This window comes from Lepisosteus platostomus, chromosome 4 (assembly GCF_059453375.1).
Source record: "Lepisosteus platostomus isolate fLepPlt1 chromosome 4, fLepPlt1.hap1, whole genome shotgun sequence".
In the NCBI taxonomy this organism is placed as follows: Eukaryota; Metazoa; Chordata; class Actinopteri; order Semionotiformes; family Lepisosteidae; genus Lepisosteus; species Lepisosteus platostomus.
Window position 1 is genome coordinate 37,803,073 of NC_142614.1, and position 288,358 is coordinate 38,091,430.

Sequence of the window (288,358 nt, forward strand, 5' to 3'; positions counted from 1 at the left end):
ATTCAGTTGTCTGAAAAAACGCGTTTATTTCGGGCTGAAAAACACGTTTTCAAAAGTGTGCTGTTACTGCCCCATAACTTACATGGGGGTGACCAAACTTGCAGAAACATGTTTATTTCTGCTGAAAATCATGTTTTGTCACTTTCTGCACACTGGGGTTAAGAGCTGAGTGTGTGGGCTCTTCTGAGTCTTGCAGTTACATAGGGATTCAGTTTCTGAAAAAACGCGTTTATTTCGGGCTGAAAAACACGTTTTCAAAAGTGTGCTGTTACTGCCCCATAACTTACATGGGGGTGACAAAACTTGCAGAAACATGTTTATTTCTGCTGAAAAACACGTTTTGACACTTTCTGCACACTGGGGTTAAGAGCTGAGTGTGTGGGCTCTTTTGAGCCTTGCAGTTACATAGGGATTCAGTTGTCTGAAAAAACGCGTTTATTTCGGGCTGAAAAACACGTTTTCAAAAGTGTGCTGTTACTGCCCCATAACTTACATGGGGGTGACCAAACTTGCAGAAACATGTTTATTTCTGCTGAAAAACACGTTTTGACACTTTCTGCACACTGGGGTTAAGAGCTGAGTGTGTGGGCTCTTCTGAGTCTTGCAGTTACATAGGGATTCAGTTGTCTGAAAAAACGCGTTTATTTCGGGCTGAAAAACACGTTTTCAAAAGTGTGCTGTTACTGCCCCATAACTTACATGGGGGTGACCAAACTTGCAGAAACATGTTTATTTCTGCTGAAAATCATGTTTTGACACTTTCTGCACACTGGGGTTAAGAGCTGAGTGTGTGGGCTCTTTTGAGCCTTGCAGTTACATAGGGATTCAGTTGTCTGAAAAAACGCGTTTATTTCGGGCTGAAAAACACGTTTTCAAAAGTGTGCTGTTACTGCCCCATAACTTACATGGGGGTGACCAAACTTGCAGAAACATGTTTATTTCTGCTGAAAAACACGTTTTGACACTTTCTGCACACTGGGATTAAGAGCTGAGTGTGTGGGCTCTTCTGAGTCTTGCAGTTACATAGGGATTCAGTTGTCTGAAAAAACGCGTTTATTTCGGGCTGAAAAACACGTTTTCAAAAGTGTGCTGTTACTGCCCCATAACTTACATGGGGGTGACCAAACTTGCAGAAACATGTTTATTTCTGCTGAAAATCACGTTTTGACACTTTCTGCACACTGGGGTTAAGAGCTGAGTGTGTGGGCTCTTCTGAGTCTTGCAGTTACATAGGGATTCAGTTGTCTGAAAAAACGCGTTTATTTCGGGCTGAAAAACACGTTTTCAAAAGTGTGCTGTTACTGCCCCATAACTTACATGGGGGTGACCAAACTTGCAGAAACATGTTTATTTCTGCTGAAAATCACGTTTTGACACTTTCTGCACACTGGGGTTAAGAGCTGAGTGTGTGGGCTCTTCTGAGTCTTGCAGTTACATAGGGATTCAGTTGTCTGAAAAAACGCGTTTATTTCGGGCTGAAAAACACGTTTTCAAAAGTGTGCTGTTACTGCCCCATAACTTACATGGGGGTGACCAAACTTGCAGAAACATGTTTATTTCTGCTGAAAAACACGTTTTGACACTTTCTGCACACTGGGGTTAAGAGCTGAGTGTGTGGGCTCTTCTGAGTCTTGCAGTTACATAGGGATTCAGTTGTCTGAAAAAACGCGTTTATTTCGGGCTGAAAAACACGTTTTCAAAAGTGTGCTGTTACTGCCCCATAACTTACATGGGGGTGACCAAACTTGCAGAAACATGTTTATTTCTGCTGAAAATCATGTTTTGACACTTTCTGCACACTGGGGTTAAGAGCTGAGTGTGTGGGCTCTTTTGAGCCTTGCAGTTACATAGGGATTCAGTTGTCTGAAAAAACGCGTTTATTTCGGGCTGAAAAACACGTTTTCAAAAGTGTGCTGTTACTGCCCCATAACTTACATGGGGGTGACCAAACTTGCAGAAACATGTTTATTTCTGCTGAAAAACACGTTTTGACACTTTCTGCACACTGGGGTTAAGAGCTGAGTGTGTGGGCTCTTCTGAGTCTTGCAGTTACATAGGGATTCAGTTGTCTGAAAAAACGCGTTTATTTCGGGCTGAAAAACACGTTTTCAAAAGTGTGCTGTTACTGCCCCATAACTTACATGGGGGTGACCAAACTTGCAGAAACATGTTTATTTCTGCTGAAAATCATGTTTTGTCACTTTCTGCACACTGGGGTTAAGAGCTGAGTGTGTGGGCTCTTCTGAGTCTTGCAGTTACATAGGGATTCAGTTGTCTGAAAAAACGCGTTTATTTCGGGCTGAAAAACACGTTTTCAAAAGTGTGCTGTTACTGCCCCATAACTTACATGGGGGTGACAAAACTTGCAGAAACATGTTTATTTCTGCTGAAAAACACGTTTTGACACTTTCTGCACACTGGGGTTAAGAGCTGAGTGTGTGGGCTCTTTTGAGCCTTGCAGTTACATAGGGATTCAGTTGTCTGAAAAAACGCGTTTATTTCGGGCTGAAAAACACGTTTTCAAAAGTGTGCTGTTACTGCCCCATAACTTACATGGGGGTGACCAAACTTGCAGAAACATGTTTATTTCTGCTGAAAAACACGTTTTGACACTTTCTGCACACTGGGGTTAAGAGCTGAGTGTGTGGGCTCTTCTGAGTCTTGCAGTTACATAGGGATTCAGTTGTCTGAAAAAACGCGTTTATTTCGGGCTGAAAAACACGTTTTCAAAAGTGTGCTGTTACTGCCCCATAACTTACATGGGGGTGACCAAACTTGCAGAAACATGTTTATTTCTGCTGAAAATCATGTTTTGACACTTTCTGCACACTGGGGTTAAGAGCTGAGTGTGTGGGCTCTTTTGAGCCTTGCAGTTACATAGGGATTCAGTTGTCTGAAAAAACGCGTTTATTTCGGGCTGAAAAACACGTTTTCAAAAGTGTGCTGTTACTGCCCCATAACTTACATGGGGGTGACCAAACTTGCAGAAACATGTTTATTTCTGCTGAAAAACACGTTTTGACACTTTCTGCACACTGGGATTAAGAGCTGAGTGTGTGGGCTCTTCTGAGTCTTGCAGTTACATAGGGATTCAGTTGTCTGAAAAAACGCGTTTATTTCGGGCTGAAAAACACGTTTTCAAAAGTGTGCTGTTACTGCCCCATAACTTACATGGGGGTGACCAAACTTGCAGAAACATGTTTATTTCTGCTGAAAATCACGTTTTGACACTTTCTGCACACTGGGGTTAAGAGCTGAGTGTGTGGGCTCTTCTGAGTCTTGCAGTTACATAGGGATTCAGTTGTCTGAAAAAACGCGTTTATTTCGGGCTGAAAAACACGTTTTCAAAAGTGTGCTGTTACTGCCCCATAACTTACATGGGGGTGACCAAACTTGCAGAAACATGTTTATTTCTGCTGAAAAACACGTTTTGACACTTTCTGCACACTGGGGTTAAGAGCTGAGTGTGTGGGCTCTTCTGAGTCTTGCAGTTACATAGGGATTCAGTTGTCTGAAAAAACGCATTTATTTCGGGCTGAAAAACACGTTTTCAAAAGTGTGCTGTTACTGCCCCATAACTTACATGGGGGTGACCAAACTTGCAGAAACATGTTTATTTCTGCTGAAAAACACGTTTTGACACTTTCTGCACACTGGGGTTAAGAGCTGAGTGTGTGGGCTCTTTTGAGCCTTGCAGTTACATAGGGATTCAGTTGTCTGAAAAAACGCGTTTATTTCGGGCTGAAAAACACGTTTTCAAAAGTGTGCTGTTACTGCCCCATAACTTACATGGGGTTGACCAAACTTGCAGAAACATGTTTATTTCTGCTGAAAAACACGTTTTGACACTTTCTGCACACTGGGGTTAAGAGCTGAGTGTGTGGGCTCTTCTGAGTCTTGCAGTTACATAGGGATTCAGTTGTCTGAAAAAACGCGTTTATTTCGGGCTGAAAAACACGTTTTCAAAAGTGTGCTGTTACTGCCCCATAACTTACATGGGGGTGACCAAACTTGCAGAAACATGTTTATTTCTGCTGAAAATCAAGTTTTGACACTTTCTGCACACTGGGGTTAAGAGCTGAGTGTGTGGGCTCTTTTGAGCCTTGCAGTTACATAGGGATTCAGTTGTCTGAAAAAACGCGTTTATTTCGGGCTGAAAAACACGTTTTCAAAAGTGTGCTGTTACTGCCCCATAACTTACATGGGGGTGACCAAACTTGCAGAAACATGTTTATTTCTGCTGAAAAACACGTTTTGACACTTTCTGCACACTGGGATTAAGAGCTGAGTGTGTGGGCTCTTCTGAGTCTTGCAGTTACATAGGGATTCAGTTGTCTGAAAAAACGCGTTTATTTCGGGCTGAAAAACACGTTTTCAAAAGTGTGCTGTTACTGCCCCATAACTTACATGGGGGTGACCAAACTTGCAGAAACATGTTTATTTCTGCTGAAAATCACGTTTTGACACTTTCTGCACACTGGGGTTAAGAGCTGAGTGTGTGGGCTCTTCTGAGTCTTGCAGTTACATAGGGATTCAGTTGTCTGAAAAAACGCGTTTATTTCGGGCTGAAAAACACGTTTTCAAAAGTGTGCTGTTACTGCCCCATAACTTACATGGGGGTGACCAAACTTGCAGAAACATGTTTATTTCTGCTGAAAAACACGTTTTGACACTTTCTGCACACTGGGGTTAAGAGCTGAGTGTGTGGGCTCTTCTGAGTCTTGCAGTTACATAGGGATTCAGTTGTCTGAAAAAACGCGTTTATTTCGGGCTGAAAAACACGTTTTCAAAAGTGTGCTGTTACTGCCCCATAACTTACATGGGGGTGACCAAATTTGCAGAAACATGTTTATTTCTGCTGAAAAACACGTTTTGACACTTTCTGCACACTGGGGTTAAGAGCTGAGTGTGTGGGCTCTTCTGAGTCTTGCAGTTACATAGGGATTCAGTTGTCTGAAAAAACGCGTTTATTTCGGGCTGAAAAACACGTTTTCAAAAGTGTGCTGTTACTGCCCCATAACTTACATGGGGGTGACCAAACTTGCAGAAACATGTTTATTTCTGCTGAAAAACACGTTTTGACACTTTCTGCACACTGGGGTTAAGAGCTGAGTGTGTGGGCTCTTTTGAGCCTTGCACTTACATAGGGATTCAGTTGTCTGAAAAAACGCGTTTATTTCGGGCTGAAAAACACGTTTTCAAAAGTGTGCTGTTACTGCCCCATAACTTACATGGGGGTGACCAAACTTGCAGAAACATGTTTATTTCTGCTGAAAAACACGTTTTGACACTTTCTGCACACTGGGGTTAAGAGCTGAGTGTGTGGGCTCTTCTGAGTCTTGCAGTTACATAGGGATTCAGTTGTCTGAAAAAACGCGTTTATTTCGGGCTGAAAAACACGTTTTCAAAAGTGTGCTGTTACTGCCCCATAACTTACATGGGGGTGACCAAACTTGCAGAAACATGTTTATTTCTGCTGAAAATCATGTTTTGACACTTTCTGCACACTGGGGTTAAGAGCTGAGTGTGTGGGCTCTTTTGAGCCTTGCAGTTACATAGGGATTCAGTTGTCTGAAAAAACGCGTTTATTTCGGGCTGAAAAACACGTTTTCAAAAGTGTGCTGTTACTGCCCCATAACTTACATGGGGGTGACCAAACTTGCAGAAACATGTTTATTTCTGCTGAAAAACACGTTTTGACACTTTCTGCACACTGGGGTTAAGAGCTGAGTGTGTGGGCTCTTCTGAGTCTTGCAGTTACATAGGGATTCAGTTGTCTGAAAAAACGCGTTTATTTCGGGCTGAAAAACACGTTTTCAAAAGTGTGCTGTTACTGCCCCATAACTTACATGGGGGTGACCAAACTTGCAGAAACATGTTTATTTCTGCTGAAAAACACGTTTTGACACTTTCTGCACACTGGGGTTAAGAGCTGAGTGTGTGGGCTCTTCTGAGTCTTGCAGTTACATAGGGATTCAGTTGTCTGAAAAAACGCGTTTATTTCGGGCTGAAAAACACGTTTTCAAAAGTGTGCTGTTACTGCCCCATAACTTACATGGGGGTGACCAAATTTGCAGAAACATGTTTATTTCTGCTGAAAAACACGTTTTGACACTTTCTGCACACTGGGGTTAAGAGCTGAGTGTGTGGGCTCTTCTGAGTCTTGCAGTTACATAGGGATTCAGTTGTCTGAAAAAACGCGTTTATTTCGGGCTGAAAAACACGTTTTCAAAAGTGTGCTGTTACTGCCCCATAACTTACATGGGGGTGACCAAACTTGCAGAAACATGTTTATTTCTGCTGAAAAACACGTTTTGACACTTTCTGCACACTGGGGTTAAGAGCTGAGTGTGTGGGCTCTTTTGAGCCTTGCACTTACATAGGGATTCAGTTGTCTGAAAAAACGCGTTTATTTCGGGCTGAAAAACACGTTTTCAAAAGTGTGCTGTTACTGCCCCATAACTTACATGGGGGTGACCAAACTTGCAGAAACATGTTTATTTCTGCTGAAAAACACGTTTTGACACTTTCTGCACACTGGGGTTAAGAGCTGAGTGTGTGGGCTCTTCTGAGTCTTGCAGTTACATAGGGATTCAGTTGTCTGAAAAAACGCGTTTATTTCGGGCTGAAAAACACGTTTTCAAAAGTGTGCTGTTACTGCCCCATAACTTACATGGGGGTGACCAAACTTGCAGAAACATGTTTATTTCTGCTGAAAAACACGTTTTGACACTTTCTGCACACTGGGGTTAAGAGCTGAGTGTGTGGGCTCTTTTGAGCCTTGCACTTACATAGGGATTCAGTTGTCTGAAAAAACGCGTTTATTTCGGGCTGAAAAACACGTTTTCAAAAGTGTGCTGTTACTGCCCCATAACTTACATGGGGGTGACCAAACTTGCAGAAACATGTTTATTTCTGCTGAAAAACACGTTTTGACACTTTCTGCACACTGGGGTTAAGAGCTGAGTGTGTGGGCTCTTCTGAGTCTTGCAGTTACATAGGGATTCAGTTGTCTGAAAAAACGCGTTTATTTCGGGCTGAAAAACACGTTTTCAAAAGTGTGCTGTTACTGCCCCATAACTTACATGGGGGTGACCAAACTTGCAGAAACATGTTTATTTCTGCTGAAAATCATGTTTTGACACTTTCTGCACACTGGGGTTAAGAGCTGAGTGTGTGGGCTCTTTTGAGCCTTGCAGTTACATAGGGATTCAGTTGTCTGAAAAAACGCGTTTATTTCGGGCTGAAAAACACGTTTTCAAAAGTGTGCTGTTACTGCCCCATAACTTACATGGGGGTGACCAAACTTGCAGAAACATGTTTATTTCTGCTGAAAAACACGTTTTGACACTTTCTGCACACTGGGGTTAAGAGCTGAGTGTGTGGGCTCTTCTGAGTCTTGCAGTTACATAGGGATTCAGTTGTCTGAAAAAACGCGTTTATTTCGGGCTGAAAAACACGTTTTCAAAAGTGTGCTGTTACTGCCCCATAACTTACATGGGGGTGACCAAACTTGCAGAAACATGTTTATTTCTGCTGAAAAACACGTTTTGACACTTTCTGCACACTGGGGTTAAGAGCTGAGTGTGTGGGCTCTTCTGAGTCTTGCAGTTACATAGGGATTCAGTTGTCTGAAAAAACGCGTTTATTTCGGGCTGAAAAACACGTTTTCAAAAGTGTGCTGTTACTGCCCCATAACTTACATGGGGGTGACCAAATTTGCAGAAACATGTTTATTTCTGCTGAAAAACACGTTTTGACACTTTCTGCACACTGGGGTTAAGAGCTGAGTGTGTGGGCTCTTCTGAGTCTTGCAGTTACATAGGGATTCAGTTGTCTGAAAAAACGCGTTTATTTCGGGCTGAAAAACACGTTTTCAAAAGTGTGCTGTTACTGCCCCATAACTTACATGGGGGTGACCAAACTTGCAGAAACATGTTTATTTCTGCTGAAAAACACGTTTTGACACTTTCTGCACACTGGGGTTAAGAGCTGAGTGTGTGGGCTCTTTTGAGCCTTGCACTTACATAGGGATTCAGTTGTCTGAAAAAACGCGTTTATTTCGGGCTGAAAAACACGTTTTCAAAAGTGTGCTGTTACTGCCCCATAACTTACATGGGGGTGACCAAACTTGCAGAAACATGTTTATTTCTGCTGAAAAACACGTTTTGACACTTTCTGCACACTGGGGTTAAGAGCTGAGTGTGTGGGCTCTTCTGAGTCTTGCAGTTACATAGGGATTCAGTTGTCTGAAAAAACGCGTTTATTTCGGGCTGAAAAACACGTTTTCAAAAGTGTGCTGTTACTGCCCCATAACTTACATGGGGGTGACCAAACTTGCAGAAACATGTTTATTTCTGCTGAAAATCATGTTTTGACACTTTCTGCACACTGGGGTTAAGAGCTGAGTGTGTGGGCTCTTTTGAGCCTTGCAGTTACATAGGGATTCAGTTGTCTGAAAAAACGCGTTTATTTCGGGCTGAAAAACACGTTTTCAAAAGTGTGCTGTTACTGCCCCATAACTTACATGGGGTTGACCAAACTTGCAGAAACATGTTTATTTCTGCTGAAAAACATGTTTTGACACTTTCAGCACACTGGGGTTAAGATCTGAGTGTGTGGGCTCTTCTGAGCCTTGCTGCTACATGGGGATTCAGTTGTCTGAAAAAACGCGTTTATTTCGGGCTGAAAAACAAGTTTTGCAGAGTGTACTGTTACTGCCCCATAACTTACATGGGGTTGACCAAACTTGCAGAAACATGTTTATTTCTGCTGAAAAACACGTTTTGACACTTTCTGCACACTGGGGTTAAGAGCTGAGTGTGTGGGCTCTTTTGAGCCTTGCACTTACATAGGGATTCAGTTGTCTGAAAAATCGCGTTTATTTCGGGCTGAAAAACATGTTTTCAAAAGTGTGCTGTTACTGCCCCATAACTTACATGGGGGTGACCAAACTTGCAGAAACATGTTTATTTCTGCTGAAAAACACGTTTTGACACTTTCTGCACACTGGGGTTAAGAGCTGAGTGTGTGGGCTCTTCTGAGTCTTGCAGTTACATAGGGATTCAGTTGTCTGAAAAAACGCGTTTATTTCGGGCTGAAAAACACGTTTTCAAAAGTGTGCTGTTACTGCCCCATAACTTACATGGGGGTGACCAAACTTGCAGAAACATGTTTATTTCTGCTGAAAATCATGTTTTGTCACTTTCTGCACACTGGGGTTAAGAGCTGAGTGTGTGGGCTCTTCTGAGTCTTGCAGTTACATAGGGATTCAGTTGTCTGAAAAAACGCGTTTATTTCGGGCTGAAAAACACGTTTTCAAAAGTGTGCTGTTACTGCCCCATAACTTACATGGGGGTGACAAAACTTGCAGAAACATGTTTATTTCTGCTGAAAAACACGTTTTGACACTTTCTGCACACTGGGGTTAAGAGCTGAGTGTGTGGGCTCTTTTGAGCCTTGCAGTTACATAGGGATTCAGTTGTCTGAAAAAACGCGTTTATTTCGGGCTGAAAAACACGTTTTCAAAAGTGTGCTGTTACTGCCCCATAACTTACATGGGGGTGACCAAACTTGCAGAAACATGTTTATTTCTGCTGAAAAACACGTTTTGACACTTTCTGCACACTGGGGTTAAGAGCTGAGTGTGTGGGCTCTTCTGAGTCTTGCAGTTACATAGGGATTCAGTTGTCTGAAAAAACGCGTTTATTTCGGGCTGAAAAACACGTTTTCAAAAGTGTGCTGTTACTGCCCCATAACTTACATGGGGGTGACCAAACTTGCAGAAACATGTTTATTTCTGCTGAAAATCATGTTTTGACACTTTCTGCACACTGGGGTTAAGAGCTGAGTGTGTGGGCTCTTTTGAGCCTTGCAGTTACATAGGGATTCAGTTGTCTGAAAAAACGCGTTTATTTCGGGCTGAAAAACACGTTTTCAAAAGTGTGCTGTTACTGCCCCATAACTTACATGGGGGTGACCAAACTTGCAGAAACATGTTTATTTCTGCTGAAAAACACGTTTTGACACTTTCTGCACACTGGGATTAAGAGCTGAGTGTGTGGGCTCTTCTGAGTCTTGCAGTTACATAGGGATTCAGTTGTCTGAAAAAACGCGTTTATTTCGGGCTGAAAAACACGTTTTCAAAAGTGTGCTGTTACTGCCCCATAACTTACATGGGGGTGACCAAACTTGCAGAAACATGTTTATTTCTGCTGAAAATCACGTTTTGACACTTTCTGCACACTGGGGTTAAGAGCTGAGTGTGTGGGCTCTTCTGAGTCTTGCAGTTACATAGGGATTCAGTTGTCTGAAAAAACGCGTTTATTTCGGGCTGAAAAACACGTTTTCAAAAGTGTGCTGTTACTGCCCCATAACTTACATGGGGGTGACCAAACTTGCAGAAACATGTTTATTTCTGCTGAAAAACACGTTTTGACACTTTCTGCACACTGGGGTTAAGAGCTGAGTGTGTGGGCTCTTCTGAGTCTTGCAGTTACATAGGGATTCAGTTGTCTGAAAAAACGCATTTATTTCGGGCTGAAAAACACGTTTTCAAAAGTGTGCTGTTACTGCCCCATAACTTACATGGGGGTGACCAAACTTGCAGAAACATGTTTATTTCTGCTGAAAAACACGTTTTGACACTTTCTGCACACTGGGGTTAAGAGCTGAGTGTGTGGGCTCTTTTGAGCCTTGCAGTTACATAGGGATTCAGTTGTCTGAAAAAACGCGTTTATTTCGGGCTGAAAAACACGTTTTCAAAAGTGTGCTGTTACTGCCCCATAACTTACATGGGGTTGACCAAACTTGCAGAAACATGTTTATTTCTGCTGAAAAACACGTTTTGACACTTTCTGCACACTGGGGTTAAGAGCTGAGTGTGTGGGCTCTTCTGAGTCTTGCAGTTACATAGGGATTCAGTTGTCTGAAAAAACGCGTTTATTTCGGGCTGAAAAACACGTTTTCAAAAGTGTGCTGTTACTGCCCCATAACTTACATGGGGGTGACCAAACTTGCAGAAACATGTTTATTTCTGCTGAAAATCAAGTTTTGACACTTTCTGCACACTGGGGTTAAGAGCTGAGTGTGTGGGCTCTTTTGAGCCTTGCAGTTACATAGGGATTCAGTTGTCTGAAAAAACGCGTTTATTTCGGGCTGAAAAACACGTTTTCAAAAGTGTGCTGTTACTGCCCCATAACTTACATGGGGGTGACCAAACTTGCAGAAACATGTTTATTTCTGCTGAAAAACACGTTTTGACACTTTCTGCACACTGGGATTAAGAGCTGAGTGTGTGGGCTCTTCTGAGTCTTGCAGTTACATAGGGATTCAGTTGTCTGAAAAAACGCGTTTATTTCGGGCTGAAAAACACGTTTTCAAAAGTGTGCTGTTACTGCCCCATAACTTACATGGGGGTGACCAAACTTGCAGAAACATGTTTATTTCTGCTGAAAATCACGTTTTGACACTTTCTGCACACTGGGGTTAAGAGCTGAGTGTGTGGGCTCTTCTGAGTCTTGCAGTTACATAGGGATTCAGTTGTCTGAAAAAACGCGTTTATTTCGGGCTGAAAAACACGTTTTCAAAAGTGTGCTGTTACTGCCCCATAACTTACATGGGGGTGACCAAACTTGCAGAAACATGTTTATTTCTGCTGAAAAACACGTTTTGACACTTTCTGCACACTGGGGTTAAGAGCTGAGTGTGTGGGCTCTTCTGAGTCTTGCAGTTACATAGGGATTCAGTTGTCTGAAAAAACGCGTTTATTTCGGGCTGAAAAACACGTTTTCAAAAGTGTGCTGTTACTGCCCCATAACTTACATGGGGGTGACCAAATTTGCAGAAACATGTTTATTTCTGCTGAAAAACACGTTTTGACACTTTCTGCACACTGGGGTTAAGAGCTGAGTGTGTGGGCTCTTCTGAGTCTTGCAGTTACATAGGGATTCAGTTGTCTGAAAAAACGCGTTTATTTCGGGCTGAAAAACACGTTTTCAAAAGTGTGCTGTTACTGCCCCATAACTTACATGGGGGTGACCAAACTTGCAGAAACATGTTTATTTCTGCTGAAAAACACGTTTTGACACTTTCTGCACACTGGGGTTAAGAGCTGAGTGTGTGGGCTCTTTTGAGCCTTGCACTTACATAGGGATTCAGTTGTCTGAAAAAACGCGTTTATTTCGGGCTGAAAAACACGTTTTCAAAAGTGTGCTGTTACTGCCCCATAACTTACATGGGGGTGACCAAACTTGCAGAAACATGTTTATTTCTGCTGAAAAACACGTTTTGACACTTTCTGCACACTGGGGTTAAGAGCTGAGTGTGTGGGCTCTTCTGAGTCTTGCAGTTACATAGGGATTCAGTTGTCTGAAAAAACGCGTTTATTTCGGGCTGAAAAACACGTTTTCAAAAGTGTGCTGTTACTGCCCCATAACTTACATGGGGGTGACCAAACTTGCAGAAACATGTTTATTTCTGCTGAAAATCATGTTTTGACACTTTCTGCACACTGGGGTTAAGAGCTGAGTGTGTGGGCTCTTTTGAGCCTTGCAGTTACATAGGGATTCAGTTGTCTGAAAAAACGCGTTTATTTCGGGCTGAAAAACACGTTTTCAAAAGTGTGCTGTTACTGCCCCATAACTTACATGGGGGTGACCAAACTTGCAGAAACATGTTTATTTCTGCTGAAAAACACGTTTTGACACTTTCTGCACACTGGGGTTAAGAGCTGAGTGTGTGGGCTCTTCTGAGTCTTGCAGTTACATAGGGATTCAGTTGTCTGAAAAAACGCGTTTATTTCGGGCTGAAAAACACGTTTTCAAAAGTGTGCTGTTACTGCCCCATAACTTACATGGGGGTGACCAAACTTGCAGAAACATGTTTATTTCTGCTGAAAAACACGTTTTGACACTTTCTGCACACTGGGGTTAAGAGCTGAGTGTGTGGGCTCTTCTGAGTCTTGCAGTTACATAGGGATTCAGTTGTCTGAAAAAACGCGTTTATTTCGGGCTGAAAAACACGTTTTCAAAAGTGTGCTGTTACTGCCCCATAACTTACATGGGGGTGACCAAATTTGCAGAAACATGTTTATTTCTGCTGAAAAACACGTTTTGACACTTTCTGCACACTGGGGTTAAGAGCTGAGTGTGTGGGCTCTTCTGAGTCTTGCAGTTACATAGGGATTCAGTTGTCTGAAAAAACGCGTTTATTTCGGGCTGAAAAACACGTTTTCAAAAGTGTGCTGTTACTGCCCCATAACTTACATGGGGGTGACCAAACTTGCAGAAACATGTTTATTTCTGCTGAAAAACACGTTTTGACACTTTCTGCACACTGGGGTTAAGAGCTGAGTGTGTGGGCTCTTTTGAGCCTTGCACTTACATAGGGATTCAGTTGTCTGAAAAAACGCGTTTATTTCGGGCTGAAAAACACGTTTTCAAAAGTGTGCTGTTACTGCCCCATAACTTACATGGGGGTGACCAAACTTGCAGAAACATGTTTATTTCTGCTGAAAAACACGTTTTGACACTTTCTGCACACTGGGGTTAAGAGCTGAGTGTGTGGGCTCTTCTGAGTCTTGCAGTTACATAGGGATTCAGTTGTCTGAAAAAACGCGTTTATTTCGGGCTGAAAAACACGTTTTCAAAAGTGTGCTGTTACTGCCCCATAACTTACATGGGGGTGACCAAACTTGCAGAAACATGTTTATTTCTGCTGAAAAACACGTTTTGACACTTTCTGCACACTGGGGTTAAGAGCTGAGTGTGTGGGCTCTTTTGAGCCTTGCACTTACATAGGGATTCAGTTGTCTGAAAAAACGCGTTTATTTCGGGCTGAAAAACACGTTTTCAAAAGTGTGCTGTTACTGCCCCATAACTTACATGGGGGTGACCAAACTTGCAGAAACATGTTTATTTCTGCTGAAAAACACGTTTTGACACTTTCTGCACACTGGGGTTAAGAGCTGAGTGTGTGGGCTCTTCTGAGTCTTGCAGTTACATAGGGATTCAGTTGTCTGAAAAAACGCGTTTATTTCGGGCTGAAAAACACGTTTTCAAAAGTGTGCTGTTACTGCCCCATAACTTACATGGGGGTGACCAAACTTGCAGAAACATGTTTATTTCTGCTGAAAATCATGTTTTGACACTTTCTGCACACTGGGGTTAAGAGCTGAGTGTGTGGGCTCTTTTGAGCCTTGCAGTTACATAGGGATTCAGTTGTCTGAAAAAACGCGTTTATTTCGGGCTGAAAAACACGTTTTCAAAAGTGTGCTGTTACTGCCCCATAACTTACATGGGGGTGACCAAACTTGCAGAAACATGTTTATTTCTGCTGAAAAACACGTTTTGACACTTTCTGCACACTGGGGTTAAGAGCTGAGTGTGTGGGCTCTTCTGAGTCTTGCAGTTACATAGGGATTCAGTTGTCTGAAAAAACGCGTTTATTTCGGGCTGAAAAACACGTTTTCAAAAGTGTGCTGTTACTGCCCCATAACTTACATGGGGGTGACCAAACTTGCAGAAACATGTTTATTTCTGCTGAAAAACACGTTTTGACACTTTCTGCACACTGGGGTTAAGAGCTGAGTGTGTGGGCTCTTCTGAGTCTTGCAGTTACATAGGGATTCAGTTGTCTGAAAAAACGCGTTTATTTCGGGCTGAAAAACACGTTTTCAAAAGTGTGCTGTTACTGCCCCATAACTTACATGGGGGTGACCAAATTTGCAGAAACATGTTTATTTCTGCTGAAAAACACGTTTTGACACTTTCTGCACACTGGGGTTAAGAGCTGAGTGTGTGGGCTCTTCTGAGTCTTGCAGTTACATAGGGATTCAGTTGTCTGAAAAAACGCGTTTATTTCGGGCTGAAAAACACGTTTTCAAAAGTGTGCTGTTACTGCCCCATAACTTACATGGGGGTGACCAAACTTGCAGAAACATGTTTATTTCTGCTGAAAAACACGTTTTGACACTTTCTGCACACTGGGGTTAAGAGCTGAGTGTGTGGGCTCTTTTGAGCCTTGCACTTACATAGGGATTCAGTTGTCTGAAAAAACGCGTTTATTTCGGGCTGAAAAACACGTTTTCAAAAGTGTGCTGTTACTGCCCCATAACTTACATGGGGGTGACCAAACTTGCAGAAACATGTTTATTTCTGCTGAAAAACACGTTTTGACACTTTCTGCACACTGGGGTTAAGAGCTGAGTGTGTGGGCTCTTCTGAGTCTTGCAGTTACATAGGGATTCAGTTGTCTGAAAAAACGCGTTTATTTCGGGCTGAAAAACACGTTTTCAAAAGTGTGCTGTTACTGCCCCATAACTTACATGGGGGTGACCAAACTTGCAGAAACATGTTTATTTCTGCTGAAAATCATGTTTTGACACTTTCTGCACACTGGGGTTAAGAGCTGAGTGTGTGGGCTCTTTTGAGCCTTGCAGTTACATAGGGATTCAGTTGTCTGAAAAAACGCGTTTATTTCGGGCTGAAAAACACGTTTTCAAAAGTGTGCTGTTACTGCCCCATAACTTACATGGGGGTGACCAAACTTGCAGAAACATGTTTATTTCTGCTGAAAAACACGTTTTGACACTTTCTGCACACTGGGGTTAAGAGCTGAGTGTGTGGGCTCTTCTGAGTCTTGCAGTTACATAGGGATTCAGTTGTCTGAAAAAACGCGTTTATTTCGGGCTGAAAAACACGTTTTCAAAAGTGTGCTGTTACTGCCCCATAACTTACATGGGGGTGACCAAACTTGCAGAAACATGTTTATTTCTGCTGAAAAACACGTTTTGACACTTTCTGCACACTGGGGTTAAGAGCTGAGTGTGTGGGCTCTTCTGAGTCTTGCAGTTACATAGGGATTCAGTTGTCTGAAAAAACGCGTTTATTTCGGGCTGAAAAATACGTTTTCAAAAGTGTGCTGTTACTGCCCCATAACTTACATGGGGGTGACCAAACTTGCAGAAACATGTTTATTTCTGCTGAAAATCATGTTTTGACACTTTCTGCACACTGGGGTTAAGAGCTGAGTGTGTGGGCTCTTTTGAGCCTTGCAGTTACATAGGGATTCAGTTGTCTGAAAAAACGCGTTTATTTCGGGCTGAAAAAGACGTTTTCAAAAGTGTGCTGTTACTGCCCCATAACTTACATGGGGTTGACCAAACTTGCAGAAACATGTTTATTTCTGCTGAAAAACACGTTTTGACACTTTCTGCACACTGGGGTTAAGAGCTGAGTGTGTGGGCTCTTCTGAGTCTTGCAGTTACATAGGGATTCAGTTGTCTGAAAAAACGCGTTTATTTCGGGCTGAAAAACACGTTTTCAAAAGTGTGCTGTTACTGCCCCATAACTTACATGGGGGTGACCAAACTTGCAGAAACATGTTTATTTCTGCTGAAAATCATGTTTTGACACTTTCTGCACACTGGGGTTAAGAGCTGAGTGTGTGGGCTCTTCTGAGTCTTGCAGTTACATAGGGATTCAGTTGTCTGAAAAAACGCGTTTATTTCGGGCTGAAAAACACGTTTTCAAAAGTGTGCTGTTACTGCCCCATAACTTACATGGGGGTGACCAAACTTGCAGAAACATGTTTATTTCTGCTGAAAAACACGTTTTGACACTTTCTGCACACTGGGGTTAAGAGCTGAGTGTGTGGGCTCTTCTGAGTCTTGCAGTTACATAGGGATTCAGTTGTCTGAAAAAACGCGTTTATTTCGGGCTGAAAAACACGTTTTCAAAAGTGTGCTGTTACTGCCCCATAACTTACATGGGGGTGACCAAACTTGCAGAAACATGTTTATTTCTGCTGAAAATCATGTTTTGACACTTTCTGCACACTGGGGTTAAGAGCTGAGTGTGTGGGCTCTTTTGAGTCTTGCAGTTACATAGGGATTCAGTTGTGTGAAAAAACGTGTTTATTTCAGGCTGAAAAACACGTTTTCAAAAGTGTGCTGTTACTGCCCCATAACTTACATGGGGGTGACCAAACTTGCAGAAACATGTTTATTTCTGCTGAAAAACACGTTTTGACACTTTCTGCACACTGGGGTTAAGAGCTGAGTGTGTGGGCTCTTCTGAGTCTTGCAGTTACATAGGGATTCAGTTGTCTGAAAAAACGCGTTTATTTCGGGCTGAAAAACACGTTTTCAAAAGTGTGCTGTTACTGCCCCATAACTTACATGGGGGTGACCAAACTTGCAGAAACATGTTTATTTCTGCTGAAAAACACGTTTTGACACTTTCTGCACACTGGGGTTAAGAGCTGAGTGTGTGGGCTCTTCTGAGTCTTGCAGTTACATAGGGATTCAGTTGTCTGAAAAAACGCGTTTATTTCGGGCTGAAAAACACGTTTTCAAAAGTGTGCTGTTACTGCCCCATAACTTACATGGGGGTGACCAAACTTGCAGAAACATGTTTATTTCTGCTGAAAATCATGTTATGACACTTTCTGCACACTGGGGTTAAGAGCTGAGTGTGTGGGCTCTTTTGAGCCTTGCAGTTACATAGGGATTCAGTTGTCTGAAAAAACGCGTTTATTTCGGGCTGAAAAACACGTTTTCAAAAGTGTGCTGTTACTGCCCCATAACTTACATGGGGGTGACCAAACTTGCAGAAACATGTTTATTTCTGCTGAAAAACACGTTTTGACACTTTCTGCACACTGGGATTAAGAGCTGAGTGTGTGGGCTCTTCTGAGTCTTGCAGTTACATAGGGATTCAGTTGTCTGAAAAAACGCGTTTATTTCGGGCTGAAAAACACGTTTTCAAAAGTGTGCTGTTACTGCCCCATAACTTACATGGGGGTGACCAAACTTGCAGAAACATGTTTATTTCTGCTGAAAATCACGTTTTGACACTTTCTGCACACTGGGGTTAAGAGCTGAGTGTGTGGGCTCTTCTGAGTCTTGCAGTTACATAGGGATTCAGTTGTCTGAAAAAACGCGTTTATTTCGGGCTGAAAAACACGTTTTCAAAAGTGTGCTGTTACTGCCCCATAACTTACATGGGGGTGACCAAACTTGCAGAAACATGTTTATTTCTGCTGAAAAACACGTTTTGACACTTTCTGCACACTGGGGTTAAGAGCTGAGTGTGTGGGCTCTTCTGAGTCTTGCAGTTACATAGGGATTCAGTTGTCTGAAAAAACGCGTTTATTTCGGGCTGAAAAACACGTTTTCAAAAGTGTGCTGTTACTGCCCCATAACTTACATGGGGGTGACCAAACTTGCAGAAACATGTTTATTTCTGCTGAAAAACACGTTTTGACACTTTCTGCACACTGGGGTTAAGAGCTGAGTGTGTGGGCTCTTTTGAGCCTTGCACTTACATAGGGATTCAGTTGTCTGAAAAAACGCGTTTATTTCGGGCTGAAAAACACGTTTTCAAAAGTGTGCTGTTACTGCCCCATAACTTACATGGGGGTGACCAAACTTGCAGAAACATGTTTATTTCTGCTGAAAAAAAGTTTTGACACTTTCTGCACACTGGGGTTAAGAGCTGAGTGTGTGGGCTCTTCTGAGTCTTGCAGTTACATAGGGATTCAGTTGTCTGAAAAAACGCGTTTATTTCGGGCTGAAAAACACGTTTTCAAAAGTGTGCTGTTACTGCCCCATAACTTACATGGGGGTGACCAAACTTGCAGAAACATGTTTAATTCTGCTGAAAAACACGTTTTGACACTTTCTGCACACTGGGATTAAGAGCTGAGTGTGTGGGCTCTTCTGAGTCTTGCAGTTACATAGGGATTCAGTTGTCTGAAAAAACGCGTTTATTTCGGGCTGAAAAACACGTTTTCAAAAGTGTGCTGTTACTGCCCCATAACTTACATGGGGGTGACCAAACTTGCAGAAACATGTTTATTTCTGCTGAAAATCATGTTTTGACACTTTCTGCACACTGGGGTTAAGAGCTGAGTGTGTGGGCTCTTCTGAGTCTTGCAGTTACATAGGGATTCAGTTGTCTGAAAAAACGCGTTTATTTCGGGCTGAAAAACACGTTTTCAAAAGTGTGCTGTTACTGCCCCATAACTTACATGGGGGTGACCAAACTTGCAGAAACATGTTTATTTCTGCTGAAAAACACGTTTTGACACTTTCTGCACACTGGGGTTAAGAGCTGAGTGTGTGGGCTCTTTTGAGCCTTGCAGTTACATAGGGATTCAGTTGTCTGAAAAAACGCGTTTATTTCGGGCTGAAAAACACGTTTTCAAAAGTGTGCTGTTACTGCCCCATAACTTACATGGGGGTGACCAAACTTGCAGAAACATGTTTATTTCTGCTGAAAAACACGTTTTGACACTTTCTGCACACTGGGGTTAAGAGCTGAGTGTGTGGGCTCTTCTGAGTCTTGCAGTTACATAGGGATTCAGTTGTCTGAAAAAACGCGTTTATTTCGGGCTGAAAAACACGTTTTCAAAAGTGTGCTGTTACTGCCCCATAACTTACATGGGGGTGACCAAACTTGCAGAAACATGTTTATTTCTGCTGAAAAACACGTTTTGACACTTTCTGCACACTGGGGTTAAGAGCTGAGTGTGTGGGCTCTTCTGAGTCTTGCAGTTACATAGGGATTCAGTTGTCTGAAAAAACGCGTTTATTTCGGGCTGAAAAACACGTTTTCAAAAGTGTGCTGTTACTGCCCCATAACTTACATGGGGGTGACCAAACTTGCAGAAACATGTTTATTTCTGCTGAAAAACACGTTTTGACACTTTCTGCACACTGGGGTTAAGAGCTGAGTGTGTGGGCTCTTCTGAGTCTTGCAGTTACATAGGGATTCAGTTGTCTGAAAAAACGCGTTTATTTCGGGCTGAAAAACACGTTTTCAAAAGTGTGCTGTTACTGCCCCATAACTTACATGGGGGTGACCAAACTTGCAGAAACATGTTTATTTCTGCTGAAAATCATGTTTTGACACTTTCTGCACACTGGGGTTAAGAGCTGAGTGTGTGGGCTCTTTTGAGCCTTGCAGTTACATAGGGATTCAGTTGTCTGAAAAAACGCGTTTATTTCGGGCTGAAAAACACGTTTTCAAAAGTGTGCTGTTACTGCCCCATAACTTACATGGGGGTGACCAAACTTGCAGAAACATGTTTATTTCTGCTGAAAAACACGTTTTGACACTTTCTGCACACTGGGGTTAAGAGCTGAGTGTGTGGGCTCTTCTGAGTCTTGCAGTTACATAGGGATTCAGTTGTCTGAAAAAACGCGTTTATTTCGGGCTGAAAAACACGTTTTCAAAAGTGTGCTGTTACTGCCCCATAACTTACATGGGGGTGACCAAACTTGCAGAAACATGTTTATTTCTGCTGAAAAACATGTTTTGACACTTTCTGCACACTGGGGTTAAGAGCTGAGTGTGTGGGCTCTTTTGAGCCTTGCAGTTACATAGGGATTCAGTTGTCTGAAAAAACGCGTTTATTTCGGGCTGAAAAACACGTTTTCAAAAGTGTGCTGTTACTGCCCCATAACTTACATGGGGTTGACCAAACTTGCAGAAACATGTTTATTTCTGCTGAAAAACACGTTTTGACACTTTCTGCACACTGGGGTTAAGAGCTGAGTGTGTGGGCTCTTCTGAGTCTTGCAGTTACATAGGGATTCAGTTGTCTGAAAAAACGCGTTTATTTCGGGCTGAAAAACACGTTTTCAAAAGTGTGCTGTTACTGCCCCATAACTTACATGGGGGTGACCAAACTTGCAGAAACATGTTTATTTCTGCTGAAAATCATGTTTTGACACTTTCTGCACACTGGGGTTAAGAGCTGAGTGTGTGGGCTCTTCTGAGTCTTGCAGTTACATAGGGATTCAGTTGTCTGAAAAAACGCGTTTATTTCGGGCTGAAAAACACGTTTTCAAAAGTGTGCTGTTACTGCCCCATAACTTACATGGGGGTGACCAAACTTGAAGAAACATGTTTATTTCTGCTGAAAAACACGTTTTGACACTTTCTGCACACTGGGGTTAAGAGCTGAGTGTGTGGGCTCTTTTGAGCCTTGCAGTTACATAGGGATTCAGTTGTCTGAAAAAACGCGTTTATTTCGGGCTGAAAAACACGTTTTCAAAAGTGTGCTGTTACTGCCCCATAACTTACATGGGGGTGACCAAAGTTGCAGAAACATGTTTATTTCTGCTGAAAAACACGTTTTGACACTTTCTGCACACTGGGGTTAAGAGCTGAGTGAGTGGGATCTTTTGAGCCTTGCACTTACATAGGGATTCAGTTGTCTGAAAAAACGCGTTTATTTCGGGCTGAAAAACACGTTTTCAAAAGTGTGCTGTTACTGCCCCATAACTTACATGGGGGTGACCAAACTTGCAGAAACATGTTTATTTCTGCTGAAAAACACGTTTTGACACTTTCTGCACACTGGGGTTAAGAGCTGAGTGTGTGGGCTCTTCTGAGTCTTGCAGTTACATAGGGATTCAGTTGTCTGAAAAAACGCGTTTATTTCGGGCTGAAAAACACGTTTTCAAAAGTGTGCTGTTACTGCCCCATAACTTACATGGGGGTGACCAAACTTGCAGAAACATGTTTATTTCTGCTGAAAATCATGTTTTGACACTTTCTGCACACTGGGGTTAAGAGCTGAGTGTGTGGGCTCTTTTGAGCCTTGCAGTTACATAGGGATTCAGTTGTCTGAAAAAACGCGTTTATTTCGGGCTGAAAAACACGTTTTCAAAAGTGTGCTGTTACTGCCCCATAACTTACATGGGGGTGACCAAACTTGCAGAAACATGTTTATTTCTGCTGAAAAACACGTTTTGACACTTTCTGCACACTGGGGTTAAGAGCTGAGTGTGTGGGCTCTTCTGAGTCTTGCAGTTACATAGGGATTCAGTTGTCTGAAAAAACGCGTTTATTTCGGGCTGAAAAACACGTTTTCAAAAGTGTGCTGTTACTGCCCCATAACTTACATGGGGGTGACCAAACTTGCAGAAACATGTTTATTTCTGCTGAAAAACATGTTTTGACACTTTCTGCACACTGGGGTTAAGAGCTGAGTGTGTGGGCTCTTTTGAGCCTTGCAGTTACATAGGGATTCAGTTGTCTGAAAAAACGCGTTTATTTCGGGCTGAAAAACACGTTTTCAAAAGTGTGCTGTTACTGCCCCATAACTTACATGGGGTTGACCAAACTTGCAGAAACATGTTTATTTCTGCTGAAAAACACGTTTTGACACTTTCTGCACACTGGGGTTAAGAGCTGAGTGTGTGGGCTCTTCTGAGTCTTGCAGTTACATAGGGATTCAGTTGTCTGAAAAAACGCGTTTATTTCGGGCTGAAAAACACGTTTTCAAAAGTGTGCTGTTACTGCCCCATAACTTACATGGGGGTGACCAAACTTGCAGAAACATGTTTATTTCTGCTGAAAATCATGTTTTGACACTTTCTGCACACTGGGGTTAAGAGCTGAGTGTGTGGGCTCTTCTGAGTCTTGCAGTTACATAGGGATTCAGTTGTCTGAAAAAACGCGTTTATTTCGGGCTGAAAAACACGTTTTCAAAAGTGTGCTGTTACTGCCCCATAACTTACATGTGGGTGACCAAACTTGAAGAAACATGTTTATTTCTGCTGAAAAACACGTTTTGACACTTTCTGCACACTGGGGTTAAGAGCTGAGTGTGTGGGCTCTTTTGAGCCTTGCAGTTACATAGGGATTCAGTTGTCTGAAAAAACGCGTTTATTTCGGGCTGAAAAACACGTTTTCAAAAGTGTGCTGTTACTGCCCCATAACTTACATGGGGGTGACCAAAGTTGCAGAAACATGTTTATTTCTGCTGAAAAACACGTTTTGACACTTTCTGCACACTGGGGTTAAGAGCTGAGTGTGTGGGCTCTTCTGAGTCTTGCAGTTACATAGGGATTCAGTTGTCTGAAAAAACGCGTTTATTTCGGGCTGAAAAACACGTTTTCAAAAGTGTGCTGTTACTGCCCCATAACTTACATGGGGGTGACCAAACTTGCAGAAACATGTTTATTTCTGCTGAAAAACACGTTTTGACACTTTCTGCACACTGGGGTTAAGAGCTGAGTGTGTGGGCTCTTTTGAGCCTTGCACTTACATAGGGATTCAGTTGTCTGAAAAAACGCGTTTATTTCGGGCTGAAAAACACGTTTTCAAAAGTGTGCTGTTACTGCCCCATAACTTACATGGGGGTGACCAAACTTGCAGAAACATGTTTATTTCTGCTGAAAAACACGTTTTGACACTTTCTGCACACTGGGGTTAAGAGCTGAGTGTGTGGGCTCTTCTGAGTCTTGCAGTTACATAGGGATTCAGTTGTCTGAAAAAACGCGTTTATTTCGGGCTGAAAAACACGTTTTCAAAAGTGTGCTGTTACTGCCCCATAACTTACATGGGGGTGACCAAACTTGCAGAAACATGTTTATTTCTGCTGAAAATCATGTTTTGACACTTTCTGCACACTGGGGTTAAGAGCTGAGTGTGTGGGCTCTTTTGAGCCTTGCAGTTACATAGGGATTCAGTTGTCTGAAAAAACGCGTTTATTTCGGGCTGAAAAACACGTTTTCAAAAGTGTGCTGTTACTGCCCCATAACTTACATGGGGGTGACCAAACTTGCAGAAACATGTTTATTTCTGCTGAAAAACACGTTTTGACACTTTCTGCACACTGGGGTTAAGAGCTGAGTGTGTGGGCTCTTCTGAGTCTTGCAGTTACATAGGGATTCAGTTGTCTGAAAAAACGCGTTTATTTCGGGCTGAAAAACACGTTTTCAAAAGTGTGCTGTTACTGCCCCATAACTTACATGGGGGCGACCAAACTTGCAGAAACATGTTTATTTCTGCTGAAAAACACGTTTTGACACTTTCTGCACACTGGGGTTAAGAGCTGAGTGTGTGGGCTCTTCTGAGTCTTGCAGTTACATAGGGATTCAGTTGTCTGAAAAAACGCGTTTATTTCGGGCTGAAAAACACGTTTTCAAAAGTGTGCTGTTACTGCCCCATAACTTACATGGGGGTGACCAAACTTGCAGAAACATGTTTATTTCTGCTGAAAATCATGTTTTGACACTTTCTGCACACTGGGGTTAAGAGCTGAGTGTGTGGGCTCTTCTGAGTCTTGCAGTTACATAGGGATTCAGTTGTCTGAAAAAACGCGTTTATTTCGGGCTGAAAAACACGTTTTCAAAAGTGTGCTGTTACTGCCCCATAACTTACATGGGGGCGACCAAACTTGCAGAAACATGTTTATTTCTGCTGAAAAACACGTTTTGACACTTTCTGCACACTGGGGTTAAGAGCTGAGTGTGTGGGCTCTTCTGAGTCTTGCAGTTACATAGGGATTCAGTTGTCTGAAAAAACGCGTTTATTTCGGGCTGAAAAACACGTTTTCAAAAGTGTGCTGTTACTGCCCCATAACTTACATGGGGGTGACCAAACTTGCAGAAACATGTTTATTTCTGCTGAAAATCATGTTTTGACACTTTCTGCACACTGGGGTTAAGAGCTGAGTGTGTGGGCTCTTCTGAGTCTTGCAGTTACATAGGGATTCAGTTGTCTGAAAAAACGCGTTTATTTCGGGCTGAAAAACACGTTTTCAAAAGTGTGCTGTTACTGCCCCATAACTTACATGGGGGTGACCAAACTTGCAGAAACATGTTTATTTCTGCTGAAAAACACGTTTTGACACTTTCTGCACACTGGGGTTAAGAGCTGAGTGTGTGGGCTCTTCTGAGTCTTGCAGTTACATAGGGATTCAGTTGTCTGAAAAAACGCGTTTATTTCGGGCTGAAAAACACGTTTTCAAAAGTGTGCTGTTACTGCCCCATAACTTACATGGGGGTGACCAAACTTGCAGAAACATGTTTATTTCTGCTGAAAAACACGTTTTGACACTTTCTGCACACTGGGGTTAAGAGCTGAGTGTGTGGGCTCTTCTGAGTCTTGCAGTTACATAGGGATTCAGTTGTCTGAAAAAACGCGTTTATTTCGGGCTGAAAAACACGTTTTCAAAAGTGTGCTGTTACTGCCCCATAACTTACATGGGGGTGACCAAACTTGCAGAAACATGTTTATTTCTGCTGAAAATCATGTTTTGACACTTTCTGCACACTGGGGTTAAGAGCTGAGTGTGTGGGCTCTTTTGAGCCTTGCAGTTACATAGGGATTCAGTTGTCTGAAAAAACGCGTTTATTTCGGGCTGAAAAACACGTTTTCAAAAGTGTGCTGTTACTGCCCCATAACTTACATGGGGGTGACCAAACTTGCAGAAACATGTTTAATTCTGCTGAAAAACACGTTTTGACACTTTCTGCACACTGGGATTAAGAGCTGAGTGTGTGGGCTCTTCTGAGTCTTGCAGTTACATAGGGATTCAGTTGTCTGAAAAAACGCGTTTATTTCGGGCTGAAAAACACGTTTTCAAAAGTGTGCTGTTACTGCCCCATAACTTACATGGGGGTGACCAAACTTGCAGAAACATGTTTATTTCTGCTGAAAATCATGTTTTGACACTTTCTGCACACTGGGGTTAAGAGCTGAGTGTGTGGGCTCTTCTGAGTCTTGCAGTTACATAGGGATTCAGTTGTCTGAAAAAACGCGTTTATTTCGGGCTGAAAAACACGTTTTCAAAAGTGTGCTGTTACTGCCCCATAACTTACATGGGGGTGACCAAACTTGCAGAAACATGTTTATTTCTGCTGAAAAACACGTTTTGACACTTTCTGCACACTGGGGTTAAGAGCTGAGTGTGTGGGCTCTTTTGAGCCTTGCAGTTACATAGGGATTCAGTTGTCTGAAAAAACGCGTTTATTTCGGGCTGAAAAACACGTTTTCAAAAGTGTGCTGTTACTGCCCCATAACTTACATGGGGGTGACCAAACTTGCAGAAACATGTTTATTTCTGCTGAAAAACACGTTTTGACACTTTCTGCACACTGGGGTTAAGAGCTGAGTGTGTGGGCTCTTTTGAGTCTTGCAGTTACATAGGGATTCAGTTGTCTGAAAAAACGCGTTTATTTCGGGCTGAAAAACACGTTTTCAAAAGTGTGCTGTTACTGCCCCATAACTTACATGGGGGTGACCAAACTTGCAGAAACATGTTTATTTCTGCTGAAAAACACGTTTTGACACTTTCTGCACACTGGGGTTAAGAGCTGAGTGTGTGGGCTCTTCTGAGTCTTGCAGTTACATAGGGATTCAGTTGTCTGAAAAAACGCGTTTATTTCGGGCTGAAAAACACGTTTTCAAAAGTGTGCTGTTACTGCCCCATAACTTACATGGGGGTGACCAAACTTGCAGAAACATGTTTATTTCTGCTGAAAAACACGTTTTGACACTTTCTGCACACTGGGGTTAAGAGCTGAGTGTGTGGGCTCTTCTGAGTCTTGCAGTTACATAGGGATTCAGTTGTCTGAAAAAACGCGTTTATTTCGGGCTGAAAAACACGTTTTCAAAAGTGTGCTGTTACTGCCCCATAACTTACATGGGGGTGACCAAACTTGCAGAAACATGTTTATTTCTGCTGAAAATCATGTTTTGACACTTTCTGCACACTGGGGTTAAGAGCTGAGTGTGTGGGCTCTTTTGAGCCTTGCAGTTACATAGGGATTCAGTTGTCTGAAAAAACGCGTTTATTTCGGGCTGAAAAACACGTTTTCAAAAGTGTGCTGTTACTGCCCCATAACTTACATGGGGGTGACCAAACTTGCAGAAACATGTTTATTTCTGCTGAAAAACACGTTTTGACACTTTCTGCACACTGGGGTTAAGAGCTGAGTGTGTGGGCTCTTCTGAGTCTTGCAGTTACATAGGGATTCAGTTGTCTGAAAAAACGCGTTTATTTCGGGCTGAAAAACACGTTTTCAAAAGTGTGCTGTTACTGCCCCATAACTTACATGGGGGTGACCAAACTTGCAGAAACATGTTTATTTCTGCTGAAAAACATGTTTTGACACTTTCTGCACACTGGGGTTAAGAGCTGAGTGTGTGGGCTCTTTTGAGCCTTGCAGTTACATAGGGATTCAGTTGTCTGAAAAAACGCGTTTATTTCGGGCTGAAAAACACGTTTTCAAAAGTGTGCTGTTACTGCCCCATAACTTACATGGGGTTGACCAAACTTGCAGAAACATGTTTATTTCTGCTGAAAAACACGTTTTGACACTTTCTGCACACTGGGGTTAAGAGCTGAGTGTGTGGGCTCTTCTGAGTCTTGCAGTTACATAGGGATTCAGTTGTCTGAAAAAACGCGTTTATTTCGGGCTGAAAAACACGTTTTCAAAAGTGTGCTGTTACTGCCCCATAACTTACATGGGGGTGACCAAACTTGCAGAAACATGTTTATTTCTGCTGAAAATCATGTTTTGACACTTTCTGCACACTGGGGTTAAGAGCTGAGTGTGTGGGCTCTTCTGAGTCTTGCAGTTACATAGGGATTCAGTTGTCTGAAAAAACGCGTTTATTTCGGGCTGAAAAACACGTTTTCAAAAGTGTGCTGTTACTGCCCCATAACTTACATGGGGGTGACCAAACTTGCAGAAACATGTTTATTTCTGCTGAAAAACACGTTTTGACACTTTCTGCACACTGGGGTTAAGAGCTGAGTGTGTGGGCTCTTTTGAGCCTTGCAGTTACATAGGGATTCAGTTGTCTGAAAAAACGCGTTTATTTCGGGCTGAAAAACACGTTTTCAAAAGTGTGCTGTTACTGCCCCATAACTTACATGGGGGTGACCAAAGTTGCAGAAACATGTTTATTTCTGCTGAAAAACACGTTTTGACACTTTCTGCACACTGGGGTTAAGAGCTGAGTGTGTGGGCTCTTCTGAGTCTTACAGTTACATAGGGATTCAGTTGTCTGAAAAAACGCGTTTATTTCGGGCTGAAAAACACGTTTTCAAAAGTGTGCTGTTACTGCCCCATAACTTACATGGGGGTGACCAAACTTGCAGAAACATGTTTATTTCTGCTGAAAATCGTGTTTTGACACTTTCTGCACACTGGGGTTAAGAGCTGAGTGTGTGGGCTCTTTTGAGCCTTGCAGTTACATAGGGATTCAGTTGTCTGAAAAAACGCGTTTATTTCGGGCTGAAAAACACGTTTTCAAAAGTGTGCTGTTACTGCCCCATAACTTACATGGGGGTGACCAAACTTGCAGAAACATGTTTATTTCTGCTGAAAAACATGTTTTGACACTTTCTGCACACTGGGGTTAAGAGCTGAGTGTGTGGGCTCTTCTGAGTCTTGCAGTTACATAGGGATTCAGTTGTCTGAAAAAACGCGTTTATTTCGGGCTGAAAAACACGTTTTCAAAAGTGTGCTGTTACTGCCCCATAACTTACATGGGGGTGACCAAACTTGCAGAAACATGTTTATTTCTGCTGAAAATCATGTTTTGACACTTTCTGCACACTGGGGTTAAGAGCTGAGTGTGTGGGCTCTTCTGAGTCTTGCAGTTACATAGGGATTCAGTTGTCTGAAAAAACGCGTTTATTTCGGGCTGAAAAACACGTTTTCAAAAGTGTGCTGTTACTGCCCCATAACTTACATGGGGGTGACCAAACTTGCAGAAACATGTTTATTTCTGCTGAAAAACACGTTTTGACACTTTCTGCACACTGGGGTTAAGAGCTGAGTGTGTGGGCTCTTTTGAGCCTTGCAGTTACATAGGGATTCAGTTGTCTGAAAAAACGCGTTTATTTCGGGCTGAAAAACACGTTTTCAAAAGTGTGCTGTTACTGCCCCATAACTTACATGGGGGTGACCAAACTTGCAGAAACATGTTTATTTCTGCTGAAAAACACGTTTTGACACTTTCTGCACACTGGGGTTAAGAGCTGAGTGTGTGGGCTCTTCTGAGTCTTGCAGTTACATAGGGATTCAGTTGTCTGAAAAAACGCGTTTATTTCGGGCTGAAAAACACGTTTTCAAAAGTGTGCTGTTACTGCCCCATAACTTACATGGGGGTGACCAAACTTGCAGAAACATGTTTATTTCTGCTGAAAAACACGTTTTGACACTTTCTGCACACTGGGGTTAAGAGCTGAGTGTGTGGGCTCTTCTGAGTCTTGCAGTTACATAGGGATTCAGTTGTCTGAAAAAACGCGTTTATTTCGGGCTGAAAAACACGTTTTCAAAAGTGTGCTGTTACTGCCCCATAACTTACATGGGGGTGACCAAACTTGCAGAAACATGTTTATTTCTGCTGAAAAACACGTTTTGACACTTTCTGCACACTGGGGTTAAGAGCTGAGTGTGTGGGCTCTTCTGAGTCTTGCAGTTACATAGGGATTCAGTTGTCTGAAAAAACGCGTTTATTTCGGGCTGAAAAACACGTTTTCAAAAGTGTGCTGTTACTGCCCCATAACTTACATGGGGGTGACCAAACTTGCAGAAACATGTTTATTTCTGCTGAAAATCATGTTTTGACACTTTCTGCACACTGGGGTTAAGAGCTGAGTGTGTGGGCTCTTTTGAGCCTTGCAGTTACATAGGGATTCAGTTGTCTGAAAAAACGCGTTTATTTCGGGCTGAAAAACACGTTTTCAAAAGTGTGCTGTTACTGCCCCATAACTTACATGGGGGTGACCAAACTTGCAGAAACATGTTTATTTCTGCTGAAAAACACGTTTTGACACTTTCTGCACACTGGGGTTAAGAGCTGAGTGTGTGGGCTCTTCTGAGTCTTGCAGTTACATAGGGATTCAGTTGTCTGAAAAAACGCGTTTATTTCGGGCTGAAAAACACGTTTTCAAAAGTGTGCTGTTACTGCCCCATAACTTACATGGGGGTGACCAAACTTGCAGAAACATGTTTATTTCTGCTGAAAAACATGTTTTGACACTTTCTGCACACTGGGGTTAAGAGCTGAGTGTGTGGGCTCTTTTGAGCCTTGCAGTTACATAGGGATTCAGTTGTCTGAAAAAACGCGTTTATTTCGGGCTGAAAAACACGTTTTCAAAAGTGTGCTGTTACTGCCCCATAACTTACATGGGGTTGACCAAACTTGCAGAAACATGTTTATTTCTGCTGAAAAACACGTTTTGACACTTTCTGCACACTGGGGTTAAGAGCTGAGTGTGTGGGCTCTTCTGAGTCTTGCAGTTACATAGGGATTCAGTTGTCTGAAAAAACGCGTTTATTTCGGGCTGAAAAACACGTTTTCAAAAGTGTGCTGTTACTGCCCCATAACTTACATGGGGGTGACCAAACTTGCAGAAACATGTTTATTTCTGCTGAAAATCATGTTTTGACACTTTCTGCACACTGGGGTTAAGAGCTGAGTGTGTGGGCTCTTCTGAGTCTTGCAGTTACATAGGGATTCAGTTGTCTGAAAAAACGCGTTTATTTCGGGCTGAAAAACACGTTTTCAAAAGTGTGCTGTTACTGCCCCATAACTTACATGGGGGTGACCAAACTTGCAGAAACATGTTTATTTCTGCTGAAAAACACGTTTTGACACTTTCTGCACACTGGGGTTAAGAGCTGAGTGTGTGGGCTCTTTTGAGCCTTGCAGTTACATAGGGATTCAGTTGTCTGAAAAAACGCGTTTATTTCGGGCTGAAAAACACGTTTTCAAAAGTGTGCTGTTACTGCCCCATAACTTACATGGGGGTGACCAAAGTTGCAGAAACATGTTTATTTCTGCTGAAAAACACGTTTTGACACTTTCTGCACACTGGGGTTAAGAGCTGAGTGTGTGGGCTCTTCTGAGTCTTGCAGTTACATAGGGATTCAGTTGTCTGAAAAAACGCGTTTATTTCGGGCTGAAAAACACGTTTTCAAAAGTGTGCTGTTACTGCCCCATAACTTACATGGGGGTGACCAAACTTGCAGAAACATGTTTATTTCTGCTGAAAATCGTGTTTTGACACTTTCTGCACACTGGGGTTAAGAGCTGAGTGTGTGGGCTCTTTTGAGCCTTGCAGTTACATAGGGATTCAGTTGTCTGAAAAAACGCGTTTATTTCGGGCTGAAAAACACGTTTTCAAAAGTGTGCTGTTACTGCCCCATAACTTACATGGGGGTGACCAAACTTGCAGAAACATGTTTATTTCTGCTGAAAAACACGTTTTGACACTTTCTGCACACTGGGGTTAAGAGCTGAGTGTGTGGGCTCTTCTGAGTCTTGCAGTTACATAGGGATTCAGTTGTCTGAAAAAACGCGTTTATTTCGGGCTGAAAAACACGTTTTCAAAAGTGTGCTGTTACTGCCCCATAACTTACATGGGGGTGACCAAACTTGCAGAAACATGTTTATTTCTGCTGAAAAACACGTTTTGACACTTTCTGCACACTGGGGTTAAGAGCTGAGTGTGTGGGCTCTTCTGAGTCTTGCAGTTACATAGGGATTCAGTTGTCTGAAAAAACGCGTTTATTTCGGGCTGAAAAACACGTTTTCAAAAGTGTGCTGTTACTGCCCCATAACTTACATGGGGGTGACCAAACTTGCAGAAACATGTTTATTTCTGCTGAAAATCATGTTTTGACACTTTCTGCACACTGGGGTTAAGAGCTGAGTGTGTGGGCTCTTCTGAGTCTTGCAGTTACATAGGGATTCAGTTGTCTGAAAAAACGCGTTTATTTCGGGCTGAAAAACACGTTTTCAAAAGTGTGCTGTTACTGCCCCATAACTTACATGGGGGTGACCAAACTTGCAGAAACATGTTTATTTCTGCTGAAAAACACGTTTTGACACTTTCTGCACACTGGGGTTAAGAGCTGAGTGTGTGGGCTCTTCTGAGTCTTGCAGTTACATAGGGATTCAGTTGTCTGAAAAAACGCGTTTATTTCGGGCTGAAAAACACGTTTTCAAAAGTGTGCTGTTACTGCCCCATAACTTACATGGGGGTGACCAAACTTGCAGAAACATGTTTATTTCTGCTGAAAATCATGTTTTGTCACTTTCTGCACACTGGGGTTAAGAGCTGAGTGTGTGGGCTCTTCTGAGTCTTGCAGTTACATAGGGATTCAGTTGTCTGAAAAAACGCGTTTATTTCGGGCTGAAAAACACGTTTTCAAAAGTGTGCTGTTACTGCCCCATAACTTACATGGGGGTGACCAAACTTGCAGAAACATGTTTATTTCTGCTGAAAAACACGTTTTGACACTTTCTGCACACTGGGGTTAAGAGCTGAGTGTGTGGGCTCTTTTGAGCCTTGCAGTTACATAGGGATTCAGTTGTCTGAAAAAACGCGTTTATTTCGGGCTGAAAAACACGTTTTCAAAAGTGTGCTGTTACTGCCCCATAACTTACATGGGGGTGACCAAACTTGCAGAAACATGTTTATTTCTGCTGAAAAACACGTTTTGACACTTTCTGCACACTGGGGTTAAGAGCTGAGTGTGTGGGCTCTTCTGAGTCTTGCAGTTACATAGGGATTCAGTTGTCTGAAAAAACGCGTTTATTTCGGGCTGAAAAACACGTTTTCAAAAGTGTGCTGTTACTGCCCCATAACTTACATGGGGGTGACCAAACTTGCAGAAACATGTTTATTTCTGCTGAAAATCATGTTTTGACACTTTCTGCACACTGGGGTTAAGAGCTGAGTGTGTGGGCTCTTTTGAGCCTTGCAGTTACATAGGGATTCAGTTGTCTGAAAAAACGCGTTTATTTCGGGCTGAAAAACACGTTTTCAAAAGTGTGCTGTTACTGCCCCATAACTTACATGGGGGTGACCAAACTTGCAGAAACATGTTTATTTCTGCTGAAAAACACGTTTTGACACTTTCTGCACACTGGGATTAAGAGCTGAGTGTGTGGGCTCTTCTGAGTCTTGCAGTTACATAGGGATTCAGTTGTCTGAAAAAACGCGTTTATTTCGGGCAGAAAAACACGTTTTCAAAAGTGTGCTGTTACTGCCCCATAACTTACATGGGGGTGACCAAACTTGCAGAAACATGTTTATTTCTGCTGAAAATCACGTTTTGACACTTTCTGCACACTGGGGTTAAGAGCTGAGTGTGTGGGCTCTTCTGAGTCTTGCAGTTACATAGGGATTCAGTTGTCTGAAAAAACGCGTTTATTTCGGGCTGAAAAACACGTTTTCAAAAGTGTGCTGTTACTGCCCCATAACTTACATGGGGGTGACCAAACTTGCAGAAACATGTTTATTTCTGCTGAAAAACACGTTTTGACACTTTCTGCACACTGGGGTTAAGAGCTGAGTGTGTGGGCTCTTCTGAGTCTTGCAGTTACATAGGGATTCAGTTGTCTGAAAAAACGCGTTTATTTCGGGCTGAAAAACACGTTTTCAAAAGTGTGCTGTTACTGCCCCAAAACTTACATGGGGGTGACCAAACTTGCAGAAACATGTTTATTTCTGCTGAAAAACACGTTTTGACACTTTCTGCACACTGGGGTTAAGAGCTGAGTGTGTGGGCTCTTTTGAGCCTTGCAGTTACATAGGGATTCAGTTGTCTGAAAAAACGCGTTTATTTCGGGCTGAAAAACACGTTTTCAAAAGTGTGCTGTTACTGCCCCATAACTTACATGGGGGTGACCAAATTTGCAGAAACATGTTTATTTCTGCTGAAAAACACGTTTTGACACTTTCTGCACACTGGGGTTAAGAGCTGAGTGTGTGGGCTCTTCTGAGTCTTGCAGTTACATAGGGATTCAGTTGTCTGAAAAAACGCGTTTATTTCGGGCTGAAAAACACGTTTTCAAAAGTGTGCTGTTACTGCCCCATAACTTACATGGGGGTGACCAAACTTGCAGAAACATGTTTATTTCTGCTGAAAAACACGTTTTGACACTTTCTGCACACTGGGGTTAAGAGCTGAGTGTGTGGGCTCTTTTGAGCCTTGCACTTACATAGGGATTCAGTTGTCTGAAAAAACGCGTTTATTTCGGGCTGAAAAACACGTTTTCAAAAGTGTGCTGTTACTGCCCCATAACTTACATGGGGGTGACCAAACTTGCAGAAACATGTTTATTTCTGCTGAAAAACACGTTTTGACACTTTCTGCACACTGGGGTTAAGAGCTGAGTGTGTGGGCTCTTCTGAGTCTTGCAGTTACATAGGGATTCAGTTGTCTGAAAAAACGCGTTTATTTCGGGCTGAAAAACACGTTTTCAAAAGTGTGCTGTTACTGCCCCATAACTTACATGGGGGTGACCAAACTTGCAGAAACATGTTTATTTCTGCTGAAAATCATGTTTTGACACTTTCTGCACACTGGGGTTAAGAGCTGAGTGTGTGGGCTCTTTTGAGCCTTGCAGTTACATAGGGATTCAGTTGTCTGAAAAAACGCGTTTATTTCGGGCTGAAAAACACGTTTTCAAAAGTGTGCTGTTACTGCCCCATAACTTACATGGGGGTGACCAAACTTGCAGAAACATGTTTATTTCTGCTGAAAAACACGTTTTGACACTTTCTGCACACTGGGGTTAAGAGCTGAGTGTGTGGGCTCTTCTGAGTCTTGCAGTTACATAGGGATTCAGTTGTCTGAAAAAACGCGTTTATTTCGGGCTGAAAAACACGTTTTCAAAAGTGTGCTGTTACTGCCCCATAACTTACATGGGGTTGACCAAACTTGCAGAAACATGTTTATTTCTGCTGAAAAACACGTTTTGACACTTTCTGCACACTGGGGTTAAGAGCTGAGTGTGTGGGCTCTTCTGAGTCTTGCAGTTACATAGGGATTCAGTTGTCTGAAAAAACGCGTTTATTTCGGGCTGAAAAACACGTTTTCAAAAGTGTGCTGTTACTGCCCCATAACTTACATGGGGGTGACCAAACTTGCAGAAACATGTTTATTTCTGCTGAAAATCATGTTTTGACACTTTCTGCACACTGGGGTTAAGAGCTGAGTGTGTGGGCTCTTCTGAGTCTTGCAGTTACATAGGGATTCAGTTGTCTGAAAAAACGCGTTTATTTCGGGCTGAAAAACACGTTTTCAAAAGTGTGCTGTTACTGCCCCATAACTTACATGGGGGTGACCAAACTTGCAGAAACATGTTTATTTCTGCTGAAAAACACGTTTTGACACTTTCTGCACACTGGGGTTAAGAGCTGAGTGTGTGGGCTCTTTTGAGCCTTGCAGTTACATAGGGATTCAGTTGTCTGAAAAAACGCGTTTATTTCGGGCTGAAAAACACGTTTTCAAAAGTGTGCTGTTACTGCCCCATAACTTACATGGGGGTGACCAAACTTGCAGAAACATGTTTATTTCTGCTGAAAAACACGTTTTGACACTTTCTGCACACTGGGGTTAAGAGCTGAGTGTGTGGGCTCTTCTGAGTCTTGCAGTTACATAGGGATTCAGTTGTCTGAAAAAACGCGTTTATTTCGGGCTGAAAAACACGTTTTCAAAAGTGTGCTGTTACTGCCCCATAACTTACATGGGGGTGACCAAACTTGCAGAAACATGTTTATTTCTGCTGAAAATCATGTTTTGACACTTTCTGCACACTGGGGTTAAGAGCTGAGTGTGTGGGCTCTTTTGAGTCTTGCAGTTACATAGGGATTCAGTTGTGTGAAAAAACGTGTTTATTTCAGGCTGAAAAACACGTTTTCAAAAGTGTGCTGTTACTGCCCCATAACTTACATGGGGGTGACCAAACTTGCAGAAACATGTTTATTTCTGCTGAAAAACACGTTTTGACACTTTCTGCACACTGGGGTTAAGAGCTGAGTGTGTGGGCTCTTCTGAGTCTTGCAGTTACATAGGGATTCAGTTGTCTGAAAAAACGCGTTTATTTCGGGCTGAAAAACACATTTTCAAAAGTGTGCTGTTACTGCCCCATAACTTACATGGGGGTGACCAAACTTGCAGAAACATGTTTATTTCTGCTGAAAATCATGTTTTGTCACTTTCTGCACACTGGGGTTAAGAGCTGAGTGTGTGGGCTCTTTTGAGCCTTGCAGTTACATAGGGATTCAGTTGTCTGAAAAAACGCGTTTATTTCGGGCTGAAAAACACGTTTTCAAAAGTGTGCTGTTACTGCCCCATAACTTACATGGGGGTGACCAAACTTGCAGAAACATGTTTATTTCTGCTGAAAAACACGTTTTGACACTTTCTGCACACTGGGGTTAAGAGCTGAGTGTGTGGGCTCTTTTGAGCCTTGCAGTTACATAGGGATTCAGTTGTCTGAAAAAACGCGTTTATTTCGGGCTGAAAAACACGTTTTCAAAAGTGTGCTGTTACTGCCCCATAACTTACATGGGGGTGACCAAACTTGCAGAAACATGTTTATTTCTGCTGAAAAACACGTTTTGACACTTTCTGCACACTGGGGTTAAGAGCTGAGTGTGTGGGCTCTTCTGAGTCTTGCAGTTACATAGGGATTCAGTTGTCTGAAAAAAACGCGTTTATTTCGGGCTGAAAAACACGTTTTCAAAAGTGTGCTGTTACTGCCCCATAACTTACATGGGGGTGACCAAACTTGCAGAAACATGTTTATTTCTGCTGAAAATCATGTTTTGACACTTTCTGCACACTGGGGTTAAGAGCTGAGTGTGTGGGCTCTTCTGAGTCTTGCAGTTACATAGGGATTCAGTTGTCTGAAAAAACGCGTTTATTTCGGGCTGAAAAACACGTTTTCAAAAGTGTGCTGTTACTGCCCCATAACTTACATGGGGGTGACCAAACTTGCAGAAACATGTTTATTTCTGCTGAAAATCATGTTTTGTCACTTTCTGCACACTGGGGTTAAGAGCTGAGTGTGTGGGCTCTTCTGAGTCTTGCAGTTACATAGGGATTCAGTTGTCTGAAAAAACGCGTTTATTTCGGGCTGAAAAACACGTTTTCAAAAGTGTGCTGTTACTGCCCCATAACTTACATGGGGGTGACCAAACTTGCAGAAACATGTTTATTTCTGCTGAAAAACACGTTTTGACACTTTCTGCACACTGGGGTTAAGAGCTGAGTGTGTGGGCTCTTTTGAGCCTTGCAGTTACATAGGGATTCAGTTGTCTGAAAAAACGCGTTTATTTCGGGCTGAAAAACACGTTTTCAAAAGTGTGCTGTTACTGCCCCATAACTTACATGGGGGTGACCAAACTTGCAGAAACATGTTTATTTCTGCTGAAAAACACGTTTTGACACTTTCTGCACACTGGGGTTAAGAGCTGAGTGTGTGGGCTCTTTTGAGCCTTGCAGTTACATAGGGATTCAGTTGTCTGAAAAAACGCGTTTATTTCGGGCTGAAAAACACGTTTTCAAAAGTGTGCTGTTACTGCCCCATAACTTACATGGGGGTGACCAAACTTGCAGAAACATGTTTATTTCTGCTGAAAAACACGTTTTGACACTTTCTGCACACTGGGGTTAAGAGCTGAGTGTGTGGGCTCTTCTGAGTCTTGCAGTTACATAGGGATTCAGTTGTCTGAAAAAACGCGTTTATTTCGGGCTGAAAAACACGTTTTCAAAAGTGTGCTGTTACTGCCCCATAACTTACATGGGGGTGACCAAACTTGCAGAAACATGTTTATTTCTGCTGAAAATCATGTTTTGACACTTTCTGCACACTGGGGTTAAGAGCTGAGTGTGTGGGCTCTTTTGAGCCTTGCAGTTACATAGGGATTCAGTTGTCTGAAAAAACGCGTTTATTTCGGGCTGAAAAACACGTTTTCAAAAGTGTGCTGTTACTGCCCCATAACTTACATGGGGGTGACCAAACTTGCAGAAACATGTTTATTTCTGCTGAAAAACACGTTTTGACACTTTCTGCACACTGGGATTAAGAGCTGAGTGTGTGGGCTCTTCTGAGTCTTGCAGTTACATAGGGATTCAGTTGTCTGAAAAAACGCGTTTATTTCGGGCAGAAAAACACGTTTTCAAAAGTGTGCTGTTACTGCCCCATAACTTACATGGGGGTGACCAAACTTGCAGAAACATGTTTATTTCTGCTGAAAATCACGTTTTGACACTTTCTGCACACTGGGGTTAAGAGCTGAGTGTGTGGGCTCTTCTGAGTCTTGCAGTTACATAGGGATTCAGTTGTCTGAAAAAACGCGTTTATTTCGGGCTGAAAAACACGTTTTCAAAAGTGTGCTGTTACTGCCCCATAACTTACATGGGGGTGACCAAACTTGCAGAAACATGTTTATTTCTGCTGAAAAACACGTTTTGACACTTTCTGCACACTGGGGTTAAGAGCTGAGTGTGTGGGCTCTTCTGAGTCTTGCAGTTACATAGGGATTCAGTTGTCTGAAAAAACGCGTTTATTTCGGGCTGAAAAACACGTTTTCAAAAGTGTGCTGTTACTGCCCCAAAACTTACATGGGGGTGACCAAACTTGCAGAAACATGTTTATTTCTGCTGAAAAACACGTTTTGACACTTTCTGCACACTGGGGTTAAGAGCTGAGTGTGTGGGCTCTTTTGAGCCTTGCAGTTACATAGGGATTCAGTTGTCTGAAAAAACGCGTTTATTTCGGGCTGAAAAACACGTTTTCAAAAGTGTGCTGTTACTGCCCCATAACTTACATGGGGGTGACCAAACTTGCAGAAACATGTTTATTTCTGCTGAAAATCATGTTTTGTCACTTTCTGCACACTGGGGTTAAGAGCTGAGTGTGTGGGCTCTTCTGAGTCTTGCAGTTACATAGGGATTCAGTTGTCTGAAAAAACGCGTTTATTTCGGGCTGAAAAACACGTTTTCAAAAGTGTGCTGTTACTGCCCCATAACTTACATGGGGGTGACCAAACTTGCAGAAACATGTTTATTTCTGCTGAAAAACACGTTTTGACACTTTCTGCACACTGGGGTTAAGAGCTGAGTGTCTGGGCTCTTTTGAGCCTTGCAGTTACATAGGGATTCAGTTGTCTGAAAAAACGCGTTTATTTCGGGCTGAAAAACACGTTTTCAAAAGTGTGCTGTTACTGCCCCATAACTTACATGGGGGTGACCAAACTTGCAGAAACATGTTTATTTCTGCTGAAAAACACGTTTTGACACTTTCTGCACACTGGGGTTAAGAGCTGAGTGTGTGGGCTCTTCTGAGTCTTGCAGTTACATAGGGATTCAGTTGTCTGAAAAAACGCGTTTATTTCGGGCTGAAAAACACGTTTTCAAAAGTGTGCTGTTACTGCCCCATAACTTACATGGGGGTGACCAAACTTGCAGAAACATGTTTATTTCTGCTGAAAATCATGTTTTGACACTTTCTGCACACTGGGGTTAAGAGCTGAGTGTGTGGGCTCTTTTGAGCCTTGCAGTTACATAGGGATTCAGTTGTCTGAAAAAACGCGTTTATTTCGGGCTGAAAAACACGTTTTCAAAAGTGTGCTGTTACTGCCCCATAACTTACATGGGGGTGACCAAACTTGCAGAAACATGTTTATTTCTGCTGAAAAACACGTTTTGACACTTTCTGCACACTGGGATTAAGAGCTGAGTGTGTGGGCTCTTCTGAGTCTTGCAGTTACATAGGGATTCAGTTGTCTGAAAAAACGCGTTTATTTCGGGCAGAAAAACACGTTTTCAAAAGTGTGCTGTTACTGCCCCATAACTTACATGGGGGTGACCAAACTTGCAGAAACATGTTTATTTCTGCTGAAAATCACGTTTTGACACTTTCTGCACACTGGGGTTAAGAGCTGAGTGTGTGGGCTCTTCTGAGTCTTGCAGTTACATAGGGATTCAGTTGTCTGAAAAAACGCGTTTATTTCGGGCTGAAAAACACGTTTTCAAAAGTGTGCTGTTACTGCCCCATAACTTACATGGGGGTGACCAAACTTGCAGAAACATGTTTATTTCTGCTGAAAAACACGTTTTGACACTTTCTGCACACTGGGGTTAAGAGCTGAGTGTGTGGGCTCTTCTGAGTCTTGCAGTTACATAGGGATTCAGTTGTCTGAAAAAACGCGTTTATTTCGGGCTGAAAAACACGTTTTCAAAAGTGTGCTGTTACTGCCCCAAAACTTACATGGGGGTGACCAAACTTGCAGAAACATGTTTATTTCTGCTGAAAAACACGTTTTGACACTTTCTGCACACTGGGGTTAAGAGCTGAGTGTGTGGGCTCTTTTGAGCCTTGCAGTTACATAGGGATTCAGTTGTCTGAAAAAACGTGTTTATTTCGGGCTGAAAAACACGTTTTCAAAAGTGTGCTGTTACTGCCCCATAACTTACATGGGGGTGACCAAATTTGCAGAAACATGTTTATTTCTGCTGAAAAACACGTTTTGACACTTTCTGCACACTGGGGTTAAGAGCTGAGTGTGTGGGCTCTTCTGAGTCTTGCAGTTACATAGGGATTCAGTTGTCTGAAAAAACGCGTTTATTTCGGGCTGAAAAACACGTTTTCAAAAGTGTGCTGTTACTGCCCCATAACTTACATGGGGTTGACCAAACTTGCAGAAACATGTTTATTTCTGCTGAAAAACACGTTTTGACACTTTCTGCACACTGGGGTTAAGAGCTGAGTGTGTGGGCTCTTCTGAGTCTTGCAGTTACATAGGGATTCAGTTGTCTGAAAAAACGCGTTTATTTCGGGCTGAAAAACACGTTTTCAAAAGTGTGCTGTTACTGCCCCATAACTTACATGGGGGTGACCAAACTTGCAGAAACATGTTTATTTCTGCTGAAAATCATGTTTTGACACTTTCTGCACACTGGGGTTAAGAGCTGAGTGTGTGGGCTCTTCTGAGTCTTGCAGTTACATAGGGATTCAGTTGTCTGAAAAAACGCGTTTATTTCGGGCTGAAAAACACGTTTTCAAAAGTGTGCTGTTACTGCCCCATAACTTACATGGGGGTGACCAAACTTGCAGAAACATGTTTATTTCTGCTGAAAAACACGTTTTGACACTTTCTGCACACTGGGGTTAAGAGCTGAGTGTGTGGGCTCTTTTGAGCCTTGCAGTTACATAGGGATTCAGTTGTCTGAAAAAACGCGTTTATTTCGGGCTGAAAAACACGTTTTCAAAAGTGTGCTGTTACTGCCCCATAACTTACATGGGGGTGACCAAACTTGCAGAAACATGTTTATTTCTGCTGAAAAACACGTTTTGACACTTTCTGCACACTGGGGTTAAGAGCTGAGTGTGTGGGCTCTTCTGAGTCTTGCAGTTACATAGGGATTCAGTTGTCTGAAAAAACGCGTTTATTTCGGGCTGAAAAACACGTTTTCAAAAGTGTGCTGTTACTGCCCCATAACTTACATGGGGGTGACCAAACTTGCAGAAACATGTTTATTTCTGCTGAAAATCATGTTTTGACACTTTCTGCACACTGGGGTTAAGAGCTGAGTGTGTGGGCTCTTTTGAGTCTTGCAGTTACATAGGGATTCAGTTGTGTGAAAAAACGTGTTTATTTCAGGCTGAAAAACACGTTTTCAAAAGTGTGCTGTTACTGCCCCATAACTTACATGGGGGTGACCAAACTTGCAGAAACATGTTTATTTCTGCTGAAAAACACGTTTTGACACTTTCTGCACACTGGGGTTAAGAGCTGAGTGTGTGGGCTCTTCTGAGTCTTGCAGTTACATAGGGATTCAGTTGTCTGAAAAAACGCGTTTATTTCGGGCTGAAAAACACGTTTTCAAAAGTGTGCTGTTACTGCCCCATAACTTACATGGGGGTGACCAAACTTGCAGAAACATGTTTATTTCTGCTGAAAATCATGTTTTGTCACTTTCTGCACACTGGGGTTAAGAGCTGAGTGTGTGGGCTCTTTTGAGCCTTGCAGTTACATAGGGATTCAGTTGTCTGAAAAAACGCGTTTATTTCGGGCTGAAAAACACGTTTTCAAAAGTGTGCTGTTACTGCCCCATAACTTACATGGGGGTGACCAAACTTGCAGAAACATGTTTATTTCTGCTGAAAAACACGTTTTGACACTTTCTGCACACTGGGGTTAAGAGCTGAGTGTGTGGGCTCTTTTGAGCCTTGCAGTTACATAGGGATTCAGTTGTCTGAAAAAACGCGTTTATTTCGGGCTGAAAAACACGTTTTCAAAAGTGTGCTGTTACTGCCCCATAACTTACATGGGGGTGACCAAACTTGCAGAAACATGTTTATTTCTGCTGAAAAACACGTTTTGACACTTTCTGCACACTGGGGTTAAGAGCTGAGTGTGTGGGCTCTTCTGAGTCTTGCAGTTACATAGGGATTCAGTTGTCTGAAAAAAACGCGTTTATTTCGGGCTGAAAAACACGTTTTCAAAAGTGTGCTGTTACTGCCCCATAACTTACATGGGGGTGACCAAACTTGCAGAAACATGTTTATTTCTGCTGAAAATCATGTTTTGACACTTTCTGCACACTGGGGTTAAGAGCTGAGTGTGTGGGCTCTTTTGAGCCATGCAGTTACATAGGGATTCAGTTGTCTGAAAAAACGCGTTTATTTCGGGCTGAAAAACACGTTTTCAAAAGTGTGCTGTTACTGCCCCATAACTTACATGGGATAGACCAAATTTGCAGAAACATGTTTATTTCTGCTGAAAAACACGTTTTGACACTTTCTGCACACTGGGGTTAAGAGCTGAGTGTGTGGGCTCTTCTGAGTCTTGCAGTTACATAGGGATTCAGTTGTCTGAAAAAACGCGTTTATTTCGGGCTGAAAAACACGTTTTCAAAAGTGTGCTGTTACTGCCCCATAACTTACATGGGGGTGACCAAACTTGCAGAAACATGTTTATTTCTGCTGAAAAACACGTTTTGACACTTTCTGCACACTGGGGTTAAGAGCTGAGTGTGTGGGCTCTTTTGAGCCTTGCACTTACATAGGGATTCAGTTGTCTGAAAAAACGCGTTTATTTCGGGCTGAAAAACACGTTTTCAAAAGTGTGCTGTTACTGCCCCATAACTTACATGGGGGTGACCAAACTTGCAGAAACATGTTTATTTCTGCTGAAAAACACGTTTTGACACTTTCTGCACACTGGGGTTAAGAGCTGAGTGTGTGGGCTCTTCTGAGTCTTGCAGTTACATAGGGATTCAGTTGTCTGAAAAAACGCGTTTATTTCGGGCTGAAAAACACGTTTTCAAAAGTGTGCTGTTACTGCCCCATAACTTACATGGGGGTGACCAAACTTGCAGAAACATGTTTATTTCTGCTGAAAATCATGTTTTGACACTTTCTGCACACTGGGGTTAAGAGCTGAGTGTGTGGGCTCTTTTGAGCCTTGCAGTTACATAGGGATTCAGTTGTCTGAAAAAACGCGTTTATTTCGGGCTGAAAAACACGTTTTCAAAAGTGTGCTGTTACTGCCCCATAACTTACATGGGGGTGACCAAACTTGCAGAAACATGTTTATTTCTGCTGAAAAACACGTTTTGACACTTTCTGCACACTGGGGTTAAGAGCTGAGTGTGTGGGCTCTTCTGAGTCTTGCAGTTACATAGGGATTCAGTTGTCTGAAAAAACGCGTTTATTTCGGGCTGAAAAACACGTTTTCAAAAGTGTGCTGTTACTGCCCCATAACTTACATGGGGGTGACCAAACTTGCAGAAACATGTTTATTTCTGCTGAAAAACACGTTTTGACACTTTCTGCACACTGGGGTTAAGAGCTGAGTGTGTGGGCTCTTTTGAGCCTTGCAGTTACATAGGGATTCAGTTGTCTGAAAAAACGCGTTTATTTCGGGCTGAAAAACACGTTTTCAAAAGTGTGCTGTTACTGCCCCATAACTTACATGGGGGTGTCCAAACTTGCAGAAACATGTTTATTTCTGCTGAAAAACACGTTTTGACACTTTCTGCACACTGGGGTTAAGAGCTGAGTGTGTGGGCTCTTCTGAGTCTTGCAGTTACATAGGGATTCAGTTGTCTGAAAAAACGCGTTTATTTCGGGCTGAAAAACACGTTTTCAAAAGTGTGCTGTTACTGCCCCATAACTTACATGGGGGTGACCAAACTTGCAGAAACATGTTTATTTCTGCTGAAAATCATGTTTTGACACTTTCTGCACACTGGGGTTAAGAGCTGAGTGTGTGGGCTCTTTTGAGTCTTGCAGTTACATAGGGATTCAGTTGTGTGAAAAAACGTGTTTATTTCAGGCTGAAAAACACGTTTTCAAAAGTGTGCTGTTACTGCCCCATAACTTACATGGGGGTGACCAAACTTGCAGAAACATGTTTATTTCTGCTGAAAAACACGTTTTGACACTTTCTGCACACTGGGGTTAAGAGCTGAGTGTGTGGGCTCTTCTGAGTCTTGCAGTTACATAGGGATTCAGTTGTCTGAAAAAACGCGTTTATTTCGGGCTGAAAAACACGTTTTCAAAAGTGTGCTGTTACTGCCCCATAACTTACATGGGGGTGACCAAACTTGCAGAAACATGTTTATTTCTGCTGAAAATCATGTTTTGTCACTTTCTGCACACTGGGGTTAAGAGCTGAGTGTGTGGGCTCTTCTGAGTCTTGCAGTTACATAGGGATTCAGTTGTCTGAAAAAACGCGTTTATTTCGGGCTGAAAAACACGTTTTCAAAAGTGTGCTGTTACTGCCCCATAACTTACATGGGGGTGACCAAAGTTGCAGAAACATGTTTATTTCTGCTGAAAAACACGTTTTGACACTTTCTGCACACTGGGGTTAAGAGCTGAGTGTGTGGGCTCTTCTGAGTCTTGCAGTTACATAGGGATTCAGTTGTCTGAAAAAACGCGTTTATTTCGGGCTGAAAAACACGTTTTCAAAAGTGTGCTGTTACTGCCCCATAACTTACATGGGGGTGACCAAACTTGCAGAAACATGTTTATTTCTGCTGAAAATCATGTTTTGACACTTTCTGCACACTGGGGTTAAGAGCTGAGTGTGTGGGCTCTTTTGAGCCTTGCAGTTACATAGGGATTCAGTTGTCTGAAAAAACGCGTTTATTTCGGGCTGAAAAACACGTTTTCAAAAGTGTGCTGTTACTGCCCCATAACTTACATGGGGGTGACCAAACTTGCAGAAACATGTTTATTTCTGCTGAAAAACACGTTTTGACACTTTCTGCACACTGGGGTTAAGAGCTGAGTGTGTGGGCTCTTCTGAGTCTTGCAGTTACATAGGGATTCAGTTGTCTGAAAAAACGCGTTTATTTCGGGCTGAAAAACACGTTTTCAAAAGTGTGCTGTTACTGCCCCATAACTTACATGGGGGTGACCAAACTTGCAGAAACATGTTTATTTCTGCTGAAAAACACGTTTTGACACTTTCTGCACACTGGGGTTAAGAGCTGAGTGTGTGGGCTCTTCTGAGTCTTGCAGTTACATAGGGATTCAGTTGTCTGAAAAAACGCGTTTATTTCGGGCTGAAAAACACGTTTTCAAAAGTGTGCTGTTACTGCCCCATAACTTACATGGGGGTGACCAAACTTGCAGAAACATGTTTATTTCTGCTGAAAATCATGTTTTGACACTTTCTGCACACTGGGGTTAAGAGCTGAGTGTGTGGGCTCTTCTGAGTCTTGCAGTTACATAGGGATTCAGTTGTCTGAAAAAACGCGTTTATTTCGGGCTGAAAAACACGTTTTCAAAAGTGTGCTGTTACTGCCCCATAACTTACATGGGGGTGACCAAACTTGCAGAAACATGTTTATTTCTGCTGAAAAACACGTTTTGACACTTTCTGCACACTGGGGTTAAGAGCTGAGTGTGTGGGCTCTTTTGAGCCTTGCAGTTACATAGGGATTCAGTTGTCTGAAAAAACGCGTTTATTTCGGGCTGAAAAACACGTTTTCAAAAGTGTGCTGTTACTGCCCCATAACTTACATGGGGGTGACCAAACTTGCAGAAACATGTTTATTTCTGCTGAAAAACATGTTTTGACACTTTCTGCACACTGGGGTTAAGAGCTGAGTGTGTGGGCTCTTTTGAGCCTTGCAGTTACATAGGGATTCAGTTGTCTGAAAAAACGCGTTTATTTCGGGCTGAAAAACACGTTTTCAAAAGTGTGCTGTTACTGCCCCATAACTTACATGGGGTTGACCAAACTTGCAGAAACATGTTTATTTCTGATGAAAAACACGTTTTGACACTTTCTGCACACTGGGGTTAAGAGCTGAGTGTGTGGGCTCTTCTGAGTCTTGCAGTTACATAGGGATTCAGTTGTCTGAAAAAACGCGTTTATTTCGGGCTGAAAAACACGTTTTCAAAAGTGTGCTGTTACTGCCCCATAACTTACATGGGGGTGACCAAACTTGCAGAAACATGTTTATTTCTGCTGAAAATCATGTTTTGTCACTTTCTGCACACTGGGGTTAAGAGCTGAGTGTGTGGGCTCTTCTGAGTCTTGCAGTTACATAGGGATTCAGTTGTCTGAAAAAACGCGTTTATTTCGGGCTGAAAAACACGTTTTCAAAAGTGTGCTGTTACTGCCCCATAACTTACATGGGGGTGACCAAACTTGCAGAAACATGTTTATTTCTGCTGAAAAACACGTTTTGACACTTTCTGCACACTGGGGTTAAGAGCTGAGTGTGTGGGCTCTTTTGAGCCTTGCAGTTACATAGGGATTCAGTTGTCTGAAAAAACGCGTTTATTTCGGGCTGAAAAACACGTTTTCAAAAGTGTGCTGTTACTGCCCCATAACTTACATGGGGGTGACCAAACTTGCAGAAACATGTTTATTTCTGCTGAAAAACACGTTTTGACACTTTCTGCACACTGGGATTAAGAGCTGAGTGTGTGGGCTCTTCTGAGTCTTGCAGTTACATAGGGATTCAGTTGTCTGAAAAAACGCGTTTATTTCGGGCTGAAAAACACGTTTTCAAAAGTGTGCTGTTACTGCCCCATAACTTACATGGGGGTGACCAAACTTGCAGAAACATGTTTATTTCTGCTGAAAATCATGTTTTGACACTTTCTGCACACTGGGGTTAAGAGCTGAGTGTGTGGGCTCTTTTGAGCCTTGCAGTTACATAGGGATTCAGTTGTCTGAAAAAACGCGTTTATTTCGGGCTGAAAAACACGTTTTCAAAAGTGTGCTGTTACTGCCCCATAACTTACATGGGGGTGACCAAACTTGCAGAAACATGTTTATTTCTGCTGAAAAACACGTTTTGACACTTTCTGCACACTGGGATTAAGAGCTGAGTGTGTGGGCTCTTCTGAGTCTTGCAGTTACATAGGGATTCAGTTGTCTGAAAAAACGCGTTTATTTCGGGCTGAAAAACACGTTTTCAAAAGTGTGCTGTTACTGCCCCATAACTTACATGGGGGTGACCAAACTTGCAGAAACATGTTTATTTCTGCTGAAAATCATGTTTTGACACTTTCTGCACACTGGGGTTAAGAGCTGAGTGTGTGGGCTCTTCTGAGTCTTGCAGTTACATAGGGATTCAGTTGTCTGAAAAAACGCGTTTATTTCGGGCTGAAAAACACGTTTTCAAAAGTGTGCTGTTACTGCCCCATAACTTACATGGGGGTGACCAAACTTGCAGAAACATGTTTATTTCTGCTGAAAAACACGTTTTGACACTTTCTGCACACTGGGGTTAAGAGCTGAGTGTGTGGGCTCTTTTGAGCCTTGCAGTTACATAGGGATTCAGTTGTCTGAAAAAACGCGTTTATTTCGGGCTGAAAAACACGTTTTCAAAAGTGTGCTGTTACTGCCCCATAACTTACATGGGGGTGACCAAACTTGCAGAAACATGTTTATTTCTGCTGAAAAACACGTTTTGACACTTTCTGCACACTGGGGTTAAGAGCTGAGTGTGTGGGCTCTTTTGAGCCTTGCAGTTACATAGGGATTCAGTTGTCTGAAAAAACGCGTTTATTTCGGGCTGAAAAACACGTTTTCAAAAGTGTGCTGTTACTGCCCCATAACTTACATGGGGGTGACCAAACTTGCAGAAACATGTTTATTTCTGCTGAAAATCATGTTTTGACACTTTCTGCACACTGGGGTTAAGAGCTGAGTGTGTGGGCTCTTCTGAGTCTTGCAGTTACATAGGGATTCAGTTGTCTGAAAAAACGTGTTTATTTCAGGCTGAAAAACACGTTTTCAAAAGTGTGCTGTTACTGCCCCATAACTTACATGGGAGTGACCAAACTTGCAGAAACATGTTTATTTCTGCTGAAAAACACGTTTTGACACTTTCTGCACACTGGGGTTAAGAGCTGAGTGTGTGGGCTCTTCTGAGTCTTGCAGTTACATAGGGATTCAGTTGTCTGAAAAAACGCGTTTATTTCGGGCTGAAAAACACGTTTTCAAAAGTGTGCTGTTACTGCCCCATAACTTACATGGGGGTGACCAAACTTGCAGAAACATGTTTATTTCTGCTGAAAATCATGTTTTGACACTTTCTGCACACTGGGGTTAAGAGCTGAGTGTGTGGGCTCTTTTGAGCCTTGCAGTTACATAGGGATTCAGTTGTCTGAAAAAACGCGTTTATTTCGGGCTGAAAAACACGTTTTCAAAAGTGTGCTGTTACTGCCCCATAACTTACATTGGGGTGACCAAACTTGCAGAAACATGTTTATTTCTGCTGAAAAACACGTTTTGACACTTTCTGCACACTGGGGTTAAGAGCTGAGTGTGTGGGCTCTTTTGAGCCTTGCAGTTACATAGGGATTCAGTTGTCTGAAAAAACGCGTTTATTTCGGGCTGAAAAACACGTTTTCAAAAGTGTGCTGTTACTGCCCCATAACTTACATGGGGGTGACCAAACTTGCAGAAACATGTTTATTTCTGCTGAAAATCATGTTTTGACACTTTCTGCACACTGGGGTTAAGAGCTGAGTGTGTGGGCTCTTCTGAGTCTTGCAGTTACATAGGGATTCAGTTGTCTGAAAAAACGTGTTTATTTCAGGCTGAAAAACACGTTTTCAAAAGTGTGCTGTTACTGCCCCATAACTTACATGGGAGTGACCAAACTTGCAGAAACATGTTTATTTCTGCTGAAAAACACGTTTTGACACTTTCTGCACACTGGGGTTAAGAGCTGAGTGTGTGGGCTCTTCTGAGTCTTGCAGTTACATAGGGATTCAGTTGTCTGAAAAAACGCGTTTATTTCGGGCTGAAAAACACGTTTTCAAAAGTGTGCTGTTACTGCCCCAAAACTTACATGGGGGTGACCAAACTTGCAGAAACATGTTTATTTCTGCTGAAAAACACGTTTTGACACTTTCTGCACACTGGGGTTAAGAGCTGAGTGTGTGGGCTCTTTTGAGCCTTGCAGTTACATAGGGATTCAGTTGTCTGAAAAAACGCGTTTATTTCGGGCTGAAAAACACGTTTTCAAAAGTGTGCTGTTACTGCCCCATAACTTACATGGGGGTGACCAAATTTGCAGAAACATGTTTATTTCTGCTGAAAAACACGTTTTGACACTTTCTGCACACTGGGGTTAAGAGCTGAGTGTGTGGGCTCTTCTGAGTCTTGCAGTTACATAGGGATTCAGTTGTCTGAAAAAACGCGTTTATTTCGGGCTGAAAAACACGTTTTCAAAAGTGTGCTGTTACTGCCCCATAACTTACATGGGGGTGACCAAACTTGCAGAAACATGTTTATTTCTGCTGAAAAACACGTTTTGACACTTTCTGCACACTGGGGTTAAGAGCTGAGTGTGTGGGCTCTTTTGAGCCTTGCACTTACATAGGGATTCAGTTGTCTGAAAAAACGCGTTTATTTCGGGCTGAAAAACACGTTTTCAAAAGTGTGCTGTTACTGCCCCATAACTTACATGGGGGTGACCAAACTTGCAGAAACATGTTTATTTCTGCTGAAAAACACGTTTTGACACTTTCTGCACACTGGGGTTAAGAGCTGAGTGTGTGGGCTCTTCTGAGTCTTGCAGTTACATAGGGATTCAGTTGTCTGAAAAAACGCGTTTATTTCGGGCTGAAAAACACGTTTTCAAAAGTGTGCTGTTACTGCCCCATAACTTACATGGGGGTGACCAAACTTGCAGAAACATGTTTATTTCTGCTGAAAATCATGTTTTGACACTTTCTGCACACTGGGGTTAAGAGCTGAGTGTGTGGGCTCTTTTGAGCCTTGCAGTTACATAGGGATTCAGTTGTCTGAAAAAACGCGTTTATTTCGGGCTGAAAAACACGTTTTCAAAAGTGTGCTGTTACTGCCCCATAACTTACATGGGGGTGACCAAACTTGCAGAAACATGTTTATTTCTGCTGAAAAACACGTTTTGACACTTTCTGCACACTGGGGTTAAGAGCTGAGTGTGTGGGCTCTTCTGAGTCTTGCAGTTACATAGGGATTCAGTTGTCTGAAAAAACGCGTTTATTTCGGGCTGAAAAACACGTTTTCAAAAGTGTGCTGTTACTGCCCCATAACTTACATGGGGGTGACCAAACTTGAGGAAACATGTTTATTTCTGCTGAAAAACACGTTTTGACACTTTCTGCACACTGGGGTTAAGAGCTGAGTGTGTGGGCTCTTCTGAGTCTTGCAGTTACATAGGGATTCAGTTGTCTGAAAAAACGCGTTTATTTCGGGCTGAAAAACACGTTTTCAAAAGTGTGCTGTTACTGCCCCATAACTTACATGGGGGTGACCAAACTTGCAGAAACATGTTTATTTCTGCTGAAAAACACGTTTTGACACTTTCTGCACACTGGGGTTAAGAGCTGAGTGTGTGGGCTCTTCTGAGTCTTGCAGTTACATAGGGATTCAGTTGTCTGAAAAAACGCGTTTATTTCGGGCTGAAAAACACGTTTTCAAAAGTGTGCTGTTACTGCCCCATAACTTACATGGGGGTGACCAAACTTGCAGAAACATGTTTATTTCTGCTGAAAATCATGTTTTGTCACTTTCTGCACACTGGGGTTAAGAGCTGAGTGTGTGGGCTCTTCTGAGTCTTGCAGTTACATAGGGATTCAGTTGTCTGAAAAAACGCGTTTATTTCGGGCTGAAAAACACGTTTTCAAAAGTGTGCTGTTACTGCCCCATAACTTACATGGGGGTGACCAAACTTGCAGAAACATGTTTATTTCTGCTGAAAAACACGTTTTGACACTTTCTGCACACTGGGGTTAAGAGCTGAGTGTGTGGGCTCTTTTGAGCCTTGCAGTTACATAGGGATTCAGTTGTCTGAAAAAACGCGTTTATTTCGGGCTGAAAAACACGTTTTCAAAAGTGTGCTGTTACTGCCCCATAACTTACATGGGGGTGACCAAACTTGCAGAAACATGTTTATTTCTGCTGAAAAACACGTTTTGACACTTTCTGCACACTGGGATTAAGAGCTGAGTGTGTGGGCTCTTCTGAGTCTTGCAGTTACATAGGGATTCAGTTGTCTGAAAAAACGCGTTTATTTCGGGCTGAAAAACACGTTTTCAAAAGTGTGCTGTTACTGCCCCATAACTTACATGGGGGTGACCAAACTTGCAGAAACATGTTTATTTCTGCTGAAAATCATGTTTTGACACTTTCTGCACACTGGGGTTAAGAGCTGAGTGTGTGGGCTCTTTTGAGCCTTGCAGTTACATAGGGATTCAGTTGTCTGAAAAAATGCGTTTATTTCGGGCTGAAAAACACGTTTTCAAAAGTGTGCTGTTACTGCCCCATAACTTACATGGGGGTGACCAAACTTGCAGAAACATGTTTATTTCTGCTGAAAAACACGTTTTGACACTTTCTGCACACTGGGATTAAGAGCTGAGTGTGTGGGCTCTTCTGAGTCTTGCAGTTACATAGGGATTCAGTTGTCTGAAAAAACGCGTTTATTTCGGGCTGAAAAACACGTTTTCAAAAGTGTGCTGTTACTGCCCCATAACTTACATGGGGGTGACCAAACTTGCAGAAACATGTTTATTTCTGCTGAAAATCACGTTTTGACACTTTCTGCACACTGGGGTTAAGAGCTGAGTGTGTGGGCTCTTCTGAGTCTTGCAGTTACATAGGGATTCAGTTGTCTGAAAAAACGCGTTTATTTCGGGCTGAAAAACACGTTTTCAAAAGTGTGCTGTTACTGCCCCATAACTTACATGGGGGTGACCAAACTTGCAGAAACATGTTTATTTCTGCTGAAAAACACGTTTTGACACTTTCTGCACACTGGGGTTAAGAGCTGAGTGTGTGGGCTCTTCTGAGTCTTGCAGTTACATAGGGATTCAGTTGTCTGAAAAAACGCGTTTATTTCGGGCTGAAAAACACGTTTTCAAAAGTGTGCTGTTACTGCCCCATAACTTACATGGGGGTGACCAAACTTGCAGAAACATGTTTATTTCTGCTGAAAATCATGTTTTGACACTTTCTGCACACTGGGGTTAAGAGCTGAGTGTGTGGGCTCTTCTGAGTCTTGCAGTTACATAGGGATTCAGTTGTCTGAAAAAACGCGTTTATTTCGGGCTGAAAAACACGTTTTCAAAAGTGTGCTGTTACTGCCCCATAACTTACATGGGGGTGACCAAACTTGCAGAAACATGTTTATTTCTGCTGAAAAACACGTTTTGACACTTTCTGCACACTGGGGTTAAGAGCTGAGTGTGTGGGCTCTTTTGAGCCTTGCAGTTACATAGGGATTCAGTTGTCTGAAAAAACGCGTTTATTTCGGGCTGAAAAACACGTTTTCAAAAGTGTGCTGTTACTGCCCCATAACTTACATGGGGGTGACCAAACTTGCAGAAACATGTTTATTTCTGCTGAAAAACACGTTTTGACACTTTCTGCACACTGGGGTTAAGAGCTGAGTGTGTGGGCTCTTTTGAGCCTTGCAGTTACATAGGGATTCAGTTGTCTGAAAAAACGCGTTTATTTCGGGCTGAAAAACACGTTTTCAAAAGTGTGCTGTTACTGCCCCATAACTTACATGGGGGTGACCAAACTTGCAGAAACATGTTTATTTCTGCTGAAAATCATGTTTTGACACTTTCTGCACACTGGGGTTAAGAGCTGAGTGTGTGGGCTCTTCTGAGTCTTGCAGTTACATAGGGATTCAGTTGTCTGAAAAAACGTGTTTATTTCAGGCTGAAAAACACGTTTTCAAAAGTGTGCTGTTACTGCCCCATAACTTACATGGGAGTGACCAAACTTGCAGAAACATGTTTATTTCTGCTGAAAAACACGTTTTGACACTTTCTGCACACTGGGGTTAAGAGCTGAGTGTGTGGGCTCTTCTGAGTCTTGCAGTTACATAGGGATTCAGTTGTCTGAAAAAACGCGTTTATTTCGGGCTGAAAAACACGTTTTCAAAAGTGTGCTGTTACTGCCCCAAAACTTACATGGGGGTGACCAAACTTGCAGAAACATGTTTATTTCTGCTGAAAAACACGTTTTGACACTTTCTGCACACTGGGGTTAAGAGCTGAGTGTGTGGGCTCTTCTGAGTCTTGCAGTTACATAGGGATTCAGTTGTCTGAAAAAACGCGTTTATTTCGGGCTGAAAAACACGTTTTCAAAAGTGTGCTGTTACTGCCCCATAACTTACATGGGGGTGACCAAACTTGCAGAAACATGTTTATTTCTGCTGAAAAACACGTTTTGACACTTTCTGCACACTGGGGTTAAGAGCTGAGTGTGTGGGCTCTTTTGAGCCTTGCACTTACATAGGGATTCAGTTGTCTGAAAAAACGCGTTTATTTCGGGCTGAAAAACACGTTTTCAAAAGTGTGCTGTTACTGCCCCATAACTTACATGGGGGTGACCAAACTTGCAGAAACATGTTTATTTCTGCTGAAAAACACGTTTTGACACTTTCTGCACACTGGGGTTAAGAGCTGAGTGTGTGGGCTCTTCTGAGTCTTGCAGTTACATAGGGATTCAGTTGTCTGAAAAAACGCGTTTATTTCGGGCTGAAAAACACGTTTTCAAAAGTGTGCTGTTACTGCCCCATAACTTACATGGGGGTGACCAAACTTGCAGAAACATGTTTATTTCTGCTGAAAAACACGTTTTGACACTTTCTGCACACTGGGGTTAAGAGCTGAGTGTGTGGGCTCTTCTGAGTCTTGCAGTTACATAGGGATTCAGTTGTCTGAAAAAACGCGTTTATTTCGGGCTGAAAAACACGTTTTCAAAAGTGAGCTGTTACTGCCCCATAACTTACATGGGGGTGACCAAACTTGCAGAAACATGTTTATTTCTGCTGAAAATCATGTTTTGTCACTTTCTGCACACTGGGGTTAAGAGCTGAGTGTGTGGGCTCTTCTGAGTCTTGCAGTTACATAGGGATTCAGTTGTCTGAAAAAACGCGTTTATTTCGGGCTGAAAAACACGTTTTCAAAAGTGTGCTGTTACTGCCCCATAACTTACATGGGGGTGACCAAACTTGCAGAAACATGTTTATTTCTGCTGAAAAACACGTTTTGACACTTTCTGCACACTGGGGTTAAGAGCTGAGTGTGTGGGCTCTTTTGAGCCTTGCAGTTACATAGGGATTCAGTTGTCTGAAAAAACGCGTTTATTTCGGGCTGAAAAACACGTTTTCAAAAGTGTGCTGTTACTGCCCCATAACTTACATGGGGGTGACCAAACTTGCAGAAACATGTTTATTTCTGCTGAAAAACACGTTTTGACACTTTCTGCACACTGGGGTTAAGAGCTGAGTGTGTGGGCTCTTCTGAGTCTTGCAGTTACATAGGGATTCAGTTGTCTGAAAAAACGCGTTTATTTCGGGCTGAAAAACACGTTTTCAAAAGTGTGCTGTTACTGCCCCATAACTTACATGGGGGTGACCAAACTTGCAGAAACATGTTTATTTCTGCTGAAAATCATGTTTTGACACTTTCTGCACACTGGGGTTAAGAGCTGAGTGTGTGGGCTCTTTTGAGCCTTGCAGTTACATAGGGATTCAGTTGTCTGAAAAAACGCGTTTATTTCGGGCTGAAAAACACGTTTTCAAAAGTGTGCTGTTACTGCCCCATAACTTACATGGGGGTGACCAAACTTGCAGAAACATGTTTATTTCTGCTGAAAAACACGTTTTGACACTTTCTGCACACTGGGATTAAGAGCTGAGTGTGTGGGCTCTTCTGAGTCTTGCAGTTACATAGGGATTCAGTTGTCTGAAAAAACGCGTTTATTTCGGGCTGAAAAACACGTTTTCAAAAGTGTGCTGTTACTGCCCCATAACTTACATGGGGGTGACCAAACTTGCAGAAACATGTTTATTTCTGCTGAAAAACACGTTTTGACACTTTCTGCACACTGGGGTTAAGAGCTGAGTGTGTGGGCTCTTTTGAGCCTTGCACTTACATAGGGATTCAGTTGTCTGAAAAAACGCGTTTATTTCGGGCTGAAAAACACGTTTTCAAAAGTGAGCTGTTACTGCCCCATAACTTACATGGGGGTGACCAAACTTGCAGAAACATGTTTATTTCTGCTGAAAATCATGTTTTGTCACTTTCTGCACACTGGGGTTAAGAGCTGAGTGTGTGGGCTCTTCTGAGTCTTGCAGTTACATAGGGATTCAGTTGTCTGAAAAAACGCGTTTATTTCGGGCTGAAAAACACGTTTTCAAAAGTGTGCTGTTACTGCCCCATAACTTACATGGGGGTGACCAAACTTGCAGAAACATGTTTATTTCTGCTGAAAAACACGTTTTGACACTTTCTGCACACTGGGGTTAAGAGCTGAGTGTGTGGGCTCTTTTGAGCCTTGCAGTTACATAGGGATTCAGTTGTCTGAAAAAACGCGTTTATTTCGGGCTGAAAAACACGTTTTCAAAAGTGTGCTGTTACTGCCCCATAACTTACATGGGGGTGACCAAACTTGCAGAAACATGTTTATTTCTGCTGAAAAACACGTTTTGACACTTTCTGCACACTGGGGTTAAGAGCTGAGTGTGTGGGCTCTTCTGAGTCTTGCAGTTACATAGGGATTCAGTTGTCTGAAAAAACGCGTTTATTTCGGGCTGAAAAACACGTTTTCAAAAGTGTGCTGTTACTGCCCCATAACTTACATGGGGGTGACCAAACTTGCAGAAACATGTTTATTTCTGCTGAAAATCATGTTTTGACACTTTCTGCACACTGGGGTTAAGAGCTGAGTGTGTGGGCTCTTTTGAGCCTTGCAGTTACATAGGGATTCAGTTGTCTGAAAAAACGCGTTTATTTCGGGCTGAAAAACACGTTTTCAAAAGTGTGCTGTTACTGCCCCATAACTTACATGGGGGTGACCAAACTTGCAGAAACATGTTTATTTCTGCTGAAAAACACGTTTTGACACTTTCTGCACACTGGGATTAAGAGCTGAGTGTGTGGGCTCTTCTGAGTCTTGCAGTTACATAGGGATTCAGTTGTCTGAAAAAACGCGTTTATTTCGGGCTGAAAAACACGTTTTCAAAAGTGTGCTGTTACTGCCCCATAACTTACATGGGGGTGACCAAACTTGCAGAAACATGTTTATTTCTGCTGAAAATCACGTTTTGACACTTTCTGCACACTGGGGTTAAGAGCTGAGTGTGTGGGCTCTTCTGAGTCTTGCAGTTACATAGGGATTCAGTTGTCTGAAAAAACGCGTTTATTTCGGGCTGAAAAACACGTTTTCAAAAGTGTGCTGTTACTGCCCCATAACTTACATGGGGGTGACCAAACTTGCAGAAACATGTTTATTTCTGCTGAAAAACACGTTTTGACACTTTCTGCACACTGGGGTTAAGAGCTGAGTGTGTGGGCTCTTCTGAGTCTTGCAGTTACATAGGGATTCAGTTGTCTGAAAAAACGCGTTTATTTCGGGCTGAAAAACACGTTTTCAAAAGTGTGCTGTTACTGCCCCATAACTTACATGGGGGTGACCAAACTTGCAGAAACATGTTTATTTCTGCTGAAAAACACGTTTTGACACTTTCTGCACACTGGGGTTAAGAGCTGAGTGTGTGGGCTCTTTTGAGCCTTGCAGTTACATAGGGATTCAGTTGTCTGAAAAAACGCGTTTATTTCGGGCTGAAAAACACGTTTTCAAAAGTGTGCTGTTACTGCCCCATAACTTACATGGGGGTGACCAAACTTGCAGAAACATGTTTATTTCTGCTGAAAAACACGTTTTGACACTTTCTGCACACTGGGGTTAAGAGCTGAGTGTGTGGGCTCTTTTGAGCCTTGCAGTTACATAGGGATTCAGTTGTCTGAAAAAACGCGTTTATTTCGGGCTGAAAAACACGTTTTCAAAAGTGTGCTGTTACTGCCCCATAACTTACATGGGGGTGACCAAACTTGCAGAAACATGTTTATTTCTGCTGAAAATCATGTTTTGACACTTTCTGCACACTGGGGTTAAGAGCTGAGTGTGTGGGCTCTTCTGAGTCTTGCAGTTACATAGGGATTCAGTTGTCTGAAAAAACGTGTTTATTTCAGGCTGAAAAACACGTTTTCAAAAGTGTGCTGTTACTGCCCCATAACTTACATGGGAGTGACCAAACTTGCAGAAACATGTTTATTTCTGCTGAAAAACACGTTTTGACACTTTCTGCACACTGGGGTTAAGAGCTGAGTGTGTGGGCTCTTCTGAGTCTTGCAGTTACATAGGGATTCAGTTGTCTGAAAAAACGCGTTTATTTCGGGCTGAAAAACACGTTTTCAAAAGTGTGCTGTTACTGCCCCATAACTTACATGGGGGTGACCAAACTTGCAGAAACATGTTTATTTCTGCTGAAAATCATGTTTTGACACTTTCTGCACACTGGGGTTAAGAGCTGAGTGTGTGGGCTCTTTTGAGCCTTGCAGTTACATAGGGATTCAGTTGTCTGAAAAAACGCGTTTATTTCGGGCTGAAAAACACGTTTTCAAAAGTGTGCTGTTACTGCCCCATAACTTACATTGGGGTGACCAAACTTGCAGAAACATGTTTATTTCTGCTGAAAAACACGTTTTGACACTTTCTGCACACTGGGGTTAAGAGCTGAGTGTGTGGGCTCTTTTGAGCCTTGCACTTACATAGGGATTCAGTTGTCTGAAAAAACGCGTTTATTTCGGGCTGAAAAACACGTTTTCAAAAGTGAGCTGTTACTGCCCCATAACTTACATGGGGGTGACCAAACTTGCAGAAACATGTTTATTTCTGCTGAAAATCATGTTTTGTCACTTTCTGCACACTGGGGTTAAGAGCTGAGTGTGTGGGCTCTTCTGAGTCTTGCAGTTACATAGGGATTCAGTTGTCTGAAAAAACGCGTTTATTTCGGGCTGAAAAACACGTTTTCAAAAGTGTGCTGTTACTGCCCCATAACTTACATGGGGGTGACCAAACTTGCAGAAACATGTTTATTTCTGCTGAAAAACACGTTTTGACACTTTCTGCACACTGGGGTTAAGAGCTGAGTGTGTGGGCTCTTTTGAGCCTTGCAGTTACATAGGGATTCAGTTGTCTGAAAAAACGCGTTTATTTCGGGCTGAAAAACACGTTTTCAAAAGTGTGCTGTTACTGCCCCATAACTTACATGGGGGTGACCAAACTTGCAGAAACATGTTTATTTCTGCTGAAAAACACGTTTTGACACTTTCTGCACACTGGGGTTAAGAGCTGAGTGTGTGGGCTCTTCTGAGTCTTGCAGTTACATAGGGATTCAGTTGTCTGAAAAAACGCGTTTATTTCGGGCTGAAAAACACGTTTTCAAAAGTGTGCTGTTACTGCCCCATAACTTACATGGGGGTGACCAAACTTGCAGAAACATGTTTATTTCTGCTGAAAATCATGTTTTGACACTTTCTGCACACTGGGGTTAAGAGCTGAGTGTGTGGGCTCTTTTGAGCCTTGCAGTTACATAGGGATTCAGTTGTCTGAAAAAACGCGTTTATTTCGGGCTGAAAAACACGTTTTCAAAAGTGTGCTGTTACTGCCCCATAACTTACATGGGGGTGACCAAACTTGCAGAAACATGTTTATTTCTGCTGAAAAACACGTTTTGACACTTTCTGCACACTGGGATTAAGAGCTGAGTGTGTGGGCTCTTCTGAGTCTTGCAGTTACATAGGGATTCAGTTGTCTGAAAAAACGCGTTTATTTCGGGCTGAAAAACACGTTTTCAAAAGTGTGCTGTTACTGCCCCATAACTTACATGGGGGTGACCAAACTTGCAGAAACATGTTTATTTCTGCTGAAAATCACGTTTTGACACTTTCTGCACACTGGGGTTAAGAGCTGAGTGTGTGGGCTCTTCTGAGTCTTGCAGTTACATAGGGATTCAGTTGTCTGAAAAAACGCGTTTATTTCGGGCTGAAAAACACGTTTTCAAAAGTGTGCTGTTACTGCCCCATAACTTACATGGGGGTGACCAAACTTGCAGAAACATGTTTATTTCTGCTGAAAAACACGTTTTGACACTTTCTGCACACTGGGGTTAAGAGCTGAGTGTGTGGGCTCTTCTGAGTCTTGCAGTTACATAGGGATTCAGTTGTCTGAAAAAACGCGTTTATTTCGGGCTGAAAAACACGTTTTCAAAAGTGTGCTGTTACTGCCCCATAACTTACATGGGGGTGACCAAACTTGCAGAAACATGTTTATTTCTGCTGAAAATCATGTTTTGACACTTTCTGCACACTGGGGTTAAGAGCTGAGTGTGTGGGCTCTTCTGAGTCTTGCAGTTACATAGGGATTCAGTTGTCTGAAAAAACGCGTTTATTTCGGGCTGAAAAACACGTTTTCAAAAGTGTGCTGTTACTGCCCCATAACTTACATGGGGGTGACCAAACTTGCAGAAACATGTTTATTTCTGCTGAAAAACACGTTTTGACACTTTCTGCACACTGGGGTTAAGAGCTGAGTGTGTGGGCTCTTTTGAGCCTTGCAGTTACATAGGGATTCAGTTGTCTGAAAAAACGCGTTTATTTCGGGCTGAAAAACACGTTTTCAAAAGTGTGCTGTTACTGCCCCATAACTTACATGGGGGTGACCAAACTTGCAGAAACATGTTTATTTCTGCTGAAAAACACGTTTTGACACTTTCTGCACACTGGGGTTAAGAGCTGAGTGTGTGGGCTCTTTTGAGCCTTGCAGTTACATAGGGATTCAGTTGTCTGAAAAAACGCGTTTATTTCGGGCTGAAAAACACGTTTTCAAAAGTGTGCTGTTACTGCCCCATAACTTACATGGGGGTGACCAAACTTGCAGAAACATGTTTATTTCTGCTGAAAATCATGTTTTGACACTTTCTGCACACTGGGGTTAAGAGCTGAGTGTGTGGGCTCTTTTGAGCCTTGCAGTTACATAGGGATTCAGTTGTCTGAAAAAACGCGTTTATTTCGGGCTGAAAAACACGTTTTCAAAAGTGTGCTGTTACTGCCCCATAACTTACATTGGGGTGACCAAACTTGCAGAAACATGTTTATTTCTGCTGAAAAACACGTTTTGACACTTTCTGCACACTGGGGTTAAGAGCTGAGTGTGTGGGCTCTTTTGAGCCTTGCAGTTACATAGGGATTCAGTTGTCTGAAAAAACGCGTTTATTTCGGGCTGAAAAACACGTTTTCAAAAGTGTGCTGTTACTGCCCCATAACTTACATGGGGGTGACCAAACTTGCAGAAACATGTTTATTTCTGCTGAAAATCATGTTTTGACACTTTCTGCACACTGGGGTTAAGAGCTGAGTGTGTGGGCTCTTCTGAGTCTTGCAGTTACATAGGGATTCAGTTGTCTGAAAAAACGTGTTTATTTCAGGCTGAAAAACACGTTTTCAAAAGTGTGCTGTTACTGCCCCATAACTTACATGGGAGTGACCAAACTTGCAGAAACATGTTTATTTCTGCTGAAAAACACGTTTTGACACTTTCTGCACACTGGGGTTAAGAGCTGAGTGTGTGGGCTCTTCTGAGTCTTGCAGTTACATAGGGATTCAGTTGTCTGAAAAAACGCGTTTATTTCGGGCTGAAAAACACGTTTTCAAAAGTGTGCTGTTACTGCCCCAAAACTTACATGGGGGTGACCAAACTTGCAGAAACATGTTTATTTCTGCTGAAAAACACGTTTTGACACTTTCTGCACACTGGGGTTAAGAGCTGAGTGTGTGGGCTCTTTTGAGCCTTGCAGTTACATAGGGATTCAGTTGTCTGAAAAAACGCGTTTATTTCGGGCTGAAAAACACGTTTTCAAAAGTGTGCTGTTACTGCCCCATAACTTACATGGGGGTGACCAAATTTGCAGAAACATGTTTATTTCTGCTGAAAAACACGTTTTGACACTTTCTGCACACTGGGGTTAAGAGCTGAGTGTGTGGGCTCTTCTGAGTCTTGCAGTTACATAGGGATTCAGTTGTCTGAAAAAACGCGTTTATTTCGGGCTGAAAAACACGTTTTCAAAAGTGTGCTGTTACTGCCCCATAACTTACATGGGGGTGACCAAACTTGCAGAAACATGTTTATTTCTGCTGAAAAACACGTTTTGACACTTTCTGCACACTGGGGTTAAGAGCTGAGTGTGTGGGCTCTTCTGAGTCTTGCAGTTACATAGGGATTCAGTTGTCTGAAAAAACGCGTTTATTTCGGGCTGAAAAACACGTTTTCAAAAGTGTGCTGTTACTGCCCCATAACTTACATGGGGGTGACCAAACTTGCAGAAACATGTTTATTTCTGCTGAAAATCATGTTTTGACACTTTCTGCACACTGGGGTTAAGAGCTGAGTGTGTGGGCTCTTCTGAGTCTTGCAGTTACATAGGGATTCAGTTGTCTGAAAAAACGCGTTTATTTCGGGCTGAAAAACACGTTTTCAAAAGTGTGCTGTTACTGCCCCATAACTTACATGGGGGTGACCAAACTTGCAGAAACATGTTTATTTCTGCTGAAAAACACGTTTTGACACTTTCTGCACACTGGGGTTAAGAGCTGAGTGTGTGGGCTCTTCTGAGTCTTGCAGTTACATAGGGATTCAGTTGTCTGAAAAAACGCGTTTATTTCGGGCTGAAAAACACGTTTTCAAAAGTGTGCTGTTACTGCCCCATAACTTACATGGGGGTGACCAAACTTGCAGAAACATGTTTATTTCTGCTGAAAATCATGTTTTGACACTTTCTGCACACTGGGGTTAAGAGCTGAGTGTGTGGGCTCTTTTGAGCCTTGCAGTTACATAGGGATTCAGTTGTCTGAAAAAACGCGTTTATTTCGGGCTGAAAAACACGTTTTCAAAAGTGTGCTGTTACTGCCCCATAACTTACATGGGGTTGACCAAACTTGCAGAAACATGTTTATTTCTGCTGAAAATCATGTTTTGACACTTTCTGCACACTGGGGTTAAGAGCTGAGTGTGTGGGCTCTTCTGAGTCTTGCAGTTACATAGGGATTCAGTTGTCTGAAAAAACGCGTTTATTTCGGGCTGAAAAACACGTTTTCAAAAGTGTGCTGTTACTGCCCCATAACTTACATGGGGGTGACCAAACTTGCAGAAACATGTTTATTTCTGCTGAAAAACACGTTTTGACACTTTCTGCACACTGGGGTTAAGAGCTGAGTGTGTGGGCTCTTTTGAGCCTTGCAGTTACATAGGGATTCAGTTGTCTGAAAAAACGCGTTTATTTCGGGCTGAAAAACACGTTTTCAAAAGTGTGCTGTTACTGCCCCATAACTTACATGGGGGTGACCAAACTTGCAGAAACATGTTTATTTCTGCTGAAAAACACGTTTTGACACTTTCTGCACACTGGGGTTAAGAGCTGAGTGTGTGGGCTCTTCTGAGTCTTGCAGTTACATAGGGATTCAGTTGTCTGAAAAAACGCGTTTATTTCGGGCTGAAAAACACGTTTTCAAAAGTGTGCTGTTACTGCCCCATAACTTACATGGGGGTGACCAAACTTGCAGAAACATGTTTATTTCTGCAGAAAATCATGTTTTGACACTTTCTGCACACTGGGGTTAAGAGCTGAGTGTGTGGGCTCTTTTGAGTCTTGCAGTTACATAGGGATTCAGTTGTGTGAAAAAACGCGTTTATTTCAGGCTGAAAAACACGTTTTCAAAAGTGTGCTGTTACTGCCCCATAACTTACATGGGGGTGACCAAACTTGCAGAAACATGTTTATTTCTGCTGAAAAACACGTTTTTACACTTTCTGCACACTGGGGTTAAGAGCTGAGTGTGTGGGCTCTTCTGAGTCTTGCAGTTACATAGGGATTCAGTTGTCTGAAAAAACGCGTTTATTTCGGGCTGAAAAACACGTTTTCAAAAGTGTGCTGTTACTGCCCCATAACTTACATGGGGGTGACCAAACTTGCAGAAACATGTTTATTTCTGCTGAAAATCATGTTTTGACACTTTCTGCACACTGGGGTTAAGAGCTGAGTGTGTGGGCTCTTCTGAGTCTTGCAGTTACATAGGGATTCAGTTGTCTGAAAAAACGCGTTTATTTCGGGCTGAAAAACACGTTTTCAAAAGTGTGCTGTTACTGCCCCATAACTTACATGGGGGTGACCAAACTTGCAGAAACATGTTTATTTCTGCTGAAAAACACGTTTTGACACTTTCTGCACACTGGGGTTAAGAGCTGAGTGTGTGGGCTCTTCTGAGTCTTGCAGTTACATAGGGATTCAGTTGTCTGAAAAAACGCGTTTATTTCGGGCTGAAAAACACGTTTTCAAAAGTGTGCTGTTACTGCCCCATAACTTACATGGGGGTGACCAAACTTGCAGAAACATGTTTATTTCTGCTGAAAATCATGTTTTGACACTTTCTGCACACTGGGGTTAAGAGCTGAGTGTGTGGGCTCTTTTGAGTCTTGCAGTTACATAGGGATTCAGTTGTGTGAAAAAACGTGTTTATTTCAGGCTGAAAAACACGTTTTCAAAAGTGTGCTGTTACTGCCCCATAACTTACATGGGGGTGACCAAACTTGCAGAAACATGTTTATTTCTGCTGAAAAACACGTTTTGACACTTTCTGCACACTGGGGTTAAGAGCTGAGTGTGTGGGCTCTTTTGAGCCTTGCAGTTACATAGGGATTCAGTTGTCTGAAAAAACGCGTTTATTTCGGGCTGAAAAACACGTTTTCAAAAGTGTGCTGTTACTGCCCCATAACTTACATGGGGGTGACCAAACTTGCAGAAACATGTTTATTTCTGCTGAAAAACACGTTTTGACACTTTCTGCACACTGGGGTTAAGAGCTGAGTGTGTGGGCTCTTCTGAGTCTTGCAGTTACATAGGGATTCAGTTGTCTGAAAAAACGCGTTTATTTCGGGCTGAAAAACACGTTTTCAAAAGTGTGCTGTTACTGCCCCATAACTTACATGGGGGTGACCAAACTTGCAGAAACATGTTTATTTCTGCTGAAAATCATGTTTTGACACTTTCTGCACACTGGGGTTAAGAGCTGAGTGTGTGGGCTCTTTTGAGCCTTGCAGTTACATAGGGATTCAGTTGTCTGAAAAAACGCGTTTATTTCGGGCTGAAAAACACGTTTTCAAAAGTGTGCTGTTACTGCCCCATAACTTACATGGGGGTGACCAAACTTGCAGAAACATGTTTATTTCTGCTGAAAAACACGTTTTGACACTTTCTGCACACTGGGATTAAGAGCTGAGTGTGTGGGCTCTTCTGAGTCTTGCAGTTACATAGGGATTCAGTTGTCTGAAAAAACGCGTTTATTTCGGGCTGAAAAACACGTTTTCAAAAGTGTGCTGTTACTGCCCCATAACTTACATGGGGGTGACCAAACTTGCAGAAACATGTTTATTTCTGCTGAAAATCACGTTTTGACACTTTCTGCACACTGGGGTTAAGAGCTGAGTGTGTGGGCTCTTCTGAGTCTTGCAGTTACATAGGGATTCAGTTGTCTGAAAAAACGCGTTTATTTCGGGCTGAAAAACACGTTTTTAAAAGTGTGCTGTTACTGCCCCATAACTTACATGGGGGTGACCAAACTTGCAGAAACATGTTTATTTCTGCTGAAAAACACGTTTTGACACTTTCTGCACACTGGGGTTAAGAGCTGAGTGTGTGGGCTCTTCTGAGTCTTGCAGTTACATAGGGATTCAGTTGTCTGAAAAAACGCGTTTATTTCGGGCTGAAAAACACGTTTTCAATAGTGTGCTGTTACTGCCCCATAACTTACATGGGGGTGACCAAACTTGCAGAAACATGTTTATTTCTGCTGAAAAACACGTTTTGACACTTTCTGCACACTGGGGTTAAGAGCTGAGTGTGTGGGCTCTTCTGAGTCTTGCAGTTACATAGGGATTCAGTTGTCTGAAAAAACGCGTTTATTTCGGGCTGAAAAACACGTTTTCAAAAGTGTGCTGTTACTGCCCCATAACTTACATGGGGGTGACCAAACTTGCAGAAACATGTTTATTTCTGCTGAAAATCATGTTTTGACACTTTCTGCACACTGGGGTTAAGAGCTGAGTGTGTGGGCTCTTTTGAGCCTTGCAGTTACATAGGGATTCAGTTGTCTGAAAAAACGCGTTTATTTCGGGCTGAAAAACACGTTTTCAAAAGTGTGCTGTTACTGCCCCATAACTTACATGGGGGTGACCAAACTTGCAGAAACATGTTTATTTCTGCTGAAAAACACGTTTTGACACTTTCTGCACACTGGGGTTAAGAGCTGAGTGTGTGGGCTCTTCTGAGTCTTGCAGTTACATAGGGATTCAGTTGTCTGAAAAAACGCGTTTATTTCGGGCTGAAAAACACGTTTTCAAAAGTGTGCTGTTACTGCCCCATAACTTACATGGGGGTGACCAAACTTGCAGAAACATGTTTATTTCTGCTGAAAATCATGTTTTGACACTTTCTGCACACTGGGGTTAAGAGCTGAGTGTGTGGGCTCTTCTGAGTCTTGCAGTTACATAGGGATTCAGTTGTCTGAAAAAACGCGTTTATTTCGGGCTGAAAAACACGTTTTCAAAAGTGTGCTGTTACTGCCCCATAACTTACATGGGGGTGACCAAACTTGCAGAAACATGTTTATTTCTGCTGAAAATCATGTTTTGACACTTTCTGCACACTGGGGTTAAGAGCTGAGTGTGTGGGCTCTTTTGAGCCTTGCAGTTACATAGGGATTCAGTTGTCTGAAAAAACGCGTTTATTTCGGGCTGAAAAACACGTTTTCAAAAGTGTGCTGTTACTGCCCCATAACTTACATGGGGGTGACCAAACTTGCAGAAACATGTTTATTTCTGCTGAAAAACACGTTTTGACACTTTCTGCACACTGGGATTAAGAGCTGAGTGTGTGGGCTCTTCTGAGTCTTGCAGTTACATAGGGATTCAGTTGTCTGAAAAAACGCGTTTATTTCGGGCTGAAAAACACGTTTTCAAAAGTGTGCTGTTACTGCCCCATAACTTACATGGGGGTGACCAAACTTGCAGAAACATGTTTATTTCTGCTGAAAATCACGTTTTGACACTTTCTGCACACTGGGGTTAAGAGCTGAGTGTGTGGGCTCTTCTGAGTCTTGCAGTTACATAGGGATTCAGTTGTCTGAAAAAACGCGTTTATTTCGGGCTGAAAAACACGTTTTCAAAAGTGTGCTGTTACTGCCCCATAACTTACATGGGGGTGACCAAACTTGCAGAAACATGTTTATTTCTGCTGAAAAACACGTTTTGACACTTTCTGCACACTGGGGTTAAGAGCTGAGTGTGTGGGCTCTTCTGAGTCTTGCAGTTACATAGGGATTCAGTTGTCTGAAAAAACGCGTTTATTTCGGGCTGAAAAACACGTTTTCAATAGTGTGCTGTTACTGCCCCATAACTTACATGGGGGTGACCAAACTTGCAGAAACATGTTTATTTCTGCTGAAAATCATGTTTTGACACTTTCTGCACACTGGGGTTAAGAGCTGAGTGTGTGGGCTCTTTTGAGCCTTACAGTTACATAGGGATTCAGTTGTCTGAAAAAACGCGTTTATTTCGGGCTGAAAAACACGTTTTCAAAAGTGTGCTGTTACTGCCCCATAACTTACATGGGGGTGACCAAACTTGCAGAAACATGTTTATTTCTGCTGAAAAACACGTTTTGACACTTTCTGCACACTGGGGTTAAGAGCTGAGTGTGTGGGCTCTTCTGAGTCTTGCAGTTACATAGGGATTCAGTTGTCTGAAAAAACGCGTTTATTTCGGGCTGAAAAACACGTTTTCAAAAGTGTGCTGTTACTGCCCCATAACTTACATGGGGGTGACCAAACTTGCAGAAACATGTTTATTTCTGCTGAAAAACACGTTTTGACACTTTCTGCACACTGGGGTTAAGAGCTGAGTGTGTGGGCTCTTCTGAGTCTTGCAGTTACATAGGGATTCAGTTGTCTGAAAAAACGCGTTTATTTCGGGCTGAAAAACACGTTTTCAAAAGTGTGCTGTTACTGCCCCATAACTTACATGGGGGTGACCAAACTTGCAGAAACATGTTTATTTCTGCTGAAAATCATGTTTTGACACTTTCTGCACACTGGGGTTAAGAGCTGAGTGTGTGGGCTCTTCTGAGTCTTGCAGTTACATAGGGATTCAGTTGTCTGAAAAAACGCGTTTATTTCGGGCTGAAAAACACGTTTTCAAAAGTGTGCTGTTACTGCCCCATAACTTACATGGGGGTGACCAAACTTGCAGAAACATGTTTATTTCTGCTGAAAAACACGTTTTGACACTTTCTGCACACTGGGGTTAAGAGCTGAGTGTGTGGGCTCTTTTGAGCCTTGCAGTTACATAGGGATTCAGTTGTCTGAAAAAACGCGTTTATTTCGGGCTGAAAAACACGTTTTCAAAAGTGTGCTGTTACTGCCCCATAACTTACATGGGGGTGACCAAACTTGCAGAAACATGTTTATTTCTGCTGAAAAACACGTTTTGACACTTTCTGCACACTGGGGTTAAGAGCTGAGTGTGTGGGCTCTTCTGAGTCTTGCAGTTACATAGGGATTCAGTTGTCTGAAAAAACGCGTTTATTTCGGGCTGAAAAACACGTTTTCAAAAGTGTGCTGTTACTGCCCCATAACTTACATGGGGGTGACCAAACTTGCAGAAACATGTTTATTTCTGCTGAAAAACACGTTTTGACACTTTCTGCACACTGGGGTTAAGAGCTGAGTGTGTGGGCTCTTCTGAGTCTTGCAGTTACATAGGGATTCAGTTGTCTGAAAAAACGCGTTTATTTCGGGCTGAAAAACACGTTTTCAAAAGTGTGCTGTTACTGCCCCATAACTTACATGGGGGTGACCAAACTTGCAGAAACATGTTTATTTCTGCTGAAAAACACGTTTTGACACTTTCTGCACACTGGGGTTAAGAGCTGAGTGTGTGGGCTCTTCTGAGTCTTGCAGTTACATAGGGATTCAGTTGTCTGAAAAAACGCGTTTATTTCGGGCTGAAAAACACGTTTTCAAAAGTGTGCTGTTACTGCCCCATAACTTACATGGGGGTGACCAAACTTGCAGAAACATGTTTATTTCTGCTGAAAATCATGTTTTGACACTTTCTGCACACTGGGGTTAAGAGCTGAGTGTGTGGGCTCTTTTGAGCCTTGCAGTTACATAGGGATTCAGTTGTCTGAAAAAACGCGTTTATTTCGGGCTGAAAAACACGTTTTCAAAAGTGTGCTGTTACTGCCCCATAACTTACATGGGGGTGACCAAACTTGCAGAAACATGTTTATTTCTGCTGAAAAACACGTTTTGACACTTTCTGCACACTGGGGTTAAGAGCTGAGTGTGTGGGCTCTTCTGAGTCTTGCAGTTACATAGGGATTCAGTTGTCTGAAAAAACGCGTTTATTTCGGGCTGAAAAACACGTTTTCAAAAGTGTGCTGTTACTGCCCCATAACTTACATGGGGGTGACCAAACTTGCAGAAACATGTTTATTTCTGCTGAAAATCATGTTTTGACACTTTCTGCACACTGGGGTTAAGAGCTGAGTGTGTGGGCTCTTCTGAGTCTTGCAGTTACATAGGGATTCAGTTGTCTGAAAAAACGCGTTTATTTCGGGCTGAAAAACACGTTTTCAAAAGTGTGCTGTTACTGCCCCATAACTTACATGGGGGTGACCAAACTTGCAGAAACATGTTTATTTCTGCTGAAAAACACGTTTTGACACTTTCTGCACACTGGGGTTAAGAGCTGAGTGTGTGGGCTCTTTTGAGCCTTGCAGTTACATAGGGATTCAGTTGTCTGAAAAAACGCGTTTATTTCGGGCTGAAAAACACGTTTTCAAAAGTGTGCTGTTACTGCCCCATAACTTACATGGGGGTGACCAAACTTGCAGAAACATGTTTATTTCTGCTGAAAAACACGTTTTGACACTTTCTGCACACTGGGGTTAAGAGCTGAGTGTGTGGGCTCTTCTGAGTCTTGCAGTTACATAGGGATTCAGTTGTCTGAAAAAACGCGTTTATTTCGGGCTGAAAAACACGTTTTCAAAAGTGTGCTGTTACTGCCCCATAACTTACATGGGGGTGACCAAACTTGCAGAAACATGTTTATTTCTGCTGAAAAACATGTTTTGACACTTTCTGCACACTGGGGTTAAGAGCTGAGTGTGTGGGCTCTTTTGAGCCTTGCAGTTACATAGGGATTCAGTTGTCTGAAAAAACGCGTTTATTTCGGGCTGAAAAACACGTTTTCAAAAGTGTGCTGTTACTGCCCCATAACTTACATGGGGTTGACCAAACTTGCAGAAACATGTTTATTTCTGCTGAAAAACACGTTTTGACACTTTCTGCACACTGGGGTTAAGAGCTGAGTGTGTGGGCTCTTCTGAGTCTTGCAGTTACATAGGGATTCAGTTGTCTGAAAAAACGCGTTTATTTCGGGCTGAAAAACACGTTTTCAAAAGTGTGCTGTTACTGCCCCATAACTTACATGGGGGTGACCAAACTTGCAGAAACATGTTTATTTCTGCTGAAAAACATGTTTTGACACTTTCTGCACACTGGGGTTAAGAGCTGAGTGTGTGGGCTCTTTTGAGCCTTGCAGTTACATAGGGATTCAGTTGTCTGAAAAAACGCGTTTATTTCGGGCTGAAAAACACGTTTTCAAAAGTGTGCTGTTACTGCCCCATAACTTACATGGGGTTGACCAAACTTGCAGAAACATGTTTATTTCTGCTGAAAAACACGTTTTGACACTTTCTGCACACTGGGGTTAAGAGCTGAGTGTGTGGGCTCTTCTGAGTCTTGCAGTTACATAGGGATTCAGTTGTCTGAAAAAACGCGTTTATTTCGGGCTGAAAAACACGTTTTCAAAAGTGTGCTGTTACTGCCCCATAACTTACATGGGGGTGACCAAACTTGCAGAAACATGTTTATTTCTGCTGAAAATCATGTTTTGACACTTTCTGCACACTGGGGTTAAGAGCTGAGTGTGTGGGCTCTTCTGAGTCTTGCAGTTACATAGGGATTCAGTTGTCTGAAAAAACGCGTTTATTTCGGGCTGAAAAACACGTTTTCAAAAGTGTGCTGTTACTGCCCCATAACTTACATGGGGGTGACCAAACTTGCAGAAACATGTTTATTTCTGCTGAAAAACACGTTTTGACACTTTCTGCACACTGGGGTTAAGAGCTGAGTGTGTGGGCTCTTTTGAGCCTTGCAGTTACATAGGGATTCAGTTGTCTGAAAAAACGCGTTTATTTCGGGCTGAAAAACACGTTTTCAAAAGTGTGCTGTTACTGCCCCATAACTTACATGGGGGTGACCAAAGTTGCAGAAACGTTTATTTCTGCTGAAAAACACGTTTTGACACTTTCTGCACACTGGGGTTAAGAGCTGAGTGTGTGGGCTCTTCTGAGTCTTGCAGTTACATAGGGATTCAGTTGTCTGAAAAAACGCGTTTATTTCGGGCTGAAAAACACGTTTTCAAAAGTGTGCTGTTACTGCCCCATAACTTACATGGGGGTGACCAAACTTGCAGAAACATGTTTATTTCTGCTGAAAATCATGTTTTGACACTTTCTGCACACTGGGGTTAAGAGCTGAGTGTGTGGGCTCTTTTGAGCCTTGCAGTTACATAGGGATTCAGTTGTCTGAAAAAACGCGTTTATTTCGGGCTGAAAAACACGTTTTCAAAAGTGTGCTGTTACTGCCCCATAACTTACATGGGGGTGACCAAACTTGCAGAAACATGTTTATTTCTGCTGAAAAACACGTTTTGACACTTTCTGCACACTGGGGTTAAGAGCTGAGTGTGTGGGCTCTTCTGAGTCTTGCAGTTACATAGGGATTCAGTTGTCTGAAAAAACGCGTTTATTTCGGGCTGAAAAACACGTTTTCAAAAGTGTGCTGTTACTGCCCCATAACTTACATGGGGGTGACCAAACTTACAGAAACATGTTTATTTCTGCTGAAAAACACGTTTTGACACTTTCTGCACACTGGGGTTAAGAGCTGAGTGTGTGGGCTCTTCTGAGTCTTGCAGTTACATAGGGATTCAGTTGTCTGAAAAAACGCGTTTATTTCGGGCTGAAAAACACGTTTTCAAAAGTGTGCTGTTACTGCCCCATAACTTACATGGGGGTGACCAAACTTGCAGAAACATGTTTATTTCTGCTGAAAATCATGTTTTGACACTTTCTGCACACTGGGGTTAGGAGCTGAGTGTGTGGGCTCTTCTGAGTCTTGCAGTTACATAGGGATTCAGTTGTCTGAAAAAACGCGTTTATTTCGGGCTGAAAAACACGTTTTCAAAAGTGTGCTGTTACTGCCCCATAACTTACATGGGGGTGACCAAACTTGCAGAAACATGTTTATTTCTGCTGAAAAACACGTTTTGACACTTTCTGCACACTGGGGTTAAGAGCTGAGTGTGTGGGCTCTTCTGAGTCTTGCAGTTACATAGGGATTCAGTTGTCTGAAAAAACGCGTTTATTTCGGGCTGAAAAACACGTTTTCAAAAGTGTGCTGTTACTGCCCCATAACTTACATGGGGGTGACCAAACTTGCAGAAACATGTTTATTTCTGCTGAAAATCATGTTTTGTCACTTTCTGCACACTGGGGTTAAGAGCTGAGTGTGTGGGCTCTTCTGAGTCTTGCAGTTACATAGGGATTCAGTTGTCTGAAAAAACGCGTTTATTTCGGGCTGAAAAACACGTTTTCAAAAGTGTGCTGTTACTGCCCCATAACTTACATGGGGGTGACCAAACTTGCAGAAACATGTTTATTTCTGCTGAAAAACACGTTTTGACACTTTCTGCACACTGGGGTTAAGAGCTGAGTGTGTGGGCTCTTTTGAGCCTTGCAGTTACATAGGGATTCAGTTGTCTGAAAAAACGCGTTTATTTCGGGCTGAAAAACACGTTTTCAAAAGTGTGCTGTTACTGCCCCATAACTTACATGGGGGTGACCAAACTTGCAGAAACATGTTTATTTCTGCTGAAAAACACGTTTTGACACTTTCTGCACACTGGGGTTAAGAGCTGAGTGTGTGGGCTCTTCTGAGTCTTGCAGTTACATAGGGATTCAGTTCTCTGAAAAAACGCGTTTATTTCGGGCTGAAAAACACGTTTTCAAAAGTGTGCTGTTACTGCCCCATAACTTACATGGGGGTGACCAAACTTGCAGAAACATGTTTATTTCTGCTGAAAATCATGTTTTGACACTTTCTGCACACTGGGGTTAAGAGCTGAGTGTGTGGGCTCTTTTGAGCCTTGCAGTTACATAGGGATTCAGTTGTCTGAAAAAACGCGTTTATTTCGGGCTGAAAAACACGTTTTCAAAAGTGTGCTGTTACTGCCCCATAACTTACATGGGGGTGACCAAACTTGCAGAAACATGTTTATTTCTGCTGAAAAACACGTTTTGACACTTTCTGCACACTGGGATTAAGAGCTGAGTGTGTGGGCTCTTCTGAGTCTTGCAGTTACATAGGGATTCAGTTGTCTGAAAAAACGCGTTTATTTCGGGCTGAAAAACACGTTTTCAAAAGTGTGCTGTTACTGCCCCATAACTTACATGGGGGTGACCAAACTTGCAGAAACATGTTTATTTCTGCTGAAAAACACGTTTTGACACTTTCTGCACACTGGGGTTAAGAGCTGAGTGTGTGGGCTCTTCTGAGTCTTGCAGTTACATAGGGATTCAGTTGTCTGAAAAAACGCGTTTATTTCGGGCTGAAAAACACGTTTTCAAAAGTGTGCTGTTACTGCCCCATAACTTACATGGGGGTGACCAAACTTGCAGAAACATGTTAATTTCTGCTGAAAATCATGTTTTGTCACTTTCTGCACACTGGGGTTAAGAGCTGAGTGTGTGGGCTCTTCTGAGTCTTGCAGTTACATAGGGATTCAGTTGTCTGAAAAAACGCGTTTATTTCGGGCTGAAAAACACGTTTTCAAAAGTGTGCTGTTACTGCCCCATAACTTACATGGGGGTGACCAAACTTGCAGAAACATGTTTATTTCTGCTGAAAAACACGTTTTGACACTTTCTGCACACTGGGGTTAAGAGCTGAGTGTGTGGGCTCTTCTGAGTCTTGCAGTTACATAGGGATTCAGTTGTCTGAAAAAACGCGTTTATTTCGGGCTGAAAAACACGTTTTCAAAAGTGTGCTGTTACTGCCCCATAACTTACATGGGGGTGACCAAACTTGCAGAAACATGTTTATTTCTGCTGAAAAACACGTTTTGACACTTTCTGCACACTGGGGTTAAGAGCTGAGTGTGTGGGCTCTTCTGAGTCTTGCAGTTACATAGGGATTCAGTTGTCTGAAAAAACGCGTTTATTTCGGGCTGAAAAACACGTTTTCAAAAGTGTGCTGTTACTGCCCCATAACTTACATGGGGGTGACCAAACTTGCAGAAACATGTTTATTTCTGCTGAAAATCATGTTTTGACACTTTCTGCACACTGGGGTTAAGAGCTGAGTGTGTGGGCTCTTCTGAGTCTTGCAGTTACATAGGGATTCAGTTGTCTGAAAAAACGCGTTTATTTCGGGCTGAAAAACACGTTTTCAAAAGTGTGCTGTTACTGCCCCATAACTTACATGGGGGTGACCAAACTTGCAGAAACATGTTTATTTCTGCTGAAAAACACGTTTTGACACTTTCTGCACACTGGGGTTAAGAGCTGAGTGTGTGGGCTCTTTTGAGCCTTGCAGTTACATAGGGATTCAGTTGTCTGAAAAAACGCGTTTATTTCGGGCTGAAAAACACGTTTTCAAAAGTGTGCTGTTACTGCCCCATAACTTACATGGGGGTGACCAAACTTGCAGAAACATGTTTATTTCTGCTGAAAAACACGTTTTGACACTTTCTGCACACTGGGGTTAAGAGCTGAGTGTGTGGGCTCTTCTGAGTCTTGCAGTTACATAGGGATTCAGTTGTCTGAAAAAACGCGTTTATTTCGGGCTGAAAAACACGTTTTCAAAAGTGTGCTGTTACTGCCCCATAACTTACATGGGGGTGACCAAACTTGCAGAAACATGTTTATTTCTGCTGAAAAACACGTTTTGACACTTTCTGCACACTGGGGTTAAGAGCTGAGTGTGTGGGCTCTTCTGAGTCTTGCAGTTACATAGGGATTCAGTTGTCTGAAAAAACGCGTTTATTTCGGGCTGAAAAACACGTTTTCAAAAGTGTGCTGTTACTGCCCCATAACTTACATGGGGGTGACCAAACTTGCAGAAACATGTTTATTTCTGCTGAAAAACACGTTTTGACACTTTCTGCACACTGGGGTTAAGAGCTGAGTGTGTGGGCTCTTCTGAGTCTTGCAGTTACATAGGGATTCAGTTGTCTGAAAAAACGCGTTTATTTCGGGCTGAAAAACACGTTTTCAAAAGTGTGCTGTTACTGCCCCATAACTTACATGGGGGTGACCAAACTTGCAGAAACATGTTTATTTCTGCTGAAAATCATGTTTTGACACTTTCTGCACACTGGGGTTAAGAGCTGAGTGTGTGGGCTCTTTTGAGCCTTGCAGTTACATAGGGATTCAGTTGTCTGAAAAAACGCGTTTATTTCGGGCTGAAAAACACGTTTTCAAAAGTGTGCTGTTACTGCCCCATAACTTACATGGGGGTGACCAAACTTGCAGAAACATGTTTATTTCTGCTGAAAAACACGTTTTGACACTTTCTGCACACTGGGGTTAAGAGCTGAGTGTGTGGGCTCTTCTGAGTCTTGCAGTTACATAGGGATTCAGTTGTCTGAAAAAACGCGTTTATTTCGGGCTGAAAAACACGTTTTCAAAAGTGTGCTGTTACTGCCCCATAACTTACATGGGGGTGACCAAACTTGCAGAAACATGTTTATTTCTGCTGAAAATCATGTTTTGACACTTTCTGCACACTGGGGTTAAGAGCTGAGTGTGTGGGCTCTTCTGAGTCTTGCAGTTACATAGGGATTCAGTTGTCTGAAAAAACGCGTTTATTTCGGGCTGAAAAACACGTTTTCAAAAGTGTGCTGTTACTGCCCCATAACTTACATGGGGGTGACCAAACTTGCAGAAACATGTTTATTTCTGCTGAAAAACACGTTTTGACACTTTCTGCACACTGGGGTTAAGAGCTGAGTGTGTGGGCTCTTTTGAGCCTTGCAGTTACATAGGGATTCAGTTGTCTGAAAAAACGCGTTTATTTCGGGCTGAAAAACACGTTTTCAAAAGTGTGCTGTTACTGCCCCATAACTTACATGGGGGTGACCAAACTTGCAGAAACATGTTTATTTCTGCTGAAAAACACGTTTTGACACTTTCTGCACACTGGGGTTAAGAGCTGAGTGTGTGGGCTCTTCTGAGTCTTGCAGTTACATAGGGATTCAGTTGTCTGAAAAAACGCGTTTATTTCGGGCTGAAAAACACGTTTTCAAAAGTGTGCTGTTACTGCCCCATAACTTACATGGGGGTGACCAAACTTGCAGAAACATGTTTATTTCTGCTGAAAAACATGTTTTGACACTTTCTGCACACTGGGGTTAAGAGCTGAGTGTGTGGGCTCTTTTGAGCCTTGCAGTTACATAGGGATTCAGTTGTCTGAAAAAACGCGTTTATTTCGGGCTGAAAAACACGTTTTCAAAAGTGTGCTGTTACTGCCCCATAACTTACATGGGGTTGACCAAACTTGCAGAAACATGTTTATTTCTGCTGAAAAACACGTTTTGACACTTTCTGCACACTGGGGTTAAGAGCTGAGTGTGTGGGCTCTTCTGAGTCTTGCAGTTACATAGGGATTCAGTTGTCTGAAAAAACGCGTTTATTTCGGGCTGAAAAACACGTTTTCAAAAGTGTGCTGTTACTGCCCCATAACTTACATGGGGGTGACCAAACTTGCAGAAACATGTTTATTTCTGCTGAAAAACATGTTTTGACACTTTCTGCACACTGGGGTTAAGAGCTGAGTGTGTGGGCTCTTTTGAGCCTTGCAGTTACATAGGGATTCAGTTGTCTGAAAAAACGCGTTTATTTCGGGCTGAAAAACACGTTTTCAAAAGTGTGCTGTTACTGCCCCATAACTTACATGGGGTTGACCAAACTTGCAGAAACATGTTTATTTCTGCTGAAAAACACGTTTTGACACTTTCTGCACACTGGGGTTAAGAGCTGAGTGTGTGGGCTCTTCTGAGTCTTGCAGTTACATAGGGATTCAGTTGTCTGAAAAAACGCGTTTATTTCGGGCTGAAAAACACGTTTTCAAAAGTGTGCTGTTACTGCCCCATAACTTACATGGGGGTGACCAAACTTGCAGAAACATGTTTATTTCTGCTGAAAATCATGTTTTGACACTTTCTGCACACTGGGGTTAAGAGCTGAGTGTGTGGGCTCTTCTGAGTCTTGCAGTTACATAGGGATTCAGTTGTCTGAAAAAACGCGTTTATTTCGGGCTGAAAAACACGTTTTCAAAAGTGTGCTGTTACTGCCCCATAACTTACATGGGGGTGACCAAACTTGCAGAAACATGTTTATTTCTGCTGAAAAACACGTTTTGACACTTTCTGCACACTGGGGTTAAGAGCTGAGTGTGTGGGCTCTTTTGAGCCTTGCAGTTACATAGGGATTCAGTTGTCTGAAAAAACGCGTTTATTTCGGGCTGAAAAACACGTTTTCAAAAGTGTGCTGTTACTGCCCCATAACTTACATGGGGGTGACCAAAGTTGCAGAAACATGTTTATTTCTGCTGAAAAACACGTTTTGACACTTTCTGCACACTGGGGTTAAGAGCTGAGTGTGTGGGCTCTTCTGAGTCTTGCAGTTACATAGGGATTCAGTTGTCTGAAAAAACGCGTTTATTTCGGGCTGAAAAACACGTTTTCAAAAGTGTGCTGTTACTGCCCCATAACTTACATGGGGGTGACCAAACTTGCAGAAACATGTTTATTTCTGCTGAAAATCATGTTTTGACACTTTCTGCACACTGGGGTTAAGAGCTGAGTGTGTGGGCTCTTTTGAGCCTTGCAGTTACATAGGGATTCAGTTGTCTGAAAAAACGCGTTTATTTCGGGCTGAAAAACACGTTTTCAAAAGTGTGCTGTTACTGCCCCATAACTTACATGGGGGTGACCAAACTTGCAGAAACATGTTTATTTCTGCTGAAAAACACGTTTTGACACTTTCTGCACACTGGGGTTAAGAGCTGAGTGTGTGGGCTCTTCTGAGTCTTGCAGTTACATAGGGATTCAGTTGTCTGAAAAAACGCGTTTATTTCGGGCTGAAAAACACGTTTTCAAAAGTGTGCTGTTACTGCCCCATAACTTACATGGGGGTGACCAAACTTACAGAAACATGTTTATTTCTGCTGAAAAACACGTTTTGACACTTTCTGCACACTGGGGTTAAGAGCTGAGTGTGTGGGCTCTTCTGAGTCTTGCAGTTACATAGGGATTCAGTTGTCTGAAAAAACGCGTTTATTTCGGGCTGAAAAACACGTTTTCAAAAGTGTGCTGTTACTGCCCCATAACTTACATGGGGGTGACCAAACTTGCAGAAACATGTTTATTTCTGCTGAAAATCATGTTTTGACACTTTCTGCACACTGGGGTTAGGAGCTGAGTGTGTGGGCTCTTCTGAGTCTTGCAGTTACATAGGGATTCAGTTGTCTGAAAAAACGCGTTTATTTCGGGCTGAAAAACACGTTTTCAAAAGTGTGCTGTTACTGCCCCATAACTTACATGGGGGTGACCAAACTTGCAGAAACATGTTTATTTCTGCTGAAAAACACGTTTTGACACTTTCTGCACACTGGGGTTAAGAGCTGAGTGTGTGGGCTCTTCTGAGTCTTGCAGTTACATAGGGATTCAGTTGTCTGAAAAAACGCGTTTATTTCGGGCTGAAAAACACGTTTTCAAAAGTGTGCTGTTACTGCCCCATAACTTACATGGGGGTGACCAAACTTGCAGAAACATGTTTATTTCTGCTGAAAATCATGTTTTGTCACTTTCTGCACACTGGGGTTAAGAGCTGAGTGTGTGGGCTCTTCTGAGTCTTGCAGTTACATAGGGATTCAGTTGTCTGAAAAAACGCGTTTATTTCGGGCTGAAAAACACGTTTTCAAAAGTGTGCTGTTACTGCCCCATAACTTACATGGGGGTGACCAAACTTGCAGAAACATGTTTATTTCTGCTGAAAAACACGTTTTGACACTTTCTGCACACTGGGGTTAAGAGCTGAGTGTGTGGGCTCTTTTGAGCCTTGCAGTTACATAGGGATTCAGTTGTCTGAAAAAACGCGTTTATTTCGGGCTGAAAAACACGTTTTCAAAAGTGTGCTGTTACTGCCCCATAACTTACATGGGGGTGACCAAAGTTGCAGAAACATGTTTATTTCTGCTGAAAAACACGTTTTGACACTTTCTGCACACTGGGGTTAAGAGCTGAGTGTGTGGGCTCTTCTGAGTCTTGCAGTTACATAGGGATTCAGTTGTCTGAAAAAACGCGTTTATTTCGGGCTGAAAAACACGTTTTCAAAAGTGTGCTGTTACTGCCCCATAACTTACATGGGGGTGACCAAACTTGCAGAAACATGTTTATTTCTGCTGAAAATCATGTTTTGACACTTTCTGCACACTGGGGTTAAGAGCTGAGTGTGTGGGCTCTTTTGAGCCTTGCAGTTACATAGGGATTCAGTTGTCTGAAAAAACGCGTTTATTTCGGGCTGAAAAACACGTTTTCAAAAGTGTGCTGTTACTGCCCCATAACTTACATGGGGGTGACCAAACTTGCAGAAACATGTTTATTTCTGCTGAAAAACACGTTTTGACACTTTCTGCACACTGGGGTTAAGAGCTGAGTGTGTGGGCTCTTCTGAGTCTTGCAGTTACATAGGGATTCAGTTGTCTGAAAAAACGCGTTTATTTCGGGCTGAAAAACACGTTTTCAAAAGTGTGCTGTTACTGCCCCATAACTTACATGGGGGTGACCAAACTTACAGAAACATGTTTATTTCTGCTGAAAAACACGTTTTGACACTTTCTGCACACTGGGGTTAAGAGCTGAGTGTGTGGGCTCTTCTGAGTCTTGCAGTTACATAGGGATTCAGTTGTCTGAAAAAACGCGTTTATTTCGGGCTGAAAAACACGTTTTCAAAAGTGTGCTGTTACTGCCCCATAACTTACATGGGGGTGACCAAACTTGCAGAAACATGTTTATTTCTGCTGAAAATCATGTTTTGACACTTTCTGCACACTGGGGTTAGGAGCTGAGTGTGTGGGCTCTTCTGAGTCTTGCAGTTACATAGGGATTCAGTTGTCTGAAAAAACGCGTTTATTTCGGGCTGAAAAACACGTTTTCAAAAGTGTGCTGTTACTGCCCCATAACTTACATGGGGGTGACCAAACTTGCAGAAACATGTTTATTTCTGCTGAAAAACACGTTTTGACACTTTCTGCACACTGGGGTTAAGAGCTGAGTGTGTGGGCTCTTCTGAGTCTTGCAGTTACATAGGGATTCAGTTGTCTGAAAAAACGCGTTTATTTCGGGCTGAAAAACACGTTTTCAAAAGTGTGCTGTTACTGCCCCATAACTTACATGGGGGTGACCAAACTTGCAGAAACATGTTTATTTCTGCTGAAAATCATGTTTTGTCACTTTCTGCACACTGGGGTTAAGAGCTGAGTGTGTGGGCTCTTCTGAGTCTTGCAGTTACATAGGGATTCAGTTGTCTGAAAAAACGCGTTTATTTCGGGCTGAAAAACACGTTTTCAAAAGTGTGCTGTTACTGCCCCATAACTTACATGGGGGTGACCAAACTTGCAGAAACATGTTTATTTCTGCTGAAAAACACGTTTTGACACTTTCTGCACACTGGGGTTAAGAGCTGAGTGTGTGGGCTCTTTTGAGCCTTGCAGTTACATAGGGATTCAGTTGTCTGAAAAAACGCGTTTATTTCGGGCTGAAAAACACGTTTTCAAAAGTGTGCTGTTACTGCCCCATAACTTACATGGGGGTGACCAAACTTGCAGAAACATGTTTATTTCTGCTGAAAAACACGTTTTGACACTTTCTGCACACTGGGGTTAAGAGCTGAGTGTGTGGGCTCTTCTGAGTCTTGCAGTTACATAGGGATTCAGTTCTCTGAAAAAACGCGTTTATTTCGGGCTGAAAAACACGTTTTCAAAAGTGTGCTGTTACTGCCCCATAACTTACATGGGGGTGACCAAACTTGCAGAAACATGTTTATTTCTGCTGAAAATCATGTTTTGACACTTTCTGCACACTGGGGTTAAGAGCTGAGTGTGTGGGCTCTTTTGAGCCTTGCAGTTACATAGGGATTCAGTTGTCTGAAAAAACGCGTTTATTTCGGGCTGAAAAACACGTTTTCAAAAGTGTGCTGTTACTGCCCCATAACTTACATGGGGGTGACCAAACTTGCAGAAACATGTTTATTTCTGCTGAAAAACACGTTTTGACACTTTCTGCACACTGGGATTAAGAGCTGAGTGTGTGGGCTCTTCTGAGTCTTGCAGTTACATAGGGATTCAGTTGTCTGAAAAAACGCGTTTATTTCGGGCTGAAAAACACGTTTTCAAAAGTGTGCTGTTACTGCCCCATAACTTACATGGGGGTGACCAAACTTGCAGAAACATGTTTATTTCTGCTGAAAAACACGTTTTGACACTTTCTGCACACTGGGGTTAAGAGCTGAGTGTGTGGGCTCTTCTGAGTCTTGCAGTTACATAGGGATTCAGTTGTCTGAAAAAACGCGTTTATTTCGGGCTGAAAAACACGTTTTCAAAAGTGTGCTGTTACTGCCCCATAACTTACATGGGGGTGACCAAACTTGCAGAAACATGTTAATTTCTGCTGAAAATCATGTTTTGTCACTTTCTGCACACTGGGGTTAAGAGCTGAGTGTGTGGGCTCTTCTGAGTCTTGCAGTTACATAGGGATTCAGTTGTCTGAAAAAACGCGTTTATTTCGGGCTGAAAAACACGTTTTCAAAAGTGTGCTGTTACTGCCCCATAACTTACATGGGGGTGACCAAACTTGCAGAAACATGTTTATTTCTGCTGAAAAACACGTTTTGACACTTTCTGCACACTGGGGTTAAGAGCTGAGTGTGTGGGCTCTTTTGAGCCTTGCAGTTACATAGGGATTCAGTTGTCTGAAAAAACGCGTTTATTTCGGGCTGAAAAACACGTTTTCAAAAGTGTGCTGTTACTGCCCCATAACTTACATGGGGGTGACCAAACTTGCAGAAACATGTTTATTTCTGCTGAAAAACACGTTTTGACACTTTCTGCACACTGGGGTTAAGAGCTGAGTGTGTGGGCTCTTCTGAGTCTTGCAGTTACATAGGGATTCAGTTGTCTGAAAAAACGCGTTTATTTCGGGCTGAAAAACACGTTTTCAAAAGTGTGCTGTTACTGCCCCATAACTTACATGGGGGTGACCAAACTTGCAGAAACATGTTTATTTCTGCTGAAAATCATGTTTTGTCACTTTCTGCACACTGGGGTTAAGAGCTGAGTGTGTGGGCTCTTCTGAGTCTTGCAGTTACATAGGGATTCAGTTGTCTGAAAAAACGCGTTTATTTCGGGCTGAAAAACACGTTTTCAAAAGTGTGCTGTTACTGCCCCATAACTTACATGGGGGTGACCAAACTTGCAGAAACATGTTTATTTCTGCTGAAAAACACGTTTTGACACTTTCTGCACACTGGGGTTAAGAGCTGAGTGTGTGGGCTCTTTTGAGCCTTGCAGTTACATAGGGATTCAGTTGTCTGAAAAAACGCGTTTATTTCGGGCTGAAAAACACGTTTTCAAAAGTGTGCTGTTACTGCCCCATAACTTACATGGGGGTGACCAAACTTGCAGAAACATGTTTATTTCTGCTGAAAAACACGTTTTGACACTTTCTGCACACTGGGGTTAAGAGCTGAGTGTGTGGGCTCTTCTGAGTCTTGCAGTTACATAGGGATTCAGTTGTCTGAAAAAACGCGTTTATTTCGGGCTGAAAAACACGTTTTCAAAAGTGTGCTGTTACTGCCCCATAACTTACATGGGGGTGACCAAACTTGCAGAAACATGTTTATTTCTGCTGAAAATCATGTTTTGACACTTTCTGCACACTGGGGTTAAGAGCTGAGTGTGTGGGCTCTTTTGAGCCTTGCAGTTACATAGGGATTCAGTTGTCTGAAAAAACGCGTTTATTTCGGGCTGAAAAACACGTTTTCAAAAGTGTGCTGTTACTGCCCCATAACTTACATGGGGGTGACCAAACTTGCAGAAACATGTTTATTTCTGCTGAAAAACACGTTTTGACACTTTCTGCACACTGGGATTAAGAGCTGAGTGTGTGGGCTCTTCTGAGTCTTGCAGTTACATAGGGATTCAGTTGTCTGAAAAAACGCGTTTATTTCGGGCTGAAAAACACGTTTTCAAAAGTGTGCTGTTACTGCCCCATAACTTACATGGGGGTGACCAAACTTGCAGAAACATGTTTATTTCTGCTGAAAATCACGTTTTGACACTTTCTGCACACTGGGGTTAAGAGCTGAGTGTGTGGGCTCTTCTGAGTCTTGCAGTTACATAGGGATTCAGTTGTCTGAAAAAACGCGTTTATTTCGGGCTGAAAAACACGTTTTCAAAAGTGTGCTGTTACTGCCCCATAACTTACATGGGGGTGACCAAACTTGCAGAAACATGTTTATTTCTGCTGAAAAACACGTTTTGACACTTTCTGCACACTGGGGTTAAGAGCTGAGTGTGTGGGCTCTTCTGAGTCTTGCAGTTACATAGGGATTCAGTTGTCTGAAAAAACGCGTTTATTTCGGGCTGAAAAACACGTTTTCAAAAGTGTGCTGTTACTGCCCCAAAACTTACATGGGGGTGACCAAACTTGCAGAAACATGTTTATTTCTGCTGAAAAACACGTTTTGACACTTTCTGCACACTGGGGTTAAGAGCTGAGTGTGTGGGCTCTTTTGAGCCTTGCAGTTACATAGGGATTCAGTTGTCTGAAAAAACGCGTTTATTTCGGGCTGAAAAACACGTTTTCAAAAGTGTGCTGTTACTGCCCCATAACTTACATGGGGGTGACCAAATTTGCAGAAACATGTTTATTTCTGCTGAAAAACACGTTTTGACACTTTCTGCACACTGGGGTTAAGAGCTGAGTGTGTGGGCTCTTCTGAGTCTTGCAGTTACATAGGGATTCAGTTGTCTGAAAAAACACGTTTATTTCGGGCTGAAAAACACGTTTTCAAAAGTGTGCTGTTACTGCCCCATAACTTACATGGGGGTGACCAAACTTGCAGAAACATGTTTATTTCTGCTGAAAAACACGTTTTGACACTTTCTGCACACTGGGGTTAAGAGCTGAGTGTGTGGGCTCTTTTGAGCCTTGCACTTACATAGGGATTCAGTTGTCTGAAAAAACGCGTTTATTTCGGGCTGAAAAACACGTTTTCAAAAGTGTGCTGTTACTGCCCCATAACTTACATGGGGGTGACCAAACTTGCAGAAACATGTTTATTTCTGCTGAAAAACACGTTTTGACACTTTCTGCACACTGGGGTTAAGAGCTGAGTGTGTGGGCTCTTTTGAGCCTTGCAGTTACATAGGGATTCAGTTGTCTGAAAAAACGCGTTTATTTCGGGCTGAAAAACACGTTTTCAAAAGTGTGCTGTTACTGCCCCATAACTTACATGGGGGTGACCAAACTTGCAGAAACATGTTTATTTCTGCTGAAAAACACGTTTTGACACTTTCTGCACACTGGGGTTAAGAGCTGAGTGTGTGGGCTCTTCTGAGTCTTGCAGTTACATAGGGATTCAGTTGTCTGAAAAAACGCGTTTATTTCGGGCTGAAAAACACGTTTTCAAAAGTGTGCTGTTACTGCCCCATAACTTACATGGGGGTGACCAAACTTGCAGAAACATGTTTATTTCTGCTGAAAATCATGTTTTGACACTTTCTGCACACTGGGGTTAAGAGCTGAGTGTGTGGGCTCTTTTGAGCCTTGCAGTTACATAGGGATTCAGTTGTCTGAAAAAACGCGTTTATTTCGGGCTGAAAAACACGTTTTCAAAAGTGTGCTGTTACTGCCCCATAACTTACATGGGATAGACCAAATTTGCAGAAACATGTTTATTTCTGCTGAAAAACACGTTTTGACACTTTCTGCACACTGGGGTTAAGAGCTGAGTGTGTGGGCTCTTCTGAGTCTTGCAGTTACATAGGGATTCAGTTGTCTGAAAAAACGCGTTTATTTCGGGCTGAAAAACACGTTTTCAAAAGTGTGCTGTTACTGCCCCATAACTTACATGGGGGTGACCAAACTTGCAGAAACATGTTTATTTCTGCTGAAAAACACGTTTTGACACTTTCTGCACACTGGGGTTAAGAGCTGAGTGTGTGGGCTCTTTTGAGCCTTGCACTTACATAGGGATTCAGTTGTCTGAAAAAACGCGTTTATTTCGGGCTGAAAAACACGTTTTCAAAAGTGTGCTGTTACTGCCCCATAACTTACATGGGGGTGACCAAACTTGCAGAAACATGTTTATTTCTGCTGAAAAACACGTTTTGACACTTTCTGCACACTGGGGTTAAGAGCTGAGTGTGTGGGCTCTTCTGAGTCTTGCAGTTACATAGGGATTCAGTTGTCTGAAAAAACGCGTTTATTTCGGGCTGAAAAACACGTTTTCAAAAGTGTGCTGTTACTGCCCCATAACTTACATGGGGGTGACCAAACTTGCAGAAACATGTTTATTTCTGCTGAAAATCATGTTTTGACACTTTCTGCACACTGGGGTTAAGAGCTGAGTGTGTGGGCTCTTTTGAGCCTTGCAGTTACATAGGGATTCAGTTGTCTGAAAAAACGCGTTTATTTCGGGCTGAAAAACACGTTTTCAAAAGTGTGCTGTTACTGCCCCATAACTTACATGGGGGTGACCAAACTTGCAGAAACATGTTTATTTCTGCTGAAAAACACGTTTTGACACTTTCTGCACACTGGGGTTAAGAGCTGAGTGTGTGGGCTCTTCTGAGTCTTGCAGTTACATAGGGATTCAGTTGTCTGAAAAAACGCGTTTATTTCGGGCTGAAAAACACGTTTTCAAAAGTGTGCTGTTACTGCCCCATAACTTACATGGGGGTGACCAAACTTGCAGAAACATGTTTATTTCTGCTGAAAAACACGTTTTGACACTTTCTGCACACTGGGGTTAAGAGCTGAGTGTGTGGGCTCTTCTGAGTCTTGCAGTTACATAGGGATTCAGTTGTCTGAAAAAACGCGTTTATTTCGGGCTGAAAAACACGTTTTCAAAAGTGTGCTGTTACTGCCCCATAACTTACATGGGGGTGACCAAACTTGCAGAAACATGTTTATTTCTGCTGAAAATCATGTTTTGACACTTTCTGCACACTGGGGTTAAGAGCTGAGTGTGTGGGCTCTTCTGAGTCTTGCAGTTACATAGGGATTCAGTTGTCTGAAAAAACGCGTTTATTTCGGGCTGAAAAACACGTTTTCAAAAGTGTGCTGTTACTGCCCCATAACTTACATGGGGGTGACCAAACTTGCAGAAACATGTTTATTTCTGCTGAAAAACACGTTTTGACACTTTCTGCACACTGGGGTTAAGAGCTGAGTGTGTGGGCTCTTTTGAGCCTTGCAGTTACATAGGGATTCAGTTGTCTGAAAAAACGCGTTTATTTCGGGCTGAAAAACACGTTTTCAAAAGTGTGCTGTTACTGCCCCATAACTTACATGGGGGTGACCAAACTTGCAGAAACATGTTTATTTCTGCTGAAAAACACGTTTTGACACTTTCTGCACACTGGGGTTAAGAGCTGAGTGTGTGGGCTCTTCTGAGTCTTGCAGTTACATAGGGATTCAGTTGTCTGAAAAAACGCGTTTATTTCGTGCTGAAAAACACGTTTTCAAAAGTGTGCTGTTACTGCCCCATAACTTACATGGGGGTGACCAAACTTGCAGAAACATGTTTATTTCTGCTGAAAATCATGTTTTGACACTTTCTGCACACTGGGGTTAAGAGCTGAGTGTGTGGGCTCTTTTGAGTCTTGCAGTTACATAGGGATTCAGTTGTGTGAAAAAACGTGTTTATTTCAGGCTGAAAAACACGTTTTCAAAAGTGTGCTGTTACTGCCCCATAACTTACATGGGGGTGACCAAACTTGCAGAAACATGTTTATTTCTGCTGAAAAACACGTTTTGACACTTTCTGCACACTGGGGTTAAGAGCTGAGTGTGTGGGCTCTTCTGAGTCTTGCAGTTACATAGGGATTCAGTTGTCTGAAAAAACGCTTTTATTTCGGGCTGAAAAACACGTTTTCAAAAGTGTGCTGTTACTGCCCCATAACTTACATGGGGGTGACCAAACTTGCAGAAACATGTTTATTTCTGCTGAAAATCATGTTTTGTCACTTTCTGCACACTGGGGTTAAGAGCTGAGTGTGTGGGCTCTTCTGAGTCTTGCAGTTACATAGGGATTCAGTTGTCTGAAAAAACGCGTTTATTTCGGGCTGAAAAACACGTTTTCAAAAGTGTGCTGTTACTGCCCCATAACTTACATGGGGGTGACCAAACTTGCAGAAACATGTTTATTTCTGCTGAAAAACACGTTTTGACACTTTCTGCACACTGGGGTTAAGAGCTGAGTGTGTGGGCTCTTTTGAGCCTTGCAGTTACATAGGGATTCAGTTGTCTGAAAAAACGCGTTTATTTCGGGCTGAAAAACACGTTTTCAAAAGTGTGCTGTTACTGCCCCATAACTTACATGGGGGTGACCAAAGTTGCAGAAACATGTTTATTTCTGCTGAAAAACACGTTTTGACACTTTCTGCACACTGGGGTTAAGAGCTGAGTGTGTGGGCTCTTCTGAGTCTTGCAGTTACATAGGGATTCAGTTGTCTGAAAAAACGCGTTTATTTCGGGCTGAAAAACACGTTTTCAAAAGTGTGCTGTTACTGCCCCATAACTTACATGGGGGTGACCAAACTTGCAGAAACATGTTTATTTCTGCTGAAAATCATGTTTTGACACTTTCTGCACACTGGGGTTAAGAGCTGAGTGTGTGGGCTCTTTTGAGCCTTGCAGTTACATAGGGATTCAGTTGTCTGAAAAAACGCGTTTATTTCGGGCTGAAAAACACGTTTTCAAAAGTGTGCTGTTACTGCCCCATAACTTACATGGGGGTGACCAAACTTGCAGAAACATGTTTATTTCTGCTGAAAAACACGTTTTGACACTTTCTGCACACTGGGGTTAAGAGCTGAGTGTGTGGGCTCTTCTGAGTCTTGCAGTTACATAGGGATTCAGTTGTCTGAAAAAACGCGTTTATTTCGGGCTGAAAAACACGTTTTCAAAAGTGTGCTGTTACTGCCCCATAACTTACATGGGGGTGACCAAACTTGCAGAAACATGTTTATTTCTGCTGAAAAACACGTTTTGACACTTTCTGCACACTGGGGTTAAGAGCTGAGTGTGTGGGCTCTTCTGAGTCTTGCAGTTACATAGGGATTCAGTTGTGTGAAAAAACGCGTTTATTTCGGGCTGAAAAACACGTTTTCAAAAGTGTGCTGTTACTGCCCCATAACTTACATGGGGGTGACCAAACTTGCAGAAACATGTTTATTTCTGCTGAAAATCATGTTTTGACACTTTCTGCACACTGGGGTTAAGAGCTGAGTGTGTGGGCTCTTTTGAGTCTTGCAGTTACATAGGGATTCAGTTGTGTGAAAAAACGTGTTTATTTCAGGCTGAAAAACACGTTTTCAAAAGTGTGCTGTTACTGCCCCATAACTTACATGGGGGTGACCAAACTTGCAGAAACATGTTTATTTCTGCTGAAAAACACGTTTTGACACTTTCTGCACACTGGGGTTAAGAGCTGAGTGTGTGGGCTCTTCTGAGTCTTGCAGTTACATAGGGATTCAGTTGTCTGAAAAAACGCGTTTATTTCGGGCTGAAAAACACGTTTTCAAAAGTGTGCTGTTACTGCCCCATAACTTACATGGGGGTGACCAAACTTGCAGAAACATGTTTATTTCTGCTGAAAATCATGTTTTGTCACTTTCTGCACACTGGGGTTAAGAGCTGAGTGTGTGGGCTCTTCTGAGTCTTGCAGTTACATAGGGATTCAGTTGTCTGAAAAAACGCGTTTATTTCGGGCTGAAAAACACGTTTTCAAAAGTGTGCTGTTACTGCCCCATAACTTACATGGGGGTGACCAAACTTGCAGAAACATGTTTATTTCTGCTGAAAAACACGTTTTGACACTTTCTGCACACTGGGGTTAAGAGCTGAGTGTGTGGGCTCTTTTGAGCCTTGCAGTTACATAGGGATTCAGTTGTCTGAAAAAACGCGTTTATTTCGGGCTGAAAAACACGTTTTCAAAAGTGTGCTGTTACTGCCCCATAACTTACATGGGGGTGACCAAACTTGCAGAAACATGTTTATTTCTGCTGAAAAACACGTTTTGACACTTTCTGCACACTGGGGTTAAGAGCTGAGTGTGTGGGCTCTTCTGAGTCTTGCAGTTACTTAGGGATTCAGTTGTCTGAAAAAACGCGTTTATTTCGGGCTGAAAAACACGTTTTCAAAAGTGTGCTGTTACTGCCCCATAACTTACATGGGGGTGACCAAACTTGCAGAAACATGTTTATTTCTGCTGAAAATCATGTTTTGACACTTTCTGCACACTGGGGTTAAGAGCTGAGTGTGTGGGCTCTTTTGAGCCTTGCAGTTACATAGGGATTCAGTTGTCTGAAAAAACGCGTTTATTTCGGGCTGAAAAAGACGTTTTCAAAACTGTGCTGTTACTGCCCCATAACTTACATGGGGTTGACCAAACTTGCAGAAACATGTTTATTTCTGCTGAAAAACACGTTTTGACACTTTCTGCACACTGGGGTTAAGAGCTGAGTGTGTGGGCTCTTCTGAGTCTTGCAGTTACATAGGGATTCAGTTGTCTGAAAAAACGCGTTTATTTCGGGCTGAAAAACACGTTTTCAAAAGTGTGCTGTTACTGCCCCATAACTTACATGGGGGTGACCAAACTTGCAGAAACATGTTTATTTCTGCTGAAAATCATGTTTTGACACTTTCTGCACACTGGGGTTAAGAGCTGAGTGTGTGGGCTCTTCTGAGTCTTGCAGTTACATAGGGATTCAGTTGTCTGAAAAAACGCGTTTATTTCGGGCTGAAAAACACGTTTTCAAAAGTGTGCTGTTACTGCCCCATAACTTACATGGGGGTGACCAAACTTGCAGAAACATGTTTATTTCTGCTGAAAAACACGTTTTGACACTTTCTGCACACTGGGGTTAAGAGCTGAGTGTGTGGGCTCTTCTGAGTCTTGCAGTTACATAGGGATTCAGTTGTCTGAAAAAACGCGTTTATTTCGGGCTGAAAAACACGTTTTCAAAAGTGTGCTGTTACTGCCCCATAACTTACATGGGGGTGACCAAACTTGCAGAAACATGTTTATTTCTGCTGAAAATCATGTTTTGACACTTTCTGCACACTGGGGTTAAGAGCTGAGTGTGTGGGCTCTTTTGAGTCTTGCAGTTACATAGGGATTCAGTTGTGTGAAAAAACGTGTTTATTTCAGGCTGAAAAACACGTTTTCAAAAGTGTGCTGTTACTGCCCCATAACTTACATGGGGGTGACCAAACTTGCAGAAACATGTTTATTTCTGCTGAAAAACACGTTTTGACACTTTCTGCACACTGGGGTTAAGAGCTGAGTGTGTGGGCTCTTCTGAGTCTTGCAGTTACATAGGGATTCAGTTGTCTGAAAAAACGCGTTTATTTCGGGCTGAAAAACACGTTTTCAAAAGTGTGCTGTTACTGCCCCATAACTTACATGGGGGTGACCAAACTTGCAGAAACATGTTTATTTCTGCTGAAAATCATGTTTTGTCACTTTCTGCACACTGGGGTTAAGAGCTGAGTGTGTGGGCTCTTCTGAGTCTTGCAGTTACATAGGGATTCAGTTGTCTGAAAAAACGCGTTTATTTCGGGCTGAAAAACACGTTTTCAAAAGTGTGCTGTTACTGCCCCATAACTTACATGGGGGTGACCAAACTTGCAGAAACATGTTTATTTCTGCTGAAAAACACGTTTTGACACTTTCTGCACACTGGGGTTAAGAGCTGAGTGTGTGGGCTCTTTTGAGCCTTGCAGTTACATAGGGATTCAGTTGTCTGAAAAAACGCGTTTATTTCGGGCTGAAAAACACGTTTTCAAAAGTGTGCTGTTACTGCCCCATAACTTACATGGGGGTGACCAAACTTGCAGAAACATGTTTATTTCTGCTGAAAAACACGTTTTGACACTTTCTGCACACTGGGGTTAAGAGCTGAGTGTGTGGGCTCTTCTGAGTCTTGCAGTTACATAGGGATTCAGTTGTCTGAAAAAACGCGTTTATTTCGGGCTGAAAAACACGTTTTCAAAAGTGTGCTGTTACTGCCCCATAACTTACATGGGGGTGACCAAACTTGCAGAAACATGTTTATTTCTGCTGAAAATCATGTTTTGACACTTTCTGCACACTGGGGTTAAGAGCTGAGTGTGTGGGCTCTTTTGAGCCTTGCAGTTACATAGGGATTCAGTTGTCTGAAAAAACGCGTTTATTTCGGGCTGAAAAACACGTTTTCAAAAGTGTGCTGTTACTGCCCCATAACTTACATGGGGGTGACCAAACTTGCAGAAACATGTTTATTTCTGCTGAAAAACACGTTTTGACACTTTCTGCACACTGGGATTAAGAGCTGAGTGTGTGGGCTCTTCTGAGTCTTGCAGTTACATAGGGATTCAGTTGTCTGAAAAAACGCGTTTATTTCGGGCTGAAAAACACGTTTTCAAAAGTGTGCTGTTACTGCCCCATAACTTACATGGGGGTGACCAAACTTGCAGAAACATGTTTATTTCTGCTGAAAATCACGTTTTGACACTTTCTGCACACTGGGGTTAAGAGCTGAGTGTGTGGGCTCTTCTGAGCCTTGCAGTTACATAGGGATTCAGTTGTCTGAAAAAACGCGTTTATTTCGGGCTGAAAAACACGTTTTCAAAAGTGTGCTGTTACTGCCCCATAACTTACATGGGGGTGACCAAACTTGCAGAAACATGTTTATTTCTGCTGAAAAACACGTTTTGACACTTTCTGCACACTGGGGTTAAGAGCTGAGTGTGTGGGCTCTTCTGAGTCTTGCAGTTACATAGGGATTCAGTTGTCTGAAAAAACGCGTTTATTTCGGGCTGAAAAACACGTTTTCAAAAGTGTGCTGTTACTGCCCCATAACTTACATGGGGGTGACCAAACTTGCAGAAACATGTTTATTTCTGCTGAAAAACACGTTTTGACACTTTCTGCACACTGGGGTTAAGAGCTGAGTGTGTGGGCTCTTCTGAGTCTTGCAGTTACATAGGGATTCAGTTGTCTGAAAAAACGCGTTTATTTCGGGCTGAAAAACACGTTTTCAAAAGTGTGCTGTTACTGCCCCATAACTTACATGGGGGTGACCAAACTTGCAGAAACATGTTTATTTCTGCTGAAAATCATGTTTTGACACTTTCTGCACACTGGGGTTAAGAGCTGAGTGTGTGGGCTCTTCTGAGTCTTGCAGTTACATAGGGATTCAGTTGTCTGAAAAAACGCGTTTATTTCGGGCTGAAAAACACGTTTTCAAAAGTGTGCTGTTACTGCCCCATAACTTACATGGGGGTGACCAAACTTGCAGAAACATGTTTATTTCTGCTGAAAAACACGTTTTGACACTTTCTGCACACTGGGGTTAAGAGCTGAGTGTGTGGGCTCTTTTGAGCCTTGCAGTTACATAGGGATTCAGTTGTCTGAAAAAACGCGTTTATTTCGGGCTGAAAAACACGTTTTCAAAAGTGTGCTGTTACTGCCCCATAACTTACATGGGGGTGACCAAACTTGCAGAAACATGTTTATTTCTGCTGAAAAACACGTTTTGACACTTTCTGCACACTGGGGTTAAGAGCTGAGTGTGTGGGCTCTTCTGAGTCTTGCAGTTACATAGGGATTCAGTTGTCTGAAAAAATGCGTTTATTTCGGGCTGAAAAACACGTTTTCAAAAGTGTGCTGTTACTGCCCCATAACTTACATGGGGGTGACCAAACTTGCAGAAACATGTTTATTTCTGCTGAAAATCATGTTTTGACACTTTCTGCACACTGGGGTTAAGAGCTGAGTGTGTGGGCTCTTTTGAGTCTTGCAGTTACATAGGGATTCAGTTGTGTGAAAAAACGTGTTTATTTCAGGCTGAAAAACACGTTTTCAAAAGTGTGCTGTTACTGCCCCATAACTTACATGGGGGTGACCAAACTTGCAGAAACATGTTTATTTCTGCTGAAAAACACGTTTTGACACTTTCTGCACACTGGGGTTAAGAGCTGAGTGTGTGGGCTCTTCTGAGTCTTGCAGTTACATAGGGATTCAGTTGTCTGAAAAAACGCGTTTATTTCGGGCTGAAAAACACGTTTTCAAAAGTGTGCTGTTACTGCCCCATAACTTACATGGGGGTGACCAAACTTGCAGAAACATGTTTATTTCTGCTGAAAATCATGTTTTGTCACTTTCTGCACACTGGGGTTAAGAGCTGAGTGTGTGGGCTCTTCTGAGTCTTGCAGTTACATAGGGATTCAGTTGTCTGAAAAAACGCGTTTATTTCGGGCTGAAAAACACGTTTTCAAAAGTGTGCTGTTACTGCCCCATAACTTACATGGGGGTGACCAAACTTGCAGAAACATGTTTATTTCTGCTGAAAAACACGTTTTGACACTTTCTGCACACTGGGGTTAAGAGCTGAGTGTGTGGGCTCTTTTGAGCCTTGCAGTTACATAGGGATTCAGTTGTCTGAAAAAACGCGTTTATTTCGGGCTGAAAAACACGTTTTCAAAAGTGTGCTGTTACTGCCCCATAACTTACATGGGGGTGACCAAAGTTGCAGAAACATGTTTATTTCTGCTGAAAAACACGTTTTGACACTTTCTGCACACTGGGGTTAAGAGCTGAGTGTGTGGGCTCTTTTGAGCCTTGCAGTTACATAGGGATTCAGTTGTCTGAAAAAACGCGTTTATTTCGGGCTGAAAAACACGTTTTCAAAAGTGTGCTGTTACTGCCCCATAACTTACATGGGGGTGACCAAACTTGCAGAAACAGGTTTATTTCTGCTGAAAATCACGTTTTGACACTTTCTGCACACTGGGGTTAAGAGCTGAGTGTGTGGGCTCTTCTGAGTCTTGCAGTTACATAGGGATTCAGTTGTCTGAAAAAACGCGTTTATTTCGGGCTGAAAAACACGTTTTCAAAAGTGTGCTGTTACTGCCCCATAACTTACATGGGGGTGACCAAACTTGCAGAAACATGTTTATTTCTGCTGAAAAACATGTTTTGACACTTTCTGCACACTGGGGTTAAGAGCTGAGTGTGTGGGCTCTTCTGAGTCTTGCAGTTACATAGGGATTCAGTTGTCTGAAAAAACGCGTTTATTTCGGGCTGAAAAACACGTTTTCAAAAGTGTGCTGTTACTGCCCCATAACTTACATGGGGGTGACCAAACTTGCAGAAACATGTTTATTTCTGCTGAAAATCATGTTTTGACACTTTCTGCACACTGGGGTTAAGAGCTGAGTGTGTGGGCTCTTCTGAGTCTTGCAGTTACATAGGGATTCAGTTGTCTGAAAAAACGTGTTTATTTCAGGCTGAAAAACACGTTTTCAAAAGTGTGCTGTTACTGCCCCATAACTTACATGGGAGTGACCAAACTTGCAGAAACATGTTTATTTCTGCTGAAAAACACGTTTTGACACTTTCTGCACACTGGGGTTAAGAGCTGAGTGTGTGGGCTCTTCTGAGTCTTGCAGTTACATAGGGATTCAGTTGTCTGAAAAAACGCGTTTATTTCGGGCTGAAAAACACGTTTTCAAAAGTGTGCTGTTACTGCCCCATAACTTACATGGGGGTGACCAAACTTGCAGAAACATGTTTATTTCTGCTGAAAATCATGTTTTGACACTTTCTGCACACTGGGGTTAAGAGCTGAGTGTGTGGGCTCTTTTGAGCCTTGCAGTACATAGGGATTCAGTTGTCTGAAAAAACGCGTTTATTTCGGGCTGAAAAACACGTTTTCAAAAGTGTGCTGTTACTGCCCCATAACTTACATGGGGGTGACCAAACTTGCAGAAACAGGTTTATTTCTGCTGAAAATCACGTTTTGACACTTTCTGCACACTGGGGTTAAGAGCTGAGTGTGTGGGCTCTTCTGAGTCTTGCAGTTACATAGGGATTCAGTTGTCTGAAAAAACGCGTTTATTTCGGGCTGAAAAACACGTTTTCAAAAGTGTGCTGTTACTGCCCCATAACTTACATGGGGGTGACCAAACTTGCAGAAACATGTTTATTTCTGCTGAAAATCACGTTTTGACACTTTCTGCACACTGGGGTTAAGAGCTGAGTGTGTGGGCTCTTCTGAGTCTTGCAGTTACATAGAGATTCAGATGTCTGAAAAAACGCGTTTATTTCGGGCTGAAAAACACGTTTTCAAAAGTGTGCTGTTACTGCCCCATAACTTACATGGGGGTGACCAAACTTGCAGAAACATGTTTATTTCTGCTGAAAAACATGTTTTGACACTTTCTGCACACTGGGGTTAAGAGCTGAGTGTGTGGGCTCTTCTGAGTCTTGCAGTTACATAGGGATTCAGTTGTCTGAAAAAACGCGTTTATTTCGGGCTGAAAAACACGTTTTCAAAAGTGTGCTGTTATTGCCCCATAACTTACATGGGGTTGACCAAACTTGCAGAAACATGTTTATTTCTGCTGAAAATCACGTTTTGACACTTTCTGCACACTGGGGTTAAGAGCTGAGTGTGTGGGCTCTTTTGAGCCTTGCAGTTACATAGGGATTCAGTTGTCTGAAAAAACGCGTTTATTTCGGGCTGAAAAACACGTTTTCAAAAGTGTGCTGTTACTGCCCCATAACTTACATGGGGGTGACCAAACTTGCAGAAACATGTTTATTTCTGCTGAAAAACACGTTTTGACACTTTCTGCACACTGGGGTTAAGAGCTGAGTGTGTGGGCTCTTTTGAGCCTTGCAGTTACATAGGGATTCAGTTGTCTGAAAAAACGCGTTTTTTTCGGGCTGAAAAACACGTTTTCAAAAGTGTGCTGTTACTGCCCCATTACTTACATGGGGGTGACCAAACTTGCAGAAACATGTTTATTTCTGCTGAAAATCACGTTTTGACACTTTCTGCACACTGGGGTTAAGAGCTGAGTGTGTGGTCTCTTCTGAGTCTTGCAGTTACATAGGGATTCAGTTGTCTGAAAAAACGCGTTTATTTCGGGCTGAAAAACACGTTTTCAAAAGTGTGCTGTTACTGCCCCATAACTTACATGGGGGTGACCAAACTTGCAGAAACATGTTTATTTCTGCTGAAAATCATGTTTTGACACTTTCTGCACACTGGGGTTAAGAGCTGAGTGTGTGGGCTCTTCTGAGTCTTGCAGTTACATAGGGATTCAGTTGTCTGAAAAAACGTGTTTATTTCGGGCTGAAAAACACGTTTTCAAAAGTGTGCTGTTACTGCCCCATAACTTACATGGGGGTGACCAAACTTGCAGAAACATGTTTATTTCTGCTGAAAAACACGTTTTGACACTTTCTGCACACTGGGGTTAAGAGCTGAGTGTGTGGGCTCTTCTGAGTCTTGCAGTTACATAGGGATTCAGTTGTCTGAAAAAACGCGTTTATTTCGGGCTGAAAAACACGTTTTCAAAAGTGTGCTGTTACTGCCCCATAACTTACATGGGGGTGACCAAACTTGCAGAAACATGTTTATTTCTGCTGAAAATCATGTTTTGACACTTTCTGCACACTGGGGTTAAGAGCTGAGTGTGTGGGCTCTTTTGAGCCTTGCAGTTACAAAGGGATTCAGATGTCTGAAAAAACGCGTTTATTTCGGGCTGAAAAACACGTTTTCAAAAGTGTGCTTTTACTGCCCCATAACTTACATGGGGGTGACCAAACTTGCAGAAACAGGTTTATTTCTGCTGAAAATCACGTTTTGACACTTTCTGCACACTGGGGTTAAGAGCTGAGTGTGTGGTCTCTTCTGAGTCTTGCAGTTACATAGGGATTCAGTTGTCTGAAAAAACGCGTTTATTTCGGGCTGAAAAACACGTTTTCAAAAGTGTGCTGTTACTGCCCCATAACTTACATGGGGGTGACCAAACTTGCAGAAACATGTTTATTTCTGCTGAAAAACATGTTTTGACACTTTCTGCACACTGGGGTTAAGAGCTGAGTGTGTGGGCTCTTCTGAGTCTTGCAGTTACATAGGGATTCAGTTGTCTGAAAAAACGCGTTTATTTCGGGCTGAAAAACACGTTTTCAAAAGTGTGCTGTTACTGCCCCATAACTTACATGGGGGTGACCAAACTTGCAGAAACATGTTTATTTCTGCTGAAAATCATGTTTTGACACTTTCTGCACACTGGGGTTAAGAGCTGAGTGTGTGGGCTCTTCTGAGTCTTGCAGTTACATAGGGATTCAGTTGTCTGAAAAAACGTGTTTATTTCAGGCTGAAAAACACGTTTTCAAAAGTGTGCTGTTACTGCCCCATAACTTACATGGGAGTGACCAAACTTGCAGAAACATGTTTATTTCTGCTGAAAAACACGTTTTGACACTTTCTGCACACTGGGGTTAAGAGCTGAGTGTGTGGGCTCTTCTGAGTCTTGCAGTTACATAGGGATTCAGTTGTCTGAAAAAACGCGTTTAATTCGGGCTGAAAAACACGTTTTCAAAAGTGTGCTGTTACTGCCCCATAACTTACATGGGGGTGACCAAACTTGCAGAAACATGTTTATTTCTGCTGAAAAACATGTTTTGACACTTTCTGCACACTGGGGTTAAGAGCTGAGTGTGTGGGCTCTTCTGAGTTTTGCAGTTACATAGGGATTCAGTTGTCTGAAAAAACGCGTTTATTTCGGGCTGAAAAACACGTTTTCAAAAGTGTGCTGTTACTGCCCCATAACTTACATGGGGTTGACCAAACTTGCAGAAACATGTTTATTTCTGCTGAAAATCACGTTTTGACACTTTCTGCACACTGGGGTTAAGAGCTGAGTGTGTGGGCTCTTTTGAGCCTTGCAGTTACATAGGGATTCAGTTGTCTGAAAAAACGCGTTTATTTCGGGCTGAAAAACACGTTTTCAAAAGTGTGCTGTTACTGCCCCATAACTTACATGGGGGTGACCAAACTTGCAGAAACATGTTTATTTCTGCTGAAAAACACGTTTTGACACTTTCTGCACACTGGGGTTAAGAGCTGAGTGTGTGGGCTCTTTTGAGCCTTGCAGTTACATAGGGATTCAGTTGTCTGAAAAAACGCGTTTATTTCGGGCTGAAAAACACGTTTTCAAAAGTGTGCTGTTACTGCCCCATAACTTACATGGGGGTGACCAAAAGTTGCAGAAACATGTTTATTTCTGCTGAAAATCATGTTTTGACACTTTCTGCACACTGGGGTTAAGAGCTGAGTGTGTGGGCTCTTCTGAGTCTTGCAGTTACATAGGGATTCAGTTGTCTGAAAAAACGTGTTTATTTCAGGCTGAAAAACACGTTTTCAAAAGTGTGCTGTTACTGCCCCATAACTTACATGGGGGTGACCAAACTTGCAGAAACATGTTTATTTCTGCTGAAAAACACGTTTTGACACTTTCTGCACATTGGGGTTAAGAGCTGAGTGTGTGGGCTCTTCTGAGTCTTGCAGTTACATAGGGATTCAGTTGTCTGAAAAAACGCGTTTATTTCGGGCTGAAAAACACGTTTTCAAAAGTGTGCTGTTACTGCCCCATAACTTACATGGGGGTGACCAAACTTGCAGAAACATGTTTATTTCTGCTGAAAAACATGTTTTGACACTTTCTGCACACTGGGGTTAAGAGCTGAGTGTGTGGGCTCTTCTGAGTCTTGCAGTTACATAGGGATTCAGTTGTCTGAAAAAACGCGTTTATTTCGGGCTGAAAAACACGTTTTCAAAAGTGTGCTGTTATTGCCCCATAACTTACATGGGGTTGACCAAACTTGCAGAAACATGTTTATTTCTGCTGAAAATCACGTTTTGACACTTTCTGCACACTGGGGTTAAGAGCTGAGTGTGTGGGCTCTTTTGAGCCTTGCAGTTACATAGGGATTCAGTTGTCTGAAAAAACGCGTTTATTTCGGGCTGAAAAACACGTTTTCAAAAGTGTGCTGTTACTGCCCCATAACTTACATGGGGGTGACCAAACTTGCAGAAACATGTTTATTTCTGCTGAAAAACACGTTTTGACACTTTCTGCACACTGGGGTTAAGAGCTGAGTGTGTGGGCTCTTTTGAGCCTTGCAGTTACATAGGGATTCAGTTGTCTGAAAAAACGCGTTTATTTCGGGCTGAAAAACACGTTTTCAAAAGTGTGCTGTTACTGCCCCATAACTTACATGGGGGTGACCAAACTTGCAGAAACAGGTTTATTTCTGCTGAAAATCACGTTTTGACACTTTCTGCACACTGGGGTTAAGAGCTGAGTGTGTGGGCTCTTCTGAGTCTTGCAGTTACATAGGGATTCAGTTGTCTGAAAAAACGCGTTTATTTCGGGCTGAAAAACACGTTTTCAAAAGTGTGCTGTTACTGCCCCATAACTTACATGGGGGTGACCAAACTTGCAGAAACATGTTTATTTCTGCTGAAAAACACGTTTTGACACTTTCTGCACACTGGGGTTAAGAGCTGAGTGTGTGGGCTCTTTTGAGCCTTGCAGTTACATAGGGATTCAGTTGTCTGAAAAAACGCGTTTATTTCGGGCTGAAAAACACGTTTTCAAAAGTGTGCTGTTACTGCCCCATAACTTACATGGGGGTGACCAAACTTGCAGAAACATGTTTATTTCTGCTGAAAATCATGTTTTGACACTTTCTGCACACTGGGGTTAAGAGCTGAGTGTGTGGGCTCTTCTGAGTCTTGCAGTTACATAGGGATTCAGTTGTCTGAAAAAACGTGTTTATTTCAGGCTGAAAAACACGTTTTCAAAAGTGTGCTGTTACTGCCCCATAACTTACATGGGGGTGACCAAACTTGCAGAAACATGTTTATTTCTGCTGAAAAACACGTTTTGACACTTTCTGCACACTGGGGTTAAGAGCTGAGTGTGTGGGCTCTTCTGAGTCTTGCAGTTACATAGGGATTCAGTTGTCTGAAAAAACGTGTTTATTTCGGGCTGAAAAACACGTTTTCAAAAGTGTGCTGTTACTGCCCCATAACTTACATGGGGGTGACCAAACTTGCAGAAACATGTTTATTTCTGCTGAAAAACACGTTTTGACACTTTCTGCACACTGGGGTTAAGAGCTGAGTGTGTGGGCTCTTCTGAGTCTTGCAGTTACATAGGGATTCAGTTGTCTGAAAAAACGCGTTTATTTCGGGCTGAAAAACACGTTTTCAAAAGTGTGCTGTTACTGCCCCATAACTTACATGGGGGTGACCAAACTTGCAGAAACATGTTTATTTCTGCTGAAAATCATGTTTTGACACTTTCTGCACACTGGGGTTAAGAGCTGAGTGTGTGGGCTCTTTTGAGCCTTGCAGTTACATAGGGATTCAGATGTCTGAAAAAACGCGTTTATTTCGGGCTGAAAAACACGTTTTCAAAAGTGTGCTGTTACTGCCCCATAACTTACATGGGGGTGACCAAACTTGCAGAAACAGGTTTATTTCTGCTGAAAATCACGTTTTGACACTTTCTGCACACTGGGGTTAAGAGCTGAGTGTGTGGGCTCTTCTGAGTCTTGCAGTTACATAGGGATTCAGTTGTCTGAAAAAACGCGTTTATTTCGGGCTGAAAAACACGTTTTCAAAAGTGTGCTGTTACTGCCCCATAACTTACATGGGGGTGACCAAACTTGCAGAAACATGTTTATTTCTGCTGAAAATCACGTTTTGACACTTTCTGCACACTGGGGTTAAGAGCTGAGTGTGTGGGCTCTTCTGAGTCTTGCAGTTACATAGAGATTCAGATGTCTGAAAAAACGCGTTTATTTCGGGCTGAAAAACACGTTTTCAAAAGTGTGCTGTTACTGCCCCATAACTTACATGGGGGTGACCAAACTTGCAGAAACATGTTTATTTCTGCTGAAAAACATGTTTTGACACTTTCTGCACACTGGGGTTAAGAGCTGAGTGTGTGGGCTCTTCTGAGTCTTGCAGTTACATAGGGATTCAGTTGTCTGAAAAAACGCGTTTATTTCGGGCTGAAAAACACGTTTTCAAAAGTGTGCTGTTATTGCCCCATAACTTACATGGGGTTGACCAAACTTGCAGAAACATGTTTATTTCTGCTGAAAATCACGTTTTGACACTTTCTGCACACTGGGGTTAAGAGCTGAGTGTGTGGGCTCTTTTGAGCCTTGCAGTTACATAGGGATTCAGTTGTCTGAAAAAACGCGTTTATTTCGGGCTGAAAAACACGTTTTCAAAAGTGTGCTGTTACTGCCCCATAACTTACATGGGGGTGACCAAACTTGCAGAAACATGTTTATTTCTGCTGAAAAACACGTTTTGACACTTTCTGCACACTGGGGTTAAGAGCTGAGTGTGTGGGCTCTTTTGAGCCTTGCAGTTACATAGGGATTCAGTTGTCTGAAAAAACGCGTTTTTTTCGGGCTGAAAAACACGTTTTCAAAAGTGTGCTGTTACTGCCCCATTACTTACATGGGGGTGACCAAACTTGCAGAAACATGTTTATTTCTGCTGAAAATCACGTTTTGACACTTTCTGCACACTGGGGTTAAGAGCTGAGTGTGTGGTCTCTTCTGAGTCTTGCAGTTACATAGGGATTCAGTTGTCTGAAAAAACGCGTTTATTTCGGGCTGAAAAACACGTTTTCAAAAGTGTGCTGTTACTGCCCCATAACTTACATGGGGGTGACCAAACTTGCAGAAACATGTTTATTTCTGCTGAAAATCATGTTTTGACACTTTCTGCACACTGGGGTTAAGAGCTGAGTGTGTGGGCTCTTCTGAGTCTTGCAGTTACATAGGGATTCAGTTGTCTGAAAAAACGTGTTTATTTCGGGCTGAAAAACACGTTTTCAAAAGTGTGCTGTTACTGCCCCATAACTTACATGGGGGTGACCAAACTTGCAGAAACATGTTTATTTCTGCTGAAAAACACGTTTTGACACTTTCTGCACACTGGGGTTAAGAGCTGAGTGTGTGGGCTCTTCTGAGTCTTGCAGTTACATAGGGATTCAGTTGTCTGAAAAAACGCGTTTATTTCGGGCTGAAAAACACGTTTTCAAAAGTGTGCTGTTACTGCCCCATAACTTACATGGGGGTGACCAAACTTGCAGAAACATGTTTATTTCTGCTGAAAATCATGTTTTGACACTTTCTGCACACTGGGGTTAAGAGCTGAGTGTGTGGGCTCTTTTGAGCCTTGCAGTTACAAAGGGATTCAGATGTCTGAAAAAACGCGTTTATTTCGGGCTGAAAAACACGTTTTCAAAAGTGTGCTTTTACTGCCCCATAACTTACATGGGGGTGACCAAACTTGCAGAAACAGGTTTATTTCTGCTGAAAATCACGTTTTGACACTTTCTGCACACTGGGGTTAAGAGCTGAGTGTGTGGGCTCTTCTGAGTCTTGCAGTTACATAGGGATTCAGTTGTCTGAAAAAACGCGTTTATTTCGGGCTGAAAAACACGTTTTCAAAAGTGTGCTGTTACTGCCCCATAACTTACATGGGGGTGACCAAACTTGCAGAAACATGTTTATTTCTGCTGAAAAACATGTTTTGACACTTTCTGCACACTGGGGTTAAGAGCTGAGTGTGTGGGCTCTTCTGAGTCTTGCAGTTACATAGGGATTCAGTTGTCTGAAAAAACGCGTTTATTTCGGGCTGAAAAACACGTTTTCAAAAGTGTGCTGTTACTGCCCCATAACTTACATGGGGGTGACCAAACTTGCAGAAACATGTTTATTTCTGCTGAAAATCATGTTTTGACACTTTCTGCACACTGGGGTTAAGAGCTGAGTGTGTGGGCTCTTCTGAGTCTTGCAGTTACATAGGGATTCAGTTGTCTGAAAAAACGTGTTTATTTCAGGCTGAAAAACACGTTTTCAAAAGTGTGCTGTTACTGCCCCATAACTTACATGGGAGTGACCAAACTTGCAGAAACATGTTTATTTCTGCTGAAAAACACGTTTTGACACTTTCTGCACACTGGGGTTAAGAGCTGAGTGTGTGGGCTCTTCTGAGTCTTGCAGTTACATAGGGATTCAGTTGTCTGAAAAAACGCGTTTAATTCGGGCTGAAAAACACGTTTTCAAAAGTGTGCTGTTACTGCCCCATAACTTACATGGGGGTGACCAAACTTGCAGAAACATGTTTATTTCTGCTGAAAAACATGTTTTGACACTTTCTGCACACTGGGGTTAAGAGCTGAGTGTGTGGGCTCTTCTGAGTTTTGCAGTTACATAGGGATTCAGTTGTCTGAAAAAACGCGTTTATTTCGGGCTGAAAAACACGTTTTCAAAAGTGTGCTGTTACTGCCCCATAACTTACATGGGGTTGACCAAACTTGCAGAAACATGTTTATTTCTGCTGAAAATCACGTTTTGACACTTTCTGCACACTGGGGTTAAGAGCTGAGTGTGTGGGCTCTTTTGAGCCTTGCAGTTACATAGGGATTCAGTTGTCTGAAAAAACGCGTTTATTTCGGGCTGAAAAACACGTTTTCAAAAGTGTGCTGTTACTGCCCCATAACTTACATGGGGGTGACCAAACTTGCAGAAACATGTTTATTTCTGCTGAAAAACACGTTTTGACACTTTCTGCACACTGGGGTTAAGAGCTGAGTGTGTGGGCTCTTTTGAGCCTTGCAGTTACATAGGGATTCAGTTGTCTGAAAAAACGCGTTTATTTCGGGCTGAAAAACACGTTTTCAAAAGTGTGCTGTTACTGCCCCATAACTTACATGGGGGTGACCAAACTTGCAGAAACATGTTTATTTCTGCTGAAAATCATGTTTTGACACTTTCTGCACACTGGGGTTAAGAGCTGAGTGTGTGGGCTCTTCTGAGTCTTGCAGTTACATAGGGATTCAGTTGTCTGAAAAAACGTGTTTATTTCAGGCTGAAAAACACGTTTTCAAAAGTGTGCTGTTACTGCCCCATAACTTACATGGGGGTGACCAAACTTGCAGAAACATGTTTATTTCTGCTGAAAAACACGTTTTGACACTTTCTGCACATTGGGGTTAAGAGCTGAGTGTGTGGGCTCTTCTGAGTCTTGCAGTTACATAGGGATTCAGTTGTCTGAAAAAACGCGTTTATTTCGGGCTGAAAAACACGTTTTCAAAAGTGTGCTGTTACTGCCCCATAACTTACATGGGGGTGACCAAACTTGCAGAAACATGTTTATTTCTGCTGAAAAACATGTTTTGACACTTTCTGCACACTGGGGTTAAGAGCTGAGTGTGTGGGCTCTTCTGAGTCTTGCAGTTACATAGGGATTCAGTTGTCTGAAAAAACGCGTTTATTTCGGGCTGAAAAACACGTTTTCAAAAGTGTGCTGTTATTGCCCCATAACTTACATGGGGTTGACCAAACTTGCAGAAACATGTTTATTTCTGCTGAAAATCACGTTTTGACACTTTCTGCACACTGGGGTTAAGAGCTGAGTGTGTGGGCTCTTTTGAGCCTTGCAGTTACATAGGGATTCAGTTGTCTGAAAAAACGCGTTTATTTCGGGCTGAAAAACACGTTTTCAAAAGTGTGCTGTTACTGCCCCATAACTTACATGGGGGTGACCAAACTTGCAGAAACATGTTTATTTCTGCTGAAAAACACGTTTTGACACTTTCTGCACACTGGGGTTAAGAGCTGAGTGTGTGGGCTCTTTTGAGCCTTGCAGTTACATAAGGATTCAGTTGTCTGAAAAAACGCGTTTATTTCGGGCTGAAAAACACGTTTTCAAAAGTGTGCTGTTACTGCCCCATTACTTACATGGGGGTGACCAAACTTGCAGAAACATGTTTATTTCTGCTGAAAATCACGTTTTGACACTTTCTGCACACTGGGGTTAAGAGCTGAGTGTGTGGTCTCTTCTGAGTCTTGCAGTTACATAGGGATTCAGTTGTCTGAAAAAACGCGTTTATTTCGGGCTGAAAAACACGTTTTCAAAAGTGTGCTGTTACTGCCCCATAACTTACATGGGGGTGACCAAACTTGCAGAAACATGTTTATTTCTGCTGAAAATCATGTTTTGACACTTTCTGCACACTGGGGTTAAGAGCTGAGTGTGTGGGCTCTTCTGAGTCTTGCAGTTACATAGGGATTCAGTTGTCTGAAAAAACGTGTTTATTTCGGGCTGAAAAACACGTTTTCAAAAGTGTGCTGTTACTGCCCCATAACTTACATGGGGGTGACCAAACTTGCAGAAACATGTTTATTTCTGCTGAAAAACACGTTTTGACACTTTCTGCACACTGGGGTTAAGAGCTGAGTGTGTGGGCTCTTTTGAGCCTTGCAGTTACATAGGGATTCAGTTGTCTGAAAAAACGCGTTTATTTCGGGCTGAAAAACACGTTTTCAAAAGTGTGCTGTTACTGCCCCATTACTTACATGGGGGTGACCAAACTTGCAGAAACATGTTTATTTCTGCTGAAAATCACGTTTTGACACTTTCTGCACACTGGGGTTAAGAGCTGAGTGTGTGGTCTCTTCTGAGTCTTGCAGTTACATAGGGATTCAGTTGTCTGAAAAAACGCGTTTATTTCGGGCTGAAAAACACGTTTTCAAAAGTGTGCTGTTACTGCCCCATAACTTACATGGGGGTGACCAAACTTGCAGAAACATGTTTATTTCTGCTGAAAATCATGTTTTGACACTTTCTGCACACTGGGGTTAAGAGCTGAGTGTGTGGGCTCTTCTGAGTCTTGCAGTTACATAGGGATTCAGTTGTCTGAAAAAACGTGTTTATTTCGGGCTGAAAAACACGTTTTCAAAAGTGTGCTGTTACTGCCCCATAACTTACATGGGGGTGACCAAACTTGCAGAAACATGTTTATTTCTGCTGAAAAACACGTTTTGACACTTTCTGCACACTGGGGTTAAGAGCTGAGTGTGTGGGCTCTTCTGAGTCTTGCAGTTACATAGGGATTCAGTTGTCTGAAAAAACGCGTTTATTTCGGGCTGAAAAACACGTTTTCAAAAGTGTGCTGTTACTGCCCCATAACTTACATGGGGGTGACCAAACTTGCAGAAACATGTTTATTTCTGCTGAAAATCATGTTTTGACACTTTCTGCACACTGGGGTTAAGAGCTGAGTGTGTGGGCTCTTTTGAGCCTTGCAGTTACAAAGGGATTCAGATGTCTGAAAAAACGCGTTTATTTCGGGCTGAAAAACACGTTTTCAAAAGTGTGCTGTTACTGCCCCATAACTTACATGGGGGTGACCAAACTTGCAGAAACAGGTTTATTTCTGCTGAAAATCACGTTTTGACACTTTCTGCACACTGGGGTTAAGAGCTGAGTGTGTGGGCTCTTCTGAGTCTTGCAGTTACATAGGGATTCAGTTGTCTGAAAAAACGCGTTTATTTCGGGCTGAAAAACACGTTTTCAAAAGTGTGCTGTTACTGCCCCATAACTTACATGGGGGTGACCAAACTTGCAGAAACATGTTTATTTCTGCTGAAAAACATGTTTTGACACTTTCTGCACACTGGGGTTAAGAGCTGAGTGTGTGGGCTCTTCTGAGTCTTGCAGTTACATAGGGATTCAGTTGTCTGAAAAAACACGTTTATTTCGGGCTGAAAAACACGTTTTCAAAAGTGTGCTGTTACTGCCCCATAACTTACATGGGGGTGACCAAACTTGCAGAAACATGTTTATTTCTGCTGAAAATCATGTTTTGACACTTTCTGCACACTGGGGTTAAGAGCTGAGTGTGTGGGCTCTTCTGAGTCTTGCAGTTACATAGGGATTCAGTTGTCTGAAAAAACGTGTTTATTTCAGGCTGAAAAACACGTTTTCAAAAGTGTGCTGTTACTGCCCCATAACTTACATGGGAGTGACCAAACTTGCAGAAACATGTTTATTTCTGCTGAAAAACACGTTTTGACACTTTCTGCACACTGGGGTTAAGAGCTGAGTGTGTGGGCTCTTCTGAGTCTTGCAGTTACATAGGGATTCAGTTGTCTGAAAAAACGCGTTTAATTCGGGCTGAAAAACACGTTTTCAAAAGTGTGCTGTTACTGCCCCATAACTTACATGGGGGTGACCAAACTTGCAGAAACATGTTTATTTCTGCTGAAAAACATGTTTTGACACTTTCTGCACACTGGGGTTAAGAGCTGAGTGTGTGGGCTCTTCTGAGTTTTGCAGTTACATAGGGATTCAGTTGTCTGAAAAAACGCGTTTATTTCGGGCTGAAAAACACGTTTTCAAAAGTGTGCTGTTACTGCCCCATAACTTACATGGGGTTGACCAAACTTGCAGAAACATGTTTATTTCTGCTGAAAATCACGTTTTGACACTTTCTGCACACTGGGGTTAAGAGCTGAGTGTGTGGGCTCTTTTGAGCCTTGCAGTTACATAGGGATTCAGTTGTCTGAAAAAACGCGTTTATTTCGGGCTGAAAAACACGTTTTCAAAAGTGTGCTGTTACTGCCCCATAACTTACATGGGGGTGACCAAACTTGCAGAAACATGTTTATTTCTGCTGAAAAACACGTTTTGACACTTTCTGCACACTGGGGTTAAGAGCTGAGTGTGTGGGCTCTTTTGAGCCTTGCAGTTACATAGGGATTCAGTTGTCTGAAAAAACGCGTTTATTTCGGGCTGAAAAACACGTTTTCAAAAGTGTGCTGTTACTGCCCCATAACTTACATGGGGGTGACCAAACTTGCAGAAACATGTTTATTTCTGCTGAAAATCATGTTTTGACACTTTCTGCACACTGGGGTTAAGAGCTGAGTGTGTGGGCTCTTCTGAGTCTTGCAGTTACATAGGGATTCAGTTGTCTGAAAAAACGTGTTTATTTCGGGCTGAAAAACACGTTTTCAAAAGTGTGCTGTTACTGCCCCATAACTTACATGGGGGTGACCAAACTTGCAGAAACATGTTTATTTCTGCTGAAAAACACGTTTTGACACTTTCTGCACACTGGGGTTAAGAGCTGAGTGTGTGGGCTCTTCTGAGTCTTGCAGTTACATAGGGATTCAGTTGTCTGAAAAAACGCGTTTATTTCGGGGCTGAAAAACACGTTTTCAAAAGTGTGCTGTTACTGCCCCATAACTTACATGGGGGTGACCAAACTTGCAGAAACATGTTTATTTCTGCTGAAAATCATGTTTTGACACTTTCTGCACACTGGGGTTAAGAGCTGAGTGTGTGGGCTCTTTTGAGCCTTGCAGTTACATAGGGATTCAGTTGTCTGAAAAAACGCGTTTATTTCGGGCTGAAAAACACGTTTTCAAAAGTGTGCTGTTACTGCCCCATAACTTACATGGGGGTGACCAAACTTGCAGAAACAGGTTTATTTCTGCTGAAAATCACGTTTTGACACTTTCTGCACACTGGGGTTAAGAGCTGAGTGTGTGGGCTCTTCTGAGTCTTGCAGTTACATAGGGATTCAGTTGTCAGAAAAAACGCGTTTATTTCGGGCTGAAAAACACGTTTTCAAAAGTGTGCTGTTACTGCCCCATAACTTACATGGGGGTGACCAAACTTGCAGAAACATGTTTATTTCTGCTGAAAAACACGTTTTGACACTTTCTGCACACTGGGGTTAAGAGCTGAGTGTGTGGGCTCTTCTGAGTCTTGCAGTTACATAGGGATTCAGTTGTCTGAAAAAACGCGTTTATTTCGGGCTGAAAAACACGTTTTCAAAAGTGTGCTGTTACTGCCCCATAACTTACATGGGGGTGACCAAACTTGCAGAAACATGTTTATTTCTGCTGAAAATCATGTTTTGACACTTTCTGCACACTGGGGTTAAGAGCTGAGTGTGTGGGCTCTTTTGAGCCTTGCAGTACATAGGGATTCAGTTGTCTGAAAAAACGCGTTTATTTCGGGCTGAAAAACACGTTTTCAAAAGTGTGCTGTTACTGCCCCATAACTTACATGGGGGTGACCAAACTTGCAGAAACAGGTTTATTTCTGCTGAAAATCACGTTTTGACACTTTCTGCACACTGTGGTTAAGAGCTGAGTGTGTGGGCTCTTCTGAGTCTTGCAGTTACATAGGGATTCAGTTGTCTGAAAAAACGTGTTTATTTCAGGCTGAAAAACACGTTTTCAAAAGTGTGCTGTTACTGCCCCATAACTTACATGGGAGTGACCAAACTTGCAGAAACATGTTTATTTCTGCTGAAAAACACGTTTTGACACTTTCTGCACACTGGGGTTAAGAGCTGAGTGTGTGGGCTCTTCTGAGTCTTGCAGTTACATAGGGATTCAGTTGTCTGAAAAAACGCGTTTATTTCGGGCTGAAAAACACGTTTTCAAAAGTGTGCTGTTACTGCCCCATAACTTACATGGGGGTGACCAAACTTGCAGAAACATGTTTATTTCTGCTGAAAATCATGTTTTGACACTTTCTGCACACTGGGGTTAAGAGCTGAGTGTGTGGGCTCTTTTGAGCCTTGCAGTACATAGGGATTCAGTTGTCTGAAAAAACGCGTTTATTTCGGGCTGAAAAACACGTTTTCAAAAGTGTGCTGTTACTGCCCCATAACTTACATGGGGGTGACCAAACTTGCAGAAACAGGTTTATTTCTGCTGAAAATCACGTTTTGACACTTTCTGCACACTGGGGTTAAGAGCTGAGTGTGTGGGCTCTTCTGAGTCTTGCAGTTACATAGGGATTCAGTTGTCTGAAAAAACGCGTTTATTTCGGGCTGAAAAACACGTTTTCAAAAGTGTGCTGTTACTGCCCCATAACTTACATGGGGGTGACCAAACTTGCAGAAACAGGTTTATTTCTGCTGAAAATCACGTTTTGACACTTTCTGCACACTGGGGTTAAGAGCTGAGTGTGTGGGCTCTTCTGAGTCTTGCAGTTACATAGGGATTCAGTTGTCTGAAAAAACGCGTTTATTTCGGGCTGAAAAACACGTTTTCAAAAGTGTGCTGTTACTGCCCCATAACTTACATGGGGGTGACCAAACTTGCAGAAACATGTTTATTTCTGCTGAAAAACATGTTTTGACACTTTCTGCACACTGGGGTTAAGAGCTGAGTGTGTGGGCTCTTTTGAGCCTTGCAGTTACATAGGGATTCAGTTGTCTGAAAAAACGCGTTTATTTCGGGCTGAAAAACACGTTTTCAAAAGTGTGCTGTTACTGCCCCATAACTTACATGGGGGTGACCAAACTTGCAGAAACATGTTTATTTCTGCTGAAAAACACGTTTTGACACTTTCTGCACACTGGGGTTAAGAGCTGAGTGTGTGGGCTCTTTTGAGCCTTGCAGTTACATAGGGATTCAGTTGTCTGAAAAAACGCGTTTATTTCGGGCTGAAAAACACGTTTTCAAAAGTGTGCTGTTACTGCCCCATAACTTACATGGGGGTGACCAAACTTGCAGAAACATGTTTATTTCTGCTGAAAATCATGTTTTGACACTTTCTGCACACTGGGGTTAAGAGCTGAGTGTGTGGGCTCTTCTGAGTCTTGCAGTTACATAGGGATTCAGTTGTCTGAAAAAACGTGTTTATTTCAGGCTGAAAAACACGTTTTCAAAAGTGTGCTGTTACTGCCCCATAACTTACATGGGGGTGACCAAACTTGCAGAAACATGTTTATTTCTGCTGAAAAACACGTTTTGACACTTTCTGCACATTGGGGTTAAGAGCTGAGTGTGTGGGCTCTTCTGAGTCTTGCAGTTACATAGGGATTCAGTTGTCTGAAAAAACGCGTTTATTTCGGGCTGAAAAACACGTTTTCAAAAGTGTGCTGTTACTGCCCCATAACTTACATGGGGGTGACCAAACTTGCAGAAACATGTTTATTTCTGCTGAAAATCACGTTTTGACACTTTCTGCACACTGGGGTTAAGAGCTGAGTGTGTGGGCTCTTCTGAGTCTTGCAGTTACATAGAGATTCAGTTGTCTGAAAAAACGCGTTTATTTCGGGCTGAAAAACACGTTTTCAAAAGTGTGCTGTTACTGCCCCATAACTTACATGGGGGTGACCAAACTTGCAGAAACATGTTTATTTCTGCTGAAAAACATGTTTTGACACTTTCTGCACACTGGGGTTAAGAGCTGAGTGTGTGGGCTCTTCTGAGTCTTGCAGTTACATAGGGATTCAGTTGTCTGAAAAAACGCGTTTATTTCGGGCTGAAAAACACGTTTTCAAAAGTGTGCTGTTATTGCCCCATAACTTACATGGGGTTGACCAAACTTGCAGAAACATGTTTATTTCTGCTGAAAATCACGTTTTGACACTTTCTGCACACTGGGGTTAAGAGCTGAGTGTGTGGGCTCTTTTGAGCCTTGCAGTTACATAGGGATTCAGTTGTCTGAAAAAACGCGTTTATTTCGGGCTGAAAAACACGTTTTCAAAAGTGTGCTGTTACTGCCCCATAACTTACATGGGGGTGACCAAACTTGCAGAAACATGTTTATTTCTGCTGAAAAACACGTTTTGACACTTTCTGCACACTGGGGTTAAGAGCTGAGTGTGTGGGCTCTTTTGAGCCTTGCAGTTACATAGGGATTCAGTTGTCTGAAAAAACGCGTTTATTTCGGGCTGAAAAACACGTTTTCAAAAGTGTGCTGTTACTGCCCCATTACTTACATGGGGGTGACCAAACTTGCAGAAACATGTTTATTTCTGCTGAAAATCACGTTTTGACACTTTCTGCACACTGGGGTTAAGAGCTGAGTGTGTGGTCTCTTCTGAGTCTTGCAGTTACATAGGGATTCAGTTGTCTGAAAAAACGCGTTTATTTCGGGCTGAAAAACACGTTTTCAAAAGTGTGCTGTTACTGCCCCATAACTTACATGGGGGTGACCAAACTTGCAGAAACATGTTTATTTCTGCTGAAAATCATGTTTTGACACTTTCTGCACACTGGGGTTAAGAGCTGAGTGTGTGGGCTCTTCTGAGTCTTGCAGTTACATAGGGATTCAGTTGTCTGAAAAAACGTGTTTATTTCGGGCTGAAAAACACGTTTTCAAAAGTGTGCTGTTACTGCCCCATAACTTACATGGGGGTGACCAAACTTGCAGAAACATGTTTATTTCTGCTGAAAAACACGTTTTGACACTTTCTGCACACTGGGGTTAAGAGCTGAGTGTGTGGGCTCTTCTGAGTCTTGCAGTTACATAGGGATTCAGTTGTCTGAAAAAACGCGTTTATTTCGGGCTGAAAAACACGTTTTCAAAAGTGTGCTGTTACTGCCCCATAACTTACATGGGGGTGACCAAACTTGCAGAAACATGTTTATTTCTGCTGAAAATCATGTTTTGACACTTTCTGCACACTGGGGTTAAGAGCTGAGTGTGTGGGCTCTTTTGAGCCTTGCAGTTACATAGGGATTCAGATGTCTGAAAAAACGCGTTTATTTCGGGCTGAAAAACACGTTTTCAAAAGTGTGCTGTTACTGCCCCATAACTTACATGGGGGTGACCAAACTTGCAGAAACAGGTTTATTTCTGCTGAAAATCACGTTTTGACACTTTCTGCACACTGGGGTTAAGAGCTGAGTGTGTGGGCTCTTCTGAGTCTTGCAGTTACTTAGGGATTCAGTTGTCTGAACGCGTTTATTTCGGGCTGAAAAACACGTTTTCAAAAGTGTGCTGTTACTGCCCCATAACTTACATGGGGGTGACCAAACTTGCAGAAACATGTTTATTTCTGCTGAAAAACATGTTTTGACACTTTCTGCACACTGGGGTTAAGAGCTGAGTGTGTGGGCTCTTCTGAGTCTTGCAGTTACATAGGGATTCAGTTGTCTGAAAAAACGCGTTTATTTCGGGCTGAAAAACACGTTTTCAAAAGTGTGCTGTTACTGCCCCATAACTTACATGGGGGTGACCAAACTTGCAGAAACATGTTTATTTCTGCTGAAAATCATGTTTTGACACTTTCTGCACACTGGGGTTAAGAGCTGAGTGTGTGGGCTCTTTTGAGCCTTGCAGTACATAGGGATTCAGTTGTCTGAAAAAACGCGTTTATTTCGGGCTGAAAAACACGTTTTCAAAAGTGTGCTGTTACTGCCCCATAACTTACATGGGGGTGACCAAACTTGCAGAAACAGGTTTATTTCTGCTGAAAATCACGTTTTGACACTTTCTGCACACTGGGGTTAAGAGCTGAGTGTGTGGGCTCTTCTGAGTCTTGCAGTTACATAGGGATTCAGTTGTCTGAAAAAACACGTTTATTTCGGGCTGAAAAACACGTTTTCAAAAGTGTGCTGTTACTGCCCCATAACTTACATGGGGGTGACCAAACTTGCAGAAACAGGTTTATTTCTGCTGAAAATCACGTTTTGACACTTTCTGCACACTGGGGTTAAGAGCTGAGTGTGTGGGCTCTTCTGAGTCTTGCAGTTACATAGGGATTCAGTTGTCTGAAAAAACGCGTTTATTTCGGGCTGAAAAACACGTTTTCAAAAGTGTGCTGTTACTGCCCCATAACTTACATGGGGGTGACCAAACTTGCAGAAACATGTTTATTTCTGCTGAAAAACATGTTTTGACACTTTCTGCACACTGGGGTTAAGAGCTGAGTGTGTGGGCTCTTCTGAGTTTTGCAGTTACATAGGGATTCAGTTGTCTGAAAAAACGCGTTTATTTCGGGCTGAAAAACACGTTTTCAAAAGTGTGCTGTTACTGCCCCATAACTTACATGGGGTTGACCAAACTTGCAGAAACATGTTTATTTCTGCTGAAAATCACGTTTTGACACTTTCTGCACACTGGGGTTAAGAGCTGAGTGTGTGGGCTCTTTTGAGCCTTGCAGTTACATAGGGATTCAGTTGTCTGAAAAAACGCGTTTATTTCGGGCTGAAAAACACGTTTTCAAAAGTGTGCTGTTATTGCCCCATAACTTACATGGGGTTGACCAAACTTGCAGAAACATGTTTATTTCTGCTGAAAATCACGTTTTGACACTTTCTGCACACTGGGGTTAAGAGCTGAGTGTGTGGGCTCTTTTGAGCCTTGCAGTTACATAGGGATTCAGTTGTCTGAAAAAACGCGTTTATTTCGGGCTGAAAAACACGTTTTCAAAAGTGTGCTGTTACTGCCCCATAACTTACATGGGGGTGACCAAACTTGCAGAAACATGTTTATTTCTGCTGAAAAACACGTTTTGACACTTTCTGCACACTGGGGTTAAGAGCTGAGTGTGTGGGCTCTTCTGAGTCTTGCAGTTACATAGGGATTCAGTTGTCTGAAAAAACGCGTTTATTTCGGGCTGAAAAACACGTTTTCAAAAGTGTGCTGTTACTGCCCCATAACTTACATGGGGGTGACCAAACTTGCAGAAACATGTTTATTTCTGCTGAAAAACATGTTTTGACACTTTCTGCACACTGGGGTTAAGAGCTGAGTGTGTGGGCTCTTTTGAGCCTTGCAGTTACATAGGGATTCAGTTGTCTGAAAAAACGCGTTTATTTCGGGCTGAAAAACACGTTTTCAAAAGTGTGCTGTTACTGCCCCATAACTTACATGGGGGTGACCAAACTTGCAGAAACATGTTTATTTCTGCTGAAAAACACGTTTTGACACTTTCTGCACACTGGGGTTAAGAGCTGAGTGTGTGGGCTCTTTTGAGCCTTGCAGTTACATAGGGATTCAGTTGTCTGAAAAAACGCGTTTATTTCGGGCTGAAAAACACGTTTTCAAAAGTGTGCTGTTACTGCCCCATAACTTACATGGGGGTGACCAAACTTGCAGAAACATGTTTATTTCTGCTGAAAATCATGTTTTGACACTTTCTGCACACTGGGGTTAAGAGCTGAGTGTGTGGGCTCTTCTGAGTCTTGCAGTTACATAGGGATTCAGTTGTCTGAAAAAACGTGTTTATTTCAGGCTGAAAAACACGTTTTCAAAAGTGTGCTGTTACTGCCCCATAACTTACATGGGGGTGACCAAACTTGCAGAAACATGTTTATTTCTGCTGAAAAACACGTTTTGACACTTTCTGCACATTGGGGTTAAGAGCTGAGTGTGTGGGCTCTTCTGAGTCTTGCAGTTACATAGGGATTCAGTTGTCTGAAAAAACGCGTTTATTTCGGGCTGAAAAACACGTTTTCAAAAGTGTGCTGTTACTGCCCCATAACTTACATGGGGGTGACCAAACTTGCAGAAACATGTTTATTTCTGCTGAAAATCACGTTTTGACACTTTCTGCACACTGGGGTTAAGAGCTGAGTGTGTGGGCTCTTCTGAGTCTTGCAGTTACATAGAGATTCAGTTGTCTGAAAAAACGCGTTTATTTCGGGCTGAAAAACACGTTTTCAAAAGTGTGCTGTTACTGCCCCATAACTTACATGGGGGTGACCAAACTTGCAGAAACATGTTTATTTCTGCTGAAAAACATGTTTTGACACTTTCTGCACACTGGGGTTAAGAGCTGAGTGTGTGGGCTCTTCTGAGTCTTGCAGTTACATAGGGATTCAGTTGTCTGAAAAAACGCGTTTATTTCGGGCTGAAAAACACGTTTTCAAAAGTGTGCTGTTATTGCCCCATAACTTACATGGGGTTGACCAAACTTGCAGAAACATGTTTATTTCTGCTGAAAATCACGTTTTGACACTTTCTGCACACTGGGGTTAAGAGCTGAGTGTGTGGGCTCTTTTGAGCCTTGCAGTTACATAGGGATTCAGTTGTCTGAAAAAACGCGTTTATTTCGGGCTGAAAAACACGTTTTCAAAAGTGTGCTGTTACTGCCCCATAACTTACATGGGGGTGACCAAACTTGCAGAAACATGTTTATTTCTGCTGAAAAACACGTTTTGACACTTTCTGCACACTGGGGTTAAGAGCTGAGTGTGTGGGCTCTTTTGAGCCTTGCAGTTACATAGGGATTCAGTTGTCTGAAAAAACGCGTTTATTTCGGGCTGAAAAACACGTTTTCAAAAGTGTGCTGTTACTGCCCCATTACTTACATGGGGGTGACCAAACTTGCAGAAACATGTTTATTTCTGCTGAAAATCACGTTTTGACACTTTCTGCACACTGGGGTTAAGAGCTGAGTGTGTGGTCTCTTCTGAGTCTTGCAGTTACATAGGGATTCAGTTGTCTGAAAAAACGCGTTTATTTCGGGCTGAAAAACACGTTTTCAAAAGTGTGCTGTTACTGCCCCATAACTTACATGGGGGTGACCAAACTTGCAGAAACATGTTTATTTCTGCTGAAAATCATGTTTTGACACTTTCTGCACACTGGGGTTAAGAGCTGAGTGTGTGGGCTCTTCTGAGTCTTGCAGTTACATAGGGATTCAGTTGTCTGAAAAAACGTGTTTATTTCGGGCTGAAAAACACGTTTTCAAAAGTGTGCTGTTACTGCCCCATAACTTACATGGGGGTGACCAAACTTGCAGAAACATGTTTATTTCTGCTGAAAAACACGTTTTGACACTTTCTGCACACTGGGGTTAAGAGCTGAGTGTGTGGGCTCTTCTGAGTCTTGCAGTTACATAGGGATTCAGTTGTCTGAAAAAACGCGTTTATTTCGGGCTGAAAAACACGTTTTCAAAAGTGTGCTGTTACTGCCCCATAACTTACATGGGGGTGACCAAACTTGCAGAAACATGTTTATTTCTGCTGAAAATCATGTTTTGACACTTTCTGCACACTGGGGTTAAGAGCTGAGTGTGTGGGCTCTTTTGAGCCTTGCAGTTACATAGGGATTCAGATGTCTGAAAAAACGCGTTTATTTCGGGCTGAAAAACACGTTTTCAAAAGTGTGCTGTTACTGCCCCATAACTTACATGGGGGTGACCAAACTTGCAGAAACAGGTTTATTTCTGCTGAAAATCACGTTTTGACACTTTCTGCACACTGGGGTTAAGAGCTGAGTGTGTGGGCTCTTCTGAGTCTTGCAGTTACTTAGGGATTCAGTTGTCTGAAAAAACGCGTTTATTTCGGGCTGAAAAACACGTTTTCAAAAGTGTGCTGTTACTGCCCCATAACTTACATGGGGGTGACCAAACTTGCAGAAACATGTTTATTTCTGCTGAAAAACATGTTTTGACACTTTCTGCACACTGGGGTTAAGAGCTGAGTGTGTGGGCTCTTCTGAGTCTTGCAGTTACATAGGGATTCAGTTGTCTGAAAAAACGCGTTTATTTCGGGCTGAAAAACACGTTTTCAAAAGTGTGCTGTTACTGCCCCATAACTTACATGGGGGTGACCAAACTTGCAGAAACATGTTTATTTCTGCTGAAAATCATGTTTTGACACTTTCTGCACACTGGGGTTAAGAGCTGAGTGTGTGGGCTCTTTTGAGCCTTGCAGTACATAGGGATTCAGTTGTCTGAAAAAACGCGTTTATTTCGGGCTGAAAAACACGTTTTCAAAAGTGTGCTGTTACTGCCCCATAACTTACATGGGGGTGACCAAACTTGCAGAAACAGGTTTATTTCTGCTGAAAATCACGTTTTGACACTTTCTGCACACTGGGGTTAAGAGCTGAGTGTGTGGGCTCTTCTGAGTCTTGCAGTTACATAGGGATTCAGTTGTCTGAAAAAACACGTTTATTTCGGGCTGAAAAACACGTTTTCAAAAGTGTGCTGTTACTGCCCCATAACTTACATGGGGGTGACCAAACTTGCAGAAACAGGTTTATTTCTGCTGAAAATCACGTTTTGACACTTTCTGCACACTGGGGTTAAGAGCTGAGTGTGTGGGCTCTTCTGAGTCTTGCAGTTACATAGGGATTCAGTTGTCTGAAAAAACGCGTTTATTTCGGGCTGAAAAACACGTTTTCAAAAGTGTGCTGTTACTGCCCCATAACTTACATGGGGGTGACCAAACTTGCAGAAACATGTTTATTTCTGCTGAAAAACATGTTTTGACACTTTCTGCACACTGGGGTTAAGAGCTGAGTGTGTGGGCTCTTCTGAGTTTTGCAGTTACATAGGGATTCAGTTGTCTGAAAAAACGCGTTTATTTCGGGCTGAAAAACACGTTTTCAAAAGTGTGCTGTTACTGCCCCATAACTTACATGGGGTTGACCAAACTTGCAGAAACATGTTTATTTCTGCTGAAAATCACGTTTTGACACTTTCTGCACACTGGGGTTAAGAGCTGAGTGTGTGGGCTCTTTTGAGCCTTGCAGTTACATAGGGATTCAGTTGTCTGAAAAAACGCGTTTATTTCGGGCTGAAAAACACGTTTTCAAAAGTGTGCTGTTATTGCCCCATAACTTACATGGGGTTGACCAAACTTGCAGAAACATGTTTATTTCTGCTGAAAATCACGTTTTGACACTTTCTGCACACTGGGGTTAAGAGCTGAGTGTGTGGGCTCTTTTGAGCCTTGCAGTTACATAGGGATTCAGTTGTCTGAAAAAACGCGTTTATTTCGGGCTGAAAAACACGTTTTCAAAAGTGTGCTGTTACTGCCCCATAACTTACATGGGGGTGACCAAACTTGCAGAAACATGTTTATTTCTGCTGAAAAACACGTTTTGACACTTTCTGCACACTGGGGTTAAGAGCTGAGTGTGTGGGCTCTTTTGAGCCTTGCAGTTACATAGGGATTCAGTTGTCTGAAAAAACGCGTTTATTTCGGGCTGAAAAACACGTTTTCAAAAGTGTGCTGTTACTGCCCCATTACTTACATGGGGGTGACCAAACTTGCAGAAACATGTTTATTTCTGCTGAAAAACACGTTTTGACACTTTCTGCACACTGGGGTTAAGAGCTGAGTGTGTGGGCTCTTCTGAGTCTTGCAGTTACATAGGGATTCAGTTGTCTGAAAAAACGCGTTTATTTCGGGCTGAAAAACACGTTTTCAAAAGTGTGCTGTTACTGCCCCATAACTTACATGGGGGTGACCAAACTTGCAGAAACATGTTTATTTCTGCTGAAAATCATGTTTTGACACTTTCTGCACACTGGGGTTAAGAGCTGAGTGTGTGGGCTCTTTTGAGCCTTGCAGTTACATAGGGATTCAGTTGTCTGAAAAAACGCGTTTATTTCGGGCTGAAAAACACGTTTTCAAAAGTGTGCTGTTACTGCCCCATAACTTACATGGGGGTGACCAAACTTGCAGAAACATGTTTATTTCTGCTGAAAATCATGTTTTGACACTTTCTGCACACTGGGGTTAAGAGCTGAGTGTGTGGGCTCTTTTGAGCCTTGCAGTACATAGGGATTCAGTTGTCTGAAAAAACGCGTTTATTTCGGGCTGAAAAACACGTTTTCAAAAGTGTGCTGTTACTGCCCCATAACTTACATGGGGGTGACCAAACTTGTAGAAACAGGTTTATTTCTGCTGAAAATCACGTTTTGACACTTTCTGCACACTGGGGTTAAGAGCTGAGTGTGTGGGCTCTTCTGAGTCTTGCAGTTACATAGGGATTCAGTTGTCTGAAAAAACGCGTTTATTTCGGGCTGAAAAACACGTTTTCAAAAGTGTGCTGTTACTGCCCCATAACTTACATGGGGGTGACCAAACTTGCAGAAACAGGTTTATTTCTGCTGAAAATCACGTTTTGACACTTTCTGCACACTGGGGTTAAGAGCTGAGTGTGTGGGCTCTTCTGAGTCTTGCAGTTACATAGGGATTCAGTTGTCTGAAAAAACGCGTTTATTTCGGGCTGAAAAACACGTTTTCAAAAGTGTGCTGTTACTGCCCCATAACTTACATGGGGGTGACCAAACTTGCAGAAACATGTTTATTTCTGCTGAAAAACATGTTTTGACACTTTCTGCACACTGGGGTTAAGAGCTGAGTGTGTGGGCTCTTCTGAGTTTTGCAGTTACATAGGGATTCAGTTGTCTGAAAAAACGCGTTTATTTCGGGCTGAAAAACACGTTTTCAAAAGTGTGCTGTTACTGCCCCATAACTTACATGGGGTTGACCAAACTTGCAGAAACATGTTTATTTCTGCTGAAAATCACGTTTTGACACTTTCTGCACACTGGGGTTAAGAGCTGAGTGTGTGGGCTCTTTTGAGCCTTGCAGTTACATAGGGATTCAGTTGTCTGAAAAAACGCGTTTATTTCGGGCTGAAAAACACGTTTTCAAAAGTGTGCTGTTACTGCCCCATAACTTACATGGGGGTGACCAAACTTGCAGAAACATGTTTATTTCTGCTGAAAAACACGTTTTGACACTTTCTGCACACTGGGGTTAAGAGCTGAGTGTGTGGGCTCTTTTGAGCCTTGCAGTTACATAGGGATTCAGTTGTCTGAAAAAACGCGTTTATTTCGGGCTGAAAAACACGTTTTCAAAAGTGTGCTGTTACTGCCCCATAACTTACATGGGGGTGACCAAACTTGCAGAAACATGTTTATTTCTGCTGAAAATCATGTTTTGACACTTTCTGCACACTGGGGTTAAGAGCTGAGTGTGTGGGCTCTTCTGAGTCTTGCAGTTACATAGGGATTCAGTTGTCTGAAAAAACGTGTTTATTTCAGGCTGAAAAACACGTTTTCAAAAGTGTGCTGTTACTGCCCCATAACTTACATGGGGGTGACCAAACTTGCAGAAACATGTTTATTTCTGCTGAAAAACACGTTTTGACACTTTCTGCACATTGGGGTTAAGAGCTGAGTGTGTGGGCTCTTCTGAGTCTTGCAGTTACATAGGGATTCAGTTGTCTGAAAAAACGCGTTTATTTCGGGCTGAAAAACACGTTTTCAAAAGTGTGCTGTTACTGCCCCATAACTTACATGGGGGTGACCAAACTTGCAGAAACATGTTTATTTCTGCTGAAAAACATGTTTTGACACTTTCTGCACACTGGGGTTAAGAGCTGAGTGTGTGGGCTCTTCTGAGTCTTGCAGTTACATAGGGATTCAGTTGTCTGAAAAAACGCGTTTATTTCGGGCTGAAAAACACGTTTTCAAAAGTGTGCTGTTATTGCCCCATAACTTACATGGGGTTGACCAAACTTGCAGAAACATGTTTATTTCTGCTGAAAATCACGTTTTGACACTTTCTGCACACTGGGGTTAAGAGCTGAGTGTGTGGGCTCTTTTGAGCCTTGCAGTTACATAGGGATTCAGTTGTCTGAAAAAACGCGTTTATTTCGGGCTGAAAAACACGTTTTCAAAAGTGTGCTGTTACTGCCCCATAACTTACATGGGGGTGACCAAACTTGCAGAAACATGTTTATTTCTGCTGAAAAACACGTTTTGACACTTTCTGCACACTGGGGTTAAGAGCTGAGTGTGTGGGCTCTTTTGAGCCTTGCAGTTACATAGGGATTCAGTTGTCTGAAAAAACGCGTTTATTTCGGGCTGAAAAACACGTTTTCAAAAGTGTGCTGTTACTGCCCCATTACTTACATGGGGGTGACCAAACTTGCAGAAACATGTTTATTTCTGCTGAAAAACACGTTTTGACACTTTCTGCACACTGGGGTTAAGAGCTGAGTGTGTGGGCTCTTCTGAGTCTTGCAGTTACATAGGGATTCAGTTGTCTGAAAAAACGCGTTTATTTCGGGCTGAAAAACACGTTTTCAAAAGTGTGCTGTTACTGCCCCATAACTTACATGGGGGTGACCAAACTTGCAGAAACATGTTTATTTCTGCTGAAAATCATGTTTTGACACTTTCTGCACACTGGGGTTAAGAGCTGAGTGTGTGGGCTCTTTTGAGCCTTGCAGTTACATAGGGATTCAGATGTCTGAAAAAACGCGTTTATTTCGGGCTGAAAAACACGTTTTCAAAAGTGTGCTGTTACTGCCCCATAACTTACATGGGGGTGACCAAACTTGCAGAAACAGGTTTATTTCTGCTGAAAATCACGTTTTGACACTTTCTGCACACTGGGGTTAAGAGCTGAGTGTGTGGGCTCTTCTGAGTCTTGCAGTTACATAGGGATTCAGTTGTCTGAAAAAACGCGTTTATTTCGGGCTGAAAAACACGTTTTCAAAAGTGTGCTGTTACTGCCCCATAACTTACATGGGGGTGACCAAACTTGCAGAAACATGTTTATTTCTGCTGAAAAACATGTTTTGACACTTTCTGCACACTGGGGTTAAGAGCTGAGTGTGTGGGCTCTTCTGAGTCTTGCAGTTACATAGGGATTCAGTTGTCTGAAAAAACGCGTTTATTTCGGGCTGAAAAACACGTTTTCAAAAGTGTGCTGTTACTGCCCCATAACTTACATGGGGGTGACCAAACTTGCAGAAACATGTTTATTTCTGCTGAAAATCATGTTTTGACACTTTCTGCACACTGGGGTTAAGAGCTGAGTGTGTGGGCTCTTCTGAGTCTTGCAGTTACATAGGGATTCAGTTGTCTGAAAAAACGTGTTTATTTCAGGCTGAAAAACACGTTTTCAAAAGTGTGCTGTTACTGCCCCATAACTTACATGGGAGTGACCAAACTTGCAGAAACATGTTTATTTCTGCTGAAAAACACGTTTTGACACTTTCTGCACACTGGGGTTAAGAGCTGAGTGTGTGGGCTCTTCTGAGTCTTGCAGTTACATAGGGATTCAGTTGTCTGAAAAAACGCGTTTATTTCGGGCTGAAAAACACGTTTTCAAAAGTGTGCTGTTACTGCCCCATAACTTACATGGGGGTGACCAAACTTGCAGAAACATGTTTATTTCTGCTGAAAATCATGTTTTGACACTTTCTGCACACTGGGGTTAAGAGCTGAGTGTGTGGGCTCTTTTGAGCCTTGCAGTACATAGGGATTCAGTTGTCTGAAAAAACGCGTTTATTTCGGGCTGAAAAACACGTTTTCAAAAGTGTGCTGTTACTGCCCCATAACTTACATGGGGGTGACCAAACTTGCAGAAACAGGTTTATTTCTGCTGAAAAACACGTTTTGACACTTTCTGCACACTGGGGTTAAGAGCTGAGTGTGTGGGCTCTTTTGAGCCTTGCAGTTACATAGGGATTCAGTTGTCTGAAAAAACGCGTTTATTTCGGGCTGAAAAACACGTTTTCAAAAGTGTGCTGTTACTGCCCCATAACTTACATGGGGGTGACCAAACTTGCAGAAACATGTTTATTTCTGCTGAAAATCATGTTTTGACACTTTCTGCACACTGGGGTTAAGAGCTGAGTGTGTGGGCTCTTTTGAGCCTTGCAGTTACATAGGGATTCAGATGTCTGAAAAAACGCGTTTATTTCGGGCTGAAAAACACGTTTTCAAAAGTGTGCTGTTACTGCCCCATAACTTACATGGGGGTGACCAAACTTGCAGAAACAGGTTTATTTCTGCTGAAAATCACGTTTTGACACTTTCTGCACACTGGGGTTAAGAGCTGAGTGTGTGGGCTCTTCTGAGTCTTGCAGTTACATAGGGATTCAGTTGTCTGAAAAAACGCGTTTATTTCGGGCTGAAAAACACGTTTTCAAAAGTGTGCTGTTACTGCCCCATAACTTACATGGGGGTGACCAAACTTGCAGAAACATGTTTATTTCTGCTGAAAAACATGTTTTGACACTTTCTGCACACTGGGGTTAAGAGCTGAGTGTGTGGGCTCTTCTGAGTCTTGCAGTTACATAGGGATTCAGTTGTCTGAAAAAACGCGTTTATTTCGGGCTGAAAAACACGTTTTCAAAAGTGTGCTGTTACTGCCCCATAACTTACATGGGGGTGACCAAACTTGCAGAAACATGTTTATTTCTGCTGAAAATCATGTTTTGACACTTTCTGCACACTGGGGTTAAGAGCTGAGTGTGTGGGCTCTTCTGAGTCTTGCAGTTACATAGGGATTCAGTTGTCTGAAAAAACGTGTTTATTTCAGGCTGAAAAACACGTTTTCAAAAGTGTGCTGTTACTGCCCCATAACTTACATGGGAGTGACCAAACTTGCAGAAACATGTTTATTTCTGCTGAAAAACATGTTTTGACACTTTCTGCACACTGGGGTTAAGAGCTGAGTGTGTGGGCTCTTCTGAGTCTTGCAGTTACATAGGGATTCAGTTGTCTGAAAAAACGCGTTTATTTCGGGCTGAAAAACACGTTTTCAAAAGTGTGCTGTTACTGCCCCATAACTTACATGGGGGTGACCAAACTTGCAGAAACATGTTTATTTCTGCTGAAAATCATGTTTTGACACTTTCTGCACACTGGGGTTAAGAGCTGAGTGTGTGGGCTCTTTTGAGCCTTGCAGTACATAGGGATTCAGTTGTCTGAAAAAACGCGTTTATTTCGGGCTGAAAAACACGTTTTCAAAAGTGTGCTGTTACTGCCCCATAACTTACATGGGGGTGACCAAACTTGCAGAAACAGGTTTATTTCTGCTGAAAATCACGTTTTGACACTTTCTGCACACTGGGGTTAAGAGCTGAGTGTGTGGGCTCTTCTGAGTCTTGCAGTTACATAGGGATTCAGTTGTCTGAAAAAACGCGTTTATTTCGGGCTGAAAAACACGTTTTCAAAAGTGTGCTGTTACTGCCCCATAACTTACATGGGGGTGACCAAACTTGCAGAAACAGGTTTATTTCTGCTGAAAATCACGTTTTGACACTTTCTGCACACTGGGGTTAAGAGCTGAGTGTGTGGGCTCTTCTGAGTCTTGCAGTTACATAGGGATTCAGTTGTCTGAAAAAACGCGTTTATTTCGGGCTGAAAAACACGTTTTCAAAAGTGTGCTGTTACTGCCCCATAACTTACATGGGGGTGACCAAACTTGCAGAAACATGTTTATTTCTGCTGAAAAACATGTTTTGACACTTTCTGCACACTGGGGTTAAGAGCTGAGTGTGTGGGCTCTTCTGAGTTTTGCAGTTACATAGGGATTCAGTTGTCTGAAAAAACGCGTTTATTTCGGGCTGAAAAACACGTTTTCAAAAGTGTGCTGTTACTGCCCCATAACTTACATGGGGTTGACCAAACTTGCAGAAACATGTTTATTTCTGCTGAAAATCACGTTTTGACACTTTCTGCACACTGGGGTTAAGAGCTGAGTGTGTGGGCTCTTTTGAGCCTTGCAGTTACATAGGGATTCAGTTGTCTGAAAAAACGCGTTTATTTCGGGCTGAAAAACACGTTTTCAAAAGTGTGCTGTTACTGCCCCATAACTTACATGGGGGTGACCAAACTTGCAGAAACATGTTTATTTCTGCTGAAAAACATGTTTTGACACTTTCTGCACACTGGGGTTAAGAGCTGAGTGTGTGGGCTCTTCTGAGTTTTGCAGTTACATAGGGATTCAGTTGTCTGAAAAAACGCGTTTATTTCGGGCTGAAAAACACGTTTTCAAAAGTGTGCTGTTACTGCCCCATAACTTACATGGGGGTGACCAAACTTGCAGAAACATGTTTATTTCTGCTGAAAAACACGTTTTGACACTTTCTGCACACTGGGGTTAAGAGCTGAGTGTGTGGGCTCTTTTGAGCCTTGCAGTTACATAGGGATTCAGTTGTCTGAAAAAACGCGTTTATTTCGGGCTGAAAAACACGTTTTCAAAAGTGTGCTGTTACTGCCCCATAACTTACATGGGGGTGACCAAACTTGCAGAAACATGTTTATTTCTGCTGAAAATCATGTTTTGACACTTTCTGCACACTGGGGTTAAGAGCTGAGTGTGTGGGCTCTTCTGAGTCTTGCAGTTACATAGGGATTCAGTTGTCTGAAAAAACGTGTTTATTTCAGGCTGAATATCACGTTTTCAAAAGTGTGCTGTTACTGCCCCATAACTTACATGGGGGTGACCAAACTTGCAGAAACATGTTTATTTCTGCTGAAAAACACGTTTTGACACTTTCTGCACATTGGGGTTAAGAGCTGAGTGTGTGGGCTCTTCTGAGTCTTGCAGTTACATAGGGATTCAGTTGTCTGAAAAAACGCGTTTATTTCGGGCTGAAAAACACGTTTTCAAAAGTGTGCTGTTACTGCCCCATAACTTACATGGGGGTGACCAAACTTGCAGAAACATGTTTATTTCTGCTGAAAATCACGTTTTGACACTTTCTGCACACTGGGGTTAAGAGCTGAGTGTGTGGGCTCTTCTGAGTCTTGCAGTTACATAGAGATTCAGTTGTCTGAAAAAACGCGTTTATTTCGGGCTGAAAAACACGTTTTCAAAAGTGTGCTGTTACTGCCCCATAACTTACATGGGGGTGACCAAACTTGCAGAAACATGTTTATTTCTGCTGAAAAACATGTTTTGACACTTTCTGCACACTGGGGTTAAGAGCTGAGTGTGTGGGCTCTTCTGAGTCTTGCAGTTACATAGGGATTCAGTTGTCTGAAAAAACGCGTTTATTTCGGGCTGAAAAACACGTTTTCAAAAGTGTGCTGTTATTGCCCCATAACTTACATGGGGTTGACCAAACTTGCAGAAACATGTTTATTTCTGCTGAAAATCACGTTTTGACACTTTCTGCACACTGGGGTTAAGAGCTGAGTGTGTGGGCTCTTTTGAGCCTTGCAGTTACATAGGGATTCAGTTGTCTGAAAAAACGCGTTTATTTCGGGCTGAAAAACACGTTTTCAAAAGTGTGCTGTTACTGCCCCATAACTTACATGGGGGTGACCAAACTTGCAGAAACATGTTTATTTCTGCTGAAAAACACGTTTTGACACTTTCTGCACACTGGGGTTAAGAGCTGAGTGTGTGGGCTCTTTTGAGCCTTGCAGTTACATAGGGATTCAGTTGTCTGAAAAAACGCGTTTATTTCGGGCTGAAAAACACGTTTTCAAAAGTGTGCTGTTACTGCCCCATTACTTACATGGGGGTGACCAAACTTGCAGAAACATGTTTATTTCTGCTGAAAATCACGTTTTGACACTTTCTGCACACTGGGGTTAAGAGCTGAGTGTGTGGTCTCTTCTGAGTCTTGCAGTTACATAGGGATTCAGTTGTCTGAAAAAACGCGTTTATTTCGGGCTGAAAAACACGTTTTCAAAAGTGTGCTATTACTGCCCCATAACTTACATGGGGGTGACCAAACTTGCAGAAACATGTTTATTTCTGCTGAAAATCATGTTTTGACACTTTCTGCACACTGGGGTTAAGAGCTGAGTGTGTGGGCTCTTCTGAGTCTTGCAGTTACATAGGGATTCAGTTGTCTGAAAAAACGTGTTTATTTCGGGCTGAAAAACACGTTTTCAAAAGTGTGCTGTTACTGCCCCATAACTTACATGGGGGTGACCAAACTTGCAGAAACATGTTTATTTCTGCTGAAAAACACGTTTTGACACTTTCTGCACACTGGGGTTAAGAGCTGAGTGTGTGGGCTCTTCTGAGTCTTGCAGTTACATAGGGATTCAGTTGTCTGAAAAAACGCGTTTATTTCGGGCTGAAAAACACGTTTTCAAAAGTGTGCTGTTACTGCCCCATAACTTACATGGGGGTGACCAAACTTGCAGAAACATGTTTATTTCTGCTGAAAATCATGTTTTGACACTTTCTGCACACTGGGGTTAAGAGCTGAGTGTGTGGGCTCTTTTGAGCCTTGCAGTTACATAGGGATTCAGATGTCTGAAAAAACGCGTTTATTTCGGGCTGAAAAACACGTTTTCAAAAGTGTGCTGTTACTGCCCCATAACTTACATGGGGGTGACCAAACTTGCAGAAACAGGTTTATTTCTGCTGAAAATCACGTTTTGACACTTTCTGCACACTGGGGTTAAGAGCTGAGTGTGTGGGCTCTTCTGAGTCTTGCAGTTACATAGGGATTCAGTTGTCTGAAAAAACGCGTTTATTTCGGGCTGAAAAACACGTTTTCAAAAGTGTGCTGTTACTGCCCCATAACTTACATGGGGGTGACCAAACTTGCAGAAACATGTTTATTTCTGCTGAAAAACATGTTTTGACACTTTCTGCACACTGGGGTTAAGAGCTGAGTGTGTGGGCTCTTCTGAGTCTTGCAGTTACATAGGGATTCAGTTGTCTGAAAAAACGCGTTTATTTCGGGCTGAAAAACACGTTTTCAAAAGTGTGCTGTTACTGCCCCATAACTTACATGGGGGTGACCAAACTTGCAGAAACATGTTTATTTCTGCTGAAAATCATGTTTTGACACTTTCTGCACACTGGGGTTAAGAGCTGAGTGTGTGGGCTCTTCTGAGTCTTGCAGTTACATAGGGATTCAGTTGTCTGAAAAAACGTGTTTATTTCAGGCTGAAAAACACGTTTTCAAAAGTGTGCTGTTACTGCCCCATAACTTACATGGGAGTGACCAAACTTGCAGAAACATGTTTATTTCTGCTGAAAAACACGTTTTGACACTTTCTGCACACTGGGGTTAAGAGCTGAGTGTGTGGGCTCTTCTGAGTCTTGCAGTTACATAGGGATTCAGTTGTCTGAAAAAACGCGTTTATTTCGGGCTGAAAAACACGTTTTCAAAAGTGTGCTGTTACTGCCCCATAACTTACATGGGGGTGACCAAACTTGCAGAAACATGTTTATTTCTGCTGAAAATCACGTTTTGACACTTTCTGCACACTGGGGTTAAGAGCTGAGTGTTTGGGCTCTTTTGAGCCTTGCAGTTACATAGGGATTCAGTTGTCTGAAAAAACGCGTTTATTTCGGGCTGAAAAACACGTTTTCAAAAGTGTGCTGTTACTGCCCCATAACTTACATGGGGGTGACCAAACTTGCAGAAACATGTTTATTTCTGCTGAAAAACACGTTTTGACACTTTCTGCACACTGGGGTTAAGAGCTGAGTGTGTGGGCTCTTTTGAGCCTTGCAGTTACATAGGGATTCAGTTGTCTGAAAAAACGCGTTTATTTCGGGCTGAAAAACACGTTTTCAAAAGTGTGCTGTTACTGCCCCATAACTTACATGGGGGTGACCAAACTTGCAGAAACATGTTTATTTCTGCTGAAAATCATGTTTTGACACTTTCTGCACACTGGGGTTAAGAGCTGAGTGTGTGGGCTCTTCTGAGTCTTGCAGTTACATAGGGATTCAGTTGTCTGAAAAAACGTGTTTATTTCAGGCTGAAAAACACGTTTTCAAAAGTGTGCTGTTACTGCCCCATAACTTACATGGGGGTGACCAAACTTGCAGAAACATGTTTATTTCTGCTGAAAAACACGTTTTGACACTTTCTGCACATTGGGGTTAAGAGCTGAGTGTGTGGGCTCTTCTGAGTCTTGCAGTTACATAGGGATTCAGTTGTCTGAAAAAACGCGTTTATTTCGGGCTGAAAAACACGTTTTCAAAAGTGTGCTGTTACTGCCCCATAACTTACATGGGGGTGACCAAACTTGCAGAAACATGTTTATTTCTGCTGAAAAACATGTTTTGACACTTTCTGCACACTGGGGTTAAGAGCTGAGTGTGTGGGCTCTTCTGAGTCTTGCAGTTACATAGGGATTCAGTTGTCTGAAAAAACGCGTTTATTTCGGGCTGAAAAACACGTTTTCAAAAGTGTGCTGTTATTGCCCCATAACTTACATGGGGTTGACCAAACTTGCAGAAACATGTTTATTTCTGCTGAAAATCACGTTTTGACACTTTCTGCACACTGGGGTTAAGAGCTGAGTGTGTGGGCTCTTTTGAGCCTTGCAGTTACATAGGGATTCAGTTGTCTGAAAAAACGCGTTTATTTCGGGCTGAAAAACACGTTTTCAAAAGTGTGCTGTTACTGCCCCATAACTTACATGGGGGTGACCAAACTTGCAGAAACATGTTTATTTCTGCTGAAAAACACGTTTTGACACTTTCTGCACACTGGGGTTAAGAGCTGAGTGTGTGGGCTCTTTTGAGCCTTGCAGTTACATAGGGATTCAGTTGTCTGAAAAAACGCGTTTATTTCGGGCTGAAAAACACGTTTTCAAAAGTGTGCTGTTACTGCCCCATTACTTACATGGGGGTGACCAAACTTGCAGAAACATGTTTATTTCTGCTGAAAATCACGTTTTGACACTTTCTGCACACTGGGGTTAAGAGCTGAGTGTGTGGTCTCTTCTGAGTCTTGCAGTTACATAGGGATTCAGTTGTCTGAAAAAACGCGTTTATTTCGGGCTGAAAAACACGTTTTCAAAAGTGTGCTGTTACTGCCCCATAACTTACATGGGGGTGACCAAACTTGCAGAAACATGTTTATTTCTGCTGAAAATCATGTTTTGACACTTTCTGCACACTGGGGTTAAGAGCTGAGTGTGTGGGCTCTTCTGAGTCTTGCAGTTACATAGGGATTCAGTTGTCTGAAAAAACGTGTTTATTTCGGGCTGAAAAACACGTTTTCAAAAGTGTGCTGTTACTGCCCCATAACTTACATGGGGGTGACCAAACTTGCAGAAACATGTTTATTTCTGCTGAAAAACACGTTTTGACACTTTCTGCAAACTGGGGTTAAGAGCTGAGTGTGTGGGCTCTTCTGAGTCTTGCAGTTACATAGGGATTCAGTTGTCTGAAAAAACGCGTTTATTTCGGGCTGAAAAACACGTTTTCAAAAGTGTGCTGTTACTGCCCCATAACTTACATGGGGGTGACCAAACTTGCAGAAACATGTTTATTTCTGCTGAAAATCATGTTTTGACACTTTCTGCACACTGGGGTTAAGAGCTGAGTGTGTGGGCTCTTTTGAGCCTTGCAGTTACATAGGGATTCAGATGTCTGAAAAAACGCGTTTATTTCGGGCTGAAAAACACGTTTTCAAAAGTGTGCTGTTACTGCCCCATAACTTACATGGGGGTGACCAAACTTGCAGAAACAGGTTTATTTCTGCTGAAAATCACGTTTTGACACTTTCTGCACACTGGGGTTAAGAGCTGAGTGTGTGGGCTCTTCTGAGTCTTGCAGTTACATAGGGATTCAGTTGTCTGAAAAAACGCGTTTATTTCGGGCTGAAAAACACGTTTTCAAAAGTGTGCTGTTACTGCCCCATAACTTACATGGGGGTGACCAAACTTGCAGAAACATGTTTATTTCTGCTGAAAAACATGTTTTGACACTTTCTGCACACTGGGGTTAAGAGCTGAGTGTGTGGGCTCTTCTGAGTCTTGCAGTTACATAGGGATTCAGTTGTCTGAAAAAACGCGTTTATTTCGGGCTGAAAAACACGTTTTCAAAAGTGTGCTGTTACTGCCCCATAACTTACATGGGGGTGACCAAACTTGCAGAAACATGTTTATTTCTGCTGAAAATCATGTTTTGACACTTTCTGCACACTGGGGTTAAGAGCTGAGTGTGTGGGCTCTTCTGAGTCTTGCAGTTACATAGGGATTCAGTTGTCTGAAAAAACGTGTTTATTTCAGGCTGAAAAACACGTTTTCAAAAGTGTGCTGTTACTGCCCCATAACTTACATGGGAGTGACCAAACTTGCAGAAACATGTTTATTTCTGCTGAAAAACACGTTTTGACACTTTCTGCACACTGGGGTTAAGAGCTGAGTGTGTGGGCTCTTCTGAGTCTTGCAGTTACATAGGGATTCAGTTGTCTGAAAAAACGCGTTTATTTCGGGCTGAAAAACACGTTTTCAAAAGTGTGCTGTTACTGCCCCATAACTTACATGGGGGTGACCAAACTTGCAGAAACATGTTTATTTCTGCTGAAAATCACGTTTTGACACTTTCTGCACACTGGGGTTAAGAGCTGAGTGTTTGGGCTCTTTTGAGCCTTGCAGTTACATAGGGATTCAGTTGTCTGAAAAAACGCGTTTATTTCGGGCTGAAAAACACGTTTTCAAAAGTGTGCTGTTACTGCCCCATAACTTACATGGGGGTGACCAAACTTGCAGAAACATGTTTATTTCTGCTGAAAAACACGTTTTGACACTTTCTGCACACTGGGGTTAAGAGCTGAGTGTGTGGGCTCTTTTGAGCCTTGCAGTTACATAGGGATTCAGTTGTCTGAAAAAACGCGTTTATTTCGGGCTGAAAAACACGTTTTCAAAAGTGTGCTGTTACTGCCCCATAACTTACATGGGGGTGACCAAACTTGCAGAAACATGTTTATTTCTGCTGAAAATCATGTTTTGACACTTTCTGCACACTGGGGTTAAGAGCTGAGTGTGTGGGCTCTTCTGAGTCTTGCAGTTACATAGGGATTCAGTTGTCTGAAAAAACGTGTTTATTTCAGGCTGAAAAACACGTTTTCAAAAGTGTGCTGTTACTGCCCCATAACTTACATGGGGGTGACCAAACTTGCAGAAACATGTTTATTTCTGCTGAAAAACACGTTTTGACACTTTCTGCACATTGGGGTTAAGAGCTGAGTGTGTGGGCTCTTCTGAGTCTTGCAGTTACATAGGGATTCAGTTGTCTGAAAAAACGCGTTTATTTCGGGCTGAAAAACACGTTTTCAAAAGTGTGCTGTTACTGCCCCATAACTTACATGGGGGTGACCAAACTTGCAGAAACATGTTTATTTCTGCTGAAAAACACGTTTTGACACTTTCTGCACATTGGGGTTAAGAGCTGAGTGTGTGGGCTCTTCTGAGTCTTGCAGTTACATAGGGATTCAGTTGTCTGAAAAAACGCGTTTATTTCGGGCTGAAAAACACGTTTTCAAAAGTGTGCTGTTACTGCCCCATAACTTACATGGGGGTGACCAAACTTGCAGAAACATGTTTATTTCTGCTGAAAAACATGTTTTGACACTTTCTGCACACTGGGGTTAAGAGCTGAGTGTGTGGGCTCTTCTGAGTCTTGCAGTTACATAGGGATTCAGTTGTCTGAAAAAACGCGTTTATTTCGGGCTGAAAAACACGTTTTCAAAAGTGTGCTGTTATTGCCCCATAACTTACATGGGGTTGACCAAACTTGCAGAAACATGTTTATTTCTGCTGAAAATCACGTTTTGACACTTTCTGCACACTGGGGTTAAGAGCTGAGTGTGTGGGCTCTTTTGAGCCTTGCAGTTACATAGGGATTCAGTTGTCTGAAAAAACGCGTTTATTTCGGGCTGAAAAACACGTTTTCAAAAGTGTGCTGTTACTGCCCCATAACTTACATGGGGGTGACCAAACTTGCAGAAACATGTTTATTTCTGCTGAAAAACACGTTTTGACACTTTCTGCACACTGGGGTTAAGAGCTGAGTGTGTGGGCTCTTTTGAGCCTTGCAGTTACATAGGGATTCAGTTGTCTGAAAAAACGCGTTTATTTCGGGCTGAAAAACACGTTTTCAAAAGTGTGCTGTTACTGCCCCATTACTTACATGGGGGTGACCAAACTTGCAGAAACATGTTTATTTCTGCTGAAAATCACGTTTTGACACTTTCTGCACACTGGGGTTAAGAGCTGAGTGTGTGGTCTCTTCTGAGTCTTGCAGTTACATAGGGATTCAGTTGTCTGAAAAAACGCGTTTATTTCGGGCTGAAAAACACGTTTTCAAAAGTGTGCTGTTACTGCCCCATAACTTACATGGGGGTGACCAAACTTGCAGAAACATGTTTATTTCTGCTGAAAATCATGTTTTGACACTTTCTGCACACTGGGGTTAAGAGCTGAGTGTGTGGGCTCTTCTGAGTCTTGCAGTTACATAGGGATTCAGTTGTCTGAAAAAACGTGTTTATTTCGGGCTGAAAAACACGTTTTCAAAAGTGTGCTGTTACTGCCCCATAACTTACATGGGGGTGACCAAACTTGCAGAAACATGTTTATTTCTGCTGAAAAACACGTTTTGACACTTTCTGCAAACTGGGGTTAAGAGCTGAGTGTGTGGGCTCTTCTGAGTCTTGCAGTTACATAGGGATTCAGATGTCTGAAAAAACGCGTTTATTTCGGGCTGAAAAACACGTTTTCAAAAGTGTGCTGTTACTGCCCCATAACTTACATGGGGGTGACCAAACTTGCAGAAACATGTTTATTTCTGCTGAAAATCATGTTTTGACACTTTCTGCACACTGGGGTTAAGAGCTGAGTGTGTGGGCTCTTTTGAGCCTTGCAGTTACATAGGGATTCAGATGTCTGAAAAAACGCGTTTATTTCGGGCTGAAAAACACGTTTTCAAAAGTGTGCTGTTACTGCCCCATAACTTACATGGGGGTGACCAAACTTGCAGAAACAGGTTTATTTCTGCTGAAAATCACGTTTTGACACTTTCTGCACACTGGGGTTAAGAGCTGAGTGTGTGGGCTCTTCTGAGTCTTGCAGTTACATAGGGATTCAGTTGTCTGAAAAAACGCGTTTATTTCGGGCTGAAAAACACGTTTTCAAAAGTGTGCTGTTACTGCCCCATAACTTACATGGGGGTGACCAAACTTGCAGAAACATGTTTATTTCTGCTGAAAAACATGTTTTGACACTTTCTGCACACTGGGGTTAAGAGCTGAGTGTGTGGGCTCTTCTGAGTCTTGCAGTTACATAGGGATTCAGTTGTCTGAAAAAACGCGTTTATTTTGGGCTGAAAAACACGTTTTCAAAAGTGTGCTGTTACTGCCCCATAACTTACATGGGGGTGACCAAACTTGCAGAAACATGTTTATTTCTGCTGAAAATCATGTTTTGACACTTTCTGCACACTGGGGTTAAGAGCTGAGTGTGTGGGCTCTTCTGAGTCTTGCAGTTACATAGGGATTCAGTTGTCTGAAAAAACGTGTTTATTTCAGGCTGAAAAACACGTTTTCAAAAGTGTGCTGTTACTGCCCCATAACTTACATGGGAGTGACCAAACTTGCAGAAACATGTTTATTTCTGCTGAAAAACACGTTTTGACACTTTCTGCACACTGGGGTTAAGAGCTGAGTGTGTGGGCTCTTCTGAGTCTTGCAGTTACATAGGGATTCAGTTGTCTGAAAAAACGCGTTTATTTCGGGCTGAAAAACACGTTTTCAAAAGTGTGCTGTTACTGCCCCATAACTTACATGGGGGTGACCAAACTTGCAGAAACAGGTTTATTTCTGCTGAAAATCACGTTTTGACACTTTCTGCACACTGGGGTTAAGAGCTGAGTGTGTGGGCTCTTCTGAGTCTTGCAGTTACATAGGGATTCAGTTGTCTGAAAAAACGCGTTTATTTCGGGCTGAAAAACACGTTTTCAAAAGTGTGCTGTTACTGCCCCATAACTTACATGGGGGTGACCAAACTTGCAGAAACAGGTTTATTTCTGCTGAAAATCACGTTTTGACACTTTCTGCACACTGGGGTTAAGAGCTGAGTGTGTGGGCTCTTCTGAGTCTTGCAGTTACATAGGGATTCAGTTGTCTGAAAAAACGCGTTTATTTCGGGCTGAAAAACACGTTTTCAAAAGTGTGCTGTTACTGCCCCATAACTTACATGGGGGTGACCAAACTTGCAGAAACATGTTTATTTCTGCTGAAAAACATGTTTTGACACTTTCTGCACACTGGGGTTAAGAGCTGAGTGTGTGGGCTCTTCTGAGTTTTGCAGTTACATAGGGATTCAGTTGTCTGAAAAAACGCGTTTATTTCGGGCTGAAAAACACGTTTTCAAAAGTGTGCTGTTACTGCCCCATAACTTACATGGGGTTGACCAAACTTGCAGAAACATGTTTATTTCTGCTGAAAATCACGTTTTGACACTTTCTGCACACTGGGGTTAAGAGCTGAGTGTGTGGGCTCTTTTGAGCCTTGCAGTTACATAGGGATTCAGTTGTCTGAAAAAACGCGTTTATTTTGGGCTGAAAAACACGTTTTCAAAAGTGTGCTGTTACTGCCCGATAACTTACATGGGGGTGACCAAACTTGCAGAAACATGTTTATTTCTGCTGAAAAACACGTTTTGACACTTTCTGCACACTGGGGTTAAGAGCTGAGTGTGTGGGCTCTTTTGAGCCTTGCAGTTACATAGGGATTCAGTTGTCTGAAAAAACGCGTTTATTTCGGGCTGAAAAACACGTTTTCAAAAGTGTGCTGTTACTGCCCCATAACTTACATGGGGGTGACCAAACTTGCAGAAACATGTTTATTTCTGCTGAAAATCATGTTTTGACACTTTCTGCACACTGGGGTTAAGAGCTGAGTGTGTGGGCTCTTCTGAGTCTTGCAGTTACATAGGGATTCAGTTGTCTGAAAAAACGTGTTTATTTCAGGCTGAAAAACACGTTTTCAAAAGTGTGCTGTTACTGCCCCATAACTTACATGGGGGTGACCAAACTTCCAGAAACATGTTTATTTCTGCTGAAAAACACGTTTTGACACTTTCTGCACATTGGGGTTAAGAGCTGAGTGTGTGGGCTCTTCTGAGTCTTGCAGTTACATAGGGATTCAGTTGTCTGAAAAAACGCGTTTATTTCGGGCTGAAAAACACGTTTTCAAAAGTGTGCTGTTACTGCCCCATAACTTACATGGGGGTGACCAAACTTGCAGAAACATGTTTATTTCTGCTGAAAATCACGTTTTGACACTTTCTGCACACTGGGGTTAAGAGCTGAGTGTGTGGGCTCTTCTGAGTCTTGCAGTTACATAGAGATTCAGTTGTCTGAAAAAACGCGTTTATTTCGGGCTGAAAAACACGTTTTCAAAAGTGTGCTGTTACTGCCCCATAACTTACATGGGGGTGACCAAACTTGCAGAAACATGTTTATTTCTGCTGAAAAACATGTTTTGACACTTTCTGCACACTGGGGTTAAGAGCTGAGTGTGTGGGCTCTTCTGAGTCTTGCAGTTACATAGGGATTCAGTTGTCTGAAAAAACGCGTTTATTTCGGGCTGAAAAACACGTTTTCAAAAGTGTGCTGTTATTGCCCCATAACTTACATGGGGTTGACCAAACTTGCAGAAACATGTTTATTTCTGCTGAAAATCACGTTTTGACACTTTCTGCACACTGGGGTTAAGAGCTGAGTGTGTGGGCTCTTTTGAGCCTTGCAGTTACATAGGGATTCAGTTGTCTGAAAAAACGCGTTTATTTCGGGCTGAAAAACACGTTTTCAAAAGTGTGCTGTTACTGCCCCATAACTTACATGGGGGTGACCAAACTTGCAGAAACATGTTTATTTCTGCTGAAAAACACGTTTTGACACTTTCTGCACACTGAGGTTAAGAGCTGAGTGTGTGGGCTCTTTTGAGCCTTGCAGTTACATAGGGATTCAGTTGTCTGAAAAAACGCGTTAATTCGGGCTGAAAAACACGTTTTCAAAAGTGTGCTGTTACTGCCCCATTACTTACATGGGGGTGACCAAACTTGCAGAAACATGTTTATTTCTGCTGAAAATCACGTTTTGACACTTTCTGCACACTGGGGTTAAGATCTGAGTGTGTGGTCTCTTCTGAGTCTTGCAGTTACATAGGGATTCAGTTGTCTGAAAAAACGCGTTTATTTCGGGCTGAAAAACACGTTTTCAAAAGTGTGCTGTTACTGCCCCATAACTTACATGGGGGTGACCAAACTTGCAGAAACATGTTTATTTCTGCTGAAAATCATGTTTTGACACTTTCTGCACACTGGGGTTAAGAGCTGAGTGTGTGGGCTCTTCTGAGTCTTGCAGTTACATAGGGATTCAGTTGTCTGAAAAAACGTGTTTATTTCGGGCTGAAAAACACGTTTTCAAAAGTGTGCTGTTACTGCCCCATAACTTACATGGGGGTGACCAAACTTGCAGAAACATGTTTATTTCTGCTGAAAAACACGTTTTGACACTTTCTGCACACTGGGGTTAAGAGCTGAGTGTGTGGGCTCTTCTGAGTCTTGCAGTTACATAGGGATTCAGTTGTCTGAAAAAACGTGTTTATTTCAGGCTGAAAAACACGTTTTCAAAAGTGTGCTGTTACTGCCCCATAACTTACATGGGAGTGACCAAACTTGCAGAAACATGTTTATTTCTGCTGAAAAACACGTTTTGACACTTTCTGCACACTGGGGTTAAGAGCTGAGTGTGTGGGCTCTTCTGAGTCTTGCAGTTACATAGGGATTCAGTTGTCTGAAAAAACGCGTTTATTTCGGGCTGAAAAACACGTTTTCAAAAGTGTGCTGTTACTGCCCCATAACTTACATGGGGGTGACCAAACTTGCAGAAACATGTTTATTTCTGCTGAAAATCATGTTTTGACACTTTCTGCACACTGGGGTTAAGAGCTGAGTGTGTGGGCTCTTTTGAGCCTTGCAGTACATAGGGATTCAGTTGTCTGAAAAAACGCGTTTATTTCGGGCTGAAAAACACGTTTTCAAAAGTGTGCTGTTACTGCCCCATAACTTACATGGGGGTGACCAAACTTGCAGAAACAGGTTTATTTCTGCTGAAAATCACGTTTTGACACTTTCTGCACACTGGGGTTAAGAGCTGAGTGTGTGGGCTCTTCTGAGTCTTGCAGTTACATAGGGATTCAGTTGTCTGAAAAAACGCGTTTATTTCGGGCTGAAAAACACGTTTTCAAAAGTGTGCTGTTACTGCCCCATAACTTACATGGGGGTGACCAAACTTGCAGAAACAGGTTTATTTCTGCTGAAAATCACGTTTTGACACTTTCTGCACACTGGGGTTAAGAGCTGAGTGTGTGGGCTCTTCTGAGTCTTGCAGTTACATAGGGATTCAGTTGTCTGAAAAAACGCGTTTATTTCGGGCTGAAAAACACGTTTTCAAAAGTGTGCTGTTACTGCCCCATAACTTACATGGGGGTGACCAAACTTGCAGAAACATGTTTATTTCTGCTGAAAAACATGTTTTGACACTTTCTGCACACTGGGGTTAAGAGCTGAGTGTGTGGGCTCTTCTGAGTTTTGCAGTTACATAGGGATTCAGTTGTCTGAAAAAACGCGTTTATTTCGGGCTGAAAAACACGTTTTCAAAAGTGTGCTGTTACTGCCCCATAACTTACATGGGGTTGACCAAACTTGCAGAAACATGTTTATTTCTGCTGAAAATCACGTTTTGACACTTTCTGCACACTGGGGTTAAGAGCTGAGTGTGTGGGCTCTTTTGAGCCTTGCAGTTACATAGGGATTCAGTTGTCTGAAAAAACGCGTTTATTTCGGGCTGAAAAACACGTTTTCAAAAGTGTGCTGTTACTGCCCCATAACTTACATGGGGGTGACCAAACTTGCAGAAACATGTTTATTTCTGCTGAAAATCACGTTTTGACACTTTCTGCACACTGGGGTTAAGAGCTGAGTGTGTGGGCTCTTCTGAGTCTTGCAGTTACATAGGGATTCAGTTGTCTGAAAAAACGCGTTTATTTCGGGCTGAAAAACACGTTTTCAAAAGTGTGCTGTTACTGCCCCATAACTTACATGGGGGTGACCAAACTTGCAGAAACATGTTTATTTCTGCTGAAAAACATGTTTTGACACTTTCTGCACACTGGGGTTAAGAGCTGAGTGTGTGGGCTCTTCTGAGTTTTGCAGTTACATAGGGATTCAGTTGTCTGAAAAAACGCGTTTATTTCGGGCTGAAAAACACGTTTTCAAAAGTGTGCTGTTACTGCCCCATAACTTACATGGGGTTGACCAAACTTGCAGAAACATGTTTATTTCTGCTGAAAATCACGTTTTGACACTTTCTGCACACTGGGGTTAAGAGCTGAGTGTGTGGGCTCTTTTGAGCCTTGCAGTTACATAGGGATTCAGTTGTCTGAAAAAACGCGTTTATTTCGGGCTGAAAAACACGTTTTCAAAAGTGTGCTGTTACTGCCCCATAACTTACATGGGGGTGACCAAACTTGCAGAAACATGTTTATTTCTGCTGAAAAACACGTTTTGACACTTTCTGCACACTGGGGTTAAGAGCTGAGTGTGTGGGCTCTTTTGAGCCTTGCAGTTACATAGGGATTCAGTTGTCTGAAAAAACGCGTTTATTTCGGGCTGAAAAACACGTTTTCAAAAGTGTGCTGTTACTGCCCCATAACTTACATGGGGGTGACCAAACTTGCAGAAACATGTTTATTTCTGCTGAAAATCATGTTTTGACACTTTCTGCACACTGGGGTTAAGAGCTGAGTGTGTGGGCTCTTCTGAGTCTTGCAGTTACATAGGGATTCAGTTGTCTGAAAAAACGTGTTTATTTCAGGCTGAAAAACACGTTTTCAAAAGTGTGCTGTTACTGCCCCATAACTTACATGGGGGTGACCAAACTTGCAGAAACATGTTTATTTCTGCTGAAAAACACGTTTTGACACTTTCTGCACATTGGGGTTAAGAGCTGAGTGTGTGGGCTCTTCTGAGTCTTGCAGTTACATAGGGATTCAGTTGTCTGAAAAAACGCGTTTATTTCGGGCTGAAAAACACGTTTTCAAAAGTGTGCTGTTACTGCCCCATAACTTACATGGGGGTGACCAAACTTGCAGAAACATGTTTATTTCTGCTGAAAATCACGTTTTGACACTTTCTGCACACTGGGGTTAAGAGCTGAGTGTGTGGGCTCTTCTGAGTCTTGCAGTTACATAGAGATTCAGTTGTCTGAAAAAACGCGTTTATTTCGGGCTGAAAAACACGTTTTCAAAAGTGTGCTGTTACTGCCCCATAACTTACATGGGGGTGACCAAACTTGCAGAAACATGTTTATTTCTGCTGAAAAACATGTTTTGACACTTTCTGCACACTGGGGTTAAGAGCTGAGTGTGTGGGCTCTTTTGAGCCTTGCAGTTACATAGGGATTCAGTTGTCTGAAAAAACGCGTTTATTTTGGGCTGAAAAACACGTTTTCAAAAGTGTGCTGTTACTGCCCGATAACTTACATGGGGGTGACCAAACTTGCAGAAACATGTTTATTTCTGCTGAAAAACACGTTTTGACACTTTCTGCACACTGGGGTTAAGAGCTGAGTGTGTGGGCTCTTTTGAGCCTTGCAGTTACATAGGGATTCAGTTGTCTGAAAAAACGCGTTTATTTCGGGCTGAAAAACACGTTTTCAAAAGTGTGCTGTTACTGCCCCATAACTTACATGGGGGTGACCAAACTTGCAGAAACATGTTTATTTCTGCTGAAAATCATGTTTTGACACTTTCTGCACACTGGGGTTAAGAGCTGAGTGTGTGGGCTCTTCTGAGTCTTGCAGTTACATAGGGATTCAGTTGTCTGAAAAAACGTGTTTATTTCAGGCTGAAAAACACGTTTTCAAAAGTGTGCTGTTACTGCCCCATAACTTACATGGGGGTGACCAAACTTCCAGAAACATGTTTATTTCTGCTGAAAAACACGTTTTGACACTTTCTGCACATTGGGGTTAAGAGCTGAGTGTGTGGGCTCTTCTGAGTCTTGCAGTTACATAGGGATTCAGTTGTCTGAAAAAACGCGTTTATTTCGGGCTGAAAAACACGTTTTCAAAAGTGTGCTGTTACTGCCCCATAACTTACATGGGGGTGACCAAACTTGCAGAAACATGTTTATTTCTGCTGAAAATCACGTTTTGACACTTTCTGCACACTGGGGTTAAGAGCTGAGTGTGTGGGCTCTTCTGAGTCTTGCAGTTACATAGAGATTCAGTTGTCTGAAAAAACGCGTTTATTTCGGGCTGAAAAACACGTTTTCAAAAGTGTGCTGTTACTGCCCCATAACTTACATGGGGGTGACCAAACTTGCAGAAACATGTTTATTTCTGCTGAAAAACATGTTTTGACACTTTCTGCACACTGGGGTTAAGAGCTGAGTGTGTGGGCTCTTCTGAGTCTTGCAGTTACATAGGGATTCAGTTGTCTGAAAAAACGCGTTTATTTCGGGCTGAAAAACACGTTTTCAAAAGTGTGCTGTTATTGCCCCATAACTTACATGGGGTTGACCAAACTTGCAGAAACATGTTTATTTCTGCTGAAAATCACGTTTTGACACTTTCTGCACACTGGGGTTAAGAGCTGAGTGTGTGGGCTCTTTTGAGCCTTGCAGTTACATAGGGATTCAGTTGTCTGAAAAAACGCGTTTATTTCGGGCTGAAAAACACGTTTTCAAAAGTGTGCTGTTACTGCCCCATAACTTACATGGGGGTGACCAAACTTGCAGAAACATGTTTATTTCTGCTGAAAAACACGTTTTGACACTTTCTGCACACTGAGGTTAAGAGCTGAGTGTGTGGGCTCTTTTGAGCCTTGCAGTTACATAGGGATTCAGTTGTCTGAAAAAACGCGTTAATTCGGGCTGAAAAACACGTTTTCAAAAGTGTGCTGTTACTGCCCCATTACTTACATGGGGGTGACCAAACTTGCAGAAACATGTTTATTTCTGCTGAAAATCACGTTTTGACACTTTCTGCACACTGGGGTTAAGATCTGAGTGTGTGGTCTCTTCTGAGTCTTGCAGTTACATAGGGATTCAGTTGTCTGAAAAAACGCGTTTATTTCGGGCTGAAAAACACGTTTTCAAAAGTGTGCTGTTACTGCCCCATAACTTACATGGGGGTGACCAAACTTGCAGAAACATGTTTATTTCTGCTGAAAATCATGTTTTGACACTTTCTGCACACTGGGGTTAAGAGCTGAGTGTGTGGGCTCTTCTGAGTCTTGCAGTTACATAGGGATTCAGTTGTCTGAAAAAACGTGTTTATTTCGGGCTGAAAAACACGTTTTCAAAAGTGTGCTGTTACTGCCCCATAACTTACATGGGGGTGACCAAACTTGCAGAAACATGTTTATTTCTGCTGAAAAACACGTTTTGACACTTTCTGCACACTGGGGTTAAGAGCTGAGTGTGTGGGCTCTTCTGAGTCTTGCAGTTACATAGGGATTCAGTTGTCTGAAAAAACGTGTTTATTTCAGGCTGAAAAACACGTTTTCAAAAGTGTGCTGTTACTGCCCCATAACTTACATGGGAGTGACCAAACTTGCAGAAACATGTTTATTTCTGCTGAAAAACACGTTTTGACACTTTCTGCACACTGGGGTTAAGAGCTGAGTGTGTGGGCTCTTCTGAGTCTTGCAGTTACATAGGGATTCAGTTGTCTGAAAAAACGCGTTTATTTCGGGCTGAAAAACACGTTTTCAAAAGTGTGCTGTTACTGCCCCATAACTTACATGGGGGTGACCAAACTTGCAGAAACATGTTTATTTCTGCTGAAAATCATGTTTTGACACTTTCTGCACACTGGGGTTAAGAGCTGAGTGTGTGGGCTCTTTTGAGCCTTGCAGTACATAGGGATTCAGTTGTCTGAAAAAACGCGTTTATTTCGGGCTGAAAAACACGTTTTCAAAAGTGTGCTGTTACTGCCCCATAACTTACATGGGGGTGACCAAACTTGCAGAAACAGGTTTATTTCTGCTGAAAATCACGTTTTGACACTTTCTGCACACTGGGGTTAAGAGCTGAGTGTGTGGGCTCTTCTGAGTCTTGCAGTTACATAGGGATTCAGTTGTCTGAAAAAACGCGTTTATTTCGGGCTGAAAAACACGTTTTCAAAAGTGTGCTGTTACTGCCCCATAACTTACATGGGGGTGACCAAACTTGCAGAAACAGGTTTATTTCTGCTGAAAATCACGTTTTGACACTTTCTGCACACTGGGGTTAAGAGCTGAGTGTGTGGGCTCTTCTGAGTCTTGCAGTTACATAGGGATTCAGTTGTCTGAAAAAACGCGTTTATTTCGGGCTGAAAAACACGTTTTCAAAAGTGTGCTGTTACTGCCCCATAACTTACATGGGGGTGACCAAACTTGCAGAAACATGTTTATTTCTGCTGAAAAACATGTTTTGACACTTTCTGCACACTGGGGTTAAGAGCTGAGTGTGTGGGCTCTTCTGAGTTTTGCAGTTACATAGGGATTCAGTTGTCTGAAAAAACGCGTTTATTTCGGGCTGAAAAACACGTTTTCAAAAGTGTGCTGTTACTGCCCCATAACTTACATGGGGTTGACCAAACTTGCAGAAACATGTTTATTTCTGCTGAAAATCACGTTTTGACACTTTCTGCACACTGGGGTTAAGAGCTGAGTGTGTGGGCTCTTTTGAGCCTTGCAGTTACATAGGGATTCAGTTGTCTGAAAAAACGCGTTTATTTCGGGCTGAAAAACACGTTTTCAAAAGTGTGCTGTTACTGCCCCATAACTTACATGGGGGTGACCAAACTTGCAGAAACATGTTTATTTCTGCTGAAAATCACGTTTTGACACTTTCTGCACACTGGGGTTAAGAGCTGAGTGTGTGGGCTCTTCTGAGTCTTGCAGTTACATAGGGATTCAGTTGTCTGAAAAAACGCGTTTATTTCGGGCTGAAAAACACGTTTTCAAAAGTGTGCTGTTACTGCCCCATAACTTACATGGGGGTGACCAAACTTGCAGAAACATGTTTATTTCTGCTGAAAAACATGTTTTGACACTTTCTGCACACTGGGGTTAAGAGCTGAGTGTGTGGGCTCTTCTGAGTTTTGCAGTTACATAGGGATTCAGTTGTCTGAAAAAACGCGTTTATTTCGGGCTGAAAAACACGTTTTCAAAAGTGTGCTGTTACTGCCCCATAACTTACATGGGGTTGACCAAACTTGCAGAAACATGTTTATTTCTGCTGAAAATCACGTTTTGACACTTTCTGCACACTGGGGTTAAGAGCTGAGTGTGTGGGCTCTTTTGAGCCTTGCAGTTACATAGGGATTCAGTTGTCTGAAAAAACGCGTTTATTTCGGGCTGAAAAACACGTTTTCAAAAGTGTGCTGTTACTGCCCCATAACTTACATGGGGGTGACCAAACTTGCAGAAACATGTTTATTTCTGCTGAAAAACACGTTTTGACACTTTCTGCACACTGGGGTTAAGAGCTGAGTGTGTGGGCTCTTTTGAGCCTTGCAGTTACATAGGGATTCAGTTGTCTGAAAAAACGCGTTTATTTCGGGCTGAAAAACACGTTTTCAAAAGTGTGCTGTTACTGCCCCATAACTTACATGGGGGTGACCAAACTTGCAGAAACATGTTTATTTCTGCTGAAAATCATGTTTTGACACTTTCTGCACACTGGGGTTAAGAGCTGAGTGTGTGGGCTCTTCTGAGTCTTGCAGTTACATAGGGATTCAGTTGTCTGAAAAAACGTGTTTATTTCAGGCTGAAAAACACGTTTTCAAAAGTGTGCTGTTACTGCCCCATAACTTACATGGGGGTGACCAAACTTGCAGAAACATGTTTATTTCTGCTGAAAAACACGTTTTGACACTTTCTGCACATTGGGGTTAAGAGCTGAGTGTGTGGGCTCTTCTGAGTCTTGCAGTTACATAGGGATTCAGTTGTCTGAAAAAACGCGTTTATTTCGGGCTGAAAAACACGTTTTCAAAAGTGTGCTGTTACTGCCCCATAACTTACATGGGGGTGACCAAACTTGCAGAAACATGTTTATTTCTGCTGAAAATCACGTTTTGACACTTTCTGCACACTGGGGTTAAGAGCTGAGTGTGTGGGCTCTTCTGAGTCTTGCAGTTACATAGAGATTCAGTTGTCTGAAAAAACGCGTTTATTTCGGGCTGAAAAACACGTTTTCAAAAGTGTGCTGTTACTGCCCCATAACTTACATGGGGGTGACCAAACTTGCAGAAACATGTTTATTTCTGCTGAAAAACATGTTTTGACACTTTCTGCACACTGGGGTTAAGAGCTGAGTGTGTGGGCTCTTCTGAGTCTTGCAGTTACATAGGGATTCAGTTGTCTGAAAAAACGCGTTTATTTCGGGCTGAAAAACACGTTTTCAAAAGTGTGCTGTTATTGCCCCATAACTTACATGGGGTTGACCAAACTTGCAGAAACATGTTTATTTCTGCTGAAAATCACGTTTTGACACTTTCTGCACACTGGGGTTAAGAGCTGAGTGTGTGGGCTCTTTTGAGCCTTGCAGTTACATAGGGATTCAGTTGTCTGAGAAAACGCGTTTATTTCGGGCTGAAAAACACGTTTTCAAAAGTGTGCTGTTACTGCCCCATAACTTACATGGGGGTGACCAAACTTGCAGAAACATGTTTATTTCTGCTGAAAAACACGTTTTGACACTTTCTGCACACTGGGGTTAAGAGCTGAGTGTGTGGGCTCTTTTGAGCCTTGCAGTTACATAGGGATTCAGTTGTCTGAAAAAACGCGTTTATTTCGGGCTGAAAAACACGTTTTCAAAAGTGTGCTGTTACTGCCCCATTACTTACATGGGGGTGACCAAACTTGCAGAAACATGTTTATTTCTGCTGAAAATCACGTTTTGACACTTTCTGTACACTGGGGTTAAGAGCTGAGTGTGTGGTCTCTTCTGAGTCTTGCAGTTACATAGGGATTCAGTTGTCTGAAAAAACGCGTTTATTTCGGGCTGAAAAACACGTTTTCAAAAGTGTGCTGTTACTGCCCCATAACTTACATGGGGGTGACCAAACTTGCAGAAACATGTTTATTTCTGCTGAAAATCATGTTTTGACACTTTCTGCACACTGGGGTTAAGAGCTGAGTGTGTGGGCTCTTCTGAGTCTTGCAGTTACATAGGGATTCAGTTGTCTGAAAAAACGCGTTTATTTCGGGCTGAAAAACACGTTTTCAAAAGTGTGCTGTTACTGCCCCATAACTTACATGGGGGTGACCAAACTTGCAGAAACAGGTTTATTTCTGCTGAAAATCACGTTTTGACACTTTCTGCACACTGGGGTTAAGAGCTGAGTGTGTGGGCTCTTCTGAGTCTTGCAGTTACATAGGGATTCAGTTGTCTGAAAAAACGCGTTTATTTCGGGCTGAAAAACACGTTTTCAAAAGTGTGCTGTTACTGCCCCATAACTTACATGGGGGTGACCAAACTTGCAGAAACATGTTTATTTCTGCTGAAAAACATGTTTTGACACTTTCTGCACACTGGGGTTAAGAGCTGAGTGTGTGGGCTCTTCTGAGTCTTGCAGTTACATAGAGATTCAGTTGTCTGAAAAAACGCGTTTATTTCGGGCTGAAAAACACGTTTTCAAAAGTGTGCTGTTACTGCCCCATAACTTACATGGGGGTGACCAAACTTGCAGAAACATGTTTATTTCTGCTGAAAAACATGTTTTGACACTTTCTGCACACTGGGGTTAAGAGCTGAGTGTGTGGGCTCTTCTGAGTCTTGCAGTTACATAGGGATTCAGTTGTCTGAAAAAACGCGTTTATTTCGGGCTGAAAAACACGTTTTCAAAAGTGTGCTGTTATTGCCCCATAACTTACATGGGGTTGACCAAACTTGCAGAAACATGTTTATTTCTGCTGAAAATCACGTTTTGACACTTTCTGCACACTGGGGTTAAGAGCTGAGTGTGTGGGCTCTTCTGAGTTTTGCAGTTACATAGGGATTCAGTTGTCTGAAAAAACGCGTTTATTTCGGGCTGAAAAACACGTTTTCAAAAGTGTGCTGTTACTGCCCCATAACTTACATGGGGTTGACCAAACTTGCAGAAACATGTTTATTTCTGCTGAAAATCACGTTTTGACACTTTCTGCACACTGGGGTTAAGAGCTGAGTGTGTGGGCTCTTTTGAGCCTTGCAGTTACATAGGGATTCAGTTGTCTGAAAAAACGCGTTTATTTCGGGCTGAAAAACACGTTTTCAAAAGTGTGCTGTTACTGCCCCATAACTTACATGGGGGTGACCAAACTTGCAGAAACATGTTTATTTCTGCTGAAAATCATGTTTTGACACTTTCTGCACACTGGGGTTAAGAGCTGAGTGTGTGGGCTCTTTTGAGCCTTGCAGTTACATAGGGATTCAGTTGTCTGAAAAAACGCGTTTATTTCGGGCTGAAAAACACGTTTTCAAAAGTGTGCTGTTACTGCCCCATAACTTACATGGGGGTGACCAAACTTGCAGAAACATGTTTATTTCTGCTGAAAAACATGTTTTGACACTTTCTGCACACTGGGGTTAAGAGCTGAGTGTGTGGGCTCTTTTGAGCCTTGCAGTTACATAGGGATTCAGTTGTCTGAAAAAACGCGTTTATTTCGGGCTGAAAAACACGTTTTCAAAAGTGTGCTGTTACTGCCCCATAACTTACATGGGGTTGACCAAACTTGCAGAAACATGTTTATTACTGCTGAAAAACACGTTTTGACACTTTCTGCACACTGGGGTTAAGAGCTGAGTGTGTGGGCTCTTCTGAGTCTTGCAGTTACATAGGGATTCAGTTGTCTGAAAAAACGCGTTTATTTCGGGCTGAAAAACACGTTTTCAAAAGTGTGCTGTTACTGCCCCATAACTTACATGGGGGTGACCAAACTTGCAGAAACATGTTTATTTCTGCTGAAAATCATGTTTTGACACTTTCTGCACACTGGGGTTAAGAGCTGAGTGTGTGGTCTCTTTTGAGCCTTGCAGTTACATAGGGATTCAGATGTCTGAAAAAACGCGTTTATTTCGGGCTGAAAAACACGTTTTCAAAAGTGTGCTGTTACTGCCCCATAACTTACATGGGGGTGACCAAACTTGCAGAAACATGTTTATTTCTGCTGAAAATCATGTTTTGACACTTTCTGCACACTGGGGTTAAGAGCTGAGTGTGTGGGCTCTTTTGAGCCTTGCAGTTACATAGGGATTCAGTTGTCTGAAAAAACGTGTTTATTTCGGGCTGAAAAACACGTTTTCAAAAATGTGCTGTTACTGCCCCATAACTTACATGGGGGTGACCAAACTTGCAGAAACATGTTTATTTCTGCTGAAAAACACGTTTTGACACTTTCTGCACACTGGGGTTAAGAGCTGAGTGTGTGGGCTCTTCTGAGTCTTGCAGTTACATAGGGATTCAGTTGTCTGAAAAAACGCGTTTATTTCGGGCTGAAAAACACGTTTTCAAAAGTGTGCTGTTACTGCCCCATAACTTACATGGGGGTGACCAAACTTGCAGAAACAGGTTTATTTCTGCTGAAAATCACGTTTTGACACTTTCTGCACACTGGGGTTAAGAGCTGAGTGTGTGGGCTCTTCTGAGTCTTGCAGTTACATAGGGATTCAGTTGTCTGAAAAAACGCGTTTATTTCGGGCTGAAAAACACGTTTTCAAAAGTGTGCTGTTACTGCCCCATAACTTACATGGGGGTGACCAAACTTGCAGAAACATGTTTATTTCTGCTGAAAAACATGTTTTGACACTTTCTGCACACTGGGGTTAAGAGCTGAGTGTGTGGGCTCTTCTGAGTCTTGCAGTTACATAGGGATTCAGTTGTCTGAAAAAACGCGTTTATTTCGGGCTGAAAAACACGTTTTCAAAAGTGTGCTGTTACTGCCCCATAACTTACATGGGGGTGACCAAACTTGCAGAAACATGTTTATTTCTGCTGAAAAACATGTTTTGACACTTTCTGCACACTGGGGTTAAGAGCTGAGTGTGTGGGCTCTTCTGAGTCTTGCAGTTACATAGGGATTCAGTTGTCTGAAAAAACGCGTTTATTTCGGGCTGAAAAACACGTTTTCAAAAGTGTGCTGTTATTGCCCCATAACTTACATGGGGTTGACCAAACTTGCAGAAACATGTTTATTTCTGCTGAAAATCACGTTTTGACACTTTCTGCACACTGGGGTTAAGAGCTGAGTGTGTGGGCTCTTTTGAGCCTTGCAGTTACATAGGGATTCAGTTGTCTGAAAAAACGCGTTTATTTCGGGCTGAAAAACACGTTTTCAAAAGTGTGCTGTTACTGCCCCATTACTTACATGGGGGTGACCAAACTTGCAGAAACATGTTTATTTCTGCTGAAAATCACGTTTTGACACTTTCTGCACACTGGGGTTAAGAGCTGAGTGTGTGGGCTCTTTTGAGCCTTGCAGTTACATAGGGATTCAGTTGTCTGAAAAAACGCGTTTATTTCGGGCTGAAAAACACGTTTTCAAAAGTGTGCTGTTACTGCCCCATTACTTACATGGGGGTGACCAAACTTGCAGAAACATGTTTATTTCTGCTGAAAATCACGTTTTGACACTTTCTGCACACTGGGGTTAAGAGCTGAGTGTGTGGTCTCTTCTGAGTCTTGCAGTTACATAGGGATTCAGTTGTCTGAAAAAACGCGTTTATTTCGGGCTGAAAAACACGTTTTCAAAAGTGTGCTGTTACTGCCCCATAACTTACATGGGGGTGACCAAACTTGCAGAAACATGTTTATTTCTGCTGAAAATCATGTTTTGACACTTTCTGCACACTGGGGTTAAGAGCTGAGTGTGTGGGCTCTTCTGAGTCTTGCAGTTACATAGGGATTCAGTTGTCTGAAAAAAACGTGTTTATTTCAGGCTGAAAAACACGTTTTCAAAAGTGTGCTGTTACTGCCCCATAACTTACATGGGAGTGACCAAACTTGCAGAAACATGTTTATTTCTGCTGAAAAACACGTTTTGACACTTTCTGCACACTGGGGTTAAGAGCTGAGTGTGTGGGCTCTTCTGAGTCTTGCAGTTACATAGGGATTCAGTTGTCTGAAAAAACGCGTTTATTTCGGGCTGAAAAACACGTTTTCAAAAGTGTGCTGTTACTGCCCCATAACTTACATGGGGGTGACCAAACTTGCAGAAACATGTTTATTTCTGCTGAAAATCATGTTTTGACACTTTCTGCACACTGGGGTTAAGAGCTGAGTGTGTGGGCTCTTTTGAGCCTTGCAGTACATAGGGATTCAGTTGTCTGAAAAAACGCGTTTATTTCGGGCTGAAAAACACGTTTTCAAAAGTGTGCTGTTACTGCCCCATAACTTACATGGGGGTGACCAAACTTGCAGAAACATGTTTATTTCTGCTGAAAATCACGTTTTGACACTTTCTGCACACTGGGGTTAAGAGCTGAGTGTGTGGGCTCTTCTGAGTCTTGCAGTTACATAGGGATTCAGTTGTCTGAAAAAACGCGTTTATTTCGGGCTGAAAAACACGTTTTCAAAAGTGTGCTGTTACTGCCCCATAACTTACATGGGGGTGACCAAACTTGCAGAAACATGTTTATTTCTGCTGAAAAACATGTTTTGACACTTTCTGCACACTGGGGTTAAGAGCTGAGTGTGTGGGCTCTTCTGAGTCTTGCAGTTACATAGGGATTCAGTTGTCTGAAAAAACGCGTTTATTTCGGGCTGAAAAACACGTTTTCAAAAGTGTGCTGTTACTGCCCCATAACTTACATGGGGTTGACCAAACTTGCAGAAACATGTTTATTTCTGCTGAAAATCACGTTTTGACACTTTCTGCACACTGGGGTTAAGAGCTGAGTGTGTGGGCTCTTTTGAGCCTTGCAGTTACATAGGGATTCAGTTGTATGAAAAAACGCGTTTATTTCGGGCTGAAAAACACGTTTTCAAAAGTGTGCTGTTACTGCCCCATAACTTACATGGGGGTGACCAAACTTGCAGAAACATGTTTATTTCTGCTGAAAAACACGTTTTGACACTTTCTGCACACTGGGGTTAAGAGCTGAGTGTGTGGGCTCTTTTGAGCCTTGCAGTTACATAGGGATTCAGTTGTCTGAAAAAACGCGTTTATTTCGGGCTGAAAAACACGTTTTCAAAAGTGTGCTGTTACTGCCCCATAACTTACATGGGGGTGACCAAACTTGCAGAAACATGTTTATTTCTGCTGAAAATCATGTTTTGACACTTTCTGCACACTGGGGTTAAGAGCTGAGTGTGTGGGCTCTTCTGAGTCTTGCAGTTACATAGGGATTCAGTTGTCTGAAAAAACGTGTTTATTTCAGGCTGAAAAACACGTTTTCAAAAGTGTGCTGTTACTGCCCCATAACTTACATGGGGGTGACCAAACTTGCAGAAACATGTTTATTTCTGCTGAAAAACACGTTTTGACACTTTCTGCACACTGGGGTTAAGAGCTGAGTGTGTGGGCTCTTCTGAGTCTTGCAGTTACATAGGGATTCAGTTGTCTGAAAAAACGCGTTTATTTCGGGCTGAAAAACACGTTTTCAAAAGTGTGCTGTTACTACCCCATTACTTACATGGGGGTGACCAAACTTGCAGAAACATGTTTATTTCTGCTGAAAATCACGTTTTGACACTTTCTGCACACTGGGGTTAAGAGCTGAGTGTGTGGTCTCTTCTGAGTCTTGCAGTTACATAGGGATTCAGTTGTCTGAAAAAACGCGTTTATTTCGGGCTGAAAAACACGTTTTCAAAAGTGTGCTGTTACTGCCCCATAACTTACATGGGGGTGACCAAACTTGCAGAAACATGTTTATTTCTGCTGAAAATCATGTTTTGACACTTTCTGCACACTGGGGTTAAGAGCTGAGTGTGTGGGCTCTTCTGAGTCTTGCAGTTACATAGGGATTCAGTTGTCTGAAAAAACGTGTTTATTTCGGGCTGAAAAACACGTTTTCAAAAGTGTGCTGTTACTGCCCCATAACTTACATGGGGGTGACCAAACTTGCAGAAACATGTTTATTTCTGCTGAAAAACACGTTTTGACACTTTCTGCACACTGGGGTTAAGAGCTGAGTGTGTGGGCTCTTCTGAGTCTTGCAGTTACATAGGGATTCAGTTGTCTGAAAAAACGCGTTTATTTCGGGCTGAAAAACACGTTTTCAAAAGTGTGCTGTTACTGCCCCATAACTTACATGGGGGTGACCAAACTTGCAGAAACATGTTTATTTCTGCTGAAAAACATGGTTTGACACTTTCTGCACACTGGGGTTAAGAGCTGAGTGTGTGGGCTCTTTTGAGTCTTGCAGTTACATAGGGATTCAGTTGTCTGAAAAAACGCGTTTATTTCGGGCTGAAAAACACGTTTTCAAAACTGTGCTGTTACTGCCCCATAACTTACATGGGGGTGACCAAACTTGCAGAAACATGTTTATTTCTGCTGAAAATCATGTTTTGACACTTTCTGCACACTGGGGTTAAGAGCTGAGTGTGTGGGCTCTTTTGAGCCTTGCAGTTACATAGGGATTCAGTTGTCTGAAAAAACGCGTTTATTTCGGGCTGAAAAACACGTTTTCAAAAGTGTGCTGTTACTGCCCCATAACTTACATGGGGGTGACCAAACTTGCAGAAACATGTTTATTTCTGCTGAAAAACATGTTTTGACACTTTCTGCACACTGGGGTTAAGAGCTGAGTGTGTGGGCTCTTTTGAGCCTTGCAGTTACATAGGGATTCAGTTGTCTGAAAAAACGCGTTTATTTCGGGCTGAAAAACACGTTTTCAAAAGTGTGCTGTTACTGCCCCATAACTTACATGGGGTTGACCAAACTTGCAGAAACATGTTTATTACTGCTGAAAAACACGTTTTGACACTTTCTGCACACTGGGGTTAAGAGCTGAGTGTGTGGGCTCTTCTGAGTCTTGCAGTTACATAGGGATTCAGTTGTCTGAAAAAACGCGTTTATTTCGGGCTGAAAAACACGTTTTCAAAAGTGTGCTGTTACTGCCCCATAACTTACATGGGGGTGACCAAACTTGCAGAAACATGTTTATTTCTGCTGAAAATCATGTTTTGACACTTTCTGCACACTGGGGTTAAGAGCTGAGTGTGTGGTCTCTTTTGAGCCTTGCAGTTACATAGGGATTCAGATGTCTGAAAAAACGCGTTTATTTCGGGCTGAAAAACACGTTTTCAAAAGTGTGCTGTTACTGCCCCATAACTTACATGGGGGTGACCAAACTTGCAGAAACATGTTTATTTCTGCTGAAAATCATGTTTTGACACTTTCTGCACACTGGGGTTAAGAGCTGAGTGTGTGGGCTCTTTTGAGCCTTGCAGTTACATAGGGATTCAGTTGTCTGAAAAAACGTGTTTATTTCGGGCTGAAAAACACGTTTTCAAAAATGTGCTGTTACTGCCCCATAACTTACATGGGGGTGACCAAACTTGCAGAAACATGTTTATTTCTGCTGAAAAACACGTTTTGACACTTTCTGCACACTGGGGTTAAGAGCTGAGTGTGTGGGCTCTTCTGAGTCTTGCAGTTACATAGGGATTCAGTTGTCTGAAAAAACGCGTTTATTTCGGGCTGAAAAACACGTTTTCAAAAGTGTGCTGTTACTGCCCCATAACTTACATGGGGGTGACCAAACTTGCAGAAACAGGTTTATTTCTGCTGAAAATCACGTTTTGACACTTTCTGCACACTGGGGTTAAGAGCTGAGTGTGTGGGCTCTTCTGAGTCTTGCAGTTACATAGGGATTCAGTTGTCTGAAAAAACGCGTTTATTTCGGGCTGAAAAACACGTTTTCAAAAGTGTGCTGTTACTGCCCCATAACTTACATGGGGGTGACCAAACTTGCAGAAACATGTTTATTTCTGCTGAAAAACATGTTTTGACACTTTCTGCACACTGGGGTTAAGAGCTGAGTGTGTGGGCTCTTCTGAGTCTTGCAGTTACATAGGGATTCAGTTGTCTGAAAAAACGCGTTTATTTCGGGCTGAAAAACACGTTTTCAAAAGTGTGCTGTTACTGCCCCATAACTTACATGGGGTTGACCAAACTTGCAGAAACATGTTTATTTCTGCTGAAAATCACGTTTTGACACTTTCTGCACACTGGGGTTAAGAGCTGAGTGTGTGGGCTCTTCTGAGTCTTGCAGTTACATAGGGATTCAGTTGTCTGAAAAAACGCGTTTATTTCGGGCTGAAAAACACGTTTTCAAAAGTGTGCTGTTACTGCCCCATAACTTACATGGGGGTGACCAAACTTGCAGAAACATGTTTATTTCTGCTGAAAATCATGTTTTGACACTTTCTGCACACTGGGGTTAAGAGCTGAGTGTGTGGGCTCTTTTGAGCCTTGCAGTACATAGGGATTCAGTTGTCTGAAAAAACGCGTTTATTTCGGGCTGAAAAACACGTTTTCAAAAGTGTGCTGTTACTGCCCCATAACTTACATGGGGGTGACCAAACTTGCAGAAACATGTTTATTTCTGCTGAAAATCACGTTTTGACACTTTCTGCACACTGGGGTTAAGAGCTGAGTGTGTGGGCTCTTCTGAGTCTTGCAGTTACATAGGGATTCAGTTGTCTGAAAAAACGCGTTTATTTCGGGCTGAAAAACACGTTTTCAAAAGTGTGCTGTTACTGCCCCATAACTTACATGGGGGTGACCAAACTTGCAGAAACATGTTTATTTCTGCTGAAAAACATGTTTTGACACTTTCTGCACACTGGGGTTAAGAGCTGAGTGTGTGGGCTCTTCTGAGTCTTGCAGTTACATAGGGATTCAGTTGTCTGAAAAAACGCGTTTATTTCGGGCTGAAAAACACGTTTTCAAAAGTGTGCTGTTACTGCCCCATAACTTACATGGGGTTGACCAAACTTGCAGAAACATGTTTATTTCTGCTGAAAATCACGTTTTGACACTTTCTGCACACTGGGGTTAAGAGCTGAGTGTGTGGGCTCTTTTGAGCCTTGCAGTTACATAGGGATTCAGTTGTATGAAAAAACGCGTTTATTTCGGGCTGAAAAACACGTTTTCAAAAGTGTGCTGTTACTGCCCCATAACTTACATGGGGGTGACCAAACTTGCAGAAACATGTTTATTTCTGCTGAAAAACACGTTTTGACACTTTCTGCACACTGGGGTTAAGAGCTGAGTGTGTGGGCTCTTTTGAGCCTTGCAGTTACATAGGGATTCAGTTGTCTGAAAAAACGCGTTTATTTCGGGCTGAAAAACACGTTTTCAAAAGTGTGCTGTTACTGCCCCATAACTTACATGGGGGTGACCAAACTTGCAGAAACATGTTTATTTCTGCTGAAAATCATGTTTTGACACTTTCTGCACACTGGGGTTAAGAGCTGAGTGTGTGGTCTCTTTTGAGCCTTGCAGTTACATAGGGATTCAGATGTCTGAAAAAACGCGTTTATTTCGGGCTGAAAAACACGTTTTCAAAAGTGTGCTGTTACTGCCCCATAACTTACATGGGGGTGACCAAACTTGCAGAAACATGTTTATTTCTGCTGAAAATCATGTTTTGACACTTTCTGCACACTGGGGTTAAGAGCTGAGTGTGTGGGCTCTTTTGAGCCTTGCAGTTACATAGGGATTCAGTTGTCTGAAAAAACGTGTTTATTTCGGGCTGAAAAACACGTTTTCAAAAATGTGCTGTTACTGCCCCATAACTTACATGGGGGTGACCAAACTTGCAGAAACATGTTTATTTCTGCTGAAAAACACGTTTTGACACTTTCTGCACACTGGGGTTAAGAGCTGAGTGTGTGGGCTCTTCTGAGTCTTGCAGTTACATAGGGATTCAGTTGTCTGAAAAAACGCGTTTATTTCGGGCTGAAAAACACGTTTTCAAAAGTGTGCTGTTACTGCCCCATAACTTACATGGGGGTGACCAAACTTGCAGAAACAGGTTTATTTCTGCTGAAAATCACGTTTTGACACTTTCTGCACACTGGGGTTAAGAGCTGAGTGTGTGGGCTCTTCTGAGTCTTGCAGTTACATAGGGATTCAGTTGTCTGAAAAAACGCGTTTATTTCGGGCTGAAAAACACGTTTTCAAAAGTGTGCTGTTACTGCCCCATAACTTACATGGGGGTGACCAAACTTGCAGAAACATGTTTATTTCTGCTGAAAAACATGTTTTGACACTTTCTGCACACTGGGGTTAAGAGCTGAGTGTGTGGGCTCTTCTGAGTCTTGCAGTTACATAGGGATTCAGTTGTCTGAAAAAACGCGTTTATTTCGGGCTGAAAAACACGTTTTCAAAAGTGTGCTGTTACTGCCCCATAACTTACATGGGGGTGACCAAACTTGCAGAAACATGTTTATTTCTGCTGAAAATCATGTTTTGACACTTTCTGCACACTGGGGTTAAGAGCTGAGTGTGTGGGCTCTTTTGAGCCTTGCAGTTACATAGGGATTCAGTTGTCTGAAAAAACGTGTTTATTTCGGGCTGAAAAACACGTTTTCAAAAATGTGCTGTTACTGCCCCATAACTTACATGGGGGTGACCAAACTTGCAGAAACATGTTTATTTCTGCTGAAAAACACGTTTTGACACTTTCTGCACACTGGGGTTAAGAGCTGAGTGTGTGGGCTCTTCTGAGTCTTGCAGTTACATAGGGATTCAGTTGTCTGAAAAAACGCGTTTATTTCGGGCTGAAAAACACGTTTTCAAAAGTGTGCTGTTACTGCCCCATAACTTACATGGGGGTGACCAAACTTGCAGAAACAGGTTTATTTCTGCTGAAAAACACGTTTTGACACTTTCTGCACACTGGGGTTAAGAGCTGAGTGTGTGGGCTCTTCTGAGTCTTGCAGTTACATAGGGATTCAGTTGTCTGAAAAAACGCGTTTATTTCGGGCTGAAAAACACGTTTTCAAAAGTGTGCTGTTACTGCCCCATAACTTACATGGGGGTGACCAAACTTGCAGAAACATGTTTATTTCTGCTGAAAAACATGTTTTGACACTTTCTGCACACTGGGGTTAAGAGCTGAGTGTGTGGGCTCTTCTGAGTCTTGCAGTTACATAGGGATTCAGTTGTCTGAAAAAACGCGTTTATTTCGGGCTGAAAAACACGTTTTCAAAAGTGTGCTGTTACTGCCCCATAACTTACATGGGGTTGACCAAACTTGCAGAAACATGTTTATTTCTGCTGAAAATCACGTTTTGACACTTTCTGCACACTGGGGTTAAGAGCTGAGTGTGTGGGCTCTTTTGAGCCTTGCAGTTACATAGGGATTCAGTTGTCTGAAAAAACGCGTTTATTTCGGGCTGAAAAACACGTTTTCAAAAGTGTGCTGTTACTGCCCCATAACTTACATGGGGGTGACCAAACTTGCAGAAACATGTTTATTTCTGCTGAAAATCATGTTTTGACACTTTCTGCACACTGGGGTTAAGAGCTGAGTGTGTGGGCTCTTTTGAGCCTTGCAGTTACATAGGGATTCAGTTGTCTGAAAAAACGCGTTTATTTCGGGCTGAAAAACACGTTTTCAAAAGTGTGCTGTTACTGCCCCATAACTTACATGGGGTTGACCAAACTTGCAGAAACATGTTTATTACTGCTGAAAAACACGTTTTGACACTTTCTGCACACTGGGGTTAAGAGCTGAGTGTGTGGGCTCTTCTGAGTCTTGCAGTTACATAGGGATTCAGTTGTCTGAAAAAACGCGTTTATTTCGGGCTGAAAAACACTTTTTCAAAAGTGTGCTGTTACTGCCCCATAACTTACATGGGGGTGACCAAACTTGCTGAAACATGTTTATTTCTGCTGAAAAACACGTTTTGACACTTTCCTCACACTGGGGTTAAGAGCTGAGTGTGTGGGCTCTTCTGAGTCTTGCAGTTACATAGGGATTCAGTTGTCTGAAAAAACGCGTTTATTTCTGGCTGAAAAACACGTTTTCAAAAGTGTGCTGTTACTGCCCCATAACTTACATGGGGGTGACCAAACTTGCAGAAACATGTTTATTTCTGCTGAAAATCATGTTTTGACACTTTCTGCACACTGGGGTTAAGAGCTGAGTGTGTGGGCTCTTTTGAGCCTTGCAGTTACATAGGGATTCAGTTGTCTGAAAAAACGCGTTTATTTCGGGCTGAAAAACACGTTTTCAAAAGTGTGCTGTTACTGCCCCATAACTTACATGGGGGTGACCAAACTTGCAGAAACAGGTTTATTTCTGCTGAAAATCACGTTTTGACACTTTCTGCACACTGGGGTTAAGAGCTGAGTGTGTGGGCTCTTCTGAGTCTTGCAGTTACATAGGGATTCAGTTGTCTGAAAAAACACGTTTATTTCGGGCTGAAAAACACGTTTTCAAAAGTGTGCTGTTACTGCCCCATAACTTACATGGGGTTGACCAAACTTGCAGAAACATGTTTATTTCTGCTGAAAAACACGTTTTGACACTTTCTGCACACTGGGGTTAAGAGCTGAGTGTGTGGGCTCTTTTGAGCCTTGCAGTTACATAGGGATTCAGTTGTCTGAAAAAACGCGTTTATTTCGGGCTGAAAAACACGTTTTCAAAAGTGTGCTGTTACTGCCCCATAACTTACATGGGGGTGACCAAACTTGCAGAAACATGTTTATTTCTGCTGAAAAACATGTTTTGACACTTTCTGCACACTGGGGTTAAGAGCTGAGTGTGTGGGCTCTTTTGAGCCTTGCAGTTACATAGGGATTCAGTTGTCTGAAAAAACGCGTTTATTTCGGGCTGAAAAACACGTTTTCAAAAGTGTGCTGTTACTGCCCCATAACTTACATGGGGGTGACCAAACTTGCAGAAACATGTTTATTTCTGCTGAAAAACATGTTTTGACACTTTCTGCACACTGGGGTTAAGAGCTGAGTGTGTGGGCTCTTCTGAGTCTTGCAGTTACATAGGGATTCAGTTGTCTGAAAAAACGCGTTTATTTCTGGCTGAAAAACACGTTTTCAAAAGTGTGCTGTTACTGCCCCATAACTTACATGGGGGTGACCAAACTTGCAGAAACATGTTTATTTCTGCTGAAAATCATGTTTTGACACTTTCTGCACACTGGGGTTAAGAGCTGAGTGTGTGGGCTCTTTTGAGCCTTGCAGTTACATAGGGATTCAGATGTCTGAAAAAACGCGTTTATTTCGGGCTGAAAAACACGTTTTCAAAAGTGTGCTGTTACTGCCCCATAACTTACATGGGGGTGACCAAACTTGCAGAAACATGTTTATTTCTGCTGAAAATCACGTTTTGACACTTTCTGCACACTGGGGTTAAGAGCTGAGTGTGTGGGCTCTTCTGAGTCTTGCAGTTACATAGGGATTCAGTTGTCTGAAAAAACGCGTTTATTTCTGGCTGAAAAACACGTTTTCAAAAGTGTGCTGTTACTGCCCCATAACTTACATGGGGGTGACCAAACTTGCAGAAACATGTTTATTTCTGCTGAAAATCACGTTTTGACACTTTCTGCACACTAAGGTTAAGAGCTGAGTGTGTGGGCTCTTCTGAGTCTTGCAGTTACATAGGGATTCAGTTGTCTGAAAAAACGCGTTTATTTCGGGCTGAAAAACACGTTTTAAAAGTGTGCTGTTACTGCCCCATAACTTACATGGGGGTGACCAAACTTGCAGAAACATGTTTATTTCTGCTGAAAATCATGTTTTGACACTTTCTGCACACTGGGGTTAAGAGCTGAGTGTGTGGGCTCTTTTGAGCCTTGCAGTTACTTAGGGATTCAGTTGTCTGAAAAAACGTGTTTATTTCGGGCTGAAAAACACGTTTTCAAAAGTGTGCTGTTACTGCCCCATAACTTACATGGGGGTGACCAAACTTGCAGAAACATGTTTATTTCTGCTGAAAAACACGTTTTGACACTTTCTGCACACTGGGGTTAAGAGCTGAGTGTGTGGGCTCTTTTGAGCCTTGCAGTTACATAGGGATTCAGTTGTCTGAAAAAACGCGTTTATTTCGGGCTGAAAAACACGTTTTCAAAAGTGTGCTGTTACTGCCCCATAACTTACATGGGGGTGACCAAACTTGCAGAAACATGTTTATTTCTGCTGAAAATCATGTTTTGACACTTTCTGCACACTGGGGTTAAGAGCTGAGTGTGTGGGCTCTTTTGAGCCTTGCAGTTACATAGGGATTCAGTTGTCTGAAAAAACGCGTTTATTTCGGGCTGAAAAACACGTTTTCAAAAGTGTGCTGTTACTGCCCCATAACTTACATGGGGGTGACCAAACTTGCAGAAACATGTTTATTTCTGCTGAAAATCACGTTTTGACACTTTCTGCACACTGGGGTTAAGAGCTGAGTGTGTGGGCTCTTCTGAGTCTTGCAGTTACATAGGGATTCAGTTGTCTGAAAAAACGCGTTTATTTCGGGCTGAAAAACACGTTTTAAAAGTGTGCTGTTACTGCCCCATAACTTACATGGGGGTGACCAAACTTGCAGAAACATGTTTATTTCTGCTGAAAATCATGTTTTGACACTTTCTGCACACTGGGGTTAAGAGCTGAGTGTGTGGGCTCTTTTGAGCCTTGCAGTTACTTAGGGATTCAGTTGTCTGAAAAAACGCGTTTATTTCGGGCTGAAAAACACGTTTTAAAAGTGTGCTGTTACTGCCCCATAACTTACATGGGGGTGACCAAACTTGCAGAAACATGTTTATTTCTGCTGAAAATCATGTTTTGACACTTTCTGCACACTGGGGTTAAGAGCTGAGTGTGTGGGCTCTTTTGAGCCTTGCAGTTACTTAGGGATTCAGTTGTCTGAAAAAACGTGTTTATTTCGGGCTGAAAAACACGTTTTCAAAAGTGTGCTGTTACTGCCCCATAACTTACATGGGGGTGACCAAACTTGCAGAAACATGTTTATTTCTGCTGAAAAACACGTTTTGACACTTTCTGCACACTGGGGTTAAGAGCTGAGTGTGTGGGCTCTTTTGAGCCTTGCAGTTACATAGGGATTCAGTTGTCTGAAAAAACGCGTTTATTTCGGGCTGAAAAACACGTTTTCAAAAGTGTGCTGTTACTGCCCCATAACTTACATGGGGGTGACCAAACTTGCAGAAACATGTTTATTTCTGCTGAAAATCATGTTTTGACACTTTCTGCACACTGGGGTTAAGAGCTGAGTGTGTGGGCTCTTCTGAGTCTTGCAGTTACATAGGGATTCAGTTGTCTGAAAAAACGTGTTTATTTCAGGCTGAAAAACACGTTTTCAAAAGTGTGCTGTTACTGCCCCATAACTTACATGGGGGTGACCAAACTTGCAGAAACATGTTTATTTCTGCTGAAAAACACGTTTTGACACTTTCTGCACACTGGGGTTAAGAGCTGAGTGTGTGGGCTCTTCTGAGTCTTGCAGTTACATAGGGATTCAGTTGTCTGAAAAAACGCGTTTATGTCGGGCTGAAAAACACGTTTTCAACAGTGTGCTGTTACTGCCCCATAACTTACATGGGGGTGACCAAACTTGCAGAAACATGTTTATTTCTGCTGAAAATCATGTTTTGACACTTTCTGCACACTGGGGTTAAGAGCTGAGTGTGTGGGCTCTTTTGAGCCTTGCAGTTACATAGGGATTCAGTTGTCTGAAAAAACGCGTTTATTTCGGGCTGAAAAACACGTTTTCAAAAGTGTGCTGTTACTGCCCCATAACTTACATGGGGGTGACCAAACTTGCAGAAACAGGTTTATTTCTGCTGAAAATCACGTTTTGACACTTTCTGCACACTGGGGTTAAGAGCTGAGTGTGTGGGCTCTTCTGAGTCTTGCAGTTACATAGGGATTCAGTTGTCTGAAAAAACGCGTTTATTTCGGGCTGAAAAACACGTTTTCAAAAGTGTGCTGTTACTGCCCCATAACTTACATGGGGGTGACCAAACTTGCAGAAACATGTTTATTTCTGCTGAAAAACATGTTTTGACACTTTCTGCACACTGGGGTTAAGAGCTGAGTGTGTGGGCTCTTCTGAGTCTTGCAGTTACATAGGGATTCAGTTGTCTGAAAAAACGCGTTTATTTCTGGCTGAAAAACACGTTTTCAAAAGTGTGCTGTTACTGCCCCATAACTTACATGGGGTTGACCAAACTTGCAGAAACATGTTTATTTCTGCTGAAAATCACGTTTTGACACTTTCTGCACACTGGGGTTAAGAGCTGAGTGTGTGGGCTCTTCTGAGTCTTGCAGTTACATAGAGATTCAGTTGTCTGAAAAAACGCGTTTATTTCGGGCTGAAAAACACGTTTTCAAAAGTGTGCTGTTACTGCCCCATAACTTACATGGGGGTGACCAAACTTGCAGAAACATGTTTATTTCTGCTGAAAATCACGTTTTGACACTTTCTGCACACTGGGGTTAAGAGCTGAGTGTGTGGTCTCTTCTGAGTCTTGCAGTTACATAGGGATTCAGTTGTCTGAAAAAACGCGTTTATTTCGGGCTGAAAAACACGTTTTCAAAAGTGTGCTGTTACTGCCCCATAACTTACATGGGGGTGACCAAACTTGCAGAAACATGTTTATTTCTGCTGAAAATCATGTTTTGACACTTTCTGCACACTGGGGTTAAGAGCTGAGTGTGTGGGCTCTTCTGAGTCTTGCAGTTACATAGGGATTCAGTTGTCTGAAAAAACGTGTTTATTTCGGGCTGAAAAACACGTTTTCAAAAGTGTGATGTTACTGCCCCATAACTTACATGGGGGTGACCAAACTTGCAGAAACATGTTTATTTCTGCTGAAAAACACGTTTTGACACTTTCTGCACACTGGGGTTAAGAGCTGAGTGTGTGGGCTCTTCTGAGTCTTGCAGTTACATAGGGATTCAGTTGTCTGAAAAAACGCGTTTATTTCGGGCTGAAAAACACGTTTTCAAAAGTGTGCTGTTACTGCCCCATAACTTACATGGGGGTGACCAAACTTGCAGAAACATGTTTATTTCTGCTGAAAATCATGTTTTGACACTTTCTGCACACTGGGGTTAAGAGCTGAGTGTGTGGGCTCTTCTGAGTCTTGCAGTTACATAGGGATTCAGTTGTCTGAAAAAACGTGTTTATTTCAGGCTGAAAAACACGTTTTCAAAAGTGTGCTGTTACTGCCCCATAACTTACATGGGAGTGACCAAACTTGCAGAAACATGTTTATTTCTGCTGAAAAACACGTTTTGAAACTTTCTGCACACTGGGGTTAAGAGCTGAGTGTGTGGGCTCTTCTGAGTCTTGCAGTTACATAGGGATTCAGTTGTCTGAAAAAACGCGTTTATTTCGGGCTGAAAAACACGTTTTCAAAAGTGTGCTGTTACTGCCCCATAACTTACATGGGGGTGACCAAACTTGCAGAAACATGTTTATTTCTGCTGAAAATCATGTTTTGACACTTTCTGCACACTGGGGTTAAGAGCTGAGTGTGTGGGCTCTTTTGAGCCTTGCAGTTACATAGGGATTCAGTTGTCTGAAAAAACGCGTTTATTTCGGGCTGAAAAACACGTTTTCAAAAGTGTGCTGTTACTGCCCCATAACTTACATGGGGGTGACCAAACTTGCAGAAACAGGTTTATTTCTGCTGAAAATCACGTTTTGACACTTTCTGCACACTGGGGTTAAGAGCTGAGTGTGTGGGCTCTTCAGAGTCTTGCAGTTACATAGGGATTCAGTTGTCTGAAAAAACGTGTTTATTTCAGGCTGAAAAACACGTTTTCAAAAGTGTGCTGTTACTGCCCCATAACTTACATGGGAGTGACCAAACTTGCAGAAACATGTTTATTTCTGCTGAAAAACACGTTTTGACACTTTCTGCACACTGGGGTTAAGAGCTGAGTGTGTGGGCTCTTCTGAGTCTTGCAGTTACATAGGGATTCAGTTGTCTGAAAAAACGCGTTTATTTCGGGCTGAAAAACACGTTTTCAAAAGTGTGCTGTTACTGCCCCATAACTTACATGGGGGTGACCAAACTTGCAGAAACATGTTTATTTCTGCTGAAAATCATGTTTTGACACTTTCTGCACACTGGGGTTAAGAGCTGAGTGCGTGGGCTCTTTTGAGCCTTGCAGTTACATAGGGATTCAGTTGTCTGAAAAAACGCGTTTATTTCGGGCTGAAAAACACGTTTTCAAAAGTGTGCTGTTACTGCCCCATAACTTACATGGGGGTGACCAAACTTGCAGAAACATGTTTATTTCTGCTGAAAATCACGTTTTGACACTTTCTGCACACTGGGGTTAAGAGCTGAGTGTGTGGGCTCTTCTGAGTCTTGCAGTTACATAGGGATTCAGTTGTCTGAAAAAACGCGTTTATTTCTGGCTGAAAAACACGTTTTCAAAAGTGTGCTGTTACTGCCCCATAACTTACATGGGGGTGACCAAACTTGCAGAAACATGTTTATTTCTGCTGAAAATCATGTTTTGACACTTTCTGCACACTGGGGTTAAGAGCTGAGTGTGTGGGCTCTTTTGAGCCTTGCAGTTACATAGGGATTCAGTTGTCTGAAAAAACGCGTTTATTTCGGGCTGAAAAACACGTTTTCAAAAGTGTGCTGTTACTGCCCCATAACTTACATGGGGGTGACCAAACTTGCAGAAACATGTTTATTTCTGCTGAAAATCACGTTTTGACACTTTCTGCACACTAAGGTTAAGAGCTGAGTGTGTGGGCTCTTCTGAGTCTTGCAGTTACATAGGGATTCAGTTGTCTGAAAAAACGCGTTTATTTCGGGCTGAAAAACACGTTTTAAAAGTGTGCTGTTACTGCCCCATAACTTACATGGGGGTGACCAAACTTGCAGAAACATGTTTATTTCTGCTGAAAATCATGTTTTGACACTTTCTGCACACTGGGGTTAAGAGCTGAGTGTGTGGGCTCTTTTGAGCCTTGCAGTTACTTAGGGATTCAGTTGTCTGAAAAAACGTGTTTATTTCGGGCTGAAAAACACGTTTTCAAAAGTGTGCTGTTACTGCCCCATAACTTACATGGGGGTGACCAAACTTGCAGAAACATGTTTATTTCTGCTGAAAAACACGTTTTGACACTTTCTGCACACTGGGGTTAAGAGCTGAGTGTGTGGGCTCTTTTGAGCCTTGCAGTTACATAGGGATTCAGTTGTCTGAAAAAACGCGTTTATTTCGGGCTGAAAAACACGTTTTCAAAAGTGTGCTGTTACTGCCCCATAACTTACATGGGGGTTACCAAACTTGCAGAAACATGTTTATTTCTGCTGAAAATCATGTTTTGACACTTTCTGCACACTGGGGTTAAGAGCTGAGTGTGTGGGCTCTTTTGAGCCTTGCAGTTACATAGGGATTCAGTTGTCTGAAAAAACGCGTTTATTTCGGGCTGAAAAACACGTTTTCAAAAGTGTGCTGTTACTGCCCCATAACTTACATGGGGGTGACCAAACTTGCAGAAACATGTTTATTTCTGCTGAAAATCACGTTTTGACACTTTCTGCACACTGGGGTTAAGAGCTGAGTGTGTGGGCTCTTCTGAGTCTTGCAGTTACATAGGGATTCAGTTGTCTGAAAAAACGCGTTTATTTCGGGCTGAAAAACACGTTTTAAAAGTGTGCTGTTACTGCCCCATAACTTACATGGGGGTGACCAAACTTGCAGAAACATGTTTATTTCTGCTGAAAATCATGTTTTGACACTTTCTGCACACTGGGGTTAAGAGCTGAGTGTGTGGGCTCTTTTGAGCCTTGCAGTTACTTAGGGATTCAGTTGTCTGAAAAAACGCGTTTATTTCGGGCTGAAAAACACGTTTTAAAAGTGTGCTGTTACTGCCCCATAACTTACATGGGGGTGACCAAACTTGCAGAAACATGTTTATTTCTGCTGAAAATCATGTTTTGACACTTTCTGCACACTGGGGTTAAGAGCTGAGTGTGTGGGCTCTTTTGAGCCTTGCAGTTACTTAGGGATTCAGTTGTCTGAAAAAACGTGTTTATTTCGGGCTGAAAAACACGTTTTCAAAAGTGTGCTGTTACTGCCCCATAACTTACATGGGGGTGACCAAACTTGCAGAAACATGTTTATTTCTGCTGAAAAACACGTTTTGACACTTTCTGCACACTGGGGTTAAGAGCTGAGTGTGTGGGCTCTTTTGAGCCTTGCAGTTACATAGGGATTCAGTTGTCTGAAAAAACGCGTTTATTTCGGGCTGAAAAACACGTTTTCAAAAGTGTGCTGTTACTGCCCCATAACTTACATGGGGGTGACCAAACTTGCAGAAACATGTTTATTTCTGCTGAAAATCATGTTTTGACACTTTCTGCACACTGGGGTTAAGAGCTGAGTGTGTGGGCTCTTCTGAGTCTTGCAGTTACATAGGGATTCAGTTGTCTGAAAAAACGTGTTTATTTCAGGCTGAAAAACACGTTTTCAAAAGTGTGCTGTTACTGCCCCATAACTTACATGGGGGTGACCAAACTTGCAGAAACATGTTTATTTCTGCTGAAAAACACGTTTTGACACTTTCTGCACACTGGGGTTAAGAGCTGAGTGTGTGGGCTCTTCTGAGTCTTGCAGTTACATAGGGATTCAGTTGTCTGAAAAAACGCGTTTATTTCGGGCTGAAAAACACGTTTTCAAAAGTGTGCTGTTACTGCCCCATAACTTACATGGGGGTGACCAAACTTGCAGAAACATGTTTATTTCTGCTGAAAATCATGTTTTGACACTTTCTGCACACTGGGGTTAAGAGCTGAGTGTGTGGGCTCTTTTGAGCCTTGCAGTTACATAGGGATTCAGTTGTCTGAAAAAACGCGTTTATTTCGGGCTGAAAAACACGTTTTCAAAAGTGTGCTGTTACTGCCCCATAACTTACATGGGGGTGACCAAACTTGCAGAAACAGGTTTATTTCTGCTGAAAATCACGTTTTGACACTTTCTGCACACTGGGGTTAAGAGCTGAGTGTGTGGGCTCTTCTGAGTCTTGCAGTTACATAGGGATTCAGTTGTCTGAAAAAACGCGTTTATTTCGGGCTGAAAAACACGTTTTCAAAAGTGTGCTGTTACTGCCCCATAACTTACATGGGGGTGACCAAACTTGCAGAAACATGTTTATTTCTGCTGAAAAACATGTTTTGACACTTTCTGCACACTGGGGTTAAGAGCTGAGTGTGTGGGCTCTTCTGAGTCTTGCAGTTACATAGGGATTCAGTTGTCTGAAAAAACGCGTTTATTTCTGGCTGAAAAACACGTTTTCAAAAGTGTGCTGTTACTGCCCCATAACTTACATGGGGTTGACCAAACTTGCAGAAACATGTTTATTTCTGCTGAAAATCACGTTTTGACACTTTCTGCACACTGGGGTTAAGAGCTGAGTGTGTGGGCTCTTTTGAGCCTTGCAGTTACATAGGGATTCAGTTGTCTGAAAAAACGCGTTTATTTCGGGCTGAAAAACACGTTTTCAAAAGTGTGCTGTTACTGCCCCATAACTTACATGGGGGTGACCAAACTTGCAGAAACATGTTTATTTCTGCTGAAAATCATGTTTTGACACTTTCTGCACACTGGGGTTAAGAGCTGAGTGTGTGGGCTCTTCTGAGTCTTGCAGTTACATAGGGATTCAGTTGTCTGAAAAAACGTGTTTATTTCAGGCTGAAAAACACGTTTTCAAAAGTGTGCTGTTACTGCCCCATAACTTACATGGGGGTGACCAAACTTGCAGAAACATGTTTATTTCTGCTGAAAAACACGTTTTGACACTTTCTGCACACTGGGGTTAAGAGCTGAGTGTGTGGGCTCTTCTGAGTCTTGCAGTTACATAGGGATTCAGTTGTCTGAAAAAACGCGTTTATTTCGGGCTGAAAAACACGTTTTCAAAAGTGTGCTGTTACTGCCCCATAACTTACATGGGGGTGACCAAACTTGCAGAAACATGTTTATTTCTGCTGAAAATCACGTTTTGACACTTTCTGCACACTGGGGTTAAGAGCTGAGTGTGTGGGCTCTTCTGAGTCTTGCAGTTACATAGAGATTCAGTTGTCTGAAAAAACGCGTTTATTTCGGGCTGAAAAACACGTTTTCAAAAGTGTGCTGTTACTGCCCCATAACTTACATGGGGGTGACCAAACTTGCAGAAACATGTTTATTTCTGCTGAAAATCACGTTTTGACACTTTCTGCACACTGGGGTTAAGAGCTGAGTGTGTGGTCTCTTCTGAGTCTTGCAGTTACATAGGGATTCAGTTGTCTGAAAAAACGCGTTTATTTCGGGCTGAAAAACACGTTTTCAAAAGTGTGCTGTTACTGCCCCATTACTTACATGGGGGTGACCAAACTTGCAGAAACATGTTTATTTCTGCTGAAAATCATGTTTTGACACTTTCTGCACACTGGGGTTAAGAGCTGAGTGTGTGGGCTCTTCTGAGTCTTGCAGTTACATAGGGATTCAGTTGTCTGAAAAAACGTGTTTATTTCGGGCTGAAAAACACGTTTTCAAAAGTGTGATGTTACTGCCCCATAACTTACATGGGGGTGACCAAACTTGCAGAAACATGTTTATTTCTGCTGAAAAACACGTTTTGACACTTTCTGCACACTGGGGTTAAGAGCTGAGTGTGTGGGCTCTTCTGAGTCTTGCAGTTACATAGGGATTCAGTTGTCTGAAAAAACGCGTTTATTTCGGGCTGAAAAACACGTTTTCAAAAGTGTGCTGTTACTGCCCCATAACTTACATGGGGGTGACCAAACTTGCAGAAACATGTTTATTTCTGCTGAAAATCATGTTTTGACACTTTCTGCACACTGGGGTTAAGAGCTGAGTGTGTGGGCTCTTTTGAGCCTTGCAGTTACATAGGGATTCAGATGTCTGAAAAAACGCGTTTATTTCGGGCTGAAAAACACGTTTTCAAAAGTGTGCTGTTACTGCCCCATAACTTACATGGGGGTGACCAAACTTGCAGAAACATGTTTATTTCTGCTGAAAATCATGTTTTGACACTTTCTGCACACTGGGGTTAAGAGCTGAGTGTGTGGGCTCTTCTGAGTCTTGCAGTTACATAGGGATTCAGTTGTCTGAAAAAACGTGTTTATTTCAGGCTGAAAAACACGTTTTCAAAAGTGTGCTGTTACTGCCCCATAACTTACATGGGAGTGACCAAACTTGCAGAAACATGTTTATTTCTGCTGAAAAACACGTTTTGACACTTTCTGCACACTGGGGTTAAGAGCTGAGTGTGTGGGCTCTTCTGAGTCTTGCAGTTACATAGGGATTCAGTTGTCTGAAAAAACGCGTTTATTTCGGGCTGAAAAACACGTTTTCAAAAGTGTGCTGTTACTGCCCCATAACTTACATGGGGGTGACCAAACTTGCAGAAACATGTTTATTTCTGCTGAAAATCATGTTTTGACACTTTCTGCACACTGGGGTTAAGAGCTGAGTGTGTGGGCTCTTTTGAGCCTTGCAGTTACATAGGGATTCAGTTGTCTGAAAAAACGCGTTTATTTCGGGCTGAAAAACACGTTTTCAAAAGTGTGCTGTTACTGCCCCATAACTTACATGGGGGTGACCAAACTTGCAGAAACAGGTTTATTTCTGCTGAAAATCACGTTTTGACACTTTCTGCACACTGGGGTTAAGAGCTGAGTGTGTGGGCTCTTCTGAGTCTTGCAGTTACATAGGGATTCAGTTGTCTGAAAAAACGCGTTTATTTCGGGCTGAAAAACACGTTTTCAAAAGTGTGCTGTTACTGCCCCATAACTTACATGGGGGTGACCAAACTTGCAGAAACATGTTTATTTCTGCTGAAAAACATGTTTTGACACTTTCTGCACACTGGGGTTAAGAGCTGAGTGTGTGGGCTCTTCTGAGTCTTGCAGTTACATAGGGATTCAGTTGTCTGAAAAAACGCGTTTATTTCGGGCTGAAAAACACGTTTTCAAAAGTGTGCTGTTACTGCCCCATAACTTACATGGGGTTGACCAAACTTGCAGAAACATGTTTATTTCTGCTGAAAATCACGTTTTGACACTTTCTGCACACTGGGGTTAAGAGCTGAGTGTGTGGGCTCTTTTGAGCCTTGCAGTTACATAGGGATTCAGTTGTCTGAAAAAACGCGTTTATTTCGGGCTGAAAAACACGTTTTCAAAAGTGTGCTGTTACTGCCCCATAACTTACATGGGGGTGACCAAACTTGCAGAAACATGTTTATTTCTGCTGAAAAACACGTTTTGACACTTTCTGCACACTGGGGTTAAGAGCTGAGTGTGTGGGCTCTTTTGAGCCTTGCAGTTACATAGGGATTCAGTTGTCTGAAAAAACGCATTTATTTCGGGCTGAAAAACACGTTTTCAAAAGTGTGCTGTTACTGCCCCATTACTTACATGGGGGTGACCAAACTTGCAGAAACATGTTTATTTCTGCTGAAAATCACGTATTGACACTTTCTGCACACTGGGGTTAAGAGCTGAGTGTGTGGTCTCTTCTGAGTCTTGCAGTTACATAGGGATTCAGTTGTCTGAAAAAACGCGTTTATTTCGGGCTGAAAAACACGTTTTCAAAAGTGTGCTGTTACTGCCCCATAACTTACATGGGGGTGACCAAACTTGCAGAAACATGTTTATTTCTGCTGAAAATCATGTTTTGACACTTTCTGCACACTGGGGTTAAGAGCTGAGTGTGTGGGCTCTTTTGAGCCTTGCAGTTACATAGGGATTCAGTTGTCTGAAAAAACGCGTTTATTTCGGGCTGAAAAACACGTTTTCAAAAGTGTGCTGTTACTGCCCCATAACTTACATGGGGGTGACCAAACTTGCAGAAACATGTTTATTTCTGCTGAAAAACACGTTTTGACACTTTCTGCACACTGGGGTTAAGAGCTGAGTGTGTGGGCTCTTTTGAGCCTTGCAGTTACATAGGGATTCAGTTGTCTGAAAAAACGCGTTTATTTCGGGCTGAAAAACACGTTTTCAAAAGTGTGCTGTTACTGCCCCATAACTTACATGGGGGTGACCAAACTTGCAGAAACATGTTTATTTCTGCTGAAAATCATGTTTTGACACTTTCTGCACACTGGGGTTAAGAGCTGAGTGTGTGGGCTCTTCTGAGTCTTGCAGTTACATAGGGATTCAGTTGTCTGAAAAAACGTGTTTATTTCAGGCTGAAAAACACGTTTTCAAAAGTGTGCTGTTACTGCCCCATAACTTACATGGGGGTGACCAAACTTGCTGAAACATGTTTATTTCTGCTGAAAAACACGTTTTGACACTTTCTGCACACTGGGGTTAAGAGCTGAGTGTGTGGGCTCTTCTGAGTCTTGCAGTTACATAGGGATTCAGTTGTCTGAAAAAACGCGTTTATTTCGGGCTGAAAAACACGTTTTCAAAAGTGTGCTGTTACTGCCCCATAACTTACATGGGGGTGACCAAACTTGCAGAAACATGTTTATTTCTGCTGAAAAACACGTTTTGACACTTTCTGCACACTGGGGTTAAGAGCTGAGTGTGTGGGCTCTTTTGAGCCTTGCAGTTACATAGGGATTCAGTTGTCTGAAAAAACGCGTTTATTTCGGGCTGAAAAACACGTTTTCAAAAGTGTGCTGTTACTGCCCCATAACTTACATGGGGGTGACCAAACTTGCAGAAACATGTTTATTTCTGCTGAAAATCATGTTTTGACACTTTCTGCACACTGGGGTTAAGAGCTGAGTGTGTGGGCTCTTCTGAGTCTTGCAGTTACATAGGGATTCAGTTGTCTGAAAAAACGTGTTTATTTCAGGCTGAAAAACACGTTTTCAAAAGTGTGCTGTTACTGCCCCATAACTTACATGGGGGTGACCAAACTTGCTGAAACATGTTTATTTCTGCTGAAAAACACGTTTTGACACTTTCTGCACACTGGGGTTAAGAGCTGAGTGTGTGGGCTCTTCTGAGTCTTGCAGTTACATAGGGATTCAGTTGTCTGAAAAAACGCGTTTATTTCGGGCTGAAAAACACGTTTTCAAAAGTGTGCTGTTACTGCCCCATAACTTACATGGGGGTGACCAAACTTGCAGAAACATGTTTATTTCTGCTGAAAAACATGTTTTGACACTTTCTGCACACTGGGGTTAAGAGCTGAGTGTGTGGGCTCTTCTGAGTCTTGCAGTTACATAGGGATTCAGTTGTCTGAAAAAACGCGTTTATTTCGGGCTGAAAAACACGTTTTCAAAAGTGTGCTGTTACTGCCCCATAACTTACATGGGGTTGACCAAACTTGCAGAAACATGTTTATTTCTGCTGAAAATCACGTTTTGACACTTTCTGCACACTGGGGTTAAGAGCTGAGTGTGTGGGCTCTTTTGAGCCTTGCAGTTACATAGGGATTCAGTTGTCTGAAAAAACGTGTTTATTTCGGGCTGAAAAACACGTTTTCAAAAGTGTGCTGTTACTGCCCCATAACTTACATGGGGGTGACCAAACTTGCAGAAACATGTTTATTTCTGCTGAAAAACACGTTTTGACACTTTCTGCACACTGGGGTTAAGAGCTGAGTGTGTGGGCTCTTTTGAGCCTTGCAGTTACATAGGGATTCAGTTGTCTGAAAAAACGCGTTTATTTCGGGCTGAAAAACACGTTTTCAAAAGTGTGCTGTTACTGCCCCATAACTTACATGGGGGTGACCAAACTTGCAGAAACATGTTTATTTCTGCTGAAAATCATGTTTTGACACTTTCTGCACACTGGGGTTAAGAGCTGAGTGTGTGGGCTCTTTTGAGCCTTGCAGTTACATAGGGATTCAGTTGTCTGAAAAAACGCGTTTATTTCGGGCTGAAAAACACGTTTTCAAAAGTGTGCTGTTACTGCCCCATTACTTACATGGGGGTGACCAAACTTGCAGAAACATGTTTATTTCTGCTGAAAATCACGTTTTGACACTTTCTGCACACTGGGGTTAAGAGCTGAGTGTGTGGTCTCTTCTGAGTCTTGCAGTTACATAGGGATTCAGTTGTCTGAAAAAACGCGTTTATTTCGGGCTGAAAAACACGTTTTCAAAAGTGTGCTGTTACTGCCCCATAACTTACATGGGGGTGACCAAACTTGCAGAAACATGTTTATTTCTGCTGAAAATCATGTTTTGACACTTTCTGCACACTGGGGTTAAGAGCTGAGTGTGTGGGCTCTTTTGAGCCTTGCAGTTACATAGGGATTCAGTTGTCTGAAAAAACGCGTTTATTTCGGGCTGAAAAACACGTTTTCAAAAGTGTGCTGTTACTGCCCCATAACTTACATGGGGGTGACCAAACTTGCAGAAACATGTTTATTTCTGCTGAAAAACACGTTTTGACACTTTCTGCACACTGGGGTTAAGAGCTGAGTGTGTGGGCTCTTTTGAGCCTTGCAGTTACATAGGGATTCAGTTGTCTGAAAAAACGCGTTTATTTCGGGCTGAAAAACACGTTTTCAAAAGTGTGCTGTTACTGCCCCATAACTTACATGGGGGTGACCAAACTTGCAGAAACATGTTTATTTCTGCTGAAAATCATGTTTTGACACTTTCTGCACACTGGGGTTAAGAGCTGAGTGTGTGGGCTCTTCTGAGTCTTGCAGTTACATAGGGATTCAGTTGTCTGAAAAAACGTGTTTATTTCAGGCTGAAAAACACGTTTTCAAAAGTGTGCTGTTACTGCCCCATAACTTACATGGGGGTGACCAAACTTGCTGAAACATGTTTATTTCTGCTGAAAAACACGTTTTGACACTTTCTGCACACTGGGGTTAAGAGCTGAGTGTGTGGGCTCTTCTGAGTCTTGCAGTTACATAGGGATTCAGTTGTCTGAAAAAACGCGTTTATTTCTGGCTGAAAAACACGTTTTCAAAAGTGTGCTGTTACTGCCCCATAACTTACATGGGGGTGACCAAACTTGCAGAAACATGTTTATTTCTGCTGAAAATCATGTTTTGACACTTTCTGCACACTGGGGTTAGGAGCTGAGTGTGTGGGCTCTTTTGAGCCTTGCAGTTACATAGGGATTCAGTTGTCTGAAAAAACGCGTTTATTTCGGGCTGAAAAACACGTTTTCAAAAGTGTGCTGTTACTGCCCCATAACTTACATGGGGGTGACCAAACTTGCAGAAACATGTTTATTTCTGCTGAAAATCACGTTTTGACACTTTCTGCACACTGGGGTTAAGAGCTGAGTGTGTGGGCTCTTTTGAGCCTTGCAGTAACATAGGGATTCAGTTGTCTGAAAAAACGTGTTTATTTCGGGCTGAAAAACACGTTTTCAAAAGTGTGCTGTTACTGCCCCATAACTTACATGGGGGTGACCAAACTTGCAGAAACATGTTTATTTCTGCTGAAAAACACGTTTTGACACTTTCTGCACACTGGGGTTAAGAGCTGAGTGTGTGGGCTCTTCTGAGTCTTGCAGTTACATAGGGATTCAGTTGTCTGAAAAAACGCGTTTATTTCGGGCTGAAAAACACGTTTTCAAAAGTGTGCTGTGACTGCCCCATAACTTACATGGGGGTGACCAAACTTGCAGAAACATGTTTATTTCTGCTGAAAATCATGTTTTGACACTTTCTGCACACTGGGGTTAAGAGCTGAGTGTGTGGGCTCTTTTGAGCCTTGCAGTTACATAGGGATTCAGATGTCTGAAAAAACGCGTTTATTTCGGGCTGAAAAACACGTTTTCAAAAGTGTGCTGTTACTGCCCCATAACTTACATGGGGGTGACCAAACTTGCAGAAACATGTTTATTTCTGCTGAAAAACACGTTTTGACACTTTCTGCACACTGGGGTTAAGAGCTGAGTGTGTGGGCTCTTCTGAGTCTTGCAGTTACATAGGGATTCAGTTGTCTGAAAAAACGCGTTTATTTCGGCTGAAAAACACGTTTTCAAAAGTGTGCTGTTACTGCCCCATAACTTACATGGGGGTGACCAAACTTGCAGAAACATGTTTATTTCTGCTGAAAATCATGTTTTGACACTTTCTGCACACTGGGGTTAAGAGCTGAGTGTGTGGGCTCTTTTGAGCCTTGCAGTTACATAGGGATTCAGATGTCTGAAAAAACGCGTTTATTTCGGGCTGAAAAACACGTTTTCAAAAGTGTGCTGTTACTGCCCCATAACTTACATGGGGGTGACCAAACTTGCAGAAACATGTTTATTTCTGCTGAAAAACACGTTTTGACACTTTCTGCACACTGGGGTTAAGAGCTGAGTGTGTGGGCTCTTTTGAGCCTTGCAGTTACATAGGGATTCAGTTGTCTGAAAAAACGCGTTTATTTCGGGCTGAAAAACACGTTTTCAAAAGTGTGCTGTTACTGCCCCATAACTTACATGGGGGTGACCAAACTTGCAGAAACATGTTTATTTCTGCTGAAAATCATGTTTTGACACTTTCTGCACACTGGGGTTAAGAGCTGAGTGTGTGGGCTCTTCTGAGTCTTGCAGTTACATAGGGATTCAGTTGTCTGAAAAAACGTGTTTATTTCAGGCTGAAAAACACGTTTTCAAAAGTGTGCTGTTACTGCCCCATAACTTACATGGGGGTGACCAAACTTGCAGAAACATGTTTATTTCTGCTGAAAAACACGTTTTGACACTTTCTGCACACTGGGGTTAAGAGCTGAGTGTGTGGGCTCTTCTGAGTCTTGCAGTTACATAGGGATTCAGTTGTCTGAAAAAACGCGTTTATTTCGGGCTGAAAAACACGTTTTCAAAAGTGTGCTGTTACTGCCCCATAACTTACATGGGGGTGACCAAACTTGCAGAAACATGTTTATTTCTGCTGAAAAACATGGTTTGACACTTTCTGCACACTGGGGTTAAGAGCTGAGTGTGTGGGCTCTTTTGAGTCTTGCAGTTACATAGGGATTCAGTTGTCTGAAAAAACGCGTTTATTTCGGGCTGAAAAACACGTTTTCAAAAGTGTGCTGTTACTGCCCCATAACTTACATGGGGGTGACCAAACTTGCAGAAACATGTTTATTTCTGCTGAAAATCATGTTTTGACACTTTCTGCACACTGGGGTTAAGAGCTGAGTGTGTGGGCTCTTTTGAGCCTTGCAGTTACATAGGGATTCAGATGTCTGAAAAAACGCGTTTATTTCGGGCTGAAAAACACGTTTTCAAAAGTGTGCTGTTACTGCCCCATAACTTACATGGGGGTGACCAAACTTGCAGAAACATGTTTATTTCTCCTGAAAATCATGTTTTGACACTTTCTGCACACTGGGGTTAAGAGCTGAGTGTGTGGGCTCTTTTGAGCCTTGCAGTTACATAGGGATTCAGTTGTCTGAAAAAACGTGTTTATTTCGGGCTGAAAAACACGTTTTCAAAAATGTGCTGTTACTGCCCCATAACTTACATGGGGGTGACCAAACTTGCAGAAACATGTTTATTTCTGCTGAAAAACACGTTTTGACACTTTCTGCACACTGGGGTTAAGAGCTGAGTGTGTGGGCTCTTCTGAGTCTTGCAGTTACATAGGGATTCAGTTGTCTGAAAAAACGCGTTTATTTCGGGCTGAAAAACACGTTTTCAAAAGTGTGCTGTTACTGCCCCATAACTTACATGGGGGTGACCAAACTTGCAGAAACAGGTTTATTTCTGCTGAAAATCACGTTTTGACACTTTCTGCACACTGGGGTTAAGAGCTGAGTGTGTGGGCTCTTCTGAGTCTTGCAGTTACATAGGGATTCAGTTGTCTGAAAAAACGCGTTTATTTCGGGCTGAAAAACACGTTTTCAAAAGTGTGCTGTTACTGCCCCATAACTTACATGGGGGTGACCAAACTTGCAGAAACATGTTTATTTCTGCTGAAAAACATGTTTTGACACTTTCTGCACACTGGGGTTAAGAGCTGAGTGTGTGGGCTCTTCTGAGTCTTGCAGTTACATAGGGATTCAGTTGTCTGAAAAAACGCGTTTATTTCGGGCTGAAAAACACGTTTTCAAAAGTGTGCTGTTACTGCCCCATAACTTACATGGGGGTGACCAAACTTGCAGAAACATGTTTATTTCTGCTGAAAATCATGTTTTGACACTTTCTGCACACTGGGGTTAAGAGCTGAGTGTGTGGGCTCTTCTGAGTCTTGCAGTTACATAGGGATTCAGTTGTCTGAAAAAACGCGTTTATTTCTGGCTGAAAAACACGTTTTCAAAAGTGTGCTGTTACTGCCCCATAACTTACATGGGGGTGACCAAACTTGCAGAAACATGTTTATTTCTGCTGAAAATCATGTTTTGACACTTTCTGCACACTGGGGTTAAGAGCTGAGTGTGTGGGCTCTTTTGAGCCTTGCAGTTACATAGGGATTCAGTTGTCTGAAAAAACGCGTTTATTTCGGGCTGAAAAACACGTTTTCAAAAGTGTGCTGTTACTGCCCCATAACTTACATGGGGGTGACCAAACTTGCAGAAACATGTTTATTTCTGCTGAAAATCACGTTTTGACACTTTCTGCACACTGGGGTTAAGAGCTGAGTGTGTGGGCTCTTCTGAGTCTTGCAGTTACATAGGGATTCAGTTGTCTGAAAAAACGCGTTTATTTCGGGCTGAAAAACACGTTTTAAAAGTGTGCTGTTACTGCCCCATAACTTACATGGGGGTGACCAAACTTGCAGAAACATGTTTATTTCTGCTGAAAATCATGTTTTGACACTTTCTGCACACTGGGGTTAAGAGCTGAGTGTGTGGGCTCTTTTGAGCCTTGCAGTTACATAGGGATTCAGTTGTCTGAAAAAACGTGTTTATTTCGGGCTGAAAAACACGTTTTCAAAAGTGTGCTGTTACTGCCCCATAACTTACATGGGGGTGACCAAACTTGCAGAAACATGTTTATTTCTGCTGAAAAACACGTTTTGACACTTTCTGCACACTGGGGTTAAGAGCTGAGTGTGTGGGCTCTTCTGAGTCTTGCAGTTACATAGGGATTCAGTTGTCTGAAAAAACGCGTTTATTTCGGGCTGAAAAACACGTTTTCAAAAGTGTGCTGTTACTGCCCCATAACTTACATGGGGGTGACCAAACTTGCAGAAACATGTTTATTTCTGCTGAAAATCATGTTTTGACACTTTCTGCACACTGGGGTTAAGAGCTGAGTGTGTGGGCTCTTTTGAGCCTTGCAGTTACATAGGGATTCAGATGTCTGAAAAAACGCGTTTATTTCGGGCTGAAAAACACGTTTTCAAAAGTGTGCTGTTACTGCCCCATAACTTACATTGGGGTGACCAAACTTGCAGAAACATGTTTATTTCTGCTGAAAATCATGTTTTGACACTTTCTGCACACTGGGGTTAAGAGTGAGTGTGTGGGCTCTTCTGAGTCTTGCAGTTACATAGGGATTCAGTTGTCTGAAAAAACGTGTTTATTTCAGGCTGAAAAACACGTTTTCAAAAGTGTGCTGTTACTGCCCCATAACTTACATGGGAGTGACCAAACTTGCAGAAACATGTTTATTTCTGCTGAAAAACACGTTTTGACACTTTCTGCACACTGGGGTTAAGAGCTGAGTGTGTGGGCTCTTCTGAGTCTTGCAGTTACATAGGGATTCAGTTGTCTGAAAAAACACGTTTATTTCGGGCTGAAAAACACGTTTTCAAAAGTGTGCTGTTACTGCCCCATAACTTACATGGGGGTGACCAAACTTGCAGAAACATGTTTATTTCTGCTGAAAAACATGTTTTGACACTTTCTGCACACTGGGGTTAAGAGCTGAGTGTGTGGGCTCTTCTGAGTCTTGCAGTTACATAGGGATTCAGTTGTCTGAAAAAACGCGTTTATTTCTGGCTGAAAAACACGTTTTCAAAAGTGTGCTGTTACTGCCCCATAACTTACATGGGGTTGACCAAACTTGCAGAAACATTTTTATTTCTGCTGAAAATCACGTTTTGACACTTTCTGCACACTGGGGTTAAGAGCTGAGTGTGTGGGCTCTTTTGAGCCTTGCAGTTACATAGGGATTCAGTTGTCTGAAAAAACGCGTTTATTTCGGGCTGAAAAACACGTTTTCAAAAGTGTGCTGTTACTGCCCCATAACTTACATGGGGGTGACCAAACTTGCAGAAACATGTTTATTTCTGCTGAAAATCATGTTTTGACACTTTCTGCACACTGGGGTTAAGAGCTGAGTGTGTGGGCTCTTCTGAGTCTTGCAGTTACATAGGGATTCAGTTGTCTGAAAAAACGTGTTTATTTCAGGCTGAAAAACACGTTTTCAAAAGTGTGCTGTTACTGCCCCATAACTTACATGGGGGTGACCAAACTTGCAGAAACATGTTTATTTCTGCTGAAAAACACGTTTTGACACTTTCTGCACACTGGGGTTAAGAGCTGAGTGTGTGGGCTCTTCTGAGTCTTGCAGTTACATAGGGATTCAGTTGTCTGAAAAAACGCGTTTATTTCGGGCTGAAAAACACGTTTTCAAAAGTGTGCTGTTACTGCCCCATAACTTACATGGGGGTGACCAAACTTGCAGAAACATGTTTATTTCTGCTGAAAATCATGTTTTGACACTTTCTGCACACTGGGGTTAAGAGCTGAGTGTGTGGGCTCTTTTGAGCCTTGCAGTTACATAGGGATTCAGATGTCTGAAAAAACGCGTTTATTTCGGGCTGAAAAACACGTTTTCAAAAGTGTGCTGTTACTGCCCCATAACTTACATTGGGGTGACCAAACTTGCAGAAACATGTTTATTACTGCTGAAAAACACGTTTTGACACTTTCTGCACACTGGGGTTAAGAGCTGAGTGTGTGGGCTCTTCTGAGTCTTGCAGTTACATAGGGATTCAGTTGTCTGAAAAAACGCGTTTATTTCGGGCTGAAAAACACGTTTTCAAAAGTGTGCTGTTACTGCCCCATAACTTACATGGGGGTGACCAAACTTGCAGAAACATGTTTATTTCTGCTGAAAAACACGTTTTGACACTTTCTGCACACTGGGGTTAAGAGCTGAGTGTGTGGGCTCTACTGAGTCTTGCAGTTACATAGGGATTCAGTTGTCTGAAAAAACGCGTTTATTTCGGGCTGAAAAACACGTTTTCAAAAGTGTGCTGTTACTGCCCCATAACTTACATGGGGGTGACCAAACTTGCAGAAACATGTTTATTTCTGCTGAAAATCACGTTTTGACACTTTCTGCACACTGGGGTTAAGAGCTGAGTGTGTGGGCTCTTCTGAGTCTTGCAGTTACATAGGGATTCAGTTGTCTGAAAAAACGCGTTTATTTCGGGCTGAAAAACACGTTTTCAAAAGTGTGCTGTTACTGCCCCATAACTTACATGGGGGTGACCAAACTTGCAGAAACATGTTTATTTCTGCTGAAAAACATGTTTTGACACTTTCTGCACACTGGGGTTAAGAGCTGAGTGTGTGGGCTCTTCTGAGTCTTGCAGTTACATAGGGATTCAGTTGTCTGAAAAAACGCGTTTATTTCTGGCTGAAAAACACGTTTTCAAAAGTGTGCTGTTACTGCCCCATAACTTACATGGGGTTGACCAAACTTGCAGAAACATGTTTATTTCTGCTGAAAATCACGTTTTGACACTTTCTGCACACTGGGGTTAAGAGCTGAGTGTGTGGGCTCTTCTGAGTCTTGCAGTTACATAGGGATTCAGTTGTCTGAAAAAACGCGTTTATTTCGGGCTGAAAAACACGTTTTCAAAAGTGTGCTGTTACTGCCCCATAACTTACATGGGGGTGACCAAACTTGCAGAAACAGGTTTATTTCTGCTGAAAATCACGTTTTGACACTTTCTGCACACTGGGGTTAAGAGCTGAGTGTGTGGGCTCTTCTGAGTCTTGCAGTTACATAGGGATTCAGTTGTCTGAAAAAACGCGTTTATTTCGGGCTGAAAAACACGTTTTCAAAAGTGTGCTGTTACTGCCCCATAACTTACATGGGGGTGACCAAACTTGCAGAAACATGTTTATTTCTGCTGAAAATCATGTTTTGACACTTTCTGCACACTGGGGTTAAGAGCTGAGTGTGTGGGCTCTTTTGAGCCTTGCAGTTACATAGGGATTCAGTTGTCTGAAAAAATGTGTTTATTTCGGGCTGAAAAACACGTTTTCAAAAGTGTGCTGTTACTGCCCCATAACTTACATGGGGGTGACCAAACTTGCAGAAACATGTTTATTTCTGCTGAAAAACACGTTTTGACACTTTCTGCACACTGGGGTTAAGAGCTGAGTGTGTGGGCTCTTCTGAGTCTTGCAGTTACATAGGGATTCAGTTGTCTGAAAAAACGCGTTTATTTCGGGCTGAAAAACACGTTTTCAAAAGTGTGCTGTTACTGCCCCATAACTTACATGGGGGTGACCAAACTTGCAGAAACATGTTTATTTCTGCTGAAAATCATGTTTTGACACTTTCTGCACACTGGGGTTAAGAGCTGAGTGTGTGGGCTCTTCTGAGTCTTGCAGTTACATAGGGATTCAGTTGTCTGAAAAAACGCGTTTATTTCGGGCTGAAAAACACGTTTTCAAAAGTGTGCTGTTACTGCCCCATAACTTACATGGGGGTGACCAAACTTGCAGAAACATGTTTATTTCTGCTGAAAATCATGTTTTGACACTTTCTGCACACTGGGGTTAAGAGCTGAGTGTGTGGGCTCTTCTGAGTCTTGCAGTTACATAGGGATTCAGTTGTCTGAAAAAACGTGTTTATTTCAGGCTGAAAAACACGTTTTCAAAAGTGTGCTGTTACTGCCCCATAACTTACATGGGAGTGACCAAACTTGCAGAAACATGTTTATTTCTGCTGAAAAACACGTTTTGACACTTTCTGCACACTGGGGTTAAGAGCTGAGTGTGTGGGCTCTTCTGAGTCTTGCAGTTACATAGGGATTCAGTTGTCTGAAAAAACGCGTTTATTTCGGGCTGAAAAACACGTTTTCAAAAGTGTGCTGTTACTGCCCCATAACTTACATGGGGGTGACCAAACTTGCAGAAACAGGTTTATTTCTGCTGAAAATCACGTTTTGACACTTTCTGCACACTGGGGTTAAGAGCTGAGTGTGTGGGCTCTTCTGAGTCTTGCAGTTACATAGGGATTCAGTTGTCTGAAAAAACGCGTTTATTTCGGGCTGAAAAACACGTTTTCAAAAGTGTGCTGTTACTGCCCCATAACTTACATGGGGGTGACCAAACTTGCAGAAACAGGTTTATTTCTGCTGAAAATCATGTTTTGACACTTTCTGCACACTGGGGTTAAGAGCTGAGTGTGTGGGCTCTTTTGAGCCTTGCAGTTACATAGGGATTCAGTTGTCTGAAAAAACGTGTTTATTTCGGGCTGAAAAACACGTTTTCAAAAGTGTGCTGTTACTGCCCCATAACTTACATGGGGGTGACCAAACTTGCAGAAACATGTTTATTTCTGCTGAAAAACACGTTTTGACACTTTCTGCACACTGGGGTTAAGAGCTGAGTGTGTGGGCTCTTCTGAGTCTTGCAGTTACATAGGGATTCAGTTGTCTGAAAAAACGCGTTTATTTCGGGCTGAAAAACACGTTTTCAAAAGTGTGCTGTTACTGCCCCATAACTTACATGGGGGTGACCAAACTTGCAGAAACATGTTTATTTCTGCTGAAAATCATGTTTTGACACTTTCTGCACACTGGGGTTAAGAGCTGAGTGTGTGGGCTCTTTTGAGCCTTGCAGTTACATAGGGATTCAGTTGTCTGAAAAAACGTGTTTATTTCGGGCTGAAAAACACGTTTTTAAAAGTGTGCTGTTACTGCCCCATAACTTACATGGGGGTGACCAAACTTGCAGAAACATGTTTATTTCTGCTGAAAAACACGTTTTGACACTTTCTGCACACTGGGGTTAAGAGCTGAGTGTGTGGGCTCTTCTGAGTCTTGCAGTTACATAGGGATTCAGTTGTCTGAAAAAACGCGTTTATTTCGGGCTGAAAAACACGTTTTCAAAAGTGTGCTGTTACTGCCCCATAACTTACATGGGGGTGACCAAACTTGCAGAAACATGTTTATTTCTGCTGAAAATCACGTTTTGACACTTTCTGCACACTGGGGTTAAGAGCTGAGTGTGTGGGCTCTTCTGAGTCTTGCAGTTACATAGGGATTCAGTTGTCTGAAAAAACGCGTTTATTTCGGGCTGAAAAACACGTTTTCAAAAGTGTGCTGTTACTGCCCCATAACTTACATGGGGGTGACCAAACTTGCAGAAACATGTTTATTTCTGCTGAAAAACATGTTTTGACACTTTCTGCACACTGGGGTTAAGAGCTGAGTGTGTGGGCTCTTCTGAGTCTTGCAGTTACATAGGGATTCAGTTGTCTGAAAAAACGCGTTTATTTCTGGCTGAAAAACACGTTTTCAAAAGTGTGCTGTTACTGCCCCATAACTTACATGGGGTTGACCAAACTTGCAGAAACATGTTTATTTCTGCTGAAAATCACGTTTTGACACTTTCTGCACACTGGGGTTAAGAGCTGAGTGTGTGGGCTCTTTTGAGCCTTGCAGTTACATAGGGATTCAGTTGTCTGAAAAAACGCGTTTATTTCGGGCTGAAAAACACGTTTTCAAAAGTGTGCTGTTACTGCCCCATAACTTACATGGGGGTGACCAAACTTGCAGAAACATGTTTATTTCTGCTGAAAATCATGTTTTGACACTTTCTGCACACTGGGGTTAAGAGCTGAGTGTGTGGGCTCTTCTGAGTCTTGCAGTTACATAGGGATTCAGTTGTCTGAAAAAACGCGTTTATTTCGGGCTGAAAAACACATTTTCAAAAGTGTGCTGTTACTGCCCCATAACTTACATGGGGGTGACCAAACTTGCAGAAACATGTTTATTTCTGCTGAAAATCATGTTTTGACACTTTCTGCACACTGGGGTTAAGAGCTGAGTGTGTGGGCTCTTCTGAGTCTTGCAGTTACATAGGGATTCAGTTGTCTGAAAAAACGTGTTTATTTCAGGCTGAAAAACACGTTTTCAAAAGTGTGCTGTTACTGCCCCATAACTTACATGGGAGTGACCAAACTTGCAGAAACATGTTTATTTCTGCTGAAAAACACGTTTTGACACTTTCTGCACACTGGGGTTAAGAGCTGAGTGTGTGGGCTCTTCTGAGTCTTGCAGTTACATAGGGATTCAGTTGTCTGAAAAAACGCGTTTATTTCGGGCTGAAAAACACGTTTTCAAAAGTGTGCTGTTACTGCCCCATAACTTACATGGGGGTGACCAAACTTGCAGAAACAGGTTTATTTCTGCTGAAAATCACGTTTTGACACTTTCTGCACACTGGGGTTAAGAGCTGAGTGTGTGGGCTCTTCTGAGTCTTGCAGTTACATAGGGATTCAGTTGTCTGAAAAAACGCGTTTATTTCGGGCTGAAAAACACGTTTTCAAAAGTGTGCTGTTACTGCCCCATAACTTACATGGGGGTGACCAAACTTGCAGAAACATGTTTATTTCTGCTGAAAATCATGTTTTGACACTTTCTGCACACTGGGGTTAAGAGCTGAGTGTGTGGGCTCTTTTGAGCCTTGCAGTTACATAGGGATTCAGTTGTCTGAAAAAATGTGTTTATTTCGGGCTGAAAAACACGTTTTCAAAAGTGTGCTGTTACTGCCCCATAACTTACATGGGGGTGACCAAACTTGCAGAAACATGTTTATTTCTGCTGAAAAACACGTTTTGACACTTTCTGCACACTGGGGTTAAGAGCTGAGTGTGTGGGCTCTTCTGAGTCTTGCAGTTACATAGGGATTCAGTTGTCTGAAAAAACGCGTTTATTTCGGGCTGAAAAACACGTTTTCAAAAGTGTGCTGTTACTGCCCCATAACTTACATGGGGGTGACCAAACTTTCAGAAACATGTTTATTTCTGCTGAAAATCATGTTTTGACACTTTCTGCACACTGGGGTTAAGAGCTGAGTGTGTGGGCTCTTCTGAGTCTTGCAGTTACATAGGGATTCAGTTGTCTGAAAAAACGCGTTTATTTCGGGCTGAAAAACACGTTTTCAAAAGTGTGCTGTTACTGCCCCATAACTTACATGGGGGTGACCAAACTTGCAGAAACATGTTTATTTCTGCTGAAAATCATGTTTTGACACTTTCTGCACACTGGGGTTAAGAGCTGAGTGTGTGGGCTCTTCTGAGTCTTGCAGTTACATAGGGATTCAGTTGTCTGAAAAAACGCGTTTATTTCGGGCTGAAAAACACGTTTTCAAAAGTGTGCTGTTACTGCCCCATAACTTACATGGGGGTGACCAAACTTGCAGAAACAGGTTTATTTCTGCTGAAAATCACGTTTTGACACTTTCTGCACACTGGGGTTAAGAGCTGAGTGTGTGGGCTCTTCTGAGTCTTGCAGTTACATAGGGATTCAGTTGTCTGAAAAAACGCGTTTATTTCGGGCTGAAAAACACGTTTTCAAAAGTGTGCTGTTACTGCCCCATAACTTACATGGGGGTGACCAAACTTGCAGAAACATGTTTATTTCTGCTGAAAATCATGTTTTGACACTTTCTGCACACTGGGGTTAAGAGCTGAGTGTGTGGGCTCTTTTGAGCCTTGCAGTTACATAGGGATTCAGTTGTCTGAAAAAACGTGTTTATTTCGGGCTGAAAAACACGTTTTCAAAAGTGTGCTGTTACTGCCCCATAACTTACATGGGGGTGACCAAACTTGCAGAAACATGTTTATTTCTGCTGAAAAACACGTTTTGACACTTTCTGCACACTGGGGTTAAGAGCTGAGTGTGTGGGCTCTTCTGAGTCTTGCAGTTACATAGGGATTCAGTTGTCTGAAAAAACGCGTTTATTTCGGGCTGAAAAACACGTTTTCAAAAGTGTGCTGTTACTGCCCCATAACTTACATGGGGGTGACCAAACTTGCAGAAACATGTTTATTTCTGCTGAAAATCATGTTTTGACACTTTCTGCACACTGGGGTTAAGAGCTGAGTGTGTGGGCTCTTTTGAGCCTTGCAGTTACATAGGGATTCAGTTGTCTGAAAAAACGTGTTTATTTCAGGCTGAAAAACACGTTTTTAAAAGTGTGCTGTTACTGCCCCATAACTTACATGGGGGTGACCAAACTTGCAGAAACATGTTTATTTCTGCTGAAAAACACGTTTTGACACTTTCTGCACACTGGGGTTAAGAGCTGAGTGTGTGGGCTCTTCTGAGTCTTGCAGTTACATAGGGATTCAGTTGTCTGAAAAAACGCGTTTATTTCGGGCTGAAAAACACGTTTTCAAAAGTGTGCTGTTACTGCCCCATAACTTACATGGGGGTGACCAAACTTGCAGAAACATGTTTATTTCTGCTGAAAATCATGTTTTGACACTTTCTGCACACTGGGGTTAAGAGCTGAGTGTGTGGGCTCTTTTGAGCCTTGCAGTTACATAGGGATTCAGTTGTCTGAAAAAACGCGTTTATTTCGGGCTGAAAAACACGTTTTCAAAAGTGTGCTGTTACTGCCCCATAACTTACATGGGGGTGACCAAACTTGCAGAAACATGTTTATTTCTGCTGAAAATCACGTTTTGACACTTTCTGCACACTGGGGTTAAGAGCTGAGTGTGTGGGCTCTTTTGAGCCTTGCAGTTACATAGGGATTCAGTTGTCTGAAAAAACGTGTTTATTTCGGGCTGAAAAACACGTTTTCAAAAGTGTGCTGTTACTGCCCCATAACTTACATGGGGGTGACCAAACTTGCAGAAACATGTTTATTTCTGCTGAAAAACACGTTTTGACACTTTCTGCACACTGGGGTTAAGAGCTGAGTGTGTGGGCTCTTCTGAGTCTTGCAGTTACATAGGGATTCAGTTGTCTGAAAAAACGCGTTTATTTCGGGCTGAAAAACACGTTTTCAAAAGTGTGCTGTGACTGCCCCATAACTTACATGGGGGTGACCAAACTTGCAGAAACATGTTTATTTCTGCTGAAAATCATGTTTTGACACTTTCTGCACACTGGGGTTAAGAGCTGAGTGTGTGGGCTCTTTTGAGCCTTGCAGTTACATAGGGATTCAGATGTCTGAAAAAACGCGTTTATTTCGGGCTGAAAAACACGTTTTCAAAAGTGTGCTGTTACTGCCCCATAACTTACATGGGGGTGACCAAACTTGCAGAAACATGTTTATTTCTGCTGAAAAACACGTTTTGACACTTTCTGCACACTGGGGTTAAGAGCTGAGTGTGTGGGCTCTTTTGAGCCTTGCAGTTACATAGGGATTCAGTTGTCTGAAAAAACGTGTTTATTTCAGGCTGAAAAACACGTTTTCAAAAGTGTGCTGTTACTGCCCCATAACTTACATGGGGGTGACCAAACTTGCAGAAACATGTTTATTTCTGCTGAAAAACACGTTTTGACACTTTCTGCACACTGGGGTTAAGAGCTGAGTGTGTGGGCTCTTCTGAGTCTTGCAGTTACATAGGGATTCAGTTGTCTGAAAAAACGCGTTTATTTCGGGCTGAAAAACACGTTTTCAAAAGTGTGCTGTTACTGCCCCATAACTTACATGGGGGTGACCAAACTTGCAGAAACATGTTTATTTCTGCTGAAAAACATGGTTTGACACTTTCTGCACACTGGGGTTAAGAGCTGAGTGTGTGGGCTCTTTTGAGTCTTGCAGTTACATAGGGATTCAGTTGTCTGAAAAAACGCGTTTATTTCGGGCTGAAAAACACGTTTTCAAAAGTGTGCTGTTACTGCCCCATAACTTACATGGGGGTGACCAAACTTGCAGAAACATGTTTATTTCTGCTGAAAATCATGTTTTGACACTTTCTGCACACTGGGGTTAAGAGCTGAGTGTGTGGGCTCTTTTGAGCCTTGCAGTTACATAGGGATTCAGATGTCTGAAAAAACGCGTTTATTTCGGGCTGAAAAACACGTTTTCAAAAGTGTGCTGTTACTGCCCCATAACTTACATGGGGGTGACCAAACTTGCAGAAACATGTTTATTTCTCCTGAAAATCATGTTTTGACACTTTCTGCACACTGGGGTTAAGAGCTGAGTGTGTGGGCTCTTTTGAGCCTTGCAGTTACATAGGGATTCAGTTGTCTGAAAAAACGTGTTTATTTCGGGCTGAAAAACACGTTTTCAAAAATGTGCTGTTACTGCCCCATAACTTACATGGGGGTGACCAAACTTGCAGAAACATGTTTATTTCTGCTGAAAAACACGTTTTGACACTTTCTGCACACTGGGGTTAAGAGCTGAGTGTGTGGGCTCTTCTGAGTCTTGCAGTTACATAGGGATTCAGTTGTCTGAAAAAACGCGTTTATTTCGGGCTGAAAAACACGTTTTCAAAAGTGTGCTGTTACTGCCCCATAACTTACATGGGGGTGACCAAACTTGCAGAAACATGTTTATTTCTGCTGAAAATCATGTTTTGACACTTTCTGCACACTGGGGTTAAGAGCTGAGTGTGTGGGCTCTTCTGAGTCTTGCAGTTACATAGGGATTCATTTGTCTGAAAAAACGTGTTTATTTCAGGCTGAAAAACACGTTTTCAAAAGTGTGCTGTTACTGCCCCATAACTTACATGGGAGTGACCAAACTTGCAGAAACATGTTTATTTCTGCTGAAAAACACGTTTTGACACTTTCTGCACACTGGGGTTAAGAGCTGAGTGTGTGGGCTCTTCTGAGTCTTGCAGTTACATAGGGATTCAGTTGTCTGAAAAAACGCGTTTATTTCGGGCTGAAAAACACGTTTTCAAAAGTGTGCTGTTACTGCCCCATAACTTACATGGGGGTGACCAAACTTGCAGAAACAGGTTTATTTCTGCTGAAAATCACGTTTTGACACTTTCTGCACACTGGGGTTAAGAGCTGAGTGTGTGGGCTCTTCTGAGTCTTGCAGTTACATAGGGATTCAGTTGTCTGAAAAAACGCGTTTATTTCGGGCTGAAAAACACGTTTTCAAAAGTGTGCTGTTACTGCCCCATAACTTACATGGGGGTGACCAAACTTGCAGAAACATGTTTATTTCTGCTGAAAAACATGTTTTGACACTTTCTGCACACTGGGGTTAAGAGCTGAGTGTGTGGGCTCTTCTGAGTCTTGCAGTTACATAGGGATTCAGTTGTCTGAAAAAACGCGTTTATTTCGGGCTGAAAAACACGTTTTCAAAAGTGTGCTGTTACTGCCCCATAACTTACATGGGGGTGACCAAACTTGCAGAAACATGTTTATTTCTGCTGAAAATCATGTTTTGACACTTTCTGCACACTGGGGTTAAGAGCTGAGTGTGTGGGCTCTTCTGAGTCTTGCAGTTACATAGGGATTCAGTTGTCTGAAAAAACGTGTTTATTTCAGGCTGAAAAACACGTTTTCAAAAGTGTGCTGTTACTGCCCCATAACTTACATGGGGGTGACCAAACTTGCTGAAACATGTTTATTTCTGCTGAAAAACACGTTTTGACACTTTCTGCACACTGGGGTTAAGAGCTGAGTGTGTGGGCTCTTCTGAGTCTTGCAGTTACATAGGGATTCAGTTGTCTGAAAAAACGCGTTTATTTCTGGCTGAAAAACACGTTTTCAAAAGTGTGCTGTTACTGCCCCATAACTTACATGGGGGTGACCAAACTTGCAGAAACATGTTTATTTCTGCTGAAAATCATGTTTTGACACTTTCTGCACACTGGGGTTAAGAGCTGAGTGTGTGGGCTCTTTTGAGCCTTGCAGTTACATAGGGATTCAGTTGTCTGAAAAAACGCGTTTATTTCGGGCTGAAAAACACGTTTTCAAAAGTGTGCTGTTACTGCCCCATAACTTACATGGGGGTGACCAAACTTGCAGAAACATGTTTATTTCTGCTGAAAATCACGTTTTGACACTTTCTGCACACTGGGGTTAAGAGCTGAGTGTGTGGGCTCTTCTGAGTCTTGCAGTTACATAGGGATTCAGTTGTCTGAAAAAACGCGTTTATTTCGGGCTGAAAAACACGTTTTAAAAGTGTGCTGTTACTGCCCCATAACTTACATGGGGGTGACCAAACTTGCAGAAACATGTTTATTTCTGCTGAAAATCATGTTTTGACACTTTCTGCACACTGGGGTTAAGAGCTGAGTGTGTTGGCTCTTTTGAGCCTTGCAGTTACATAGGGATTCAGTTGTCTGAAAAAACGTGTTTATTTCGGGCTGAAAAACACGTTTTCAAAAGTGTGCTGTTACTGCCCCATAACTTACATGGGGGTGACCAAACTTGCAGAAACATGTTTATTTCTGCTGAAAAACACGTTTTGACACTTTCTGCACACTGGGGTTAAGAGCTGAGTGTGTGGGCTCTTCTGAGTCTTGCAGTTACATAGGGATTCAGTTGTCTGAAAAAACGCGTTTATTTCGGGCTGAAAAACACGTTTTCAAAAGTGTGCTGTTACTGCCCCATAACTTACATGGGGGTGACCAAACTTGCAGAAACATGTTTATTTCTGCTGAAAATCATGTTTTGACACTTTCTGCACACTGGGGTTAAGAGCTGAGTGTGTGGGCTCTTTTGAGCCTTGCAGTTACATAGGGATTCAGATGTCTGAAAAAACGCGTTTATTTCGGGCTGAAAAACACGTTTTCAAAAGTGTGCTGTTACTGCCCCATAACTTACATTGGGGTGACCAAACTTGCAGAAACATGTTTATTTCTGCTGAAAATCATGTTTTGACACTTTCTGCACACTGGGGTTAAGAGTGAGTGTGTGGGCTCTTCTGAGTCTTGCAGTTACATAGGGATTCAGTTGTCTGAAAAAACGTGTTTATTTCAGGCTGAAAAACACGTTTTCAAAAGTGTGCTGTTACTGCCCCATAACTTACATGGGAGTGACCAAACTTGCAGAAACATGTTTATTTCTGCTGAAAAACACGTTTTGACACTTTCTGCACACTGGGGTTAAGAGCTGAGTGTGTGGGCTCTTCTGAGTCTTGCAGTTACATAGGGATTCAGTTGTCTGAAAAAACGCGTTTATTTCGGGCTGAAAAACACGTTTTCAAAAGTGTGCTGTTACTGCCCCATAACTTACATGGGGGTGACCAAACTTGCAGAAACATGTTTATTTCTGCTGAAAATCATGTTTTGACACTTTCTGCACACTGGGGTTAAGAGCTGAGTGTGTGGGCTCTTTTGAGCCTTGCAGTTACATAGGGATTCAGTTGTCTGAAAAAACGCGTTTATTTCGGGCTGAAAAACACGTTTTCAAAAGTGTGCTGTTACTGCCCCATAACTTACATGGGGGTGACCAAACTTGCAGAAACAGGTTTATTTCTGCTGAAAATCACGTTTTGACACTTTCTGCACACTGGGGTTAAGAGCTGAGTGTGTGGGCTCTTCTGAGTCTTGCAGTTACATAGGGATTCAGTTGTCTGAAAAAACGCGTTTATTTCGGGCTGAAAAACACGTTTTCAAAAGTGTGCTGTTACTGCCCCATAACTTACATGGGGGTGACCAAACTTGCAGAAACATGTTTATTTCTGCTGAAAAACATGTTTTGACACTTTCTGCACACTGGGGTTAAGAGCTGAGTGTGTGGGCTCTTCTGAGTCTTGCAGTTACATAGGGATTCAGTTGTCTGAAAAAACGCGTTTATTTCTGGCTGAAAAACACGTTTTCAAAAGTGTGCTGTTACTGCCCCATAACTTACATGGGGTTGACCAAACTTGCAGAAACATTTTTATTTCTGCTGAAAATCACGTTTTGACACTTTCTGCACACTGGGGTTAAGAGCTGAGTGTGTGGGCTCTTTTGAGCCTTGCAGTTACATAGGGATTCAGTTGTCTGAAAAAACGCGTTTATTTCGGGCTGAAAAACACGTTTTCAAAAGTGTGCTGTTACTGCCCCATAACTTACATGGGGGTGACCAAACTTGCAGAAACATGTTTATTTCTGCTGAAAATCATGTTTTGACACTTTCTGCACACTGGGGTTAAGAGCTGAGTGTGTGGGCTCTTCTGAGTCTTGCAGTTACATAGGGATTCAGTTGATGAAAAAACGTGTTTATTTCAGGCTGAAAAACACGTTTTCAAAAGTGTGCTGTTACTGCCCCATAACTTACATGGGGGTGACCAAACTTGCAGAAACATGTTTATTTCTGCTGAAAAACACGTTTTGACACTTTCTGCACACTGGGGTTAAGAGCTGAGTGTGTGGGCTCTTCTGAGTCTTGCAGTTACATAGGGATTCAGTTGTCTGAAAAAACGCGTTTATTTCGGGCTGAAAAACACGTTTTCAAAAGTGTGCTGTTACTGCCCCATAACTTACATGGGGGTGACCAAACTTGCAGAAACATGTTTATTTCTGCTGAAAATCATGTTTTGACACTTTCTGCACACTGGGGTTAAGAGCTGAGTGTGTGGGCTCTTTTGAGCCTTGCAGTTACATAGGGATTCAGATGTCTGAAAAAACGCGTTTATTTCGGGCTGAAAAACACGTTTTCAAAAGTGTGCTGTTACTGCCCCATAACTTACATTGGGGTGACCAAACTTGCAGAAACATGTTTATTACTGCTGAAAAACACGTTTTGACACTTTCTGCACACTGGGGTTAAGAGCTGAGTGTGTGGGCTCTTTTGAGCCTTGCAGTTACATAGGGATTCAGTTGTCTGAAAAAACGCGTTTATTTCGGGCTGAAAAACACGTTTTCAAAAGTGTGCTGTTACTGCCCCATAACTTACATGGGGGTGACCAAACTTGCAGAAACATGTTTATTTCTGCTGAAAATCATGTTTTGACACTTTCTGCACACTGGGGTTAAGAGCTGAGTGTGTGGGCTCTTCTGAGTCTTGCAGTTACATAGGGATTCAGTTGTCTGAAAAAACGTGTTTATTTCAGGCTGAAAAACACGTTTTCAAAAGTGTGCTGTTACTGCCCCATAACTTACATGGGAGTGACCAAACTTGCAGAAACATGTTTATTTCTGCTGAAAAACACGTTTTGACACTTTCTGCACACTGGGGTTAAGAGCTGAGTGTGTGGGCTCTTCTGAGTCTTGCAGTTACATAGGGATTCAGTTGTCTGAAAAAACGCGTTTATTTCGGGCTGAAAAACACGTTTTCAAAAGTGTGCTGTTACTGCCCCATAACTTACATGGGGGTGACCAAACTTGCAGAAACATGTTTATTTCTGCTGAAAATCATGTTTTGACACTTTCTGCACACTGGGGTTAAGAGCTGAGTGTGTGGGCTCTTTTGAGCCTTGCAGTTACATAGGGATTCAGTTGTCTGAAAAAACGCGTTTATTTCGGGCTGAAAAACACGTTTTCAAAAGTGTGCTGTTACTGCCCCATAACTTACATGGGGGTGACCAAACTTGCAGAAACATGTTTATTTCTGCTGAAAATCACGTTTTGACACTTTCTGCACACTGGGGTTAAGAGCTGAGTGTGTGGGCTCTTCTGAGTCTTGCAGTTACATAGGGATTCAGTTGTCTGAAAAAACGCGTTTATTTCGGGCTGAAAAACACGTTTTCAAAAGTGTGCTGTTACTGCCCCATAACTTACATGGGGGTGACCAAACTTGCAGAAACATGTTTATTTCTGCTGAAAAACATGTTTTGACACTTTCTGCACACTGGGGTTAAGAGCTGAGTGTGTGGGCTCTTCTGAGTCTTGCAGTTACATAGGGATTCAGTTGTCTGAAAAAACGCGTTTATTTCTGGCTGAAAAACACGTTTTCAAAAGTGTGCTGTTACTGCCCCATAACTTACATGGGGTTGACCAAACTTGCAGAAACATGTTTATTTCTGCTGAAAATCACGTTTTGACACTTTCTGCACACTGGGGTTAAGAGCTGAGTGTGTGGGCTCTTTTGAGCCTTGCAGTTACATAGGGATTCAGTTGTCTGAAAAAACGCGTTTATTTCGGGCTGAAAAACACGTTTTCAAAAGTGTGCTGTTACTGCCCCATAACTTACATGGGGGTGACCAAACTTGCAGAAACATGTTTATTTCTGCTGAAAATCATGTTTTGACACTTTCTGCACACTGGGGTTAAGAGCTGAGTGTGTGGGCTCTTCTGAGTCTTGCAGTTACATAGGGATTCAGTTGTCTGAAAAAACGTGTTTATTTCAGGCTGAAAAACACGTTTTCAAAAGTGTGCTGTTACTGCCCCATAACTTACATGGGGGTGACCAAACTTGCAGAAACATGTTTATTTCTGCTGAAAAACACGTTTTGACACTTTCTGCACACTGGGGTTAAGAGCTGAGTGTGTGGGCTCTTCTGAGTCTTGCAGTTACATAGGGATTCAGTTGTCTGAAAAAACGCGTTTATTTCGGGCTGAAAAACACGTTTTCAAAAGTGTGCTGTTACTGCCCCATAACTTACATGGGGGTGACCAAACTTGCAGAAACATGTTTATTTCTGCAGAAAAACATGTTTTGACACTTTCTGCACACTGGGGTTAAGAGCTGAGTGTGTGGGCTCTTCTGAGTCTTGCAGTTACATAGGGATTCAGTTGTCTGAAAAAACGCGTTTATTTCGGGCTGAAAAACACGTTTTCAAAAGTGTGCTGTTATTGCCCCATAACTTACATGGGGTTGACCAAACTTGCAGAAACATGTTTATTTCTGCTGAAAATCACGTTTTGACACTTTCTGCACACTGGGGTTAAGAGCTGAGTGTGTGGGCTCTTTTGAGCCTTGCAGTTACATAGGGATTCAGTTGTCTGAAAAAACGCGTTTATTTCGGGCTGAAAAACACGTTTTCAAAAGTGTGCTGTTACTGCCCCATAACTTACATGGGGGTGACCAAACTTGCAGAAACATGTTTATTTCTGCTGAAAAACACGTTTTGACACTTTCTGCACACTGGGGTTAAGAGCTGAGTGTGTGGGCTCTTTTGAGCCTTGCAGTTACATAGGGATTCAGTTGTCTGAAAAAACGCGTTTATTTCGGGCTGAAAAACACGTTTTCAAAAGTGTGCTGTTACTGCCCCATTACTTACATGGGGGTGACCAAACTTGCAGAAACATGTTTATTTCTGCTGAAAATCACGTTTTGACACTTTCTGCACACTGGGGTTAAGAGCTGAGTGTGTGGTCTCTTCTGAGTCTTGCAGTTACATAGGGATTCAGTTGTCTGAAAAAACGCGTTTATTTCGGGCTGAAAAACACGTTTTCAAAAGTGTGCTGTTACTGCCCCATAACTTACATGGGGGTGACCAAACTTGCAGAAACATGTTTATTTCTGCTGAAAATCATGTTTTGACACTTTCTGCACACTGGGGTTAAGAGCTGAGTGTGTGGGCTCTTCTGAGTCTTGCAGTTACATAGGGATTCAGTTGTCTGAAAAAACGCGTTTATTTCGGGCTGAAAAACACGTTTTCAAAAGTGTGCTGTTACTGCCCCATAACTTACATGGGGGTGACCAAACTTGCAGAAACATGTTTATTTCTGCTGAAAATCATGTTTTGACACTTTCTGCACACTGGGGTTAAGAGCTGAGTGTGTGGGCTCTTCTGAGTCTTGCAGTTACATAGGGATTCAGTTGTCTGAAAAAACGTGTTTATTTCAGGCTGAAAAACACGTTTTCAAAAGTGTGCTGTTACTGCCCCATAACTTACATGGGGGTGACCAAACTTGCAGAAACATGTTTATTTCTGCTGAAAAACACGTTTTGACACTTTCTGCACACTGGGGTTAAGAGCTGAGTGTGTGGGCTCTTCTGAGTCTTGCAGTTACATAGGGATTCAGTTGTCTGAAAAAACGCGTTTATTTCGGGCTGAAAAACACGTTTTCAAAAGTGTGCTGTTACTGCCCCATAACTTACATGGGGGTGACCAAACTTGCAGAAACAGGTTTATTTCTGCTGAAAATCACGTTTTGACACTTTCTGCACACTGGGGTTAAGAGCTGAGTGTGTGGGCTCTTCTGAGTCTTGCAGTTACATAGGGATTCAGTTGTCTGAAAAAACGCGTTTATTTCGGGCTGAAAAACACGTTTTCAAAAGTGTGCTGTTACTGCCCCATAACTTACATGGGGGTGACCAAACTTGCAGAAACATGTTTATTTCTGCTGAAAAACATGTTTTGACACTTTCTGCACACTGGGGTTAAGAGCTGAGTGTGTGGGCTCTTCTGAGTCTTGCAGTTACATAGGGATTCAGTTGTCTGAAAAAACGCGTTTATTTCGGGCTGAAAAACACGTTTTCAAAAGTGTGCTGTTACTGCCCCATAACTTACATGGGGTTGACCAAACTTGCAGAAACATGTTTATTTCTGCTGAAAATCACGTTTTGACACTTTCTGCACACTGGGGTTAAGAGCTGAGTGTGTGGGCTCTTCTGAGTCTTGCAGTTACATAGGGATTCAGTTGGCTGAAAAAACGCGTTTATTTCGGGCTGAAAAACACGTTTTAAAAGTGTGCTGTTACTGCCCCATAACTTACATGGGGGTGACCAAACTTGCAGAAACATGTTTATTTCTGCTGAAAATCATGTTTTGACACTTTCTGCACACTGGGGTTAAGAGCTGAGTGTGTGGGCTCTTTTGAGCCTTGCAGTTACATAGGGATTCAGTTGTCTGAAAAAACGTGTTTATTTCGGGCTGAAAAACACGTTTTCAAAAGTGTGCTGTTACTGCCCCATAACTTACATGGGGGTGACCAAACTTGCAGAAACATGTTTATTTCTGCTGAAAAACACGTTTTGACACTTTCTGCACACTGGGGTTAAGAGCTGAGTGTGTGGGCTCTTCTGAGTCTTGCAGTTACATAGGGATTCAGTTGTCTGAAAAAACGCGTTTATTTCGGGCTGAAAAACACGTTTTCAAAAGTGTGCTGTTACTGCCCCATAACTTACATGGGGGTGACCAAACTTGCAGAAACATGTTTATTTCTGCTGAAAATCATGTTTTGACACTTTCTGCACACTGGGGTTAAGAGCTGAGTGTGTGGGCTCTTTTGAGCCTTGCAGTTACATAGGGATTCAGTTGTCTGAAAAAACGTGTTTATTTCGGGCTGAAAAACACGTTTTTAAAAGTGTGCTGTTACTGCCCCATAACTTACATGGGGGTGACCAAACTTGCAGAAACATGTTTATTTCTGCTGAAAAACACGTTTTGACACTTTCTGCACACTGGGGTTAAGAGCTGAGTGTGTGGGCTCTTCTGAGTCTTGCAGTTACATAGGGATTCAGTTGTCTGAAAAAACGCGTTTATTTCGGGCTGAAAAACACGTTTTCAAAAGTGTGCTGTTACTGCCCCATAACTTACATGGGAGTGACCAAACTTGCAGAAACATGTTTATTTCTGCTGAAAATCATGTTTTGACACTTTCTGCACACTGGGGTTAAGAGCTGAGTGTGTGGGCTCTTTTGAGCCTTGCAGTTACATAGGGATTCAGATGTCTGAAAAAACGCGTTTATTTCGGGCTGAAAAACACGTTTTCAAAAGTGTGCTGTTACTGCCCCATAACTTACATTGGGGTGACCAAACTTGCAGAAACATGTTTATTACTGCTGAAAAACACGTTTTGACACTTTCTGCACACTGGGGTTAAGAGCTGACTGTGTGGGCTCTTTTGAGCCTTGCAGTTACATAGGGATTCAGTTGTCTGAAAAAACGCGTTTATTTCGGGCTGAAAAACACGTTTTCAAAAGTGTGCTGTTACTGCCCCATAACTTACATGGGGGTGACCAAACTTGCAGAAACATGTTTATTTCTGCTGAAAATCATGTTTTGACACTTTCTGCACACTGGGGTTAAGAGCTGAGTGTGTGGGCTCTTCTGAGTCTTGCAGTTACATAGGGATTCAGTTGTCTGAAAAAACGTGTTTATTTCAGGCTGAAAAACACGTTTTCAAAAGTGTGCTGTTACTGCCCCATAACTTACATGGGAGTGACCAAACTTGCAGAAACATGTTTATTTCTGCTGAAAAACACGTTTTGACACTTTCTGCACACTGGGGTTAAGAGCTGAGTGTGTGGGCTCTTCTGAGTCTTGCAGTTACATAGGGATTCAGTTGTCTGAAAAAACGCGTTTATTTCGGGCTGAAAAACACGTTTTCAAAAGTGTGCTGTTACTGCCCCATAACTTACATGGGGGTGACCAAACTTGCAGAAACATGTTTATTTCTGCTGAAAATCATGTTTTGACACTTTCTGCACACTGGGGTTAAGAGCTGAGTGTGTGGGCTCTTTTGAGCCTTGCAGTTACATAGGGATTCAGTTGTCTGAAAAAACGCATTTATTTCGGGCTGAAAAACACGTTTTCAAAAGTGTGCTGTTACTGCCCCATAACTTACATGGGGGTGACCAAACTTGCAGAAACAGGTTTATTTCTGCTGAAAATCACGTTTTGACACTTTCTGCACACTGTGGTTAAGAGCTGAGTGTGTGGGCTCTTCTGAGTCTTGCAGTTACATAGGGATTCAGTTGTCTGAAAAAACGCGTTTATTTCGGGCTGAAAAACACGTTTTCAAAAGTGTGCTGTTACTGCCCCATAACTTACATGGGGGTGACCAAACTTGCAGAAACATGTTTATTTCTGCTGAAAAACATGTTTTGACACTTTCTGCACACTGGGGTTAAGAGCTGAGTGTGTGGGCTCTTCTGAGTCTTGCAGTTACATAGGGATTCAGTTGTCTGAAAAAACGCGTTTATTTCTGGCTGAAAAACACGTTTTCAAAAGTGTGCTGTTACTGCCCCATAACTTACATGGGGTTGACCAAACTTGCAGAAACATGTTTATTTCTGCTGAAAATCACGTTTTGACACTTTCTGCACACTGGGGTTAAGAGCTGAGTGTGTGGGCTCTTTTGAGCCTTGCAGTTACATAGGGATTCAGTTGTCTGAAAAAACGCGTTTATTTCGGGCTGAAAAACACGTTTTCAAAAGTGTGCTGTTACTGCCCCATAACTTACATGGGGGTGACCAAACTTGCAGAAACATGTTTATTTCTGCTGAAAATCATGTTTTGACACTTTCTGCACACTGGGGTTAAGAGCTGAGTGTGTGGGCTCTTCTGAGTCTTGCAGTTACATAGGGATTCAGTTGTCTGAAAAAACGTGTTTATTTCAGGCTGAAAAACACGTTTTCAAAAGTGTGCTGTTACTGCCCCATAACTTACATGGGGGTGACCAAACTTGCAGAAACATGTTTATTTCTGCTGAAAATCACGTTTTGACACTTTCTGCACACTGGGGTTAAGAGCTGAGTGTGTGGGCTCTTCTGAGTCTTGCAGTTACATAGAGATTCAGTTGTCTGAAAAAACGCGTTTATTTCGGGCTGAAAAACACGTTTTCAAAAGTGTGCTGTTACTGCCCCATAACTTACATGGGGGTGACCAAACTTGCAGAAACATGTTTATTTCTGCTGAAAAACATGTTTTGACACTTTCTGCACACTGGGGTTAAGAGCTGAGTGTGTGGGCTCTTCTGAGTCTTGCAGTTACATAGGGATTCAGTTGTCTGAAAAAACGCGTTTATTTCGGGCTGAAAAACACGTTTTCAAAAGTGTGCTGTTATTGCCCCATAACTTACATGGGGTTGACCAAACTTGCAGAAACATGTTTATTTCTGCTGAAAATCACGTTTTGACACTTTCTGCACACTGGGGTTAAGAGCTGAGTGTGTGGGCTCTTTTGAGCCTTGCAGTTACATAGGGATTCAGTTGTCTGAAAAAACGCGTTTATTTCGGGCTGAAAAACACGTTTTCAAAAGTGTGCTGTTACTGCCCCATTACTTACATGGGGGTGACCAAACTTGCAGAAACATGTTTATTTCTGCTGAAAATCACGTTTTGACACTTTCTGCACACTGGGGTTAAGAGCTGAGTGTGTGGTCTCTTCTGAGTCTTGCAGTTACATAGGGATTCAGTTGTCTGAAAAAACGCGTTTATTTCGGGCTGAAAAACACGTTTTCAAAAGTGTGCTGTTACTGCCCCATAACTTACATGGGGGTGACCAAACTTGCAGAAACATGTTTATTTCTGCTGAAAATCATGTTTTGACACTTTCTGCACACTGGGGTTAAGAGCTGAGTGTGTGGGCTCTTCTGAGTCTTGCAGTTACATAGGGATTCAGTTGTCTGAAAAAACGTGTTTATTTCGGGCTGAAAAACACGTTTTCAAAAGTGTGCTGTTACTGCCCCATAACTTACATGGGGGTGACCAAACTTGCAGAAACATGTTTATTTCTGCTGAAAAACACGTTTTGACACTTTCTGCACACTGGGGTTAAGAGCTGAGTGTGTGGGCTCTTCTGAGTCTTGCAGTTACATAGGGATTCAGTTGTCTGAAAAAACGCGTTTATTTCGGGCTGAAAAACACGTTTTCAAAAGTGTGCTGTTACTGCCCCATAACTTACATGGGGGTGACCAAACTTGCAGAAACATGTTTATTTCTGCTGAAAATCATGTTTTGACACTTTCTGCACACTGGGGTTAAGAGCTGAGTGTGTGGGCTCTTTTGAGCCTTGCAGTTACATAGGGATTCAGATGTCTGAAAAAACGCGTTTATTTCGGGCTGAAAAACACGTTTTCAAAAGTGTGCTGTTACTGCCCCATAACTTACATTGGGGTGACCAAACTTGCAGAAACATGTTTATTTCTGCTGAAAAACACGTTTTGACACTTTCTGCACACTGGGGTTAAGAGCTGAGTGTGTGGGCTCTTCTGAGTCTTGCAGTTACATAGGGATTCAGTTGTCTGAAAAAACGCGTTTATTTCGGGCTGAAAAACACGTTTTCAAAAGTGTGCTGTTACTGCCCCATAACTTACATGGGGGTGACCAAACTTGCAGAAACATGTTTATTTCTGCTGAAAAACATGTTTTGACACTTTCTGCACACTGGGGTTAAGAGCTGAGTGTGTGGGCTCTTCTGAGTCTTGCAGTTACATAGGGATTCAGTTGTCTGAAAAAACGCGTTTATTTCGGGCTGAAAAACACGTTTTCAAAAGTGTGCTGTTACTGCCCCATAACTTACATGGGGTTGACCAAACTTGCAGAAACATGTTTATTTCTGCTGAAAATCACGTTTTGACACTTTCTGCACACTGGGGTTAAGAGCTGAGTGTGTGGGCTCTTTTGAGCCTTGCAGTTACATAGGGATTCAGTTGTCTGAAAAAACGCGTTTATTTCGGGCTGAAAAACACGTTTTCAAAAGTGTGCTGTTACTGCCCCATAACTTACATGGGGGTGACCAAACTTGCAGAAACATGTTTATTTCTGCTGAAAAACACGTTTTGACACTTTCTGCACACTGGGGTTAAGAGCTGAGTGTGTGGGCTCTTTTGAGCCTTGCAGTTACATAGGGATTCAGTTGTCTGAAAAAACGCGTTTATTTCGGGCTGAAAAACACGTTTTCAAAAGTGTGCTGTTACTGCCCCATAACTTACATGGGGGTGACCAAACTTGCAGAAACATGTTTATTTCTGCTGAAAATCATGTTTTGACACTTTCTGCACACTGGGGTTAAGAGCTGAGTGTGTGGGCTCTTTTGAGCCTTGCAGTTACATAGGGATTCAGTTGTCTGAAAAAACGCGTTTATTTCGGGCTGAAAAACACGTTTTCAAAAGTGTGCTGTTACTGCCCCATTACTTACATGGGGGTGACCAAACTTGCAGAAACATGTTTATTTCTGCTGAAAATCACGTTTTGACACTTTCTGCACACTGGGGTTAAGAGCTGAGTGTGTGGTCTCTTCTGAGTCTTGCAGTTACATAGGGATTCAGTTGTCTGAAAAAACGCGTTTATTTCGGGCTGAAAAACACGTTTTCAAAAGTGTGCTGTTACTGCCCCATAACTTACATGGGGGTGACCAAACTTGCAGAAACATGTTTATTTCTGCTGAAAATCATGTTTTGACACTTTCTGCACACTGGGGTTAAGAGCTGAGTGTGTGGGCTCTTTTGAGCCTTGCAGTTACATAGGGATTCAGTTGTCTGAAAAAACGCGTTTATTTCGGGCTGAAAAACACGTTTTCAAAAGTGTGCTGTTACTGCCCCATAACTTACATGGGGGTGACCAAACTTGCAGAAACATGTTTATTTCTGCTGAAAAACACGTTTTGACACTTTCTGCACACTGGGGTTAAGAGCTGAGTGTGTGGGCTCTTTTGAGCCTTGCAGTTACATAGGGATTCAGTTGTCTGAAAAAACGCGTTTATTTCGGGCTGAAAAACACGTTTTCAAAAGTGTGCTGTTACTGCCCCATAACTTACATGGGGGTGACCAAACTTGCAGAAACATGTTTATTTCTGCTGAAAATCATGTTTTGACACTTTCTGCACACTGGGGTTAAGAGCTGAGTGTGTGGGCTCTTCTGAGTCTTGCAGTTACATAGGGATTCAGTTGTCTGAAAAAACGTGTTTATTTCAGGCTGAAAAACACGTTTTCAAAAGTGTGCTGTTACTGCCCCATAACTTACATTGGGGTGACCAAACTTGCTGAAACATGTTTATTTCTGCTGAAAAACACGTTTTGACACTTTCTGCACACTGGGGTTAAGAGCTGAGTGTGTGGGCTCTTCTGAGTCTTGCAGTTACATAGGGATTCAGTTGTCTGAAAAAACGCGTTTATTTCTGGCTGAAAAACACGTTTTCAAAAGTGTGCTGTTACTGCCCCATAACTTACATGGGGGTGACCAAACTTGCAGAAACATGTTTATTTCTGCTGAAAATCATGTTTTGACACTTTCTGCACACTGGGGTTAAGAGCTGAGTGTGTGGGCTCTTTTGAGCCTTGCAGTTACATACAGATGCAGCCATTCAAAGTGCGCGGTAAAGACACCGCAGTACAGATACCGCAGGTAAGATGACACGCGATACCGCGGTGCGTGATTGGTTGACCGACAGGGGCACTCGTGGTCCGTTGGTCTGTCGTAGAAAGACTTACTGTACTGTAAACGTCTTTACTGTGCCCGTTGTAGATATTGAATTTTACCACTGAAGGGAAATCTTAGTAGCTGAGCATAAAAAGAATAGGAGCATACTGTAACGCGTGTGAAGGCCATAAACGATATTAATTTTGGAACGTAAACATACAGTATATGGCTGGTCTTGGTACTTTAAAGAAAAAAATACGCACCAGTATTCCATTTCTCCCTAAACATTGTAAGCTTCGAAGTCTTTAACTAACGTGATACCGGAGTCAACAAGCATACTTTTAGAATTTGATTAAAAGGGAATATAATATGGAATCGCGTATCTCAATAATTTAATAACGGTATGATTATATCCGTGTACTGCGGCAGAGCTATGTAGGGCTGTTTCGCCTGCCTGATCATGTGAGCTCTCTTGTAGCCTACTGGTCTAGGTGCGTGCACACCAGCTGGTAGGTTGGGTGTTCGAATCCAGCTGGTACTGGACTTTTCATTTTTATTTATTTATTTTTTAATCGCGTAACATAAACATATTACCGTATGCAAACTGTACTGTATACAGTATGTATATGTATATTTAATGTCTTAACTGTGCCCGTTTAATTGAATTTAAAAAACATATTTAACACGAACATTAAGCTGCTTACATCTTCCGCCTGAGAACAGTCACCCGTTGCTACCCAACGCAGAATGGTGATTGGCTGACACCATCTGACACCCCTCTGATTGGAGAAAAAAGACGTGCTGGTGTGCTATACCAGGAAGAGGATTTCTTTCCATTCAAAACGTGTATTTTAAAAGTTTAAGAAGTAAAAACCTTACAGCGTACACAGATTTCTAAACTGATCAGGATCGTTATCTTTGTCTCATGCATAATAATGTTCACCGCTCTGTCCAGCAAATTAATAATAAACTTTATTTTATATAGCTTTTTAAACGAATAAGTAATTAGATTGCTCATAAACCTAATCACTTGCTTTTTCTTTTTATTTAGGCTCAGATTTCAACTATAGATCGTATTATTAATAACCATAATAACAACCAACCAACAAAAACAACCATATAAACATAATACCAACCAAAAACATAGATAACAACCACAATACAAAATCAAATAATCAAACCATTTTACACTCGCAAAGTCATCCAATTATCATAATCCCGCCCCTTATGCAAAACCAAACCTTCCTCCCATCCCAGTTTATCCTGTTTATCATAAACAAAATCCACCTCAATTTTCAACATAAAGCATTACACAAAATCAATACCTCAACACTCCATACTCAACAACGATAATTCACAAACAGCCAGAACATGTAACTACACATTCCCAAACATACCTACTTTCCATAGCCCCGCCCCTTATGCAAAACCAACATCCCTCCCCTGTTCTCTCTCTCCCCTGGCGGTTGTAATTGTTTTTATTTTCAAATAAATTTTAGCAAAGTCATGTATTTTAAAAATCTTAAGATTTTTCTATTTATGTCTTTATTTAGTGGTTTCATTAGTGACAAAGGCTAAACTTTCTTGGAAAAATGTCTTTTATGTAAACCATGTTTGCTATTAATTCATTCAGGGCTAAAATATGTTCATTGTCTTCTAATGAAAGAAGGGTTCCTTTCGCCGTAGTCGAGAGCCTAGCCTTTAACTAGTAAGTACTGTATTTACTGGGTTTTTGAGGGGGGGGGGGGGTGTCTTTCGCTGGAAATCTCGCCTCCTACTTTGAAAATACCCGTGAAACCGGTTCAATTCGTCACAGCCAGCACTCCTGCAGAGAGTTGGGTTGTACTTGCAGTGTATACAGTACACGCGTTATGCTCTTCGTTAATGTCTGTGAAGTTTTATTTAATCTCTGAGCCATACTGATTCTTCTGGAAGCACACCAGTATTCCACTTTCTCCCTAAACATTTTTAGGATCAGAGTCTTACATGTGGTTATTTCGAAAACGTTTGTACGTGCTCCTTCTTACCATGTTACTGTTTACCGTTACTGACCATATTAAGTTTAAGTGCCTGTGGGCACTTTTCCTGTCCGTGGGGGGTGGACCGTCTTTCATTAGAAGGTTAGTCTGTTCTACTCTGAGAATGTAGGGGGGGGGGGGGGTGGGAAGTGCCCGCGGTCATTTAATTAGTATTAAAATCTTAGTTATCTTTCTAGTTCACAGGTTTGCATGCATAATTTAATTTTGAAAGCCACTGAGACATCAGGTACTACTGTTGTATTTATGAAAAAGAAACAAAACAAAAAACATACTAACAACTGTGCCATCCTACTCCTTAGTTAATACATTTTATTATTCATAAACAGTTAACATTGTTAGCAAAATATTTTGAATTATATTTAACCCTATTTTTTCTTTAGTTTTGTATTTAACTTATTATATGATAGACTTAATGTATATTAATGTATATTTGAACAATGAAAATATATTTTTACAAGATTTTACATTAAGCACTTAAAATTAATATGGTTAATAATAGTAAACTGTAACATGCTGTAACAAGATCGGTTAAACTTCGAAGAAAATCCTTTCAGAGAAAATGTTTCAGGTGTGAAGAACAAACCTGTTCCCACACACCCTGCCCCCACTACCATTAGAATATACACAAACATTTTATTTTTAGCGTTTCATTCTGAGCAGAAGACCCTCACACCTGAAGAGTGCTGGCTGTGACGAATTAAACCGGTTTTACAGGTTTCAATCACAGATTGGGACTCAGTAAAGTAACACACAGCGCCAGTGGATTTGATAATACTGTACCTAACCAAAATCCGCAATATGGAAACAGAACCTGTGTAATTGTTGATAGATGATGTACTCGTAACATTTTTTCAAGACGAACTACAACATTTAAAAAATGACTTGTATGTACTTGATATCTCTAATCAATCCACGGGTCCCAGCACAAAACGAAAGTAAAACGCATACCGTTTCGCGCTTCTTATTAGTTGCTCAAAAGTAATTTGACCGTATGAAATGCATAATATAAACCTAGAAACATATACGTGAGCAGTACTTAAGCACTGTAGTATCGGTGTTAAGACATACCTCTCAAATACTGTAAATCAAGTTAAAAATATCTCAAGAACGATTCTGGTCGTAATGAAACCATGTTTCGTGTATGTTTTCTTTTTCATCTTGAAATAACTCATTTCTAAATACCTTTTTCACTGTTAACATCTTGTAGCAACTTTGCGACAAAATATACACTCTGACAGTTCATCCTGCTACCAACATTAAATAAAACAAATCTTAAGATTTCTATATTTATGTCTTTATTTAGTGGTTTCATTCGAAGCTTACAATGTTTAGGGAGAAATGGAATACTGGTGCGTATTTTTTTCTTTAAAGTACCGAGACCAGCCATATACTGTATGTTTATGTTAAGATTTCCCTTCAGTGGTAAAATTAGATATGAATATTCAATACTTAAACGGGCACAGTTAAGACATTAAATATACATATACATATTGTATACAGTACAGTTTGCATACGGTAATATGTTTATGTTACGCGATTAAAAAATAAATAAATAAAACTGGAAGGTCCAGCACCACCATTATGTTTATATGGTTGTTTTTGTTGGTTGGTTGTTATTATGGTTATTAATAATACGATCTATAGTTGAAATCTGAGCCTAAATAAAAAGAAAAAGCAAGTGATTAGGTTTATGAGCAATCTAATTTCTTATTCGTTTAAAACGCTATATAAAATAAAGTTTATTATTAATTTGCTGGACAGAGCGGTGAACATTATTATGCATAAGACAAAGATAACGATCCTGATCAGTTTAGAAATCTGTGTACGCTGTAAGGTTTTTACTTCTTAAACTTTTAAAATACACGTTTTGAATGGAAAGAAATCCTCTTCCTGGTATAGCACACCAGCACGTCTTTTTTCTCCAATCAGAGGGGTGTCAGATGGTGTCAGCCAATCACCATTCTGCGTTGGGTAGCAACGGGTGACTGTTCTCAGGCGGAAGATGTAAGCAGCTTAATGTTCGTGTTAAATATGTTTTTTAAATTCAATTAAACGGGCACAGTTAAGACATTAAATATACATATACATACTGTATACAGTACAGTTTGCATACGGTAATATGTTTATGTTACGCGATTAAAAAATAAATAAATAAAAATGAAAAGTCCAGAACCAGCTGGATTCGAACACCCAACCTACCAGCTGGTGTGCACGCACCTAGACCAGTAGGCTACAAGAGAGCTCACATGATCAGGCAGGCGAAACAGCCCTACATAGCTCTGCCGCAGTACACGGATATAATCATACCGTTATTAAATTATTGAGATATGCGATTCCATATTATATTCCCTTTTAATCAAATTCTAAAAGTATGCTTGTTGACTCCGGTTTCACGTTAGTTAAAGACTTCGAAGCTTACAATGTTTAGGGAGAAATGGAATACCGGTGTGTATTTTTCCTTGTGATATTTTAAGCTCTAGTTGAATGATAGGTGTCGCATTTTAAATCATTTTCGTAGCTAGAAATTATGAAACGCCCTGTTAAAAGCAAGGAAGTTTTTATGCCCCGTTAAAGTAAAACAAAATGCCTGACAAAGTATGGCTTGGACAGATTCCAAGTGCTTGTACAAATGTGCTAAAGAAATTATACTTTGAGTATACAGCTTGTCCAAAGTCATCCATTATTAATACTATTAGTAATATCTTCAGTAAAGGCTTTGATGCAAAAATATTTCTGATAAAGGTAGGTTGTGTACTTCTGTCCAACTGAGCAATCTTGCTTTCATAATATATACCAACATTTTAATGACTGATGATTAACATGCTGTAATACACAGTTCCAAATTAAAGGCTCAAATGCTGTACATGAGAGGTTAAGCTCCCCCTGGCGGTTTTACAAGGCGACGCCGGATAGTTAGTCACGTGACACACGTGACACACGTGATACCGCGTGATACTGCGTGATACTGTGACACGCCCACCGGGGTATGCCGCGAAATACCTCACCCATTTTGAATGGCTGCATCTGTAGGGATTCAGTTGTCTGAAAAAACGCGTTTATTTCGGGCTGAAAAACACGTTTTCAAAAGTGTGCTGTTACTGCCCCATAACTTACATGGGGGTGACCAAACTTGCAGAAACATGTTTATTTCTGCTGAAAATCACGTTTTGACACTTTCTGCACACTGGGGTTAAGAGCTGAGTGTGTGGGCTCTTTTGAGCCTTGCAGTTACATAGGGATTCAGTTGTCTGAAAAAACGTGTTTATTTCGGGCTGAAAAACACGTTTTCAAAAGTGTGCTGTTACTGCCCCATAACTTACATGGGGGTGACCAAACTTGCAGAAACATGTTTATTTCTGCTGAAAAACACGTTTTGACACTTTCTGCACACTGGGGTTAAGAGCTGAGTGTGTGGGCTCTTCTGAGTCTTGCAGTTACATAGGGATTCAGTTGTCTGAAAAAACGCGTTTATTTCGGGCTGAAAAACACGTTTTCAAAAGTGTGCTGTTACTGCCCCATAACTTACATGGGGGTGACCAAACTTGCAGAAACATGTTTATTTCTGCTGAAAATCATGTTTTGACACTTTCTGCACACTGGGGTTAAGAGCTGAGTGTGTGGGCTCTTTTGAGCCTTGCAGTTACATAGGGATTCAGATGTCTGAAAAAACGCGTTTATTTCGGGCTGAAAAACACGTTTTCAAAAGTGTGCTGTTACTGCCCCATAACTTACATGGGGGTGACCAAACTTGCAGAAACATGTTTATTTCTGCTGAAAAACACGTTTTGACACTTTCTGCACACTGGGGTTAAGAGCTGAGTGTGTGGGCTCTTCTGAGTCTTGCAGTTACATAGGGATTCAGTTGTCTGAAAAAACGCGTTTATTTCGGCTGAAAAACACGTTTTCAAAAGTGTGCTGTTACTGCCCCATAACTTACATGGGGGTGACCAAACTTGCAGAAACATGTTTATTTCTGCTGAAAATCATGTTTTGACACTTTCTGCACACTGGGGTTAAGAGCTGAGTGTGTGGGCTCTTTTGAGCCTTGCAGTTACATAGGGATTCAGATGTCTGAAAAAACGCGTTTATTTCGGGCTGAAAAACACGTTTTCAAAAGTGTGCTGTTACTGCCCCATAACTTACATGGGGGTGACCAAACTTGCAGAAACATGTTTATTTCTGCTGAAAAACACGTTTTGACACTTTCTGCACACTGGGGTTAAGAGCTGAGTGTGTGGGCTCTTTTGAGCCTTGCAGTTACATAGGGATTCAGTTGTCTGAAAAAACGCGTTTATTTCGGGCTGAAAAACACGTTTTCAAAAGTGTGCTGTTACTGCCCCATAACTTACATGGGGGTGACCAAACTTGCAGAAACATGTTTATTTCTGCTGAAAATCATGTTTTGACACTTTCTGCACACTGGGGTTAAGAGCTGAGTGTGTGGGCTCTTCTGAGTCTTGCAGTTACATAGGGATTCAGTTGTCTGAAAAAACGTGTTTATTTCGGGCTGAAAAACACGTTTTCAAAAGTGTGCTGTTACTGCCCCATAACTTACATGGGGGTGACCAAACTTGCAGAAACATGTTTATTTCTGCTGAAAAACACGTTTTGACACTTTCTGCACACTGGGGTTAAGAGCTGAGTGTGTGGGCTCTTCTGAGTCTTGCAGTTACATAGGGATTCAGTTGTCTGAAAAAACGCGTTTATTTCGGGCTGAAAAACACGTTTTCAAAAGTGTGCTGTTACTGCCCCATAACTTACATGGGGGTGACCAAACTTGCAGAAACATGTTTATTTCTGCTGAAAATCATGTTTTGACACTTTCTGCACACTGGGGTTAAGAGCTGAGTGTGTGGGCTCTTTTGAGCCTTGCAGTTACATAGGGATTCAGATGTCTGAAAAAACGCGTTTATTTCGGGCTGAAAAACACGTTTTCAAAAGTGTGCTGTTACTGCCCCATAACTTACATGGGGGTGACCAAACTTGCAGAAACAGGTTTATTTCTGCTGAAAATCACGTTTTGACACTTTCTGCACACTGGGGTTAAGAGCTGAGTGTGTGGGCTCTTCTGAGTCTTGCAGTTACATAGGGATTCAGTTGTCTGAAAAAACGCGTTTATTTCGGGCTGAAAAACACGTTTTCAAAAGTGTGCTGTTACTGCCCCATAACTTACATGGGGGTGACCAAACTTGCAGAAACATGTTTATTTCTGCTGAAAAACACGTTTTGACACTTTCTGCACACTGGGGTTAAGAGCTGAGTGTGTGGGCTCTTCTGAGTCTTGCAGTTACATAGGGATTCAGTTGTCTGAAAAAACGCGTTTATTTCGGGCTGAAAAACACGTTTTCAAAAGTGTGCTGTTACTGCCCCATAACTTTCATGGGGGTGACCAAACTTGCAGAAACATGTTTATTTCTGCTGAAAAACATGGTTTGACACTTTCTGCACACTGGGGTTAAGAGCTGAGTGTGTGGGCTCTTTTGAGCCTTGCAGTTACATAGGGATTCAGATGTCTGAAAAAACGCGTTTATTTCGGGCTGAAAAACACGTTTTCAAAAGTGTGCTGTTACTGCCCCATAACTTACATGGGGGTGACCAAACTTGCAGAAACATGTTTATTTCTGCTGAAAATCATGTTTTGACACTTTCTGCACACTGGGGTTAAGAGCTGAGTGTGTGGGCTCTTTTGAGCCTTGCAGTTACATAGGGATTCAGTTGTCTGAAAAAACGTGTTTATTTCGGGCTGAAAAACACGTTTTCAAAAATGTGCTGTTACTGCCCCATAACTTACATGGGGGTGACCAAACTTGCAGAAACATGTTTATTTCTGCTGAAAAACACGTTTTGACACTTTCTGCACACTGGGGTTAAGAGCTGAGTGTGTGGGCTCTTCTGAGTCTTGCAGTTACATAGGGATTCAGTTGTCTGAAAAAACGCGTTTATTTCGGGCTGAAAAACACGTTTTCAAAAGTGTGCTGTTACTGCCCCATAACTTACATGGGGGTGACCAAACTTGCAGAAACATGTTTATTTCTGCTGAAAATCATGTTTTGACACTTTCTGCACACTGGGGTTAAGAGCTGAGTGTGTGGGCTCTTCTGAGTCTTGCAGTTACATAGGGATTCATTTGTCTGAAAAAACGTGTTTATTTCAGGCTGAAAAACACGTTTTCAAAAGTGTGCTGTTACTGCCCCATAACTTACATGGGAGTGACCAAACTTGCAGAAACATGTTTATTTCTGCTGAAAAACACGTTTTGACACTTTCTGCACACTGGGGTTAAGAGCTGAGTGTGTGGGCTCTTCTGAGTCTTGCAGTTACATAGGGATTCAGTTGTCTGAAAAAACGCGTTTATTTCGGGCTGAAAAACACGTTTTCAAAAGTGTGCTGTTACTGCCCCATAACTTACATGGGGGTGACCAAACTTGCAGAAACAGGTTTATTTCTGCTGAAAATCACGTTTTGACACTTTCTGCACACTGGGGTTAAGAGCTGAGTGTGTGGGCTCTTCTGAGTCTTGCAGTTACATAGGGATTCAGTTGTCTGAAAAAACGCGTTTATTTCGGGCTGAAAAACACGTTTTCAAAAGTGTGCTGTTACTGCCCCATAACTTACATGGGGGTGACCAAACTTGCAGAAACATGTTTATTTCTGCTGAAAAACATGTTTTGACACTTTCTGCACACTGGGGTTAAGAGCTGAGTGTGTGGGCTCTTCTGAGTCTTGCAGTTACATAGGGATTCAGTTGTCTGAAAAAACGCGTTTATTTCGGGCTGAAAAACACGTTTTCAAAAGTGTGCTGTTACTGCCCCATAACTTACATGGGGGTGACCAAACTTGCAGAAACATGTTTATTTCTGCTGAAAATCATGTTTTGACACTTTCTGCACACTGGGGTTAAGAGCTGAGTGTGTGGGCTCTTCTGAGTCTTGCAGTTACATAGGGATTCAGTTGTCTGAAAAAACGTGTTTATTTCAGGCTGAAAAACACGTTTTCAAAAGTGTGCTGTTACTGCCCCATAACTTACATGGGGGTGACCAAACTTGCTGAAACATGTTTATTTCTGCTGAAAAACACGTTTTGACACTTTCTGCACACTGGGGTTAAGAGCTGAGTGTGTGGGCTCTTCTGAGTCTTGCAGTTACATAGGGATTCAGTTGTCTGAAAAAACGCGTTTATTTCTGGCTGAAAAACACGTTTTCAAAAGTGTGCTGTTACTGCCCCATAACTTACATGGGGGTGACCAAACTTGCAGAAACATGTTTATTTCTGCTGAAAATCATGTTTTGACACTTTCTGCACACTGGGGTTAAGAGCTGAGTGTGTGGGCTCTTTTGAGCCTTGCAGTTACATAGGGATTCAGTTGTCTGAAAAAACGCGTTTATTTCGGGCTGAAAAACACGTTTTCAAAAGTGTGCTGTTACTGCCCCATAACTTACATGGGGGTGACCAAACTTGCAGAAACATGTTTATTTCTGCTGAAAATCACGTTTTGACACTTTCTGCACACTGGGGTTAAGAGCTGAGTGTGTGGGCTCTTCTGAGTCTTGCAGTTACATAGGGATTCAGTTGTCTGAAAAAACGCGTTTATTTCGGGCTGAAAAACACGTTTTAAAAGTGTGCTGTTACTGCCCCATAACTTACATGGGGGTGACCAAACTTGCAGAAACGTTTATTTCTGCTGAAAATCATGTTTTGACACTTTCTGCACACTGGGGTTAAGAGCTGAGTGTGTGGGCTCTTTTGAGCCTTGCAGTTACATAGGGATTCAGTTGTCTGAAAAAACGTGTTTATTTCGGGCTGAAAAACACGTTTTCAAAAGTGTGCTGTTACTGCCCCATAACTTACATGGGGGTGACCAAACTTGCAGAAACATGTTTATTTCTGCTGAAAAACACGTTTTGACACTTTCTGCACACTGGGGTTAAGAGCTGAGTGTGTGGGCTCTTCTGAGTCTTGCAGTTACATAGGGATTCAGTTGTCTGAAAAAACGCGTTTATTTCGGGCTGAAAAACACGTTTTCAAAAGTGTGCTGTTACTGCCCCATAACTTACATGGGGGTGACCAAACTTGCAGAAACATGTTTATTTCTGCTGAAAATCATGTTTTGACACTTTCTGCACACTGGGGTTAAGAGCTGAGTGTGTGGGCTCTTTTGAGCCTTGCAGTTACATAGGGATTCAGATGTCTGAAAAAACGCGTTTATTTCGGGCTGAAAAACACGTTTTCAAAAGTGTGCTGTTACTGCCCCATAACTTACATTGGGGTGACCAAACTTGCAGAAACATGTTTATTACTGCTGAAAAACACGTTTTGACACTTTCTGCACACTGGGGTTAAGAGCTGAGTGTGTGGGCTCTTTTGAGCCTTGCAGTTACATAGGGATTCAGTTGTCTGAAAAAACGCGTTTATTTCGGGCTGAAAAACACGTTTTCAAAAGTGTGCTGTTACTGCCCCATAACTTACATGGGGGTGACCAAACTTGCAGAAACATGTTTATTTCTGCTGAAAATCATGTTTTGACACTTTCTGCACACTGGGGTTAAGAGTGAGTGTGTGGGCTCTTCTGAGTCTTGCAGTTACATAGGGATTCAGTTGTCTGAAAAAACGTGTTTATTTCAGGCTGAAAAACACGTTTTCAAAAGTGTGCTGTTACTGCCCCATAACTTACATGGGAGTGACCAAACTTGCAGAAACATGTTTATTTCTGCTGAAAAACACGTTTTGACACTTTCTGCACACTGGGGTTAAGAGCTGAGTGTGTGGGCTCTTCTGAGTCTTGCAGTTACATAGGGATTCAGTTGTCTGAAAAAACGCGTTTATTTCGGGCTGAAAAACACGTTTTCAAAAGTGTGCTGTTACTGCCCCATAACTTACATGGGGGTGACAAAACTTGCAGAAACATGTTTATTTCTGCTGAAAATCATGTTTTGACACTTTCTGCACACTGGGGTTAAGAGCTGAGTGTGTGGGCTCTTTTGAGCCTTGCAGTTACATAGGGATTCAGTTGTCTGAAAAAACGCGTTTATTTCGGGCTGAAAAACACGTTTTCAAAAGTGTGCTGTTACTGCCCCATAACTTACATGGGGGTGACCAAACTTGCAGAAACAGGTTTATTTCTGCTGAAAATCACGTTTTGACACTTTCTGCACACTGGGGTTAAGAGCTGAGTGTGTGGGCTCTTCTGAGTCTTGCAGTTACATAGGGATTCAGTTGTCTGAAAAAACGCGTTTATTTCGGGCTGAAAAACACGTTTTCAAAAGTGTGCTGTTACTGCCCCATAACTTACATGGGGGTGACCAAACTTGCAGAAACATGTTTATTTCTGCTGAAAAACATGTTTTGACACTTTCTGCACACTGGGGTTAAGAGCTGAGTGTGTGGGCTCTTCTGAGTCTTGCAGTTACATAGGGATTCAGTTGTCTGAAAAAACGCGTTTATTTCTGGCTGAAAAACACGTTTTCAAAAGTGTGCTGTTACTGCCCCATAACTTACATGGGGTTGACCAAACTTGCAGAAACATGTTTATTTCTGCTGAAAATCACGTTTTGACACTTTCTGCACACTGGGGTTAAGAGCTGAGTGTGTGGGCTCTTTTGAGCCTTGCAGTTACATAGGGATTCAGATGTCTGAAAAAACGCGTTTATTTCGGGCTGAAAAACACGTTTTCAAAAGTGTGCTGTTACTGCCCCATAACTTACATTGGGGTGACCAAACTTGCAGAAACATGTTTATTACTGCTGAAAAACACGTTTTGACACTTTCTGCACACTGGGGTTAAGAGCTGAGTGTGTGGGCTCTTTTGAGCCTTGCAGTTACATAGGGATTCAGTTGTCTGAAAAAACGCGTTTATTTCGGGCTGAAAAACACGTTTTCAAAAGTGTGCTGTTACTGCCCCATAACTTACATGGGGGTGACCAAACTTGCAGAAACATGTTTATTTCTGCTGAAAATCATGTTTTGACACTTTCTGCACACTGGGGTTAAGAGCTGAGTGTGTGGGCTCTTCTGAGTCTTGCAGTTACATAGGGATTCAGTTGTCTGAAAAAACGTGTTTATTTCAGGCTGAAAAACACGTTTTCAAAAGTGTGCTGTTACTGCCCCATAACTTACATGGGAGTGACCAAACTTGCAGAAACATGTTTATTTCTGCTGAAAAACACGTTTTGACACTTTCTGCACACTGGGGTTAAGAGCTGAGTGTGTGGGCTCTTCTGAGTCTTGCAGTTACATAGGGATTCAGTTGTCTGAAAAAACGCGTTTATTTCGGGCTGAAAAACACGTTTTCAAAAGTGTGCTGTTACTGCCCCATAACTTACATGGGGGTGACCAAACTTGCAGAAACATGTTTATTTCTGCTGAAAATCATGTTTTGACACTTTCTGCACACTGGGGTAAAGAGCTGAGTGTGTGGGCTCTTTTGAGCCTTGCAGTTACATAGGGATTCAGTTGTCTGAAAAAACGCGTTTATTTCGGGCTGAAAAACACGTTTTCAAAAGTGTGCTGTTACTGCCCCATAACTTACATGGGGGTGACCAAACTTGCAGAAACAGGTTTATTTCTGCTGAAAATCACGTTTTGACACTTTCTGCACACTGGGGTTAAGAGCTGAGTGTGTGGGCTCTTCTGAGTCTTGCAGTTACATAGGGATTCAGTTGTCTGAAAAAACGCGTTTATTTCGGGCTGAAAAACACGTTTTCAAAAGTGTGCTGTTACTGCCCCATAACTTACATGGGGGTGACCAAACTTGCAGAAACATGTTTATTTCTGCTGAAAAACATGTTTTGACACTTTCTGCACACTGGGGTTAAGAGCTGAGTGTGTGGGCTCTTCTGAGTCTTGCAGTTACATAGGGATTCAGTTGTCTGAAAAAACGCGTTTATTTCTGGCTGAAAAACACGTTTTCAAAAGTGTGCTGTTACTGCCCCATAACTTACATGGGGTTGACCAAACTTGCAGAAACATGTTTATTTCTGCTGAAAATCACGTTTTGACACTTTCTGCACACTGGGGTTAAGAGCTGAGTGTGTTGGCTCTTTTGAGCCTTGCAGTTACATAGGGATTCAGTTGTCTGAAAAAACGCGTTTATTTCGGGCTGAAAAACATGTTTTCAAAAGTGTGCTGTTACTGCCCCATAACTTACATGGGGGTGACCAAACTTGCAGAAACATGTTTATTTCTGCTGAAAATCATGTTTTGACACTTTCTGCACACTGGGGTTAAGAGCTGAGTGTGTGGGCTCTTCTGAGTCTTGCAGTTACATAGGGATTCAGTTGTCTGAAAAAACGTGTTTATTTCAGGCTGAAAAACACGTTTTCAAAAGTGTGCTGTTACTGCCCCATAACTTACATGGGGGTGACCAAACTTGCAGAAACATGTTTATTTCTGCTGAAAAACACGTTTTGACACTTTCTGCACACTGGGGTTAAGAGCTGAGTGTGTGGGCTCTTCTGAGTCTTGCAGTTACATAGGGATTCAGTTGTCTGAAAAAACGCGTTTATTTCGGGCTGAAAAACACGTTTTCAAAAGTGTGCTGTTACTGCCCCATAACTTACATGGGGGTGACCAAACTTGCAGAAACATGTTTATTTCTGCAGAAAAACATGTTTTGACACTTTCTGCACACTGGGGTTAAGAGCTGAGTGTGTGGGCTCTTCTGAGTCTTGCAGTTACATAGGGATTCAGTTGTCTGAAAAAACGCGTTTATTTCGGGCTGAAAAACACGTTTTCAAAAGTGTGCTGTTATTGCCCCATAACTTACATGGGGTTGACCAAACTTGCAGAAACATGTTTATTTCTGCTGAAAATCACGTTTTGACACTTTCTGCACACTGGGGTTAAGAGCTGAGTGTGTGGGCTCTTTTGAGCCTTGCAGTTACATAGGGATTCAGTTGTCTGAAAAAACGCGTTTATTTCGGGCTGAAAAACACGTTTTCAAAAGTGTGCTGTTACTGCCCCATAACTTACATGGGGGTGACCAAACTTGCAGAAACATGTTTATTTCTGCTGAAAAACACGTTTTGACACTTTCTGCACACTGGGGTTAAGAGCTGAGTGTGTGGGCTCTTTTGAGCCTTGCAGTTACATAGGGATTCAGTTGTCTGAAAAAACGCGTTTATTTCGGGCTGAAAAACACGTTTTCAAAAGTGTGCTGTTACTGCCCCATAACTTACATGGGGGTGACCAAACTTGCAGAAACATGTTTATTTCTGCTGAAAATCACGTTTTGACACTTTCTGCACACTGGGGTTAAGAGCTGAGTGTGTGGGCTCTTTTGAGCCTTGCAGTTACATAGGGATTCAGTTGTCTGAAAAAACGTGTTTATTTCGGGCTGAAAAACACGTTTTCAAAAGTGTGCTGTTACTGCCCCATAACTTACATGGGGGTGACCAAACTTGCAGAAACATGTTTATTTCTGCTGAAAAACACGTTTTGACACTTTCTGCACACTGGGGTTAAGAGCTGAGTGTGTGGGCTCTTCTGAGTCTTGCAGTTACATAGGGATTCAGTTGTCTGAAAAAACGCGTTTATTTCGGGCTGAAAAACACGTTTTCAAAAGTGTGCTGTTACTGCCCCATAACTTACATGGGGGTGACCAAACTTGCAGAAACATGTTTATTTCTGCTGAAAATCATGTTTTGACACTTTCTGCACACTGGGGTTAAGAGCTGAGTGTGTGGGCTCTTTTGAGCCTTGCAGTTACATAGGGATTCAGATGTCTGAAAAAACGCGTTTATTTCGGGCTGAAAAACACGTTTTCAAAAGTGTGCTGTTACTGCCCCATAACTTACATGGGGGTGACCAAACTTGCAGAAACATGTTTATTTCTGCTGAAAAACACGTTTTGACACTTTCTGCACACTGGGGTTAAGAGCTGAGTGTGTGGGCTCTTCTGAGTCTTGCAGTTACATAGGGATTCAGTTGTCTGAAAAAACGCGTTTATTTCGGCTGAAAAACACGTTTTCAAAAGTGTGCTGTTACTGCCCCATAACTTACATGGGGGTGACCAAACTTGCAGAAACATGTTTATTTCTGCTGAAAATCATGTTTTGACACTTTCTGCACACTGGGGTTAAGAGCTGAGTGTGTGGGCTCTTTTGAGCCTTGCAGTTACATAGGGATTCAGATGTCTGAAAAAACGCGTTTATTTCGGGCTGAAAAACACGTTTTCAAAAGTGTGCTGTTACTGCCCCATAACTTACATGGGGGTGACCAAACTTGCAGAAACATGTTTATTTCTGCTGAAAAACACGTTTTGACACTTTCTGCACACTGGGGTTAAGAGCTGAGTGTGTGGGCTCTTTTGAGCCTTGCAGTTACATAGGGATTCAGTTGTCTGAAAAAACGCGTTTATTTCGGGCTGAAAAACACGTTTTCAAAAGTGTGCTGTTACTGCCCCATAACTTACATGGGGGTGACCAAACTTGCAGAAACATGTTTATTTCTGCTGAAAATCATGTTTTGACACTTTCTGCACACTGGGGTTAAGAGCTGAGTGTGTGGGCTCTTCTGAGTCTTGCAGTTACATAGGGATTCAGTTGTCTGAAAAAACGTGTTTATTTCGGGCTGAAAAACACGTTTTCAAAAGTGTGCTGTTACTGCCCCATAACTTACATGGGGGTGACCAAACTTGCAGAAACATGTTTATTTCTGCTGAAAAACACGTTTTGACACTTTCTGCACACTGGGGTTAAGAGCTGAGTGTGTGGGCTCTTCTGAGTCTTGCAGTTACATAGGGATTCAGTTGTCTGAAAAAACGCGTTTATTTCGGGCTGAAAAACACGTTTTCAAAAGTGTGCTGTTACTGCCCCATAACTTACATGGGGGTGACCAAACTTGCAGAAACATGTTTATTTCTGCTGAAAATCATGTTTTGACACTTTCTGCACACTGGGGTTAAGAGCTGAGTGTGTGGGCTCTTTTGAGCCTTGCAGTTACATAGGGATTCAGATGTCTGAAAAAACGCGTTTATTTCGGGCTGAAAAACACGTTTTCAAAAGTGTGCTGTTACTGCCCCATAACTTACATGGGGGTGACCAAACTTGCAGAAACAGGTTTATTTCTGCTGAAAATCACGTTTTGACACTTTCTGCACACTGGGGTTAAGAGCTGAGTGTGTGGGCTCTTCTGAGTCTTGCAGTTACATAGGGATTCAGTTGTCTGAAAAAACGCGTTTATTTCGGGCTGAAAAACACGTTTTCAAAAGTGTGCTGTTACTGCCCCATAACTTACATGGGGGTGACCAAACTTGCAGAAACATGTTTATTTCTGCTGAAAAACACGTTTTGACACTTTCTGCACACTGGGGTTAAGAGCTGAGTGTGTGGGCTCTTCTGAGTCTTGCAGTTACATAGGGATTCAGTTGTCTGAAAAAACGCGTTTATTTCGGGCTGAAAAACACGTTTTCAAAAGTGTGCTGTTACTGCCCCATAACTTTCATGGGGGTGACCAAACTTGCAGAAACATGTTTATTTCTGCTGAAAAACATGGTTTGACACTTTCTGCACACTGGGGTTAAGAGCTGAGTGTGTGGGCTCTTTTGAGCCTTGCAGTTACATAGGGATTCAGATGTCTGAAAAAACGCGTTTATTTCGGGCTGAAAAACACGTTTTCAAAAGTGTGCTGTTACTGCCCCATAACTTACATGGGGGTGACCAAACTTGCAGAAACATGTTTATTTCTGCTGAAAATCATGTTTTGACACTTTCTGCACACTGGGGTTAAGAGCTGAGTGTGTGGGCTCTTTTGAGCCTTGCAGTTACATAGGGATTCAGTTGTCTGAAAAAACGTGTTTATTTCGGGCTGAAAAACACGTTTTCAAAAATGTGCTGTTACTGCCCCATAACTTACATGGGGGTGACCAAACTTGCAGAAACATGTTTATTTCTGCTGAAAAACACGTTTTGACACTTTCTGCACACTGGGGTTAAGAGCTGAGTGTGTGGGCTCTTCTGAGTCTTGCAGTTACATAGGGATTCAGTTGTCTGAAAAAACGCGTTTATTTCGGGCTGAAAAACACGTTTTCAAAAGTGTGCTGTTACTGCCCCATAACTTACATGGGGGTGACCAAACTTGCAGAAACATGTTTATTTCTGCTGAAAATCATGTTTTGACACTTTCTGCACACTGGGGTTAAGAGCTGAGTGTGTGGGCTCTTCTGAGTCTTGCAGTTACATAGGGATTCATTTGTCTGAAAAAACGTGTTTATTTCAGGCTGAAAAACACGTTTTCAAAAGTGTGCTGTTACTGCCCCATAACTTACATGGGAGTGACCAAACTTGCAGAAACATGTTTATTTCTGCTGAAAAACACGTTTTGACACTTTCTGCACACTGGGGTTAAGAGCTGAGTGTGTGGGCTCTTCTGAGTCTTGCAGTTACATAGGGATTCAGTTGTCTGAAAAAACGCGTTTATTTCGGGCTGAAAAACACGTTTTCAAAAGTGTGCTGTTACTGCCCCATAACTTACATGGGGGTGACCAAACTTGCAGAAACAGGTTTATTTCTGCTGAAAATCACGTTTTGACACTTTCTGCACACTGGGGTTAAGAGCTGAGTGTGTGGGCTCTTCTGAGTCTTGCAGTTACATAGGGATTCAGTTGTCTGAAAAAACGCGTTTATTTCGGGCTGAAAAACACGTTTTCAAAAGTGTGCTGTTACTGCCCCATAACTTACATGGGGGTGACCAAACTTGCAGAAACATGTTTATTTCTGCTGAAAAACATGTTTTGACACTTTCTGCACACTGGGGTTAAGAGCTGAGTGTGTGGGCTCTTCTGAGTCTTGCAGTTACATAGGGATTCAGTTGTCTGAAAAAACGCGTTTATTTCGGGCTGAAAAACACGTTTTCAAAAGTGTGCTGTTACTGCCCCATAACTTACATGGGGGTGACCAAACTTGCAGAAACATGTTTATTTCTGCTGAAAATCATGTTTTGACACTTTCTGCACACTGGGGTTAAGAGCTGAGTGTGTGGGCTCTTCTGAGTCTTGCAGTTACATAGGGATTCAGTTGTCTGAAAAAACGTGTTTATTTCAGGCTGAAAAACACGTTTTCAAAAGTGTGCTGTTACTGCCCCATAACTTACATGGGGGTGACCAAACTTGCTGAAACATGTTTATTTCTGCTGAAAAACACGTTTTGACACTTTCTGCACACTGGGGTTAAGAGCTGAGTGTGTGGGCTCTTCTGAGTCTTGCAGTTACATAGGGATTCAGTTGTCTGAAAAAACGCGTTTATTTCTGGCTGAAAAACACGTTTTCAAAAGTGTGCTGTTACTGCCCCATAACTTACATGGGGGTGACCAAACTTGCAGAAACATGTTTATTTCTGCTGAAAATCATGTTTTGACACTTTCTGCACACTGGGGTTAAGAGCTGAGTGTGTGGGCTCTTTTGAGCCTTGCAGTTACATAGGGATTCAGTTGTCTGAAAAAACGCGTTTATTTCGGGCTGAAAAACACGTTTTCAAAAGTGTGCTGTTACTGCCCCATAACTTACATGGGGGTGACCAAACTTGCAGAAACATGTTTATTTCTGCTGAAAATCACGTTTTGACACTTTCTGCACACTGGGGTTAAGAGCTGAGTGTGTGGGCTCTTCTGAGTCTTGCAGTTACATAGGGATTCAGTTGTCTGAAAAAACGCGTTTATTTCGGGCTGAAAAACACGTTTTAAAAGTGTGCTGTTACTGCCCCATAACTTACATGGGGGTGACCAAACTTGCAGAAACATGTTTATTTCTGCTGAAAATCATGTTTTGACACTTTCTGCACACTGGGGTTAAGAGCTGAGTGTGTGGGCTCTTTTGAGCCTTGCAGTTACATAGGGATTCAGTTGTCTGAAAAAACGTGTTTATTTCGGGCTGAAAAACACGTTTTCAAAAGTGTGCTGTTACTGCCCCATAACTTACATGGGGGTGACCAAACTTGCAGAAACATGTTTATTTCTGCTGAAAAACACGTTTTGACACTTTCTGCACACTGGGGTTAAGAGCTGAGTGTGTGGGCTCTTCTGAGTCTTGCAGTTACATAGGGATTCAGTTGTCTGAAAAAACGCGTTTATTTCGGGCTGAAAAACACGTTTTCAAAAGTGTGCTGTTACTGCCCCATAACTTACATGGGGGTGACCAAACTTGCAGAAACATGTTTATTTCTGCTGAAAATCATGTTTTGACACTTTCTGCACACTGGGGTTAAGAGCTGAGTGTGTGGGCTCTTTTGAGCCTTGCAGTTACATAGGGATTCAGATGTCTGAAAAAACGCGTTTATTTCGGGCTGAAAAACACGTTTTCAAAAGTGTGCTGTTACTGCCCCATAACTTACATTGGGGTGACCAAACTTGCAGAAACATGTTTATTACTGCTGAAAAACACGTTTTGACACTTTCTGCACACTGGGGTTAAGAGCTGAGTGTGTGGGCTCTTTTGAGCCTTGCAGTTACATAGGGATTCAGTTGTCTGAAAAAACGCGTTTATTTCGGGCTGAAAAACACGTTTTCAAAAGTGTGCTGTTACTGCCCCATAACTTACATGGGGGTGACCAAACTTGCAGAAACATGTTTATTTCTGCTGAAAATCATGTTTTGACACTTTCTGCACACTGGGGTTAAGAGTGAGTGTGTGGGCTCTTCTGAGTCTTGCAGTTACATAGGGATTCAGTTGTCTGAAAAAACGTGTTTATTTCAGGCTGAAAAACACGTTTTCAAAAGTGTGCTGTTACTGCCCCATAACTTACATGGGAGTGACCAAACTTGCAGAAACATGTTTATTTCTGCTGAAAAACACGTTTTGACACTTTCTGCACACTGGGGTTAAGAGCTGAGTGTGTGGGCTCTTCTGAGTCTTGCAGTTACATAGGGATTCAGTTGTCTGAAAAAACGCGTTTATTTCGGGCTGAAAAACACGTTTTCAAAAGTGTGCTGTTACTGCCCCATAACTTACATGGGGGTGACAAAACTTGCAGAAACATGTTTATTTCTGCTGAAAATCATGTTTTGACACTTTCTGCACACTGGGGTTAAGAGCTGAGTGTGTGGGCTCTTTTGAGCCTTGCAGTTACATAGGGATTCAGTTGTCTGAAAAAACGCGTTTATTTCGGGCTGAAAAACACGTTTTCAAAAGTGTGCTGTTACTGCCCCATAACTTACATGGGGGTGACCAAACTTGCAGAAACAGGTTTATTTCTGCTGAAAATCACGTTTTGACACTTTCTGCACACTGGGGTTAAGAGCTGAGTGTGTGGGCTCTTCTGAGTCTTGCAGTTACATAGGGATTCAGTTGTCTGAAAAAACGCGTTTATTTCGGGCTGAAAAACACGTTTTCAAAAGTGTGCTGTTACTGCCCCATAACTTACATGGGGGTGACCAAACTTGCAGAAACATGTTTATTTCTGCTGAAAAACATGTTTTGACACTTTCTGCACACTGGGGTTAAGAGCTGAGTGTGTGGGCTCTTCTGAGTCTTGCAGTTACATAGGGATTCAGTTGTCTGAAAAAACGCGTTTATTTCTGGCTGAAAAACACGTTTTCAAAAGTGTGCTGTTACTGCCCCATAACTTACATGGGGTTGACCAAACTTGCAGAAACATGTTTATTTCTGCTGAAAATCACGTTTTGACACTTTCTGCACACTGGGGTTAAGAGCTGAGTGTGTGGGCTCTTTTGAGCCTTGCAGTTACATAGGGATTCAGATGTCTGAAAAAACGCGTTTATTTCGGGCTGAAAAACACGTTTTCAAAAGTGTGCTGTTACTGCCCCATAACTTACATTGGGGTGACCAAACTTGCAGAAACATGTTTATTACTGCTGAAAAACACGTTTTGACACTTTCTGCACACTGGGGTTAAGAGCTGAGTGTGTGGGCTCTTTTGAGCCTTGCAGTTACATAGGGATTCAGTTGTCTGAAAAAACGCGTTTATTTCGGGCTGAAAAACACGTTTTCAAAAGTGTGCTGTTACTGCCCCATAACTTACATGGGGGTGACCAAACTTGCAGAAACATGTTTATTTCTGCTGAAAATCATGTTTTGACACTTTCTGCACACTGGGGTTAAGAGCTGAGTGTGTGGGCTCTTCTGAGTCTTGCAGTTACATAGGGATTCAGTTGTCTGAAAAAACGTGTTTATTTCAGGCTGAAAAACACGTTTTCAAAAGTGTGCTGTTACTGCCCCATAACTTACATGGGAGTGACCAAACTTGCAGAAACATGTTTATTTCTGCTGAAAAACACGTTTTGACACTTTCTGCACACTGGGGTTAAGAGCTGAGTGTGTGGGCTCTTCTGAGTCTTGCAGTTACATAGGGATTCAGTTGTCTGAAAAAACGCGTTTATTTCGGGCTGAAAAACACGTTTTCAAAAGTGTGCTGTTACTGCCCCATAACTTACATGGGGGTGACCAAACTTGCAGAAACATGTTTATTTCTGCTGAAAATCATGTTTTGACACTTTCTGCACACTGGGGTAAAGAGCTGAGTGTGTGGGCTCTTTTGAGCCTTGCAGTTACATAGGGATTCAGTTGTCTGAAAAAACGCGTTTATTTCGGGCTGAAAAACACGTTTTCAAAAGTGTGCTGTTACTGCCCCATAACTTACATGGGGGTGACCAAACTTGCAGAAACAGGTTTATTTCTGCTGAAAATCACGTTTTGACACTTTCTGCACACTGGGGTTAAGAGCTGAGTGTGTGGGCTCTTCTGAGTCTTGCAGTTACATAGGGATTCAGTTGTCTGAAAAAACGCGTTTATTTCGGGCTGAAAAACACGTTTTCAAAAGTGTGCTGTTACTGCCCCATAACTTACATGGGGGTGACCAAACTTGCAGAAACATGTTTATTTCTGCTGAAAAACATGTTTTGACACTTTCTGCACACTGGGGTTAAGAGCTGAGTGTGTGGGCTCTTCTGAGTCTTGCAGTTACATAGGGATTCAGTTGTCTGAAAAAACGCGTTTATTTCTGGCTGAAAAACACGTTTTCAAAAGTGTGCTGTTACTGCCCCATAACTTACATGGGGTTGACCAAACTTGCAGAAACATGTTTATTTCTGCTGAAAATCACGTTTTGACACTTTCTGCACACTGGGGTTAAGAGCTGAGTGTGTTGGCTCTTTTGAGCCTTGCAGTTACATAGGGATTCAGTTGTCTGAAAAAACGCGTTTATTTCGGGCTGAAAAACATGTTTTCAAAAGTGTGCTGTTACTGCCCCATAACTTACATGGGGGTGACCAAACTTGCAGAAACATGTTTATTTCTGCTGAAAATCATGTTTTGACACTTTCTGCACACTGGGGTTAAGAGCTGAGTGTGTGGGCTCTTCTGAGTCTTGCAGTTACATAGGGATTCAGTTGTCTGAAAAAACGTGTTTATTTCAGGCTGAAAAACACGTTTTCAAAAGTGTGCTGTTACTGCCCCATAACTTACATGGGGGTGACCAAACTTGCAGAAACATGTTTATTTCTGCTGAAAAACACGTTTTGACACTTTCTGCACACTGGGGTTAAGAGCTGAGTGTGTGGGCTCTTCTGAGTCTTGCAGTTACATAGGGATTCAGTTGTCTGAAAAAACGCGTTTATTTCGGGCTGAAAAACACGTTTTCAAAAGTGTGCTGTTACTGCCCCATAACTTACATGGGGGTGACCAAACTTGCAGAAACATGTTTATTTCTGCAGAAAAACATGTTTTGACACTTTCTGCACACTGGGGTTAAGAGCTGAGTGTGTGGGCTCTTCTGAGTCTTGCAGTTACATAGGGATTCAGTTGTCTGAAAAAACGCGTTTATTTCGGGCTGAAAAACACGTTTTCAAAAGTGTGCTGTTATTGCCCCATAACTTACATGGGGTTGACCAAACTTGCAGAAACATGTTTATTTCTGCTGAAAATCACGTTTTGACACTTTCTGCACACTGGGGTTAAGAGCTGAGTGTGTGGGCTCTTTTGAGCCTTGCAGTTACATAGGGATTCAGTTGTCTGAAAAAACGCGTTTATTTCGGGCTGAAAAACACGTTTTCAAAAGTGTGCTGTTACTGCCCCATAACTTACATGGGGGTGACCAAACTTGCAGAAACATGTTTATTTCTGCTGAAAAACACGTTTTGACACTTTCTGCACACTGGGGTTAAGAGCTGAGTGTGTGGGCTCTTTTGAGCCTTGCAGTTACATAGGGATTCAGTTGTCTGAAAAAACGCGTTTATTTCGGGCTGAAAAACACGTTTTCAAAAGTGTGCTGTTACTGCCCCATTACTTACATGGGGGTGACCAAACTTGCAGAAACATGTTTATTTCTGCTGAAAATCACGTTTTGACACTTTCTGCACACTGGGGTTAAGAGCTGAGTGTGTGGTCTCTTCTGAGTCTTGCAGTTACATAGGGATTCAGTTGTCTGAAAAAACGCGTTTATTTCGGGCTGAAAAACACGTTTTCAAAAGTGTGCTGTTACTGCCCCATAACTTACATGGGGGTGACCAAACTTGCAGAAACATGTTTATTTCTGCTGAAAATCATGTTTTGACACTTTCTGCACACTGGGGTTAAGAGCTGAGTGTGTGGGCTCTTCTGAGTCTTGCAGTTACATAGGGATTCAGTTGTCTGAAAAAACGCGTTTATTTCGGGCTGAAAAACACGTTTTCAAAAGTGTGCTGTTACTGCCCCATAACTTACATGGGGGTGACCAAACTTGCAGAAACATGTTTATTTCTGCTGAAAATCATGTTTTGACACTTTCTGCACACTGGGGTTAAGAGCTGAGTGTGTGGGCTCTTCTGAGTCTTGCAGTTACATAGGGATTCAGTTGTCTGAAAAAACGTGTTTATTTCAGGCTGAAAAACACGTTTTCAAAAGTGTGCTGTTACTGCCCCATAACTTACATGGGAGTGACCAAACTTGCAGAAACATGTTTATTTCTGCTGAAAAACACGTTTTGACACTTTCTGCACACTGGGGTTAAGAGCTGAGTGTGTGGGCTCTTCTGAGTCTTGCAATTACATAGGGATTCAGTTGTCTGAAAAAACGCGTTTATTTCGGGCTGAAAAACACGTTTTAAAAGTGTGCTGTTACTGCCCCATAACTTACATGGGGGTGACCAAACTTGCAGAAACATGTTTATTTCTGCTGAAAATCATGTTTTGACACTTTCTGCACACTGGGGTTAAGAGCTGAGTGTGTGGGCTCTTTTGAGCCTTGCAGTTACATAGGGATTCAGTTGTCTGAAAAAACGTGTTTATTTCGGGCTGAAAAACACGTTTTCAAAAGTGTGCTGTTACTGCCCCATAACTTACATGGGGGTGACCAAACTTGCAGAAACATGTTTATTTCTGCTGAAAAACACGTTTTGACACTTTCTGCACACTGGGGTTAAGAGCTGAGTGTGTGGGCTCTTCTGAGTCTTGCAGTTACATAGGGATTCAGTTGTCTGAAAAAACGCGTTTATTTCGGGCTGAAAAACACGTTTTCAAAAGTGTGCTGTTACTGCCCCATAACTTACATGGGGGTGACCAAACTTGCAGAAACATGTTTATTTCTGCTGAAAATCATGTTTTGACACTTTCTGCACACTGGGGTTAAGAGCTGAGTGTGTGGGCTCTTTTGAGCCTTGCAGTTACATAGGGATTCAGTTGTCTGAAAAAACGTGTTTATTTCGGGCTGAAAAACACGTTTTCAAAAGTGTGCTGTTACTGCCCCATAACTTACATGGGGGTGACCAAACTTGCAGAAACATGTTTATTTCTGCTGAAAAACACGTTTTGACACTTTCTGCACACTGGGGTTAAGAGCTGAGTGTGTGGGCTCTTCTGAGTCTTGCAGTTACATAGGGATTCAGTTGTCTGAAAAAACGCGTTTATTTCGGGCTGAAAAACACGTTTTCAAAAGTGTGCTGTTACTGCCCCATAACTTACATGGGGGTGACCAAACTTGCAGAAACATGTTTATTTCTGCTGAAAATCATGTTTTGACACTTTCTGCACACTGGGGTTAAGAGCTGAGTGTGTGGGCTCTTTGAGCCTTGCAGTTACATAGGGATTCAGATGTCTGAAAAAACGCGTTTATTTCGGGCTGAAAAACACGTTTTCAAAAGTGTGCTGTTACTGCCCCATAACTTACATTGGGGTGACCAAACTTGCAGAAACATGTTTATTACTACTGAAAAACACGTTTTGACACTTTCTGCACACTGGGGTTAAGAGCTGAGTGTGTGGGCTCTTTTGAGCCTTGCAGTTACATAGGGATTCAGTTGTCTGAAAAAACGCGTTTATTTCGGGCTGAAAAACACGTTTTCAAAAGTGTGCTGTTACTGCCCCATAACTTACATGGGGGTGACCAAACTTGCAGAAACATGTTTATTTCTGCTGAAAATCATGTTTTGACACTTTCTGCACACTGGGGTTAAGAGCTGAGTGTGTGGGCTCTTTTGAGCCTTGCAGTTACATAGGGATTCAGTTGTCTGAAAAAACGCATTTATTTCGGGCTGAAAAACACGTTTTCAAAAGTGTGCTGTTACTGCCCCATAACTTACATGGGGGTGACCAAACTTGCAGAAACAGGTTTATTTCTGCTGAAAATCACGTTTTGACACTTTCTGCACACTGTGGTTAAGAGCTGAGTGTGTGGGCTCTTCTGAGTCTTGCAGTTACATAGGGATTCAGTTGTCTGAAAAAACGCGTTTATTTCGGGCTGAAAAACACGTTTTCAAAAGTGTGCTGTTACTGCCCCATAACTTACATGGGGGTGACCAAACTTGCAGAAACATGTTTATTTCTGCTGAAAAACATGTTTTGACACTTTCTGCACACTGGGGTTAAGAGCTGAGTGTGTGGGCTCTTCTGAGTCTTGCAGTTACATAGGGATTCAGTTGTCTGAAAAAACGCGTTTATTTCTGGCTGAAAAACACGTTTTCAAAAGTGTGCTGTTACTGCCCCATAACTTACATGGGGTTGACCAAACTTGCAGAAACATGTTTATTTCTGCTGAAAATCACGTTTTGACACTTTCTGCACACTGGGGTTAAGAGCTGAGTGTGTGGGCTCTTTTGAGCCTTGCAGTTACATAGGGATTCAGTTGTCTGAAAAAACGCGTTTATTTCGGGCTGAAAAACACGTTTTCAAAAGTGTGCTGTTACTGCCCCATAACTTACATGGGGGTGACCAAACTTGCAGAAACATGTTTATTTCTGCTGAAAATCATGTTTTGACACTTTCTGCACACTGGGGTTAAGAGCTGAGTGTGTGGGCTCTTCTGAGTCTTGCAGTTACATAGGGATTCAGTTGTCTGAAAAAACGTGTTTATTTCAGGCTGAAAAACACGTTTTCAAAAGTGTGCTGTTACTGCCCCATAACTTACATGGGGGTGACCAAACTTGCAGAAACATGTTTATTTCTGCTGAAAAACACGTTTTGACACTTTCTGCACACTGGGGTTAAGAGCTGAGTGTGTGGGCTCTTCTGAGTCTTGCAGTTACATAGGGATTCAGTTGTCTGAAAAAACGCGTTTACTTCGGGCTGAAAAACACGTTTTCAAAAGTGTGCTGTTACTGCCCCATAACTTACATGGGGGTGACCAAACTTGCAGAAACATGTTTATTACTGCTGAAAATCACGTTTTGACACTTTCTGCACACTGGGGTTAAGAGCTGAGTGTGTGGGCTCTTCTGAGTCTTGCAGTTACATAGAGATTCAGTTGTCTGAAAAAACGCGTTTATTTCGGGCTGAAAAACACGTTTTCAAAAGTGTGCTGTTACTGCCCCATAACTTACATGGGGGTGACCAAACTTGCAGAAACATGTTTATTTCTGCTGAAAAACATGTTTTGACACTTTCTGCACACTGGGGTTAAGAGCTGAGTGTGTGGGCTCTTCTGAGTCTTGCAGTTACATAGGGATTCAGTTGTCTGAAAAAACGTGTTTATTTCGGGCTGAAAAACACGTTTTCAAAAGTGTGCTGTTACTGCCCCATAACTTACATGGGGGTGACCAAACTTGCAGAAACATGTTTATTTCTGCTGAAAAACACGTTTTGACACTTTCTGCACACTGGGGTTAAGAGCTGAGTGTGTGGGCTCTTCTGAGTCTTGCAGTTACATAGGGATTCAGTTGTCTGAAAAAACGCGTTTATTTCGGGCTGAAAAACACGTTTTCAAAAGTGTGCTGTTACTGCCCCATAACTTACATGGGGGTGACCAAACTTGCAGAAACATGTTTATTTCTGCTGAAAATCATGTTTTGACACTTTCTGCACACTGGGGTTAAGAGCTGAGTGTGTGGGCTCTTTTGAGCCTTGCAGTTACATAGGGATTCAGATGTCTGAAAAAACGCGTTTATTTCGGGCTGAAAAACACGTTTTCAAAAGTGTGCTGTTACTGCCCCATAACTTACATTGGGGTGACCAAACTTGCAGAAACATGTTTATTTCTGCTGAAAAACACGTTTTGACACTTTCTGCACACTGGGGTTAAGAGCTGAGTGTGTGGGCTCTTTTGAGCCTTGCAGTTACATAGGGATTCAGTTGTCTGAAAAAACGCGTTTATTTCGGGCTGAAAAACACGTTTTCAAAAGTGTGCTGTTACTGCCCCATAACTTACATGGGGGTGACCAAACTTGCAGAAACATGTTTATTTCTGCTGAAAATCATGTTTTGACACTTTCTGCACACTGGGGTTAAGAGTGAGTGTGTGGGCTCTTCTGAGTCTTGCAGTTACATAGGGATTCAGTTGTCTGAAAAAACGTGTTTATTTCAGGCTGAAAAACACGTTTTCAAAAGTGTGCTGTTACTGCCCCATAACTTACATGGGAGTGACCAAACTTGCAGAAACATGTTTATTTCTGCTGAAAAACACGTTTTGACACTTTCTGCACACTGGGGTTAAGAGCTGAGTGTGTGGGCTCTTCTGAGTCTTGCAGTTACATAGGGATTCAGTTGTCTGAAAAAACGCGTTTATTTCGGGCTGAAAAACACGTTTTCAAAAGTGTGCTGTTACTGCCCCATAACTTACATGGGGGTGACCAAACTTGCAGAAACATGTTTATTTCTGCTGAAAAACACGTTTTGACACTTTCTGCACACTGGGGTTAAGAGCTGAGTGTGTGGGCTCTTCTGAGTCTTGCAGTTACATAGGGATTCAGTTGTCTGAAAAAACGCGTTTACTTCGGGCTGAAAAACACGTTTTCAAAAGTGTGCTGTTACTGCCCCATAACTTACATGGGGGTGACCAAACTTGCAGAAACATGTTTATTACTGCTGAAAATCACGTTTTGACACTTTCTGCACACTGGGGTTAAGAGCTGAGTGTGTGGGCTCTTCTGAGTCTTGCAGTTACATAGAGATTCAGTTTTCTGAAAAAACGCGTTTATTTCGGGCTGAAAAACACGTTTTCAAAAGTGTGCTGTTACTGCCCCATAACTTACATGGGGGTGACCAAACTTGCAGAAACATGTTTATTTCTGCTGAAAAACATGTTTTGACACTTTCTGCACACTGGGGTTAAGAGCTGAGTGTGTGGGCTCTTCTGAGTCTTGCAGTTACATAGGGATTCAGTTGTCTGAAAAAACGCGTTTATTTCGGGCTGAAAAACACGTTTTCAAAAGTGTGCTGTTATTGCCCCATAACTTACATGGGGTTGACCAAACTTGCAGAAACATGTTTATTTCTGCTGAAAATCACGTTTTGACACTTTCTGCACACTGGGGTTAAGAGCTGAGTGTGTGGGCTCTTTTGAGCCTTGCAGTTACATAGGGATTCAGTTGTCTGAAAAAACGCGTTTATTTCGGGCTGAAAAACACGTTTTCAAAAGTGTGCTGTTACTGCCCCATTACTTACATGGGGGTGACCAAACTTGCAGAAACATGTTTATTTCTGCTGAAAATCACGTTTTGTCACTTTCTGCACACTGGGGTTAAGAGCTGAGTGTGTGGTCTCTTCTGAGTCTTGCAGTTACATAGGGATTCAGTTGTCTGAAAAAACGCGTTTATTTCGGGCTGAAAAACACGTTTTCAAAAGTGTGCTGTTACTGCCCCATAACTTACATGGGGGTGACCAAACTTGCAGAAACATGTTTATTTCTGCTGAAAATCATGTTTTGACACTTTCTGCACACTGGGGTTAAGAGCTGAGTGTGTGGGCTCTTCTGAGTCTTGCAGTTACATAGGGATTCAGTTGTCTGAAAAAACGTGTTTATTTCGGGCTGAAAAACACGTTTTCAAAAGTGTGCTGTTACTGCCCCATAACTTACATGGGGGTGACCAAACTTGCAGAAACATGTTTATTTCTGCTGAAAAACACGTTTTGACACTTTCTGCACACTGGGGTTAAGAGCTGAGTGTGTGGGCTCTTCTGAGTCTTGCAGTTACATAGGGATTCAGTTGTCTGAAAAAACGCGTTTATTTCGGGCTGAAAAACACGTTTTCAAAAGTGTGCTGTTACTGCCCCATAACTTACATGGGGGTGACCAAACTTGCAGAAACATGTTTATTTCTGCTGAAAATCATGTTTTGACACTTTCTGCACACTGGGGTTAAGAGCTGAGTGTGTGGGCTCTTTTGAGCCTTGCAGTTACATAGGGATTCAGATGTCTGAAAAAACGCGTTTATTTCGGGCTGAAAAACACGTTTTCAAAAGTGTGCTGTTACTGCCCCATAACTTACATTGGGGTGACCAAACTTGCAGAAACATGTTTATTTCTGCTGAAAATCACGTTTTGACACTTTCTGCACACTGGGGTTAAGAGCTGAGTGTGTGGGCTCTTCTGAGTCTTGCAGTTACATAGGGATTCAGTTGTCTGAAAAAACGCGTTTATTTCGGGCTGAAAAACACGTTTTCAAAAGTGTGCTGTTACTGCCCCATAACTTACATGGGGGTGACCAAACTTGCAGAAACATGTTTATTTCTGCTGAAAAACATGTTTTGACACTTTCTGCACACTGGGGTTAAGAGCTGAGTGTGTGGGCTCTTCTGAGTCTTGCAGTTACATAGGGATTCAGTTGTCTGAAAAAACGCGTTTATTTCGGGCTGAAAAACACGTTTTCAAAAGTGTGCTGTTACTGCCCCATAACTTACATGGGGGTGACCAAACTTGCAGAAACATGTTTATTTCTGCTGAAAATCATGTTTTGACACTTTCTGCACACTGGGGTTAAGAGCTGAGTGTGTGGGCTCTTTTGAGCCTTGCAGTTACATAGGGATTCAGTTGTCTGAAAAAACGCGTTTATTTCGGGCTGAAAAACACGTTTTCAAAAGTGTGCTGTTACTGCCCCATAACTTACATGGGGGTGACCAAACTTGCAGAAACAGGTTTATTTCTGCTGAAAATCACGTTTTGACACTTTCTGCACACTGGGGTTAAGAGCTGAGTGTGTGGGCTCTTCTGAGTCTTGCAGTTACATAGGGATTCAGTTGTCTGAAAAAACGCGTTTATTTCGGGCTGAAAAACACGTTTTCAAAAGTGTGCTGTTACTGCCCCATAACTTACATGGGGGTGACCAAACTTGCAGAAACATGTTTATTTCTGCTGAAAAACATGTTTTGACACTTTCTGCACACTGGGGTTAAGAGCTGAGTGTGTGGGCTCTTCTGAGTCTTGCAGTTACATAGGGATTCAGTTGTCTGAAAAAACGCGTTTATTTCGGGCTGAAAAACACGTTTTCAAAAGTGTGCTGTTACTGCCCCATAACTTACATGGGGGTGACCAAACTTGCAGAAACATGTTTATTTCTGCTGAAAATCATGTTTTGACACTTTCTGCACACTGGGGTTAAGAGCTGAGTGTGTGGGCTCTTTTGAGCCTTGCAGTTACATAGGGATTCAGATGTCTGAAAAAACGCGTTTATTTCGGGCTGAAAAACACGTTTTCAAAAGTGTGCTGTTACTGCCCCATAACTTACATGGGGGTGACCAAACTTGCAGAAACATGTTTATTTCTGCTGAAAATCATGTTTTGACACTTTCTGCACACTGGGGTTAAGAGCTGAGTGTGTGGGCTCTTTTGAGCCTTGCAGTTACGTAGGGATTCAGTTGTCTGAAAAAACGTGTTTATTTCGGGCTGAAAAACACGTTTTCAAAAATGTGCTGTTACTGCCCCATAACTTACATGGGGGTGACCAAACTTGCAGAAACATGTTTATTTCTGCTGAAAAACACGTTTTGACACTTTCTGCACACTGGGGTTAAGAGCTGAGTGTGTGGGCTCTTCTGAGTCTTGCAGTTACATAGGGATTCAGTTGTCTGAAAAAACGCGTTTATTTCGGGCTGAAAAACACGTTTTCAAAAGTGTGCTGTTACTGCCCCATAACTTACATGGGGGTGACCAAACTTGCAGAAACATGTTTATTTCTGCTGAAAATCATGTTTTGACACTTTCTGCACACTGGGGTTAAGAGCTGAGTGTGTGGGCTCTTCTGAGTCTTGCAGTTACATAGGGATTCAGTTGTCTGAAAAAACGTGTTTATTTCAGGCTGAAAAACACGTTTTCAAAAGTGTGCTGTTACTGCCCAATAACTTACATGGGAGTGACCAAACTTGCAGAAACATGTTTATTTCTGCTGAAAAACATGTTTTGACACTTTCTGCACACTGGGGTTAAGAGCTGAGTGTGTGGGCTCTTCTGAGTCTTGCAGTTACATAGGGATTCAGTTGTCTGAAAAAACGCGTTTATTTCGGGCTGAAAAACACGTTTTCAAAAGTGTGCTGTTACTGCCCCATAACTTACATGGGGGTGACCAAACTTGCAGAAACATGTTTATTTCTGCTGAAAAACACGTTTTGACACTTTCTGCACACTGGGGTTAAGAGCTGAGTGTGTGGGCTCTTCTGAGTCTTGCAGTTACATAGGGATTCAGTTGTCTGAAAAAACGCGTTTATTTCGGGCTGAAAAACACGTTTTCAAAAGTGTGCTGTTACTGCCCCATAACTTACATGGGGGTGACCAAACTTGCAGAAACATGTTTATTTCTGCTGAAAATCATGTTTTGACACTTTCTGCACACTGGGGTTAAGAGCTGAGTGTGTGGGCTCTTTTGAGCCTTGCAGTTACATAGGGATTCAGATGTCTGAAAAAACGCGTTTATTTCGGGCTGAAAAACACGTTTTCAAAAGTGTGCTGTTACTGCCCCATAACTTACATTGGGGTGACCAAACTTGCAGAAACATGTTTATTTCTGCTGAAAATCATGTTTTGACACTTTCTGCACACTGGGGTTAAGAGTGAGTGTGTGGGCTCTTCTGAGTCTTGCAGTTACATAGGGATTCAGTTGTCTGAAAAAACGTGTTTATTTCAGGCTGAAAAACACGTTTTCAAAAGTGTGCTGTTACTGCCCCATAACTTACATGGGAGTGACCAAACTTGCAGAAACATGTTTATTTCTGCTGAAAAACACGTTTTGACACTTTCTGCACACTGGGGTTAAGAGCTGAGTGTGTGGGCTCTTTTGAGCCTTGCAGTTACATAGGGATTCAGATGTCTGAAAAAACGCGTTTATTTCGGGCTGAAAAACACGTTTTCAAAAGTGTGCTGTTACTGCCCCATAACTTACATGGGGGTGACCAAACTTGCAGAAACATGTTTATTTCTGCTGAAAATCATGTTTTGACACTTTCTGCACACTGGGGTTAAGAGCTGAGTGTGTGGGCTCTTCTGAGTCTTGCAGTTACATAGGGATTCAGTTGTCTGAAAAAACGTGTTTATTTCAGGCTGAAAAACACGTTTTCAAAAGTGTGCTGTTACTGCCCAATAACTTACATGGGAGTGACCAAACTTGCAGAAACATGTTTATTTCTGCTGAAAAACATGTTTTGACACTTTCTGCACACTGGGGTTAAGAGCTGAGTGTGTGGGCTCTTCTGAGTCTTGCAGTTACATAGGGATTCAGTTGTCTGAAAAAACGCGTTTATTTCGGGCTGAAAAACACGTTTTCAAAAGTGTGCTGTTACTGCCCCATAACTTACATGGGGGTGACCAAACTTGCAGAAACATGTTTATTTCTGCTGAAAAACACGTTTTGACACTTTCTGCACACTGGGGTTAAGAGCTGAGTGTGTGGGCTCTTCTGAGTCTTGCAGTTACATAGGGATTCAGTTGTCTGAAAAAACGCGTTTATTTCGGGCTGAAAAACACGTTTTCAAAAGTGTGCTGTTACTGCCCCATAACTTACATGGGGGTGACCAAACTTGCAGAAACATGTTTATTTCTGCTGAAAATCATGTTTTGACACTTTCTGCACACTGGGGTTAAGAGCTGAGTGTGTGGGCTCTTTTGAGCCTTGCAGTTACATAGGGATTCAGATGTCTGAAAAAACGCGTTTATTTCGGGCTGAAAAACACGTTTTCAAAAGTGTGCTGTTACTGCCCCATAACTTACATTCGGGTGACCAAACTTGCAGAAACATGTTTATTTCTGCTGAAAATCATGTTTTGACACTTTCTGCACACTGGGGTTAAGAGTGAGTGTGTGGGCTCTTCTGAGTCTTGCAGTTACATAGGGATTCAGTTGTCTGAAAAAACGTGTTTATTTCAGGCTGAAAAACACGTTTTCAAAAGTGTGCTGTTACTGCCCCATAACTTACATGGGAGTGACCAAACTTGCAGAAACATGTTTATTTCTGCTGAAAAACACGTTTTGACACTTTCTGCACACTGGGGTTAAGAGCTGAGTGTGTGGGCTCTTCTGAGTCTTGCAGTTACATAGGGATTCAGTTGTCTGAAAAAACGCGTTTATTTCGGGCTGAAAAACACGTTTTCAAAAGTGTGCTGTTACTGCCCCATAACTTACATGGGGGTGACCAAACTTGCAGAAACATGTTTATTTCTGCTGAAAATCATGTTTTGCCACTTTCTGCACACTGGGGTTAAGAGCTGAGTGTGTGGGCTCTTTTGAGCCTTGCAGTTACATAGGGATTCAGTTGTCTGAAAAAACGCGTTTATTTCGGGCTGAAAAACACGTTTTCAAAAGTGTGCTGTTACTGCCCCATAACTTACATGGGGGTGACCAAACTTGCAGAAACAGGTTTATTTCTGCTGAAAATCACGTTTTGACACTTTCTGCACACTGGGGTTAAGAGCTGAGTGTGTGGGCTCTTCTGAGTCTTGCAGTTACATAGGGATTCAGTTGTCTGAAAAAACGCGTTTATTTCGGGCTGAAAAACACGTTTTCAAAAGTGTGCTGTTACTGCCCCATAACTTACATGGGGGTGACCAAACTTGCAGAAACATGTTTATTTCTGCTGAAAAACATGTTTTGACACTTTCTGCACACTGGGGTTAAGAGCTGAGTGTGTGGGCTCTTCTGAGTCTTGCAGTTACATAGGGATTCAGTTGTCTGAAAAAACGCGTTTATTTCTGGCTGAAAAACACGTTTTCAAAAGTGTGCTGTTACTGCCCCATAACTTACATGGGGTTGACCAAACTTGCAGAAACATTTTTATTTCTGCTGAAAATCACGTTTTGACACTTTCTGCACACTGGGGTTAAGAGCTGAGTGTGTGGGCTCTTTTGAGCCTTGCAGTTACATAGGGATTCAGTTGTCTGAAAAAACGCGTTTATTTCGGGCTGAAAAACACGTTTTCAAAAGTGTGCTGTTACTGCCCCATAACTTACATGGGGGTGACCAAACTTGCAGAAACATGTTTATTTCTGCTGAAAATCATGTTTTGACACTTTCTGCACACTGGGGTTAAGAGCTGAGTGTGTGGGCTCTTCTGAGTCTTGCAGTTACATAGGGATTCAGTTGTCTGAAAAAACGTGTTTATTTCAGGCTGAAAAACACGTTTTCAAAAGTGTGCTGTTACTGCCCCATAACTTACATGGGGGTGACCAAACTTGCAGAAACATGTTTATTTCTGCTGAAAAACACGTTTTGACACTTTCTGCACACTGGGGTTAAGAGCTGAGTGTGTGGGCTCTTCTGAGTCTTGCAGTTACATAGGGATTCAGTTGTCTGAAAAAACGCGTTTATTTCGGGCTGAAAAACACGTTTTCAAAAGTGTGCTGTTACTGCCCCATAACTTACATGGGGGTGACCAAACTTGCAGAAACATGTTTATTTCTGCTGAAAATCATGTTTTGACACTTTCTGCACACTGGGGTTAAGAGCTGAGTGTGTGGGCTCTTTTGAGCCTTGCAGTTACATAGGGATTCAGATGTCTGAAAAAACGCGTTTATTTCGGGCTGAAAAACACGTTTTCAAAAGTGTGCTGTTACTGCCCCATAACTTACATTGGGGTGACCAAACTTGCAGAAACATGTTTATTACTGCTGAAAAACACGTTTTGACACTTTCTGCACACTGGGGTTAAGAGCTGAGTGTGTGGGCTCTTTTGAGCCTTGCAGTTACATAGGGATTCAGTTGTCTGAAAAAACGCGTTTATTTCGGGCTGAAAAACACGTTTTCAAAAGTGTGCTGTTACTGCCCCATAACTTACATGGGGGTGACCAAACTTGCAGAAACATGTTTATTTCTGCTGAAAATCATGTTTTGACACTTTCTGCACACTGGGGTTAAGAGCTGAGTGTGTGGGCTCTTCTGAGTCTTGCAGTTACATAGGGATTCAGTTGTCTGAAAAAACGTGTTTATTTCAGGCTGAAAAACACGTTTTCAAAAGTGTGCTGTTACTGCCCCATAACTTACATGGGAGTGACCAAACTTGCAGAAACATGTTTATTTCTGCTGAAAAACACGTTTTGACACTTTCTGCACACTGGGGTTAAGAGCTGAGTGTGTGGGCTCTTCTGAGTCTTGCAGTTACATAGGGATTCAGTTGTCTGAAAAAACGCGTTTATTTCGGGCTGAAAAACACGTTTTCAAAAGTGTGCTGTTACTGCCCCATAACTTACATGGGGGTGACCAAACTTGCAGAAACATGTTTATTTCTGCTGAAAATCATGTTTTGACACTTTCTGCACACTGGGGTTAAGAGCTGAGTGTGTGGGCTCTTTTGAGCCTTGCAGTTACATAGGGATTCAGTTGTCTGAAAAAACGCGTTTATTTCGGGCTGAAAAACACGTTTTCAAAAGTGTGCTGTTACTGCCCCATAACTTACATGGGGGTGACCAAACTTGCAGAAACATGTTTATTTCTGCTGAAAATCATGTTTTGACACTTTCTGCACACTGGGGTTAAGAGCTGAGTGTGTGGGCTCTTCTGAGTCTTGCAGTTACATAGGGATTCAGTTGTCTGAAAAAACGTGTTTATTTCAGGCTGAAAAACACGTTTTCAAAAGTGTGCTGTTACTGCCCCATAACTTACATGGGGGTGACCAAACTTGCAGAAACATGTTTATTTCTGCTGAAAAACACGTTTTGACACTTTCTGCACACTGGGGTTAAGAGCTGAGTGTGTGGGCTCTTCTGAGTCTTGCAGTTACATAGGGATTCAGTTGTCTGAAAAAACGCGTTTATTTCGGGCTGAAAAACACGTTTTCAAAAGTGTGCTGTTACTGCCCCATAACTTACATGGGGGTGACCAAACTTGCAGAAACATGTTTATTTCTGCAGAAAAACATGTTTTGACACTTTCTGCACACTGGGGTTAAGAGCTGAGTGTGTGGGCTCTTCTGAGTCTTGCAGTTACATAGGGATTCAGTTGTCTGAAAAAACGCGTTTATTTCGGGCTGAAAAACACGTTTTCAAAAGTGTGCTGTTATTGCCCCATAACTTACATGGGGTTGACCAAACTTGCAGAAACATGTTTATTTCTGCTGAAAATCACGTTTTGACACTTTCTGCACACTGGGGTTAAGAGCTGAGTGTGTGGGCTCTTTTGAGCCTTGCAGTTACATAGGGATTCAGTTGTCTGAAAAAACGCGTTTATTTCGGGCTGAAAAACACGTTTTCAAAAGTGTGCTGTTACTGCCCCATAACTTACATGGGGGTGACCAAACTTGCAGAAACATGTTTATTTCTGCTGAAAAACACGTTTTGACACTTTCTGCACACTGGGGTTAAGAGCTGAGTGTGTGGGCTCTTTTGAGCCTTGCAGTTACATAGGGATTCAGTTGTCTGAAAAAACGCGTTTATTTCGGGCTGAAAAACACGTTTTCAAAAGTGTGCTGTTACTGCCCCATTACTTACATGGGGGTGACCAAACTTGCAGAATCATGTTTATTTCTGCTGAAAATCACGTTTTGACACTTTCTGCACACTGGGGTTAAGAGCTGAGTGTGTGGTCTCTTCTGAGTCTTGCAGTTACATAGGGATTCAGTTGTCTGAAAAAACGCGTTTATTTCGGGCTGAAAAACACGTTTTCAAAAGTGTGCTGTTACTGCCCCATAACTTACATGGGGGTGACCAAACTTGCAGAAACATGTTTATTTCTGCTGAAAATCATGTTTTGACACTTTCTGCACACTGGGGTTAAGAGCTGAGTGTGTGGGCTCTTCTGAGTCTTGCAGTTACATAGGGATTCAGTTGTCTGAAAAAACGCGTTTATTTCGGGCTGAAAAACACGTTTTCAAAAGTGTGCTGTTACTGCCCCATAACTTACATGGGGGTGACCAAACTTGCAGAAACATGTTTATTTCTGCTGAAAATCATGTTTTGACACTTTCTGCACACTGGGGTTAAGAGCTGAGTGTGTGGGCTCTTCTGAGTCTTGCAGTTACATAGGGATTCAGTTGTCTGAAAAAACGCGTTTATTTCGGGCTGAAAAACACGTTTTCAAAAGTGTGCTGTTACTGCCCCATAACTTACATGGGGGTGACCAAACTTGCAGAAACATGTTTATTTCTGCTGAAAAACATGTTTTGACACTTTCTGCACACTGGGGTTAAGAGCTGAGTGTGTGGGCTCTTCTGAGTCTTGCAGTTACATAGGGATTCAGTTGTCTGAAAAAACGCGTTTATTTCGGGCTGAAAAACACGTTTTCAAAAGTGTGCTGTTACTGCCCCATAACTTACATGGGGTTGACCAAACTTGCAGAAACATGTTTATTTCTGCTGAAAATCACGTTTTGACACTTTCTGCACACTGGGGTTAAGAGCTGAGTGTGTGGGCTCTTCTGAGTCTTGCAGTTACATAGGGATTCAGTTGTCTGAAAAAACGCGTTTATTTCGGGCTGAAAAACACGTTTTAAAAGTGTGCTGTTACTGCCCCATAACTTACATGGGGGTGACCAAACTTGCAGAAACATGTTTATTTCTGCTGAAAATCATGTTTTGACACTTTCTGCACACTGGGGTTAAGAGCTGAGTGTGTGGGCTCTTTTGAGCCTTGCAGTTACATAGGGATTCAGTTGTCTGAAAAAACGTGTTTATTTCGGGCTGAAAAACACGTTTTCAAAAGTGTGCTGTTACTGCCCCATAACTTACATGGGGGTGACCAAACTTGCAGAAACATGTTTATTTCTGCTGAAAAACACGTTTTGACACTTTCTGCACACTGGGGTTAAGAGCTGAGTGTGTGGGCTCTTCTGAGTCTTGCAGTTACATAGGGATTCAGTTGTCTGAAAAAACGCGTTTATTTCGGGCTGAAAAACACGTTTTCAAAAGTGTGCTGTTACTGCCCCATAACTTACATGGGGGTGACCAAACTTGCAGAAACATGTTTATTTCTGCTGAAAATCATGTTTTGACACTTTCTGCACACTGGGGTTAAGAGCTGAGTGTGTGGGCTCTTCTGAGTCTTGCAGTTACATAGGGATTCAGTTGTCTGAAAAAACGTGTTTATTTCAGGCTGAAAAACACGTTTTCAAAAGTGTGCTGTTACTGCCCCATAACTTACATGGGAGTGACCAAACTTGCAGAAACATGTTTATTTCTGCTGAAAAACACGTTTTGACACTTTCTGCACACTGGGGTTAAGAGCTGAGTGTGTGGGCTCTTCTGAGTCTTGCAGTTACATAGGGATTCAGTTGTCTGAAAAAACGCGTTTATTTCGGGCTGAAAAACACGTTTTCAAAAGTGTGCTGTTACTGCCCCATAACTTACATGGGGGTGACCAAACTTGCAGAAACATGTTTATTTCTGCTGAAAATCATGTTTTGACACTTTCTGCACACTGGGGTTAAGAGCTGAGTGTGTGGGCTCTTTTGAGCCTTGCAGTTACATAGGGATTCAGTTGTCTGAAAAAACGCGTTTATTTCGGGCTGAAAAACACGTTTTCAAAAGTGTGCTGTTACTGCCCCATAACTTACATGGGGGTGACCAAACTTGCAGAAACATGTTTATTTCTGCTGAAAATCATGTTTTGACACTTTCTGCACACTGGGGTTAAGAGCTGAGTGTGTGGGCTCTTCTGAGTCTTGCAGTTACATAGGGATTCAGTTGTCTGAAAAAACGTGTTTATTTCAGGCTGAAAAACACGTTTTCAAAAGTGTGCTGTTACTGCCCCATAACTTACATGGGGGTGACCAAACTTGCAGAAACATGTTTATTTCTGCTGAAAAACACGTTTTGACACTTTCTGCACACTGGGGTTAAGAGCTGAGTGTGTGGGCTCTTCTGAGTCTTGCAGTTACATAGGGATTCAGTTGTCTGAAAAAACGCGTTTATTTCGGGCTGAAAAACACGTTTTCAAAAGTGTGCTGTTACTGCCCCATAACTTACATGGGGGTGACCAAACTTGCAGAAACATGTTTATTTCTGCAGAAAAACATGTTTTGACACTTTCTGCACACTGGGGTTAAGAGCTGAGTGTGTGGGCTCTTCTGAGTCTTGCAGTTACATAGGGATTCAGTTGTCTGAAAAAACGCGTTTATTTCGGGCTGAAAAACACGTTTTCAAAAGTGTGCTGTTATTGCCCCATAACTTACATGGGGTTGACCAAACTTGCAGAAACATGTTTATTTCTGCTGAAAATCACGTTTTGACACTTTCTGCACACTGGGGTTAAGAGCTGAGTGTGTGGGCTCTTTTGAGCCTTGCAGTTACATAGGGATTCAGTTGTCTGAAAAAACGCGTTTATTTCGGGCTGAAAAACACGTTTTCAAAAGTGTGCTGTTACTGCCCCATAACTTACATGGGGGTGACCAAACTTGCAGAAACATGTTTATTTCTGCTGAAAAACACGTTTTGACACTTTCTGCACACTGGGGTTAAGAGCTGAGTGTGTGGGCTCTTTTGAGCCTTGCAGTTACATAGGGATTCAGTTGTCTGAAAAAACGCGTTTATTTCGGGCTGAAAAACACGTTTTCAAAAGTGTGCTGTTACTGCCCCATTACTTACATGGGGGTGACCAAACTTGCAGAATCATGTTTATTTCTGCTGAAAATCACGTTTTGACACTTTCTGCACACTGGGGTTAAGAGCTGAGTGTGTGGTCTCTTCTGAGTCTTGCAGTTACATAGGGATTCAGTTGTCTGAAAAAACGCGTTTATTTCGGGCTGAAAAACACGTTTTCAAAAGTGTGCTGTTACTGCCCCATAACTTACATGGGGGTGACCAAACTTGCAGAAACATGTTTATTTCTGCTGAAAATCATGTTTTGACACTTTCTGCACACTGGGGTTAAGAGCTGAGTGTGTGGGCTCTTCTGAGTCTTGCAGTTACATAGGGATTCAGTTGTCTGAAAAAACGCGTTTATTTCGGGCTGAAAAACACGTTTTCAAAAGTGTGCTGTTACTGCCCCATAACTTACATGGGGGTGACCAAACTTGCAGAAACATGTTTATTTCTGCTGAAAATCATGTTTTGACACTTTCTGCACACTGGGGTTAAGAGCTGAGTGTGTGGGCTCTTCTGAGTCTTGCAGTTACATAGGGATTCAGTTGTCTGAAAAAACGTGTTTATTTCAGGCTGAAAAACACGTTTTCAAAAGTGTGCTGTTACTGCCCCATAACTTACATGGGAGTGACCAAACTTGCAGAAACATGTTTATTTCTGCTGAAAAACACGTTTTGACACTTTCTGCACACTGGGGTTAAGAGCTGAGTGTGTGGGCTCTTCTGAGTCTTGCAGTTACATAGGGATTCAGTTGTCTGAAAAAACGCGTTTATTTCGGGCTGAAAAACACGTTTTCAAAAGTGTGCTGTTACTGCCCCATAACTTACATGGGGGTGACCAAACTTGCAGAAACAGGTTTATTTCTGCTGAAAATCACGTTTTGACACTTTCTGCACACTGGGGTTAAGAGCTGAGTGTGTGGGCTCTTCTGAGTCTTGCAGTTACATAGGGATTCAGTTGTCTGAAAAAACGCGTTTATTTCGGGCTGAAAAACACGTTTTCAAAAGTGTGCTGTTACTGCCCCATAACTTACATGGGGGTGACCAAACTTGCAGAAACATGTTTATTTCTGCTGAAAAACATGTTTTGACACTTTCTGCACACTGGGGTTAAGAGCTGAGTGTGTGGGCTCTTCTGAGTCTTGCAGTTACATAGGGATTCAGTTGTCTGAAAAAACGCGTTTATTTCGGGCTGAAAAACACGTTTTCAAAAGTGTGCTGTTACTGCCCCATAACTTACATGGGGTTGACCAAACTTGCAGAAACATGTTTATTTCTGCTGAAAATCACGTTTTGACACTTTCTGCACACTGGGGTTAAGAGCTGAGTGTGTGGGCTCTTCTGAGTCTTGCAGTTACATAGGGATTCAGTTGTCTGAAAAAACGCGTTTATTTCGGGCTGAAAAACACGTTTTAAAAGTGTGCTGTTACTGCCCCATAACTTACATGGGGGTGACCAAACTTGCAGAAACATGTTTATTTCTGCTGAAAATCATGTTTTGACACTTTCTGCACACTGGGGTTAAGAGCTGAGTGTGTGGGCTCTTTTGAGCCTTGCAGTTACATAGGGATTCAGTTGTCTGAAAAAACGTGTTTATTTCGGGCTGAAAAACACGTTTTCAAAAGTGTGCTGTTACTGCCCCATAACTTACATGGGGGTGACCAAACTTGCAGAAACATGTTTATTTCTGCTGAAAAACACGTTTTGACACTTTCTGCACACTGGGGTTAAGAGCTGAGTGTGTGGGCTCTTCTGAGTCTTGCAGTTACATAGGGATTCAGTTGTCTGAAAAAACGCGTTTATTTCGGGCTGAAAAACACGTTTTCAAAAGTGTGCTGTTACTGCCCCATAACTTACATGGGGGTGACCAAACTTGAAGAAACATGTTTATTTCTGCTGAAAATCATGTTTTGACACTTTCTGCACACTGGGGTTAAGAGCTGAGTGTGTGGGCTCTTTTGAGCCTTGCAGTTACATAGGGATTCAGTTGTCTGAAAAAACGTGTTTATTTCGGGCTGAAAAACACGTTTTCAAAAGTGTGCTGTTACTGCCCCATAACTTACATGGGGGTGACCAAACTTGCAGAAACATGTTTATTTCTGCTGAAAAACACGTTTTGACACTTTCTGCACACTGGGGTTAAGAGCTGAGTGTGTGGGCTCTTCTGAGTCTTGCAGTTACATAGGGATTCAGTTGTCTGAAAAAACGCGTTTATTTCGGGCTGAAAAACACGTTTTCAAAAGTGTGCTGTTACTGCCCCATAACTTACATGGGGGTGACCAAACTTGCAGAAACATGTTTATTTCTGCTGAAAATCATGTTTTGACACTTTCTGCACACTGGGGTTAAGAGCTGAGTGTGTGGGCTCTTTTGAGCCTTGCAGTTACATAGGGATTCAGATGTCTGAAAAAACGCGTTTATTTCGGGCTGAAAAACACGTTTTCAAAAGTGTGCTGTTACTGCCCCATAACTTACATTGGGGTGACCAAACTTGCAGAAACATGTTTATTACTGCTGAAAAACACGTTTTGACACTTTCTGCACACTGGGGTTAAGAGCTGAGTGTGTGGGCTCTTTTGAGCCTTGCAGTTACATAGGGATTCAGTTGTCTGAAAAAACGCGTTTATTTCGGGCTGAAAAACACGTTTTCAAAAGTGTGCTGTTACTGCCCCATAACTTACATGGGGGTGACCAAACTTGCAGAAACATGTTTATTTCTGCTGAAAATCATGTTTTGACACTTTCTGCACACTGGGGTTAAGAGCTGAGTGTGTGGGCTCTTCTGAGTCTTGCAGTTACATAGGGATTCAGTTGTCTGAAAAAACGTGTTTATTTCAGGCTGAAAAACACGTTTTCAAAAGTGTGCTGTTACTGCCCCATAACTTACATGGGAGTGACCAAACTTGCAGAAACATGTTTATTTCTGCTGAAAAACACGTTTTGACACTTTCTGCACACTGGGGTTAAGAGCTGAGTGTGTGGGCTCTTCTGAGTCTTGCAGTTACATAGGGATTCAGTTGTCTGAAAAAACGCGTTTATTTCGGGCTGAAAAACACGTTTTCAAAAGTGTGCTGTTACTGCCCCATAACTTACATGGGGGTGACCAAACTTGCAGAAACATGTTTATTTCTGCTGAAAATCATGTTTTGACACTTTCTGCACACTGGGGTTAAGAGCTGAGTGTGTGGGCTCTTTTGAGCCTTGCAGTTACATAGGGATTCAGTTGTCTGAAAAAACGCATTTATTTCGGGCTGAAAAACACGTTTTCAAAAGTGTGCTGTTACTGCCCCATAACTTACATGGGGGTGACCAAACTTGCAGAAACAGGTTTATTTCTGCTGAAAATCACGTTTTGACACTTTCTGCACACTGTGGTTAAGAGCTGAGTGTGTGGGCTCTTCTGAGTCTTGCAGTTACATAGGGATTCAGTTGTCTGAAAAAACGCGTTTATTTCGGGCTGAAAAACACGTTTTCAAAAGTGTGCTGTTACTGCCCCATAACTTACATGGGGGTGACCAAACTTGCAGAAACATGTTTATTTCTGCTGAAAAACATGTTTTGACACTTTCTGCACACTGGGGTTAAGAGCTGAGTGTGTGGGCTCTTCTGAGTCTTGCAGTTACATAGGGATTCAGTTGTCTGAAAAAACGCGTTTATTTCTGGCTGAAAAACACGTTTTCAAAAGTGTGCTGTTACTGCCCCATAACTTACATGGGGTTGACCAAACTTGCAGAAACATGTTTATTTCTGCTGAAAATCACGTTTTGACACTTTCTGCACACTGGGGTTAAGAGCTGAGTGTGTGGGCTCTTTTGAGCCTTGCAGTTACATAGGGATTCAGTTGTCTGAAAAAACGCGTTTATTTCGGGCTGAAAAACACGTTTTCAAAAGTGTGCTGTTACTGCCCCATAACTTACATGGGGGTGACCAAACTTGCAGAAACATGTTTATTTCTGCTGAAAATCATGTTTTGACACTTTCTGCACACTGGGGTTAAGAGCTGAGTGTGTGGGCTCTTCTGAGTCTTGCAGTTACATAGGGATTCAGTTGTCTGAAAAAACGTGTTTATTTCAGGCTGAAAAACACGTTTTCAAAAGTGTGCTGTTACTGCCCCATAACTTACATGGGGGTGACCAAACTTGCAGAAACATGTTTATTTCTGCTGAAAAACACGTTTTGACACTTTCTGCACACTGGGGTTAAGAGCTGAGTGTGTGGGCTCTTCTGAGTCTTGCAGTTACATAGGGATTCAGTTGTCTGAAAAAACGCGTTTACTTCGGGCTGAAAAACACGTTTTCAAAAGTGTGCTGTTACTGCCCCATAACTTACATGGGGGTGACCAAACTTGCAGAAACATGTTTATTTCTGCTGAAAATCACGTTTTGACACTTTCTGCACACTGGGGTTAAGAGCTGAGTGTGTGGGCTCTTCTGAGTCTTGCAGTTACATAGAGATTCAGTTGTCTGAAAAAACGCGTTTATTTCGGGCTGAAAAACACGTTTTCAAAAGTGTGCTGTTACTGCCCCATAACTTACATGAGGGTGACCAAACTTGCAGAAACATGTTTATTTCTGCTGAAAAACATGTTTTGACACTTTCTGCACACTGGGGTTAAGAGCTGAGTGTGTGGGCTCTTCTGAGTCTTGCAGTTACATAGGGATTCAGTTGTCTGAAAAAACGCGTTTATTTCGGGCTGAAAAACACGTTTTCAAAAGTGTGCTGTTATTGCCCCATAACTTACATGGGGTTGACCAAACTTGCAGAAACATGTTTATTTCTGCTGAAAATCACGTTTTGACACTTTCTGCACACTGGGGTTAAGAGCTGAGTGTGTGGGCTCTTTTGAGCCTTGCAGTTACATAGGGATTCAGTTGTCTGAAAAAACGCGTTTATTTCGGGCTGAAAAACACGTTTTCAAAAGTGTGCTGTTACTGCCCCATTACTTACATGGGGGTGACCAAACTTGCAGAAACATGTTTATTTCTGCTGAAAATCACGTTTTGACACTTTCTGCACACTGGGGTTAAGAGCTGAGTGTGTGGTCTCTTCTGAGTCTTGCAGTTACATAGGGATTCAGTTGTCTGAAAAAACGCGTTTATTTCGGGCTGAAAAACACGTTTTCAAAAGTGTGCTGTTACTGCCCCATAACTTACATGGGGGTGACCAAACTTGCAGAAACATGTTTATTTCTGCTGAAAATCATGTTTTGACACTTTCTGCACACTGGGGTTAAGAGCTGAGTGTGTGGGCTCTTCTGAGTCTTGCAGTTACATAGGGATTCAGTTGTCTGAAAAAACGTGTTTATTTCGGGCTGAAAAACACGTTTTCAAAAGTGTGCTGTTACTGCCCCATAACTTACATGGGGGTGACCAAACTTGCAGAAACATGTTTATTTCTGCTGAAAAACACGTTTTGACACTTTCTGCACACTGGGGTTAAGAGCTGAGTGTGTGGGCTCTTCTGAGTCTTGCAGTTACATAGGGATTCAGTTGTCTGAAAAAACGCGTTTATTTCGGGCTGAAAAACACGTTTTCAAAAGTGTGCTGTTACTGCCCCATAACTTACATGGGGGTGACCAAACTTGCAGAAACATGTTTATTTCTGCTGAAAATCATGTTTTGACACTTTCTGCACACTGGGGTTAAGAGCTGAGTGTGTGGGCTCTTTTGAGCCTTGCAGTTACATAGGGATTCAGATGTCTGAAAAAACGCGTTTATTTCGGGCTGAAAAACACGTTTTCAAAAGTGTGCTGTTACTGCCCCATAACTTACATTGGGGTGACCAAACTTGCAGAAACATGTTTATTTCTGCTGAAAAACACGTTTTGACACTTTCTGCACACTGGGGTTAAGAGCTGAGTGTGTGGGCTCTTCTGAGTCTTGCAGTTACATAGGGATTCAGTTGTCTGAAAAAACGCGTTTATTTCGGGCTGAAAAACACGTTTTCAAAAGTGTGCTGTTACTGCCCCATAACTTACATGGGGGTGACCAAACTTGCAGAAACATGTTTATTTCTGCTGAAAATCATGTTTTGACACTTTCTGCACACTGGGGTTAAGAGCTGAGTGTGTGGGCTCTTTTGAGCCTTGCAGTTACATAGGGATTCAGTTGTCTGAAAAAACGCGTTTATTTCGGGCTGAAAAACACGTTTTCAAAAGTGTGCTGTTACTGCCCCATTACTTACATGGGGGTGACCAAACTTGCAGAAACATGTTTATTTCTGCTGAAAATCACGTTTTGACACTTTCTGCACACTGGGGTTAAGAGCTGAGTGTGTGGTCTCTTCTGAGTCTTGCAGTTACATAGGGATTCAGTTGTCTGAAAAAACGCGTTTATTTCAGGGTGAAAAACACGTTTTCAAAAGTGTGCTGTTACTGCCCCATAACTTACATGGGGGTGACCAAACTTGCAGAAACATGTTTATTTCTGCTGAAAATCATGTTTTGACACTTTCTGCACACTGGGGTTAAGAGCTGAGTGTGTGGGCTCTTTTGAGCCTTGCAGTTACATAGGGATTCAGTTGTCTGAAAAAACGCGTTTATTTCGGGCTGAAAAACACGTTTTCAAAAGTGTGCTGTTACTGCCCCATAACTTACATGGGGGTGACCAAACTTGCAGAAACATGTTTATTTCTGCTGAAAAACACGTTTTGACACTTTCTGCACACTGGGGTTAAGAGCTGAGTGTGTGGGCTCTTTTGAGCCTTGCAGTTACATAGGGATTCAGTTGTCTGAAAAAACGCGTTTATTTCGGGCTGAAAAACACGTTTTCAAAAGTGTGCTGTTACTGCCCCATAACTTACATGGGGGTGACCAAACTTGCAGAAACATGTTTATTTCTGCTGAAAATCATGTTTTGACACTTTCTGCACACTGGGGTTAAGAGCTGAGTGTGTGGGCTCTTCTGAGTCTTGCAGTTACATAGGGATTCAGTTGTCTGAAAAAACGTGTTTATTTCAGGCTGAAAAACACGTTTTCAAAAGTGTGCTGTTACTGCCCCATAACTTACATGGGGGTGACCAAACTTGCAGAAACATGTTTATTTCTGCTGAAAAACACGTTTTGACACTTTCTGCACACTGGGGTTAAGAGCTGAGTGTGTGGGCTCTTCTGAGTCTTGCAGTTACATAGGGATTCAGTTGTCTGAAAAAACGCGTTTATTTCGGGCTGAAAAACACGTTTTCAAAAGTGTGCTGTTACTGCCCCATAACTTACATGGGGGTGACCAAACTTGCAGAAACATGTTTATTTCTGCTGAAAATCATGTTTTGACACTTTCTGCACACTGGGGTTAAGAGCTGAGTGTGTGGGCTCTTTTGAGCCTTGCAGTTACATAGGGATTCAGATGTCTGAAAAAACGCGTTTATTTCGGGCTGAAAAACACGTTTTCAAAAGTGTGCTTTTACTGCCCCATAACTTACATGGGGGTGACCAAACTTGCAGAAACATGTTTATTTCTGCTGAAAAACACGTTTTGACACTTTCTGCACACTGGGGTTAAGAGCTGAGTGTGTGGGCTCTTCTGAGTCTTGCAGTTACATAGGGATTCAGTTGTCTGAAAAAACGCGTTTATTTCGGCTGAAAAACACGTTTTCAAAAGTGTGCTGTTACTGCCCCATAACTTACATGGGGGTGACCAAACTTGCAGAAACATGTTTATTTCTGCTGAAAATCATGTTTTGACACTTTCTGCACACTGGGGTTAAGAGCTGAGTGTGTGGGCTCTTTTGAGCCTTGCAGTTACATAGGGATTCAGATGTCTGAAAAAACGCGTTTATTTCGGGCTGAAAAACACGTTTTCAAAAGTGTGCTGTTACTGCCCCATAACTTACATGGGGGTGACCAAACTTGCAGAAACATGTTTATTTCTGCTGAAAAACACGTTTTGACACTTTCTGCACACTGGGGTTAAGAGCTGAGTGTGTGGGCTCTTTTGAGCCTTGCAGTTACATAGGGATTCAGTTGTCTGAAAAAACGCGTTTATTTCGGGCTGAAAAACACGTTTTCAAAAGTGTGCTGTTACTGCCCCATAACTTACATGGGGGTGACCAAACTTGCAGAAACATGTTTATTTCTGCTGAAAATCATGTTTTGACACTTTCTGCACACTGGGGTTAAGAGCTGAGTGTGTGGGCTCTTCTGAGTCTTGCAGTTACATAGGGATTCAGTTGTCTGAAAAAACGTGTTTATTTCAGGCTGAAAAACACGTTTTCAAAAGTGTGCTGTTACTGCCCCATAACTTACATGGGGGTGACCAAACTTGCAGAAACATGTTTATTTCTGCTGAAAAACACGTTTTGACACTTTCTGCACACTGGGGTTAAGAGCTGAGTGTGTGGGCTCTTCTGAGTCTTGCAGTTACATAGGGATTCAGTTGTCTGAAAAAACGCGTTTATTTAGGGCTGAAAAACACGTTTTCAAAAGTGTGCTGTTACTGCCCCATAACTTACATGGGGGTGACCAAACTTGCAGAAACATGTTTATTTCTGCTGAAAAACATGGTTTGACACTTTCTGCACACTGGGGTTAAGAGCTGAGTGTGTGGGCTCTTTTGAGTCTTGCAGTTACATAGGGATTCAGTTGTCTGAAAAAACGCGTTTATTTCGGGCTGAAAAACACGTTTTCAAAAGTGTGCTGTTACTGCCCCATAACTTACATGGGGGTGACCAAACTTGCAGAAACATGTTTATTTCTGCTGAAAATCATGTTTTGACACTTTCTGCACACTGGGGTTAAGAGCTGAGTGTGTGGGCTCTTTTGAGCCTTGCAGTTACATAGGGATTCAGATGTCTGAAAAAACGCGTTTATTTCGGGCTGAAAAACACGTTTTCAAAAGTGTGCTGTTACTGCCCCATAACTTACATGGGGGTGACCAAACTTGCAGAAACATGTTTATTTCTGCTGAAAATCATGTTTTGACACTTTCTGCACACTGGGGTTAAGAGCTGAGTGTGTGGGCTCTTTTGAGCCTTGCAGTTACATAGGGATTCAGTTGTCTGAAAAAACGTGTTTATTTCGGGCTGAAAAACACGTTTTCAAAAATGTGCTGTTACTGCCCCATAACTTACATGGGGGTGACCAAACTTGCAGAAACATGTTTATTTCTGCTGAAAAACACGTTTTGACACTTTCTGCACACTGGGGTTAAGAGCTGAGTGTGTGGGCTCTTCTGAGTCTTGCAGTTACATAGGGATTCAGTTGTCTGAAAAAACGCGTTTATTTCGGGCTGAAAAACACGTTTTCAAAAGTGTGCTGTTACTGCCCCATAACTTACATGGGGGTGACCAAACTTGCAGAAACATGTTTATTTCTGCTGAAAATCATGTTTTGACACTTTCTGCACACTGGGGTTAAGAGCTGAGTGTGTGGGCTCTTCTGAGTCTTGCAGTTACATAGGGATTCATTTGTCTGAAAAAACGTGTTTATTTCAGGCTGAAAAACACGTTTTCAAAAGTGTGCTGTTACTGCCCCATAACTTACATGGGAGTGACCAAACTTGCAGAAACATGTTTATTTCTGCTGAAAAACACGTTTTGACACTTTCTGCACACTGGGGTTAAGAGCTGAGTGTGTGGGCTCTTCTGAGTCTTGCAGTTACATAGGGATTCAGTTGTCTGAAAAAACGCGTTTATTTCGGGCTGAAAAACACGTTTTCAAAAGTGTGCTGTTACTGCCCCATAACTTACATGGGGGTGACCAAACTTGCAGAAACAGGTTTATTTCTGCTGAAAATCACGTTTTGACACTTTCTGCACACTGGGGTTAAGAGCTGAGTGTGTGGGCTCTTCTGAGTCTTGCAGTTACATAGGGATTCAGTTGTCTGAAAAAACGCGTTTATTTCGGGCTGAAAAACACGTTTTCAAAAGTGTGCTGTTACTGCCCCATAACTTACATGGGGGTGACCAAACTTGCAGAAACATGTTTATTTCTGCTGAAAAACATGTTTTGACACTTTCTGCACACTGGGGTTAAGAGCTGAGTGTGTGGGCTCTTCTGAGTCTTGCAGTTACATAGGGATTCAGTTGTCTGAAAAAACGCGTTTATTTCGGGCTGAAAAACACGTTTTCAAAAGTGTGCTGTTACTGCCCCATAACTTACATGGGGGTGACCAAACTTGCAGAAACATGTTTATTTCTGCTGAAAATCGTGTTTTGACACTTTCTGCACACTGGGGTTAAGAGCTGAGTGTGTGGGCTCTTTTGAGCCTTGCAGTTACATAGGGATTCAGTTGTCTGAAAAAACGCGTTTATTTCGGGCTGAAAAACACGTTTTCAAAAGTGTGCTGTTACTGCCCCATAACTTACATGGGGGTGACCAAACTTGCAGAAACATGTTTATTTCTGCTGAAAATCATGTTTTGACACTTTCTGCACACTGGGGTTAAGAGCTGAGTGTGTGGGCTCTTCTGAGTCTTGCAGTTACATAGGGATTCATTTGTCTGAAAAAACGTGTTTATTTCAGGCTGAAAAACACGTTTTCAAAAGTGTGCTGTTACTGCCCCATAACTTACATGGGAGTGACCAAACTTGCAGAAACATGTTTATTTCTGCTGAAAAACACGTTTTGACACTTTCTGCACACTGGGGTTAAGAGCTGAGTGTGTGGGCTCTTCTGAGTCTTGCAGTTACATAGGGATTCAGTTGTCTGAAAAAACGCGTTTATTTCGGGCTGAAAAACACGTTTTCAAAAGTGTGCTGTTACTGCCCCATAACTTACATGGGGGTGACCAAACTTGCAGAAACAGGTTTATTTCTGCTGAAAATCACGTTTTGACACTTTCTGCACACTGGGGTTAAGAGCTGAGTGTGTGGGCTCTTCTGAGTCTTGCAGTTACATAGGGATTCAGTTGTCTGAAAAAACGCGTTTATTTCGGGCTGAAAAACACGTTTTCAAAAGTGTGCTGTTACTGCCCCATAACTTACATGGGGGTGACCAAACTTGCAGAAACATGTTTATTTCTGCTGAAAAACATGTTTTGACACTTTCTGCACACTGGGGTTAAGAGCTGAGTGTGTGGGCTCTTCTGAGTCTTGCAGTTACATAGGGATTCAGTTGTCTGAAAAAACGCGTTTATTTCGGGCTGAAAAACACGTTTTCAAAAGTGTGCTGTTACTGCCCCATAACTTACATGGGGGTGACCAAACTTGCAGAAACATGTTTATTTCTGCTGAAAATCATGTTTTGACACTTTCTGCACACTGGGGTTAAGAGCTGAGTGTGTGGGCTCCTTTGAGCCTTGCAGTTACATAGGGATTCAGTTGTCTGAAAAAACGCGTTTATTTCGGGCTGAAAAACACGTTTTCAAAAGTGTGCTGTTACTGCCCCATAACTTACATGGGGGTGACCAAACTTGCAGAAACATGTTTATTTCTGCTGAAAATCACGTTTTGACACTTTCTGCACACTGGGGTTAAGAGCTGAGTGTGTGGGCTCTTCTGAGTCTTGCAGTTACATAGGGATTCAGTTGTCTGAAAAAACGCGTTTATTTCGGGCTGAAAAACACGTTTTAAAAGTGTGCTGTTACTGCCCCATAACTTACATGGGGGTGACCAAACTTGCAGAAACATGTTTATTTCTGCTGAAAATCATGTTTTGACACTTTCTGCACACTGGGGTTAAGAGCTGAGTGTGTGGGCTCTTTTGAGCCTTGCAGTTACATAGGGATTCAGTTGTCTGAAAAAACGTGTTTATTTCGGGCTGAAAAACACGTTTTCAAAAGTGTGCTGTTAATGCCCCATAACTTATATGGGGGTGACCAAACTTGCAGAAACATGTTTATTTCTGCTGAAAAACACGTTTTGACACTTTCTGCACACTGGGGTTAAGAGCTGAGTGTGTGGGCTCTTCTGAGTCTTGCAGTTACATAGGGATTCAGTTGTCTGAAAAAACGCGTTTATTTCGGGCTGAAAAACACGTTTTCAAAAGTGTGCTGTTACTGCCCCATAACTTACATGGGGGTGACCAAACTTGCAGAAACATGTTTATTTCTGCTGAAAATCATGTTTTGACACTTTCTGCACACTGGGGTTAAGAGCTGAGTGTGTGGGCTCTTTTGAGCCTTGCAGTTACATAGGGATTCAGATGTCTGAAAAAACGCGTTTATTTCGGGCTGAAAAACACGTTTTCAAAAGTGTGCTGTTACTGCCCCATAACTTACATTGGGGTGACCAAACTTGCAGAAACATGTTTATTACTGCTGAAAAACACGTTTTGACACTTTCTGCAGACTGGGGTTAAGAGCTGAGTGTGTGGGCTCTTTTGAGCCTTGCAGTTACATAGGGATTCAGTTGTCTGAAAAAACGCGTTTATTTCGGGCTGAAAAACACGTTTTCAAAAGTGTGCTGTTACTGCCCCATAACTTACATGGGGGTGACCAAACTTGCAGAAACATGTTTATTTCTGCTGAAAATCATGTTTTGACACTTTCTGCACACTGGGGTTAAGAGTGAGTGTGTGGGCTCTTCTGAGTCTTGCAGTTACATAGGGATTCAGTTGTCTGAAAAAACGTGTTTATTTCAGGCTGAAAAACACGTTTTCAAAAGTGTGCTGTTACTGCCCCATAACTTACATGGGAGTGACCAAACTTGCAGAAACATGTTTATTTCTGCTGAAAAACACGTTTTGACACTTTCTGCACACTGGGGTTAAGAGCTGAGTGTGTGGGCTCTTCTGAGTCTTGCAGTTACATAGGGATTCAGTTGTCTGAAAAAACGCGTTTATTTCGGGCTGAAAAACACGTTTTCAAAAGTGTGCTGTTACTGCCCCATAACTTACATGGGGGTGACCAAACTTGCAGAAACATGTTTATTTCTGCTGAAAATCATGTTTTGACACTTTCTGCACACTGGGGTTAAGAGCTGAGTGTGTGGGCTCTTTTGAGCCTTGCAGTTACATAGGGATTCAGTTGTCTGAAAAAACGCGTTTATTTCGGGCTGAAAAACACGTTTTCAAAAGTGTGCTGTTACTGCCCCATAACTTACATGGGGGTGACCAAACTTGCAGAAACATGTTTATTTCTGCTGAAAATCATGTTTTGACACTTTCTGCACACTGGGGTTAAGAGTGAGTGTGTGGGCTCTTCTGAGTCTTGCAGTTACATAGGGATTCAGTTGTCTGAAAAAACGTGTTTATTTCAGGCTGAAAAACACGTTTTCAAAAGTGTGCTGTTACTGCCCCATAACTTACATGGGAGTGACCAAACTTGCAGAAACATGTTTATTTCTGCTGAAAAACACGTTTTGACACTTTCTGCACACTGGGGTTAAGAGCTGAGTGTGTGGGCTCTTCTGAGTCTTGCAGTTACATAGGGATTCAGTTGTCTGAAAAAACGCGTTTATTTCGGGCTGAAAAACACGTTTTCAAAAGTGTGCTGTTACTGCCCCATAACTTACATGGGGGTGACCAAACTTGCAGAAACATGTTTATTTCTGCTGAAAATCATGTTTTGACACTTTCTGCACACTGGGGTTAAGAGCTGAGTGTGTGGGCTCTTTTGAGCCTTGCAGTTACATAGGGATTCAGTTGTCTGAAAAAACGCGTTTATTTCGGGCTGAAAAACACGTTTTCAAAAGTGTGCTGTTACTGCCCCATAACTTACATGGGGGTGACCAAACTTGCAGAAACAGGTTTATTTCTGCTGAAAATCACGTTTTGACACTTTCTGCACACTGGGGTTAAGAGCTGAGTGTCTGGGCTCTTCTGAGTCTTGCAGTTACATAGGGATTCAGTTGTCTGAAAAAACGCGTTTATTTCGGGCTGAAAAACACGTTTTCAAAAGTGTGCTGTTACTGCCCCATAACTTACATGGGGGTGACCAAACTTGCAGAAACATGTTTATTTCTGCTGAAAAACATGTTTTGACACTTTCTGCACACTGGGGTTAAGAGCTGAGTGTGTGGGCTCTTCTGAGTCTTGCAGTTACATAGGGATTCAGTTGTCTGAAAAAACGCGTTTATTTCTGGCTGAAAAACACGTTTTCAAAAGTGTGCTGTTACTGCCCCATAACTTACATGGGGTTGACCAAACTTGCAGAAACATGTTTATTTCTGCTGAAAATCACGTTTTGACACTTTCTGCACACTGGGGTTAAGAGCTGAGTGTGTGGGCTCTTTTGAGCCTTGCAGTTACATAGGGATTCAGATGTCTGAAAAAACGCGTTTATTTCGGGCTGAAAAACACGTTTTCAAAAGTGTGCTGTTACTGCCCCATAACTTACATTGGGGTGACCAAACTTGCAGAAACATGTTTATTACTGCTGAAAAACACGTTTTGACACTTTCTGCACACTGGGGTTAAGAGCTGAGTGTGTGGGCTCTTTTGAGCCTTGCAGTTACATAGGGATTCAGTTGTCTGAAAAAACGCGTTTATTTCGGGCTGAAAAACACGTTTTCAAAAGTGTGCTGTTACTGCCCCATAACTTACATGGGGGTGACCAAACTTGCAGAAACATGTTTATTTCTGCTGAAAATCATGTTTTGACACTTTCTGCACACTGGGGTTAAGAGTGAGTGTGTGGGCTCTTCTGAGTCTTGCAGTTACATAGGGATTCAGTTGTCTGAAAAAACGTGTTTATTTCAGGCTGAAAAACACGTTTTCAAAAGTGTGCTGTTACTGCCCCATAACTTACATGGGAGTGACCAAACTTGCAGAAACATGTTTATTTCTGCTGAAAAACACGTTTTGACACTTTCTGCACACTGGGGTTAAGAGCTGAGTGTGTGGGCTCTTCTGAGTCTTGCAGTTACATAGGGATTCAGTTGTCTGAAAAAACGCGTTTATTTCGGGCTGAAAAACACGTTTTCAAAAGTGTGCTGTTACTGCCCCATAACTTACATGGGGGTGACCAAACTTGCAGAAACATGTTTATTTCTGCTGAAAAACACGTTTTGACACTTTCTGCACACTGGGGTTAAGAGCTGAGTGTGTGGGCTCTTCTGAGTCTTGCAGTTACATAGGGATTCAGTTGTCTGAAAAAACGCGTTTATTTCGGGCTGAAAAACACGTTTTCAAAAGTGTGCTGTTATTGCCCCATAACTTACATGGGGTTGACCAAACTTGCAGAAACATGTTTATTTCTGCTGAAAATCACGTTTTGACACTTTCTGCACACTGGGGTTAAGAGCTGAGTGTGTGGGCTCTTTTGAGCCTTGCAGTTACATAGGGATTCAGTTGTCTGAAAAAACGCGTTTATTTCGGGCTGAAAAACACGTTTTCAAAAGTGTGCTGTTACTGCCCCATTACTTACATGGGGGTGACCAAACTTGCAGAAACATGTTTATTTCTGCTGAAAATCACGTTTTGACACTTTCTGCACACTGGGGTTAAGAGCTGAGTGTGTGGTCTCTTCTGAGTCTTGCAGTTACATAGGGATTCAGTTGTCTGAAAAAACGCGTTTATTTCGGGCTGAAAAACACGTTTTCAAAAGTGTGCTGTTACTGCCCCATAACTTACATGGGGGTGACCAAACTTGCAGAAACATGTTTATTTCTGCTGAAAATCATGTTTTGACACTTTCTGCACACTGGGGTTAAGAGCTGAGTGTGTGGGCTCTTCTGAGTCTTGCAGTTACATAGGGATTCAGTTGTCTGAAAAAACGTGTTTATTTCGGGCTGAAAAACACGTTTTCAAAAGTGTGCTGTTACTGCCCCATAACTTACATGGGGGTGACCAAACTTGCAGAAACATGTTTATTTCTGCTGAAAATCATGTTTTGACACTTTCTGCACACTGGGGTTAAGAGCTGAGTGTGTGGGCTCTTTTGAGCCTTGCAGTTACATAGGGATTCAGATGTCTGAAAAAACGCGTTTATTTCGGGCTGAAAAACACGTTTTCAAAAGTGTGCTGTTACTGCCCCATAACTTACATTGGGGTGACCAAACTTGCAGAAACATGTTTATTTCTGCTGAAAAACACGTTTTGACACTTTCTGCACACTGGGGTTAAGAGCTGAGTGTGTGGGCTCTTTTGAGCCTTGCAGTTACATAGGGATTCAGATGTCTGAAAAAACGCGTTTATTTCGGGCTGAAAAACACGTTTTCAAAAGTGTGCTGTTACTGCCCCATAACTTACATTGGGGTGACCAAACTTGCAGAAACATGTTTATTTCTGCTGAAAAACACGTTTTGACACTTTCTGCACACTGGGGTTAAGAGCTGAGTGTGTGGGCTCTTTTGAGCCTTGCAGTTACATAGGGATTCAGTTGTCTGAAAAAACGCGTTTATTTCGGGCTGAAAAACACGTTTTCAAAAGTGTGCTGTTACTGCCCCATAACTTACATGGGGGTGACCAAACTTGCAGAAACATGTTTATTTCTGCTGAAAATCATGTTTTGACACTTTCTGCACACTGGGGTTAAGAGTGAGTGTGTGGGCTCTTCTGAGTCTTGCAGTTACATAGGGATTCAGTTCTCTGAAAAAACGTGTTTATTTCAGGCTGAAAAACACGTTTTCAAAAGTGTGCTGTTACTGCCCCATAACTTACATGGGGGTGACCAAACTTGCAGAAACATGTTTATTTCTGCTGAAAATCATGTTTTGACACTTTCTGCACACTGGGGTTAAGAGCTGAGTGTGTGGGCTCTTTTGAGCCTTGCAGTTACATAGGGATTCAGTTGTCTGAAAAAACGCGTTTATTTCGGGCTGAAAAACACGTTTTCAAAAGTGTGCTGTTACTGCCCCATAACTTACATGGGGGTGACCAAACTTGCAGAAACAGGTTTATTTCTGCTGAAAATCACGTTTTGACACTTTCTGCACACTGGGGTTAAGAGCTGAGTGTGTGGGCTCTTCTGAGTCTTGCAGTTACATAGGGATTCAGTTGTCTGAAAAAACGCGTTTATTTCGGGCTGAAAAACACGTTTTCAAAAGTGTGCTGTTACTGCCCCATAACTTACATGGGGGTGACCAAACTTGCAGAAACATGTTTATTTCTGCTGAAAAACATGTTTTGACACTTTCTGCACACTGGGGTTAAGAGCTGAGTGTGTGGGCTCTTCTGAGTCTTGCAGTTACATAGGGATTCAGTTGTCTGAAAAAACGCGTTTATTTCGGGCTGAAAAACACGTTTTCAAAAGTGTGCTGTTACTGCCCCATAACTTACATGGGGGTGACCAAACTTGCAGAAACATGTTTATTTCTGCTGAAAATCATGTTTTGACACTTTCTGCACACTGGGGTTAAGAGCTGAGTGTGTGGGCTCTTTTGAGCCTTGCAGTTACATAGGGATTCAGATGTCTGAAAAAACGCGTTTATTTCGGGCTGAAAAACACGTTTTCAAAAGTGTGCTGTTACTGCCCCATAACTTACATGGGGGTGACCAAACTTGCAGAAACATGTTTATTTCTGCTGAAAATCATGTTTTGACACTTTCTGCACACTGGGGTTAAGAGCTGAGTGTGTGGGCTCTTTTGAGCCTTGCAGTTACGTAGGGATTCAGTTGTCTGAAAAAACGTGTTTATTTCGGGCTGAAAAACACGTTTTCAAAAATGTGCTGTTACTGCCCCATAACTTACATGGGGGTGACCAAACTTGCAGAAACATGTTTATTTCTGCTGAAAAACACGTTTTGACACTTTCTGCACACTGGGGTTAAGAGCTGAGTGTGTGGGCTCTTCTGAGTCTTGCAGTTACATAGGGATTCAGTTGTCTGAAAAAACGCGTTTATTTCGGGCTGAAAAACACGTTTTCAAAAGTGTGCTGTTACTGCCCCATAACTTACATGGGGGTGACCAAACTTGCAGAAACATGTTTATTTCTGCTGAAAATCATGTTTTGACACTTTCTGCACACTGGGGTTAAGAGCTGAGTGTGTGGGCTCTTCTGAGTCTTGCAGTTACATAGGGATTCAGTTGTCTGAAAAAACGTGTTTATTTCAGGCTGAAAAACACGTTTTCAAAAGTGTGCTGTTACTGCCCAATAACTTACATGGGAGTGACCAAACTTGCAGAAACATGTTTATTTCTGCTGAAAAACATGTTTTGACACTTTCTGCACACTGGGGTTAAGAGCTGAGTGTGTGGGCTCTTCTGAGTCTTGCAGTTACATAGGGATTCAGTTGTCTGAAAAAACGCGTTTATTTCGGGCTGAAAAACACGTTTTCAAAAGTGTGCTGTTACTGCCCCATAACTTACATGGGGGTGACCAAACTTGCAGAAACATGTTTATTTCTGCTGAAAAACACGTTTTGACACTTTCTGCACACTGGGGTTAAGAGCTGAGTGTGTGGGCTCTTCTGAGTCTTGCAGTTACATAGGGATTCAGTTGTCTGAAAAAACGCGTTTATTTCGGGCTGAAAAACACGTTTTCAAAAGTGTGCTGTTACTGCCCCATAACTTACATGGGGGTGACCAAACTTGCAGAAACATGTTTATTTCTGCTGAAAATCATGTTTTGACACTTTCTGCACACTGGGGTTAAGAGCTGAGTGTGTGGGCTCTTTTGAGCCTTGCAGTTACATAGGGATTCAGATGTCTGAAAAAACGCGTTTATTTCGGGCTGAAAAACACGTTTTCAAAAGTGTGCTGTTACTGCCCCATAACTTACATTGGGGTGACCAAACTTGCAGAAACATGTTTATTTCTGCTGAAAATCATGTTTTGACACTTTCTGCACACTGGGGTTAAGAGTGAGTGTGTGGGCTCTTCTGAGTCTTGCAGTTACATAGGGATTCAGTTGTCTGAAAAAACGTGTTTATTTCAGGCTGAAAAACACGTTTTCAAAAGTGTGCTGTTACTGCCCCATAACTTACATGGGAGTGACCAAACTTGCAGAAACATGTTTATTTCTGCTGAAAAACACGTTTTGACACTTTCTGCACACTGGGGTTAAGAGCTGAGTGTGTGGGCTCTTCTGAGTCTTGCAGTTACATAGGGATTCAGTTGTCTGAAAAAACGCGTTTATTTCGGGCTGAAAAACACGTTTTCAAAAGTGTGCTGTTACTGCCCCATAACTTACATGGGGGTGACCAAACTTGCAGAAACATGTTTATTTCTGCTGAAAATCATGTTTTGACACTTTCTGCACACTGGGGTTAAGAGCTGAGTGTGTGGGCTCTTTTGAGCCTTGCAGTTACATAGGGATTCAGTTGTCTGAAAAAACGCGTTTATTTCGGGCTGAAAAACACGTTTTCAAAAGTGTGCTGTTACTGCCCCATAACTTACATGGGGGTGACCAAACTTGCAGAAACAGGTTTATTTCTGCTGAAAATCACGTTTTGACACTTTCTGCACACTGGGGTTAAGAGCTGAGTGTGTGGGCTCTTCTGAGTCTTGCAGTTACATAGGGATTCAGTTGTCTGAAAAAACGCGTTTATTTCGGGCTGAAAAACACGTTTTCAAAAGTGTGCTGTTACTGCCCCATAACTTACATGGGGGTGACCAAACTTGCAGAAACATGTTTATTTCTGCTGAAAAACATGTTTTGACACTTTCTGCACACTGGGGTTAAGAGCTGAGTGTGTGGGCTCTTCTGAGTCTTGCAGTTACATAGGGATTCAGTTGTCTGAAAAAACGCGTTTATTTCTGGCTGAAAAACACGTTTTCAAAAGTGTGCTGTTACTGCCCCATAACTTACATGGGGTTGACCAAACTTGCAGAAACATTTTTATTTCTGCTGAAAATCACGTTTTGACACTTTCTGCACACTGGGGTTAAGAGCTGAGTGTGTGGGCTCTTTTGAGCCTTGCAGTTACATAGGGATTCAGTTGTCTGAAAAAACGCGTTTATTTCGGGCTGAAAAACACGTTTTCAAAAGTGTGCTGTTACTGCCCCATAACTTACATGGGGGTGACCAAACTTGCAGAAACATGTTTATTTCTGCTGAAAATCATGTTTTGACACTTTCTGCACACTGGGGTTAAGAGCTGAGTGTGTGGGCTCTTCTGAGTCTTGCAGTTACATAGGGATTCAGTTGTCTGAAAAAACGTGTTTATTTCAGGCTGAAAAACACGTTTTCAAAAGTGTGCTGTTACTGCCCCATAACTTACATGGGGGTGACCAAACTTGCAGAAACATGTTTATTTCTGCTGAAAAACACGTTTTGACACTTTCTGCACACTGGGGTTAAGAGCTGAGTGTGTGGGCTCTTCTGAGTCTTGCAGTTACATAGGGATTCAGTTGTCTGAAAAAACGCGTTTATTTCGGGCTGAAAAACACGTTTTCAAAAGTGTGCTGTTACTGCCCCATAACTTACATGGGGGTGACCAAACTTGCAGAAACATGTTTATTTCTGCTGAAAATCATGTTTTGACACTTTCTGCACACTGGGGTTAAGAGCTGAGTGTGTGGGCTCTTTTGAGCCTTGCAGTTACATAGGGATTCAGATGTCTGAAAAAACGCGTTTATTTCGGGCTGAAAAACACGTTTTCAAAAGTGTGCTGTTACTGCCCCATAACTTACATTGGGGTGACCAAACTTGCAGAAACATGTTTATTACTGCTGAAAAACACGTTTTGACACTTTCTGCACACTGGGGTTAAGAGCTGAGTGTGTGGGCTCTTTTGAGCCTTGCAGTTACATAGGGATTCAGTTGTCTGAAAAAACGCGTTTATTTCGGGCTGAAAAACACGTTTTCAAAAGTGTGCTGTTACTGCCCCATAACTTACATGGGGGTGACCAAACTTGCAGAAACATGTTTATTTCTGCTGAAAATCATGTTTTGACACTTTCTGCACACTGGGGTTAAGAGCTGAGTGTGTGGGCTCTTCTGAGTCTTGCAGTTACATAGGGATTCAGTTGTCTGAAAAAACGTGTTTATTTCAGGCTGAAAAACACGTTTTCAAAAGTGTGCTGTTACTGCCCCATAACTTACATGGGAGTGACCAAACTTGCAGAAACATGTTTATTTCTGCTGAAAAACACGTTTTGACACTTTCTGCACACTGGGGTTAAGAGCTGAGTGTGTGGGCTCTTCTGAGTCTTGCAGTTACATAGGGATTCAGTTGTCTGAAAAAACGCGTTTATTTCGGGCTGAAAAACACGTTTTCAAAAGTGTGCTGTTACTGCCCCATAACTTACATGGGGGTGACCAAACTTGCAGAAACATGTTTATTTCTGCTGAAAATCATGTTTTGACACTTTCTGCACACTGGGGTTAAGAGCTGAGTGTGTGGGCTCTTTTGAGCCTTGCAGTTACATAGGGATTCAGTTGTCTGAAAAAACGCGTTTATTTCGGGCTGAAAAACACGTTTTCAAAAGTGTGCTGTTACTGCCCCATAACTTACATGGGGGTGACCAAACTTGCAGAAACATGTTTATTTCTGCTGAAAATCATGTTTTGACACTTTCTGCACACTGGGGTTAAGAGCTGAGTGTGTGGGCTCTTCTGAGTCTTGCAGTTACATAGGGATTCAGTTGTCTGAAAAAACGTGTTTATTTCAGGCTGAAAAACACGTTTTCAAAAGTGTGCTGTTACTGCCCCATAACTTACATGGGGGTGACCAAACTTGCAGAAACATGTTTATTTCTGCAGAAAAACATGTTTTGACACTTTCTGCACACTGGGGTTAAGAGCTGAGTGTGTGGGCTCTTCTGAGTCTTGCAGTTACATAGGGATTCAGTTGTCTGAAAAAACGCGTTTATTTCGGGCTGAAAAACACGTTTTCAAAAGTGTGCTGTTATTGCCCCATAACTTACATGGGGTTGACCAAACTTGCAGAAACATGTTTATTTCTGCTGAAAATCACGTTTTGACACTTTCTGCACACTGGGGTTAAGAGCTGAGTGTGTGGGCTCTTTTGAGCCTTGCAGTTACATAGGGATTCAGTTGTCTGAAAAAACGCGTTTATTTCGGGCTGAAAAACACGTTTTCAAAAGTGTGCTGTTACTGCCCCATAACTTACATGGGGGTGACCAAACTTGCAGAAACATGTTTATTTCTGCTGAAAAACACGTTTTGACACTTTCTGCACACTGGGGTTAAGAGCTGAGTGTGTGGGCTCTTTTGAGCCTTGCAGTTACATAGGGATTCAGTTGTCTGAAAAAACGCGTTTATTTCGGGCTGAAAAACACGTTTTCAAAAGTGTGCTGTTACTGCCCCATTACTTACATGGGGGTGACCAAACTTGCAGAAACATGTTTATTTCTGCTGAAAATCACGTTTTGACACTTTCTGCACACTGGGGTTAAGAGCTGAGTGTGTGGTCTCTTCTGAGTCTTGCAGTTACATAGGGATTCAGTTGTCTGAAAAAACGCGTTTATTTCGGGCTGAAAAACACGTTTTCAAAAGTGTGCTGTTACTGCCCCATAACTTACATGGGGGTGACCAAACTTGCAGAAACATGTTTATTTCTGCTGAAAATCATGTTTTGACACTTTCTGCACACTGGGGTTAAGAGCTGAGTGTGTGGGCTCTTCTGAGTCTTGCAGTTACATAGGGATTCAGTTGTCTGAAAAAACGCGTTTATTTCGGGCTGAAAAACACGTTTTCAAAAGTGTGCTGTTACTGCCCCATAACTTACATGGGGGTGACCAAACTTGCAGAAACATGTTTATTTCTGCTGAAAATCATGTTTTGACACTTTCTGCACACTGGGGTTAAGAGCTGAGTGTGTGGGCTCTTCTGAGTCTTGCAGTTACATAGGGATTCAGTTGTCTGAAAAAACGTGTTTATTTCAGGCTGAAAAACACGTTTTCAAAAGTGTGCTGTTACTGCCCCATAACTTACATGGGAGTGACCAAACTTGCAGAAACATGTTTATTTCTGCTGAAAAACACGTTTTGACACTTTCTGCACACTGGGGTTAAGAGCTGAGTGTGTGGGCTCTTCTGAGTCTTGCAGTTACATAGGGATTCAGTTGTCTGAAAAAACGCGTTTATTTCGGGCTGAAAAACACGTTTTCAAAAGTGTGCTGTTACTGCCCCATAACTTACATGGGGGTGACCAAACTTGCAGAAACAGGTTTATTTCTGCTGAAAATCACGTTTTGACACTTTCTGCACACTGGGGTTAAGAGCTGAGTGTGTGGGCTCTTCTGAGTCTTGCAGTTACATAGGGATTCAGTTGTCTGAAAAAACGCGTTTATTTCGGGCTGAAAAACACGTTTTCAAAAGTGTGCTGTTACTGCCCCATAACTTACATGGGGGTGACCAAACTTGCAGAAACATGTTTATTTCTGCTGAAAAACATGTTTTGACACTTTCTGCACACTGGGGTTAAGAGCTGAGTGTGTGGGCTCTTCTGAGTCTTGCAGTTACATAGGGATTCAGTTGTCTGAAAAAACGCGTTTATTTCGGGCTGAAAAACACGTTTTCAAAAGTGTGCTGTTACTGCCCCATAACTTACATGGGGTTGACCAAACTTGCAGAAACATGTTTATTTCTGCTGAAAATCACGTTTTGACACTTTCTGCACACTGGGGTTAAGAGCTGAGTGTGTGGGCTCTTCTGAGTCTTGCAGTTACATAGGGATTCAGTTGTCTGAAAAAACGCGTTTATTTCGGGCTGAAAAACACGTTTTAAAAGTGTGCTGTTACTGCCCCATAACTTACATGGGGGTGACCAAACTTGCAGAAACATGTTTATTTCTGCTGAAAATCATGTTTTGACACTTTCTGCACACTGGGGTTAAGAGCTGAGTGTGTGGGCTCTTTTGAGCCTTGCAGTTACATAGGGATTCAGTTGTCTGAAAAAACGTGTTTATTTCGGGCTGAAAAACACGTTTTCAAAAGTGTGCTGTTACTGCCCCATAACTTACATGGGGGTGACCAAACTTGCAGAAACATGTTTATTTCTGCTGAAAAACACGTTTTGACACTTTCTGCACACTGGGGTTAAGAGCTGAGTGTGTGGGCTCTTCTGAGTCTTGCAGTTACATAGGGATTCAGTTGTCTGAAAAAACGCGTTTATTTCGGGCTGAAAAACACGTTTTCAAAAGTGTGCTGTTACTGCCCCATAACTTACATGGGGGTGACCAAACTTGAAGAAACATGTTTATTTCTGCTGAAAATCATGTTTTGACACTTTCTGCACACTGGGGTTAAGAGCTGAGTGTGTGGGCTCTTTTGAGCCTTGCAGTTACATAGGGATTCAGTTGTCTGAAAAAACGTGTTTATTTCGGGCTGAAAAACACGTTTTCAAAAGTGTGCTGTTACTGCCCCATAACTTACATGGGGGTGACCAAACTTGCAGAAACATGTTTATTTCTGCTGAAAAACACGTTTTGACACTTTCTGCACACTGGGGTTAAGAGCTGAGTGTGTGGGCTCTTCTGAGTCTTGCAGTTACATAGGGATTCAGTTGTCTGAAAAAACGCGTTTATTTCGGGCTGAAAAACACGTTTTCAAAAGTGTGCTGTTACTGCCCCATAACTTACATGGGGGTGACCAAACTTGCAGAAACATGTTTATTTCTGCTGAAAATCATGTTTTGACACTTTCTGCACACTGGGGTTAAGAGCTGAGTGTGTGGGCTCTTTTGAGCCTTGCAGTTACATAGGGATTCAGATGTCTGAAAAAACGCGTTTATTTCGGGCTGAAAAACACGTTTTCAAAAGTGTGCTGTTACTGCCCCATAACTTACATGGGGGTGACCAAACTTGCAGAAACATGTTTATTTCTGCTGAAAATCATGTTTTGACACTTTCTGCACACTGGGGTTAAGAGCTGAGTGTGTGGGCTCTTCTGAGTCTTGCAGTTACATAGGGATTCAGTTGTCTGAAAAAACGTGTTTATTTCAGGCTGAAAAACACGTTTTCAAAAGTGTGCTGTTACTGCCCAATAACTTACATGGGAGTGACCAAACTTGCAGAAACATGTTTATTTCTGCTGAAAAACACGTTTTGACACTTTCTGCACACTGGGGTTAAGAGCTGAGTGTGTGGGCTCTTCTGAGTCTTGCAGTTACATAGGGATTCAGTTGTCTGAAAAAACGCGTTTATTTCGGGCTGAAAAACACGTTTTCAAAAGTGTGCTGTTACTGCCCCATAACTTACATGGGGGTGACCAAACTTGCAGAAACATGTTTATTTCTGCTGAAAATCATGTTTTGACACTTTCTGCACACTGGGGTTAAGAGCTGAGTGTGTGGGCTCTTTTGAGCCTTGCAGTTACATAGGGATTCAGTTGTCTGAAAAAACGCATTTATTTCGGGCTGAAAAACACGTTTTCAAAAGTGTGCTGTTACTGCCCCATAACTTACATGGGGGTGACCAAACTTGCAGAAACAGGTTTATTTCTGCTGAAAATCACGTTTTGACACTTTCTGCACACTGTGGTTAAGAGCTGAGTGTGTGGGCTCTTCTGAGTCTTGCAGTTACATAGGGATTCAGTTGTCTGAAAAAACGCGTTTATTTCGGGCTGAAAAACACGTTTTCAAAAGTGTGCTGTTACTGCCCCATAACTTACATGGGGGTGACCAAACTTGCAGAAACATGTTTATTTCTGCTGAAAAACATGTTTTGACACTTTCTGCACACTGGGGTTAAGAGCTGAGTGTGTGGGCTCTTCTGAGTCTTGCAGTTACATAGGGATTCAGTTGTCTGAAAAAACGCGTTTATTTCTGGCTGAAAAACACGTTTTCAAAAGTGTGCTGTTACTGCCCCATAACTTACATGGGGTTGACCAAACTTGCAGAAACATGTTTATTTCTGCTGAAAATCACGTTTTGACACTTTCTGCACACTGGGGTTAAGAGCTGAGTGTGTGGGCTCTTTTGAGCCTTGCAGTTACATAGGGATTCAGTTGTCTGAAAAAACGCGTTTATTTCGGGCTGAAAAACACGTTTTCAAAAGTGTGCTGTTACTGCCCCATAACTTACATGGGGGTGACCAAACTTGCAGAAACATGTTTATTTCTGCTGAAAATCATGTTTTGACACTTTCTGCACACTGGGGTTAAGAGCTGAGTGTGTGGGCTCTTCTGAGTCTTGCAGTTACATAGGGATTCAGTTGTCTGAAAAAACGTGTTTATTTCAGGCTGAAAAACACGTTTTCAAAAGTGTGCTGTTACTGCCCCATAACTTACATGGGGGTGACCAAACTTGCAGAAACATGTTTATTTCTGCTGAAAAACACGTTTTGACACTTTCTGCACACTGGGGTTAAGAGCTGAGTGTGTGGGCTCTTCTGAGTCTTGCAGTTACATAGGGATTCAGTTGTCTGAAAAAACGCGTTTACTTCGGGCTGAAAAACACGTTTTCAAAAGTGTGCTGTTACTGCCCCATAACTTACATGGGGGTGACCAAACTTGCAGAAACATGTTTATTTCTGCTGAAAATCACGTTTTGACACTTTCTGCACACTGGGGTTAAGAGCTGAGTGTGTGGGCTCTTCTGAGTCTTGCAGTTACATAGAGATTCAGTTGTCTGAAAAAACGCGTTTATTTCGGGCTGAAAAACACGTTTTCAAAAGTGTGCTGTTACTGCCCCATAACTTACATGGGGGTGACCAAACTTGCAGAAACATGTTTATTTCTGCTGAAAAACATGTTTTGACACTTTCTGCACACTGGGGTTAAGAGCTGAGTGTGTGGGCTCTTCTGAGTCTTGCAGTTACATAGGGATTCAGTTGTCTGAAAAAACGCGTTTATTTCGGGCTGAAAAACACGTTTTCAAAAGTGTGCTGTTATTGCCCCATAACTTACATGGGGTTGACCAAACTTGCAGAAACATGTTTATTTCTGCTGAAAATCACGTTTTGACACTTTCTGCACACTGGGGTTAAGAGCTGAGTGTGTGGGCTCTTTTGAGCCTTGCAGTTACATAGGGATTCAGTTGTCTGAAAAAACGCGTTTATTTCGGGCTGAAAAACACGTTTTCAAAAGTGTGCTGTTACTGCCCCATTACTTACATGGGGGTGACCAAACTTGCAGAAACATGTTTATTTCTGCTGAAAATCACGTTTTGACACTTTCTGCACACTGGGGTTAAGAGCTGAGTGTGTGGTCTCTTCTGAGTCTTGCAGTTACATAGGGATTCAGTTGTCTGAAAAAACGCGTTTATTTCGGGCTGAAAAACACGTTTTCAAAAGTGTGCTGTTACTGCCCCATAACTTACATGGGGGTGACCAAACTTGCAGAAACATGTTTATTTCTGCTGAAAATCATGTTTTGACACTTTCTGCACACTGGGGTTAAGAGCTGAGTGTGTGGGCTCTTCTGAGTCTTGCAGTTACATAGGGATTCAGTTGTCTGAAAAAACGTGTTTATTTCGGGCTGAAAAACACGTTTTCAAAAGTGTGCTATTACTGCCCCATAACTTACATGGGGGTGACCAAACTTGCAGAAACATGTTTATTTCTGCTGAAAAACACGTTTTGACACTTTCTGCACACTGGGGTTAAGAGCTGAGTGTGTGGGCTCTTCTGAGTCTTGCAGTTACATAGGGATTCAGTTGTCTGAAAAAACGCGTTTATTTCGGGCTGAAAAACACGTTTTCAAAAGTGTGCTGTTACTGCCCCATAACTTACATGGGGGTGACCAAACTTGCAGAAACATGTTTATTTCTGCTGAAAATCATGTTTTGACACTTTCTGCACACTGGGGTTAAGAGCTGAGTGTGTGGGCTCTTTTGAGCCTTGCAGTTACATAGGGATTCAGATGTCTGAAAAAACGCGTTTATTTCGGGCTGAAAAACACGTTTTCAAAAGTGTGCTGTTACTGCCCCATAACTTACATTGGGGTGACCAAACTTGCAGAAACATGTTTATTTCTGCTGAAAAACACGTTTTGACACTTTCTGCACACTGGGGTTAAGAGCTGAGTGTGTGGGCTCTTCTGAGTCTTGCAGTTACATAGGGATTCAGTTGTCTGAAAAAACGCGTTTATTTCGGGCTGAAAAACACGTTTTCAAAAGTGTGCTGTTACTGCCCCATAACTTACATGGGGGTGACCAAACTTGCAGAAACATGTTTATTTCTGCTGAAAATCATGTTTTGACACTTTCTGCACACTGGGGTTAAGAGCTGAGTGTGTGGGCTCTTTTGAGCCTTGCAGTTACATAGGGATTCAGTTGTCTGAAAAAACGCGTTTATTTCGGGCTGAAAAACACGTTTTCAAAAGTGTGCTGTTACTGCCCCATTACTTACATGGGGGTGACCAAACTTGCAGAAACATGTTTATTTCTGCTGAAAATCACGTTTTGACACTTTCTGCACACTGGGGTTAAGAGCTGAGTGTGTGGTCTCTTCTGAGTCTTGCAGTTACATAGGGATTCAGTTGTCTGAAAAAACGCGTTTATTTCAGGGTGAAAAACACGTTTTCAAAAGTGTGCTGTTACTGCCCCATAACTTACATGGGGGTGACCAAACTTGCAGAAACATGTTTATTTCTGCTGAAAATCATGTTTTGACACTTTCTGCACACTGGGGTTAAGAGCTGAGTGTGTGGGCTCTTTTGAGCCTTGCAGTTACATAGGGATTCAGTTGTCTGAAAAAACGCGTTTATTTCGGGCTGAAAAACACGTTTTCAAAAGTGTGCTGTTACTGCCCCATAACTTACATGGGGGTGACCAAACTTGCAGAAACATGTTTATTTCTGCTGAAAAACACGTTTTGACACTTTCTGCACACTGGGGTTAAGAGCTGAGTGTGTGGGCTCTTTTGAGCCTTGCAGTTACATAGGGATTCAGTTGTCTGAAAAAACGCGTTTATTTCGGGCTGAAAAACACGTTTTCAAAAGTGTGCTGTTACTGCCCCATAACTTACATGGGGGTGACCAAACTTGCAGAAACATGTTTATTTCTGCTGAAAATCATGTTTTGACACTTTCTGCACACTGGGGTTAAGAGCTGAGTGTGTGGGCTCTTCTGAGTCTTGCAGTTACATAGGGATTCAGTTGTCTGAAAAAACGTGTTTATTTCAGGCTGAAAAACACGTTTTCAAAAGTGTGCTGTTACTGCCCCATAACTTACATGGGGGTGACCAAACTTGCAGAAACATGTTTATTTCTGCTGAAAAACACGTTTTGACACTTTCTGCACACTGGGGTTAAGAGCTGAGTGTGTGGGCTCTTCTGAGTCTTGCAGTTACATAGGGATTCAGTTGTCTGAAAAAACGCGTTTATTTCGGGCTATAAAACACGTTTTCAAAAGTGTGCTGTTACTGCCCCATAACTTACATGGGGGTGACCAAACTTGCAGAAACATGTTTATTTCTGCTGAAAATCATGTTTTGACACTTTCTGCACACTGGGGTTAAGAGCTGAGTGTGTGGGCTCTTTTGAGCCTTGCAGTTACATAGGGATTCAGATGTCTGAAAAAACGCGTTTATTTCGGGCTGAAAAACACGTTTTCAAAAGTGTGCTGTTACTGCCCCATAACTTACATGGGGGTGACCAAACTTGCAGAAACATGTTTATTTCTGCTGAAAAACACGTTTTGACACTTTCTGCACACTGGGGTTAAGAGCTGAGTGTGTGGGCTCTTCTGAGTCTTGCAGTTACATAGGGATTCAGTTGTCTGAAAAAACGCGTTTATTTCGGCTGAAAAACACGTTTTCAAAAGTGTGCTGTTACTGCCCCATAACTTACATGGGGGTGACCAAACTTGCAGAAACATGTTTATTTCTGCTGAAAATCATGTTTTGACACTTTCTGCACACTGGGGTTAAGAGCTGAGTGTGTGGGCTCTTTTGAGCCTTGCAGTTACATAGGGATTCAGATGTCTGAAAAAACGCGTTTATTTCGGGCTGAAAAACACGTTTTCAAAAGTGTGCTGTTACTGCCCCATAACTTACATGGGGGTGACCAAACTTGCAGAAACATGTTTATTTCTGCTGAAAATCATGTTTTGACACTTTCTGCACACTGGGGTTAAGAGCTGAGTGTGTGGGCTCTTTTGAGCCTTGCAGTTACATAGGGATTCAGATGTCTGAAAAAACGCGTTTATTTCGGGCTGAAAAACACGTTTTCAAAAGTGTGCTGTTACTGCCCCATAACTTACATGGGGGTGACCAAACTTGCAGAAACATGTTTATTTCTGCTGAAAATCATGTTTTGACACTTTCTGCACACTGGGGTTAAGAGCTGAGTGTGTGGGCTCTTCTGAGTCTTGCAGTTACATAGGGATTCATTTGTCTGAAAAAACGTGTTTATTTCAGGCTGAAAAACACGTTTTCAAAAGTGTGCTGTTACTGCCCCATAACTTACATGGGAGTGACCAAACTTGCAGAAACATGTTTATTTCTGCTGAAAAACACGTTTTGACACTTTCTGCACACTGGGGTTAAGAGCTGAGTGTGTGGGCTCTTCTGAGTCTTGCAGTTACATAGGGATTCAGTTGTCTGAAAAAACGCGTTTATTTCGGGCTGAAAAACACGTTTTCATAAGTGTGCTGTTACTGCCCCATAACTTACATGGGGGTGACCAAACTTGCAGAAACAGGTTTATTTCTGCTGAAAATCACGTTTTGACACTTTCTGCACACTGGGGTTAAGAGCTGACTGTGTGGGCTCTTCTGAGTCTTGCAGTTACATAGGGATTCAGTTGTCTGAAAAAACGCGTTTATTTCGGGCTGAAAAACACGTTTTCAAAAGTGTGCTGTTACTGCCCCATAACTTACATGGGGGTGACCAAACTTGCAGAAACATGTTTATTTCTGCTGAAAAACATGTTTTGACACTTTCTGCACACTGGGGTTAAGAGCTGAGTGTGTGGGCTCTTCTGAGTCTTGCAGTTACATAGGGATTCAGTTGTCTGAAAAAACGCGTTTATTTCGGGCTGAAAAACACGTTTTCAAAAGTGTGCTGTTACTGCCCCATAACTTACATGGGGGTGACCAAACTTGCAGAAACATGTTTATTTCTGCTGAAAATCATGTTTTGACACTTTCTGCACACTGGGGTTAAGAGCTGAGTGTGTGGGCTCTTTTGAGCCTTGCAGTTACATAGGGATTCAGTTGTCTGAAAAAACGCGTTTATTTCGGGCTGAAAAACACGTTTTCAAAAGTGTGCTGTTACTGCCCCATAACTTACATGGGGGTGACCAAACTTGCAGAAACATGTTTATTTCTGCTGAAAATCACGTTTTGACACTTTCTGCACACTGGGGTTAAGAGCTGAGTGTGTGGGCTCTTCTGAGTCTTGCAGTTACATAGGGATTCAGTTGTCTGAAAAAACGCGTTTATTTCGGGCTGAAAAACACGTTTTAAAAGTGTGCTGTTACTGCCCCATAACTTACATGGGGGTGACCAAACTTGCAGAAACATGTTTATTTCTGCTGAAAATCATGTTTTGACACTTTCTGCACACTGGGGTTAAGAGCTGAGTGTGTGGGCTCTTTTGAGCCTTGCAGTTACATAGGGATTCAGTTGTCTGAAAAAACGTGTTTATTTCGGGCTGAAAAACACGTTTTCAAAAGTGTGCTGTTACTGCCCCATAACTTATATGGGGGTGACCAAACTTGCAGAAACATGTTTATTTCTGCTGAAAAACACGTTTTGACACTTTCTGCACACTGGGGTTAAGAGCTGAGTGTGTGGGCTCTTCTGAGTCTTGCAGTTACATAGGGATTCAGTTGTCTGAAAAAACGCGTTTATTTCGGGCTGAAAAACATGTTTTCAAAAGTGTGCTGTTACTGCCCCATAACTTACATGGGGGTGACCAAACTTGCAGAAACATGTTTATTACTGCTGAAAAACACGTTTTGACACTTTCTGCAGACTGGGGTTAAGAGCTGAGTGTGTGGGCTCTTTTGAGCCTTGCAGTTACATAGGGATTCAGTTGTCTGAAAAAACGCGTTTATTTCGGGCTGAAAAACACGTTTTCAAAAGTGTGCTGTTACTGCCCCATAACTTACATGGGGGTGACCAAACTTGCAGAAACATGTTTATTTCTGCTGAAAAACATGTTTTGACACTTTCTGCACACTGGGGTTAAGAGCTGAGTGTGTGGGCTCTTCTGAGTCTTGCAGTTACATAGGGATTCAGTTGTCTGAAAAAACGCGTTTATTTCTGGCTGAAAAACACGTTTTCAAAAGTGTGCTGTTACTGCCCCATAACTTACATGGGGTTGACCAAACTTGCAGAAACATGTTTATTTCTGCTGAAAATCACGTTTTGACACTTTCTGCACACTGGGGTTAAGAGCTGAGTGTGTGGGCTCTTTTGAGCCTTGCAGTTACATAGGGATTCAGATGTCTGAAAAAACGCGTTTATTTCGGGCTGAAAAACACGTTTTCAAAAGTGTGCTGTTACTGCCCCATAACTTACATTGGGGTGACCAAACTTGCAGAAACATGTTTATTACTGCTGAAAAACACGTTTTGACACTTTCTGCACACTGGGGTTAAGAGCTGAGTGTGTGGGCTCTTTTGAGCCTTGCAGTTACATAGGGATTCAGTTGTCTGAAAAAACGCGTTTATTTCGGGCTGAAAAACACGTTTTCAAAAGTGTGCTGTTACTGCCCCATAACTTACATGGGGGTGACCAAACTTGCAGAAACATGTTTATTTCTGCTGAAAATCATGTTTTGACACTTTCTGCACACTGGGGTTAAGAGCTGAGTGTGTGGGCTCTTCTGAGTCTTGCAGTTACATAGGGATTCAGTTGTCTGAAAAAACGTGTTTATTTCAGGCTGAAAAACACGTTTTCAAAAGTGTGCTGTTACTGCCCCATAACTTACATGGGAGTGACCAAACTTGCAGAAACATGTTTATTTCTGCTGAAAAACACGTTTTGACACTTTCTGCACACTGGGGTTAAGAGCTGAGTGTGTGGGCTCTTCTGAGTCTTGCAGTTACATAGGGATTCAGTTGTCTGAAAAAACGCGTTTATTTCGGGCTGAAAAACACGTTTTCAAAAGTGTGCTGTTACTGCCCCATAACTTACATGGGGGTGACCAAACTTGCAGAAACATGTTTATTTCTGCTGAAAATCATGTTTTGACACTTTCTGCACACTGGGGTTAAGAGCTGAGTGTGTGGGCTCTTTTGAGCCTTGCAGTTACATAGGGATTCAGTTGTCTGAAAAAACGCGTTTATTTCGGGCTGAAAAACACGTTTTCAAAAGTGTGCTGTTACTGCCCCATAACTTACATGGGGGTGACCAAACTTGCAGAAACAGGTTTATTTCTGCTGAAAATCACGTTTTGACACTTTCTGCACACTGGGGTTAAGAGCTGAGTGTGTGGGCTCTTCTGAGTCTTGCAGTTACATAGGGATTCAGTTGTCTGAAAAAACGCGTTTATTTCGGGCTGAAAAACACGTTTTCAAAAGTGTGCTGTTACTGCCCCATAACTTACATGGGGGTGACCAAACTTGCAGAAACATGTTTATTTCTGCTGAAAAACATGTTTTGACACTTTCTGCACACTGGGGTTAAGAGCTGAGTGTGTGGGCTCTTCTGAGTCTTGCAGTTACATAGGGATTCAGTTGTCTGAAAAAACGCGTTTATTTCTGGCTGAAAAACACGTTTTCAAAAGTGTGCTGTTACTGCCCCATAACTTACATGGGGTTGACCAAACTTGCAGAAACATGTTTATTTCTGCTGAAAATCACGTTTTGACACTTTCTGCACACTGGGGTTAAGAGCTGAGTGTGTGGGCTCTTTTGAGCCTTGCAGTTACATAGGGATTCAGTTGTCTGAAAAAACGCGTTTATTTCGGGCTGAAAAACACGTTTTCAAAAGTGTGCTGTTACTGCCCCATAACTTACATGGGGGTGACCAAACTTGCAGAAACATGTTTATTTCTGCTGAAAATCATGTTTTGACACTTTCTGCACACTGGGGTTAAGAGCTGAGTGTGTGGGCTCTTCTGAGTCTTGCAGTTACATAGGGATTCAGTTGTCTGAAAAAACGTGTTTATTTCAGGCTGAAAAACACGTTTTCAAAAGTGTGCTGTTACTGCCCCATAACTTACATGGGGGTGACCAAACTTGCAGAAACATGTTTATTTCTGCTGAAAAACACGTTTTGACACTTTCTGCACACTGGGGTTAAGAGCTGAGTGTGTGGGCTCTTCTGAGTCTTGCAGTTACATAGGGATTCAGTTGTCTGAAAAAACGCGTTTATTTCGGGCTGAAAAACACGTTTTCAAAAGTGTGCTGTTACTGCCCCATAACTTACATGGGGGTGACCAAACTTGCAGAAACATGTTTATTTCTGCAGAAAAACATGTTTTGACACTTTCTGCACACTGGGGTTAAGAGCTGAGTGTGTGGGCTCTTCTGAGTCTTGCAGTTACATAGGGATTCAGTTGTCTGAAAAAACGCGTTTATTTCGGGCTGAAAAACACGTTTTCAAAAGTGTGCTGTTATTGCCCCATAACTTACATGGGGTTGACCAAACTTGCAGAAACATGTTTATTTCTGCTGAAAATCACGTTTTGACACTTTCTGCACACTGGGGTTAAGAGCTGAGTGTGTGGGCTCTTTTGAGCCTTGCAGTTACATAGGGATTCAGTTGTCTGAAAAAACGCGTTTATTTCGGGCTGAAAAACACGTTTTCAAAAGTGTGCTGTTACTGCCCCATAACTTACATGGGGGTGACCAAACTTGCAGAAACATGTTTATTTCTGCTGAAAAACACGTTTTGACACTTTCTGCACACTGGGGTTAAGAGCTGAGTGTGTGGGCTCTTTTGAGCCTTGCAGTTACATAGGGATTCAGTTGTCTGAAAAAACGCGTTTATTTCGGGCTGAAAAACACGTTTTCAAAAGTGTGCTGTTACTGCCCCATTACTTACATGGGGGTGACCAAACTTGCAGAAACATGTTTATTTCTGCTGAAAATCACGTTTTGACACTTTCTGCACACTGGGGTTAAGAGCTGAGTGTGTGGTCTCTTCTGAGTCTTGCAGTTACATAGGGATTCAGTTGTCTGAAAAAACGCGTTTATTTCGGGCTGAAAAACACGTTTTCAAAAGTGTGCTGTTACTGCCCCATAACTTACATGGGGGTGACCAAACTTGCAGAAACATGTTTATTTCTGCTGAAAATCATGTTTTGACACTTTCTGCACACTGGGGTTAAGAGCTGAGTGTGTGGGCTCTTCTGAGTCTTGCAGTTACATAGGGATTCAGTTGTCTGAAAAAACGCGTTTATTTCGGGCTGAAAAACACGTTTTCAAAAGTGTGCTGTTACTGCCCCATAACTTACATGGGGGTGACCAAACTTGCAGAAACATGTTTATTTCTGCTGAAAATCATGTTTTGACACTTTCTGCACACTGGGGTTAAGAGCTGAGTGTGTGGGCTCTTCTGAGTCTTGCAGTTACATAGGGATTCAGTTGTCTGAAAAAACGTGTTTATTTCAGGCTGAAAAACACGTTTTCAAAAGTGTGCTGTTACTGCCCCATAACTTACATGGGAGTGACCAAACTTGCAGAAACATGTTTATTTCTGCTGAAAAACACGTTTTGACACTTTCTGCACACTGGGGTTAAGAGCTGAGTGTGTGGGCTCTTCTGAGTCTTGCAATTACATAGGGATTCAGTTGTCTGAAAAAACGCGTTTATTTCGGGCTGAAAAACACGTTTTCAAAAGTGTGCTGTTACTGCCCCATAACTTACATGGGGGTGACCAAACTTGCAGAAACAGGTTTATTTCTGCTGAAAATCACGTTTTGACACTTTCTGCACACTGGGGTTAAGAGCTGAGTGTGTGGGCTCTTCTGAGTCTTGCAGTTACATAGGGATTCAGTTGTCTGAAAAAACGCGTTTATTTCGGGCTGAAAAACACGTTTTCAAAAGTGTGCTGTTACTGCCCCATAACTTACATGGGGGTGACCAAACTTGCAGAAACATGTTTATTTCTGCTGAAAAACACGTTTTGACACTTTCTGCACACTGGGGTTAAGAGCTGAGTGTGTGGGCTCTTCTGAGTCTTGCAGTTACATAGGGATTCAGTTGTCTGAAAAAACGCGTTTATTTCGGGCTGAAAAACACGTTTTCAAAAGTGTGCTGTTACTGCCCCATAACTTACATGGGGGTGACCAAACTTGCAGAAACATGTTTATTTCTGCTGAAAATCATGTTTTGACACTTTCTGCACACTGGGGTTAAGAGCTGAGTGTGTGGGCTCTTTTGAGCCTTGCAGTTACATAGGGATTCAGTTGTCTGAAAAAACGTGTTTATTTCGGGCTGAAAAACACGTTTTCAAAAGTGTGCTGTTACTGCCCCATAACTTACATGGGGGTGACCAAACTTGCAGAAACATGTTTATTTCTGCTGAAAAACACGTTTTGACACTTTCTGCACACTGGGGTTAAGAGCTGAGTGTGTGGGCTCTTCTGAGTCTTGCAGTTACATAGGGATTCAGTTGTCTGAAAAAACGCGTTTATTTCGGGCTGAAAAACACGTTTTCAAAAGTGTGCTGTTACTGCCCCATAACTTACATGGGGGTGACCAAACTTGCAGAAACATGTTTATTTCTGCTGAAAATCATGTTTTGACACTTTCTGCACACTGGGGTTAAGAGCTGAGTGTGTGGGCTCTTTTGAGCCTTGCAGTTACATAGGGATTCAGATGTCTGAAAAAACGCGTTTATTTCGGGCTGAAAAACACGTTTTCAAAAGTGTGCTGTTACTGCCCCATAACTTACATTGGGGTGACCAAACTTGCAGAAACATGTTTATTACTGCTGAAAAACACGTTTTGACACTTTCTGCACACTGGGGTTAAGAGCTGAGTGTGTGGGCTCTTTTGAGCCTTGCAGTTACATAGGGATTCAGTTGTCTGAAAAAACGCGTTTATTTCGGGCTGAAAAACACGTTTTCAAAAGTGTGCTGTTACTGCCCCATAACTTACATGGGGGTGACCAAACTTGCAGAAACATGTTTATTTCTGCTGAAAATCATGTTTTGACACTTTCTGCACACTGGGGTTAAGAGCTGAGTGTGTGGGCTCTTCTGAGTCTTGCAGTTACATAGGGATTCAGTTGTCTGAAAAAACGTGTTTATTTCAGGCTGAAAAACACGTTTTCAAAAGTGTGCTGTTACTGCCCCATAACTTACATGGGAGTGACCAAACTTGCAGAAACATGTTTATTTCTGCTGAAAAACACGTTTTGACACTTTCTGCACACTGGGGTTAAGAGCTGAGTGTGTGGGCTCTTCTGAGTCTTGCAGTTACATAGGGATTCAGTTGTCTGAAAAAACGCGTTTATTTCGGGCTGAAAAACACGTTTTCAAAAGTGTGCTGTTACTGCCCCATAACTTACATGGGGGTGACCAAACTTGCAGAAACATGTTTATTTCTGCTGAAAATCATGTTTTGACACTTTCTGCACACTGGGGTTAAGAGCTGAGTGTGTGGGCTCTTTTGAGCCTTGCAGTTACATAGGGATTCAGTTGTCTGAAAAAACGCATTTATTTCGGGCTGAAAAACACGTTTTCAAAAGTGTGCTGTTACTGCCCCATAACTTACATGGGGGTGACCAAACTTGCAGAAACATGTTTATTTCTGCTGAAAAACATGTTTTGACACTTTCTGCACACTGGGGTTAAGAGCTGAGTGTGTGGGCTCTTCTGAGTCTTGCAGTTACATAGGGATTCAGTTGTCTGAAAAAACGCGTTTATTTCTGGCTGAAAAACACGTTTTCAAAAGTGTGCTGTTACTGCCCCATAACTTACATGGGGTTGACCAAACTTGCAGAAACATGTTTATTTCTGCTGAAAATCACGTTTTGACACTTTCTGCACACTGGGGTTAAGAGCTGAGTGTGTGGGCTCTTTTGAGCCTTGCAGTTACATAGGGATTCAGTTGTCTGAAAAAACGCGTTTATTTCGGGCTGAAAAACACGTTTTCAAAAGTGTGCTGTTACTGCCCCATAACTTACATGGGGGTGACCAAACTTGCAGAAACATGTTTATTTCTGCTGAAAATCATGTTTTGACACTTTCTGCACACTGGGGTTAAGAGCTGAGTGTGTGGGCTCTTCTGAGTCTTGCAGTTACATAGGGATTCAGTTGTCTGAAAAAACGTGTTTATTTCAGGCTGAAAAACACGTTTTCAAAAGTGTGCTGTTACTGCCCCATAACTTACATGGGGGTGACCAAACTTGCAGAAACATGTTTATTTCTGCTGAAAAACACGTTTTGACACTTTCTGCACACTGGGGTTAAGAGCTGAGTGTGTGGGCTCTTCTGAGTCTTGCAGTTACATAGGGATTCAGTTGTCTGAAAAAACGCGTTTACTTCGGGCTGAAAAACACGTTTTCAAAAGTGTGCTGTTACTGCCCCATAACTTACATGAGGGTGACCAAACTTGCAGAAACATGTTTATTACTGCTGAAAATCACGTTTTGACACTTTCTGCACACTGGGGTTAAGAGCTGAGTGTGTGGGCTCTTCTGAGTCTTGCAGTTACATAGAGATTCAGTTGTCTGAAAAAACGCGTTTATTTCGGGCTGAAAAACACGTTTTCAAAAGTGTGCTGTTACTGCCCCATAACTTACATGGGGGTGACCAAACTTGCAGAAACATGTTTATTTCTGCTGAAAAACATGTTTTGACACTTTCTGCACACTGGGGTTAAGAGCTGAGTGTGTGGGCTCTTCTGAGTCTTGCAGTTACATAGGGATTCAGTTGTCTGAAAAAACGCGTTTATTTCGGGCTGAAAAACACGTTTTCAAAAGTGTGCTGTTACTGCCCCATTACTTACATGGGGGTGACCAAACTTGCAGAAACATGTTTATTTCTGCTGAAAATCACGTTTTGACACTTTCTGCACACTGGGGTTAAGAGCTGAGTGTGTGGTCTCTTCTGAGTCTTGCAGTTACATAGGGATTCAGTTGTCTGAAAAAACGCGTTTATTTCGGGCTGAAAAACACGTTTTCAAAAGTGTGCTGTTACTGCCCCATAACTTACATGGGGGTGACCAAACTTGCAGAAACATGTTTATTTCTGCTGAAAATCATGTTTTGACACTTTCTGCACACTGGGGTTAAGAGCTGAGTGTGTGGGCTCTTCTGAGTCTTGCAGTTACATAGGGATTCAGTTGTCTGAAAAAACGCGTTTATTTCGGGCTGAAAAACACGTTTTCAAAAGTGTGCTGTTACTGCCCCATAACTTACATGGGGGTGACCAAACTTGCAGAAACATGTTTATTTCTGCTGAAAATCATGTTTTGACACTTTCTGCACACTGGGGTTAAGAGCTGAGTGTGTGGGCTCTTCTGAGTCTTGCAGTTACATAGGGATTCAGTTGTCTGAAAAAACGTGTTTATTTCAGGCTGAAAAACACGTTTTCAAAAGTGTGCTGTTACTGCCCCATAACTTACATGGGAGTGACCAAACTTGCAGAAACATGTTTATTTCTGCTGAAAAACACGTTTTGACACTTTCTGCACACTGGGGTTAAGAGCTGAGTGTGTGGGCTCTTCTGAGTCTTGCAATTACATAGGGATTCAGTTGTCTGAAAAAACGCGTTTATTTCGGGCTGAAAAACACGTTTTCAAAAGTGTGCTGTTACTGCCCCATAACTTACATGGGGGTGACCAAACTTGCAGAAACAGGTTTATTTCTGCTGAAAATCACGTTTTGACACTTTCTGCACACTGGGGTTAAGAGCTGAGTGTGTGGGCTCTTCTGAGTCTTGCAGTTACATAGGGATTCAGTTGTCTGAAAAAACGCGTTTATTTCGGGCTGAAAAACACGTTTTCAAAAGTGTGCTGTTACTGCCCCATAACTTACATGGGGGTGACCAAACTTGCAGAAACATGTTTATTTCTGCTGAAAAACACGTTTTGACACTTTCTGCACACTGGGGTTAAGAGCTGAGTGTGTGGGCTCTTCTGAGTCTTGCAGTTACATAGGGATTCAGTTGTCTGAAAAAACGCGTTTATTTCGGGCTGAAAAACACGTTTTCAAAAGTGTGCTGTTACTGCCCCATAACTTACATGGGGGTGACCAAACTTGCAGAAACATGTTTATTTCTGCTGAAAATCATGTTTTGACACTTTCTGCACACTGGGGTTAAGAGCTGAGTGTGTGGGCTCTTTTGAGCCTTGCAGTTACATAGGGATTCAGTTGTCTGAAAAAACGTGTTTATTTCGGGCTGAAAAACACGTTTTCAAAAGTGTGCTGTTACTGCCCCATAACTTACATGGGGGTGACCAAACTTGCAGAAACATGTTTATTTCTGCTGAAAAACACGTTTTGACACTTTCTGCACACTGGGGTTAAGAGCTGAGTGTGTGGGCTCTTCTGAGTCTTGCAGTTACATAGGGATTCAGTTGTCTGAAAAAACGCGTTTATTTCGGGCTGAAAAACACGTTTTCAAAAGTGTGCTGTTACTGCCCCATAACTTACATGGGGGTGACCAAACTTGCAGAAACATGTTTATTTCTGCTGAAAATCATGTTTTGACACTTTCTGCACACTGGGGTTAAGAGCTGAGTGTGTGGGCTCTTTTGAGCCTTGCAGTTACATAGGGATTCAGATGTCTGAAAAAACGCGTTTATTTCGGGCTGAAAAACACGTTTTCAAAAGTGTGCTGTTACTGCCCCATAACTTACATTGGGGTGACCAAACTTGCAGAAACATGTTTATTACTGCTGAAAAACACGTTTTGACACTTTCTGCACACTGGGGTTAAGAGCTGAGTGTGTGGGCTCTTTTGAGCCTTGCAGTTACATAGGGATTCAGTTGTCTGAAAAAACGCGTTTATTTCGGGCTGAAAAACACGTTTTCAAAAGTGTGCTGTTACTGCCCCATAACTTACATGGGGGTGACCAAACTTGCAGAAACATGTTTATTTCTGCTGAAAATCATGTTTTGACACTTTCTGCACACTGGGGTTAAGAGCTGAGTGTGTGGGCTCTTCTGAGTCTTGCAGTTACATAGGGATTCAGTTGTCTGAAAAAACGTGTTTATTTCAGGCTGAAAAACACGTTTTCAAAAGTGTGCTGTTACTGCCCCATAACTTACATGGGAGTGACCAAACTTGCAGAAACATGTTTATTTCTGCTGAAAAACACGTTTTGACACTTTCTGCACACTGGGGTTAAGAGCTGAGTGTGTGGGCTCTTCTGAGTCTTGCAGTTACATAGGGATTCAGTTGTCTGAAAAAACGCGTTTATTTCGGGCTGAAAAACACGTTTTCAAAAGTGTGCTGTTACTGCCCCATAACTTACATGGGGGTGACCAAACTTGCAGAAACATGTTTATTTCTGCTGAAAATCATGTTTTGACACTTTCTGCACACTGGGGTTAAGAGCTGAGTGTGTGGGCTCTTTTGAGCCTTGCAGTTACATAGGGATTCAGTTGTCTGAAAAAACGCATTTATTTCGGGCTGAAAAACACGTTTTCAAAAGTGTGCTGTTACTGCCCCATAACTTACATGGGGGTGACCAAACTTGCAGAAACAGGTTTATTTCTGCTGAAAATCACGTTTTGACACTTTCTGCACACTGTGGTTAAGAGCTGAGTGTGTGGGCTCTTCTGAGTCTTGCAGTTACATAGGGATTCAGTTGTCTGAAAAAACGCGTTTATTTCGGGCTGAAAAACACGTTTTCAAAAGTGTGCTGTTACTGCCCCATAACTTACATGGGGGTGACCAAACTTGCAGAAACATGTTTATTTCTGCTGAAAAACATGTTTTGACACTTTCTGCACACTGGGGTTAAGAGCTGAGTGTGTGGGCTCTTCTGAGTCTTGCAGTTACATAGGGATTCAGTTGTCTGAAAAAACGCGTTTATTTCTGGCTGAAAAACACGTTTTCAAAAGTGTGCTGTTACTGCCCCATAACTTACATGGGGTTGACCAAACTTGCAGAAACATGTTTATTTCTGCTGAAAATCACGTTTTGACACTTTCTGCACACTGGGGTTAAGAGCTGAGTGTGTGGGCTCTTTTGAGCCTTGCAGTTACATAGGGATTCAGTTGTCTGAAAAAACGCGTTTATTTCGGGCTGAAAAACACGTTTTCAAAAGTGTGCTGTTACTGCCCCATAACTTACATGGGGGTGACCAAACTTGCAGAAACATGTTTATTTCTGCTGAAAATCATGTTTTGACACTTTCTGCACACTGGGGTTAAGAGCTGAGTGTGTGGGCTCTTCTGAGTCTTGCAGTTACATAGGGATTCAGTTGTCTGAAAAAACGTGTTTATTTCAGGCTGAAAAACACGTTTTCAAAAGTGTGCTGTTACTGCCCCATAACTTACATGGGGGTGACCAAACTTGCAGAAACATGTTTATTTCTGCTGAAAAACACGTTTTGACACTTTCTGCACACTGGGGTTAAGAGCTGAGTGTGTGGGCTCTTCTGAGTCTTGCAGTTACATAGGGATTCAGTTGTCTGAAAAAACGCGTTTACTTCGGGCTGAAAAACACGTTTTCAAAAGTGTGCTGTTACTGCCCCATAACTTACATGGGGGTGACCAAACTTGCAGAAACATGTTTATTACTGCTGAAAATCACGTTTTGACACTTTCTGCACACTGGGGTTAAGAGCTGAGTGTGTGGGCTCTTCTGAGTCTTGCAGTTACATAGAGATTCAGTTGTCTGAAAAAACGCGTTTATTTCGGGCTGAAAAACACGTTTTCAAAAGTGTGCTGTTACTGCCCCATAACTTACATGGGGGTGACCAAACTTGCAGAAACATGTTTATTTCTGCTGAAAAACATGTTTTGACACTTTCTGCACACTGGGGTTAAGAGCTGAGTGTGTGGGCTCTTCTGAGTCTTGCAGTTACATAGGGATTCAGTTGTCTGAAAAAACGCGTTTATTTCGGGCTGAAAAACACGTTTTCAAAAGTGTGCTGTTATTGCCCCATAACTTACATGGGGTTGACCAAACTTGCAGAAACATGTTTATTTCTGCTGAAAATCACGTTTTGACACTTTCTGCACACTGGGGTTAAGAGCTGAGTGTGTGGGCTCTTTTGAGCCTTGCAGTTACATAGGGATTCAGTTGTCTGAAAAAACGCGTTTATTTCGGGCTGAAAAACACGTTTTCAAAAGTGTGCTGTTACTGCCCCATTACTTACATGGGGGTGACCAAACTTGCAGAAACATGTTTATTTCTGCTGAAAATCACGTTTTGACACTTTCTGCACACTGGGGTTAAGAGCTGAGTGTGTGGTCTCTTCTGAGTCTTGCAGTTACATAGGGATTCAGTTGTCTGAAAAAACGCGTTTATTTCGGGCTGAAAAACACGTTTTCAAAAGTGTGCTGTTACTGCCCCATAACTTACATGGGGGTGACCAAACTTGCAGAAACATGTTTATTTCTGCTGAAAATCATGTTTTGACACTTTCTGCACACTGGGGTTAAGAGCTGAGTGTGTGGGCTCTTCTGAGTCTTGCAGTTACATAGGGATTCAGTTGTCTGAAAAAACGTGTTTATTTCGGGCTGAAAAACACGTTTTCAAAAGTGTGCTGTTACTGCCCCATAACTTACATGGGGGTGACCAAACTTGCAGAAACATGTTTATTTCTGCTGAAAAACACGTTTTGACACTTTCTGCACACTGGGGTTAAGAGCTGAGTGTGTGGGCTCTTCTGAGTCTTGCAGTTACATAGGGATTCAGTTGTCTGAAAAAACGCGTTTATTTCGGGCTGAAAAACACGTTTTCAAAAGTGTGCTGTTACTGCCCCATAACTTACATGGGGGTGACCAAACTTGCAGAAACATGTTTATTTCTGCTGAAAATCATGTTTTGACACTTTCTGCACACTGGGGTTAAGAGCTGAGTGTGTGGGCTCTTTTGAGCCTTGCAGTTACATAGGGATTCAGTTGTCTGAAAAAACGCGTTTATTTCGGGCTGAAAAACACGTTTTCAAAAGTGTGCTGTTACTGCCCCATAACTTACATTGGGGTGACCAAACTTGCAGAAACATGTTTATTTCTGCTGAAAAACACGTTTTGACACTTTCTGCACACTGGGGTTAAGAGCTGAGTGTGTGGGCTCTTTTGAGCCTTGCAGTTACATAGGGATTCAGTTGTCTGAAAAAACGCGTTTATTTCGGGCTGAAAAACACGTTTTCAAAAGTGTGCTGTTACTGCCCCATAACTTACATGGGGGTGACCAAACTTGCAGAAACATGTTTATTTCTGCTGAAAATCATGTTTTGACACTTTCTGCACACTGGGGTTAAGAGTGAGTGTGTGGGCTCTTCTGAGTCTTGCAGTTACATAGGGATTCAGTTGTCTGAAAAAACGTGTTTATTTCAGGCTGAAAAACACGTTTTCAAAAGTGTGCTGTTACTGCCCCATAACTTACATGGGAGTGACCAAACTTGCAGAAACATGTTTATTTCTGCTGAAAAACACGTTTTGACACTTTCTGCACACTGGGGTTAAGAGCTGAGTGTGTGGGCTCTTCTGAGTCTTGCAGTTACATAGGGATTCAGTTGTCTGAAAAAACGCGTTTATTTCGGGCTGAAAAACACGTTTTCAAAAGTGTGCTGTTACTGCCCCATAACTTACATGGGGGTGACCAAACTTGCAGAAACATGTTTATTTCTGCTGAAAATCATGTTTTGACACTTTCTGCACACTGGGGTTAAGAGCTGAGTGTGTGGGCTCTTTTGAGCCTTGCAGTTACATAGGGATTCAGTTGTCTGAAAAAACGCGTTTATTTCGGGCTGAAAAACACGTTTTCAAAAGTGTGCTGTTACTGCCCCATAACTTACATGGGGGTGACCAAACTTGCAGAAACAGGTTTATTTCTGCTGAAAATCACGTTTTGACACTTTCTGCACACTGGGGTTAAGAGCTGAGTGTGTGGGCTCTTCTGAGTCTTGCAGTTACATAGGGATTCAGTTGTCTGAAAAAACGCGTTTATTTCGGGCTGAAAAACACGTTTTCAAAAGTGTGCTGTTACTGCCCCATAACTTACATGGGGGTGACCAAACTTGCAGAAACATGTTTATTTCTGCTGAAAAACATGTTTTGACACTTTCTGCACACTGGGGTTAAGAGCTGAGTGTGTGGGCTCTTCTGAGTCTTGCAGTTACATAGGGATTCAGTTGTCTGAAAAAACGCGTTTATTTCGGGCTGAAAAACACGTTTTCAAAAGTGTGCTGTTACTGCCCCATAACTTACATGGGGTTGACCAAACTTGCAGAAACATGTTTATTTCTGCTGAAAATCACGTTTTGACACTTTCTGCACACTGGGGTTAAGAGCTGAGTGTGTGGGCTCTTTTGAGCCTTGCAGTTACATAGGGATTCAGTTGTCTGAAAAAACGCGTTTATTTCGGGCTGAAAAACACGTTTTCAAAAGTGTGCTGTTACTGCCCCATAACTTACATGGGGGTGACCAAACTTGCAGAAACATGTTTATTTCTGCTGAAAAACACGTTTTGACACTTTCTGCACACTGGGGTTAAGAGCTGAGTGTGTGGGCTCTTTTGAGCCTTGCAGTTACATAGGGATTCAGTTGTCTGAAAAAACGCGTTTATTTCGGGCTGAAAAACACGTTTTCAAAAGTGTGCTGTTACTGCCCCATAACTTACATGGGGGTGACCAAACTTGCAGAAACATGTTTATTTCTGCTGAAAATCATGTTTTGACACTTTCTGCACACTGGGGTTAAGAGCTGAGTGTGTGGGCTCTTTTGAGCCTTGCAGTTACATAGGGATTCAGTTGTCTGAAAAAACGCGTTTATTTCGGGCTGAAAAACACGTTTTCAAAAGTGTGCTGTTACTGCCCCATAACTTACATGGGGGTGACCAAACTTGCAGAAACATGTTTATTTCTGCTGAAAATCATGTTTTGACACTTTCTGCACACTGGGGTTAAGAGCTGAGTGTGTGGGCTCTTCTGAGTCTTGCAGTTACATAGGGATTCAGTTGTCTGAAAAAACGTGTTTATTTCGGGCTGAAAAACACGTTTTCAAAAGTGTGCTGTTACTGCCCCATAACTTACATGGGGGTGACCAAACTTGCAGAAACATGTTTATTTCTGCTGAAAAACACGTTTTGACACTTTCTGCACACTGGGGTTAAGAGCTGAGTGTGTGGGCTCTTCTGAGTCTTGCAGTTACATAGGGATTCAGTTGTCTGAAAAAACGCGTTTATTTCGGGCTGAAAAACACGTTTTCAAAAGTGTGCTGTTACTGCCCCATAACTTACATGGGGGTGACCAAACTTGCAGAAACATGTTTATTTCTGCTGAAAAACATGGTTTGACACTTTCTGCACACTGGGGTTAAGAGCTGAGTGTGTGGGCTCTTTTGAGTCTTGCAGTTACATAGGGATTCAGTTGTCTGAAAAAACGCGTTTATTTCGGGCTGAAAAACACGTTTTCAAAAGTGTGCTGTTACTGCCCCATAACTTACATGGGGGTGACCAAACTTGCAGAAACATGTTTATTTCTGCTGAAAATCATGTTTTGACACTTTCTGCACACTGGGGTTAAGAGCTGAGTGTGTGGGCTCTTTTGAGCCTTGCAGTTACATAGGGATTCAGATGTCTGAAAAAACGCGTTTA